Source organism: Diceros bicornis, chromosome 36 (genome assembly GCF_020826845.1).
Source record: "Diceros bicornis minor isolate mBicDic1 chromosome 36, mDicBic1.mat.cur, whole genome shotgun sequence".
Classification (NCBI taxonomy): Eukaryota; Metazoa; Chordata; class Mammalia; order Perissodactyla; family Rhinocerotidae; genus Diceros; species Diceros bicornis.
In genome coordinates this window covers 15,673,455-15,922,252 of record NC_080775.1, presented here as the reverse complement: position 1 = coordinate 15,922,252, position 248,798 = coordinate 15,673,455, and the positions used below count along the sequence as shown (strand labels likewise).

General features: G+C 42.3%; 1 protein-coding gene and 1 pseudogene across 1 annotated transcript; both read left to right on the top strand.

Annotated features, from left to right (window-relative positions):
• Nucleotides 1-7,029: 7,029 nt before the first annotated feature.
• On the top strand, nucleotides 7,030-7,125 carry LOC131398970 (U6 spliceosomal RNA; annotated as a pseudogene).
• Nucleotides 7,126-99,925: 92,800 nt separating this feature from the next.
• FAM171A1 (family with sequence similarity 171 member A1) lies at nucleotides 99,926-230,042 on the top strand. Its single transcript, XM_058532479.1, has 8 exons — nucleotides 99,926-100,189; nucleotides 171,956-172,183; nucleotides 178,906-178,998; nucleotides 193,268-193,426; nucleotides 198,108-198,284; nucleotides 222,830-222,946; nucleotides 226,167-226,281; nucleotides 227,103-230,042. The coding sequence occupies exons 1-8, from the start codon at nucleotides 100,093-100,095 to the stop codon at nucleotides 228,805-228,807; spliced, it is 2,691 nt and encodes an 896-aa protein (XP_058388462.1). The 5' UTR covers nucleotides 99,926-100,092; the 3' UTR covers nucleotides 228,808-230,042.
• Nucleotides 230,043-248,798: the final 18,756 nt, after the last annotated feature.

Sequence of the window (248,798 nt, the reverse complement as noted above, 5' to 3'; positions counted from 1 at the left end):
CAGGCGTTTTCAGACTAGAACTTATCTTCACTCTAGGGCATGGTTCCACAGTCTTGACCAACAAATGTACATCTGTTAACACAAATTGCTCAACTTGCCCAAAGTTCCTTAAACACCAAACTGTCCACTACAGAATAATTCCAGGAAAGATGAGATCATTTGTGGCATTTGCAAACTATTGTTCTATGCACATATAACGTATTGTTAATAATAATACCCGAGCTTGTTCTGTTCTTATTCTCCTGCACTCGGTTCGCTAACCTCATTCTCTACATGGCTGACAGCATCCCTAACAAAGGAAAAGCATCCTAGGAAGACATCAAACCAAAAAAGAAGAAATGTCCTACAAATTCAGACCACCAGACTGTTCTGATAAAGACCACTGGATTGTCTACTTCTATATTCTACTCCTGGTAAGGGCACTGTGGGGAATTAGATAGAATTTGTTCTCTATGACATCGTCCTCAAAAGTCTAAAATGTTCCTAAACATCCCTAAATTCCTTGTCGATGGTTGGGAAAAATGACTTGAAACAATGATATTTTGTGCCCAAGCTCTTCTTAGCAAAGCGTACCTGGAGACAGGCCCCAAGTCAGAGGCCTCCCGTGTGGGAACCACATTGGTTTCCTCAGCTGCGTGTTATTTGATTTTCAAAGTTCTCCCATTTCCAGAGCCCAGTGATCATATCAGCAAGCCAGCTTCCACTCATTCATTCATCCGTTCCGTTCGACAAGTGTTTATGGAGACTTACTATTCCATGTGCTGGGATACATTGGCAAATAATAGACCTGTGGTTCTCAAAATGTGGTGCTGGGGCCAGGAGCATCAGTAGTACCTGGGAACGTGGTAGAAATGCAAATTCTTGGGCCACACTTCACTGAACCACAACTCTGAGGCTGGGGGCCCAGCAATCTGTTTTTTAACAAGCCCTCCAGGAGATTCTGATGCACGTTCTAGTTGGAGAACTGCTGGCATAGACTAAGCCCCCACCCTCACAGAATGTACCTTCTCATCGAGGAGACGGGCAATAAATAAATAACAAATGTGTGATATAATGTCAGGTAATGATCAATGCTTTTATTTTAAGTAAATCGAAGAGACAAGGAGAGAGTAATGGGGTGCTGTTTCAGAGGGGGCAGTCAAGGAAGGAAAGGCCCCCCTTCTGAGCAGTGAATGAAGTGAGGGAATGAGACATGTGCATGGCTGGCTTGGCGTCATAGAGCTGCATTCTGTTCCTTACAGTGCTTCCAGATAAATATCAGACCACACTGGAGAGAAGCTTGTCTTACCATTCCATAATACCTATGGGAATTTGAATCCTGCAGAAAAATAGGAATCTAGCACCTGCTCCAAACCTCCGACTAAGTTTCAAAATCAGAAGATACCAAAATAGCTAAGAGACTCAAGGATTTCAGTTATGATTTGAAAGAGACATAAGAAAGAACTTCTTGACAGCAAAGATTATGAAAGTACAGAATAGGCTGCCAAAGAAGACGGAGGAATGCTTTCTTGAAGGAAAGACTATTCTCCAACACTCGTGGTTCAAGTGTGTTTCTGGTGGGAGGCAAGCTTGAAACAGATGAATCTTTGGGGTCACATTTATCCCCGAGATCATAAACATCTGCTACATCACTTTTTCCAATGCTTTATATGAAAATTCTTGAACACACAGAAGAATAGAATGATGATCACACATAGACCCAAACAATCCAAAATTGTTAACATTCTGCCATATTTGTTTTATCTAGGTAGATTGATAGATAGATAAGTAGACAATAAATAGATATTGCAAGTGATTGGAAAATTACAGATATCATGACACTTTACCCCAGCTATATAATCATGCATCTCCTAAAAATAAAGACATTTTCCTACATAATCATAATATTATAACTCCTAAGAAAATTATTGATAATTTTCTAATATCCATCGGTATCTAGTATATATTCAAGTTTCCCCAACTGTTCAAAGATGTTTTTTAATTACTTATTTAGATGATAATTGAATATGCTTGCCTTGTTTGAGTAGAGATTTGGGTTCCATTTGGTTTTTAATATAGACACAGATGCCTACATTGAAATTATACCAAAATTTAATATAATGATGATTACAAACTCAATGGTTACGACTAATAAACAATTTGCAGAGAAATGTTAGAAAAGTAAGGACCCCGTTAAAAGAGATTGAGCCTGTTATGGATTGAATGTTAGTGTCTCCCCAAAATTCATATGTTGAAATCCTAACCCCCCAGTGTGATGGTATTAGAGAGTGGGGCCTTTGGGACATAATTAGGTCATAAAGGTGGAACCCTCATGATATGATTACTACCTTTACAAGAAGAAAAACAAGAGAGCTTGCTTCCTCTTTCTCTCTCTCTCTCTCCACCATGTGAGGTTATAGCAAGAAATCAGCCAGCCATAAACCAGGAAGCAGGCCCTCACCAGACACCAGATCTGCCTGTACCTTGATCTTGGCCTTCTAGCCTCCAGAAGTGTGAGAAATAAAAGTTTGCTGTTTAAGCCACCCAGTCTGTGATCATTTGTTCTAGCAGCCTGAACTGACTAAGACAGAGCCTGAATACATTCATTCGTTTATTCAGCAAACACGCCTGCCATTGGACATGCGGTGATGTGCAAGACAGACACTATCCTTGAATTTGAGGGTCGGCTCAGCCGGTAGAGGAGGAGTCAGAAGCGAGGAGAAATGGTTACCACATAATGGGAGTCCCTTCATTGGCTAGGGACCCACTGATCACCTACCTCTTTCCTCTTACTGCCATCCTTGAAAAATCCCCTTTTTACATATAATATGGGATTTTAAATTTGCAGTGGATCCACTCATTGTTTATGGGGGCCCTTTGTCTTAGGGAGGTAACCTGGGCTGCTGGGATCAGAGTGCCAAGCAGATGAGTGCTGGATGACCCTGGTCAGTGGACCAAGAGGTGCTGGATGACCAGTCAAGGTCATCTTTGATAGAGACACAAATAGAAGAGCCAGGCAAATGCCAGGTCGGGGAGTATTCGGGCCGTGATGAATGATTCTTTGGCTTCTTTAGCATGTGTGTGGAGGAGGGAAGGAGGGCCATCTCTCCTGCATTCCTTTTTTTAAGGAGTTTGTCTAAAAACTGACATATAAGAGACATAAAGCTTTACTCTCAGTGACAAAAGTAATCTGTAATCCCATAATCATTGAAGAGAATGCTAGAAATGTAAGAGAACATGAGGTCTGTTCATTCAACAAACATTTATGGAACATCTATTAGACACAGGAATCTGTTAGACAATTTAGGAGACTCAGATAATTAGATGCTGGCACTGTCCTTCAGAAGGTTACAGAGCAGTGAAAATATCAGTGACCTCCCTGAGGACATATAGCTATTTTGTGGTGGCACAGTTACATTTAAAGTACAGATTTCTAAATTTACCAACAAAAGCTGTCTCCACCAGCCCATACTGGCCTTGGTGAGATTTAATATCACATGAATTCTTTGTTAGTATCATTACATGTAAGTTTCAGTAGGGCAGAAACTTAGGTTTTTTTCCCATATTGCCTCCCCCACACAGTGGTGAACACATGTGCTATTATGTCTGGTACATAATGGGTACATGATACATTTTTTAACCAAATGAATATGCACAGCTGAGGTCATGCAATATGGCATAATGTCTCCTCACATTTTGTACTAGATACTTTTCATTTGCATTTAACTTACTTTGCTTCCCACACTTTGCCAAGACCAAGAGGTAAAAGGGGTGATGACGATGATTTAAATAGCTAAGGGGGCCGGCCCCGTGGCTTGGTGGTTAAGTGCGCGCGCTCCGCTACTGGCGGCCTGGGTTTGGATCTCGGGTGCACACTGATGCACCGCTTCTCCGGCCATGCTGAGGCCGCGTCCCACGTACAGCAACTAGAAGGATGTGCAACTATGACATACAGCTATCTAGTGGGGCTTTGGGGGGAAAAAAAAGGAGGAGGATTGGCAATAGATGTTAGCTCAGAGCCGGTCTTCCTCAGCAAAAAGAGGAGGATTAGCATGGATGTTAGCTCAGGGCTGATCTTCCCCATAAATAAATAAATAAATAAATAAATAAATAAATAAATAGCTAAGGATATTTTGTTTTTCTCAGATCTGATCTCACTTTTCAGATGCAACTTTATTCTAATTTTAATCTTAAATAATGAAAACCACACAGGCAGAAGCTATTTGATCCTACTCTTTGGGACAAAAATCAACACTATTGCAAATTATTGGTGTAACTTCAACAAGAATCCATTGATCCTCTTCTCACTTTGTTAAAGCAAGAAGAACCACATCATAGATTTTTCCATGACTTGCCAAGAAACAGAAGCTATATCTTGATAACTTAAATAGTTCATGTATCACTTGGACAGTAGCTTACTTGGCATTTAACCCAAAGTAATAGTCTCACTAGCAAATATAATTTAGAGACATAATTTCCATTGTTGCTGAAAGCCTTTGTCAACTTCTCTAGCTGTTCCTCAACAGAAAGTGGGCTTAATTTTGAACTCCCATTAAATTTCCCAAGACACTGAATGGTGTTTCAGTCTTCTCTCAGTTAGGAATACGCCAGTCATTTGGGATAAAACAGTTAATAATTACCAAGACTTTGGAATTCTTCACAGTCTGTGAGGTAATTTTTATAATAAGTTTAATGACCATGCAGACACCTCCCATCAACGTTCTTAATCCTTCCCAGTAATTGGAGTTTGCTTTTTTATTCTATTTGCAATTATTCAAACACTCTATGGAGAGGTTATGGAATCTTTCTGTAGAGGTGGGACGTCTACCAACAAAGGCCAAAATCTTATACCTGGTGTTTCTCAGGCTCAGTGAGAAACTCAGCTGAGTTTCTGCTCCCAGTTAGGAATCAGTAGAGCTGCCTCCCGTGGTGCCATTTTATTAACTTGCTTCAGGAAACAATGCAGTGAACAACGAGACTTTTCCCCTGTCTGCCGATCAGCTGTGGTATGAAGGGAATGATCCCTTGGCTTTGATTTCATGGGAGCTCATCCTTTCCTCAGCCCCTTAACACAGGTCATTACATATAATATTTTCCATTTACTTTTGTGAAGAATGTGAAAGGATTGGAAGGGTTTGGTGAGAGTCAAGCCTCTCTCTCAAGTGCTAGATGAGGTCCTCTAAGGCCTGGTTCTCTAAGGCCTGGTTCTCTTTCCACCCTCCAGTTCTGACCTGCCAACATAAGCCACTGGCTTTGCTGTCCCAGTGTTAAAGTCTCACGGATCAGTTGCCTGTCAGAGTCACAAGGTTTTTAAGAAGCAAAGGAGGGGCCAGGACTTGGGGAAAGACACGATCAGAAAGGTGTAGGAGAGTCTCACTTTCCATCCTTTGCCCAACACCCCCAAGCCCACTTGTAACTTCTACTGATACCTCCAGCCCCTCCCAGCCTAAGAGGCATTTTACTCAAACTCTGAACACCAGCCCTTCCCTCTTCTGCAATGGCTGCACAGGCTGGGCCCTCTCATGGCTCAAGGTAAGGGGCCCTCATCAGGGGAAGAATGGCCAGCACACCTGTTACTCTCTAACTCTCCCTGTGCTGAGTGCCACAGAGGCCTGCAGGCTTGGATTCATGCAAGAGGAAGCAGCAGGTCTGCACTCCCGGGAGCCACGCACGGGCACATGGCCTGACCAGAGTAGCTGGGGCAGGTAACAAGAGGAGTCACAGAGAAGAAAATTCAGTGCTCCCAAGATGCCTTTCTGTGTCTCCCACAGCAATGCCTCGAGTGGGTTATATTCAAGCGATTGTGAATTGTCTGGTTTGTACTCAATGCTGGAAAATTCCACAGAAACAGTAGAGTAGACACCAAAGACACTAGTCTCACACTCTGGTTCCTTGTCTGGAAAAGCCGCTTAAAATCACCTAGTGGCTCCTTACCTAGCAAGTGTGGCCTCCTCATCTGACCCCTGTGAGCCCACTCTCCAGCCTGGGCTCACAGCCCTCTCCTCCTTGTTCTGGAAGCTCTCAACTGTTTGCAGTTCCTTGTCTACTCCAGGCCAGGGGTAGGCAAATTTTATCTATAAAGGTCCAAATAGCAAATATTACAGACTCTGTCATAACTACTCAACTCTGCCATTGGAACATGAGAGCAGCCAGACAATACACAAAGGAGTGACCATAGCAGTGTCACCATGAAACTTTATCAATAAAAACAAATTTGCCATAACTCAGCAACCCCTGCTCTGGGCCATGCCTCACCGCTGGGCCTTTGCTCTCACAGTTCCCTTCACTTGGAATCTCCTTCCCACTCATATGTTTCCTTATAAACTTCTACTTAATCTTGAAGACAGAACTCACAGCACCACTTCCTCAGCTGCATAGGCCACAACTTGACCTGCACAGGCACAGTCTAGTGTCCTCTCTGAGCATCTGACTCAGGGGCCCTTGGGAACTCACTGTACGTCAACTGCCATGGCAATCATCTTCCCATGAACACATCCCAACAGCACCTCCCTTCATACCTATACCCTGGGCCTCTCACCTCCTGACCTGGGACCTCTTGGGACCTGTTGGTTCTTGGGTGTGAGATGCCATGGGACTTCCCAAACGCCCACATGTGCCCAATCCAGATATGTGGGCGAATTGCCCCACGTGGAGAACTTGCGATCAATGGGAAATGGTGCATAGACTCTTCTCCTCTCTGACGTGTAGTTTTTCATGTGGCCTATCTGAAGATGGACCCATAAAATCCAGCAACCCTTTATGCTGGATACCAAGCAGTATCCAGCTCAACAATGCGCCCCTCAATCGTTCTCTGCTTTATTCCCCTTCCACTTCACTCCTGCTTCCCTGGGACCGAACTCCAAGTAAAACATCGGCATGGAATATTTTACCTAAGGCTCTCTTTTCTGGGAAACCTGAACTAAAACACGGTGAAATGCATCTGTGTGCGCACGTGCGCACATACACGCACACACTCACACACACATCTAGCTAGGCAGTGAGTAGAGGAAATCACTTCACTTCAGCTCATCAGAGTCGCACTGAATAAATGCGTGCCGTGCTCACTTCAAAATTGGAAAGATACAGAGATTAGCACAACCCGTGTGCAAGGACGACATACAAATCCCTGAAGCATATTTTTAAATTTTACGCTACCTGAATTTTACTTCAACAAAGATAAACAAACAAACAAACGAATAAATAAGTGCCTCCTTGACACTGGAAGCTGTGCTGTGAGTTACACATGTGAAGCAGTCCCTCAGCTGTAAATTTGACAGAGCACCCTAACCGTCATTTGAACGGACAGTGATAGCCAAGGGCAATCTTCACTCTCTATAACTTTTGTTCTAGAATAGAAAACAAGAAAAGGGAAAGAGAAGCCCCCAAAGTCAGTATGACAGGAGAAAGGGAACTGTTTCAGACAGAAAACGTCTCCGAAAATAATTTGATATAGTAAATAGAAGAAAATTAAAATAATTGTTTAGAATGCAGAGAAAAGCTGAAAAGGAGAGAGAGGGAGAGAGAGATGACAGATATGACAATGTTCCAACCTAAGAATTACAGTAGTTTGTGAAAGAGAAACCAGAACATTTGAGATAGAAGCAATAACTTGAGCAAATTTTCCTGAGCTAGGGCAAAGAACCAAGCATGTAAATCAGAAGAACATTCCAAAGAACATCAATTAAAATAAATCAACAATTAGATATCCTTTTGAAAAAGCAGATTATAGGAAAGTCTCAGTCAATGTGTTGACAGGAACAACAATCTCTGGAGGTAGTTGACTACGGGAGGGTATAGGAGAATCTCGTAGAAGTCAATGGTGGCAGCATACCGGGACTTCATGGGAAAAATAACCATCATCAGGAGTTTCTCTCTGTCTCTCTTCTCCATCTCACTTTCTCTCCGTGACTCCTCCATCCAAATTTCTCGACAAACTGGCTTCTCTGCTTACTTATTTGCTTATACTTGGCTCGTAATGGCTGCCTCCAAATGAAAGAGTGGCACTTGAGTCTACAGTAGTCCCCACTTACCTGCGGTGTCACTTTCCCTGGGTTCAGTTACCCGCAGTCAACCACAGTCCAAAAATATTAAATTAAATAGAAAATTCCAGAAATAAACAATTCATAAGTTTTAAATTGCACACCATTCTGCGTAGTGTGATGAAATCTCACACTATCCCGCCCGGCATGTGAATCATCCCTTTGTCCAGTGTATCCACGCTGCATACACTACCCGCCCAGTAGTCACTTAATAGCCGGCTGTTGTCAGATCCACAGTCTCGGTATCAGTATCACAGTGCTTGTGTTCAAGTCACTCTTATTTTACTGAATAACTGCCCCACAGCACATGAGTAGTGATGCTGGCAATTCAGAGATGCCAAAGAGAAGCTGTAAAGTGCTTCCTTTAAGTGAAAAGGTGAGAAAGTTCTTAACGGAATAAGGAAAGAAAAAAATCTTCTGCCAAGTTTGCTAAGATCTATGGTAATGTTTATTATAGTATATTGTTATAATTGTTCCGTTTTATTGTTAGTTATTGTTGTTAATCTCTTACTGTGCCTAATTTATAATTTAAACTTTGTGATAGGTGTGTATGTACAGGAAAAAACATAGTGTATATAGGGTTCGGTACTATTGACGGTTTCAGGCACCCACTGGGGGGCTTGGAAGGTGTACCCCGTGGATAAGGGGGGATGACTGTATGTTATCTTTGAGCTTAACTTCCTACAAGTAACAAACTCAGTCTCTGTTCCCCACTTACAACTTTCTGGATAAGATTATTGATGGTCCAGCTTTGGATAGTCGTCCTCCATGGCCCAATTAACTGTGCCCAAAAGGACAGGATCATATAGAAATTAGTACCGTTCCGTCTGGGCTAAGGGTGGGGCAAGTTCTCTACAAAGGGGTTCTGAGATTGGAGGAAATTATTGAAATCTCTAGCCTAGCAGATCAACAAAAACTTGTATTAGCACCCAGGCAGGAAAAATATTTATTGACAATGGAATAAAAACTAGTATGGTCTTCGGTGACCCTGAAACATTCAATACCAGAAGACAAAGAAGCACAGTCAATGGGGTTTTGAGTGGGGATAGGTTGTGATTCAAGAATTTTATATTCAACCAATATAAATATATTCTTTGCAACATTCTCACATCTGCATGAGATTTTTAAAAACTACCATCCAGAAGCTATCTCATTACAGCTGGGACAAGATGCCTCCCTCACAGATCCTGGACCAACGCACTTGCCCCAGCTACCATGTCTAGCAGCACAGGACAAGGCCACTTCTACCCAGCAGCGAAACCCTCCTGACACCAAGGTGGCACTGGATGGGACAGGACTGCTCACTCTATCACTGGAGTCTGGCGAACTTATCAGATTCCTACATGTGTCAAAAGAGGTGAGTTAGGGCCTGGAATTGGGTGAAACTGGACTTTCTGCTATTACCTATACTGGGAAATTGGGATCATTGGGATCCAGCTCCAAGATTAAGGCACATTGTTTTATACACAAAGCTATAAATATGCTCCCTGGTTACCAAAGACATAAATCACTATTAATAATTCAAGTACGGATAAGTCAGAGACTGAATACGGAGTATTTTTACTCTAAGATTTCTGTGTATTGACAATAATAACCCATATCCGGTTGATTAATGATGAGCACATCAAGTGGAGATAGGTGCTGAAAAAACTACTTTGTCACTGTTATTGACAAGGAAAGGAAATGTCTGGGTTTACTACAGAGACAAGATACAGCATTCTGGTTAAATCATTAACAGATTAAAAAATAAATAGTAAGTAAACCACTAACAAACTAAAGCCTGAGACAATAATAACAGCCATCTTATTTAGTACTCAACTGTATACACACTCAGTGTGAAATATTTTCTTTGTATTACATTCTTGTGATCTTTACATAAGCCAAGTGAAATATATTTTATTATTCCCATTTCATAGATCATTAAGTTGAAGCTCACAGAGATTAAAAAACTTATACACAGTTGCATGACCAGTACCAAGCTGAGGTCCACACGCAAATGTGTCTGATTCCAAAGCTTGTGTTTTTACCGCTTTTAGTTCATCCTCTCCTGAAATTCATGGAGTTACTAGGAAAGCCTGGCCAGGAAGGATTCTTTTGCACCAGGTCAGTTCGTCTGAAAATGGTAAACCAGTCTTCAACTTCCAAAGAGCTAACAAAACAAAATAAAACAGAAACTTCAAAATATGATATAGGTGGATACACAAAGCAGATATACTGAAACAGTAGAGAACAGATAAGTGTCCTTCCTATCAAAAAGTATTCTGAAATTTAAAGTCAGTCTGGTGGCCAGCCCAGTGGCATAGTGGTTAAAGTTCCACATGCTCCACTTCGGCGGCCCAGGGTTTGTGGGTTTGGATCCCGGATGTGGACCTACACACTGCTCATCAAGCTGTGCTGTGGTGGCGTCCCATATACAAAATAGAGGAAGACTGGGGCCAGCTCCGTGGCGCAGCGGTTAAGTTCGCGCGCTCCTCTTCGGCGGCCCAGGGTTCTCAGGTTCGGATCCCAGGTGTGGACTGACACACTGCTTGTCAAGCCATGTTGTGGCAGCATCCCATATAAAGTAGAGGAAGATGGGCATGGATGTTAGCCCAGGGCCAATCTTCCTCAGAAAAAAGAGGAGGATTGGCAACAGATGTTAGCTCAGGGCTGGTCTTCCTCACAAAAAAAAAAGAGGAAAATTGGCTCAGATGTTAGTTCAGGGACCATCTTCCTCAAGCAAAAAGAGGAAGATTGGCAACAGATGTTAGCTCAGGGTAAATCTTCCTCACCAAAAAAAAAAAAAGTCATTCTGAATGTTTTCTTAAGATGTCAGAGGAAGGATATTCCAAAGAATGAACTAGAAGTATTGCTGCGAATTTTGCCCATCTGATAAAAATCCCAGGTTGAAACAATAAGTTTCAGAAACTTTTCTTTGAAAGAGTATACTCAACTTGTCCTTAAATTGTCCTTTGTTTTCTTACATAGTTTATAGTAACCAAATCAAAGATGAATGAGTTATGTAGTCATTTAAATTAAGTTTATGAACTATTTGCAGCCTACGAAATGCCTATATTATGAAGTTACATGAAAAAACCAGGATACAAATTTTATGCAGTATAAACTTGGCTATATAAAAAACGCATAGGCCCCGTGGCATAGTGGTTAAGTGCGCACCCTCTGCTGCTGGCGGCCCAGGTTCGGATTCTGGGGGCGCACCAACGCACCGCTTGTCAGGCCATGCTGTGGCGGCATCCCATATAAAGCGGAGGAATATGGGCACAGATGTTAGCCCAGGGCTAGTCTTCCTCACCAAAAAAAAAAAATGAGGATGATTGGCATGGATGTTAGCTCAGGGCTAATCTTCCTCACAAAAAAAATGCATAGGAAAAAATCTATAAGGAAATACACCAAAATGTTAAGAGTTTGGAGGTTTTATTGGACAAGGTGTGAGTAATAATTTTCCTTCTTGTTACTTCTCTTTATTTTCCACACTTTCTAGAATGCGTACATTTTTATCATCTGAAATATAAACTTTATTTTTTAAGAATTGTCACCTAGCCCACAACTTCGTCAGTGTCATTGGCTCAGTGGAAAGAGCATTAGAGTTAGGAGACCTGAATGTTCTAAGGAGAAAATCAGCTCCACCACCCAGGGCTGCCCAACACCGAAAGTCATCCTGCTCCACATACCTAAGTCTCTTCGTGCGCACAATGGGAGAGTTGGAACAACGATCTTCAAGGTTCCTTCCAATTCCACAAAAGATTGTACTGCTATTATGAATTGAGTTAACTGTGGTGGCCATGAGAATTCGTCGTGCAAAGTTCCAACTGCAGGAAGTGTAACTGACCAAGAGGTCCAGTTGCATGCTCTGAAATCCGTCATCACGTCTACATCAAGGGTATGCTTCCCGCAGGCTGCTCCCAGCCAATGACTGAGCACAGCAGGGCACACCTGTGAGACACAAGACTCTCTTGGACATGGAACCTGGCTTTGGCTCAAGGACTCCCCAGTGGCCTTCCTTGAACCACATGGCAGTCTTGTACCTTTCCACCCAGCCTTCCTTCCCTCTCTCCTTCACTTGGTGAGACTTGCATTATGGTCCGATGGCTCTCCATCCTTTCCCAGTTTCCTCTGCATTGTTTCTCACACAGATGTTTCCCCTAAAGAAATCTTTGCACATTAATCTCATCTTGGCATCTGCTTCTCAGAGGACCCAGACTAATGAGCATATTGGTAGGTCCACAAACTACACCTGCGCGTAGAAAGTCTGAACAGGAGGCTGCCGAGGTGACACAGCTCTTCAGAGGACTATACGCCTGGTTTGTACATTCTGTCTTATTGTTACTGGGTTTTTCCTCCTTTTAAAAAAAATGTAAGTTATAGTCCAAAAAAGGTAGTATTCTATTGCTTGTAGACCAAATAAATTTTTCTTTCATAAAGCCTCTCCTGGGTTTATTTTAAACTTGCTCTTGTTTCTTCCTCGCTATCAACCATATGTATCTCTTCAGCAACTTCTGACTCCCTACTTCAGATCAGATAATAAAGTTCATTCTTCATTTCTGTCATCTACAACATTAGAGGAATCTCCCTCTGAGATTTAAAGTATTATTAATCACTTTCATCCCAGTGTGACCCCCTTAGGATGGCTAAGGGACCATTTCTTGCTAATATCCTCTATTTTTAGTAGAGTGGCTTCAGCTTTTCACGGTTTTTTGTCAGTCTTTGTCCATCTTAATAACTTCTTTGGAAATGTCAGCCATTCAGCATTCCCTAACTCTTCTGCCCACCTCTTCCAGGTTGAGGATATTGGAATCCAAAGGTCTTCCTGCCGAGCTGTTTAGAATCTCTTTTGAAAGCTAAATGAGGCAGCCTCACAAATTGAAATTCAGAATCTCCAAATCAACATTTCAGAAAATGTTATGCTTTAGTAATTAGAAGGAAAAATAAGCAATTCTCCAGGGAAGTAGAGTCTTTTCTTTGATGAGCTAAGTCATTCCGGGACTCCTTGGGAGACATTTCCTCCTCTGGGTGAGGGGCAGCAGGTCCTGAGGAGAGTCACCACCTAGGATGCGGTCAGTGCCCGCTTCTGTCCCCTGAGCAATGGGTTCTGTGTCTGTGGGCCTTGCACAGGGAGAGTTTCATCTTCTCAATGGTGTAAGATTTGGCTCCAGTTCACGGATTCTTGTGGTGGTTGCTGCTCCTGTGCCAAAAGCCTTGCAGAGTGATGCTTAAAAAGATTAGGGAGGAGAGAGCCCCCTGCATGTGCACAGATCATGCCATTTGTGACGAAAGGTGCTTTGATGTTGACCCTTTCTCTCCCTTAGCCAAGACTTCAGAGCTCTCTCCAAACTCACTCTGCACCAGAAATCCTCAGATTGTAGCAGACGAGATGCAGGACGGCCCTGCCAAGTTCCCCAGAGAAAGAGCTGGTCCAGTCTTGGAGGTATAGGAGTGGGTCTCACCCCACTGGATCTAACCATCTGACCCCTGGGTCCCAGGGCACTGAATCAGCTCAGGATCAAGTGTCTCTATTCCCTTGTTTGACCAAAATGACTAAAATAGAAGGTTTGACTCAGCGAAGAAATAACAGATTTTTTTTCTACCTCTTGTTCCTGTTTCTATTTTATTGTCCTCAGGGATTGTAGAAAAAGCAAACATTATCTATAACGATTTCCTCTTCTCAGAGGCCACATGCATGAGGCTTTAAGTCCCCAAAGAATTTGTAGTCTTTCTCTAATATCCTCTTGTCAGTTATTTATTGTGACATTTCCAAAACAAACAACCAGAGAACCGAAACATGGTCTTGGATGGAGAGGCTTAAGGACACGCGGTTATTAGTTTTAGGCAGCAGGCAGGATTCCTGCCTGAGGAACCAAGGAGCCCAATTCTTCAGCCTGCTGGATCCTGTTGGGTTTCTCCAGTCATCTGTGAATGCTTCGATAATACACACTACCTCCAGCTCTCCTCCCTACTAAGAGGAGGCCACTTTGCAACAGAGAAACTCCGATTTCTAAACGTAAATCTCTTGCTAATACCCACATTCCTCACACACTATTCAGACAAGATTTGGGGTTTTCTTAGTAAATTTAGTCTGAAACTTCAACTCTTGTTGTTAATCAAGTTTAATCCCAGGTTACAAATTGCCTAACTAAGAAGGAAGGAATTCTTTCCCCATTGCTACAGGCACAATTCCCTTCCTTCCAAAAGTATTCTTTCTAAATCTAAACTCTATTGCAAATCTCCTAAAATGGAAGAAATCAAGTGGTGGGTGTCAGAGGAGGGGAAATCCTAGAGTTAGTAGCTAAAAGTGTAATGAAACATACCAAGGCTTTTAGGACTCTGAAAATATCATGAATTTAGCAAAAGAATGGTAAAGGAGAAAGAATAAACTCCTAACGAAGTTTGGGGATTTTGGAACCATTCCATATTATGGATGGTCCCTCCAAAAGAACTCTCTTTAAATACATTTACCTCACTCATGTACATCTCCAGAGAATATTTCCAAAATGATTTGCTGCTTTACAGGTGAACTAAAAGCAATACTCATCCCTGAGAGATTAGCATTAAGCTAAATTCTTTAACCTGGACAATCCAATGAAATTGGACAGTCCAGTGATATAAGTTAGTGTGAAATTATTCTGTTAATAACTCAATTTTTTTTAATCTTAACTGACAGTAAATGTAAATGAGTAAGAAAATATTTCATGTAATTTTCTTGAAAAATTGGGTTGGCGATACAATAACAGTAAACACACTCGAGGGCGGTGTTAGAGCTGACCCTTGGGCATCTTTGTTAATGACCTGGAAGATGGAGAGTGGAGAAAGTAAACAAAATTTGAAGGAAACCTGGAGAGAAACAAAATGGAATTTGAGGTGTAAAATTTTAACTCAAGAAAAATTCTACTTCAAGCAGAAAATTACCCAAAGCGCAGAACTCTAAAAGTATGGATGAGACTAGAATAGAGTAAAGAAATCTGGGGAGGGTGTGGGAAATATGTGACTGAATTCATGCTGTGTAATAGGGAAACCAAAAACTAATGCTCTTTAAGGATCAATGAAACTGTTCCTCCTAAGAAAAGATGATTTTCCTATACCTTCCAAGTTGATTAACTTTCTCCTTCAATTTTATAAAATAGAATAACTAAATTCCAGTGACCTGAGGAAAATAGAAGTTTGGGCTGTATTTAGTATGATGGATATTGGGACGAAGATTCTCACTTGCTTTAGGGATGATAACCCGCATGACACCAGAATGATGTAGTTATGTTTCAGAGTTCATGGTGTTTGTACATTTACATGGTTTGCTTGAATCTATGCATAATGACAATGACCTAAAGAAAAAAATTTTTTTAACTCAATTTACATGCTTTGACTAAAATGGCAGTGGGGAAGAATGGAGTGAAAGTAACATCATAACTCAGGTGGAAATCCTTGCATATGAAAGGTCTTAGCACTCCTAGATGGCAGGAGATAAGGTGAGGAGGACATTTTCAGTGGCATTTAGAGGGAACGAGAGAACCCTGCTCACAAGAGTGACTGCATTATGAAAAAAGATTTCCAGATGAATAGTTTAAGCCACTTGATGCTGCTCCTGTAATGCCAAAATCGACAGTCCCCTAAAGATGTTAAAAGTATCTTAGAATAACTGTGAAGAATGAGCAAGTGCTACATTTGTGGAACTGACTGCAGTCTTCTTCAGTGCTGGAAAATGCAGAATTAATCAAGCTGAAAGTATTTAATGAGAATTACTATGGGCCCAGGACTGTTGGGGACACTTTAAACGCACTAAAGAAGTATATAATAGAATTATCATTATTAAAAAGCCTTTTTTTTAGTGGAAATCAAGATTTGAAAACAATTAATGGGTAAGAGAAGCCAACGCAAAACTCATTGAGTTATTGGGATAGTCATGAAGTCCAAAAGAAATTCATAGGAGAGTGAGAGCAGAAACATTCATGCAGGCTTCCTGGAAGATGGAGTCCTGAAGGCTAAGTAAGATGTGAACAGGCAGGAGAGAAGGAAAAGGAAATTCCACAAAATAAATTAAAATAAAATACGGCAGTAAACAAGGCCTCAGGGGAATTTCCTGCATACAGTGAGGACATTGTCTCTATCAGATCTGAGAAGATGTGATGTGGAGAACAGGCATGACATATTTTTGAAAGGCTGGTGTGGGGTCAGATGAGGAAGGACATTAGAGGGATATGTGAATTTCATAATAAGAAAATAAGGAGCCACTTAGTTTCTAAGCAGAGTCAGGCCAACCAGCTAGTAAGACTCGTGCCGAAATCAAAGCACGGGTAATGAGTCTAGATTAAAAAGTGGTGGTTATGGCAACATAGAGAGGGGAAGAGAAGAGGAACATTTCAAACAAAAGATGAGAGAGACATTTCAAAGGCACAGTCCTCAGGACTTGGTGACTAACCGTCTACCACAAATCTCCCAGGGGGCGGTCCTAGCCACCAGGAGTCAGCTGAGATTGTCTCAGCAGGACACCATGTGTAACTCATTTTCTCAAAATACTCTTTGCAAGGGGTAGATGTAGAGAGGAATCTGTACTCTGTCAACTCAAAAGGCAATGTCTAAGTACTTGGAATGAAGACCACAGTATATGTTTCAAAGAAGAAAACAACTGTGGCTTAAACCTGAAGAACACATATTGAAAAGAAGATGGAATGTGGTGCAATGTACCTTATTATACGAGCCAGAAGTCTCTAAATGTCCACACTGAGGTCCCCCTGAACTCAACATGGCTGGTTCCGAAGGAGAAAGCCATGAGACAAATGGGTGATAGGGTGTCTTCCTCAAGGAAAAAAAAAAGTTACATAGGGAAGAAGGATGGCTGGTACTGTAATATTCCTACCCTTCCCCAATCCAGCCCCCGTACCCAAATTCACTGGAATCTCAGGATCCAGGATTTACAATGGCAACCCCCACCATAGTCTCTATACCATTCCTAAGCCTTTCTATACGGGAGACTCTTCTAGAGTTCGAACTTTCTGTCTTACGCTTCAGCTCCACTCCCATATTCAGGATGAGGAGGAAGCAGCTTAACGCTCTATCTCGTCTGCCTGTAACCAATTACAGCAAGTCAAGAGGGAAGGCTGGTCAGGACAGCTCACTGGTTTTAAGATTACCTCTTGTCTCTGCTTTCATGGCTTCCTGATCGTCTGTTCTACCGTATTAAGCAGAAAGCAATAAATGTTATTTTAACTGCAGTCAGAGAAGAAGCAATTACTGAAGACAATGGCAGTGCAGATTTTCCTCAACTCCAAGCCCCTGGTTTTGCAATGACTGCAAGGTCTCTGGGAGTATAATTTCTCGTTTAATCACAGTTCACCAGACTGCTCTGAATACACTTCCCTACAGTCCTTATTTTTATTACTTATGTTAAAAGTCCACTGTGTCAGTAAAATGACATCTAAATGTATAGACTAAATATATAACAATTCGTTACGGCAAACCAAACCAAAGAAAACAATACAAATGGCATTCATGTAGGAAATCATCTCTGCAAATATGTGCTTAATAGAGAGTTCATAATAAAATGCCAATGCAGGCATCATTCAATTATCCATGTGAATTGTTCTTTTCAAGTATCATCTGTGGACATTTTAACCTAAGGCTGGCTTACGTCACCCTGTAGCCTGTCTGGGTCTCTTTCCCTCATGCTCAGTTGCTATGTGCTCAAAGCTAACACAATTATCAGATTGAACTAAGCAAACATAATTTTGAAGACCAACGTTGAAAAGCAATTAAATAGTGGATAATTTGTTCTTTGCTACTTCTCTGCTCCTTCTGCCTGAGATGTCCTTCCCCTTGCTCTCCACCAAACGCAGCAAACTCCTGCTTATCTCCCAGAATTCATATCAAGCTTGACTGCTTTGGAAACGCTTTTATTGCTCCCACCCCACTCCCCTTCCACTAAGAAGAACACATCAGGACTCCCTCCTGTGGTCCACCATAGACCTTTCTGTCCACTCACATGACAGTACCTGTTCCTGGGTCTCTTCTATTCTGCCCTTGCCTCCCTCATTCAGAAAACAGATAAGGTCCCAACTTTTGCAAGGAATCTTGACAATCACTTAAGTGCCCTACCTCTTCATTGTGCCCTTTTCACTTCTCTTTTGACTCTCTGATTGTTCTATTAATCATTCTGCTAGTGTGTCCACATCGTGTTATCTCTCTTTACAGCAAACCTCCATTACACCGGAGATTGGTGAGGTGTGGATTTGTTTATATGCCAGAGCTAGAGAGTTGGAAAAGGAAAGGTGAGGTAGAAGAAAAGAGAAAATCAGCTCAGAGGAGAGTAGTTTCCCTACCATTTCTGCAACAGATACTTTACCTAAAGATGCTCAAATGGATTAATGATCTCCTGCATCTTATTATCCATCATTAATGCGATGTGAGTTCCCTGTCCCTTGGTATATCTGCTATTGCCTCATGCTTAAGAAAAAGGCTCCCATTGTTTATTAATAGAGTGGTGATTTCCCCTGAAAGAGCTTCCATTTTAAGACCAGACATTAGAAGCAAACATCTTCAGATAAAGAAAAAAAAAAAAAAATGAGTTCCGAGCATGCAAGGAGAAGAGACACGTATGTAGAGGACAAAGATGAACGTCATTGGCAAAGGTTAACAAATTACTATAGAAGAGATGTACTATATGCTGAGAATTGTCCTGGGTGCTGGAGATACAACAGTAAACCTGAAAAAATTCCTGCCTTTATGAAGCTTGAGGGAAAAGGTAATTTTAAAACAATTAATAACATAATAGTTATGATTTCTTTGAGGAAAATAAAGCAAGATGAGACAGAGTCTGAAAAGAGGGCAGATGGCTATTTTACATAAGATGTTAAGGAGCACTTTCTGAGAAGGTGACATTTGAGCAGAGATCTAAATAATGAGAAGGTGAAGGAAACACTCAAGTCAGATGTGGGGAAAGGACATGCCCAGAAGATTAAAATATAAAGGCCATGGTGGAGAAATCCACTTAGTGTATTCAACAAAGAACAAGAAGGCCAGAGGGCCAGAGCAGAGTGAACAAAGAAAAGATTGGTAGGGTCAGCCCAGCGGCATAGCGATTAAGTGGGTGCGCTCCGCTTTGGCAGCCTGGGGTTCGCAGGATCAGATCCCGGGCGCACACCGACACACCACTTGTCAAGCCATGCTGTGGTGGCGTCCTGTATAAAGTAGAGGAAAATGGGCATGGATGTTTGCCCAGGGCCAATCTTCCTCAGCAAAAAGAGGAGGATTAGCATTGGATATTAGCTCAGGGCTAATCTTCCTCACGAAAAGAATAGAGTGGTAAGAGTGAGGCCAGAGACAGACTTCTGACTTCTAGGATGACAGAGTGAGCAAGTCAACAAATCTTTGCCCCAAAAGCAAATGTAAGAATGGACAAAACTGTCAAAAATAAGCATTTCCAGAATTCTGAACTTTAACCAAGGCCATATAACAAATTGAGAAGCATTTATTTGTGAAAACTATTAAACTTTGGAGTAGTACAGTGGAGTTATTGGCTGAGGCTGCTCTCATCTCTCTTTACTCCCCACCCCCCACCAAACTCTTTAGATGCAACCAGGAAGGGCTAAGCCATGGAAACCAGCAGCTTTACTGTTGCCTTCAGAGTGGATTTACTTGACCCAGAGCATTGCCAGTTAAAGTGGTTATCTCAATGGCAAGTGAAAGGAAGAGCCAGCCACTCCAGTCAACTGAGGTTGATGTACTGTTTGGGAAAAGCAATAGACAGGCAGACTAGCTGGGAATTTAAGACAGAGTTCCAAGGGGAGACACAGCTCCAAGTGGCTTGGTAACTTTTCCATATATGCCATGTTGACTGGAAGCAGTTTGCATGTACAGCAGAGACCAGAACAAGCCCAAGCGACTCACACATCCCTGGCTAACAGATCCTGTGCACAAGCAGAGAGGATGCATAAAAGAGCCTGAAGGAAAAAGAAGAAAGCCCAGGTATATTTGAAATGGCCTAAATTTTGAATTTGCTTTACATCCCCTAGGTAGATCCGTCAGCACAGAGTGGAGGTCTCGCAGGCTTGAAATGTTGGAACACTACCACTGACATGTCTTCAACTGAACAATAAACCATGCAAACACAGGAACAACTCCTCAGAAACCAGACTTTGAAATAAATTGGGAAAAAAATCAAGGAGAGACAGAATTAATAGATTCAGTCAAGAAAAGTTACTAAGAAACAACAAAAACAATCCTCAGAAAGAACAAAAGTCACAATTAGTAGTTGCTACAATATACTATCAAAAATGTCAAGTATTCAACAAAAAATTATGAGACATACAAAGAAAGAAGAAAGCATGACCCATACTTGGAAAAAAGGAGTAGTCAAAAGAAATTGTCTTGGAGTGCTCCCTGATGTTAGATTTAGCAGGGAAAGAGTTCAAAGCAGTTGTTATAAATATGTTCAAAGAACTAAAGAAAATCGTGTTTAAAGAATTAAAGGAAAGTATGTTGACAATGACTCTGTGCATAGGAAATCTAAACAAAGATATAGAAATTATAAGAAAGAATCAAATGGGAATTGTGAAGTTGAAAAGTAGAGTTACTGGAACAAAAACAAAAGTTCACTACAGGGTCTCAGTAGCATATTTAAGATAGCAAAAGAAATGATCAATGAACTTGAAGATTGAGTAATAGAAATTACCCCATCTGAAGGAAAAGAAAAAAAAGATTAAAGATAAATATACAGAGGCCCAGAGAATTGTGGGAAAATATCTAGGGTATCACAGTACATGTAATGGGAGTCCAAAAAGGAGAAAAGAGAGAGAAAGGGGCAAAAAAATATGTATATATTTGAAGAAACAACGGCTGAAGACTTCACAAATTTGATGAAAAACATTAATCTATAGGTTCAAGAAGTATAAACACAAAGAGATACACCTGTACCTATCATAATCAAACTGTTGAAAAACAAAAACAAAGAGAAAATCTTGAAAACAGCAAAAGAAAAACAACTTATATACAAGAGAACAACAACTATTAATGACTGGTTTCTCAACATATGCACGTGTAAAGAGAAACAGGAGACGTCTGGATCCAGGTAAAAGCTTTTTATTTACAAAGCAGCTGACATCAATTTCCCAATTTCCCACAAGACAATGCAATGAGCACCAGATATTACCTGCACTTGCAATAAGATTTATACCTCAGGAGAGGAATCCCCAAAATTATGAAATTCAGAGCTAATAGTGCACATATGTACCTTTGAGAAAGAGAGAGAAGAGCCTTTACTCAAGAATATAAGCAAATCCTCTCCGAGGGAATGAGGAGAAGTTTGCATTACCCTTTGGGATATAAACAATAATAGTCTTCAGAGGAGATGTCTCCAAATCTCTCCAGAAGCTTCTACCTTACATTCCAAAGCTTGTTGCCCTCAATTATCTTTTAACCTAAATTCCAGTGCTCTTTATTCAGAAAGCCCTAAACAAGCAGAAACATGAAAATATCCATGGAGCATCATCTTTTGACAGCCAGAACACAGTGAAACAACGTATTCAAATTGTTGAAATAAAAAAAAAGTCAACCAAAAATTCTGCTATTCAAAACTATAGGTGAAATAAAGAAAATCCCAGATAAACAAAGACTGAGAGAATTCATTGTTAGCAGTTATCCCTTGCAAGAAATACCAAAGGAAATACTTTAGGTAACAAAAAATGACACCAAATGATAAGTTGAATCCACAAGAAGAAATGAAGTATGCTGGAAACGGTCAATATATGAGTAGATCTAAAAGACTTTATAAATATCTTTCTCTTCATTATATCTCTTAATTTCTTTAAAAGGGATAAGATTGTAAAAGCAATAATTATGACACTGTTTTGTGCTTATAACAAATATAAATGTGATATATATGATAATAGTGGCACAAGGAGGGGATAATGGAGTTATATTGAAAGTAATGTTTCTAAATTTTATTAGAATTAAGTTAGTGTCATTCTGCAATAAATTGTGCTACTTTTTGAAATGCATGTTGTAATCCCTGGAGCAACCACTTAAGAAAATAACTAAAAATTATATGGTAAAAAAATCAACAAATGATTTGAAATGGCATGCTAAAAATATTTATTTACATTTTTTAAAAAGTCAGTAAAGAAAGAAGTGGAACAAAAAGACAGGCAACAAATAGAAAACAAACACCAAAAAGTCACTCAGAAATCCACCTATATCAATAATTATATTAAATGGCAATGGATTAGATGCCTTATTCAAAAGACAGAGATTGTCAAATTGGATAAAAGAGCAGGAACAACCTATGTGCTATCTCCAGGAAACACATTTGTGTTCATTGACATAAAGACATCCAAAATAAAAGTATAGAAAAAGAGATATACCATGCAAAAAGTGACCATAAGAGAATTGGAATGGCTATATTAATACCAGGTAAAAAATATTTACAGAGACAAAGAAGGAGCTTTGTGATAATAAAGGGGTCAATTCATCCAAAAGATATAACAATTATTGATGTATATGCACCTAACAATAGAGCCCCAAAATACAGGAAGCATAAACTGACATAAATGAAAGGAGACACAATTCAACAATAATATCTAGAGATTTCAATACTTCGTTATTGGTAATAGGTAGAGTCATTAGACAAAAAATCAGTAAGGATATAGATGATGTGAGCAACACTATCAATCAAATCAACACTTATAGAACAATCTAGCCAACAATTACAGAAATTGTGTCAGTGCACATGAAACATTCTCCAGGATAGACCTATGCTGGGCCACAAAACAAATCTCAATTAATTTAAAAATATTAAAATCAGGGGCCGGCCCAGTGGCACAAGCGTTTAAGTGCACGTGCTCCGCTGCGGCGGCCCGGGGTTCACCGGTTTGGATCCCGGGCATGCACCGATGCACCGCTTGGCAAGCCATGTTGTGGCGGCATCCCATATAAAGTGGAGGAAGATGGGCAAGGATGTCAGCCCAGAGCCAATCTTCCTCAGCAAAAAAAAAGAGGAGGATTGGCAGATGTTAGCACAGGGCTGATCTTCCTCACAAAAAAAATGTATATATATTCAAATCATACAAAGTATGTTTTCTGACCACAACAGATGAGAGATCCATAATAGAAGTAAATTTTGGAAGTCCCCAAATATTTGGAAATTAAACAGTATGCTCCTAAATAACCCACAGGCCAAAGAAGAAAACACAAGGAAACTTTTAAAATATTTTGAACTGAATGAAAATGAAAACATAACATCTCAAAATTTACGGGATGCAGCTAAAGTAGTACTTAAAGAGAAATTTATAACTTAAATGCCTATAGTGGAAAAGTAAAAAGGTCTCAAATCAAAACCTTAGCTTTCACTTTATAAAACCAAAAAAGAAGAGCAAACAACCCAAAGCAAGCTGAAGGAAGGAAATAATGATTACAGGGGAAATCAATGAAAACAAAAACAGAAAAATAATAGGCAAAATTAATAACACAATAAGTTGATTCTTTGAAAAGATTAACCAAGTTGACAAAACCTTAAGCTACATTAACTAAGAAAATACGAGAGAAGACACAAATTACCACGATCAGGAAGGAAAGAGGGGACATCACTGCCAACCCTATAAAAATGAGAGGATTATAAGAGAATACTATCACAACTTTATGCCAACAAATTAGACAACTTAGATAAAATAGACAAATTCCTAGAAAGACACAAACTGACTCAAGAAGAAATAAAAAATCTGAATAGGCCTATGGCAAGTAAATAATTTGAAATAGCAATTTTAATTCTTCCTACAAACAAAAGCCCAGGACCAGATGGCTTTGCTGATAAATTCTCTCAAATATTTAAAGAAAAAGATAATGCCAATCCTTCATAAACTCTTTCACAAAATAGAGAAGGAGAGAAAACTACCAACTCATTCTATGAGATAAGCATTACCTTGATACCAAAGCCACAAAAAGACAACACAAGAAAAAAAATGCAAACCAACATCCCTAATGAATATAGACACAGAAATCCTTAACAAAATATTAGCAAAGTGGGGGCCAGCCCTGTGGCACAAGCGGTTAAGTGCGTGTGCTCCACTTCTGTGGCCCAGGGTTTACAGGGTCGGATCCTGGGCGCACACAAACTCACCGCTTGTCAAGCCATGCTGTGGCAGCATCCCATATAAAGTGGAGGAAGATGGGCATGGGTGTTAGCTCAGGGCCAATCTTCCTCAGCAAAAAAGAAAGAGGAGGATTGGCATCGGATGTTAGCTCAGGGCTAATCTTCCTCACAAAAAATATATATATATTAGCAAAGTGAATTCAGCTACATGTAGGAAGGATTATACACCATGATCGAGTGAGATTTATCCCAGGAATGTAAGGTTAGTTTAACATTCAAAAATCAATTAATGTAATATATCACATTAATAAAGGACAAAATTCACACGATCATCTCAATAGATGCAGAAAAAGCACTAAAATAGCTATAATCAGAGAGAAAATATCAAGTATTGTCAAGAATGTGGAGAAACCGGAACCCTCATACACTGCTGATGGGAATGTAAAATAGTACAGCCTCTTTAAAAATCAGTTTAACAGTTTCTTAAAAAGATAACCATCAGCTCCCCATAGAACCACTATTAGGAATGTACCTAAGAAAAATGAAAATATGTAGCCACACAAAGGCTTCTATGTGAATGTTCATAGTAGCATTATTCATAATAGCCAAAAACTGGAAACAATCCATAGGCCCACCGTGAGGTGAATGGATACACATAATGTGGTATATTCATACAATGGGATATTATGCAGCAATAAAAAGGAATGAAATGGTGACATATGCTACAACCTGAATGAATCTCAAAAACATGATGCTAACTGAAAGAAGCCAAATGCAAAAGACTGCATATTGTATGACTCCATTTATAAGAAATATTCAGAAAAGGTAAATTCATAGAGATAGAAAGTAGATCTGTTCTTGACTAGCGCCCGGAGGTAGGAGTAGGGATTGACAGCAAATGGTGTCAGAATAATTTTTTGAGGTGATAAGAATGTTCTAAAACCGGATTGTGGTGATGGTTGCAAAGATAATAAATTTATTAAAACTCAAAACATCAAAATTTTTTAAAAAGTGAAGTCAGAGCGAGAAGCAGGGGCCAGATTAGGTGAGATTATGTAAGTCCCGGTAAAGAATTTGAATTTAAGTGGGATGGAGAGCCATGGGGCAGTCTTAAGAAAGGGAATTACATAATCTAGTTTCCTTGGGGGGGGGGGTGTTGTTTTGTTTTGTTTTGTTTTTTTAATTTCTCTTGCTGTTATGCAGAGAATGGACGGTAGGTGTACAAGAGTAAAAACAGTGAGACCAGTTATAAGGACTCTTGCTCGTTCAGGCAAGAAATAATGGTAATTTGGATGAGCATATGAGCAGTGGGGATGTCCCTAATGAATTTAAACTCAAGAGAATGGAATCATTGCCATTTAGTTCAGATAAATAAACCAGGAGACCAAAGGATGAAAAATATCAACTGTTCCCATCTCTGGACACACACAGACAGTGAAAAAGAAGAAAAGTCACACAGATGACTCCCAAAGAGAAAGCTAGAATAATAGATGACTTACTCTGAATTTCCAGGTTCAGTGGCTTCTAAGGCATGAACTTAGAGTAAACAAGAGAACAGAATGATTTCTAATCATGCAGCAGCCAGACTGGTATTCAAAATGTTATTTACATTTTAAGAACAATTTTTTTCTCCAAGCATCTTATGTTTGTTTGTCCTAAAGATATCATCATCATCGAAACTCTGGGGGTCTGTCTGTAGTTAGTCGCATCTTTGAGTAGGACACGTGTGCCTGTTGGTTATGTGGACATTATGAGCCATCAATGGAGCCAAAAAATCTGGAAAAGCAGAACAGAGGCAGCTAATGACAGACGCCAACTTTCTATTCCGGTGCTGGCGTTCAGAAGTCTTGATACTTCTACGTGTGTCTGAGTCTGCTGCTTGTTTTAATTACGTTCCTCCAATTCTAAGTGATGCATGATATCAAGCATGACCAAGAATGGAAATATTTCTTTGAGGAATTTTTGAAATCTTGATTGCTGCAAGGAAAAGACCTTTAAGAAAACACAGAATCTTTCCAAACACAGAAGAGATTCCTGTAACTAAGACCATTCCCGAAATGGAGGAGTTTTAATGTTGTGGCCTATTTGCCCCGCTCCTATTAGTCATGAGGATACACCCCTAAAAGGACAGAAAGCAGAGAGAAGGCAAGAAAACGGAGCAGAAAACAGGACCTGGGAAGCAGTGAGTAGGCCCCCAGAAGTATTTTTCATGTCTTGATTTGTGAGAGGAAAGAGCTGTTTATTCAAAATGCTGCTTCAGGGGACAGGAAAACAGAAAGGAGAACACCGACCCAGTGACCTCCAAGAGTCGTTGGCTATAGCTCAGCCTCCCAGCCTCATCTGCAGGAAGCCAGCCATCCAGACTCCGAACTTCCAGTCCTAATCAGGAGAGGTGATGGGGCAGGCCTCAAGTGAGAAAGTCATGAGAATGCTATTAGCCACATTCAAAGTTCAGGGCAACTGTTTCCTCCCGGCGCAATCTGAGAGCAGCAGGCAGAAGCTCTGAGGCTGAGGGGCCAGGGCTGCTGCTTCAAGGGCTGAGAGGCAGAGAATGTTGCTTTTCTCCCCAGGGGAATTTGATGACAGTGGGTGGTCAGCTTTGGCTCAGAGTCCTGGATTAACAGGAAATCCTCATTTCTTCTGGGTCACTGACTCACTGTGTCTTGGTATCACTAGCCACACAGGAACCTTACACAGTCTCTGAGTCCATCCTTCAGCCCTTAGGTAAGACCACCTTGACCAGTCTATGATGTTAGCGTGACATGAGAGCTTCCATGAACTGTGCTATATTGCCCCCTGCTGACCAGCCTGGAGACCCACCCAGGAAATTGACTGACACACATAAGCTGTCCTGGCCTTAGTATGATGAGATGTCCAGTCATTGCCAGTAGGACATGTGTTTCGTTAGACGTTTCCTGTGGTTGAGACTATTTTGCCTATATCCATTGGCGTTCTTTTTTCAATACCCGTGAGACTTGCCCAGGAAAACCATGCTGGGTTATGTGGTACAAGCTATATCTGGGAACTGAGGATATATCTCACCTAACCATGACTTTATCTATAGCAAGAATCAAAGACCGTAAGGATTAACAAAACCTTAAAGGGCATTGAATTCCAACACATATCCAGTATTCAAATCCCTTCTACGCTTTCCCTGGCAAGTCTCCGTTCAACTTGCATTCAAATATCTCCCGAGTCAGAGGCAGTCTTTTTCCTTTTGGGGCAGGTGCTTCTGCCTAATGAGTCTTAATGTTAAGCTGAAGTCAGTTTCCCTATGACTTTCACTTGACTTTAAGTTCTACGGTGTAGAAACCACATCCTTCTTATTAGGATTGTATTTCACCAGATTTCTCCATTTCACCCATGAGAGTATCATGAACAATCTCATCAAATGCCTTGTTAAAACTAAAAACGCTGTATCGTTCCCTGAGCTGGAAGCCTACAAACACTGCCACTGAAAGAAGTTAGCTCAACATATGCCAACTTCAGTACTTTTTGGATTTTATAAGATGTGATTAAGTTGTCTTAGGGAACTGACGCTGTTGACCACTAATTTCTTTGAGAACTCACAAGTCATTCTTTTGTGAGTGTGTGTGTGTGTGTGGAAGACTGGCCCTGAGCTATCATCTGTTGCCAATCTTCCTCTTTTTGCTTGAGTAAGATCGTCCCTGAGCTAACATCTGTGCCCATCTTCCTCTGGTTTTTGTATCTGGGATGCCACCACAGCATGGTTTGATGAGAAATGTGTAGGTCCGTGCCAAGGATCCAGACACACGAACCCTGGGCCGCTGAAGCAGAGCGCACAAACTTAACCATTATGCCACCAGGCCAGCCCCACACAAGTCACTCTTTTAATAATCCACTCTAAAATCTTACCCAGAGTTGACATAAAGCTCATTGGCTATAGTCTCAGGATATTTGAGAATGATGAATAGTTCCTAACACAGACCTCAAAAATCATCATTCTATCGAGGAGCCCAACATTTCCACCATTAGAGTCATTCCTTTGGTGTAATTTGGTGTAAATTCTCTGGAAAGCAATCTGGAAATATATAGCAAGAGTATTGCACACTATGCTTGTTCCCAGGTCAGGACACAAAGACATTTGCTTGAGTCAACCTCTTCAGGGCCCCAAATTGAAAAGACGTTTTGAAAAACAAGGTGTTTTTTTCCAAAGATTTTTTTTTTTAAATCTGATGATATGATCCAAATTGTATCTACCTCAAATTGTATACAATCTTAATTCTGTTTAAAAAGAAACAATCATTACATGCTGATAAATTATTTCTGGATAATAAAATAACTGCTTGCTTTTACTTTTCTATATTTTTCAATTTTCTGCTTTTAATATCACATTTTGTTACCTTCTTAAGTCATTTCTGAACGTTCCAGTACTTTAGGATTTTACACATGCTGCTATATCAAAGGAGACTGGAGTCCAACAGCACCTCTTGTTAAAAACCATATGAAAGAGCTAAAAGTTGAAAGTGTTTGCTCCTGTGAAGTGGTTTGGGGAGGAAAAAATAAAGATAGCAGGACGGGACCACTGTTTTGTTACAAGCCGTTTAACATTATTCTAGCTTTCAAACTATGCATATATTACATCTATGAACAATAAATTTAATGGTGAATTAAAGTTATTTTAAAAAATAAAGCAATATGTTTGGTGGAAATCATTTTTAAAAAGTAAAGAAAGAAAGAAAGAAAAACTCTCCAAGGATATTGGCATTTTCAGAAAGTATCAAGAGAGAAAAGGAGAATTTCATTTAAGGAATAATTTTTGAGCACCTACTGTATGCTAGGCATTCTACCAGAAACTTCCTTGGATGGAAATAGTAGTAAAGCCCTGTTCATGCCCTCAAGGACCTTACACGTAGTCAGAGGAAGGTGAGAATAAGTACACAAAATAAACAATGTACAAGTTAGCATATGGTAGTATCATAGATGACACACTGTTAACAATGTTTATAGGGTTCAAAAAAAAAGGAAGAAGCATATCGGAAGGAGTCAGAAAATTTTTATGGGGGAATCACATTGCAAGTTGAAGATACCTATGACTTTGGCAGGAAGAGAAGTGGGATAGAGGACCCTCCTCCATTCAGTCTGAAGCACCGCATGAGCAAAGGCATGGAGACAAGAACAAACGGAGCTCATATGGAGAACGACCTTGGTCATTGGAGTGAGAGTGCTCTGCACGAGAAAAAATAGGGCTGAAAACGTACCACACTTGCTGGGTCCAGGAAATAATGGGAGACGGTAAATGTTTTTGAGCCAGAGAGTAGTATAATCTCGTGCTTTAGAAAGATTAGTCTAGCAACCTCTACAGGAAAAACGAAGAGGTGACATCAGGGACTAACTAGAATGGATTAAGCCAAGAAGTGAAAAAAGGCTTGAACCTGCAGAGAGGCAGTGTCTTAGCTCCTTGATGGGAGGAGTGTCAAAGAACGTGCAGATATGTTTCAAAACTGCCCCAACGTCTTTCTGTTTAGTTTCTCCTTTCTAAATCTTCTTCCTCTCTTTGATTTCCCTGTCCATTTCCATTTCCTCCTCTCTTCCTTTCCTCCAGGGCAGAGGATTCCTCTAACTTCCATAAGCCAAACAAGCCCTTCAATCATTCCATGCACATTCCTTTTGTTCCTATGAGGAGCCAAATATAAGACATATCCCTTCCCTCAGAGAGCTTAAATGAGTTCCCGGAATCCTTCCCTCAACCAGGAGGCAATCTGATGGCAGTCTGGATGCCAGGCCACTCAGTGTAAGCTTCAGACCCAATTCATTATTTCATAGACCCCGTTTTGAATAATACATTTTTTCAGAATAGGAACAATGAGTTCATATAACTCCATTGAGTATCTCTTAAGAATTTCAAGTTAAAGGGTATGTTAAGTGGCTTTGGGGAAAAAATAATAAAATCACAGAAAAGGCATTGGATCTCCTTATAACTATTGTTTTATTAAGGAAATTACAGTAAAGAAGGCTTCCTTCGTTAAACACAAAATTATGATCTTCCTTAACTTTAAACAAGTATAAACTGAATGGCTTCATAGATTCCAGACCTAATCCATCATCTGATCTACATGACTCACTCCCGTTGACATTAGGATCCCTCACAAAATGAAGGATTGTTAAATGCTCACATAGAAAACGACATAAAAAGATGCATGCAAAGAAATGATAAAGAAAATTCTTCTCAGCTAAATGAATACAGGGAAATGTTTGCCTTCATGAGGTCAGCTACAAACGTTATAATGCAATTTAGCAGGAGTGAAAAGTAGCTAAGGAAATTCACAGTTAATCTCAAAATGTCCTTCCAGCCCTAACAGTGGGTGGTTCTCCAGTAGCTCAGTGCTGAGCCTGATGATAACTAGAGGAGTATTCCAAACATTGCTTTGGTATGAAGCACCAATTGAGCCTCCTGTTAAATGGAACTCTTCTCCCTGCTCTACGTGTTTCCATGTGGAGGGACCGCCATCAAAGGAACCCTCTTGGTCTCTTGCCCCATCCTTCTCTCATTCTTTTCCACAGTAGAAGGATGCTTAAATACGTGTGACAGACATTGGTCCACACTTCTCAACCGGGCGGAGCTCATCTACAAAAAGACTATAAAGGGATTCCATCTCTTTTCTTCTCTCTATCCCTCACTCACTTCTTCCCTGAAGGAAGTATCTGATCAGCGAATTTGGAAGAAGGAACTAAGGATCCACCCCAGGCCCTTCACTTCCTCTCTAGAGCCTTGTGTTCTGACCTGGTCTCTGCTGAGGGGAAGCAGTCTGCCCTGTGTAGGAGGTCTATGGTTGTGGAGCTATGCCACTAGCTCTGTAAAAAAGTACACTTCATTCCAGAGGAAGCCCATTTGGCTAAACACCCAAGCCAGCTTCTCCCAACAACTTCCCCCAACAACCAAGGGGAATTATTTTCTATACAGCCACCCTGACTGCTGAGTCTATCTTGCAATTGCTTCTGAAGTCAGGGAAGAGAGAAGTGCTCGTTATTGACTCTCTGAAGTCCCAATGCACAGATAGTAGAAGCATTTTATAAATAAATGTTTTTCTATAAAGTTTATAGATTTTTATAAATAAATATTAATGACGGCAGTTGAGAAGGAAAGCAACTCTTACAGAGATGTGCCCCCAAAAGTCTTCATAGTAAAAGCTCACCAAGGATATCTCTGTTTGTTTGTTTGAATGTTAATTCAGACCAACAACTCATTGACCATCTACTGTATACAGCATCCTGGCAACTGGGAGCTGTGTGTGGTGAAGAGGAGAGGATTATACAGAGATAAGCAAGAAGTCCATAAACTACTAGAAGGAGAGACACACGCACAAATAACTTAGATACAAAGCAAACAGTGATAAATGATGTAATAAAGTTACAGACAAAATGCTATGAGATTTTCAACAAATGGTGCTGGGGCGGCTGGAGAGCTACATGCAAAAGAATGAAGTTGAACTCCTATGTCACACCATATGCAAAAATTAATTCAAAATGGATCATCTAAAACTATCTAAAACTCTTAGAAGAAAACATAAATGTAAATCTTTGTGACCTTGGATAAGGCAATGGTTTCTTTTTTCTTTATCGTGGGAAAATAGACATAAAATAAAATTTATCATTTTAACCATTTTAAGGGGTAAAATTCAGTGGCATTTGGTACATTCATAATGTTATGCAACCATCATTACTATCTAGTTCTGGAACATTTTCATCAGGCAATGGCTTCTTAAATATGATACCCAACATACAAGCAACCACAGAAAAAATAGATAAATTGGACTTTTTCAAAATTGAAAACTTTTGTGCATCAAAGGCCACTATCAAAAGAGTGAGAAGACAGCCCACAAGATGGGAGAAAATATTTACAAATCATATATCTGATAAGGGTGTAGTATTCAGAATATGTAAAAAAACTATTAAAACTCAACAATAAAAAGGTAACAATTTTTATATGGGAAAGGACTTGAATAGACATTTTTCCAAGGAAGATATACAAATGGCCAAAGAGCACATAAATGTATACTCACATTGTCAGGGGAATGCAAATCAAAACTACAATGAGATACTACTTCATGCCCACTAGGATGGCCATATCAAAAAGACAGACAATAACAAGTGTTGGCGAGGATATGGAGATATTGGAACCCTCATGCATTGTGATGGGGATGTAAAATGCTACAGCCATAATGGGAAACAGGGTGGCAGTTCCTCAAAAGGTTAAACATAGAGTTACTATATGATCCAGCAATTCCACTCCTAAGTATATACTTAAGAGAACTGAAAACATATGTCTACACAAAAACTTGTATGTGAATGTTCACCTCAGCGTTATTCATAATAGCCAAAAAGTGGAAACAATCCAAATGTCCATCAAGTGATGAATGGATAAACAAAATGTAGTACCTCCATATAATGGAATATTATTCAGCCATAAAAGAAATGAAGTAGTGATTCAAGCTACGATAGGGATTAATCTTGAGAACATCAATGCTAAGTGAAATACGCCAGACACAAAAAGCTTCATATTGTTTGAATTCATTTATGTGAAGTGTCCAGAATTGACAGATTGATAGAGACAGAAAGTAAATTGGTGATTGCAAGGGGACAGAGGAGAGTGGAATGGTGAGTGACGGCCAATGGGTACAGGGTTTCTTTTGAGGGGGGTGAAAATGCTTTAGAGGTAGATAGTGACAACGGTTGCATAGCTTTTGACTATACTATTGACTATACCGTTGACTACTGTTGACTATACTAAAAACTGCTGAACCGTGCACTTTAAAAGGGTGAATTTTATGGATGTGGATTGTATCTCAATTTGAAAATTAATTATTTTTAAAAGCTATGAGAGAACAAAAGAGGTGGGCAAAGAGAAATTAAATGGAGTAAAATGAAAAGTTTTCCAATATCCACATACCAAAAGCAAAAATAGCATAAACTAAAACCAAACACATTATAGTGATTATGCTGAGATTCATCACTAGTAAACTGCTTATATTTGGAACTTTATTTTTACATTAGCTATTTTTCTTCTCAAAAGATCCTTTGCAAATGAGTTAGTCTTTATAGGCCCAGGCATATACCAATATATCTCAATCTACCTATATGAACAACTATCATTTAGGCAATTGAAACAACGTATGCTCAGGGCTGGCATCGTGGCCTAGTGGTTAAGTTTGGTATGCTTCACTTTGGTGGCCTGGGTTTGGATCCCAGGTGCAGACCTACAACACTTGTCAGCCACCATGCTGTGACAGTGACCCATAGACAAAATAGAGGAAGAATGGCAACAGATGTTAGCTCAGAGCGAATCTTCCTCAGCCAAAAGAAAAATTATATGTTCTCATAACATAAAGATAATTTACAGAATATAATACAGAGCCACGTTGACTCTATCACACTTTAGATACCCAAAATTATATAGTACTTTATGCCTTGCAAAGTGCCTTTACACACATCTCCTTGAGTTCTTACCATTACTGCCAGATAGGTAGGACTAGTATCAATATTCCCATTTTACAGAGAAGATTAAATCAGGAAAGTTACAGTGTTTTGCCCAGTGTCATACAGCTAAATGGCAGAGCCACAACTGTAAGTCAAGGCTTCTAACTCCTAGACTGATGCTTTCAGCAGGGCTCCCTCCTTCAGCTAGATGGCATGCCCTGGGATGAGCTCTCTCCATAACCTATTTGGTCTGGTCATTTCCGCATTGGCTGACCAGGAAAGCAGTCACACTGGACTCACACAGCACAGGTTGACCACATTACAGGTGGCAATCAATGCTTCCATCTGTCTGTGATCAAATTCCCTTACAACGCCCTGTACACAGTCCAACCTGATATCAAAAGGCCTGAAGTGGTCCAGCCAGAGGAAGGGAACTCAGTGATGAGAGGGGAAAGCATGGGCTACTTTGGACCCTGGGAAACAACACTCTCTGGGCATCCCTGTTTTGTAACCACAAAAATGCCACGACAATAAAATATCTTCAGAAGAAGATGCAAAAGAAAGGAAAACAATTACATCAACATAGTGACAGTGTATTGAGAGAAAGTGTGAAAAATTCAATCGTTTTGTTTCCTTAAATTATTCAGATGAATTCCTCAAGTATCTTGAAATTTCTGGCAAGTTTCTTTTTAAATCTCCAAATCTATGCGGTCGAGTGCATTTTTACTTTGCATCCAGATAGTTTAACTTCATGTAAATTCAGTCAATGTAAAAAGGAAATTTTCTCAAATAAATTCTTTGAAACGTACATAAGAAAATGTTTACTGTATAAAACAGCTTGGTGAAATATTTCATTTTCTGCTATACTTTTAGAGGAAAAGAGACAAAGATGTTCTTTCCCAGCTGGCCACTTTAGAGAGGTGACAGCCCTGATAACAGAATCAACTATAAAATATTCAACTGCCTTTGAGCAGACTAAGCCCAGCTACCATGTTGTTCATTAGAGTAGAAGAAAGTATGTAATGACCGAACTTTTGAAACACTTACTAGATTTACTAGAGATTACTAAGGATTGGAGAGCAGTTTATGCAAGCCCCATGGTTCTTGAAGGGTCAAGAAACAGGAGACTGAAGATTAGAAAAGTAATAGCCGTGGGGGAAGAAGTCTTGACACGTATGTGCAAGTAGTTGATAGGAAAACACAGCTTAACTTTAAATAATGTAGAATAAAGCAACGGAAACAAATGTTGACCAACCTACTAGAATACACAGGTATTCTATCAAATGACTTCACGCAACAGATAATTCCCAAAAAGTTTCTTGAAAACTAAATAATAATTTTAAAACAATGCAAGGTTATGAAAACCATAGGACACAAAATTATACATAAAGTACGTTCTAAATTTTGTAATTATATATATATATAAATACTGAAAGGGAGTATACTAAAATTTTTGTAATGCTTATCTTTGGAAATTGAGATTGCCTGTGATATTTATTCTTTTCTTGTTATTTTCTGAATTTTTAGAATGTCCTACAGGAATTATATGCTATTACAAAAAATACATGCAATTAATATTATAAAAAAGAAAATAGCTGGGCCGGCCCCGTGGCTTAGCGGTTGGGTGCGTGCGCTCCGCTGCTGGCGGCCCAGGTTCGGGTCCCGGGCGTGCACCGACGCACCCGCGGTGCACGCCCCACTTCTCCGGCCATGCTGGGGCCGCATCCCACGTGCAGCAACTAGAGGGATGTGCAGCTATGACATACGACTATCTACTGGGGCTTTGGGGGGAAAAAAAATAAATAAATAAAATCTTTAAAAAAAAGAAAATAGCATTGTGGGTTCTTGCTATTTAATTGAACCCACAATCAATACATTTACAAAGCTAACAATCTTTTTTTGTGGAACATATCAGATTTTCTAGTGCCTGTGTGTAGTGAGTTTAAACTTGGACTTCATTTCCAGATACATTTTGTAAAGCAGGGAAAGTGTCTACAGTGAGGATGCAATGGGTACTGGGTTTGTAACTCTTTCTTTATGGTTACCAAGGATTGAGGAAGAGGGGCACCTAAACACTTCAGCTAAATGATTATTCATTTTATTTTATTATTATTTATTATTATTATTATTATTTTTGCTGAGGAAGATTCGCCCCGAACTACCATCTGTGCCAATCTTCCTCTATTTTGTATGTGAGCCGCCACCACCGCACGGCTGCTGACGAGTGGTGTAGGTCCGTGCCCAGGAACCGAACCCGGGCCACCTAACCAGACAGTGCCAAACTTAACCACTAGGCCAGGGGGCCAGCCCCTGATTATTCATTTTATTAAATATTCAATGTACTTATATAGATGTGTTTCTATATACTACTCAAAAATGCAATGTTAGGATGATTTAAATAACAGGGAACATTTAAACCTTTTAACAAGATGACAAAATTTCATCAATAGTCCCCAGAATCTCTTGAAGGAATTTAACTTATTGGAATCATTCAGTTTATAATTGAAGGATCCCCGCAATTCCAACTCGATCCAGCTTACTCAAGATTCAGTGATTTGCATCTTCTTCATTCAAGGCACAGAACCATGGGGAAAAAAATCATTGAGCTCCTTTTGCAGTGTCAACCTGCCCAGACACAGCAAAAGGGTCACCAGATCAAATTAGATCAGAAAAGTGAGCAGCACATATTTTCAAGATTTTTGAAGAGTCTCTAAATTTTAAATCAAAGATGAGTAATGGGACGCATAAAACCTGCACAGCACCTTCGCATGATAGCAAGTATTTTTTTAAATAAGGACTTCGTTAGCTAGAATCAAGTATTTGTAGTTTGATTACTGTCACAGAGAAAAACTTACTAACCTGACCTGGTCTAAAAGCAAAATGGCAGACCTTCTGTGCCCCCCCAGGAGAAGGGAGTCCCATTCTCTAGTGAACAGATGGCTCACTGAGGGCCGGGAGCCGGGTCCTTTGGCGCACATGAAGATGACTTCAGTCCCACTTCACAAGAAGGAGGTTACAAGGCTACTCTCCGCTCCGGGAGACCGGCAGAGAGATTTTCCTGTTGATTTATATAAGGTTATGCTCTCAAAACAAGACATGAGGCAGCTGTTTGGGAGAAAGCCCTATCTAAAGCGCATCCCTCATGCACAGTGTTGGTATTGGCACTGTGAGGAATAAAAGACGAGTCCAGTCCAGGCCAGTTATCATAACAAGCAGAAAATCGGGGACTGGAAACCAGGCCAGTAAGAAAGGCAAATCCTTTGATTTCTGTCCACCCTTCCCCTGGCTGTCACAAAATCTCATAAAAGTAACTCATCTTGGGTTGTGGATCCTCCCTGATAGTGTATCTGGTCCCTATGAAAGATGATACTTTGGGATTTTCCAACCCTTCAAGAGCGTCTTTTTTTCTTACATTTTCCAGATTTTTGCTCTGCTCTGCTCCATGGCATACCTGCTCGTGTCTGAATGTTCTCCCTGCCCCTTTCGGTTCCTCTAAAATAAATATGACTTGCCCTAGCTCTATCCTACTTCTTCCTTCCAGGATGTGGCTGGCTGCCATAAAGTCAAGGGTTGAGATCAAAGGAAAGTTGCTCCCACGCAAGAGAAAACATAGAATGTCAGCTGTACTCTCTCCTGCTCTGCAAAACCATGTGACTCAGAAGAAGGGGGCAGTGAAAATTTGGGGATGCTTCCCACCTCTTAATGGTCTGACTAAATGAGGCTGGCTGCCAACAGAGGGAAGGAAACCATTTTCCATTGAGATTTATAATTAGAGTCTAGTGTAGCCTACTGGAAAATCACTAAAATGCTGGGTGTGTCTCTCCCTCTCAGCGATTTCTCTGCTCCCTTTTGATAAACAAAAACTTAGAAATTCAACCTCACAGGATGCCCTCATCACACCTCTGTAGCAAAACGAGAAGAAATAAAGCCACTCCAAAATAATCTTTCCCAAAGCCACTGAAATTCTCAATCTTGTGTTTAACCACTAGAAAAAGTTTTCTTATCTACAGGAGTTCCACCCTCTCACCTCACCGTGAGATCTCTTCTAAATCATGTGTCTTAATTTTAGGAGCTGGGAGACCAAGTCCCTTACAGGCAAATTTGCATTAGAATAGTTTTCTCTGTCCCACATCAAAGCCAAACATTTATTTCACTCCAGGCTTCTTCTGTTTATACAAATCTTGAGAGAGAGAGAGAGGAGAGACTGAATCAATACACAAAAAATTTGAACAAAGATGACTCATGTCCATTCAAAACTAATCCACATTTAGGAAGCCACGACACACATTCTCTGGGAGAGATAGTGTCCAAATCAAGTACACATTTGAGGGAATGAAATAAAACCTACCCATGCTTCCTGCCCAATTTGGAAGACCAACTTCTCCAAGTAATCTTTCCATCTCTTATTGACTTACTTCAGTCAATTTTCAGTTGTGTTCCTAAATAAACATTTTGGGGAAGTAAAATTATTAATCCTCATTGAAAAATAAGTAACAGTAACTGCTTCAAATATATGATTCATCTCAGTTAAATAACTTAATGATATCTTGGTCTTTTCAATGGTTTAATTGACAACTACAATACTCAATGTAACAGGGATATTGTTAATGCTATAGTTGCTGTTACATACATGTGAAAGGATGTTTTATTTTCAGCTAAGTATCTCAAACTGCTTCTATATTGAACAATGATATTTAATTGGAGTTGAAAATATAGCTTTACCCTAACAGAATGCATAAAATATTGACAACATTGATCCCCACTTTCCCTAGAGCTTGAACATAACAATCAAAATTTCATATTCACTTCCAACTAGAGCTAAATATTTTACCACGTTCCATCATGAGGTGGTAAATCTTCCTTTCATTCCAAAAGGAATGGCTTTTGTCCATGAACCAGGCTTATCCTACAGAATCAAAATTTTTGTTTTTTAGACATGGTTTGTCTTAAGCAACTCAAGGGCTTCATATTTTTATCCCTAAGTCAATCCTGGTTTATATAAGGACCTGATAAGTGTTGGTAGCCTTTAGGACATCATAATTAGACAATTGCCAAAAACAAGTGGTACATCTGTTGTCTTTTTAAAAAACTTACTTACTTCAGTAAATATTTTTAAAAATTAAAAATAATCAACTAACTGACAACATATTTCTTAAATAGCCACCATTTAATTCATCTTAAAATGTGGAAAAAACCAACAATTTTTAAACAAAATCTTTTTCAAAGACTTGGTGAATTTAGTTCATGAACAGGAACACTTCTCCTTATCACTTAATTGACGCACTATGCTTATTTCATGTTTCTTTAAACATTTTTTTGTTGTGATAAAATACACATAGAATTTAACATTTATCCATTTTAAGCGTATAATTCAGTGACATTTAGTACATTCACATTGTTAGGCAACCATCATCACTATCTAGTTCCAGAACATTTTTATCGCCCGAAAAGGAAACTCCATACCATTAAACAGTAACTCCCTATTCCTCCCACCCCCAGGCCCTGGCAACCACTAATCTGCTTTCTGTCTCTTTGGACTTGCCTGTTCTAGACTTTTCATATAAATGGAATCATACAGTATGTGGTCTTTTGTGTCTGGCCTCCTTCATTTAGCATAATGTGCCTATTTCAGTCTTGACAGTGAACATCAATATCATTTTTGCCCTCGCAGTGAAGTTCTAGATTTGACTTCCTCTATTAATTAGAGAGTCTCTCCTCCGGTTCCTTTTATGTCATCCAGAATTTAAAGTTTTTTTCTTTGACAGGGCTTCAAATCATATCAGAGCCAAGAAGATTGGCTTCACTCAAGGTTTGGAAGCATTTGACTTCAGGATTCCATTTGCAATATTACACTGGTTTCAGGCTTAGATCTGTCAGAAAGCTCTCCAGCTGCAAGTTGCAAAAAACTCAACTAACAGTACATTAAATAATAAGAGATTTACTATCCCACATAATAAAAAAAATCCAAAGGCAGGGTGATTACAGAATAATCAGCATTTCAGAGATATCTTCAAGGGAACTTTCTGCTCTGCCACCCTGAGCTTGTTGGAACCTCCACCCCACCCTTGTCCTCCCACCAAAGGTGGCAAGACGGCTGCAGCAGCTTCCAAAGTCACCTCGTCACAGAAGCTTGTCCAGAGAACAAAAAGATAGGACTTCTTCTTGTATTGATTTTTTCTAGGGCAGAAGAACTTGCTCAAAATCTTCCCAGCAGATTCTCTCTCATGTCTCATTGACTAGTTATGCCACGAGCCCAAACCTAAACCTATGGTGGTCAAGGGCGGTGGACCTGCCACGTCAACATTCACTCCTGGGACTGGGGAGGACCCTCCAAGCACATTGCTCCCAAATACCTCAACATACTGGAGTTCTGTTAGTGACGAAGGCTAGGGAAATGATGAACTGATAGGCTACCTACAGTGTCTGCTATGGCATTTGTGTTGGTTTTAAATCAATCACTTTTCCGACTTAATAATCTGAATGGTTCCTTAAGGTTGGACAGACATCAGACCTGAGTAACTTGGTTGACCAGGCATTCATTAAAAGGGATTGTTATCACTGAACCCTCAAAACACATTTTACTTAGCCTGATAGCTGGTTAACAGAAAATAATAGGCAATTAGCTATACAAGAACATGGACTTGCCAGAAACAAGACTAGAATTGCTATGCCATAGCTATATGTGGTGAAGAAGGCATCACCTCAAGGAGAGACTTTGAAAAGTTTCCAGGTTTCCTTTCTATAACACTGTTGCAGCATGTTCCCTGGATTATTTACTCACAGTTCAGGGGCTACTTTGCCAGGTTCTATTCGATTGTTTAGCAATTGGATCAATTTCTTCACCACTCAATTCACTACTTTTGTCAGGGACTAGACCAAACCCACCAATTAGTGTCATGTAAATAGAGCCGTAACTGAACCAGTAAATCTAGAGGCCCATCAATCATGGTGATGGCTGGAGAGGAAGAAGAGCAGAGATCACTCACCACTCAAAAAAAAAAACAAAGCACAATCCAGCATGGGAGGTGTCCTCTTCCTCCTCATCCTGTGGGAAGAGGAAAACCTTATGAAACTTGAGGAACTCTTTAGCCAAGAGAATAATGCGGCATAAATCCTGCTGATAGTGAGAAGCCTGGCTCAGGAAGTAACGCCATTAACCAAAGGATCCTCCCGTGCTAGGAGCAGTGATTAATGGTCTCCATGTGACACTGCCTTATGCCTTGGAAAGGGTTTGCATGGTTGGTGTTCAATCTTAGGGAGAGTGACTTGCAGAAATTGGAAACTGCTTTTGGTGACCACTGTCATTGTCTTGCCAGTTTGCTTTGCACAGCAGCTAGCTCAGGGAGAAGGAAGAAATTTGTTTATAACCTTTCTCTCCTGATGTGAGAACCTGAGAGTGTTATCTATGCCGTTGGCGTATGCTGACTTCACTCTAAAACTGGAGGATGGATTGTTAATGTTAGAATTTATGGAGTGCTTATCAACATACTTCAGCTTGCAGATGGCTCCGGGCAAAGAGCTTCATTCTTATCGGAGACAATTCTCATCGGCTGTCATGTGTTGGTAGTGGATATTAACATGGGCAGAGCACCATTTTCACACACTTGGAATGAGAACAACAAAAATCTTGCAGAGTGCCCCTTGGAAACTGAACTTCTGTCACCTCTTCAGATGTCTGTCACTTCTCTTTGCCACTAAGTTCTAATCTCACATATTTCCCACCACACAGGAGAATTAAACAGGAAGACTAGTAACTCTTTAGGACTCACAGAACCTTCCAGTGACAAATGCCGGAATTTTTTTTTTTTCCAAGTCTACAATAGAGAAGTAGAGAAAGGGGAAGAATTCTACTGGTTATTCAGTAACCAACTGGGGCACAAATAGACAAGCAATTTGGTTAGCCAAAGAGGAAGTTGTCAACTTCTCCAGTTACAGTCTCAGTGAACACATTTTCTACATTTTGTTACTTGTTCCTCAATAATTCCTTTAAAGTAGTTATCAAAAAACTATCCAATTATTCCAACGTTATTGTCATATTTAAAACATTTTTGGAAATGAGCATGCAGCATTGCTTGCACTTAAGAAAATTACGCTCATTACTTTACACTTATCCTCCATTTAAGGAATCAAATAGAATGCTCTATCTTATACACTCATTTTATTCACTAGTCTTGTTTTTGAATGACATTGTTCCAAAAGAATACCTTTGAAAGGCCAATATTTGATCCATAAAGAACATTCGATTAGTGTCGTCTTTGAGGGCTCTTTTCAAATGAGAGTTCCAAAGGTGTTCTCATCCATAGGAGGAGCATAGAAATAAAGATACCATGTTCATTTGTGAATATATTTGTTTAGAAAAAATTAATTTCATTGCTATGTTATGATGCCATTTAGTTATATGAAGAGGCTAATTGCTACTAAAATCTCTTTCTCACTGCCACCAACTGTCCCCCACTGTTAGAAACAAACTAAAGTCAAATATTTCTACGTGTTGACATTGTCGATGTAATCATTCTACTATTAGAATTTTTTCCCAGCTTCTTGCCTGGGAACGTCCTTAGATTAATAACAAGACACTTAAAAGTGCTAGGTAGAAATAGTGTAAAGATAGCTGAACCAAAGAAAGAAGTTGTTAGGAACACCACAAAAAGTCCATTGGTTTTAAGCATTTGCGTAAAGGTGCAGTATAGGTCGGCTTAAGAGCTTGGAGTCTAGAAGTCAGGCGAGGATTCAAGTCCCGACTGTGCCACCACTAGATGGATAAATTTTGCCAAGTCACTAAGTGTTTCTAAGCATCAGTTTCCTCATCTACAAAATGAAGATAATAGCAAGTGGGACTACCTACCTCAGTTTGTGAGGACCACATGGGATAACGCACTGAAAGCCCCTCGCATCATTCTAGGCACATGAACGCTCAGGAAATCTGTTATTTTTCTCATGGTCCACATCAAGCTGAAATTCTGAAAGGAACATCCTTCTGGTAGGTGACTATTTTCCTTACTTGCCTATACTACACTAAGTGGAGTTATAAAATCAAAACTTAGGAAATTTGGAAAGAGATTTTTAAATCCTGCTTAAGATTCAATCTATCTTTTCCTCCTAGAAATTCCCTCTCAACCAACTAAAGTAGTTGCCAGCACAAAACAGCACTTTCTTTGCATGTGAGGCACCATGTGTCATATCCATTAAATCCAGAAGTCAGTCTAGTTTAGAACATGGACTTGTCGAACATCTAAAGATGAATCCGCAGGGTCATCTAATTCATCATAGGGGAATAGAAACATCACTTACTATTGGTGACTGGCTGCCTCGATACTACAGAGATCACATAACACTGAAATAGTATGACATTCAAATCTACTGTTTGTGTTGAAATTACCATAGGAATATACATGGAATATGTGTTGCAAAAGAAAAGCAAGAGAGGACATTGTCTTCTCTTAAGCCAAAGGAATAACCATAGTTTGCATTCACTGTAAACCCGAGATGTGGATATATGGGTTAGGATATGGGTTTGGCTGCTGTAAGAGAGAGATCCAAAGCAACTATGGCTTTAAAAAGCTAGTAGGCTCTTTCTTTCTCACATAAAAGTCTGGGAAGTCAATCCAGGGCCAGAATGGGGGCCGCACAATCATCAAGGGTCCAAGCTATTCTTCTCTTGTTCTGCCATCCTCAAAACCCAGTTTCCATCTCCTGGTTCAAGTTGGTTGCTCTATCATGTCTGCATTCCAGCTTGCAGAACAGAGGGCAAGAGAAGGTTATGCCCTTAAGGGAAAAACCAGGAGGTACAAAGGGGGGAGTTGCTCATCTCACTTCCGTTTATAAACCACTGGCCTGTGTTGGTCACCTGACCACACCTAGCTACAAAGTCTTGAGCTCAGCCTATAAGTCATTCGTATGAAAAAAGAGGAGAATCAATATTAGAAGGCAACGAGCAGTCTCTGCCATAGTAGGGTGCATTTATTTAGTTCAGGTGAGTTGGAAATTAACCATTCTTTAATGACATCATGAGTCATTGGTTCACATGCTGCTGCAACTTATTAAGTCCTATATAGAAAAGTAGTAGGCATCACTGTTCCTGCACATTCCATAGTTTATTAAGTAGGCATTAAACCGGAAGTCATCTCTTACTCTGGGATAGCCTAGTTGCTGCATATCCAGGTTGCCTCTTCACTTTTAGATGCTCTCTCTGCAAACACTTTAACCAGAGCTTCATTTCCTCTGTCTTCTAAGTATCAGGTGTTTCCAGGGGCTATTACAGGAAAGTCAGCTTTGACTGGGACAGCCCTCTGGGGTCCATCTCCATTTTTCATAGCCATCACTGGGTCTTCAGGAAACATTCTCATCACTGAATCATCCAAACATCCAAACCCTTCAGCCTTTAAAATCAGTATTGAAAATTAAATCAAGTCGAGTAACAGGAACAGAATGCCATATCAAACACACGTGAAGTTTAGCACTCATTCTAAAAATATATATAATCTCATTTTGTTTTTTGTTAAAACTCCTTTATTTTTTTGAAACTTTGACACCATTACGGCCAAATATTGCTGAAACCACAGTGCTCTGGCAAGGCTCTCGTGTGAGGCCCCCACTCCTTTTTACCCTGCTCAATTGCTACGTTTCAGGCTACGCCTTGTCCTGGTTTCTATCTCATTTACTGCCGCGTTCGCAGCTCACCTCAAGAGTTTGGAACCTGTTGACCCTGAATTTGGAAAGAAGGGAGAGTTGTTTCTGAAGGCTGAGTGCAGAGCCCGTTGCTGCTCTAGTACCTGTGAGTAACTCCGCACCTGCTCTCCGTGTGTGTAGGCAATTTTGTATGGTGTCAACAAGGATTCGGCACAACCACACCAAGCTGAAATGGACAAGGGGCTAAAGCACGTTGTTCTCTTCTCAGGGGAAAAAAAAGGCTGAAATAGTTTCAATAATCTTTCTCTGTGCCAATCTCCTTAAAAAAAAAAAAGATTCACATCTAAATAGCAGAGGTAAGAGATGAATGGCTTTGTAGGGGAGATGTAGGGACGGGGGAGGGAGACTGGACAGAAGATAGAGAGCTGGGGGTGTGCGACCTAATATACAAGAAGGACTGCCTTTTCCAATAGTTATTTAGATAAGGTTGATTTCAAATATAGAAACATTTCCAGGGAGGATTGACCCCACGTTGACCTCCATTTTTTACACCTTGTGTCTACCCTTTGATCACCCAAGGAAATCCAGATCTCCCATAGACTTCAGTGGAAGGCTCCCTGCATTCACATCGAAATAACTACAGCAATAATAACATACCTTAGCGCTACACCCCTGTGGTGCTAGAAAGAGGAAAAAGGAAGGCGTGGCACTAGCCCAGATGCTCACACTCAAATGGGGTACAGGAAAACGCGTAACATAGTCTTTTAAATCCAATTTAACTTGCATTTTATCCTATTACATAGTCCAGAAGGGAAGATGGGGGATCTGAGAATACCTTTGTTACCCTTCCCACAAGCTCCCCCTCCCCCAGCTTTTGCACTGTTGTGTGTGTCTGTGTGTGTTTGTGCACACATGCAAATGTGCATGCGTGCTCTCGTGCATGCGTGCTGTGTGTTGGGGAGGAGCGTGGCTAATCCCTGCCTGTCAGGAGAAAAGCTTCTTTCTCCTTAGACTCCAGTCTCTTCTTGCCCTCCTCCAGATCCCTCTGTCCTTCTCCCCACCCCGCCCTCCCCTCCACATCCCACTTCTTGTTCTGGTGAAGTGGGTCCTTCAGCTCTACGAGCTCCCTGCTGAAGGGGTGTCAATCTGGGCAGGTGAAGGAGGGACAAAGGGGAAGGAGACTTCCCAGTGGTCTGCCCTCAGGAAACGGCATCTGCACAATAAGATGTCTTTTCACAGCTCCCAGGGTAACAATCCTGCGGACATCTCCTTTATGCTATTATGTTTAAAGAGTATCTGTCCCATTACTATTATTACCACTACTATTATTGCTCCTACAACTACTGACGACTGTCATTATCAATTACTTTCATATCCTGTTCCAGTCACCACGCTAAGTACTATACTTCCATCATCTCCTTTAATTCTCACAAATGTCTATAAGTAGGTTCTGTTCTTACTCCTGTTATTCATAGGATGATATTAACTGATGGTTGGAGGACTGAAGTAAGTTGCATAAGGTCACACAGCTGATAAGGGGCAGAGCTGAGAGATGACAAATCTGAGTGAATCTGAAGACTGAGGCTTCCCAATACCTTGTAGGAAAAGCAGCCAGTTAGCCTTCGGCTCCACAGACAAGATGTGTGTAATTGTTTCGTTGTGGTTGGCTTTAAGGACAGCCAATTTCCCTTGCTTGAAACTCCGCCTTGTCACCTATTGTGCTCTGATGACATCCAAACTCTTTCATCTCGCTTACAAAGGCCTTCATGCTTGACCCCTTCTTCCTTCTTCAGGCTCATCTCTCAACACTCCCTGTCCTGTCCTCTGCGCTCTAGCTGAGTCGGGGCAAAATCTTCCTAGAAATCCACTCATTGTGGGGACTCGCTGAACTGCTGGCTTTGCAGTTCCACGTGTGTTCAGGGTAATCCTCTGCCCTCTCATCAAACAGACTGTAAACTCCTAGAAAGCAAAGAACGTGCTTTCAGTCAATAAACTCATCAGATACTACTCTGAGGGTGCAAGGGGAGGAGGAACGTGCGATGAGGTACTCAGACCCTTCCGAGTAAGAATCTAATACCGTCAGTGATGGAGGGGGTTGCTAAGGCCCCTAACCCAGACTTGGAAGACCCGGGAGGGCCTCCCTGAAGAAGGAATGAGTAAGCAGAGACTCTTAGGATGAATTAGAGTTGGTCAGGTCACGCACAGCAGGGGCTGGGGGACGGGGGCCAGTGCTCCAGGCTGAGGAACAGCACACAGCAAAAGTGGAGGCCAGAAAGAGCTTGGCTGGCTGCAGAAACTGAAAGAAGTTCTGTGGGGCTGGAATTACCAGGGGAGACCTGTGGAGTAGGGGATCAGTGAGGCCAGAAAGGTAAGCAAGGGCTGAGTGCGAAAATTCTCAAGCCAGAGTACGCACTTCATCAAGGAGGCAATGGGCCACTGTACGTATTAGAATGTCTTAAGCAGGGGAGTGACGTGACCAGACGGGCATTTTTGAACCATCACCATGTTCTCTATTTCTTTTGCATTTCCTTACAAGCTATCGAATACAGTTTCTGTACATGGACTTAAAGACACAGGTGCCTAATGTAGCTACATTTCCCAAGGAAGATTAAATTTGTAATTTTTTTTCCCTCAGCTCTAGGTAGAAAGAGGCCAGAAAGTGGGATCCATCACTACTGAAGAAATCCTCTCCAATAGTCAGGAAGGGCTGCCCGAAGTCCAGGCATCCGCCCTTAGGAGACCACATGGTCTGGGAAGGCCCTGGAAGGCCCAGGGTAAAATAGTGACCTTACTGTAGGCGGTCCTTAATCAGCCTTTTGAGTAGGGGTACGGGAAAAGTGGGGAGAGCTCAGAGTCCCAAAGGAGGGCGATATGTTACTAACAGCCAACACTTATATAGGATTTATTATGTACCGGGCACTGTCCTAAGAACCCTACATATGCATTAGCTCAGTTAATCCTAACAACGACACTGTGACAGAGGGGTCTTTATTAACCCCATTCTCCAGATAAAGAAACTGTTGCACGGAGAGGTTAAATAACTGCCCAAGCCACCCAGCTGATGAGCAGCAGTGCTGGGATTCTAGCCTTATACTTCCAGAGCCAACTATCCCCCATATACCCCCAGCCCAGCTTGTGGCCTGGGCCACAGCTCCATGGGAACTGGAGATGTTGCTACCCCTCACCCCATCTCAGATCCAGCCCTCCCAGCCCAGTCACAGCTCTGACATTGGTCCCCCCACGTGGTTGCAGTAGAAGATCTCTAATTCCCTGGTCTCTCTGTGATTCCAGAAGTGGGGCTGGGGTCCCAGCTCTGGCGACAACCTGCATCTTGAACTGGAGAAGAGAAGCACTCCCCAGTTTTATTGATAAATCACTCACATGGCTTGTTCACTTCTCACTCCAGGTTCTCTGTGCAAACATCACCTCCTCCTGGAAGCCTTTCCTGATTGCTTATCTAAAATACACACACACACACACACACACACACACACACACACACACGTACTTTACTCTTTATTCCCTGACTCTGCTTTATTTTATTTCACAGCACCTATCACTAACTGAACTTACATGATCTATTTATTTGTTTAGTTGGTTACTTGGTTATTGTCTGTCTCTCTTACTGGAATATTATGTATATATATATATAATTTACATATTATATATAAATAATATATATAATATATAGATTATTACATATAAATAATTATATATATAAATATAAATTCCCTGATGGCAGGGACTTGGTCTTTCACTACTGTAGTCCCAGCTCCTAGAACATTGTCAAGAAATATCTTTTTAATTAAGTAAGTAATTAAAGGTGAGCAAAATCATTAATGACCAACTTCCCAGCCTCATCTCTGCAGGGACAACTTTTCGCCATGGAATCATGAGTCCCCCCCTTTCTCGCCTCTTCTTCCCCTACCTCCACCATTTCTACAAGCTCTACTGTGCAAAAAAAACAAAAATTTTGTGGAGTTCCTCCTACTCCGTTCCTCCTCGCCCTCTATTCCTGTGAGTTGGCGCTGGTGTCCTCAGACTTGCTTCTTTGTCTGTAGGGAGAGGGGAGCCGGGTCTGCTTTGGCAGGGCTGTTTCTGTGATATTCCACATACCACGGCGGATCTGACTCCTAACCCTTGGCAGACATCCTCCCTTGAAGAAGTGAGCTATGGCATTCCAGCACACGACGTGGGGCGGTGAACTCTGTCATCTGGAGTTCTGTTCAGCTCATTGTTGGGAGTTTGTCTGACGCTCAGTTGAGAGATTTGGAGAGGACACAAATGAGTACAAACCCCAAGTGGAAGGTGTTCTTCTGACCTCAGCGAGAACTGAAACAGACCTGTGCAGGATCTGCCTGCAGCGAGGCTCCCCATCCTGTGGTGACAGAAAGGCCACCTTCCCAGGCAGAAGAGGACTCTCTTGCTTCGCCCTGCTGTCAACTTCAAATCTACCTCTCTGTCAACTGTCATCTCAGGTTCTCCATCCCAAACAAAATCACAGAAGGCAAAACAGGGTGAGAAATGTTGGCCCATTGGACTTTGGCCGCAAAAGGACATCCAGGGCAAAGTTCTAGAATAAGGGAGATGTGCTTTTCAAATTGTCATTTTTCTCATTCTGGACTCTCCTATGACAAATTTGGCTCACTTAAAATGGAAAAACAACAAGGCATCATCTTCATGTAAATATTGGAACAAAACAGGTGCTCCCCAGAAGAAAAGAGTCTCAATGGAAGAGTCCTCCTGGGAGATGTTTCTTCAAGAATAGTCAACATGTGGGGGTGGGCCCAGTGTCGTAGTAGTTAAGTTCGTATGCTCCGCTGCTGCTGCCAGGGGTTCGCAGGTTCAGATTGCTGGTGCGGACCTACACATCACTCATCAAGCCATGCTGTGGTGGCATCCCACATACAAAACAGAGGAAGATTGGCAATAGATGTTAGCTCAGGGCCAATCTTCCTCCGAAAAAAACAGAATAGTCAGCATGTGAGCATTCAGAAATCAGAAGAAATATTCAGTAACAAGTCTGAATAATATTTATACCCCATGCTTTTACCAGGTTGATATGAATCACTGAACATTTTATGTAAATAAAATGTAAATAAAATGTTAATTAAGATAAACTTTTATTTCTATCTCAAATGTTTTAGGCCGGAATTAACTAAATTATCTGTTCAGATTATCACTTCAAATTCTTATTGTGTACTCGAAGAAAATATTTTATTTGATTACTGATATTTCAAAAATGTTTAAATTCACTTAAGGCATTTGGACATGTTGCCTTACAATTTTATTTTTCTTCAACCACAAAATTCCCTTTTTCCCCATAATAAGCTTTTCATCACCAACAATATTTACTGAGTACATCTCTGCAGAGCAGCGTGCTAAGTGTTTTCATCTTTGATGACAACTGTTCAAGTCAATGTGTCACAGAAGCCTCAAATTGTCATAAAAATCCCCTTACGCATTGGATTCTCTTGGTTCATGTCTCAAAATATTTTCTTTTACTTTATTTTATTACGCGCCTTTGAAACACTGGATTTTCTCTAAAGCTTTAGCGTGTCACTAGTCTGAAATCTTTTTTCCATTTCCACAGCTTTTTTGAATAATGCAATAGGGACCACATTAAGAAATATTTAAATCGTCAACACCCTTTCAAAATTTATATCTTCAAAATGGAATGAATATAAAGTAATCATACTCATTCAAATCCAAAATATGTGAATATAAAAGTTTCCTCATATTACATCTTGGAAATATCAACATTCCATAAAAATATTTTTGTCTCAAGATTTTATACAACTGGGATTTATTTAGATAGAGCAATAACTTTCACCTTTTCTTCTAAACTCATAGCAAGGTAGGCATAGTTTCTATGTCTAGACAAAACACAATAATCATCTTGTTCAATCCCAGACTTTTTTCACTTTGAACATCATTTGCCAGTAAGATGTGAAATGAGAAAGGTTGCAAACTCAAATGGACCATTCTGAGGGTTTCAATCTATCTTTCATTTTGCAATCAGTTGTTGCAAATATCGGACGTCTGATTCACTGCCACACTAATTTCTGACACACACCCAATGCCAGCTGCTCACAGCTGACTTTGGTAAGCGTATCGATGAGCTTTGTACACACAGAATCAAGCAGGATATGTAGAACTATGAATGACTGCCTAACCACATTTTAGATATGACCTTTTTAAAACTTTGATCTGTAAAGTTTTTTTAAACTATGATGATTGTAGACCAATCCATTTCAAGCTTTGAGGGGAGGGAGTTATTTTAAATGAGAAAAACGAAAACTAAGGAAGATGAAATAGACAAAATAAAACAGGAGATTTTTGCTTGCCATGTTTAAAGCAAGTTTTATTTTATCCTCTTGTACCACTTAAATTTCTTGAATCATGTGTGTGTGCTCCCAGATAAAAAAGAACTAGAAGGGCCGGCCCCGTGGCGTTAAGTTCATGTGCTCCATTTTGGCGGCCCAATTTGCAGGTTTGGATCCCGGGTGCACCACTCATCAGCCATGCTGTGGCGGCGACCCACAAAGTAGAGGAATATTGGCACAGATGTTAACTCAGAGGTAATCTTCCTCCAGCAAAAAAAGAGGAAGATTGGCAACAGATGTTAGCTCAGGGCAAATCTTCCTCACCAAAAAAAAAAGAACTAGAATTTTTTTAATCTACCATTTATCTTAATTGTTTTGCTCAAGGGTTAGCAAAACAGAGCGCACGTGTCAAAAATGGTCAATGAGAGGATGCTACTGGTGCAACCAAGGCCAGCACTGCCTTCATTGTGAGGTCTAAGTGTTTCACTGGAAACCTCCCTTGGGACCCCTTGTTCACACCCCTCTGTTCTCAAAGCCCTCCATCCCTTCCACCCCTCAGTCTCTGGTCAAGATCTCCTTCTTGCTCTCAGCTGTCAACTAATCCCTGTAAAGGTGTTCAATGTACGTTTAAAGCAATGGTTAACTCCAGAACTCTCTTTAAATGGCTATAAGTAGGGGTGCTCTGGTTAAGGCAACAAATCAGGCCCTTCTGTGGCCTCCTGTTGTATGAATCAGAGGCATGGCAAAGAGAGGCAATGAACTCGTATGTGTGTGTCAAAACGGAACAGTGATGGTAAATAGAGTTCCTCAACTATGATTGGTTATTCATTCAATCAATCAACAACATGCTAGCGTCAGGCTAGGAGTCAAGGCTACCAAAAAAAAATTGAGGCAAGGTCTGGTCCTAGAGAAGTTCATATTCTTGTGTGGAAGGTAGGCACATAAATCATTGCGGTTCCTGGTGATAAATGGCTAAAAGGGAGGCATGTACAAAATGCCACGGAATCCCGGAAGAGACCATGTCCTTGAAGGATTCTAAACAGGGAAGCTATGTAGTCATAAATACCTCTCTGGCAGCCCCATGGACGACTAGAAACCAGAGACCAGAGGGGATGCTCTGACATAGCCCAGACCAGAGCAGATGAGGATGGGAGGTAAGGCAGGGGCAGCGGGAACAGGCAGCAAGGGGCCCAATCCTCCGAGGGAGTAAGTTATCTCAGTAACAGATCAGATAATATTCATCCTATACAGAGAATGAGAGAAAGAGAGAGTGCGTGTCACCCTCTAGTGGTTAACCTCCCAAATGGGAGAATTCGCATTGTAATGTGTGCATGTTTGTATACTGTTTACCACCGTTCTAAAAGATGATTCCGTTGAAGGTGCTGTTAATCTTCAAGTATGTTATTGAAAAAGCATGGAAAAAACGTTCTTTTAATACAGCCTTATATCTGAAGTCTGTGTTCTGATCTCTGGCCATAAACATACAACGGCATTCATTTAGAACCACCATTGCCTGGTGTTTTGCCTTCTCCGAATGCAGCCAAGTGGCCTGGAAACACGGAGGGATATCTGGTTTATTTTTGTAGTAATTAAATAAAACAATAAAAGAGAATTTTTGCGTTTTCTGGACTCAATCCTGAGTGCACTGGATGGATGAAAAATAGAATTAGATTACCAATTGGCAAAGAGGCAGCGACCTCTAAGATCCAAAGGACACGAGGAGTTGTTTTTGGCTCAAGAAATTATTTTGATGCAGAAAATGGTTTAATCTGACAACTCCCCTCCAAGATTGTCATCAAGTTTAGGTAAAGGGAGAAGAGACAAATCACGTAGAACATGGGCATGAATAATTGGGAATGTTGCCTCTCGTTGTCTGAAATGTGGCTTTAGCCCTTGCAGGGAAGCCAGAGTCCTTGACTAGGAAGAGATCCTCAAGGGATGTACGGGAGTACTTTGCAAACTAGGGGACCAAAAAATCTGAACAGAAATCCCGTGAAGATCTGACACCAATTTTCAGAAAATATGGAGACAGGGGTGTGTGTTAAACAACGTGGGATGCAATCAGTGAAATCTAGACTGTGGAAAACTCTTTAGAACAAGCAACTAAGTTTTTCAGTAAATAAATATCAAGAGGAGGAAAAAGAAATGAAGGAAGGAATCCATAGATTAAAAGATAGTTAAGAGACATACCAACAATTGCAAATTACTCATCTTATTTTGGATCATGAGTCAAACAATCCACAAAAATGTTCTCAGACAATTGTGAAAATTTGAACCCACACTGGTTATTTTATGTTATTCAGGAATGACTGTTGACTACATTTGAAGTGTGATCATGGTTTCGTGGTTATGTTTAAAAGAAAGAATCCTTTTCTTTTAGAGTGATATCCTGCCGTGATAAGATTTGCTTCAAGTAATTTGGGGGAGGAGTGTGTAGGCGGATGGGTATATATGATTCAAGATGGGTCATGAATTAATAATTGTTAAAATTGAATGATAGGAACATTAAAGTTCATTATTCTATTCTCTCTACTTTTGTATATTTTTGAAATTTTCAATAAGAAAAAGTGAAAAAAAGAAAAACCCAAGGAGATTGACGGACAGTGTTAGGGAGGATAATGAGCAGCTGGGGTTCTCAAACACAGTAGGAGGAGGAATTGTTGCCACTCCTTTGAAGAGCTATTTGGCACTTTGAAGAAAAGCGGACTAAGTGCACACTTATGACTCTACCATTCCAATCCTAGTTATTTAGAAAGCGGACACTCAGAGAGGCTGAATTACCCTCTAAATAGCTTTGTAACTCCCAGTCTATTGCCTTCTAATATTTTTAAATCATTGACTTTTATAAGAAATAATACAAACTACATTTTTTTCTTTTTTGCTGAGGAAGATTGGCCGTGAGCTAACATCTGTTGCCAATCTTCCTCTATTTTGTATATGGGATGCCACCACAGCATGGCTGACAAGTGGCGTATGTCCATGCCTGGGATCCGAACCCACGAACCTGGGCTGCCAAAGCAGAGCATGCCAAACTTAACCACTAGGCCACAGGGTGGGCCCCTAAACTACGTTTAATGAGAACATGTGAAGCCGCACTAGATGCAATGACTGTAGATATCATTTTTTATGTTTTGTTGTTGTTACGAAATATTTAAGCAGCATAAAATATATAGGTGTATAGGAATATCTCACACACAAACCACAAGGCATGCTGTCTATAATAGTGGGAAATTGAAAGTGATATAAATATGCATCAATGGAAGAATGGCTTAAACAAAGTGTGGAGAATTCACTCAATGTGCAAATGTAAAAATGAATAAACGAGGTATCAACGTGGACAGTGTTCCAAAACATAATGTTGAATGAAAAAAGCGAGTTGCAGAAGGATGAAGTCAGTGTGATAGATGACAAAGACACGAATGGAAAAATTGAACTCTAAAGACTAGGGAGAAGGGCAGTGAATGCAAGTGGGAATAACACATAGGGTGTTCAGGTGTACCTGCGATCTTCTTTCTTAAGCTGAGTGATAGGTGCACGTATGTTTGTTATGTCACTATCTATAACAATGATAATGAACATGATGCCTATTAGCCAGCTCCAGTGATGGACCCCAGGGGATGGCAGGAAAGAGGCTGCAGCCAGCCAGCTCGTCACATTCATTCTTTCATCAAATATAGTTTATCTTATTTCTTATAGTGTCAGTGATTTTTTAAAAATTGAAAGACAGTTTTCTGGGAGTAAAAATTCAATTTGCTGAGTAAGAATTCTCTGAACTTCGTTGTTTTATGTGTAAAAAGAATAATACGGGATTTGTGAGGAGATTCATCTACCCATCTAAATTGTAAGACCTGGAGAGAAAATATTAGCAGAATACTTTCAGATTCTCAGATGAGAGGTATTAAAGGTAAATGCAAAAGGAATGGATATTTTCACAACATCTCTGTTTACTCAGGGCACAGAATTTTAAAAGGTTTGAAAAAAATGAGACTCAGAATCTTAGTTGTAACCTGCCTAGAACCAGGTTAAGAGATCTGAGTTTCCCTCCAGCCCCCTGTTCTCTGCCTGTTGCAAGTTTCTGATTAGTGTTCCAGAAAGCAACGATTCCAAAATCTGACCTAAAAGACAGTGTAGCAGCGCCATCTACTGAAGCCTAGATAATTTTACACAGAAACTTGGGAAATGTCCTAAGGTACAGAAACAGTAGGCTGAAGTCAAGCATGAAATACAAGCACAATGCCTCAGAAGACTTTTTACAGTTAACGTATTTATCTTCTTCTTTAAGACTAATTGAAATAGTAAAGTGGAACAGATAACATATCAATGCTGTAAAAGTTGTGTTTCAAACGGTGAGGTTTTGTTTTGTTTTTACAGACACTACTATACTATGATTTACAAAAAGTCCTAAAATATCTTTTTCTTCAGAATTGTGCGGCGTAAAGTGGGATTTAGAGTGTTAGGCAGGGGTGAGCTGGAAAATGTTTAATAATCAGCCTTGGGAAGGGGGGAGAGGCCCTGGTTTGTAGCGTTTGCCTATTCCTGTGGTGTAAACTCTCCCACCATGGCCGACTTCAACATGGCGCCTCTGAACGTGGAGCTGACCGGCTCCTGGAAGTTGCCGCAAGGGCTCGGGCCCCAGGACACCACCTGGTCCTGACTTCACCACTGAGTGGGCACTGAACCAGCAAATCACATCACCTCTCCAAACATTAATTGTTCCATGTCTGAAAAGGATAATAAGTCACCACTAAGATGTTTTTCAGCTTAAATTATATATTTCTAAAGAAACAAATATTTTATTGAGTAAATGAAGACAGGGGGGGCAACAGCAGCATCTCTCCTTAAAGCTCTCTGTGAAGAAGGGTGGTGGTAATTTCCCAGCAGCCCCTCCTCTCCTGTGCCTGAGCCAAGTTTGGAAATATCCTCCGTCCCTGCCCAGGGAGGGTAACAGAGGATGCTGATGTTGCTGATTTTGTTACTAATAAGTGTGAGGAAGGAGTCATGTTCCAAGCTGGAAAAGGGAAGAGGAGTCATTTGGTGAGGAAAATTCAAGTTCTTCCTTGCAAGACTGTCTTAATCCTTTTATTTACTGAGCTAATCAATAGGGACATCAAAATGCTAAAGGCACAGTCCCAGCCCTCACAGAACTGAAGTGGAATCTGGGCTGGTCATGTGTCTCATTGCAAAATGACGTCTTCAATAGCAGGATCAGAAAAGTACCTGTGAAGAGAAGGGAAATCATAGCAGTGATGGCTCAGAGAATGGAGTTCACACTCAGCTTTGTGTCTGGCTCTACATAAGTCTTGACGAGGAGGAATAGTCAGGAAGAAGGCGTGGCCCTCAGGGTTCTCATAAAGTGGGAAGAAAGGTGTTAGCAGCGTGTCCTAGAGACTGAGGGAAGAGTCCTTAGCAACGTAGTCTGAAAGCCTTCCAGGTGATCCTAATGTGCAGCCATAGGTGAGACCATAATCTATTAATCCATTCTATTTTTGCTTGTTTGATTGTTCCCAGTTTGAGGGTATTACAAATAATCTTCTATGAACATTCTTGAACATGTGTTGCTCATATGTACATATTTTGCCTGGGCCTATCCCTAGGAGTAGAATTGCTGGATGACAGATGGAGTGACCATATATTTTAGTCATGCAAACTGGGACACTTTTGAGAGTAAAAGTTGATATTAAAAATAATTAAAGGGCCGGCGCCGTGGCTTAGCGGTTAAGTGCGTGCGCTCCGATGCAGGCGGCCCAGGTTCGGATCCCGGGCGCGCACAGACGCACCGCTTCTCCGGCCATGCTGAGGCCGCGTCCCACATACAGCAACTAGAAGAATGTGCAACTATGACATACAACTATTGCCTGGGGCTTTAGGGGAAAAATAAATAATAAATAAAAAATTTAAAAAATAATAATAATAATAATTAAAATGTATTTACTGACCAACAAATTGGTTTAATAAATTGATAGAATTATAAAAAGATTTTGATTCAAAACTGATTTTCAAAAATAGAATCCCTTCTAAAATATTAAAATAACATATATCTGTATACATGAAAGTAAAATTCTAAAACATTCATGTTGATAATCTGAATATATTTTTTAAAAAACAAAATAACTATACTTAGTACATATTCACATAAAAGAGTTTTAGCCACATCTAGTAATTTTTTCTGAAGAATATATGTTTTAATATGGTCTTATTTTTTGTAAAACTGCTTGCAAAATTTCATCAAAGTTGCATATTATTCTAAGTAAATTTGGTGGTTGACACCTTCAACGGACTCTTCTCCATACAATGTATTTTTAACACAGATGCTCTCTACAGGTTCTGACGTACCTTGTAAGCTCAGAGCAAAGTCTGCTAAATGAAGGATAATCTCAATTCTAGTTTTCGTCATATTGAAATGTATAACTATTTATGCTCAATATTTTCCACAGATGCTGTCTTTTTGTCTCTATTTAGAATAATTTTCTTTAGCAGATATTTTTATAAGCAAAACTTATAAAGTTGTCTATTTAAAATTTTTTCAAACATTTTGCCACATGTATTTGTATCAAAATTAGAGGCCATCTCAATTCCATTCATTTCTGGTTAGAATATAAATATATCCAATTAAAATTAAGAACTCTGTCAAACATGGCAATATGGTTCAAAGTACAATTTCAAAATTAAACCTGGTACAGTATTTGAATTCTCATCGTTTAATTTGTTCAATCTCCCATGACCAGTTGCTTTTATAGGGATAAATTTCAATGCCTTTCTGATTACAAGCTTGGTTTTGAGTAATTCAAGCTGGTGAAATTTCAAAAGCTGCAGTTTTTTAGTGCTCAACTTTTTAACATTTTGATTAAGATTTTCAATAGATTCTAAACAAAATTCAACCTAAAATATAGTGGATCATTTTTCAATACCATTGTATGACATCAGGTATGTTAACAGAGTAATATTCAAATGCTCAAATATTTCTAAAACCTGATTAACAGTAAATAGCAATAAAAAAAGGTTTTATATATATGAAATTTAGACAAGTATAGTTTCTATTTAGGCTGGTAGAAAAGCACATTTTTATTGTGGTAAAATACACATAACCAAATTTACCACTTTAACTACACAATTCAGTGGCATTAAGTACATTTATAATGTTGTGCAGACATCACCAGTTTCCAAAACTTTTCATCATCCCAAACAGAGACTCTGTACTCGTTAAACGGTAACTCTCCAATCTCCCCTCCGCGCTGTGCCTGGTAACCTCCATTCTACTTTCTGTCTCTATGAATTTGCCTGCAATCAGTACCTCAGAATCATACAATATTTGTCCTTTTGTTTGGTTTATTTATTAGTTTAATGCTAAACTAATGTTTTCACAGTTCATCCGTGTTGTAGCATGTATCAGAATTTCATTCCTTTTTTAGGCTGAACAATATTCCGTTGTATGTATATATCACACTTCGTTCATCTGTTCATCCAGTGATGAACATTTGAATTGTTTCTACCTTTTGCTGTTATGAATAAAGCTGCTATGAACATTGGTGTACAAGTATCTGTTTGAGTCCTTCTTTCAGTTCTTTTGGGTTTTTACCTAGAAGTGGAATTGCTGGATCATATGGTAATTCTGTATTTAATTTTTTTGAGGAATTGCCGTACTGTTTTCCATAGCAACTGCACCATTTTACATTCCCACCAGCAGTGCACAAGGGTTCCAATTTCTCCACATCCTCATCAATACTTATCTTCCATTTTATTTTTTTTATAATAGCCATCCTAGTGAGTGTGAACTGGTATCTCATTGTGGTTTTTATTTGCCTCTCTCTAATGACTAGTGATGTTGAGCATCTTTTCATGTGCCTATTGGCCATTTATATGTCTTCTTTGGAGAAATGTCTGTATGTCTTTTGCCCATTTTTGAATTGAGTTGTTTGGTTTTTTGTTGTTAAGTGTTAGGAGTTCTTTGTATAGTCTGCATATTAATCCCTTGTCAGATATATGATTTGCAAATATTTTCTTCCATTCTGTGGGTTGTCTTTTCAGTCTTTTGGTAGTGTCTTTTGATGCACAAAAAATAGGACATTTTTTTTCCCAGTAACTTTATTGAGATAATAATGGTTTATAACATTGTGAAAATTCGGGTGTATGTTATTTTTTATCATTTTCTGTGTAGACTTCATCATGGTCATCCCAAGTAGTCAGAGGTGAAGGGGGGTGGGGTGTGGGTTAAAGGGGTAAAAGGACGTTTTTTGACACATTAACAAACTATTTGTGCTCCACAACCAATTCCAAGTACATTTCTACTCCACAGGTTTCTTAACCTAATAAGAATATTGTTTTTACCTCAATGCAATGCTCTACCAAACTTCGTGTTTGTATCATCACCACAAAAAAATGATCTTTAGTGTTGAATCTTTTAAGTGAATCTATTATAGCACTGACTATCATGTTACACATTTTCCCTTCACTAGAATAAATTTTGAAAGCTTTACTTTGACTCCATGAATTAAAGATAAAAATTCAGCCATTATTGAAGTGCTTTTCTATTTGAGGCATCAAAGACATTGCTAAAAAACTGTTATCACTTAACTGAAAAGTTCTTGTTCTGCTAATGGCACGAACACACTGACAGCTATCACTTCACTTTTTGTGTTTGCACAGGAAAATTTGAAATCCAAAAATGAGCCAAATTAATTTGCAATCGTCATTTCATCTTGATGAAAAGTCACGCTTCATGGGGTGATATGTAAACTCACCTTTTGGGGCTGCTTGCAGCCTTCTTCAAATAGCTACTACCTTAATGTATGCGCGGACGTTTCTTTGGTCCATCTGTGTCTCCTGGTTTTCATGTGCTCACTGATAGCACTTTGCTCCAAGAGGAATAGTCCATGGCAACAAATATTTTTGAAAATAACACATATATCTTCACCTTCCTTGAGAAACTTAAAGAATACTTAATTTTTTATTAAATACTGCATTACCGTTCATTTGAGCTCATTGCTCCCAAGAGAATTTATTGTGAAATAAAAAAGCATTACCAAATGGCGACATAAATAAATGAACAATTGTGGATTTACACCATACAGCACATAACAAAACCACCATAGTAATACTGCAAGGTTGAGACTACTCTTGATTCGCTCTCTAGCAGAACAGCTCAGCCTCTATTTTCTGCGCGTATTTCAAATACATCTGAACTAGAGTTTGGCACCTTTCCCACTGACCACACGAGCTGACAGCTTCCTGGCTTCATGCTTCTTGCGAGCCAGTGCATAGGGCCCCCGGCACAATTGGCTGGTGTTACACCAAATGGCCAGCAGGGGCAGCCGTGTCAAGAACTTCTTTCCCTACAATCCAAGACCAGGAAAAGATAGCTATCCTTTGACTCTCGTGTCCCAGAATATTTATTTTTAAATCAGTCAGCACTCTGCATGCTCTCCATCAAAGGGAAATTTTAGTTATGTGGCAAGAGGAGAGAGTTGAGGAAAGCAAAGTGTGTTGTCTCTGGTTGCCTGTAAGATTTAATAGTGTGTTACAGTATGCACTCTACTGCATATGTGTCCCACACTACTGGACAAGATCCTGGCAGAAGCTAGAAGAATAAAGTAGAAGTCTGCTAACATTTCCTGCCTTATTTTAATGCAACTATTAATGACAAAATTTTATTTAAATAAGAAAAAGTCTAGAGCATCATGGTGGAGTGAGCTCTTCCCTTAGTCCCCCCCCCCTTAAGATACAATGAAAAGGACATTCATAAACCAGCAGAGGACATTCACACAACACAATGGACATCTGAGAGATCCCCACAGCCATATGTCTGAAGGTGGAGGTGCTGGATCCCCTTGGGAGACAGTGGAAGGAGGTAAGGAGATCTTCTCTCCCTCCTCCAGTGGCAGTGATCCAGGGCTGGAGTGCAGGACCTTGCCCATGGCTGGTGCGCAACACTGAGAAGAGAAGGGGAAAGAGGGAGCCCTCTGCAGGAATGCTTGCACTCTCAGAGTTGCCTCCCAGACTGTGGGAACACTCCATACCGAGGCAGCTAAGTAATTGCGGGGGCACCCACACCAAGCCAAGCAGGCCAAGCTGGCAGACAGTGAGTGCAGAGCAGGGGCACGCTAGATAGCACATGCAAAATAAAATGCCCCTTCTCCCTCTCCCGCCCGGCATACAAGCTCAGCCAGTTGGCCAGCACAGGGGATCTCTGCCAGAGTGCCTGCACATACCTATGTAAAGCAGCAGCAGCCAGTGGGCAAATACAGACAGGCCCTGTCAACAGAGCTTCCAACAGACAGGCACATCTGCCACAAAGAACTCAGAAAGCACAGCTCCTGCCCCCACCCCCACAGTGGTGGCAGGTGGAATCTGTGACCAGATATTACCACTATGCGATGGCACAAATCGACCCCATCAAATAGAATGAAGAGATATATTAAAACTCCAGACTAGAAGGAAAGTTACAAGTACCCAGAAGTCAATCTTGAAGTCACAGAAATTCACAGTCTAAATGACAGAGAATTCAAAACAGCTATCATAAAGAAACTCAGTGAGTTACAAGAAAACTCAGGAAGATACTTTAATGATCTCAGGAATAAAATTAATGAACAGAGGAAATTCTTCACAAAAGAGATTGAAACTATAAAATAAAATCAGAAATATTGGAGATGAAAAACACAATGAATGAGATAAAGGAAAACCTGGAGTCCTTAAAAAATAGAGCTGATATTATGGAGGACAGAATCAGTAATTTAGAGGACAGAAATGTAGAAATGCTGCAGATAGAGGAGGAGAGAGATCTAAGACTAAAAAGAAATGAAGAAATTCTGCAAGAAATATCCAACTCAATTAGGAAATGCAACATAAGGATTATAGGTATTCCAGAAGGAGAAGATGGAGAGAAAGGAGCAGAGAGCTTGTTCAAAGAAATAATAGCTGAGAACTTCCCAGACCTGGGGAAGGAGCTGGAATTACGTGTAAATGAAGCTAATAAAACTCCTAATTACATCAATGTAAAAAGACCTTCTCCAAGGCATATATTAGTAAAACTGGTAAAAGTCAATGACAAAGGAAAAATATTAAGGGCAGCAAGGCAGAAGAAACTAACCTACAAAGGAACCCATATCAGGCTTTCAGCAGATTTCTCAGCAGAAACCTAACAGGCTAGGAGAGAGTGGAATAATGCATTCAAGATGCTGAAAGACAAAAACTTTCAGCCAAGAATACTCTATTCAGTGAAATTATCCTTCAGATACAATGGAGAAATAAAAACTTTCCCAGAAAAACAAAAACTGAGGGAGTTCATCACCACAAGACCCCCCCCAACAAGAAATGATCAAGAAGACCCTCATACCTGAAAAAAAAAAAAAAAAAAAGAAAGGTTACAAAACCTTGAGCAAGGAGATAAATAGACAGACAAACACAAAAATGCGGCTCTGTATCAGAACAGGTTAGCAAACACTTAACTATAAAATTAAAGATAAAGGGAAGGAAAGCATCAAAAATAACTATAATTACTTGAGTTTAATCATGAACTCACAACACAAAACAGAATAAGTTGTGACAACAATAACTTAGATGGGGAAGAGGAAAGGGATGGAACCTGCTTAGACTAAGGAAATAAGAGGCTATCAGAAAATGGTCTATCTCATCTACAAGATCTTTTATATAAACCTCATGGTAACCACTAAACAAAAAATCAGAACAGAGACACAAATGATAAATAAAGAGAAAACTGAGAAAACCATCATAGAGAAACACCAAACTGAACTGCCAGTCAGATATACATGGGGTGAGAAACAAGGGAAATACAGAACAACTGGAAAACAGGTGATAAAATGGCAATATTAAACCCTCATATATCAATTATCACTCTAAATGTAAATGAATTGAATTCTCTAATCAAAAGACATAGACTTGCTGGATGGATTAAAAAACAAGACTCAACAATATGCTGCCACCAGGAAATGCATCTCAGCTCTAAAGACAAACACAGGCTCAGAGTGAAAGGATGGAAGATGATACTCCAAGCTAATGGCAAACAAAAGAAAGCAGATGTTGCCATAATTATATCAGACAAAGTAGACTTCAAGATGAAAAAGGCCATGAGAGACAAAGAGGGGCAGTATATAATGATAAAAGGGACACTCCACCAAGAGGACATAACACTTATAAATATATATACACCTAACACAGGAGCACCAAAGTATATCCAGCAACTACTAACAGACCTAAAAGGAGATATTAATAGCAACACAATAATAGTAGGCGACCTCAACACCCCACTTACATCAATGGATAGATCATCCAGACAGAAAGTCAACCAGGAAATAGTGGAATTAAATGAAAAACTAGACCAAATGGACTTAATAGATATATATAGAACACTCCATCCAAAAACAGCAGAATATACATTCTTCTCAAGGGCACATGGAACATTCTCAAAGATAGATCATATGTTGAGAAACAAGGCAAGCCTTAATAAATTTAAGAAGATTGAAATCATAGCAAGCATCTTTTCCGACCACAATGCTATGAAACTAGAAATCAACCACAGAAAAAAGCTGGGAAAGTCACAATTTCTGGAGACTAAACAACATGCTACTGAATAACCAATGAATCAATGAAAAACTTAAAAGAGAAATCAAAAAATTCCTGGACACAAATGAAAATGAAAATACATCATACCAACTCATATGGGACGCAGCAAAAGTGGTCCTAAGAGGGAAATTCATAGAAACACAGGCCTACTTTAACAAAGAATAAAAATCTCAAATAAGTAATCTTAACCTACACCTAACAGAACCAGAAAAAGAAGAACAAACATAGCCCAAAGTCAGCAAATGGAGGGAAATAATAAAAATAAGGGTAGAAATAAATGAAATAGAAACCAAAGAAAACAATAGAAAGGATCAATGAAACTAATAGCTGGTTCTTTAAGAAGATAAACAAAATTGACAAACCTTTAGGCAGACTCACTACGGAAAAGAGAGAGAAGGCTCAAATAAATAAAATTAGAAATGAAAGAAGAGAAATTACAATGGATACCACAGAAGTACAAAGGATTATAAGAGAATACTGTGAAAAACTATATGCCAACGAATTGGACAATCTAGAAGAAATGAATAAATTCTTAGACGAATACAACCTTCCAAAACTGAATCAAGAAGAAATAGAGAATCTGAATAGACCAATCACAAGTAAAGAGATTGAAACAGTAATCAAAAATCTCCCAAAAAACAAAAGTCCAGGACCAGATGATTTCTCAGGAGAACTCTACTAAAAATTAAAAGAAGATTTAATACCTATCCTTCTCAAACTATTCTAAAAAGTTGAAGAAGATGGAACACTTTCTAACACATTTTATGAGGCCAACATCACCCTGATCCCAAAGCCAGACAAGAACAATACAAAGAAGGAAAATTACAGGCCTATATTGCTGATGAGCATAGATGCAAAAATCCTCAACAAAATATTGGCAAATCGAATACAGCAATACATTAAAAGGATCATACACCATGATCAAGTGGGATTTATAACAGGGACACAGGGATGGTTCAACATCTGTAGATCAATCAATATGATACACCACATTAACAAAATGAGGAATAAAAACCACATTATCATCTCAATAGATGCAGAGAAAGCATTTGACAAGATCCAACACCTGTTTATGATAAAAACTCTGAATAAATGGGTATAGGAGGAAAGTACTTCAACATAATAAAGGCCATATATGATAAACCCACAGCCAATATCACACTCAATGGGGAAAATTTGAAAGTCATCCCTCTGAGAAGAGGAACAAGATGAGGGTACCCAGTCTCACCACTCTTATTCAACATAGTACTGGAGGTTTGGGCCAGAGCAATTAGGCAAGAAAAAGAAATGAAAGGTGCCCAAATTGGCAAGGAAGAAGTGAAACTCTCACTTTTTGCAGATGACATGATTCTATATGTAGAAAACCCTAAAGAATCTGTCAGATAACTATTAGAAATAATAACTACGTCAAAGTTGCAGGGTACAAAATCAACTTGCAAAAATCAGTTGCATTTCTATACTCTAATAATGAACTAACAGAAAGAGAACTCAAGAATACAATCCCATTTACAATCGGAACAAAAAGAATAATATATCTAGGACTAAATTTAAACAAGGAGGTGAAAGACCTATACAATGAAAACTATAAGACATTATTGAAAGAAATCAATGATGACATAAAGAAATGGAATGGTATTCCATGCACATGGATTGGAAGAATAAACGTAGTTAAAATGTCCATACTACCTAAAGCAATCTACAGATTCAATGCAATCCCAATCAGAATCCCAATGACATTCTTCATGGAAATAGAGCAAATAATCCTAAAATTCATATGGGGCAACAAACAACCCCAAATAGCTAAAGCAGTCATGAGAAAAAAGAACAAAGCTGGAAGCATCACAATTCCTGACTTCAAAATATACTACAAAACTATAGCAATCAAAACATCATGGTACTGGTACAAAAACAGACACACAGATCAATGGAACAGAATTGAAAGCCCAGAAATAAAACCACACGCATACGGACAGCTAATCTTTGGCAGAGGAGCCAGGAATGTACAATGGAGAAAGGAAGTTCTCTTTAATAAATGATGTTGGGAAAACTGGATAGCCATATGGAAAGGAATGAAAATAGACTATTATCTTTCACAATACACAAAAATTAACTCAAAATGGATTAAAGAGTTGAAGATAAGAGGTGAAACCATAAAACTCCTAGAAGAAAATATAGGCAGTATACTCTTTGACATCAGCCTTAGAAACATCTTTTCAAATACCATGTCTACTCAGGCAAGGGAAAGAAAAGAAAAAATAAACAAATGGGACTTCATTCAGCAAGGCAAAGGACACCAGGAACAAAACGAAAAGACAACCCACCAACTAGGAGAAAATATTTCAAATCATATATCCAAGAAGGGGATAATCTCCAAAATATATAAAGAACTCACACAACTCAACAACAACAAAAACCTGATCAAAAAATGGGCAGAGGATATGAACAGACATTTTTCCAAAGAAGATATACAGATGGCCAATAGGCACATGAAAAGATGTTCAACATCACTAATCATCAAGGAAATGCAAATCAAAACTACAATGAGATATCACCTTAGACCCATTAGAATGGGTATAATCACCAAGACAAAAAATAACAAATGTTGGCGAGGATGTGGAGAAAAGGGAACCCTCATACACGGCTGGTGGGAATGCAAACTGGTGCAGCCACTATGGAAAACAGTATGGAGATTCCTCAAAAAATCAAAAATAGAAATACCATGGGATCCAGCTATCCCACTACTGGATATTTATCCAAAGAACTTAAAAGCAACAATTCTAACAGATTTACCCACCCCTGCAATGTGTTCATTGCAGCATTATTCCCAATAGCAAAGACATGGAAGCAACCCAAGTACCCATGGTCTGATGAATGGATAAAGAAGATGTCATAGATATATACAACGGAATACTACTCAGCCATAAAAAAAAAAAAACACAAAATCATCCCATTTGCAACAACATGGATGGACCTTGAGGGTATTATGTTAAGTGAAATAAGCCAGACAAAGAAAGACAAACACTGCATGATTTCACTCATGTGTGGAAGATAAACAAACACATGGACAAAGAGAACAGATTAGTGGTTACCAGAGGGGAAGGGGGTTGGTGGGTGGGCATACGGGGTAAAAGGGCACATATGTATGGTGATTGACTAATAATAATGTACAACTGAAATTTCACCCTGTTATAAACTATTATGACCTCAATAAAATTTTTTGAAAAAGTCTAGGACAAATGCTAAACTAAAAAGCTTTTTGCAAAAGTATGCATAAGCCAAAACTGTTGGGGGAAAACCAGGACATGGTCACCTAATCAGAAGGAATGACCATTTTCAGCTTCAGAAGATACTGGCAGTTTCCCAAAATAATTGTTGGCTATTATGTCCCCATCAACAGCATACAAGAGACACAATTACTCCACCTCCTCACCATTTGACACCATTTGTCTTTTTAATTTTGAAAATTTGGTATCTATACAATAGCACCACAGTATGGTTTTAATTTTAATTCTCCTGATTAGTAATGAGATGAATACATGCTTATTGACTGTTTTGATCTACTCTTTTTTGAGATGCCTTCTCCAGGCCATTTGTCTACTCGGTTGTGTGTATATTTGTATTTTTCTTACTGATTTGTAGTAGTTCTTAATATATTTTATATATAAGCCACTCATCAGTTACATGTGTTGTAAATATCTTGTACTACTCTCAGGTTGCTTTTTGACCTCCAAATGGTTTCTTTTGGTGAATGAAAGTCCTTAGTTTTAATGTAACCAATTTCCTGTTTGAGAAGTCTTTCCTTATTCGAAGGTCGTGAAGACATTAATCCTATGTTATTGTCTTAAAGCTTTTTTAAAAATCTGCTATATTAAGGTATACAATCTCACTGGAATTGATTGGGGATATAGTAAGAGATAGGGATAATGCTTTATTTTTTCCAATATTGATATCCACTTGATTGAGCATCATTTTTTCCTACTGAATTTTAGTGGAGATTCTGTCGTGAGTCAGATAACTATATATTTAGGTCTGTTTCTGGACTCTGTGTTCTATTTCACTAATCTGCTTGACTTTCCCTATGCCACCCCCATCTCAATACTATAACCTTATAATAAATTGGTTTCTGGTGGTATGAGTGTTTATTTATGTACTTTTTAAAGACTGGCTTGGCAATTCTAGGCTCTTTGCATATCCATATAAATTTTACAATCAGTTTGCCAGTTTTCACCAAAAACAAACTCCACTTGGATTTTTGTTGGGTTGTAATGCATCTATGGATCAATTTGGGATGAACTGACAAAATATTGAGTCTTCAAGCCACGAGTGTGACATATTCCTCTATTTCTTCAGGTCATCTTTAGTTTCTCTCAGCAATACTTTGTAGTTTTCAGTGCAGACATCTTGCACATCTTTCAGATTTATTTCTATATATTTTACATTTTTCTGTTATTGTAAATTCTATTTTAAAATTTCATTTTCTAATTGTTTATTGCTAGCATATAGAAATGCAGTTGATATTTATATTCAGCACTTGTATCCAGCAACATTGTTAAATTCAGTTAATGGTTTGTTTATAGATTCTTTTAGATTTTCTTATACATACAATCATGTAATATATGAATAATGACAGTTTACTTTTTTATACCTTATATATACCTTGTTGCGTTGGCCATGACCTCCAGTACAATGTTGACTGGAAATGGTGTTAGTGAATAGGCCACCAGAGGGGGAAGGTATTCACTATTTCACCATTAAGTATAATGTTAGCTTTTCATAGATACTCTTTACCAGATTAAGGATGTCCCCTTCGACTCTTATTTTACTGAGTTTTTTTAAATCATAAATTTTATCAACTGCTTTTTCTGTCCATATTAAGGTAATCATATGGCTTTTCTTCTAAATTCTGTTAATTTGGTGAATTACATAGATTGATTTTTGAATTTTATGCTAATTTTGCAATCCAGGAATCAGCCCACTTGGTCAGGATTTATTATCCTTTTTTATATAATTGGATTCAATTTCCTAGAATTTTGTTTTGGGTTTTTTGCTTCTCTGTTCATGAAAGGGATTAGTCTATAATTGTGTTTTCTTCTAATGTCTTTGTCATATTTTGTATCAAGATTATACTAGCCTCATTAAAAAGAAAGGTGAAAATCATACCCTCTTTTTCTCTTCTCTGAGAGTGTTTGTGTAAGATTAGTATTACTTCTTCTTAAATGTTTAGAATAAGTCTCTAATAAAATCATATGGCTTGAATTTTTCCTTTTTGTAAGGTTTTAAATAATAGATTCTAATTACTTAAAATATATAATACTATTTAGCTTTTCTATTGCTTATTCCATCAGTTTGCGTAAACTGTGTTTTTCAAGGTATTTGTCTGACTCATTTGTTGAATTTATAAGTAGAAAGTTGTTCATAATGTTCTCTTAGCATCTTTTTTATTATTTATAAGATCTATGGTGATGTTCCTTTTTATTTCTGATATTGGTTGTGACTTCTCTCTCTTTCTCTCTCCCATTTTTGTCTTGATCTGTCTTGCTAGAGATTAATACATTTTATTATGCCTTTTTTTAATTTTAGTACAGGTCTGCTGGTAATAAATTCTCTCTGAAAGTATCTCTATTTTGTAACAGTTTGAGAAGGATATTTCTACTGAATTAGAGCTCTAGGTTTTCGGTTATTTTCTTTGATCACTAAGAAGGTGTCATTCCATTGAAATTACGGCTTCCATTGTTTCTGCTTTGAGGTCACTTGTCAGTCTTATTGTTGCTTCTTTGAGGGTATTATGTTTTATCACCCTCCAGCTGCTTTTTGGAATTTCCCTTTGGCTTTGTTTTTTCGGCAGCTTTACTATGTGGTGCCTACACATGGTTTCCTTTATATTTACCCTGATTGGTGATCATGCCTCTTGAGCTCGAGGTCTTTTTTCAATAGAAACAGGAATTTTTTCTTTCTTCTTTTAAATTGTTCGGGTTTTAAGGGTGATAATTCAAACTTTTTTTTCATATATAAGTTCAGGAAGAAATTCAGAATGTATACAGTAATTAGAGACATGGAGATCAAAATATTAACTTTACTCCTAGTAAGTTTAGAGTTGAGGTAAAAAAAACTAACCTCAGTTTACAAGCAATTCTCTAATATTTCACCTTAAGTCTAGACCTCTAGACACCTTTCCCAAGGGAGAATTTTGATCTGCAGAGCAGGCATCTTTTTTCTGAATGTCTGCCTAACACTTATTGGACCATAATAGTGAAGAAAGAAGGAAACGATCCTGTAATTTAGAAGGTAGATCTTGTGTGCTTACCTCATGGAAAACTGAAGCAGAAACCAATAAACTTTCTCTGTGGGCAAGTAAGCCAGAGAAAAAGGAAGGAGCTAAGTTATGCTCTGTTCCTTCTTCCAGTCTTATCAATAAGATAAGTCACTTCCACCCTCAGGTGAAGGGGCAGAGATAGTTCCTCCCATATTTTTCTCTCCTGAGGAATCAAGTTAAAATTCCCCCCACTCCATGGGAATAAACAGCCTGAGATAAGCATTTTCCTTAAAGTAAATAATGTGGACATTAAGAAGCGTTTTTTTCTGTCTGATTCCCAACCCAAAAGTTTAGTGGATTTTTCAGTGTATGCCTTAGATTATCTACAAGTTCCTAAAGACTTGATCCAAAATCCTTCAGCTTGTGAAACTCTTACACAAAAGTAAATATAAATATATTCAAATTTCAGGGAAAAAAAAGAACTCATGTTTGGGGAGAGAGCACAAAGTGATAAATTATGTGAGTTAGCTAAAAAAAGGAATCATGGTAAGTAAGAATGACTGAGCTGAATTGTGAAGAATAAAATAAGGATTCAAAATCCCAGTGGTGGAAACAGAGGGGCAGCAAGGTGAACTTGGGCAATTCATAACTTTTTACTGCTTTATACTTCTTATCAATACAGTGAGAGTAGATTAAATAGTCCCTAAGATTTCTTCTAGCTCTAATAGTCCAAGTTCCAGAATTGATTAATAAACCACAATATGCCCTAGATTTCTATGAACTATATATTCCTTCTGAGGATGCTATTATGGACTGAATTGTGTCCCCTCAAATTCATATGTTGAAGTTTCCCCTGCCCCCATACCTCACGATGTGACTGTATTTGGAGATAGGACCTTAAACATGGTAATTAAGTTAAAATGAGGCAGTTAGGGTGGGCCCTAATCCAAACTGATTGATGTCCTCATCAGAAGAAGAGATTAGAATTTACAAAGAGATACCAGGGGTGCGCAGCACAGAGGGACAACCCTGTAAAGGGGCAGTAAAAGGGCAGCCACCTGCATGCCAAAAAGAGAGGCCTCAGTGGAACTCCACTGCGCTGGCGCCTTGATCTTGGACTACCGGCCTCTAGAACTATGAGAAAATAAATTCCTGTTGTTTAAGCCACCCAGTCTGTGATATTTTGTTATGGCATCCTGAGCAGACTAATACAGAGGAAGACCCTGATAAGAATCTCATTAAACCAGGCTGCCTTGAGGCTAGTCTTAGCAGGATGACACAGTAGTAAGGAGCATATCTAACTTCAAAGTTCCTGGAAAAGTAGGATAAGTCTTTCCTGAATGTCTCAGGAGGAGATAGCAAACAAGAAATTACACTGTACAACAGCCACAAAAACTTCCTCAAAATCCTGTTAATTCCTTTCTCTCCCTAGAGTTCCACATCTCATGGCAACTGCTTACCATCTCTCCTTTCCTTTCTCTCCCTCCCTCAAAATACAAACTGAAAATCTCCTCCAAACTCTTCTTGTAAGATATTTTATCCTCCCTGAATCTCTGTGCATTTTCTTATGTATCTAAATTTGAGCTCCGATAGACTTTTCCCAATCCTCTATACCTATCTTTCCACCAGCATAACAAAAACACATTAGTGAACCCAAACAGTCCTTACATCCTCTCTCCTTAAAAGCCAGGAAAGGCTGGAGAATTTCCAACAGGTATAAATTAATATCTTTAATGTGGTTTCTGTTCCATTTAGGAAAATTCAATATTGTTTGGAAAGTGAAAATTTCAAAAAACCAGAGTTGGGGAATGGCAGCAAAACCCGCCAAAACAACAATCTTGTGTTTCTTTGGTTTGTGTTTTTTTAATTTGCTTTCTTTTATTCACAAATTACCACTTGTTTGAGTGACTCAAAATAGCTGTTTAGATTTCATATGGAAAGAACATAAAGTAAATATTGAATCATCCACAACAAAACTAAGGCAACGCTATGTTTTATAATTAAATTATTCAATGAGGAAAAACTTGAGTAAGTTGTTGGTTTAAGAGGAAAACCCATCCTTTAATTTAGGAAATAACAGGAAATTCCCTGTAATAAAAATAGTGTTTTGAGGAGCATACTGAATTCCCACGCGTCAATAGAAAGGTTTGATGTTTTACAGTTTTCCAAAGATGAAATCTACAATTCCAGGGCAGGCTCTGTACTCGTTCTTAATACTTAAATGCCAAAAAGGAAGGGATCAGCAGTTAGTTTTCTTCCAACTGGAGTAAGAAATTATTCTAATATTAACAAGTAATTTTCCTTATAATAGACTCTCCAAAGAAAATAAAGATGGTTTACAAAAGGAGAGCCATCAAAACAAAAGGATCCATTCAAGAGAAATCAACAAGGATTTGAGCAGCTACTGAAACTATCAGCCAAGTCGAGCAGGAAGTATAAACAGTACTTTCCATTTCAGATAAATACCTCTTATCTCGATGTTTATTCATCAAGACACAAAGTCAGGCAACTCTTAAATATTCTATTTTATAGAGGATAGCCTAAGGGGAATTCTACTTAGAAACCTGGCCAAGAGAGCAGTAACCACTGGTCCTGGCAGTTCAATCAAATGCTTTAAGCCATCACAGAAATAATTTGGGATAATAGAAAGAGGAAAATTATGCACCTGAAAAAGACTGGTTAAAAACTGAAGAACTTAATGATCCTGTGTGTGCCATCCGAAATTTCTTAAATTTTGTTTATGCAAGAACCCTGTCAATTAATAACCGGGCAGGGGCTTGAGTGGGTGTACAGGAACTCTAAATCCACACCACCAGCCCTCTGAACTCCTTGAGGACCCGGACATTGTCTTATTCATCCCCAAGGATGCACCCCAGTAGGGCTTCAAGATGTATTTGTTTAATTAAAGTACATTAAATCAAATGGTATTTACCACAGCCAAGATTCCATTTAGAAAAAGACGGAAATTAATCATGACAATCTTCCTGTTGTTTTTATTTGATCAAATTGGGAAGCTTCTTTTGCAAATTCCTTTATTCCTTTCCTCTGCTTGACACCCAGCATCTTGAGGGAGAGGAACCTGTCTTACTTGTCTTCCTACTCTCAGTCTAGCATAGTTAAGAGTTCCATAGCTACTTTTTAAATGAATGAATGAATGAACGAATGAATGATTCTTCAAATTCCCTTTTATTAGAGATTACAACTCTGTACTCCTGCAGAGAATCTGGTTAAAGAAATTGTGACTCAGGAACACTGAAAAATAAAACCCAATACACGGAATGGGATAATAATAAGTAAACAGAATAAACAAAGCATGCACGTCTTATCTCTTTCCAGTACAAATTTAAAATCTAAAACAGATACTCTGGGATCAACAAAAATGCAAAGAAACAATAGAATAATATCAATAATCAGCGAAGTATGTGGTATCAACACAGGGTCCAATCGCCATGAATTTTAATTTTATTTATTTATTTTTTCCCCCAAAGCCCCAGTAGATAGTTGTATGTCATAGCTGCACATCCTTCTAGTTGCTGTATGTGGGACAGGGCCTCAGCATGGCCGGAGAAGCGGTGCGTCGGTGCGCGCCCAGGATCCGAACCCTGGCCACCAGCAGCGGAGCACGAGCACTTAACCGCTAAGCCAAGGGGCCGGCCTGAATCGCCATGAATTTTAGAATTAGGAGAAAGCATAAACCAAGTCAGAGAAAGCAGTTTAAATTCTGAGCGCAAAGCAAATGGCAAAGATAAGCAATGACAAAAGGGACTTATAATCAATGTGATGATCATCTTTCTCTAGCTGCCACCCTTCCCCCAATACCTTGCACTTTCTTCGACTCCTGAATTTCCATCAACTTGGAAAAGATAATAATAAACCCTTTTTTAAAGTTATTAACAGTTTGGCAGTTATCATGTGAATCCCTAAGTGGGAGATACCCTTAATCCAGTTTTATAGATGAGCGAGTGGAGGCACAGGAATTAAGTAATTTGAACCCAGGTCTGTCTGACTCCAAAGGCCATGCTCTTTTTTTCCTTTATTGAGATATAATTACATATAACATTGTGTAAGTTTAAGATATATGACATGTTGATTTGATACATTTATATAGTTCAATATGATTACCATCATAGCATTAGCTAACACCTCCATCATGTCACATAATTATCATTTCTTTTTTGTGGTGGGAACAATTAAGATCTACTCTCTTAGCAACTTTGAATCTTATAGTAGAGTATTGTTGTCTATAATCACTATGCTGCACATTAGATCTCCAGGACTTATTTATCTACTAGCAGCAAATTTGTACCCTTAAACAACATCTCCCCAATTCCCCCACCCTGCAGCCCCTGGAAACCACAATTCTACACTGTTTTTACGAGCTCAGCTTTTTTAGATTCCACATATAAGTGAGATCCTACAGTATTTGTCTTTCTCTGCCTGACTTGTCTCACTTAGCACAATGCCCTCAAGGTCCATCCATGTTGTCGCAAATGGGAGGATTTCCTTCTTTCTCATGGCTAAATAATATTCCATTGTATGTATGTACCACATCTTCTTTTTTTTTAAAAAGATTTTATTTATTTATTGTTTTCCCCCCAAAGCCCCAGTAGATAGTTGTATGTCATAGCTGCACATCCCTCTAGTTGCTGTATGTGGGACGCGGCCTCAGCGTGGCGGGAGAAGCGGTGTGTCAGTAAGCGCCCGGGATCCGAACCCGGGGCCACCAGCAGCGGAGCGTGCGCACTTAACCGCTAAGCCACGGGGCCGGCCCTGTACCACATCTTCTTTATCCATTCATTCATTGATGGACACTTAGGTTGCTTCCATATCTTGGCTATTGTGAATAATGCTGCAATGAACATGGGAGTGCACGTATCTCTTTGAACTCTTGATTTCATTTCCTTGGATAAATACCCGGGAGTGGGATTGCTGAATCATATGGTAGTTCTATTTTTAATTTTTTGAGGACCCTTCATACTGTTTTCCATAGTTAAAGCCCATGCTCTTCATCACCATCCTAAATTTCCCTGTAGCCTAGGTTACTTGTTGACATCTCAAGTTCAATGTAGTCAATCTTATAAAAATAACAGTACCCTAAGAGTCAAGAGATTGGTCCATCATCTGATACTAATTTGTTGCTTGTCTTTGTCTCGTTACTGGATCTAAGGAAAGAGGATGCTGACAATTACTATCACTCACCAGAGGAGTCATGAGATAAAAATGAAATAATATATGTAATTCCATTAGCCTGATTTTTATGGATACCAATATCTTATCACCATAGTGCAGACAATGTGAGGGTCAAGTATAAACTATAACCTCAAATTTTAAGATGCTTTCACTCTAGGTAGGGAGGCCAGAGAGATAGGACATTGTATTAATAATTGCTGAACAATTTGATATAACCTGTAAACGCTGTGTTCTCCCACTGGAAAGCAGGGTCCATGAAGGCTTGTTCACTGCTTATCCTCAGCATCTAAAATGAAGCCAGGCACATAATCAAGCCTGCATAAATATTTGTTAAATGTATAATAATGATTTAGTCTATTCAGATTTGAGTTAATGCATTTTGGGGGCAAAATGCTATGAAAATTTATTTTAGAATCTAAAAAAGAAGACATTTCTGTCATATTCTCTATCATCTCCCACAGAGACTCCTACAGCCTACGTTTATAAACACTGTACTATGAAAAATGCTATCATCTCATGCACTGAAAAAACAACTGTAGCCACCATTTCTTGTCTTTCCCGTATCTAATCACAGAATCAGAATGTTGAAGCTGGAAGGGACTCTGTGATCCAAAGAGATCAAGCAACCTGTCAAAGGTCTCGCTAGTTGCAGATCCAAGGCTGAGTGCATGTGTTTTGATGTCCAATTCAGTATGTTTTCCATGACCCTCCTCTGCCTCCCTGTTGCTAGATGCTGTATTGTTTCTTCCCAAACACACCTCCCCATCTCCTTCTAAGGTGACTTCATCTGGCCCCCTGTCACCTTCTTGAGGTTATGGCAGATTCTACCTCTCTGCCTCCTGAGCACCAGTGCCACTTCACTCAGATGATTGAAATAAGCCCAGTGGCTGCCCTTTGCGGAACAGCGACGTTGCCAGGCTCTCTTCTAAGAACTTGACATCCGCTATCTGCTCTCTGGCTGCAGACATTCCCCCTCCTCCTGCATCACACCCATGCACATGCACAGACACACACACACTCACACATTACATGGCTACCACCCACCTATCCCAACCACCTAGTAACTCTAGAGTCCACTGCTTCTTGCTCACATCCCCCTGGGCTTTGACCCTTTCTCATCCAGCTGCCATCTTTCTTTCTTTCCTCAATTCCTAGGTCAGCACGTTAAGAAGTCCATGGTGCTCATAATCATGCAAACGACAGAATTTTAAAAAGAATATATCTAAGGAGCAAGTACTTCAGCTTCTGGAAATATGCTATGGACAAGACAGCCTGACACCTTCGCACTGAAAATGCTACGTCAAAAATAAAAATTGCCCTTTTCATGCATAAATGACTTACAAGATCGTGAGGTAAATTTCTAAGACCAGGAACAAAGCAGGAACACAAGTCCATTTAGGGCAGGGGGATACTGAAGCCACCTGTTACCTTGGAGCACCTACTGATAACGGATGACTCAGAACAGAGAAGATGAGGGACAAAGCCAAGAGCTCATGCGGGGCAGGAAGTCAGATCATAACTTTCCCGTCCCCGCCCACAGATCATGCAGTGCTGTAGCCTCGGAGAAAGCGTCATTGAGAAAGGCATTGTCCTGGCAGGGGCAATAGCAAGGAAACATGACTGTGAGTATAAGAGGGAGGGTGGCTCCCCTATCATTGTGTCCACAGGAAGCCCTGCACAAAGGTCTGGGACATAAATTCACTCTATTTGCAGTCTGGAAAACCACAAGCCAGGAACTTTCTTCTAAAAAGGCACCAACAGAAGCAAGTGTAATTCCTCTCTGGAGAGCTGAACCATCAACCCATTTTGACACCCAAGTGACCACAATCTGAGATTTTATTTTAAAAGCAGGTTAACTTGCTCAAATGGATTAGGTCTTCCAATGTGGCCCCAACCATGGCAGATCTCATTTGGCCGTGTCTGACTGCCCTAGATCTCCTGAAAAACACAGCAACCAGAGGCAACTGGTCCCCAAGATGCAATGGATATTCTTAATTCTTTGATTTCCAGAAGAATTGCCAGTGGGAACCATCATTTTGCATGTAAGTTGCTGTCTCTTGTGGGCTCCATAATTCTCTTACATCCGCACACAGACCCATTTACAAAGAATGATTTGAAAATCAAGTTGCATCGTTTATGCGTCTTTTGTTTTAAATGCATACACCTGTGTGAGAGAGCGAGGTTAACTTTTGCTAAAAAGAAAGGACTCAAGGAAAATATGTATGCATCCTTCCTATTTCCTTTATGCTTTTCCTGGAAACCTGAACTGGGAAAGGAATTGTTTTGTTTTGTTTTTTGCTGAGGAAGATTCACCCTGAGCTAAATCTGTGCCAGTCTTCCTCTATTTTGTATGTGGGTCGTCACCACAGCATGGCCACTGACAAGTGGTGTAGGTCTGTGCCTGGGAACCGAACCCGGGCTGCCAAAGTGGAGCGCACCAAACTTAACCACGAGGTCATGGGGCTGGCCCCAAGAAATTGTATTTTTTGCTACATGGTTATGATTTTGTTATCTTAGACCGGTGATTTTTTATTTGTTTCTATTTTTTTTTCCTTTCAGTCTTGAGGAGTACATGTATCCTCTGCACAGTGTTATAAGCAGATCAAGGATAGTGATTTGGGATTCTGTAGCATCTGCCCCTGCAAAGGCCCTGACAGGGAAGTGTGTGAGGGACCTTTTGGGCCCCTTGTGAGCAGTGACAATGATAGGTGCTAGGATGTAGCCCTTTTGTGGAAGCGTGAGGGGCTTAGCTTAATGAATGGAACAGAGGACCAGAAGGACCTAGTCCACTGGCCTGCTCCCTAAACACACTACAGGTGGCAGCCCCCAGCCTCCAGGTGTTGATAGTATTTTTACGAACTATGAAACAAAGGGCAGAATTTCAAATACCAAATTTTATATATTTACCAATAAACATACTTATTTAGCACAGGATTTTTAAAAAGCAACATATTAGGGTTTCATCTGGCTAAAAAAAGAGATACATGCTCACTGCAGAAAATTTAGAAAATTCAGAAAAATACAAAAGAAAAAAATTGTGACCTCAAGTGCACAGAATGGAATTGATTAATCCTTGGTTCCTGACACACAGGCTCATCATTGGTCTAGCGCAGTCTGCTGGTATTTGTTTTATTATTTTTAATAATGTAATAATCATTCATGAACACACCACCTGAAATGAGAGCTAGGACCCTGACCACCACCTGTGTGGTCCCCTCGCCAGCTCATCTCCCTGCCTCCTCCCAGCTGAGGTGATTATCATCAGGAATTAGTATCTATCATTACCTTGCTTGTCTTTGTATATTTTTCTTGCCTTTATATATATATGTTATATATTTGTGTGTCATATATATATTTGTCATATATATATATACACATATATATATATATACACATACATACACACATTACAATGGGCAATTTTATATGTCAACCTGGCTGGGCCACAGGGTGCCTAGACATTTGGTCAAACATTATTCTGAGTGTTTCTGTGAGGGTGTTTTTGGATGAGATTAGCATTTACATTGGTGGACTTTGAGTAAAAGCAGATTGCCCTCCATAGTGTGGGTGGGACTCATCCAATCAGTTGAAGGCCTGGACAGAACAAAAAGACTGGTCTCCCCAAGCAAGAGGGAATTCTCCAGCAGACTTCCTTCAGATTTGAACTGGAACATCATCTCTCCTGGTCTCCAACCTCTGGCCCACCCTGCAGATTTTGGACTGACCAGGCTTCATAATCACGTGACCCAATTTCTTATCATAAATCTCTTTTTATATATACACACGTCTTATTGGTTCTGTTTCTCTGGAGAACCCTGACTAACACACATATATACTTCTAATGTTTTTAAATATTGTTAAACGTAAAAAAGGGATTCCTGCTAGACACAATCTTTTTTAACTTAATTTTTCATTTAATACAATATTACTAAGATTTAGCCATATAGTTACATGTCATTATAATAGTTCATTTTGACTACATTATGATAGTCCACTCTGTGGATATTCTACAGTTTATTCATCCTTTCTCCTATTGATGGCACTTGGGTTGATTCTAGTTGTTTGCTGTGAAAATAATTTTTTTTTTTTTTTTGCTGAGGAAGATTGGCCCTGGGCTAATATCTGTGCCCATCTTCCTCTACTTTATATGTGGGACGCCTGCCACAGCATGGCTTGATATGCAGTGCCTAGGTCCACGTCCAGCATCGGAACCTGTGAACCCCAGGCCACTGAAGTGGAGCACACGAACTTAACCACTATGCCACTGGGCCTGAAAATAATTTTTAAAAATTAAAAAGAATGTTAAAATATCTTTACTCCCACCACTCAGAGATGGTTACTGTTAACATTTTGGTGTGTATTCTTTTAAGACCTTGCTGTATAATTTTTTTATATAGTTAGGATTCTATTGTATAAGTATTGATTTCTCATGTCAAATTGCTTTCCCAAAAAGTAGACCTGATTTATCTCTCTGTGCTCAGAGGATGAGAGGGCCCATTCACAAAAGCCCCAAAAACAAAAGGATTACCTTTATTTTAAACCTATGACAAGTTGATAGGCAAAGGTATTGCCTTATTTTTTAATTTGCACTTCTTTGACTACTAACAAGTAAACATTGTTCCCAAGTGACTTTAAGTTTAATTTCCCCTAAATGACAGGAATCATACAGAAAAAGCCATCAATTTTGCTTTTATCAGTATCAGTTTTAGAGGGATATTTGCATACCTTGCCATAATTCTGTTCATTTGTTTGAATAAATTTCATGAACATCTTAGCTCAGCTCAATATCTTAATGCTATAGAATTGGTCTATCAGAAATAATGGGCCTAATTATGGGCTCATGCCTTATGTCACCAAGTTTTATTTTCTCACAAATCAACTTCAAGGCTGTAAAAAGGCTGAGCTGTGGAAACAGTTTTTAAGCATATGTCAATCAAATCTACCCAGGAAGTAAAAACTTTATTTCACATTAATGCCGTCATTTCAGAAATTTTGCTGAGTGTAAATATAAGCAAATAAAAAATTACCCATACTCACCATCAAGAGGTAGCCATGTGATCTTATTTTTAATTTTCCTTCTATTCATTTCTAAGCATTTTTACATAGTTGAAATATTCAGAACTCAGTGCTGATAAGGGTATAGGAACCTGCTCTAGCTGGAATTTTAGTCACACAGAAATAGCAGTATTTATATAATAAAATTGATTAAATGTTTCCCTTATGACTTCAGAGTTTTGCCACATCTGCAAACAGCCCTTTTCCCTCAATCTCCCACCCCTACTCTCCCAAGATTATAAAAATGCAGTTATTTTTTTCTTCTAGTACTTCTACGGTTTATTTTTAATTTAACTTTCCTTATTCCTACAGATCACTGGGAACTTTAGAAGACCAACCCCATGGTGGACCATGTACAGTGATATTTAATTTTTCAGCCCAGTCAGGAAATAAGTTCTTTAGATGAGCATATATTCCACAAAATGAAAGTTGTCTCTATTTTTAAAATAGTTTTCATAGAAAACTTCTTAAAACATTATACACTCCTTTAGAAAACAAAAATACTCTAAAGAAATTAGGCTTTTCTTGGTATTAAGATAATCACTATACATACATTATATATATACACACATATACACACACACTGATATATTGTGTTATTATATACAATAATATACATTATATATGTATATGAATTATATACAATAATAATTGTATATATATCAATTATTTTACTGTGCTGAAAAAGGGATTAATAAAGTTTGGAGACAATAGATGTCACTACCAGCAAGAGTCCAGCCTGCTGTTTTTTCCTGCCAGTAGTAAGTTTTTACTAGTTTTTATTTTTTTTTCTCCCACTGTCCCATCAACTTCAACTTTTCCCTTCTGTTGGTAGGTCTCCTTCACTTTCCTTCTGTATGTATTTCTTTCTGGAACTTTACCCTATTTTCTTTCAGAGTACCATATTTGTGAAATCAGTCACTTTGTTTCTTACACAAAGTAGTAAGCTTTTTTTTTTTTGGTAGGACAGTAATGTGCATGCTTTCAGGCACCCATGCCTTCCAACCTTTCAGAATACTTGCAGGCTTAGCATTTGGGGTTGCAGAGAATTGAGAGTTGATGGCCGGGTGAGGTGGGACGTTACATTACAAAATGGTGAACAGATGAGCCGTATTTTGTCTTGTCTGTGTTTGGATCACTTGCATTAAGCATAAAGCTTGGCACAAAGTAAAACTTCAACAAATGTTGAATGAACGAATGGATAAAGTGTATACAGAAACACTTGTATGCTGCAGGAGGATCATCTTCTTCCTTTTCTGAAGTTCCCGCTGGCCCATAAAATAGGAAATTCTACCAAGACCCCGCACCTTCCCAGGGCACTAGTGGGGAGAAAGTTGCTGCTTTCTCTCCTCTTCTCACTGGTTCTTCGCTGTGTTTGGTGAGGTGCTGGGAGACTGAATTTCCATGTTTCTCTTCAGGACTGGTGAACTCAGTAAAAGTAGATACTCCTAGAGGGACATCTCTTTGACTCTTTCTTGGGTGGTGCTCCTCTGCAAGCTCCATTTATCCACCTTTCAGTCCTGCCTCTTCCAATCAAAATGTACATGGAAGTAGACCCACCTCTGTGGGAGCAGCCTGTAGTCATCCCACCCTCTGCCTGGGATCCAGCGAGTTTGTTCAATTTAAGAAAGTAACAGCAAGAAGCCCACTTGGCCACAGGACCAAGCCCAACAGTAAAGCTCATATGTATTCTTAATTTCAGAGCCCAGAGGAGAGAGTGCTGTGACTAATTGGGTTCTTCAACCCTTTCATAGAAATAGCTTGCAATTATAAGCATCAGAGAGCATACGAACAGAATGTTTGTACCATAAATGGAGGAAAAGGCAGAGCATGAGAGGAAAAAGAGCAGTGAGTTAGTCCCTCAGGAAGATTGTCTTCTGGCAAATTCTTGTGGTTTTCTGTGGCAGGGCCAAAAGAAACTGCTTTGTGATAATCCAGTCCCTTCCCTCACTTTTTCCCTCCTCCATCAGATGCACAGGGAATTTCTCAAAGTTCTGGTTGTGATCATTTCTCCTTGGGAGATGTGGAAAGCAGAACAAATGTCAGTTTTTAAAATTTGTTTATATATTATGAGTTAAAAAATGAAATTTAACCAAACTTTTCTGGTCATTGCTGACTTGCTGCGAAAGTGATTTAGTTCTCAAAATTATTATATTTTATCTCCCAATCAAGATAAAGCAATTGTTGTTGTTTTTATTATTATCAATATTATTAGAAGAAGAGGATGAAGAAGAAGAAGAAGGCAAAAATTAAATATGACTTTGCTTCTAATATTGCGCATGAACTGGTGGCAAACAGGCTCCTACTTCTGATATCAGGGGTGGAATACTCTTAGAGCTTGAGCCTGGTCACGGGATTGGACCAAAGGAAGACACACACCAGATCTGGCCCTTGGTTTTCCACTCTAGAACAAGCATGGAACCAGGCTACGCTGCTGCTACTCTGATCTTACTGCTCACTGAGATCATCATGCTCACCTGGCTCCTAATGGCTACATGCATCCACCTGGTCCCTCTGACGTCAGTGTTTCATCATCCCCATCGCTCTCAGTGAGCCCAGTTGTCTAACAGCTTATTCTCCCATGGTCTACCGGTTGGACGGCTGCTCACAACGGTACATTCCCTTCTCCTTGTTGAATTGAATGTCCTTCAGGCTCTCCCATGCAACTTAGTTCTCTGGTGGAGTTTCCACGGAGAGACATCAGCCCTTAATCAAGAAAAGTGGCCACTTCCACAAATTCAGAGGGTTCAGGGAAATACAAAGATTCAAGATTTTCGGAAGCATCAACCCAGATGTTCCCATCCCATTTGTCAAGGTACCATTTTTCTACCAGGTGACACAACAGTGATTCCACTAAACTAGAATTTGAGACTGCCATCAGGTCACTTTGGGTTCCTCATACCTCTGAATCAACAGGTAAAAAAGGGGGTGATGGTACTGGCTGGGGTGATCAATCCTGATTACCAAGGGGAGTTGGGTTGCTACCACACAATGGAGGTAAGGAAGAGTATGTCTAAAAACAGGAGATCCCTTAGTACCACCATGTCCAGTGATAAAAGTCAATTGAAAATTACAACAGTATTTGTCTTTCTCTGTCTTTTACGTGAAGTGATGGAGGTGTTAGCTAACGCTGTGGTGGTAATCATATTACAATATATGTGTATCAAATCAACACATTGTACACCTTAAAGTTACACAATGTTATATGTGAATTATATCTGAATAAAGCTGGGGAAAAAGTGTAATGATATTGGAAAAAAAAGAAAATTACAACAACCCAATTCAGGGAGGACTGCTAATGGTCCAGACCATTTAGGAATGAAAGTTGGGGTCACTTCACCAGACAAAAAACTATGGCCAGCTGTGCTTGCTGAGGGTAAAGAAAATATGGACTGGATGGTGGAAGAAGGCAGTTATAAATACCAGCTATGCTCACATGACCAGTCAGAGAAATGACGACATAATTGATATGTGTTTCTTATTTACTTTGATATGAATATATTTGTATATATGTTAACAAATATTTTCTTCCTTCTCTTTTCCCTTATCATCTAACATAAGACGTATTGATAATAGTTAACTTTGTATATCACAGTATTTAAGTTAAGAGAGTATTAACAGAGAAGAGTGAACAGCACTCAAGGACTCTGCCTCCTCTTCTGGGGAAAGGTTTAGTGTGTTTTTGGTTGTACACAATGTATCATAGTTGTATCCCATTAGGTGGAACTGTGATGTTACTGTCTTTATTTGGAGATTAAGTATGGTTTAAGGAGATGTGTATGGGTGTCAAGTTGACAAGGATGAACTGCGATGGTCAGTTATTGTGTCAGCTTGGCTAGGCTACAATCCCAGTTATTCAAACACTAATCTAGGTGTTACTCTGAAGGTATTTTGTGGATGTGATTAAGGTCCATAATCAGTTGACTTTAAGTAAGGGAGATGATCCTTGATAATTTGAGTCGGCCTGATTTACTCAGCTGAAAGGCCATAAGAGCCAAGCTGAGGCTTCCCTGAAGAAGAAGCAAGTCTGCCTGAGGCCAGAGCTTCAGCTGATGCCTGAGAGTTCCAGCCTGTTCTTCCTGATGGCCTGCCCTGTAGATTTCAGATCTCCCTGGAAAGCTGACTCTGCTGGAGATTAGGATGCAGAAATTGTACTGGGGGGTGTTATTGGGCATAACACATGTTAAGAACAGGGGCAAGATTGGACAGAATGTACGAGTCCACCAGACTCATGTTATACCCCTCAGGCTCTCAGAAAAGTTGGTTGTTGAACAGAATTTGGACAGTAGAACACTGAGGTGGTGGTTTGCATGTGTATGCAAAAGAATAAAATAACTCATGCAAAAGAAGAAATGAAATAGAAGACCTAGGTAAGTCTAGGATGACTTAGGATGACTGAGTAAGTTTCTGCACACAAACTCTTGTTCTTCGTTTAGAACATAATTTTCAACAAGGGACAATATTGCCTCCAAGATGGGGGGGTGAGGATTGGTTCTTGAGGACCGAAAATTCATACTCTTTTCATGTATAAAGCAGATGCACATACGATACATGAACAGATATACACTATCTATGGGGCAATAAAATTTCATGGCAGGGGTAGTTAGGAAAAAATGTCTAAAAAAGCTCCTTAGAGAGTGTTAATGAAAAAAAGGTTGAGAAACACTGGTTTCGAATGACGACTTAAATATTGTCACTGTGTGCCTTTTCAAACAATCGTGGAAATATCGTGGAATTTTCTTACTGCAAAAATAATATAGTTTCATCATAAGAACAAACAAAAAAAAGAGAAAAAATTGCTAAAAATCCCACCCATCCAGAGATAACTACTATTACACATTTAGGGTTTGTGTGTGTGTGTGTGCGTGTGTGTGTGTGTGTGTGTACATGCATACACACTTTTTTTGTATAGATATTTTTACTTTTACTAAGATAGCATTATACAATAATTACTATTTTGTAAATGTTCCACTTAATATTGCAGTTAGCTTTCTAGGCAACAACTATAAATTGCAGCATAATTTTAATGCCTGCATGATATTCCATGATATAGTTACATTAATAATATATTTAACCAGTCTCAATAGAGCTTCATGTTACAGCAATGTTTCTAACAGTAAGCATTGCTGTACTAAAACATCCTGGACTTGTTTTATTATTGTTTGAAGATAAATTCCTGAGAGAGGAAGAGTCTATATACTTTCCTTGAAGCATTGATACATGTTGTTATATGTATCTTTTCACATCAAGAAATAGATTTCCAACATCATATTAATGCCTTCATATTATTCCATTGTATGGGAATATCATAATTTATTTAATCAAGACAATATTTAAGTTATCGCCAATTTTTTTCTTTGCTATTATAAGCAATGCTGTAAAAACATCTTGGACTTGACTGATTATTTTCACAAGAAGAATTCCTGAGTGGAACTACTGGACCAAGGGTAAACAATTAAAACACACATACACACACACACCTTTTTAACATCCTAGAAATGCTATTCCAACTTATCCTCCCTTTGAAAGTAATTAACCATTTGCAAGTCACAGGCGTTTCTGACCTCATGGTTTGGCATGACTATATGCCTCTTACAGGATCAGCCGCTGCATCCGGAAGGACTACCCCCTTCATGTTCTGCTTCCTTGTGGACCATAAGAAAAGGCAAAGGTTTCTTCCAGTGCCAATGCCCGAGGCCTCTGCAGTTTCTGGTGTTAGCAACAGCTGTGAACGTGGAATCCTGTAGCTCCTCTCTAGAAAGCAGCTTTCAAAAACTAAAGTATGGGAAGTTTTCGTACTGGTTTCCCGGTCAGCTGTCACTTTGGTTTATTTTGTTTTCATTTTTAGCTTTGGACTTGCCAGGATGAGAATCCTGTGTTATCTATCGCCTGTTGACACAGTATTTGGGAAATTATTTCTGGCCAAGTCCTTAATCCTGCTCCCAGAGGACTCCCTTGCTTATTTCTGCTTCTATTTAACAATGAAACCATCAGGGGCAGGATATCCAGCATGTGAGACTCTAGAGTCTTTATAAAATCATAATAAGTCTTCCTGTTATCCAGAAACGCCTGGAAAATCGCTGCAAGTCACATCGTTCTGTTGTGGAGACTAATGCTGGATTGTTTGTCTTTTATTTTCAGCTTCTAAATGTCTCTCCTCTCTGCTTCCTACTCCTCTCACACAGAACTGAGGGAAGAGAAGTGGGGCTGCTAGCCCTGGGCCAAAGGTTTGAATGCATGGGGGTGGGATAGAGGATCTGGTGACAGAAGCTATGTTGGAGGCATCACCTGAGGGAGAAAAAACCTGGTTCTCAGAAACACCTCTGCTTCTGGGTCACCAGCCTAGGGGTCAAAAGAGTTGCATCAATATTCATTGACTTCAGAACCTCATCTCCCATCCTCTCAAAATCTCTCTTCACGTTATCTCATCTTCTCAATGAATGAATGGAGGAATCAAAGATGAATCAAGGGAGTTTCTTCATAATTTTTTAAAATTGTGGTACAATACATATAGCATAAAATTTACCATCTTAACCATTTTTAAGTGTACAGATCAGTGGCATTAAGTACATTCACATTGTTGTGCTACCATCATCACCATCCATCCACAGAACTCTTTTCATCTTGCAAAACTGAAACTCTGTTCCCATTAAACAATAACACGCATTTCCCCTCCCTGTGACTCACTGGTTTTGGCCTGAGCGACTGGAGGGACGGTGGTACCCTCCCTCCTCCTATATTGATCGTTGCCACTCATCTTTTGATGACAGCCCTTTGGTTTGACCATACTGTCCTTCCATGTTTATTTTAAGCTCATATTATAAATATTGTGAATTGGGGTCAGACATCATCGTTTACCAGTGACAACCACCTAGACAACCCACAGTGGGTTTTAGTTTCAGAATTTTCCCCATGCCTACTCCAGGGTGGATGTCTGTAATCCCCCAATGGCCAATGTTTAGGGGCATCTAAAGTGAACACCTAATTCCTAAATTTACTCTAGAAGTCATGACCCCCATGGATGTGACTCCAGCAGGACAAAGAAAATTTGAAATACCAGAGTTTACTGTCATTATTATCATTTGTTTAAAGCTTTCAGGTTGCAAAGTGCTTTTTTTCATACATACTTACATTTCATCACTTCCACAGCCCTGTAAGGTAGTTATTATTTTCATCTTGTTTTTCAGAATGAGGAAAGTGAGTCTGAAAGAGAAAGTAACTTGGCAAAAGTCATGCACAGAGTCTCCGTCTCCAGTTCTCCCAAGAAGAGAGAAGTTGCAGAAAATTCTAAGTGAATATTATAATTACTTTCTTGAAAAATAATTCCCAATGTACTAACCAACTGAGCTATGACTTCTATTTTAATTTAGTTGCTGGAGGTTTAAACCTAAATTTCTCACCCCGATTTTATTTCCTTGGTTATTTGCATTACTGCCATCTTGAAAACTTGCTTAAATATTCTGGTTTCCTCTTACATTGTTTCCATTCTCTTAGCATAACTCAGTACATATCTTCATCTTCATTCTTATGTATAAATTTAACTACTTGTTGGTCAGCCATAGAAAGCTTTTCCTCCTAGATGGTCCTGGCTCCTATCAGATCCTTCCCAGGATCCTTACTTGGATCTGTCTGCATTTCTCACACAGCAATAAGGAAAGTACCATGTAGCACAGTGGTTAAATCTCATTCTGTCCTTTTTCCCTACAGATTTGCCTCCAGCCCTGTTCTCTTTATAACTGCCCCCCCTTTCAGCTCTCAGAATCTCAGCACAAATGGTTACTTGAGGGACAAGCCGAAATGATAGGAAAAATGTTGTTTTTATCCCTTCTCCTTTAATCATACTTTTAACATCGATCAACTTAGCATGAGGAGTTCTCGAGGGTTTGCTCCTCATCAGTAGGCCCCCGAGGCTGTTGTGGGGCTCTATCTGCGGCAGCTCCCCAGCCACCAGGCCTCCCTCTCATTCCCGGGGACAGATGGCGCGCTCAGCGGGGGAGGCGCCGAGCAGATGTGAGCGGCTATCTTCAGGTTGTGGGGGAGAGGCACAAGGCCCGGGCTCCAGGAAAGCAGAAAATGATCCGTTTTCAAACCCCAGCCTCCTTGTAGCTGGCAAAGGGCGATCGTCTTCTCAGGAGGGCCACATTTCAAACGTCCTGTGACACGTGGGCGTCTAGTGCGTTGTGGGAAGAGGTGGTGGCCTGCTGGTTTCACTCCCATCTCACCCATCATTAACTTCGTGAGATTCTGTGTCGGGGAGGAAGGGCTTGGATCTTTGTAAAATCCTATGGAAATCTTCTGTCCACTTTTATACTGAGTCCTTCTAAGTTATTACAAATCTCGGCCCTATTTTAGTCTTTGCAGTGGCGTGCATTTTCTTTTTCGTTTCTTAATGAGTAGTCCTTTACTCACTACAGTTCAAGAGAACACTTCTCTGGGTGATCCTTCCTCCACCTTCTCCTTCTCTCTCTATGCTCATCCTCCCCCTTCTCCACATAATATCCTTCCCTGCTTTGACTTTTTTCAGTCTTCAAAACTCTTTGATATGTATTATCTTGTCACCAAAAAGTAGTTTGGTACACCTCCCTGCAAATCCCAGGGTAATGCTGTAACCAAAAACTCTGCCATTTTCCATGATAACTCTATCGAAAACTGATCTGCGCAGTTTTGTAGTCCCCGCCCCTCCCCCCAGGCGTGGGCGGAAACCCCACAGGGATTAAATTTCTGGCTTTGCTTTTCTTCAGTGCCAGACACCCAGCCCTTGCTGTTAGTCCGCCATTCTCCTCCTGTTCCTGGTTCTTTGCTGATTAGCTCTTCCTTCTGTAATAGAAGCTTTGGAGACAGGAAAAATAGCAGCTTCCTGTTCCGCCTGAACTGTTTATTATGTTTAATTAAGTCCTCTATGGTGATTTCTATTTTTATTGGCCAGGATAACATTCACATTCAAAAATTTAGTTTTCAGCAATGGTTGAATTCTAAACTATTTACAAATTAGGTCTGGCTTTTGTGATTTACGCCACAAAAAAGGCGGCTACTACCTTTCTGTTATCCAGAAGGTATTCACAGGTGGTGGTGGTGGATTGTAAAGATTTGGGCATCAAAAACATTTAAGATCCCGCCCTGGAAGCGAAAAGGCAGATCTGGCACTATCAGTGTCTGTGACACCTGTGTTATAAACAAAAAAGAGAAAATGATGGTAGGCAGGTTAAGTTTCAAAAGATAATAAAAATTTAGGATCTAATACACAAAGAATTTCCAAGCTTTTAGGGACTTTCTTCACCTGATGTGAAGTAAGATATAAAGAAGTGATTGTCCAGAACGTCCAGAGTTTCTGGTTTTGCTGCTGTGTCTCTCTCGTATGCTTATCCACGTGGGAAATATCCCAGAAGTGCCTCTGTGAAAGAGTCTAGTCTTCCGGAAAGTTTTTCTTCACTGTGATAACAACCACAGTTGGTGGGCTTTGAGAAGCTAGGTAGATGCCGCCTGATCCTGCAGACAGCATCCAGCACCAGCAAACCGTGGCCATCCACTGTCTCTATTCTCCAACTGTATCAGCCAAATTCTTTCAGGTTTAAGTATGGAAAGCCTAATTAAAAATGGCTAAAGGAAAAAGGAGTTTGTTGGCTCAACAAGTAAAAGTCGCAGGTAGAGCTAGCTTCAGATACTGGCTGGATTAGGGGCTCACCTCACTCTCTCCCTCTCTTAGTTCTGCTTTGCTCTGTTTGGGCTCCACTCTTGGGTTCTTACCTCATGGTGGCAAGATGGCTGCCAGAGCTTACCAGCTTTTACCTTTTCTTCTCATTAATTCTGGTTGGAAAAGCCCACCTCTCTCTCAAATTTTTAAAAAAGTTCTGGACTTTAGTCTGACTTTGAGTAGATCATGGTCCTGTCTCTCTACTGTGGCTAGAGAGGCGCTACCAGGCTGATTGGCCAGACGTGGAGCACATGTCCACTCTTCGAGCTAGCTTTAAATCACCTGGCCTGAGAGGAGAGTAAGGGTAGATTGTTTAGGAAAATATGGGTTCCATTACCAAATGAAGGGAGTTTGGATAACGCACAGGCAAAACAATGACTGTGTACTGTGCCCAAGTCACATTTGCAGCAGCCTCTATGGAGTAGAAGTTGAACAGCTTGCCCTAAGGTATACAGCTTTATTCTAGAACTTCTGGGACAGATTTGAAATTCAGTTCACCCAGTTAAGATTTCTCCCACCCACTGTCCTCGGTGGTTATGCCTCTTTTTGCATATTTGTAACTCACGTATAACTTCTCACCTGCAAGTACTATTTCTTTCATGTTGAGTGGAAAGCAGGTCACCACCTCTCCCAGGTTTTAAAATCTTTTATGCTTATGCAAGCTTTTAAAAAAACTGGACCATAACTTTATATGGTGTGTGTGTTAGTGTTTGGGCATCAAAACACAAGGGTGATAGAAATGATTTGGAAGTTCATGGTTAGATACACTGTGAGAATCACTTTCAAGATTCCATCAGCCGTGAGTACCTGCTCCAGACTTCAAGTCTTAGGCTGGACTTCACATAAAGTTTCAAGGACATCAAGGAAATTAAATGTTTTCTTCTTTCTCTTGTATTCTAGTCTAAATTTGCAAAACATTTTGCGTAATGATGTTTATTTTAAAAAAACAATTCCAGATTACGTTTCATTCTCTGCGGTTTTGTTAAGAGGGAAATAATCCTCATATTTTGACAACTTAGTTATTTTGGGAAAAAAATATGAATTGGTATAAATCAACATTAAAGACTCCAGATTGTGGGGCAAATGCCTCTCTCCCTCCTGACTCTCTCGGCTAGCCGTCAGCCTGCACCTTGCTGAAGGAAGCCTTGCTATTCTCTCAGCCCCGTTATACCTACCTGGGGCTCTCCCCACGGGTACGAGGTAGGACCATGTGACAGGTCCAGGAAATGAGCCCAGAGACTATCAATTTCCGTCCTCCTCAAGGAGGCATCAGTCAAGGAGGCATCAGCTTCCTTTATCCCTGGCATCCAGGAATCCGTGTAGGGTCCACACTCCAGACAAGGGATTGTGACCAAGATTATGCTGAGGCACATGAGCACCCGTTATGGAAATAACAGCAGTTAAAGCCATCTCCACTTCATCTGACAAGTGGAAGCCTGCAGTGCCCGAGGAAGCCCCCAACAGCAGCTCACAGGGTGGGTCTGAGGCAAAGCCAGCGCTGCCCACCGCTGCCCAAGAAACTTCTGGTCATCATAACAAGCCTACTTCTGCAGTGGAGTAATGACCAGTAAACATACAGACAGCTGCTGATATGAGCCAGGCTCTGTCCTTTATCTCATCGAATCCACACAACAACCCTAGGAGAGAGGTACTATTATTTTCATCCCCATTTTACACAGCAGAAAACTAAGGCAAGAAATGATGAGCTAAGTCACCAAGGGTCACACAGCTGGGGTCCAAGCCCAGTCAGCCTGGAGTCATCACTCAGGCATTTAACAACCAGACTACCTGCCTCTGCATATGGAGGGTTTGTTATGTACGGGAAGATACTGAGATGCTTCCGAATAAGGCTCCCAGCTGATGAGTCATATTTTCAGCAAGGCATTCATTTTGGAGTGGGTGAAGGGAAAGACTAGGTCGTGGGATTTTTTTGGTCTGTTTGATACTTTTGTAAACTTAGGAATCTTACCTTTTATGCTACTATTGGATGCTTTTGCACTGGGGTTCCTGGGAGTCAGCTGTCAGTATGTGCAGAGTGAGGACCTGGGCTCTTCCAGGTGGCTTGTACCCTATTCCTTTCCCCTTTCAAGCGCTCCTGCCTCTCGACTAAAGTTTTGTAGGTCCCTGTTTCCCATCATCCCTGGAGACAAATCATCCTCCTCAAGGAAACATACCCAGGACCACCGCTCATAGATCTGCCAACACCCTTCCCCCAGGTAAGGGTAGATTCTTGGAGGAGAGGTTGAGCAAATGGTGTGGGGGAGATAATGCCTAGGTCTTGCAGAATGGGCACTCAAAAAAAATTTATTTAAAAAGAAAGGGCCGGCCCCGTGGCTTAGCGGTTAAGTGCGCGCGCTCCGCTGCTGGCGGCCCAGGTTCGGATCCCGGGCGCGCACGGATGCACCGCTTCTCCGGCCATGCTGAGGCCGTGTCCCACATACAGCAACTAGAAGGATGTGCAACTATGACATACAACTATCTACGGGGGCTTTGGGGGAAAAAGAAATAAATAAATAAAATTATTTAAAAAAAAAATAAAAGAAAAAGAAAATATTTTTATTTAGACAAAAATCTTATTTGGACAAAAAGGTGTTATATAACACCTTTCTTTAAAAAAGTTGAAAGAATAATTTTTGAATAAGATGAGATGTGCACCAAAATCTGTCATTCCCCAGGACAACTTACATTTCATGTGAATTATTTCCAATCAATTAAACCTATTTATACCAGCCAACAGGTAAGTCAGTGGCAGGGTGGAAAGTCAACTCTGAGCAAGGCATTGTTGGGAATTCGAGGAAGCCACAAAGATGTGGAAGAGCTTGTATGTTGGGAAGACAGGACATTGCTGTAGAAAAGATACCAGGCTCAGATTTGCAGGTCAATTATTCTGAGTTTATTTTAAATGACTGAAGGATGCCCTCTTTTGAGGGGAAGATTCTGGAGAGTTATTGCATACATAAACCTTTACCCTAAATACTGATGTCAGAACTCAAGAATAGTGTACTCTTAGAGGTCAAAAATTCACACAAGCATTCCCAGATAACAGCGCCAGATGTTACGGTTTTGACGGTTACAGACAGACTCCATGCATGTTGGGCCATGATGACCCAACTCACTTTAGAATTTGGCTATTCATCTTTTCTATACATGGTCTAACCTATGTGTATAGTTGTTCCAACACGTGGAAGCATGTAATTATAACGATAACTAACTCTACAAAGTAGTTACTGAATGGAGTGAAATTTACCTGCCAGAGAGCACTGAGGGCTTGGAGGTTACAGCAGAGGTGTGACTTGAACCATACCTTGAAGGACAGGAAGGAATGGGAGGGCTCCAGGGAGGGAAGGCTCAAGTTCCCTCCAGGGTCCAGAGAGTGCCTCCTGCCTATCTGCAGTGGGATCTCTGAAGAGTATTCATGAGAGGGAAGATCAGAGAGGTGGGAGAGGGTCAGACTACAGAGGGTCTGGAGTTACCTTCTTAAACTTGGGGCCCTTGGTAAGGACTCAATACATACTTGCTAATTCATAAATCAATCCAGTGTAGCAGAGATACATTTAGACTAACCGGAAGGAAATAGTTCTTCAAGGTAAGAGATGATTTTTCACGTTGGCCAGTAGTTATCGAGCACCTGCTTTGTACCAAATATTTTTTCTAGATGCCAGGAAGATATGGCATCAAGCTAGACAAAAGCCATGTTCTCTAGAGCTTATATTTTAGTGAGAGTGAGGGTAACAGTAAGAAACTGAATAACAATTAATAATAAGATCATCTTAGATAGTGATAGGTGTTAGGAAGACAATAAAATGGTAGACAATAACTTGGAGGAAGAGGGATATTGTAGATAGGATGTTCAGAAGGATCTTTGAGGAGGTGACATGACCAAGCTGATGCTCTGAAGGAACATCAAACAGTATTATTCCTACACACAAGTGTCCACAGGTGCCTTCAGTTCTCCACCAGCTTCTCCTGTCCGACTACACCTTAAACGCTAGGCCTGGAGGTACCTTCTCTTGGGCCTTCCTCACTTCTGCAAAGGTAACTTGTCTTATCTAGCCTAGTTAGGTGACTTTAAGTTGACCCTTCATCTTGGTATAATTTTCTGCTTTATTTCTGAAACAGAGAGGATGGACCAGTTCTTTCAAGTTCCTTTGAGTTTTAGCATCCCATAATTTCCACCATTGTACCTCATGTTCAAAAATGAAGAAAAGATCCTGAAACTATTGTAAAGGGGCCACTGGATATTTTTAGTTATCCTCGAGTCTAGAACTTGGGTGAGAGCCAAGATAGAATATCCAACCACTAGGTTCTAGGGCTCCATGGTGATGTGGTAAACTGGTGGTTAGTGTCTATGCCACCTCCTTCTGGAATGCTATCGTACATGCCAGAAGTTGGATTTTTTTTTCTTTAATGATATTTCCAGACTTTCTCACAGCCAGGCTTCTGGGTGGGAGTTCGGTTCCGCCAATTAGATGCTGTTGGTAGAGATTTGGAAGCAAAAGTGAGGCAGGGCTGTCTCCCTGCCGCTGGCCAGCACTAGCATGGAAGTTCTGGTCTTTTCTGCAGCTTCCTTGTATCCAGGAAGGACACTGGCATGAGGTCAGAGAGACTACTACTGGTCCCTGGACCCAGCAACAGTGTGGGTTCGCATCCTCACTTCCCTCACAGGAGCAGCTCCCCAGGTGGCAGTGCTGTTCTGGAAGGTTATCCCGGAGGCCTTGCCTGGAGGTCCCTCCTCCAGCCCTTACACAGATTTCATGAGCACCTAATCCCTGTAGAACATCTCCTTAAAAAGCTAGAGACATTTCTCTTTCCATCAACTGAGCCCTTATTGATGGAGGCTCTAACCTATGGTCAGAAAATGGAAAAGCTTTCACACTGTGGCTATTAAAGTTTTTAATCTATCACTTCTTGATTTCAAAATCAGTAGAAGACCCATAGTTCCTAAGTGTATTAGTCATGGTTCTCCAGAGAAATAGAGAGCACTGAGGGCTTGGAGACAGAGGTGCGACTCTATTTATAGCTATAAATAGAGATTTATTATGAGGAATTCGCTCACATGATTACAGAACTGAGGTGATAGCTGAGTAATCCCACGATTTGCCATCTGGAAGCTGGAGGCCCAGAAAGCCAGGGGTGTAGTTCCAGTTCAAACCTGAAGACCTAGAACCAGGGGAGCCAATGGTAGTCCCAGTCCAGAGTCCCCCCCATCACCAGAAGTGCTGATGTCTGAGGGCAGGAGAAGATGGATGTCCCAGCTGAGAGAGAGCAAATTCACCCTTCCTCTACATTTTTGTTCTATTCAGGCCCTCAAAGGATTGGATGATGCCCACCCAATGGGTGAGGGCATTCTGCTTTATTCTGTTCACCAATTCAAATGCTAATGTCTTTTGGAAACACCCTCATAGACACACCCAGAAACAAGGTTTATCAAGTTTATAAGTTGACACATAAAATTAGCCATCATGCCAAGAACTACAGCTCCCTACATGAAGAACTTCTCTCTCTGTCCACCCCATTACTCTCAGGAATAAATATCCCTTTGGCAAAAGTATAAATAGAGTTCAGGTATATTTAGGTTGGAACTGTTTTCCCTGCATTTAGACACATTACTGGGCAGAGGGGTTAACAACCAGAATTTATAACATTAGGTGAGAAATGCCACTGACTTACAAATAAACATTTGAGACACAAAATACATTTGTGAAACCAAGGACTCCTATATTTAGACATAAAACCAGACCTTTCAAGGATTATGAAGGAGTGAATTTTTCCTCTCCTCTTCCCTTTTTGAAGAAAACCATTGGTTTTCACCCAGCTTGGGCTGATTTTTATTTGGTCTTTTTTCTTTTTTTTGGAGGGAGAGTGTCTCTTTTTTGGTTTACTTTCTGAAGATTTCAGAAGAATATAACTATAACATATTTACTAAACTTTTCATGAAACTTTAAAATATACCAATGGATGTCCTTTTGTCCACAAAAGTCTCCTTCTCTTTAGAAGGTGATAATAGAAGAGAACTCCAGCAGCCAAATGCACTCTGGTTAAGACTCATCAGAGAGAAACTTCAGAGGGATTTCATACAGTCCACTTAACTCTCCCATTTTATACAGAAAATAATCTCCCAAGGCCATATGTATTCAAAGTCAATGCATCTAAACTGCTGGTATTATTAACCCAGACTGATCACCTCCTCACCCCCATTTCCATGTTTATGGGGCCTGTAATGAAGGGGCCTGTTGGAGGGCGAGACCCTTTCTTTAACAATTAAACAGGACTAGGGCATTAAGAGAAATGTCCTGGCAGCAGGGAAATTTGGGTCAAGAGCCTCAAAATTAAACGGAGGGGAAATGAACAGAAAGGAAAAGAAAAGAACAAGAAAGTGCCATGCAAAGAGTTAACCTGAAAATTGACTGGAGATGAGGGGAATTTAGGGCCTCTGGCACAGGAAAGCTTTCCTCTCTGTTTTAGGTACAGAATGAGCCACAGAACAGAAGTTCAATGAATGCTAATTCCCTTTCCCATTTTCTCCATTATCTTCCTGTTTTTTCCTAATGCCTTAAGTTTTCTATGAAACAAAAATTTCTATTTTCTTCCTGGCTTGATGTTCCTTCTAAGCCTCTGAAGGCAGATCCAGTAGTCAGGGACAGACATTTCTTCCAGTTAGGGTGGAAGCTTCGTTTCCCACTCTCCTTGAGCTCTCCTTCACTGCATGACAGTAGACCAATGGCCAGCAAAGGGTTGAGCTGAAACTTCTTGCTGTAACGGAACAGGCTCACCAAAAGAGAACGTTGACCTAAAATGTATTGCCAAGCAACCGGATTCTCGGTTAGCCACTAGCCTCTGAATATTCTTTCCAACAGCCAAGACCTATTGATGTGTCCCAGACTCCTGTAGTCACTATAGGGCACGTGAAGTAGAACAGTCATATGGGGGAAATTACACTACCAGGGATTCACTCTTGTAGGCTAATGTACATTTGCAACTTCTCAGATGAAGCTGACATCAGACATTCATTCACTGAATTATTTCTTTAATAAGATACATCTCCTGGCCAACAACCTGAATGAAAGAAAGGAGGTTGAGGGGGGATGGTGGGGGGTGGGAAGGATGTCTGAAAGAAAGATCTTGGTGGAAAGTCCTGTGGCTAAACATATGGGTGCGGAGCCCCAGTAGAGGAGAAAGTGCAGGGTTAAACGAAACACAGCAATTCTGGTTCAGTAATTTCTTCACCTTTTTTTTTCTTTTTCTTTTTCAAATGGATGGCAAACGAGTTCTGAAGAAATGCTGAGCCCCTACAATTTCCACCTACAGCTACATTTTATCTAACTTTAATAAAAGCGTCAGCAAATAAGTAGGGATGTCCATGACACACTTCCTGATCTGTACAAACCTCACAATAAGTTTGTTGTGCACAGACAGCTTCTCACTCAGGGGCAGAAGAGGGGATGACACAGGGGGGCAGAGCTGGGAGCGGGGAGGAGAAAGAAGGACAAAGCCTCTTGAAGTAAACGCAGACAATTAAAACTCCACCACATGGGCACCAACATCAGGAAAAATTTCAATAGAATAAATAATCTCGGGCTAAGAAACGTTGACACAGAGCCTCTGAAATCAAGGTCTCTGGAAAATTCAGACAGGAAAAGTTCTGTAGATGGCATCATCGCTTTTGGCAGAGGACTGGAAAATTGAAATCAAATGCTGCCCAGTCAGGCAACTTCTAAGCAATTTCAAATAAGTGCAGTCATAATTCATCTTCAGTCAAACAATGGGAGACTTGAATAAGAGCAACAGGAAAAGTTCTAGAAGGAAAGAAACTTCTAATTTCCATTGTTCGGCAAACACTCCCTCTCAGACAGTGATTTTTTCTTTCCACAGTTGCTAAGTGGGAGTCGGATTATTGGAACATGAGAAAAGGTAAACCATATTCTTTCATTCCAATAGAGGAGAAAAGTGATTAATTCTTACATAATTCTGGACTGATCATATGCAGGTGAACTTGTTTGTATGATTTAGCAGAATTTGCACTTTCTTGGCCTCTTACCCAAGCAACTGGAAAACATCCATGTGGTGAGGGAATGCTCATGGGAGCTCTCTTCTTGGCTTTGAGACTGGCTTGCAGGGGGCACCGTTCAAAGTATTTAACCTCTTCGCGTTTCAAAATGGGCATCTGCAAAATGGGCCTGGGGTGATGGTTCCGAAACTATTTGTATAAGCCTCAATGTCGCTACAGAGGCACATGAACTTCTCCTAAAGCGCTATGTCACCCACAGAAATTTTGTTACACACACAATCACAACCAGTATATCTGAGCATCTACGGTCACAATGGTGACCCAGCCTTGACCTGACAAATCATTTAGTGTTTACTAAGACTTCTCTCACTCTTAAAAGTCCTGCAACTCTATATTAGGATCAAAAACACCAGTATTTTGAGTGAATAAGCTTAGGAAAAATGCTATAGAACAGGTTTTTTTGCTTTTTAAGCTTTTTAGTTTGAAAAAATTATAGACTCACAAGTTACAAAAATAGTACAGAGAGGTTCCTTACACCCTACATCCAGCTCCCCCCAGCGTCCCCCAGTTGTAACACCTTATATAACTACAGTACATTATCAAAACCAGGAAATTGACATTGGAACGATACTATTCACTAGATACTATTAACTAGATTCAGACCTTACTGGGATTAGAACAGGTTTTTAAAACAATTTGCACACAGCTAGAAGTAACTTGAATCATCTGCATGAAATTTATTCTTGGAGGTAACTTGGTAGAGGGAGTTTGAGTTTGCTGTCATCAGATCTAGATATTTTGGGCAAATTATTTGTTACTGAACCTCAGTTTGATCTGATCTGTAAAACAGAAATACTACTACTACCCAAGTAGGTTGTTGGGACAGAGTATCTCCAGTCCAGTGAGTGGCATATATTAGGAACCCCAAATATAATAGTGTCTGTCGTTCCCTCATGAGACCTGACACTTCAGCTCCCAGGATTTTGTAGGAGTCCCATGTGATCTCTTAGTAATCAACCTGGTTCTTGATTATTATTATTATTTTTGCTCAGGCTAGTCCTGTCTGTTATAACCAACATCCCTGACAAAGCCACATCCTCAAAAGACATGAAGTGAGGAGTTTCAATTCTGGGATAGGCTTATTGCCACTTCTCTTAGAAGCAGCCCCCACCCCAAGAAAGTGACTTGAAAACTTTGGGACCACCCTGCTCCATAAAGTCATCCTCCACCCAGCAATTGAGCTGGCCTGGACTTTTTGTGCTCCTATGGACTAGTGCCCAAGCTAGAGTTAAGGGCTGAGGGGGACTGTCATCCCATTTGCTTCCCTCCCCTGGCTCTGAGGTGGACCCTGGAATGACCCTAAGGCTTTGACGCTGGAAGTCAGAAGGAGGAGGGATCAGGCAGTCCCTAATTGTAGGTTTTCTTCCTGCCTCCCTGACTACCTGCCACCCTGTGCAGGTGCACAATTTGCACTAATTGTAGCACTGGTCCCGAGGGTGACAATAAAACCATATGGGTTTCTCTACCTCCTGGTTCTTATTGTGTCTCACAATAATTTGTCTATTATAAGCCAACTGGGCAAGTGCCATCCTTCATTCTCTTTTTGGTACAGTGCCTGCCATGCCTTAATGCCCAATTAATAAAATTACAGTAATAACCCTCCCCTGGCCCAGTGTTCTGGAGGCAGCACTGGGCAGCCCGGTGAGCCTGCGTCCCCCGCAGAGTCCCAGGGTCACTGCAGTGCTGGTTGGGAGATGGGGTGGAGAGAGTCAAGGGGACATGAGGGTGGTATGGAGGAAGGCACACAGAGGGGCCAGTTGAGAGAAGGGGCAGTTGGGGTGGGAGTGGGTATATTTCGGCTTAAGGGAAGCCTGAGGTTTTTGTGAAGCGCTTCAACCTTGGGGCCAGACTGGTTTTTTATTCAAACCTTGGCTCTGCCACTGACCAGCTGTGCGCTAAGAACAAATTCCTTAACCCTCTTTAGCCTCTATGTTCTCATCTGCAAATGCAGATGAGACCTACCTCTTAGATCATATATCGTGATTACAAAAGTGAAAAGAAAAGTACGTAGGGCCTCAGATAAATGTAAATTTCCTCCCCACCCGAACCTTCTAGAAATATCCAAGCACAACTCATCATCATGGCGGAGATCTTCCATCATGATGGAGATCATCATCAACATACAGGCACTGAGAGCCCACTACAGTTCATACAGGCTTAGGATTCTGTCCTGTTGACCTTTAACGTTGGGTGTCAAACCTACCCTGGGGAGCATAGATGGATGGGGGCACGAATAGCTGCAGGTTGGCGTTATACTGAAGAAAACGGGGGAGCCCACACCCTGAGATACAAATGCCTCCTGAGGACCCTCAGCTAACCAGGTTCGAAGGTGTTTTCTCCAAAGCAGCGGGGAATGGGGGGGATGCTGGGGCGGCCTCGGCGCCAAAGGTCGCGTTCATGGCTCTCTTTGGGGAGGCTCGCGGGCGCGCGGCGTGAAACGGGGGGCGTCGTGGCGCAGGCGGGCGCGCGGCCGCCAGGTGGCACCAGGGCCCGGGGCCTGGGCGCCGCCCGCGGCGGGGCGGGGACGCGAAGGGGTTAAAGAGTTGGCGGAGGCGCGGCGGCGGCGCTTCGGGGAAACCCACCGGGGCGCGCGGAGGAGGGAGCGGCCGGGGGCTGCGGAGCCCGGCGCCGCGCCGGGCGGGGGCGCGGCCAATCGGGCGGCGGGCCCGGCGCGCGCGGAGCCAGGCGACATGGAGGGAGGCGCGGCGCCCGGCCGCCCCTGACGCGCCGCTCGTCCCGGTGGTCGGCGAGCCCGAGCCGCCCGGGGCCCCGCGGCGCGGAGATGAGCAGGTCCGCGGCGCTGCTGCTCTGCCTGCTGGGCTGCAACGTCTGGAAGGCGGTGACCAAGACGCTGCGGGAGCCGGGCGCCGGAGCCCAAGGTCGGTGCGCGCGGGGGCCGGCGGCGGCGGGCTTTGTGTCGGCCGGGCCTGCCGCAGAGGCGGCGGCGGCGGGCGGCTCTCGGGCCGCATTGTGTCGCGGCGGCCGGAGCCCCAGCCGCAGCCGCCGGGCCTGCAGCCCCCGCGCCGCGCTCCCGAGGGCGCAGCGCCGCCCGGGGCCGCCGAGGTGCCGGGCAGATGCTCCCGAGGGGCGGGGGCCGGAGGGGGTGCGGGCGGCACCAGCTGTTGCTGCTACGGCTGGCTCGTTGGCTGCCTCCGAAGGTCCTTTCCTTTATGCCGCGACACCGACACGCGGCTCCATCTCCCCCTTCGCCCGGGCGAGAGGGGCTCCCCGGGGTCGCCGCGCCCGCTCCCCCTTCGGGCTTCGAGTCCTGGAAGCCCGAGCGCGAAGGCTGCTGCGCTCGGCCCTTTTGTTGTGGCGGGCGAGCGGGTGGCTGCCGCCCCTGGGGTGCCCCCTGCGCCCCGGGACCCCGAGGTCCCCGGCCGCTGCCCGCCACCAGCCTGCCGCAGTTTGGGAAAGTTTCAGGGTCTCTTCCTCCTCCGCATCCGACGTTTTTTTCAGGCCTTAAGGGATTTGCCTAGAGACCCAGGAATCACCCCGGAAGGGGAGAAAGAATTGGAACGAGGAGGCCCTTATCACTTAAAAAAAAAAAAAAAAATCATTTCCAGGTCTGTATGTCGCCAGCGCATGCCTTTTGTCTAATCTTTGGCCTCTGCAAATCTGCTTTCCAGCCCTGAGAGTAATGTGGTCGCCTCTGAGAATGGCCACGAGCCTACCTTTTGTTTTTAAAATAAGGATTTATTTTGGGGGAACCCTGAAACTCCCTTTGCACGCGTTGGTGGGGACAAAATCCAGTGCTTCTCTGTTGCTGTCTTTTCCAAAGGGTGAGTGAGGCCGCCACAGATGAGCATCTGCGTCCACCCGGGACACTGCTGCCAGGCCTCCCTCCAGCCTCTCAGGTCGCCCGCGACGGTTTCTCTGCAGCCCTGTAGACCCCCAGACTCCTTACCCGTGTCCTCACCTCTTGAAGTCTGCCTTGCAGACGAATGAACGAGGAGCGCTCCATCCCTGTGTCCTCTTGCTCACGCCTGCCTTAGGCCCTTTCCTCGTGCAAGCCCCATCCCCTTACATCACATAATCAGAACCGGGTCCCGGGAGCAGAGAACCCTGGATAGACTTCCACCCCTGATGTTGTGACAGGAAAGGCAGGTTCTACCCACAGTCTGCGGGGTTTGGTTTGTTACCTACGTGTTGAATTAAAGGTTTTCATCTCCATTGCTTGCAGTATCATTTGCTGCCGTCTCTTTAATGCATTGCTTTTTCTAGAGCTATGGTATAATATGACCATTATGAATTGTGCATAAATTTAGTAATGTATGTTATGGAATGGGGGACATTGACAAGGTACAAAAAGACCCGTATGTCTGGTCATGTGGGAAACGAATGTTTAGGACATTAGATCATCCGTGTTGAATTGTAGCCTCTTTCATTAATACTCCTCTGCTCTTTGGATCAGCTATTTTAGTGAATATGAGATTTGTGTATCAACGAAGCCGTTCATTCCCAAGAGCAGTTGAATTTTTTGTTCTGCACTTGAAATCACAATATATAGATACATTAAGTTCATACACTCGTAAAGTAGGGGAAGGCATGTCCTCAACTGAAAAGAAAGAGTCATGACAACACCTACTACATTTAGGTCGAAGACCACATTTTACAGAGATCTTTCTGGTCAAAATCAGATTGGGTAACGAAACTCTGAGAAATGGAATAATCTGTGAAGTGGGTGAGAAATGGTCAACCTCTGAGGATATTTATGCCATGACTAGGAGTGTTGTGGTATATGGTATAGTTTGAGTGGAAGATCAAATAGCTTGAAATATTTATTCCCCGTAGATTACTTCCTTGATTGGATAGGATGGCTCTTTAAAGAGTTGAGCCCAGGAGCGCTACCAGAAGTCAGGGTCTCAGTAGCTGGCATCTGGGTTTTGGGCTAGTACCATTTTTAAGGGAATCGACAGTTACTAGTTTGACAGTGGAAGGTCACCTTCACTTGACTGAGTTCTGACAACCATCTTGACAGTTTTTGTAACAGTGTTTTAATTGCTGTCTTCTCTACTCTCCTGGATCACATACACAGTGAAGACAAATGCCGCATCTGATTTCACTTTCCATTTTCCACGGCACGTTGTAGATTGTTTTGCACACAGTCAGTGCTGAATGGGTGAAGGACTGAAGACGGCTAATACATATACTACAGTGCAACATGTGATTGTCATTGTTAGCATGCATTTGATTTAATTTAAGAAAACTTCAGTGATTACCTTCTCCAAAACCCAATTTGTAAGAGTTTTGCTTTTCTTGTAGAAACTGTTACTTGGATCATACTTTGAATATGCCTTGTGCACACACAGACATTGTGCGCCAGCGGAGTTTAGAAATTACCTAGGAAACACTAGTTAGAGACCTCGAACACACGTATCGTATACTATAGTATTGTAATTAGATTCTTTGACTAGATGACACCTTCTTTATGAAGTGGATCTTTATTATGTCTTCTGAGGAAACTAACATCTGAAAAATTTCTTGGCATTACTTTGCTCTTTATATATTCAAGATAAAATTTAATGTTTGGCTTCAGATTCTCTCTTCTTACTGTAGCTGCTTTGAATCAGCAAAGGGATTTCAAAGGCAACGGTTAGTTGTCACAGTGAGGCTTGGGTTTGCCAATCATGAATTTGAACTTGCTCTAGAATATGACTGCATGTTTTTATTAAGTGTTTTTGTCTGAGTTGCTCTAAAATGCTTGTAGGATCTAATTTTGGTGGGGGGGGAATTTTATAGAAACTGTTATGCAGAAGTATTGCCTAATTTTGACTTTTCTTCACCTCTTACAAACTGTGCATTGAGGCCGGCCTGATAGAGGGGGCCTCTCCTTGAAGAGCAGTGAGCTGTGCAGATGTATTCTATAGAGATGTATTTTTGAAGCCCAACACCGTCTTTGTGTGCCAAAAGAAAGGTCAGAGCTAGGTTAAGGACTTGGTGCTCAGACTTCTATTGTATGATCTCTACTTTGCTGCTCATTATCGAATAGGAAAGTATTTTGCAACGATGTGCTAACTTTTTGTTCATCTCAGAAAAGCTACAATCTGTCATAACATTGGAGGTGAATGGTTGGCTGTCTCTCTTCTCTCTGAGAGGTCTATTCTTTGCTAAACTCAAATTTCAGTTACTGGAACACTGGGATCAGTTAAAAGACCCTGAAGCAATGTAAGTTATCAGGGGGATCATCCAACAAGCATGACTTATGCTGACAGTATATTAAGAGCATTAACATCTAAATAAAACTCATGGGCTCACATCTTGGGAAACTGGAGGACTTGGACTTGCAGAGGCCGCTGGGCTTCATTGCAACCCAGGTGTGGGAACTCTATACAGAAGCAACAGCAATGCCTAGGGAGTTTCTGGCAAAGTCTTTGAAATGACGTTATGAACTATTTTTGTACCCTATTTGTACTTATCCTATAATACTTTGTAATTTATAGCTTATTAGCTTAAAATCCTAACCAAAAGAAAAAAAAATACTGCATGGATTTCTAAACTAATAGCTTGCAAATTAAAGTACTTTCTGAGTTTTAATCAACACTTCATTTTGAACAAATTACTGATTTCTCTCTAAATCTGTGTATCTTTATTGTTGTTGGTAAATACTAATTTAGTAACTTTACTAAATACTACTTAATGAAAACACATGGAAATAAGTTGGACAAACAACAGATATGTATGATACTATATAATGAAGGAAAAATTGACTAAAAATATATTTCAGAAATCTAGATGTCCTGTGATGATGCCTACCTTTTATACTTTTTGTGAAACATGTCTAATGGGAATTACTATATATGTCAATAATGCTGTTCTAGTTTGATCAGGTTACAGAGAAGTATTGTAAACAAGTCACTTTCACTTGATTTCACCAAATGTGGCATCAGGATTTTTAAAGACCACACTTCTGGCTAAATTATTCAGTTCCAGCAAACGTAGAACTCAATGTATTTTAGAAATTAAGCTTCAGCACTCTAAGTAGACCAATTAATTCTATGAAATAATTGTTTTTGAAAGAAATTCTACAGTGTGACAGAATTTTTAAAGAAATTCTACAGTTTTAAGAAAAGCATTATTTCTGTAAAATCGAGCTTGTAAACAGGCAAAATTTGAGGCAGTTAACCACTTTAGAAAGGGCTTCATAAGAAGTTCTCTTAAACAGGTCAATCATCGTATTTAAGATGATTCTCCCTTCCTCTGATCAAGCCTCTGTTTGAAATGATTTGGCAGCTCCTCTTCCTCTCAGATTCAAGTCAGTCCGCAAACATTTGTTCTTTTTTCTTTTATTTACCCTTATAGTATTCATTAATCTCTACAGATTCCAATAATTAAACCCTTTTATCTGGATGACTCCACCTTTTCCATGTCTTGCCTTGATCTGGTGTCTTAGCTCTATTTCTTTATATTCAAGAAGCTACTAGGCATCTCCATTTCAGTGCACTGTGTTTACCTCAAACTGCTCATCTTCCAGCCTCCTTCCCCAACCCGGCGTACCTGAAGTTCTCCATCAACTAGACTCGAAATCTGGGTGTCCCCTTAGGTCCTTTCTCTACCTTATAATCCATACAGTTGGAAATCTCACAGGTACATTTATATAGCACATGTATATAGATGTGTTTAGATCAAAATAGATGCATTTATGTATATCAGAAGGATCTTGGAGGTCAAGTTTATACTCCTTGTTCTGGAGAAGAGGAAACCCAGGCCGAGAGAAGTTAAGTGACCTGAGGTAGTGGTGCTCTCTAGCCACACAGACCCGATGGTAGGTGGAATAATGGCCCCCAAAGATGCCCACGTCCTGATCCCTGGAACCTGTGAATATATTACTTTACGTGGCAACAGGGACTTTGCAGAGCTAATTAAGTTAAGGATCTTCGGATGGGAAGATTAGTCTGGATTATCCAGGTGGGCCCAACATAATCACAAGGATCTTTATAAGACAGAGGCAGAAAAATGAGAGTCAGAGAAGTTGACATGACAGAGAGAGATTGAAGATGTTACTCTGATGGCTGTGAAGCTGGAGGAAGGGCCAGGAGCCAAGGAATGCAAGTGGCCTCCAGAAGCTGGAAAAGGCAAGGAAACGGATTCTCCCCTAGAGCCTCCAGGAGGAATGCTGCCTAGTAGACACCTTGACTTTAGCCCAGTGATACTGATTTTGGGCTTCTGACCTCCCAGACTGTAAGATAGTAAATCCATGTTGTCTTAAGCCACTGAGTTGTGGTAATTTGTTATGGTAACGATGGGAAACTAATACAGACCCTGACCCGAAGAACTGTGAAAAGAGATGCACCCGTACGGTCAGGGTAATGGTCCAGTCTGGACCACTTTGGGGGGCCAAGCTACTGAACATAACGTTGGGAGAAGTGCATGGAATTTTTGCATCTGTTTAACAAAATTCTGCAAATTGGAGCCATGTTGGGGATCCCTGGAGAATGCCTCAGGGATCTCCACTACCACTGCCAAAATAACTTTTTTTTTTTTCCAGATGAGCTCAGTGGGCTGTGACTTTTCTCTTATTCATAAGCAAGCTGCATCAAGTCCTCTGTGTGCCTTCCAGAGTTAGGATTATTCTCACCTACAAGGAGAATGTGGAGCCTCCCAAATCCCTGCCAAAAGCCACTTTTAGGAATCTCACTTGCTTTCAAACTTTGCTCTAATCTTTGTAGAAACATAAATTTTTGTTGTTAGTCCTGCGGCATCAGTTCCAACTCCCAGGACCCTGTGTCCAGCAGAGCAGAACCCTGCCCGGTCTTTCTGCGCCATCCTCTCACCTTTGGCGGTGTATTGGACAATGCTCCACTGCTATTCATAGGGTTTCCATGGCCGGTTTTTTCGGAAGTGGCTGGCCAGGTCCTTCTTCCTAGTCTATCTTAGTCTGGAAGCTCCGCTGAAACCTGTCCACCATGGGTGACCCTGTAGGTACTTGAAATACCATTGGCAGGGCTTTTAGCATCATAGCAACACACAGCACCACTGTATGACAACCGACAGACCGGTGGGGTGGTTCCCTGACAGGGAAACGAACCCAGGCTGCGGTGGTGAGTGCACCGAATCTTACCCGCTGGACCACCAGGGCTGGCTAGACATATATCTGTTGGTAACTAAATGAAGTAAAAGAAAATTGTGATTGGATGTCACCATAGGCCCCCAATGCCTTTATATAATAAAATGATAGGGGACCCCCCCCAACTTGGAATGGCGTCCCAAGTGTCAGAGACTCAATACCCCCTCTTATATTTCTCCGCCTCTCTTAGGCCGATGAGTCCCATTAGCTCCAGGCCAGGACCACATGAACAATTGAAGATGCCCCCACGCAGGCAGAGGGCAGAAGCAGCATGGAAACACGTGGATAATTCTCGACACTGCACCTGTTAGAGAGTACAGAAAGAATGAAATTACTTGGTCTCCTGCAGTTTCCATCTCACTGGGAGAAAGAGAATTAAGTTCAGTGCAGCCCAGAGAGGGAGGGCGTGTGAACAGAACAGTGTGGGCAGAATTTGGGCTGGGCAGAATTTGGGCAGGTCCCAGAACAGCTGCCAAAGGGGTCACTGGCTATTTGGTGGAGTGGCATGGTATTCAAACCTCATGGCCTGGGAGAAGAAGGTTAATGAAGTGTCCTGGCATGAGCTCCTCCCAAGGAACCAAACTCAAGAATGGAGAGAAGCTTGAACCTTTTCGATTTCAGGGCTTTGGTCAAAAGGTAGATAAATGATGGAGAAAGGAAGGAATCACTCAGCTATTTTAAGGCTGACGACCTTGCCTCATGTTCAGGTATCACTGGTTGTCACATCTGCTCTGACTGAGCTTCCTGCCTCCCTCTTAGGAGGATCCTTGTAATTACATTGGGCCCACCTGGGTTATCCGAAATAACCTTCCCATCATATGTCATAAACATCCATTCGTTCATTCCTCTTCATTCGCACTACCATGCATACCTTAGCCCTCATAGGGTACTTGCTGAAGACAGCGTGTCTTTCTCTCTCTCTGTTTTAGTCTGTTCTTTCAACCCAGGCGCTCTCCTATGATGTCCCTCTTCGAACACCATTTTATTCGTGTCTCTCTTCTGCAGACGAATATTTAATATTTTCCTGTTGCCCAGAATATGAAGTCTAAATTATTAAGTCTAGCCTTTCCTCACTTGCCTGTTCCAACTTTATCTCCTATTATTCACCAGTTCAAATCAGCCTCTCCAGCTAGAATGTTCCATCCTTTGTCCCCTGGATGACTGTTGTACCTCCTCACTTTCCTTCACCTACAGCTATGTGTTGCTTTTCTGCTCTTGAAATCCTAAATATTAAGCATCTGCTGTATAAAGACAGTGTGCTGAATACTTATGAGACAAAAAAGGGGTGGTGTGGAGGGGGACAATGTATTTTTGGTAAGCTTGATTATTTAGAAGTCCTTACAATCTGATATTTTACAATCCAATTGGAAAATAAATGGAAAAATAAATGAATCAAGTAGGAAGGACATCACTAAGGTACTTTTTATGTAATTAAGCAAGAGTCTCTTGGAGTAAGATGAAACCCACTAACACTTGTATGACTGCAAGTCCAGCTGTCAGTTGTCTGTGATGTTCATTTCTAGATATTTCAAGGATTTATCCACAGTGGGACACAGGACGTTTTATTTCAGAGGGCATATGCATGCAGTACATCACTCAGTGCTCCTAAAAGTTGTAAGTTAGGTAAGAGGCTTCCTTTTGGTGAGCAAATATTTAAGCAGCGACAGCATTGATTGGACGTTATTGGTGCTACAGTAGTTTCCAATGTCAGTTGATGCTCTGAATGATAATTACAGAAACAGTTAGGTGAAACTCAGATTACTTAAATTGTATGGGGAGATTAGATGATCAATAGGGATTTAATATGTTCATCAAATATTTTGAACCCTTAATTTTATATAAAACATGTAAACACATAACTCAAATATGAGAACTGGCAAAGTCTTTTGGGATTTTGGAAAGTAGCAAATGCCATAGGAAAAGCTGTCTTAGGAAAAGATACCTAGAAAGTAAGTACTGAGTTTATAAAAGATTGGTTTGTTTTATTATTTTATTTGTTTTGTTTTAAGCTGTACCCCCAGGGATAGAGAAATGTCAGTTGAATGAGGAAAGACAACTATTTCCAAGTCAAATGAACATTTCATTTGCTTAGACTTACTTTTCTGAGCCTAGAATTTGAATAGAAAAACTATTGAAATCTTATTGAGGGAAAGACTTTTAATGTAATTTTAATGTAATTTTGGCAGAGCTGAACTAAAGACACTGAACACTTTGATTAAAGCTATCCTCAGTCCTTAAGGTGAGTCATATTAGTAAGACTTCTGATTTCCAAACAGTCATTAGTAGCACAGTCTCAGTGGATGAGGTTCCTTCTCTTCCTCCCTGTGCCGCGGGGTCTAGAGCTGGTGGTGGTTGGGTTCCTTTGCACCACAATTATGGCTTATATCTCCTCTCAGAGAGAAGGGTAGACAGGAAGCATTTTCTAATGGAAATTTATCTTAACAGAGAGAATTAAAGCACATGGAACTTGGGTCTTAAGATCTTATTAATAGCATTTCACTTGCTTATTCTTTTTTTTGGGGGGGGGCTGGGGAAGATCGGCCCTGAGCAGATCCTGAGGATCTGCCAATCCTCCTCTTTTTGCTGAGGAAGACCAGCCGTGGGCCAACATCCATGCCCATCTTATTAATGATTTGGATGAATACATTGCAGGGATATTGATCATACTCTCTTATGAAATAAAGGTGAAAAGAGGGGATGGCTTAGCCCTTTTGGGCTGCTGTAATAGAATACCATAGATCGAGTGGCTTATAAACAATAGAAATTCATTTCTCACAGTTCTGAAGGCTGGGAAGTCCAAGATCAAGGCACTGGCAGATTTCATGTCTCGTGAGACCCTGCTTCCGGTTAATAGATGACTCCTTTTTGCTGTGTCCTCAGGTGCCAGAAAGGGCGAGAGAGCTCTTTGGGGTCTTTTATAAGGGCGCTAATCCCATTCACGAGGGCTCCACCCTCATGACCTAATCACTTCCCAAGGTCCCCACCTTCAAACACCATCACATTAGGGATTAGTTTTCAACATATGAATTTTGGGGGGACACGAACATTCAGTCAGTAGCAAGGGGGCTTGCAAAATTTAGATTAAAAAGAAAAATCTCTGCAGGCGGTAAAATGAGTTAAAGTTAACAAAATTGCAGAATAGAAAAGAAGAAACCTGTTTTTTTTTAGTCATTGGGAAAAAGACTTAGATCTTTTGGGTGACTATAAGATTAGTCAAGTAAAGAATAAATAGAAAGTGTGACTTGGTAACCAAAACTGCCAGGGTAGTCTTGGGCTGCCTTGATGAATGTGTGGTTCTGGAAAGCAGATCAGGACGTAATCCTACTGTGTCATGTGCTGGTCTGACCATACCTGAAGGATTGTGTTTGGTCCTAGATGCCAGATTTAAGGTTACCATTCACCCTCCAGAATACATTCTAAGAAGAGCTTGACATCAGGGTGCTTGGCTTCGTATGCTGTAGTTATCCATCTCATATGGTTATCCATCCATGATGTTAGCAAGTGCTGGGCTAGACCTGCAGGCCACTGTGTTCACACAACCCTCGACAGAAGACCTCATCCTGGCTGGTCATCGGAGGCTCAGCCCCAGAGTAGCTGAACTGAGTTCATCAGATGGAGAAAGTCCAGGCATTTTGTTGTTGTTTTTTAAAGCAAGGCAACTAAATGGGTAGCTTCAAAGTCTTGTTTGTGAAAGATGGTCCAGTTCCAGAGAATGTTTGATCTAGAGGAAAAAAGGATACAGGGAGACCTGTTAGGGAACCTCAGATATTTTAATGGCCATTGCATTACTTTTCTATTGCTGCCTTCACAAATTACCCCAAATGTAGCGGCTCGAAGCAACACCCATTATTATCCCACAGTTTCCATGGGTGGGACGTTTGAGCACAGCACGGCTCCACTGAGTTTCTGCTTTCGGTCTCATGAGGCCACAATCAAAGCATCAGCAGAGCTGTCCTCCTTTTTGGAGGCTCTGGGGAAGAATTCACTTCCAAACTCGTTGAAGTTGTAGTCAGAATTCAGTTCCTTGCCGATATAAGGCCGAAGTCCCTGTTTCCTTGCTGGCTGTCTGCCTGGAGCCTTTCTTGGCTCCTAAGGCCACGTGTATTCTTTGTCACCTTGCCCCTTCCATTGCTAAACCAGCAGCAGCACCTAGATCCTTCTCACACGTCAGATCTCTTGGGTTTCTCCTTCTACTGCATCTCTGACCACCACCAGAGAAACTTCTCTGCTTTTGAGGGCTCATGTGATTAGATTGGGCTGCCAGATAATCCAGGAAAGTCTTTCTGTCTTAAAGTCCATAACCTTATTTACTTCTGTAGTTCCTGTTGCCATTAACATAATATATTCGCAGGTTCCAGGATTGAGGGCGTGGACATCTTTGGGGGGCTCGTTCTGTCTGCTGCAGCCATACTGTAGAGGATGGGTCACATTGTCTCCAGTGGGCGGAAAGGATGGGGAGGCAGATCTCCCTGCCGTGGGGGAGGTTGAGGGTGATGCTGAGAGTGTTCTCTCGGCAAGTCCCAAGAAGGTTCTGGACAAGTGACTGCTCTATCCCTTCCTGCCCTGAGACTTTAGAACTCTAGCGTGGCCTTGCATGCAAGGAAAACCTAAAGCAGCGTATGCGATACCAGATGCTATATTTAAAGTGGTCCTGAGTTTTTGTATTCTGACCCCAAGAATCTGAAAGTGAAGTTTATTTCCATAACAATCCCATGATTCACTAAATTCTTTGACTGGTAAATATTTATGATATCTCTGTTATACTTAATGTTAAATCGGTGTCATAGTGACAGGCATGCTCAACTTCATTCACTTAGATGTGAAGAAATAATAATGATTAGCTAACATGCATTGGGTGCTTAGTATATGCCAGGCGTGATGGATTATCCGTGATGGATTATCCATTATCCTTGATGGATTCTCTTATTGAATCTTCACATCAATCCTGCGAGGTGTGAATATGCCTCATTGTATAGAAGAGGAACGTGAGGCGCAAAGAAGTGAAGCCATTTACCCAAAGTCACATCGTAAGTGGCAGAGGCCAGCGCGTGACACTAGGCAGCCTAGCCTTCACCCTCCGACTATACCGCTTTGTGACTTGAAGGATTAAGTTATAATTTCACACACTTTGGATTCTCATGGCATTTTACCATTATATATAAGGGGCTCTGGATGGGCCTGGTCGTTTTTATGAAGAAAGACCAAAATACCCCATTGTGTGGTCTCTGTTTGCCTTTGAACCATGGAAAGCAACTCTGAGCGGTTAATTACCGAGCAGCTCCTAAGAGCAAAGCTGTGTGCTTGGTGCTGTGTGGGATCCACATGTGTAGAAGCGATAAGAAGCTTGCACAAATAACTCTCCTGAGCTCTTGAGGGAGGTCCAGTCGAGCAGGGTGGGATTTGGGGTTACACCCAGCTGGGGCTGGGGGGAATCTTCTGGCTTGTGTTCAAAGCCCATTAATGTATTTGGCAAACTGTTTATGTAACAAGAGAAACTTGTTAGAACCCAGCAATTGGAGAGGTGGGGGTAGGGAAGGATGTGGTTATTTGTAGAACTGTCCTTCAGGTCTGTTTGGATTCTAAAGCATAATGAGATGCCCTTGTTCTCCTATGGCATCAAGGGAGGGCTTTGTTTACTCTGAAGTGAGTGTGAAATACCGGTATTTGTTTGGTATTTGAACTTACTTGCAAAAATTTAATCTTTTTCACTCTTTAAAAAAAGGCTTCTTAGGGGCTGGCCCAGTGGCACAGCAGTTAGGTTCTCACGCTCCCTCTTTGGCAGCACAGGGTTGGAAGGTTCAGATCCTGGGCGCGGACCTACGCACTGCTCTTCAAGCCATGCTGTGGCAGCTTCCCACATACCAAAAAAAAAAAAAATAGAGGAAGATGGGCATAGATGTTAGCTCAGGGCTAATCTTCCTCAGCAAAAAAGAGGAGGATTGGCAACAGATGTTAGCTCAGGGCTAATCTTCCTCACCAAAAAAAAAAAAAAAAACAAGGAAAAAGCTTCTTAGTTCCTCTTTGCTTATACAATGATCCTGAAAAATCAGTTTTTAAATGATGTTATGGGACTGTAACATTTTTTTCAACTTGTTTCATGAAAATGTTTGGTCGTACAAAAAAACTGAAAGAATTTTACAGTGAATACCCATACTCACCACTTACATTCTACAATTAATATTTTACTATACTTGCTTTATTACTTATCTATCAATTATTTCATCCTTCTATCCATCCATTAACCTTTCTTATTTTTTGATGCATTTTAAACTTTGTATTAGATACCAGCGCCCTTTCCTCCAAATACTGCAGCATGCATATCATTAATTAGTGTTAAATATTTGCTTATGATTTTTTTCTCATAGGAAAATTTATATACAAGGAAATACACAAATCTTAAGTGTTGACATACATACACCTGTGCAACCCCAAATCCCATCATGATACAGAATATTACCATCATTCCAGAAAGTTCCCTTATGCCCCTTCTCAGTAAATCCCTGCCCCTATCCCTTAGAGGCAACCACTATCTCATTTTTTCCGCCATAGATTACTTTTTTGCCTGTTCTAGAACTTCATATAAATGGAATCATACAGTACGTACTCCAGCTTCTTTTATTCACCATAGCATTTTTTGACATCCATCTATTTGTTGCTTGTATCAGTAGATTGCTTATTTTTATTGCTGAATAATATTTCGCTGGGTGAATATTCTACAGTTTGTTTATCCATTCTCCTATTGATAGACACACACATTGTTTCTGACTTTTGGCTATTGTAAACATAGTTGCTGTGAACATTTTTATACAGTTGTTCTGTGGACGTGTGTGTTCATTGCTCTTGGGAAAATACCTAGGAGCAGAATTGCTGGATTATAGGGTAGGTGAATGTTTAGTCTCATAAGAAACTGCTAGACATTTTTCCAAATTGGTTGTATCTTTCTGTACTCCCACCAGAACATATGTGAGACTTTCTGTTGCTCCATATTCTCACCAGCATTTGTTGGTGCAAGTCTTTTTAATTTTAGCCATTTTGGTGGGCAGATTTATATATATTAGATAGATAGATAGACAGGCAGACAACGTAGTGCATGCATTTCCTTTTCCAGCTATAAATGGCTTTAGTTTTTGCAGAGTGTTGGAGCACTGTTAGAAATCAAAATTGAGATTTCACCATTATGTTAATGTTTATTTTCAACAATGTTTTAATGCAGACTTTTATTTTTCTTTGGTATTCTCTTCAAGTCTATTACATGATCAAATTATCTCCTCAATTAATATCCCATCTCATCATGTAGAACCACTTTATCACATACCTACTAGATAAGCTATGATGCATGTGTGCATATGTGTATGTTGTATGTCACGGTGGAGAAGGAATAGGAGAGAAAAAGAAAATAAAAATAACCCTTCCAGGGTCTAATTTGCATACTGCGAATGCAAAGCTAGAGGTTATATAGGACTATTTCGACACCTGTTCTCTTTAAAAGAAGCCTAAATGTATAAGCCAGTTGGAAGGTGCAAGAATCCATACACTCAAACCAGTACCAGCATCTCTTAATGACTAAGCAGCTTCTAGAAGTTACTTGGGACACTTTATTAACCCTTTTGAGTCGTTAGTTTATTGAGCCAATTCTTCAAAGTATTCTAATAGCCTTTTAAAAAAGTTAAGATAAAGTTCTAAACATATCTGTTCACAGAAGTCAGGAAATTTGAATCAGATTTGAGCATACCAAGAGGTGATCTACTGTAAACAGTGAAATTCCTTGAGATTTAAAAAGCTCCGCTAAAGACTGGGTATATCATTTGGAAATTTAGACAAGATATGATTGTTTCCTTATTTCCCCTGCCTGTGCCCTTAACCTGTATAAATATACATTTGGCATTTCAAGTGAATTTCATGGAATTGAGCTGTTGCAGAGATCCATGACTGGGATTGGGAAAGAAGTGGGTGTTGGAGTCAGGTCCTCTGTTTTCCCTCCTATTTCATCTTTCATGTGGCCTTTCCTGACTTTTAGTGTATTTCAGAGCTGCCTACTTTTTTGAAACTGTATCCATGCAAAGAACAGTAGCACCTGTGTGCAATTTCCCTGATGTATATACTGTTACCGTTTTAGTGAAGGTGCTTTCTGCAAGCCTCTCCCTGGCTTCTTTGGACTTCCACGCAGACAGAATTAGTGGCATAAATAGCCCTTCTGTTGTTTATATTAAAATACAGATTTTATAAAAAGAGAGGATTTTTTCCAAACTTAGAACATGTTCCTGCTTCGTTGTTAATGAGATACATTTGATACGTTCAGTCTGATTCCTGCATGTGGAACCTCCGAGCCCCACATATATTCAGTGTTGAACGTGTTAGAAAGTCATCCTCTGAGAACTGCTGGTCACTCTATTATTGTGTCGATATTTTTTGATATTAAGAAAATCTGTGGTTATTCCAAGTTAGGAAACAGAATAGCGTTAGGTAAATGCGAGTCTATTATTCCAAATAGAAGAGCCGTGTCTGTTTCTTAAGGATGGCATGAAAGAATTTGTGTTTAATGTCATTTGATGATTTAAAATATTCCCATCTAATCAGAGGTTGGAGGTGATTGGTTTTTAGATGCTTCCTTTAGAAGAAGGTTTTTCCCTTTTTGCTCGGCTGATCAATCTCTTTTCTTTGTTACTTCCCATCTGCTGTACGTGTTTTTGAATGTGTGATAAAGCATATGGGAAAGGGATAGAAAAGTTTAATGCATTCAACTGGTAAGAGTGGAGGACACGGTGTCTGCAGTCTGGTCAAGTTTACAGCCCATCTGCTGGAGCACAGGGAGCCCTTTTAAAATGTGGCTTTTCTCTCCAGGCTCTCTGTGCAGAGCCCCCTCAGCCCACGGATTGTCCAAATGTTACTAGTGAGACTGCAGCAAAATTAAGTCTCTCCTTCTTAAACGACTTCTCTTGGCAGGCGGGGCATATACTCAGTGCACAGTTTTATGGATACATTTTTTCCTTTGCTATAAACCTAGAGACTGCCTAGTGAAATTAAAGTCAGAAAATGATCCTTTTAGCTCACTCACTTGTTGGCAGAGCAAATGGTAAAATGGCTTTTAACATACACTTTGTATTTTCTTTAGAATTGATTCTTATGCTGTAACTTAGGTTTTTAGAGTTAAAATTGATAAAAAACTCCTGTGTACTTTCCCCACTACTGTTTGAAAGTTTTTTTTTTACCATCTTGAACCTCATTTGCCTTTTTAAATTTAAAAATAAAATCATTGCCTATAATGTTTTTTTCAGTGTCTTGATGGAAATCTATTAGATGTTATATTAAGTATTAAAGTTATGCGTTCTAAATCAGTATGTGTTAAAGTACTCCATATGCTAAGTAAACATGAGAAAAGAGTTACTAGCTTTTGGACCAGGGGTATTGTTTACGACGTGCACTCATAAGATAACATTTTCTTTCTTTTTTTTTTTTTTGGTGGGGAAGACCAGCCCTGAACTAACTTCTGCCAATTCTCCTCTTTTTTTTTTTTTTTTTTTTGCTGAGGAAGACTGGCCCTGGGCTAACATCCATGCCCATTTTCCTCCACTTTATATGGGACGCCGCCACAGCATGGTTTGCCAAGCGGTGTGTCGGTGCGCACCCGGGATCCGAACCGGCGAACCCCGGGCCGCCGCAGTGGAGTGCGCGCACTTAACCACTTGCGCCACTGGGCCGACCCCTAGATAACATTTTCTTAATTGAGTAGCGCTATTCCCTGTTTATGTCTTCCTATTTCTAAGCTCAGAATCCTTAGGGAGATGTTTACATGAGCAAATGGACTGGCAAGACTTGAAGTTAGATACTTCCTAACTTTATCTTCCTGTTAGCTGCTTCATGACTGATGAGCCACTCTTTATCCATCCACCCATCCATCCACCCACCATCCATCTACTCATCCACCCACCCACTCACTCATCCAGCCATCTATTCACTTGCCTATCTATCCACCCCCCATTCATTCACCCCCCCATCTATCCATCCCCATCTGTCCACCCTCCATCTGTCCACCCCCCTGTCTGTTCACCCACCCATCTATCCACCCACCCATCTATCCACCCACCCATCTATCCATGTACCCATCCGCCCATCCACCCATCCATCCATCCATCCGTCCATCCATCCATCAACCCACCCACTCATCCATCCAACAAAGAATCTTTCCTTACCTTTTGCCACTGAAATGTTGACATTACCTTAAATTTGTATAATCTATTACAGATTTCCAAGTGCTTTCAGATCCGTTATCTGTTTTGCTCCTCATAGTCCTGAGAGGTATTCCGGAGAGATGTTATTCCTTTTTATACATGAAAAAAGAAACAAGTGGCTTGAAGTCACACGCTGGTACAGCGTGGAGGTGGTAGTCTCACACACCTCCTCCTCTCTCCTCTTAGTGCATCTCTTGGTTGTTTTAGGCACTCACACTCACTGTTTCAGTCGTGATTTCTGCACGGGGACTCTCCAATCTGAGCCACCCAGTTCCTGGACAGCAGTCATGCTGCCCACCAAGCATAGCTCACATATTTATAATGAAAGTGGGCATTATCAGTCACTTCTTTTTTTTTTATTGTGAAATATTTGTTGTACATTATTGTTTATCAATCACCATATAAGTGCATCCCTCCACCCCTTGTGCGCACCCCCCACACCCCAGCCCCTGGTAACCACCAAACAGTTCTATCTGTCCGTGTGTTGGTTTATCTTCCACGTATGAATGAAATCATGCACTGTTTGTCTTTCTCTTTCTGGCTTAGTTCACTTAACATAATACTCTCCAGGTCCATCCATGTTGTTGCAAATGGGACGATTTTGTCTTTTTTTATGGCTGAGTAGTATTCCATGGTATATATATACCACATCTTCTTTATCCAGTCATCAGTAGAGGGACACTTGGGTTGTTTCCACGTCTTGGCTGTAGTGAATAATGCTGCGATGAACATAGGGGTGCATAAGCCTCTTTGGATTGTTGATTTCAGGTTTGTTGGGTAGATACCTAGTAGTGGGATAGCTGGATCATAAGGTATTTCTATTTTTAATTTTTTTAGGAATCTCCATATGTTTTCCATAGAGGCTGCACCAGTTTGCATTCCCACCAGCAGTGGATTAGGGTTCCCATTTCTCCACAGCCTCTCCAGCATTTACTGCTTTTTGTCTTGGTGATTATAGCCATTCTAACGGGTGTAAGGTGATATCTTAGTGTGGTTTTGATGTGCATTTCCCTGTTGATTAGTGATGTTGAGCATCTTTTCATGTGCCTATTGGCCATCTGTGTATCTTCTTTGGGGAAGTGTCTGTTCATTTCCTTTGCCCATTTTTTGATTGGGTTGTTTGTTTTTTTGTTATTCAGTTGTGTGAGTTCTTTATATATTATGGAGATTAATCCCTTGTCAGATATATGGTTTGCAAATATTTTTTCCCAGCTGGTGGGTTCCCTATTCATTTTGGTCCTGGTTTCATTTGCCTTGTAGAAGCACTTTAATCTATCAGTCACTTCTTATGGTTTCAAGCTCTAGGGATCCAAAGATAATTAAGATCTAGTCCCTGCTTTTCAAGAACTCAAGCTCCTCTGGGGGAAGCCCAGATTAACAGAAAGCACTGTAGGTAGGAGCAAATCATGTAGGGTACAGAGGAGGGAATGAGTAACTGGGCAGCCAGGAGGCTGCACAGGGAAGTGGCTTTCAAGCTGGAGTTTGAAGACTAAGAATTAATCATGCGGTGAAGAGGAGGAAGGTGCTCCCTGAGCCACACCAGCATCCCTGTGAATTGTAAGCTTTTTGGGGAACAAGAGAATAATGACCTCATCCAGAATCAAGCTTCCTGAATTTATTTATAAAGCAATAAAAAAGGGCTGCTTTTTTTCTTTTTTTGGCAGAATTATCAGTGGAGTTGCTCAGCTTGCTAATAAACTCATGTCTCCCACCACGGGGGCATAATGAGTAGTGGGTGTTATTGTAAGCCTGTGATCCAGTTGCCATGTCTGATCTATCGTCCTCTCCCAAATCATTATAAATCTCTTTTCCCATTTATTCTGCTGAGTTGGTTTAATCTTCAACCAGATACTCCAACATCAAAGGGTCTGGCTTTTCCAGCATAACTTTCCTTAACCTCCTCTGCTAATCTCATGTAATTTATTTAGAACACAATTAGCTGTCTTGGTTACTGATCTCCTTTACTTTCCTCATTCCTGTTCTTGCTTTTTCAATTGAGTTAATGGAAAGTGTCCACATCATAGCAATCAAAAGGGTACAGAAAGTTCAACCTTTTTAAAGTCAGTTTCAGCAGCAGAAGAAAGAGACTTTAAAAATTGTTGAAAATAGCCACTTACACCCAGATCTTAGTTTATATAAGGGTTATTGAATGTGCAGTGTTTATCTTTCCAAGTCCTAAAAGTGTTCAAGATAAGGAAGCTGATGCTAACTGTTGTAGTGATGGGGTGGGAGCAAATTAGTTCCCACTAAAGGAACTAAGGGAAAAGGCCCCTCCAGTGGTCCTCGTGGAGGCCACGGTAGAGACATCTCAGTGTGGGGAGTGCCTTCTAGGCAATCAGGAATGGATTGGAGGTTTCTTTAATTCTCTTGCCTTTGCAGGAATTGGAAGGGGCCAAGTTGTAGGGAGACCTGGATTTAAGTGCTATTCATTTATTCACTCACTCATTCATGGATATATTGAGTCCTCCTACTGTTTGTCAGGCAGTATAAAACAGATTCCTGAGCCCTAGTCTTCCAGAGTTTACAATGTAGTGGATGCAGTAGCTATTCAGTTAGTGGGACTGCTGTTCCAGATGGAAACAGATGTACCTAGGCCTGTTGTAGGACGCCTGTCTATAGCGTGGACTGTGTGCATGCATTCCTGTTCTGTGCTTTATATGGCACCAGCCTTGGCCTCTGCTGTGTGGTTCTAATTACATGTCATTTTTCTAGATAATGCTCTCAGTGACTTCCTGGCTGGCCGTGAAAACACCAGTTTGCTAACGAGTCAATTAACAATTCTCACAAAAACAAGAAAAAAATTTTATGATTGTATCTAAAATTGAACTTGAAAAATATTTTCCATTTCCTCCTACCCTATTAGTGTGCATAATTTAAAGGTGGCATTACTTTAGATGGTAGCATGAAGCCAAAGTGCTTTGAAACATTAAGGCTTGTGGATAAAGAAAAGGAAAATAGCTCTGTTACTTTAGAGAAAAAGTAAAGAAAACCAAAAAAGTGTTATAAAATGAAATGTAATATGATCAAAGTAGTACTTGATAGCTACCTACTGGGGGCTCCTTGCTCGTTCTCCATGTTACCTTTGGGTGTGGGGCGACCATGCAGAAAGCCAGCCAGTGTTGCTGTTTTAACCACTGCTTCCCAAGCGTCAGTGTGGGTATGAATCCCCTGCGGGTCTTGTTAAATGTAGATTCTGGTTCAGGGGGTCTGATGTGGCCCTAAGATGCTACGACTCTTACCATGCTGCTGGCTGGTGGACCACCCTTAGTATAGTGAGGCTCTCCCCTGCCCATCGGATCCTCATGTTTAAAGACAGGCGGAGGCATTCAATGGACGGCTTCCATTGAGTCTGGCTACTTTCATATGCCCTGTTAGGCTGCTACTTTTCCCTTAGATTTTTAACTTCTCAGTTCAAGAAAGCTACCTAGAAAATTCGTGCTCACCTTATTTAAAGCCCAGCTTCAGGAGACGTAGCTGATTTAGTGCATTATTCAAGTGTTGGGGTGGAACTTGGAAGGGATTTCACGTCTTTTTCTAGGTGAGGGTTCATTTGGTTGCTTCATTCATACAATTAAAATATTTATTATTATTATATCATTATTATATTGTATATATTATTTATTTATTTTGCAGAAGATTGGCCCCGAGCTAACATTTGTTGCCAATCTTCCTCTTTTTGCTTGAGGAAGATTGGCCCTGAGCTAACAACTGTGCGAGTCTTCCTCTGTTTTGTGTGTGTGACGCCACCACAACGTGGCTTGATGAGCGGTGTGTAGGTCTGTGCTTGGGATCTGAACCCGTAGACCCCGGGCTGCTGAAGCAGAGCATGGGAACGTAACCACTATGCCACCGGGATAGCCCCCTGTGTATATTATTATTATGTACATAATAAAAACTCTCCATAGCCCTCAGGGGTCCTAATCGTGGACTTCTGGTTCAGTTATCTTTAATCTTCCTGAAGGCCACCTGCAGTCCTACTGCGTGTATTTCTGACCCGATGAGAACTATTTCACGGAGCAACAGAAATACCAATATTGTCCTGGTTCCAGTTTGCACCTGATGTTGAACTACCTTTTTGTACTGTTTCTTTTTAAATGGAGGGAGCGTGACTGTGACAAACTGTAAAGCTTGCACATTTTGATCGGTTTCATGTTAGTGTGGTTTTTAGTATTGTGTAAACGGCATCTTGGATAATTCATTTATTGCCTGCTGTTTGGGGCTTGTTTAAAGAAATAATAGTTGACTGTCGTTACTCAGAGATGTAGACTCTCTGATTTTTTTCCCCATAATTTTTTATTTTTTTAAGAAGTGAGGAGTGACTAGATCTTTGAGTTGCTTTGTTCAAAAGACATGGTGTTTGCACCACACCCAGATAACAGCGCAGGCTCTGCCAGCTGCCCCTAGCTGCCTTTTCTCCTTTGTCCCTGTGAAGAAGATGGTTCAGGCACTGCTGAGGCAGCGGAATTCCTGAGTGACCTTATCGTAGTTTATCTCCCTGGAGATTCTTGGCTGCCTGCAGAGTCCCAGAAGATCTTAGAGGAGCCAGTAAAATGAAGAGCTGTGTGTGAGCGCTTGTTTTTCTAGATTACGGGGTTTTTATTTTTGTTTTGTGTTTTTAAATGAATGGAGTTGAGTCCTCTAGTTCCTTATGTCTTGAAATGTTCATTTCTTCACCTTCGGAAGAAGTACCATTCACCCAGATAAGAGCCAGGTCAGGAGAAAAGTTGAGAAAAGGCATCCCTTAGTCCTGGCGCATAGCATTCCGAGAGCTGTGTAATCAGCATCTCCTGGCCTGTGGCTCTATATCTTCATCTTATGCAGATCTTGAGGCCTCTTCCAGCATAGGGACATACTGTGAAATAGCCCCCCTTGGCCTCATAGCCTCCTTGAACTATTCATTTCTTCCATTCCATCACCAGAAAAGCTGCTGTCTACACTCAATCTCCCCACTGGCTCACCCTCCAATTCTTCCCCAATCCTCTGCTTTCTCCTTTGATGCTGGTGCCTCCATCTCCGTGACATGGTGTCCCGGCTTCCATGGCTGTAGCTTCTCCTGGCTTGGCTCTTCTGCTAGGGCTACCCTTTCTTCGTCTCCTTTTCCCTCCTTTCTTTCGCTTCCTCTTGAGAGGAAGATGTGACCTAGGATTCCACCCTTGGACCCCGCCGAGCATCCTCTCTACACTAGGGCTTCAGTTTCCAGCTGAAGCTGGGCATCTTGATGGACTCCCAGATCTCCATCCAGTGCAGACCTCTCTCCTGAACACTGACCTGTGCTGTAGCTGTTTGCTGATGTCTTCACTCATGGAAGTCCAGCCCTCTGACTTTGCTGTGCCTTTGCACAGCTGCTCCTCCTGCGTAGAATGCTTTTGCCCCACTAACTCACTTTCACTCTTCCTAAAACATCAGGTGTCATCCCCCTTGGGAAGCCATCTCTGGTCCCCTCTTTTCCTCCCCAGGTCTTGTGAATACCTTTGCTATTTATTCAACAAATATTTATGGAATGCTTCGGTGTTCTAGGCATTGGTCTAGGTGCTGAGGGTACAGCAGAAAACTCTATCCCAACACTTACCGCCCTGTATCGAGCAGTTGTGTGTACACATCTGTAATCCATCTGCCTCTCCTTGAGGCCGAGCTGTCCCCCACTCCTCTGGTCCTCCATCAGTGTTTGCTGAAAGAGCAAATCTGATTATGCCAATTTTCTTCCTTCTCTTCACCCCTTTTTCTACTCTGTCTTTCTTCCGTCTCTCGCAGGAGCAAAAACAGGAAATAGAACTTCATAATTATGAGATTAGCCAGATAAAATTTCATCACTGTTTCTGGTTTCTACATAGAGTTTGTTGAAGTTTTGTGTATGTGAGTGTGCTGCAGAGTGTGAGTTGAATGCTTCCTTTGTTTGATAAATTTGCTCAGCTGCGGCCAACAACACAAGTTGTACTTCTGCTGTGTCCTTCGTTCAGAGCTGAAGAACTCAGTTCTTTGAAAAGTCACTGGGAGAGAGGGATATTCTTCTTATATCTTATTCTAGAGAGTCTCTATGCTGATGAATACCAAAGCATTTTGTTGGGGAGCAAACACAGGGTTTTCAAATGTCTTTATCTTGTAATACCATCATCCCTTTCTCCTGAAACAAAGCAACACAAAGCAACAAAGCTAGATAATTTATTTGGGGCCCCTTTCTGGTCGAGTTACCAGATAAAATACAGGACACTCAGTTAGGTGGCATTTCAGATAAACAATGAATAAATTTTTAGTAGAAGTATGCCCAAATATTGCACAGGACATAATTAGACTAAAAAATTATCGCTCATCTGAAATTCAAACATAACTGGGCGTCCTGCATTTTTATTCACTAAATCTGGCAACCCTTAGTACTAGCACAAGGCAGTTGTTGGGGTCAACCATTTTTAGCTCTTGTTTTCAGTCGTGGTGATGTTTCAGAGGGACACCCCAGTAGTTGGGGAGAGCTGCTACCTTTGCCCACTTGAACCTCAGCCCCACTTTTAGATGCTCCTCAACCCTAAACTGGAGGCACAGTGAGAAGAAGAAGCCTCCTTCCTTGTGCCTCCTTCGACCTGGAAGTGTGACACTAGGTGTTAAAATGTTGTATGATTGGGAAGATGAGATCACAAATGGCAGCTTAGACTTCCATCCCTGAGGTTGCTTGCTAGTTGTAGAAATGGAAGTTGTCTGATAGGTAAATATATTCAGTTGAGTTCAGCAATAATTTATTGAGTGTTCCATTCGTAAGGCAGAGTCGGGGAAACCGTGTCCTCCTTCAGGATGCTCACAGTCTTGGGAGGAACAAAAGCATTCCCAGTGGGGCTCAACCCTGGGTGGGCATCCTCATTACCTGGGAGCATTTTAAAGCGACACTGATGCCCAGGACGCACCCCATAGCTTCTGAGTCAGGGTTTGACCACAGGTAATTTTTCCAAAGCTCTCCCTATGATTCTGATATTCACCCAGAGTTGAGACCTGCTGAGTTTCAGCATCGTGTATTGTCTTGAGGTATTGTAAGTGCCAGTGCGGAGGAGGAATGGTAAACCAGTGACAGAACCTTTGCTTATGGAGTAAACACATGGCAGTTTTAATTCTTCACGAGGACTCAAAGGTGGGGCTTCCAAGCTCTTTCAGTAGTGACCCAAAGGATCAGAAACGCTTGGGTGTGTTGACTGCATTTTTAAAATCATTGGTAAGAGGGCCTGGAGAGGGTCAGACTTGGAGTACTAGAGTGCCTCAAATTGGAGTTAAAATGTTATGGGAGCTGCATTCATGCTTATTTTCCATTCGTCATCAATCCTTCATGCTGTGCAGTTTGTTGATGTAATTTTAGTGGTGTTAACCTGGGATAGTTAAAATGATGAATGTGAAACTGAGTACACTTAAACTTAAGTATTGACTGATGAGAGGCCTGTTGTAGTGACACTTCCTACTAGTTGCACAACAAATGGCAGCACCAGGCTGCGACTAGACCCTCTTACAGTCAGGGTGCCACCTAATTAGGCTAACAAATTGGTCCTCTTGCTCAGAGTCTTGAGGGGCGACTCCCAGGGTGGAGTGAGCCTGTGGATCGCCTACGATTTGTAGCCCAAGTCACTGTGTCTCAAAGTGTCATGAGGACCTCCTGCATCTGAATCCTGGGATGCTAGTTAAATATGCAGATTCCTGGGCCTGCCTCCTAGTTAGAGAATCCGGGTCTCTGGGGATGGGCCTACAAATCCAGTCAGTAACTCCTGCATTTCGGATACTGGGGTCAAGGGGTTAGTCCAAGCAATATTTTGACGGTGGCAGACTCTGAAGTCAGATGGGAATAGAAGCCGACCCTTTATTATCATTATTATTATTATCATCATCATCATCATCATCATTATTATTATTATCATTATTATTTCTTTGGACCTCCCTCTGTTTGGGGCAGTGGTGTCTGACCTCTTCCCCTTTGCAGAAGGGTCCCTTTGCCCCTGTGATGTGCCTGAGGATATCATGGGCATCCTCAGAAGTTCCAAGTATCTCCTGGGTGTTTCCATCTCTGGGTGGTAGCTGATGACTTGGGCACAGCTTGTCTTTCTGCTATGCTACAATGGTATCACTTTTCTCTCTTTGATACTTTTTCCTATTGCTTTGAAGGCATTTCTTTCTTTCTTTTTTTTTTATCTTTTACCATGAGCAGAGTCTTCCACATTTAACTCATAAATAGTTCCAAGGATCTTATGGTAAATCTTCATTAATGTATACTCAACTAAAAATAGAACAGTGGCTAGTGCCAGCAATCGAAAAAAATAAGGAAACTCTTAAACAAAGGTTTTAACATTTATCTTGTGAAGCCTCATTATTTTTTGCTAATTTGGATTTTTGTAGCGATTTAGACAGAGAAGGGCCTCTAAAGTAAATCCTCCAGTCAGCTGAAAATAGTATTTGTTACACAAACTAGTAGTATAAACAAGCAGTTCTCAGTTAGGACTTTTTATGAGCCAAGCAGAGGTGTTTTGATACCAAAAATGTAATACTTGGGGACTTTTCCTAGTTTGTAGTGGAAAATATTATAGTTTAAAGATTTTCCTTCAGGGCCGGCCCCGTGGCTTAGCGGTTAAGTGTCCCCGCTCCGCTGCTGGCGGCCCGGGTTTGGATCCCGGGCGCGCACCGACGCACCGCTTCTCCGGTCATGCTGAGGCCGTGTCCCACATACAGCAGCTAGAAGGATGTGCAGCTATGACACACAGCTATCTACTGGGGCTTTGGGGAAAAAAAGGAGGAGGATTGGCAATAGATATTAGCTCAGAGCCGGTCTTCCTCAGCAAAAAGAGCAGGATTAGCATGGATGTTAGCTCAGGGCTGATCTTCCTCACAAAAAAAAAAAAAAATTTTCCTTCAATAAATTTTTGTAGTCCATGCTGCTGAAGTCTATTAGCACCTTTTATAAGGTGAAGTCTGTCTTACCCCAGGTTGTAAACATATTTTAAGTTTTATATACCTGGAAATTAGTGCAGATTTCACCGTCACTTCTAGGTGTTCTGCCACCTGGAAGGTTTGCGATCTACTGTCATAAGCAGGCTTGCAGATTTGAAAGCATTAGACTTTATTTTTGAGTGACTTTATTTACATTGAAAATATCAATATGGTTATGAATTAGATCCATCCCCCTTCTCTATCTCACACTCCTCCTTGTTGTTCTAGCCCTGTCTCAGCTGTCATCTCTTCTGAATGGCATTGTCTGTGGGCTCACTTAGCAACTTCCATTATGTCACCTGCCACGTTTTATAGGGAGGTGCCCTCGATGCCCAGTTTTCACTGTCTAAATGTCCTCACTATCAAGACTGGCAGAAATGTTTCTCCTAAATTCATTGTCCAGACTGAAAACCCATTTATTGCATGCACTACCGTGTGCATGGGTCTGTGTGAGAGGTTGTAGAGAGGGTTGCAAGTCTTGGCCCTGATAGGATACTGACTCAGGGTGTTCACGCAAGTCACATGTGTGAGTTGCTGGCTGTTTCAATGTGGGGTTGAGGATGAGGGCAAGGATGGGCACTGACATGGGCAGCCTGGCCTTGGGTACGGTGGGTTCAGCATTTGCAGTTTGGTTGCTCAGACTGAGCCCAAAGTTCTGCAACACACAGAACTCGGTCATGTTCTTGTGGCAGAAGGTTCGACATTGTGGGCCACGAGCCCGGCGTTTGAGAGAAGCCTCGTTCAGGGAGGCCAGCGACTCTCCTGTGTCCACTTGCTATCCTCCCTGGCCTTTGCACATGCACAGGTAACAACAAAATCCCTTCCTGCCTCTAACTAAAAATTAACTCTGAGTATCCAGGAGTCCATACTGATATGAATGAATGAATGAGTGAGTGAATGAATGAATGGAGGAGAAGAGACAAATCTCCTTTACAGAAGAATCCCAAATAACTGATGTGGATACTCTGCCTTCAAGGAGGGGGAACATGACCTCAACCCCTTAAGTGTGGGCTGTGCATAGTGCACTTCCTTTCCAAGAGGCTAGTGTGGAAAGAGGGGAAAAGTAACTTGACAATAGAGAAACCTGACAGACAGACAGGGGATCAAGGTCAACATCAGCAGTAAGAAGCCATGTCGATAGAATGTGCTAGCAGAATTTTATCTTGTTCTAATTCAGAACAAGATGTGACGAGAATGGTGCTTTACCTCTGGGGTCCTCCTCCCCAAACCCATAACCCCAGTCTAACCGTGAGAAAAACATCAGAAAAACCCAAATTGAGGGCCATTCTACAAAATACCTGACCAGCGTCCTCAAAATTGTCAAGGTCATCAAGAACAGGGAAAGTCTGAGAAACTGCTGCAGCCCAGAGCAACCTGAGGAGACATGACAACTAAGTGTGACGTGGTCTCCTGGATGGGATCCTGGGACAGAAAAGGACATTAGGAAAAACTAAGAACATCTAAATCAAGTATGGGCTTTGCTTAATAATAATGTATGGATATTGGTTCATTACTTGTAACAAATGTACCATTCTAATATAAGATGTTAATAATAGGGAAAACTGGGTGAGAGGTCTATGAGAACTCCCTGTATTATCTTTGCAATTTTTTTGTAAATCTAAAGCTGTTCTAAAATTAAAAGTTTATTAAAAAGCAGTCCCAAGGAGACGGTAACTGTTGGCGCTGGGGATGGAAGTGAAGTGGTTTTAGGTGATGCTTATTAGCTAAATGTATGAGTTTTATAGGAGAAAATATATGCCATATTTGAATTTGGGGGCTCAATACTATCAGACTATATTCCTCACAAATGTCATTGGTCTCCTTTATTTTGATTTCAGGTAAAAGGTTTATAAAATATTAGGTCTCTATTGTGAATTTATTTACGGGCATTAACGAGTATAATAAAGGCAAAAAATGGCTAACACGTATAATAAAGGCAAAAAATATCAAAATATCATTAGTCATGACAACAGAAGCAAAAGCAGAACTATAATTAATTTTTGCTAATTGCTATTTCCTTTGTTAATTGGCATTCGTTTTTTAGTCTGACATGCACATTATAAGTATTTTTTTATTTTTATACTTATTGTGAAAGAACATACAAAATAGTGATTTTTCTCCTCAGCTGTTCCAGGTCTGAATTAGAACAAGATGAAATTCTACCAGTGTTTGGAGAGAGACCAGTTTTAATACAGAGCAGTTAACATTACCCTGTACTACATTTATTTTTTGAATATGTGAGATCCAGGTGAGCACTTAGTTTCCGTAGCTTTGATACTTTCGTGATCAGATCGTACTCATCTGAATCAGACCTTAGGATTAATTCCAAAGTGAGTGTTTCAATGAAGATATTTAATTGCACCATGTATATCGTATGCCTGCTAAGAAGAGTGTTTTGATTTTTGAGTAGAAGTTTATTTAAAACCATGGTAAGTGAGCTATAACAATCTTGAAAGAGGGTTGGGTTTTTTTTTTTTTTCCCTACTGCTAATTAAACTGCTGGGGTTTTTTTTCTTCCTATTTTCCAAAGGCCTTTGATGTATTTAAACTCTTTGGATACCCTGTCCAGTTGAAGCCACCAAAAAGGGATCCAGTGATAGGAGCTATAGTTTAGGAATACCAGAAAAGTTTAAAGTTCTAGTATGAAGCTACAGATCGAATGTCATTTGCTTGCATTTCTTCCTTTGGAGTTCATCCTCCAATTATTCCTGCTCTGAGTCCTTGAAACACAGACCTGAGTTTTTTGTATAGAGACGGCATCAAGTCATCTCGCTGAAGGAAATGTAGTTTATCAGATAATTTTGAGTTCTGGTAAAAGATGAAAATTAAGTTTATTAATAGTCAACATTTACTGTGTTAAGCCTATTACATGTAACTTTTCACTTCAAACACTAATAAAAGTCTACACTGCTCCTCATTTTGCTGGCAGAACCCTGGTTTTGTTCAGGTGTCAGGGTAGGGGGGCTCACCCTCAGGGCTAGGGTCGTCCTGGCATAGGACCCGGTTCTGGGTGTGAGAGTACCGGCCAGTCAGCTGGGGGCCTCTGGGAAGCTTCCGCTTCCTGAAAGGTGGCAGGCATGTGACAGGGAGAGGGAACCGTGTCACCCCTTCCCTTCCTTTCTGCTTGGACACTGTGATAATGACCCATGCTCCAGCCATGAGACTTTTGACTAGCAAGCGACAAAAAGCCAACATGCCGAGGATGGTTAACCTGGAAAGAACCCGAGTTTGGGACAACACCGCCGAGCAGCTGAGCTCTGCCAGCAACTGCTGCCTCCAGACTTCTTGTTCCTTGAGAAATATAAACCCCATTCGTTTAAGCCACAGCTAGCCAGGTTTTCTACTTGCAGCCAGAAGCATCCTGAACTGATGCTGCTGTGTTACCCCGATTTTACGTGTGAGAAAAGGAAGAGGGAAGCAACTTTCCTAGGGCCGTGTGACCCTAAGTGTCAGAGCTGGGACTTGAACGAAAGTACTTAACCACGAATGAGTCCCTTTACCCCAAGACAAGGGCTTTGAACCGTTCTCCAAGATAGGTGTGCCTGGAGCAAAACTGATTGTAAATCTAGCTGTTTCCAAAGTGCTTGTGGTGGCCTCTGGGAAATTTCTTCTGGAACCTGAAGTCTCTTCTGTCCAGGGCTGTGGCTTCAGCTTATCCAAATAATTGATATTCTGCTAGCACCCTGAACTAGTCTGCTCAGGCTGCCGTAACAAAATACCACACACTGAGTAGCTTAAACCACAGAAATTTATTTCTCACAGCTCTCGAGGCTGAAAGTTCAAGATCAGGGGGCTGGCTGATTCGGCTTATACACAGCCGTCTTCTCACTGTGTCCTCACCTGGTGGAGAGGGGGCGGGGAAGACAGAGAGAGAGAGCTGTGTCTCTCTTCTTTTCTTATAAAGCCACCAATCCTATCAGATTAGGACCCCGCCCTTGAGACCTCACTTAAATGTGGCATTGGAGATTAGGGCTCCAACATATGAATTTTGGGGGGACGCAATTCAGTCCATAGCACACACTTATCTGATGACCCTGGAGAAACAAAAGCTGCAAGAATTCTAGCCAAGCCCAAGTCGGTTCTCTCCGACTTAACACCTTGAAATCCAGCTGTGGTCCTGGCACCCGGACTCGGACCTTTTCAGAGCAGCTGGCCAGCCCTCTGGAGCACCCCTCCTCGACTGCTCAGCACTGACTTGGGAACCCCAGGATTTCAGCTCTCAGGGTAGCTGGCTGAAGGGGTTAAAACTTGTGTCTGCTTAAGGAAACATCAGGGGGAGGTTTTATTTCCAGCATTAATTTCTTACCTTGCCTATGGGTGTGGGGCACAGACCCTTAGAGCGATGTGAGCGTGTCCCTGGAGGAGACAGCAGGTCTGTTCAGAGAGAACCCCGAGCAGAGCTCAAGTGCATTGTAGGAGTGAGTGAGTAGACGTGATTCTGCCAGCCTCTACCGTGCTTGGCAAGTCAGCCCCAGACAGTGACTTTGAGAGCCTGTTTCTTATCAAAATGGTTTGTAGGCCCCCCCATAACCATTGCATACATAGTATCTTTGAGTAGAGAAACTGTGTTGGTCCTGTGAGTGTTCTGACCCTTCTCATTTAATTGGCATTTCGTTAACATAAAACCATATTCCTATAGAGCTGAAAATAATGGGAGGGCGTGGACAGTATGTCCTTGATTCTGGTCAGACACGACCGCATCCTAGGCCCATGTTGATTATAAAACACATCCCCGTTTCAGAAATGTTAAAATGGGGTAGAAGAGCTATGTCTTAAAATCAAAGAAATACACATAACGCAGGTTTTTTCAGTCCACAGAAAATGTTTCTGATGTGGCTCTGGCCTCTTGCGGACCCCACAGTCCCCATGTGCTGGCCACCGCTGATCCCCGAGTGTCAGGTCTGCGTTTTCTACCTCTTAGATGTGGAGGGCAAATATATTTTACTGACAAAATTTCCTTCTTTGGTTCTCCTTTTCTTTCTTTTTTTTTTGGGTGGTGGGGTTAGTTATTTTTCAGCCCAGCCTTGCCACAGGAGAGACATACACAAAACACCGATAGCCCCAGTCAACCTGGGTGACAGATACCCCCAGATGGTGGCCTCGCATCCTGGTTTGTCTCTCTAGCTTTTCTTCTCTCTCAGCTCTGTTTTGGAGAGTACCATGCTCTGAAGGACATCCTCTTCATGCTTACTCCCTTCTTCCTCAGAAAATACTGTGTTGTTGACACGTGGGTAAGGCAAAGATGTCACAGCTGTCACTCATAAGGGCCCCTGGCACCAGATGCTTTATTAAGTTCCAATTGTTGAATAAGAATCTGAGTGCAATTGCAGAGATTGAAAGAATTTCTCTCTATCACCAGTCAAGGTAAATAATGAAAACTTAAGTCAGAAATTTGAGTCTAGTAGAAGATAAAAATGAACCTAACCTTTGATATCAATCTTAGGAATTGATTCCTACTTCCTCTTTCACTTTTTAATCTATATTAGAGAAAAAAGCAGTCTATCTTTATATATACACTTTTACTCCATCTTGATGGAAACAAAGATAAAATGTAGTTGTACACACTGTTTCCTTTGTTGAAAAGTTAACACACAAAGAATGCGTTGTGGGGTCCAACACAAATGAAAAAAAAAGGTTGAAAATCCCCTGTCACTTTCAGGCTATGAATCAAAATAAGTTTAGCGTTTTATTTTTCAAATCTCAACATTATTGCTATATAGAAGCACTCATCTTGTAAATGTTTAATTGCTGTTTACAACTGAATAATCTCCTTTGGCCCACGTTTTGTTTTCCTTCTGTTTGAAAATCCTGATGAGATGTTTTAGGATAATGATTTTTTATTTATTTTTTTCAGCAATAAAACCTTTCCATTAAGCAAATAGATTTTTTAAAGCAGCTTTTTTTAGTGGAAGTTTGTTGTTATTATTTTTTCCTTTTACCTTCTGACCCCCTTCACCCATTCACCCACCTCCTGCCTCTGGCAACCACCAGTTTGTTCTCTGTATTATGAGCTTGATTTTGTTGTGTTTTATTTTTTTTAGATTCCACGTATAAGTGGTATCATAGGGTAGTTGTCTTTTTGTCTAACTTATTTCACCTAGCATAATGCCCTCAGGGTCTGTCCATATTATCACAGATGGCAAGATTTCATTCTTCTTTATGGCTGAGTAATATTCTATGGTGTGTGTGTGTGTGTATCCACAATTTTTTAATCCATTTGTTCATTGCTGGACACTTAGGTTGTCTAAGCTTATTATTTTTTAATTGAGATATGATTAATATATAGTGTTGTATTAGTTCTAGGTGTACAATGTAACAATTTGACGCATCTATATACCTTGAAGTGATTACCACACTAAGTTTAGTTGACGTCCATCATCACGTATAGTTACAAATTTTTTTTTCTTGTGATGAGAAATTTTAAGATTTACTTTCTTAGCAACTTTCAAATACACAATGCAGTATTGTTAACTATAGTCACCATGCTGTACATTACATCCCCTGGACTTACTCATCTTGCAACTGGAAGTTTGTGGCTTTTAACCACCTTCATCAATTTTGCCCCTCCCCCTGGCAATCACCAATCTGGTTTATTATTCGTTCAAATTTACATGATTTTCTCCTTATAAAATAAATGAGAGCACTGTTAAGCTGAGGTAACATGTTTGGATCTGTGTGTTGATTTCTCATCACAGTGTGAGAGGTTAAGTCTATTTTCATGCATATCCTGAATCAGGATTTTGCGGAATCCGTGATGCGCCTTGGAAGACACTTTGGGAGGCCGTGTTCCTGGCCAGTGGGTTCTGAATCATACAGCCTTCTAAGAACAGTTCTGAGGCATAAAGTATTTTCAGCCGTTTTCAGAAGGCAGGCAACACATTCAAAAGTGTTTTGGAAACACAAGATGATGTGGTAGAAACGGCTTCAGACTGAGTTAGAAGTCCTGGGTTTTCACGGCTCAAGTTAGCGCCACGATCAAGAAAATGACCTTTGTTTAACCCACGGTTCCCGAGAGGCACTTGTGCACCCGTTTCCCCCGACTCCAAGAGCTATCATGTCCTATGAACACCGTTTGGGAAACACCATTTTGAGGATTTAAAATCTTACTTTTGTTTGGCCTGTTTAAATCTATCTTGAATGTTCTGTAAATGCACTGTCGCATTTGGTTAATTTTAGTTAACTCTTCCAGCAGATTATAAACAAAAGTAAGGTTAATAACGTTAGTAGCTAACCGCCAAATGTTTTCATTCATTGAAGTTTTTGTAAATCAGTTATTTAAGGTTTAAGAGCTGCTAGCCGCAGATAGCAGATAGCCGCTGACTCCTAGAGCAGCGTTGATGCTGGGAGGATTTGCCAGCCAGTAAATGGCCTGCAAGGAGATGATCGTGTCTCCTCTGTGATCACATAACCAAGTCTAAAATCCAAGGTTAGAGAATATTTTCCATTTTTCTAGAGCTGTATTTCTCATTAAAAGGAGGGAGGGGCTATAGAAAAATCTCACTGCTGTTAAAACACTCCTCAAAAGGTTCTGAAAACCTTAGTCTTGCTGAGGCCAAAATAATGGGGCTGTGACAGCTAGGTGGGTTAATTTGTATGCCTGTATTTAGCAGTGGGAACACACTGGAAGATTGGGAGGTGTGTAGATCTGGGGGGAGGGACTCCCCGAGAGAAGGGGCTTTGGATATTCAGGAGGCAGATTTGAAAACCTGGCTCGTGATTCTGGTGGGAAGGCTGATGATGAAACCTTGAGCTTTGAAATGGATACCCCAGAAAGCAGGAGACCAGTGACCAGATAGGTTGAGAAGCTGTATGAGGGGTCAAGGGAGAGAGTTTTAAAAGCACGAGTGGCCCCTGGTCCCCGACCCCAGGAGCTGGGAGCTCCAGAAGGATGGTGATGCCTACGGTGGACAGAGTTCTCCTGGGAGCTGAGGATGGGGTTTGGGGGCTGTCGGGAGAGCAGCTGGGGACTGCCCAGAGGAGATTTAAATGGCGACTTGCCCTGCTCGTCTCATGGGTTGGTTGTGAGGATAAAATGAAAATTGTATGGTGTGTAGTGTGGAGCTCTGTGTTGAGGTTGTTGGTGGGGGGGTTTGGTCCGTATGCTTGGAACATCCCCTAATAGATTCTGTTCACTTCTTCTTGCCGTAAACACCGTAAGATTGCAGGGTGATTCCAGACTGTTCCCTTCCTACCCAGACCCAGACAACTTAGCTGAAATTCATTGCTCCAGCCTACTCGTTCCTCAGATGAACTTTGAAGAAACTTCTGTGAAGGGGAGCAGGTGGAGAGGACAAATGGAATCAAATCACAGAGAATGCTGAACCGAGCAGTTGGGATGCTTAGGACTCGCTACAAACCTGAGCAGTGAGTCCTTATGCCTTGATTTGTACTGGAAAGGCTACAGTTATGAGTTAGTCAATGACATTAGTTATTTCAGGTTGGTAAGTTCTGTCTAGCATATGAAAACTATAGTCAGGTGCCACATAACAATGTTTCCATCAATGACAGATTGCACATATGACAGTGGTCCCGTAAGATTAGTAGCATCTAGCCTAGGTGTTTAGTAGCTATACCATCTAGGTTTGTGTAAATACACTCTGTGATGTTCACACAATGATGAAATTGCCTAACGTGGCATTCCTCGAAATGTGTCCCCATCACTTAGCAACGCGTGACTGTATTTGTATCATCACTTCCATGCTGTAAGATTGGGAAACCATTCATATATCATACAACAGAGAGCTTTGTGCAAGCAGCCCCTACAACAGAATCTGTCCTTCTGTGGAAGAATGTGGCCCTATCTCTACTGGAGCCCAGCCAGCATTGAGAAGTATAAAAACTCTCTGACTTAAAAAGAATAAAAGGGAACCATTGGGCATCACTGAAACTGAGGAAATTCCAAGTAAACCAAGTATTATCTCTCATGTCCTAGAAGGGAAACTACCAAATCGATGGTTGGTTATGTCTCTAAAAAGTTGGGCTTAAAATACAAGTGCCTCAAAATGCTAGTACTAGTTTTTAGGGATAATACTTAGATAATAATACTTGAGTTCTTGAATCTTAATTATATTTTTTAAAAATATAAAATCAGTGCTGTAATCAGCATATATTTGTCTTTTGAGTTTAGGGATATTCTAAGTACCAACCAAATCCTGTGCCCTGTGGGGATAAGGATTGGCTGCTGAAAGCAGGGTATGATGCAAGAGTGTGTTTCTAGAGCTAATTTTTAGTATTCAGATGTTGGTCGTTCCATTTTTAGATTGTCTGGAGTCCCTGGTTCTTAATCTTTTGCTCTTATGAGACATCTGAGGAAGACTTCTTTGGTGTCTACCTACTCACTTTCGTAGGCAAGAAATAGTTCCAGAACTGTCTGGGAGAGACAAAGTGAAATGGTAGAAGGTCCTCTGGATTTGAGTTAGAAGACCTGGGTCTTCCAACTTCTGCCTTCTCCAACTTTTTAGTCCTGTGAGCTTGAGGACAGTACTCAACTTTTGCAGACCTCGGTTTCTTCATTTGCATTCCAGGCCCGATAACGCCTCCCAGTCCACAGGAATATCCTTATGTTCCAGGGAGATCATGCGTGTGAAAACAGGCTTTGCACACTGCCACGGGTTCTTAATGAGTGCTTCCCGGGCATTAGTGGAGAAGGTTAATAAAAGATCGCCTGTGGGTGGCATTTACATTTGTGCCAGAAGGAATTAACAAAAAGCTTTTGATTGGTGTGCTGCTCTTGTTTTATTATTAGGGTGATCTAATTAATAATGACTGAACGAAGTTTTTGTGCTAATCTGTGGAATCTGAATATCTGTCAGCTCTCTCCCCTGGACTATTATGTGGAAGCTTTTCGGCTTTTTCTCTTTCACTTCCCTTTGCCCATTTCATGGCTCCTGAAGAAATGGCTTGGTGTACCTTTAAAAATATTAGGGAATCGTGATTTTGACAATATTGTAAAATAATTCAATCTGGAATAGACTGAGCTGATTGTTTATACCTACCATCTCTGGAGGGAAACATGTTTAGCAAGTGAATTAAACATACAGACTATTTTCGGTGAATTGCAGTGCTATCCTATGCAATACAGTACTTTATCTTAAATACATCCTGTGACAGGATTCTTTAGATTGCAAGTAAAAAGAAATACAACTCAAAGCTGGCTTAAACAATAAAGGGAGTGTTGGTTTATGAAACTAGAAAACCAAAAGGCACGGTGCTGGCATCAGGCAAATCTTGATATGGCTTAGCAATGCCACTTTTAGGTCCTGGTTTCTTTTCTCCATCTGCTTTGCTTTCCATGGTGCCGTTGTCCTAAGGATCTCACCTTGTGATCCTAAAATGGCTTCCAGTAGGTCATAGGGCCATATGTACCCCTGTTCCCAGCATCCCCAGAAAAATCTCTGCCGTTCGTTCTTGCTGGACCTGCTCAAGTCACGTGCCCAAGACAGAAATCACGGTGGCAAAGGCGAATGGGCTGTGCTTGTTGCTTTAATCTAAGTCATGGATATCACCCCTGGGCCCAGATAGAACCCCCACTGGAAATCAGGGACTCCCAGTCAGCCAAGGGCTCCCTGCGGTCCCCATCTGTTCATTATGGCTGGTTGGTCAGGGTTGCCTGTTGATAAACTCTTAGTTATTAGTTCAAATTAATAGACATATTTTAAACTCATAAATGAATATCTGTAAAAAAAAAACTTCATACTTGGCGTTTCACATTGCTCTGCCCCCTAGCATCAGCCTCTCTTCGTGCATCACTGCATTCGAGGGCTTCTTTCCACCTGGAGCTGTGTCGGAATCTCTCGCTTGCTGTGACTCATGACAGTAGTGGTTGTGCCAATGCTCCTTATTTGTTACATGACCAAGGGCGAAATTACTTAACCTCTGAGCCACTGGTTCTTCGTGTATTTACCCTCTTTACAGGGTTGTTTTGAATATTTTCCGAGATAATGGTATCTGTCACAGGGAGCAGCTTGGTGATGGACATGTGGTTTCTGATCCCTACCCTGATAGTCAGAGGCCAAGTCTGCTGGTGCTCTGGGGATACTTACTGTTGCTAGATACTAAAACTTGGGGTGGAGATGCTTGCCAAGCCTTGAGCTTTTGGAAAACCAGGTTGCCAAGTCCCCAGGGCTAGATAAGAGATTGGAGACAAAAATCAGTGAGAAATCAAGGAAGCCCGTGAAGGAAAAGTAACAACCTCAACCGAGGGGGAGCAGCCAGACTTCTATACTACCGCAGTGCCGGAAGACCCAAGCTTAGGCTAATTCTGTTCCATGAGGGGAGTAAGGTCCCTGAAGAGCAAGCAACTCCAGCTGTTCTTAGGGGCATCAGTGTTCCCATACTTAGAGGGTTAAACTCCAAGGTACCTGCTTACTCTTGTTCAGAAAAGCCCAGTTGCTGATGAAAACCAATAACTTAATATCTATTTTTAAAAGGTTTTTCTTGAGTTCAAAAGTGCTGGTAGATTTAAGCACTGTATACGTAGTTATCGCTGTCTGGGTGTTCTGAGGCAGGTTTTCTTACTCAGAATGATCATTTAGGTAATCTTTGTTATGCTCATGCAAATAATAATAGTGGCTAGCACCTGGTGACCACTTAGGTCATGCCAGGCACGGCTCTAAGCGTTGTGTGTGCATTGACTTGTTACTCCCCTAACATCCCTTGAGGCAAGTGGCCTAGGATGGAGAGGGAACTTGCTCCAGGTTGCTCAGCTGGCCGGGGGCAGAGCTGGGATTTGAACCCGGGTATTCTGGTTCCAGAGCTTTTGACCACCATACCATACAGTCATGCAATGCATAACGACGTTTCCATCAATGATGGACCGCATATACGACAGTGGTCCCGTAAGATTTGTACCTTAGAGCCTAGGTGTGTAGTCGGCTGTACCATCTAGGTTTGTGTAAGTACACTCTATGATGCTCACACAACGACAGAATCGCCTGGCGACGCATTTCTCAGAACGCATCTCCGTCGTTGAGCGACGCATGACTGTACTACTTCCTAGTGATTTGATCTCAGTTAATTTTTTCAAGGGAATGCTTCATCTGAAACTTAGAGCTGACGTTGATTTTTGATCAGTACTTGGGGGAAGAGATGGCTAGTCATTTCATACACATTTGTTGCCACATTTTAGTGGTGAAAAAAACCAGCATATGTGGCTGTGTCCTCCTGACCAAAAACCCAAGAATAGTAGAAAGCTCTCACTGCCTCCAGAGACAGCCATTTGAGAGTTATTTTTAATTACTTTTTGAGCCTATTTCAACAAACAAACTATGAATGAAACAGTGGGTTACACGGGAGGCAGGGAGAACATATGTGAGTCCAGTTGACTAGTATGAGTTATTAATAGAACATAAAATAGAATAATCTAAACTTGCCCAACAGATAAATTAGAGAGTAATTAGCTGCAGTGGAAAATATTCTTTTACTGGACAGTTCATCATAGATTTCCTAATCCTGAGCGTCCTTAGAGTATTTACAGTGGGATTTGATCTAGATATGTTTAATCTGTATTAGATTGAAGTTAGACATGTAGTTTACAAGTAGGAGTCTGAAGTAATAATGGTGTAGAATCGAATATGAGAAGATAGAATGATGGGATTGTGGGAGCAGTTTCTTTTTACTTTCTATGACTCATCTTCGTCCAGGTCAGAGTAAAACAGCATTTACCTACAGCGTTCACACTCAGCGTCCACCCCCATCGTTCACTTCCTGGCCTGATTGGACACGGAGGCCAAGCTCTGCCAGGAGTGAAGATGAGCTTGTCATTTGGAGATGAGAAGAAGAAATGGGATACACGTTCTGGGATTTAGCTAGTCTTAAAGCTTAATTCTACTCAGTGGCTCCCAGAGAACACAGTAAGCTTTTGGAAACCCTGAGTTCCAGCAGAACGTTAAAAAACCCTGACGTAAGCTAGAAGTGTTTGGGGTACACGGTGTTGAGGGCAGAAGGGCCTGGAAATATGGGGCAAAGAGAAGATGGAATTGAGCCAGGCTTGGAAGGGCAGTGGGGTTTGGATGGACAGAGCAGAGCAGGTAGGACAGGAGGCTGGAGCCAAGGCACCACCATACTATGGACAGGGAGGGACCCTGAAATGGAGATGGAGGGAGGGGAATGCTCTGAGAGGAGTGGGGAATGAGGCTGGCTGGGTCAGAGTCTGAGGGGTCTTGAGCAAAAAGGTGATCTGGTAAGATGTCTTGAAAGAACTAAGAGGCAGTTTATGTTATGAAGCAGACAGTCATCCTTAGTTTATCATGGTGTCCCGTATGGAACACGGGTTGGTACCCTTGGCTGGCTGATGCACGGCCGGCAGGCTCCCCTGGTCCATTGCGCAGTGCTGCCCTGGGAGCTGAGGGCTGGTTTAGAGAATTTCATTCTCAAACTGTTATTGCCAGTTGAACTTGTTTGTAATTAGCTGGTTTTAATTAAATACTACATAAGCCATATAAGTGCGAAAAGAAAGTTATCATTTTTGTGAGACTCAATTGGAGTGTTTTGGAAAGATTCAATAACGACCAGCTGCTGAAGAAAGGTTTGGGTGTAACAACTAAAAAAGATTGGAAGGGGGACGTCATTAAAAGCTAGACGATTCTACATCAGATTGCTTTTCAGGTGTCTTTAAAAGTTCTCTCTCTACTTAAAGAAAAACTGGAAATTGTAGACAGTGCTTTATGTTTATAGATCTTGCAAGAAAGGTGACATGGAACGCCACCAGCTATCGGGGAAGGAGGAGAGGAGTGGAGAGCACATCTTGTTATTTAGTTTTAACTAGTTTATTCCTATTGGTTATTGATCTTTAGACAGATGTGTTATGTGATGTGCCTCCCACTTTTCTCAAGTTTTGTCACTTCCGTTGCTTTCCCATTGTGTTCTGAGTCCTCGGATTCAGGGACAAGTACTGGCGGGAAGGCATCAGCACAGATGTTTTTACTCAGAGAGTGATTCGAAGTGTAAAGGCCTTTATTTAGCCTGGGTTGGTCTGCCTGCAATTTGTTATTAAATCCATGACTAAATTGTGGTTCCTATCATGACAGCAAGGATATTGATGGGCTGGTTTGGGTTTTTGTTCTTTTTTTGTGGACTTTTTTTTTCCTCTCACCCTTGCATCTAAGGCTTTAATAGTCAGTGGTGGTTAAGTAGATTTTAAGATTGTCGATAGGAAACCTCTTAACCATTCCTTGGGTAGATGTGTGTAATGTGAGTCAAACCACCACTGAAAACAAACCATAAATCTCAGCTGGGTGTGCATGATAGATGGGTAGTGCATGAGGCCAGAGGTTGATGGGGGTTAATGCCACCAGAAATGCTTTAGACAGTGCAAAGATTGCTGATTGCCAGGAGACTGTGATTTAAATTTGGAATATTAACAATATGTTATGCTGTGGGAATAAAATATATTTGGTTACAATACATAAAGAATGTTTCCCCCGAAGAAGAAAGAGGATGGATCTCTTCAAGAGGGTGTCATTTGAGGACTGGAAAGGATCTGCGTTGCACTCATGGTCTACCAGTCACGCCCTGCTTGGGGTAGACTCCTCTGCTCGAATAACTTCATCTTCTTTGAGGAAAAGATGGAGAAGAGGAGGAAGTTGGGTCCCAGTTGGTCCTGTGACAAGTAGATGCCTAGGTGTTAAATTCCTTGTTAATCCGAACCAGACATTATGCATGTCAATTTCCTTCCCAAATCTTACACATTTTGGGGTGGATATTAAGACAGATTTATCTTGCTGTCATTCGCTGCACTTGCCATCTATTTATGAGTTTCAAGAATTCTAGCTAAAAGTTACATGGTAGCAAAATTGATTAACCACCAGCCTTTCCATTTTTGTTACTCCATTTTGAAATAGTTTATGTGCTATGTGGACTTGTTCATCATTGTATTTTTAGTAGTATTGAAAGTAGGAGCTTTTCCTGTCAAGTAGGTGGCTATTACTTTTAAAATGTTCACAAAGTGTTGAAGGATTTTTTTAATTGTGGAAACTAGACTAGGTACTGTATCACACTGGATTCCTAAAACCGTCTTCTTTTCTACCAACTGTATTACTTCCCACTTACTTTAAGTAAAAGAGTAGAAGATATCACGGTCCGTTTCACAAGACTGTTCTGATTGTGGAGGTGTATGCATTGGGTTATTTTAGCCTGATGCTGTTATGCATTTGAATCCTGTAGTTAGCTCTTCTTTTTCTAATTCTATATGGCCCACCAAGTAAATTTCTGATTATAAGTTGGCTTCTTGGGTTGATCTGCTTTCAAAGAGACAATATACTGGTTATCTTATCAGAGTATTGCCAACTTAAGGAGAGGTGTATTTTTCATTGCAAAGGAAGACTTTGGCACTTTGTTTTCATACATCAGTCCTTATCAGCCTGGTAAAGGTGAGTCCATCAGGAAGCAAGATCTCCATCAGGGCTAAAGACCAGATCCAGACACTGAGATGAATTTACTACCAGAATGATCCCACTCTGGCAGACCACTTGGTGGACAGCTTACTTGCTATTTCTGGAAGAACTCTACCATCCTCGTGCTTTTGATTTGAAACGTAATAAGTTACTATTAAACAGTTTTGGCAGTGGTGACTAATAGTGTCAACTAGGGATCAGTGGGTTTGAATGAGTACAGTATCCTGATGGAGATAACTTAAAGGTAATCAGCCATATCTCCGCTTGTGTCCAGCTGAAGTTTAGGTGAGTGGAATAGCCTTAACCTTAAAGCTCTCCCCTTTAAATCCACAGTTTACGTTATCTAACACGGGTGGAGCGTGATGGAAAAAAATTAAAATAAGAATCATCTTTTTTAATGCACTTAAGATGAATAAGACTAGCTTGAGTGTTGGAAAGCATTCTGGAAAAGAAAACCTGGTAGCGAACCAAATAGAAATCTCTTGGCAGCTGACTCTCTCTCCAGCTGTATTCAGTTATTGAACAGCTGTCAAAGAAAGCAAAGCATTATTTGTCCATTTAGAACAATTTCAGAAAGCTGTTTTTAACCCCCAGTGGTATTTTTCTGCAGCCTTCTAATCTCTGCAAAGGTTTTAAAAGATCTAATAACCCATGCTCATATCAGGCCTGAGGTTACCACTGGATCATAAAGAGACACAGTTAGTCTTCATGTGAAAAGAATTATAACCATTAGAGTTTTATTTCCTGCAAAATTTTGCACCATGGCACATAATCGTATGTAGCTGTCTTGGCTCACAGTCTGCAATAGTATCTACTATTTGTTTCTCAACTACATAATAAATAATGTAAAAATCAGAGCTATATTTATTCCTTGCATAACTACAGAGCTGAAAACAACTATCTGGTCAATTTCTATTCTAACATTTCATCTTATAGAGGGGCTAGGGCTATGTAGTTTTGTGAGCTTATGATATGAAATACAGTCAACAAGGCCTTTCTTTTGGATTCAAGGCACAAACCATTCTGATTTTGAAGCATCAATGTTTTTCTCTCTGTTTTCATTAAAGGGTTTGGGTTTCTGACTGACAATGCTAGTATTTGAATATTTCGAAATTTTAGACTTAGAAAAATCCAAAATGTTTGTGTTTTGGTTTTTCTTTGTGGTTTAATGTTTGCCAAAAACATTTTTATTTTAGTGAAACTTGTACAAAATTGTGAATCCGCTATTTGTGAAACTAGGTCATAATTTTAGTGAAAAAATAGTAAAACAAACCTATTAGGTGGCCTCAAAGACTCAAAGCTGAAACTGTGGCTTTCTCATACTTAAGTGTTTGTAAGAAGTAATTCTGACAAGTGTCCTTTTAGGAATATGAGAGAACAGACAGCCCACTTGCAAAGAAGAGCTTGTTTCTTAAGACCCCTGGACACAGGTGTGTGTTTATTTTACTTAATTTATGGCCTGGGTTCTGCCAGAGTTTCAGATTACCCTCATTTTCCTAAGCAGAAATTGTCCTACAGGGAAAAATATGAGCTACTTTATCTCTTATTTAAAGCATTTACTATTGTATTTTGAATATTTGAAAGAGTATGTATTATATGGATTACCTTTCCCAAGTAGCAAATGAACATACAGTTATAAGGAAATTCTTTTACTTGGTGGCCTTCTTGAGTCAGGCCACAAAAAGATCAATTGTAAAATAAACCAATGTGATTGTGACAGGGATGTGATTTTGAATGCCAAGACCAACACAAACATCTGCCCACATTCCATCACCATTAAACTCTCTTCTCAAATACATTATCTAGAAACCATTTGACTTAGACAAATTAAAAGTTGGCTGAATTACCTAACCTCTTTCATACCTTCTACTGATAATTTTCAGCACAATATTACTATAGCTATTTAGGTAGAACTAGGAGAAGATGATTTCTTGTGGGCATAATTGCTGTATGGCCTGAAATGGTCTAAAATAAAAAGGTAAGTATTTTTACCTGCTGTTTTCATGTGTTAATTAAAAGGGCTACAGATGGTGAATAAGGCTATAAAAAAAATTCTTGTGTATGTTCTGTGCCTTCCTTGAGTTCTTTAATTAAGGAATTGTTTTTGCTTTTATTGGTTTTCCCACTCCCACTCCACTTTTGAGAAAGGGTTTTTTCCATATGAGTTTAAAATCCTTGGCTGAGGAAGACTCGCCCTGAGCTGACATCTGTTGCCAATCTTCTTTTTGCTTGAGGAAGATTCACCTTGAGCTAACATCCGTGCCAGTCTTCCTCTATTTTGTATGTGGGTTGCTGCCACAGCATGACTGCTGACAAGTGGTGTAGGTCTGTGCCTGGGAACTGAACCCGGGCTGCCAAAGCGGAGCATGCTGAACTTAACCACTAGGCCATGGGGCTGGCCCCAGGTCTTACTTTTTAATTAGGGGAGATTCATCGTATTTCTTTTGTGGCCAACATGGGCTTTCTATTGGAATGAAAAAGTAATGGAAAAGAGAGGCAGAGATTCTGTGACTCAGTTCAATAAACCCCCCATCCACAGGCTTCAATATAGAAATGGGCATGTGTGCTGTGCTTCCAGAGACCTCTTCACCATCCTTTTGAGTCTAGTTCTATCCCTCTGGACATGTTACCCACACATCAGCCTTCCTGGTTGTCCTCTGAACACCCTGATGGTCTCCTTTATGCTGAAGTGGGGGTGGGAGTGGATGTCCCACTGGTGGCTTTGTGGGTCTTCTTGTTCTTCTCTCCCTTCGTCCCCTCTGAAGCCTTTTATCACTCTTGAAACACTGAAAGGCCTCTGACTTTTCCTCTTGTGACTGTCAAAATCAGAACGTCCCTCCTTTCCCAGGAACGGTTTGGGACTGCTTCATCTTTCACTTTTTGCTGAAGAGACAGTACAGACGTGATTCCCAAATAGTGAGGGTTTCCACACTCCCAGTGTGTGGGCAGGGTGCTGTGCTTCCACAGTGGCCACACGTAGACCCCTGGAAAGGCTTAAGGGATGGGAAGAGAATTAAAATATTAAGCACGCTTAGAAGGATATGAGGGAAATAAAATTAAACGCTCCAACACAGGAAAAAGAAGACTGCATATCCCTCAAAACTCCTGAAAATAACTGACCGCATTGATATTCTGAAACCAGCTGTGGCATGTGATGGGGGGGGAGTCAGCTGGAGATCCCTGTCCCCCAGAGTCCCAGGGGGCGTGTCTTGGATGACACGGACTGCTTGGAAGAAGGGGAATGGGTTTCTCAGCAAGAGGCCGGGAGTTAACTGCCTTTTTGTGTTTCAGCCTGCTCCCACAGAGAGGCAACCGGTTTCATGACCCCTCTCTGCATGGCAGCAGGATTTGGTCACTGATCTGAGTAGCTGCTCCCATCCCGGAAGGGCCGAGCTGGACCTCAGGTCCACCCGCAGGCCTCCCTGATCCCATTCCTCCTCCAGATTCGTTTACTCTGGGAGTTGAGGAGGAAGAATCTCGAGTTCGTGGTGTCCAACAACAAATTTAATCGTGTCACTTTCCTGCTAAGAAAGTTCCAGTGTTTCTTATCACTGAGATTATCTGTACACTTCTTTGATTGCATACATCTAGCAATCACATGGAGCATATGTCCCTAAATGTGTATATTTATTTATAAATTACGTTGTCATGTGTATCTGTATAAAATATTAATACGACCGGATTTCCTTTTTGGATTGAAATGTATGTAAGTGGTTTTCACGCCTCACTTGAGTGACCACGGGCTGACGGGATAAATGCAGACCTTATCTAAGGCATTAAGATCCTCTGCCGCCGATTGCAACCCCACTTCGCTAGCCGTCCACTTTTGCTTTGCTCTCTGTCTCCAGACAATTCGTGCAGCCTCTCTCCAGGCCTCACTGGCCCTGCCTGCCCTCAGGGCTCCCTGTTTCCCTTGTGCCTTTCTCTCTATACACCCTTCACTTTGTCTGGCATAACCTTCCTCTCTCCCATTTCCTTGAATCTTCAAGGCCTGTTTTTCTTCCCTACACAGCTGTCAAAACCTTGTAATTTTTCCTCACCTTCCCCCAGAAGATATCTGTTCAGACAACTCTCTTGCTAGACACCGAGTATCTCAAATGTTGGTTGACTGTTTCCTCCTTGTGTCACCTAGGCCAGCTTCAGGACCCCTGGTGGGCAGAACATCTTTTCTTTTACATGGTGTCAGAATGCATGAGTCTATCCGCGGAGTAAATTCCTAAAAGCAGAATTGCTTGTCAAAGCGTATGTGCATTTGTGACTTTGATGGGTATTGCCAAATTGCCCTCCAGAGGGGTTATGCTAATTTATGTCACCATCAGGAATGAGTGCTGAGTGCCCATTTTGACACAGTTATGTCAACACAGTGTATCATCCAGCTTTTCGATTTTTGCCGGTCAGATAGGTGACAAATGGTATCTCACAGATAGAGCTTTCTCTGTGATTCTGCTTAAACCTTCCCGTGGTTGAGGATTAGGAAGGAAGGTTCCTGTGTCTTAAGAGGTAAAAAGTCCCCTTTGGATGGAGCTGTCCATCCTGCCTCACTTACTAAGTCAGCATCTGGAAGGCTGGTCCTAAGAGCTGGAAAGACTGCTTAGAATTCAAGGAGCCAGATGCAGTGGATCACTTAAACGATGCTCTCGTCATAAGAGCAGGGCCATAGAAGCCCTTCAGGTAACAAATACTAGCTTTGCACTTTGGAAGGACCCCAAAGCATGTCCTTGCAACGCATAGAGAGTGAGTGACCCGGTGAGGAAGGAAGCCACCCTCTGGGGTGACGCCTGTGCATTCCAGAGGCAGCCCAGGCGGTGTAAACAGAAAATACAGCCTCTCAGTAAACCAAGGAGTGCCTCTTGTTCAAAACAAGTAAATATTTTTACAAGGATACTCATAGCATTATTTATAGTAATAAAAAACTGCAAACAACCTACAAGTCTAAAGTAAGGAATAATTATATGACATATCCATAAGATGGAATGTTATGTAATCTTTAATGTAAGTTATTAGTGACAAGGAGAAATATTTATATGCTAAATTTAAGTTAAAAATGTAAAAATGTGCATGTAATATAACCTTCTTTCTATGTAAAGGAAAATGGCAACAACAACAAAAAAAACCTGAGAAGAATTATGCCAAAATGTTAGATTTAGTTGCCTCTGGGAGGTGGGGTTGTATATATGGGATTTTTTTTTTCTTTCTGCTTCTTTTACTTTTTCTGTATTAATTTGCTGCCTTACACTGATGATCAGGGGAATCAAGGTAAAAATCTCCGCCCCCTCCAGCCCCTCTTTGTCCCCAGTAAAAAGAATGTCAGACCTTCTTTAGGCCTGAGCTTGGGACTGAGGGGACACCAGGTTAGACTCAGGGAAACAGAGGTGGGTGGGCGGTGTGATCAGGGTCTCAGCGACCCTGATTAGTTCAAATAAACTCTTGTAGTTGAGAGGAGAGTTTCCTGAGACCTTTGTGAATAGATCTGTGTTTGCACTAAGTCTGTTAGAGTAATGGGATAATGTGGTATTAAAAGGTGATTTCTCCAGGGCCCTGTCACAAGCACCCTCAGTAGAGAAAATTCAGTCGCAGAGAAGGAAGCTCTGCCATTTCTTGTCATGGTGATGATGATGATGACATTAACACCAGCTGACACGGAAGGCTGGCTATGTGCCAGGCACAAATCTGAATGCTCTGCACTTATCACAGCATACAAGTCACACACAGAGTACAATGTTTTAAATATTATTGCTGTTCCCATTTTGCAGATGGAGCAACCGAGACAGATAGATAACTAACTCACTCCAGTCACACAGCTAGTAAAGGGCAGAACTGCGTAGCTCCAGAGTGGAAACATTCTGCCTTTCTTTGTTAGACGGATCTGATGGATCGAAACAGGCCAGAGGACAGGGCAACTTTGGGAGGTAATTGAAACGTTCTACATTTATATGTGTTGTGGTGGTGGTTACATGAGTGCATACATTTGTCAAAATTCATGTAACTATACACTTAACGATGGGTGGACTTTTTTGCATCTAAATTATACCTCAATAAAGTTAATTAAAAATAGAAAAAAGGCCTGAGGGTGACCTATTTCCCTAATTCCAAACTAGAGTCTGAGAATTTACCATTGTGATATGAGGAAGGCAAGGCCAGTCCACACCACACCCCCCAATTCCAGAAGAAGAAGAGAGAGATGGGCCCCGGTTGGAGTGGGTTCAGCCTCTTTCCTGCACTCGAGGGCAGTGGGGCAGCAGCTCACGGGGGGTTGCTTCTGTGCTGTCTTACCTGGGCTCATTAGGGAGGAGAGAGGAGCATTGCATAGGTGCTCTTGGGGAAGGCGGGCCATTCAAGGCCATGCTCCCCCTCTGTGGGGTTGAGATGAAATGCTTTGATCTGCCCCAAGGATGAGGAGGGGTGCCAGCTCCGTTGAACTCTCCCCAGCAATCACTTGATACTCGCAGAGAACTCACTGCCGCGTTAAGCCTGTGGTGTCGGGTAGTTGGCCAGCCAGGCCCAGGAACCGTCCTCCTTATACCGTGAGCATGATTCACAGCCCAGGCAAATTACGGTTTTCTCCACATTGCTGGCCCTAAAAAGACTTGCAAATAGACAAAACTACAAAAGTTAAAATCTGCAAATACCCAGGTCGACTGTGTTTTTAAAAACAAATGTTTGGTTAATCAGCAACGAATTCTAAAACATGCCAACTGGATCTCTCTCCTCTTTTGTTTTTTGCCAATAACATCAAGATCTGAGTGATGATGATGGCGTGCATTCAGGCCTTGTTTTTATACCCTGGGATGTGGCCTCCTGTTTTGAAGTCCCTTCCAATCATAGGGTGATATTTGTCCTACCACACACTGTGTGATCAGACTCTTGGCGTACCACCCTCCGCATCATCGGGTTTGGCGGTGGAAGTGGCTTCTGTGAGTCTGATCAGGGAAGCACATTGTCAACAGGAAATATCTGCTAGCAAGACAGAGAAGACTCAGGAAAATAATGGGAGGAGAGGTCAGATCCCTGCGTGTCACCGTGTTCAGCTCTGTGGACCGAGGATATAGGACAGAAGCAATTCTGCTTGCTCTGGTTGTGCACTCACAGAAGTTCGGCTCTGTTTTGGCAGGAAACGAGTCGCCCGCTTTCGGGAAATGTGGACCCTTGTTCTCCTTGGATCACATGCTGCTGCAGATCCTGAAGTGGCTCCCATAAATACATCGTATTTTATTATTTCCAAATGAAAGATGACATTGTAAATAGTGACTGAGGTTGTGCACCCGGAAGGGCCATATTTTTCTTTACCTTTGGAATGTTTATTTATGCCCCTTAATTTTCCTTTAAGTTTGGGTGTGCTTTATTTTATTTTATTTTTTTCTTTATCACAAAAGACTTGGAAATGTGCGACAACACAAAAGTTAAAATCTACAAATGCCCGGGTCTCCTGTGTTTTAAAAATGGTCAGTTCTGGGGCCGGCCTGGTGGTGTAGTGGTTAAGTTCACGCACTCTGCTTCAGTGGCCTGAGTTCACAGGTTTGGATCCTGAGCGTGGACCTATACCAGTCAGCCATGCTGTGGCGGCGACCCACATATAAAATAGAGGAAGATTGGCACAGATGTTACCCAGGGCTAATCTTCCTCAAGCCAAAAAAAAAAAAGAAGAAAAGAAGAAGATTGGCAATGGATGTTAGCTCAGGGCGAATCTTCCTCAGCAAAGAAAAAAAGATCAGTTCCTTCATTATAATAAAGTGGACTTGTTAAAGTATGTCTAATTGATTTAGAGGCAGTCTGTGGTTCAGATTGTCATCTCCAAATTCTTGCTAGGCTGGGTCTTTAGGAGAGAGGTGTTAATCTTTGACTCCTAAGGCCCTGGTTAGTATAGTGAGGAGAGAGAAGGTACAGAAGGGGAAATTTTAGGTCAGGAAAAGGAAGGACTGTCTAATATCCAGAGCTGTCCAGCCATGGAATAGGCTGCTGTCCTGGCAGGGAAGCTGGTGGTGGACACTAGAAGTGTTTCAGCCACGGGTGCTGGAAATCTCCATCCTGAGGCCACTGGGATCTCCCTGATCCCCTTCCTCCAGCTACTGAGACCTGGAGCAGAGAGAAGGTTCTCCTGCTGCAGAGCAGCGTGGAAGAGATGCTCCTGCAGTTCAGAGTGGGAATCCAAATGTGTTTCCACAGAGGAAGAAACGCGTCCTAATCCAGGGCTGTTAGACTCCAGGACTCCGGAGCTGGCTGCCCAGACCGGTGCTCTGTTCCTGGCATGCGGGAGACGCAGAGCTCCCGCCAGAATGAAATCAGTGCTCTGCTTACTTCATCAAGAACGTCTCGCTCAAATATAAAAAAGTGCTGCACTCAGAATGGTAGTTGATTTACGTTCTCGTGCCAAATTTTTTTAAAAAGTCACAGTTCAATTTGCAGAGGGCACTTCTGCGAACCTCCGCCTGCGTGGCACAGCCCTCCAGGTGTGGAGAGGCAGGTGAGAGTCTCAGAGAAGGCGGAGCTCCAGGCCACCGTGCTGTCCCCAGCCAGAGCAGGCTCCACATTCACTTAGTTCCAGCATAGCATTTTAAAGAAGGGGCTCTAAGGCCAAAAGATATTGGAATTTTTGGAATATTGCTTTGGAACGTGGAACGTACTTTCTTTTTCATTCTTTGAAGCTCACTTTTATAAGCAGGGAACTCGATCTCCTTTTTTGGTGACCTTCTGATCTGGTCGGATTTGAAAGGCAGTGTCTGGGACTTGCACCGCAGACAGCTTTGGTGTAATAGAAAGTGCACCAGCCTTAGCAGATGCGAGCCTAGGTTTCAGTCTGAGCCCCCCAGAACAGTGTTTTAGAGCTTATTTAACGGAGTCCCAGGATGAATGGAGATTAAGCCATATTTACTACCCATTTTTAATGGCAGGAGGGAGATCGCATCTGTATAAAGGAGGAAACAAAAGCATTTGCACAGAGAACGCCAAGGTTACTTCATGCAGACTGGAGCCTTTAAATGCCATTACCTACTTTTGCAGCAAGTGGGTCAAAAATAATGAAAAGAGAATATGGATTTAATTTTTTTTCTATCTTCTTCCTCCATTCCAATTCATTGTGATGTTAAATGCAAATGGAAAATTTTGAAACGATACGTTGTGATTATACCTGCACTGGCAGAAAGCATGCATGTGTTGCATATTGTGTTTATAAAAACGCAGAAGACTGCTCAGTCTTTTCAAACGGAAATGCTTAGACTCCAACTGGAAAATAAGTGGCCCGTTTTTGAAAAGGAAGGCAATAATTGTAAATGCATATTGTTTGGGGGGATGGGGAGAACCATGGGGCTGTGACTGCAGGAGAAGCTGAAAAGAGGCTCAGGACAGAAGGATCTTAGGGCGGCCCTCCGTCTGGTCCACCTCGGTTCCCTGTGCCCAGGGCTACCTGCCCCTCCTTTGGGACTCTCTCCCCTCCCTCTGTCCCGGTGGTTAAAGTCCATCCTGCCACAGAGCTGCTTTCCAGGCACAAGGAGGTGGAGAGGGAGAGAGATCATCTCTGGGGGATTGATGCTTGAACCCAACACGTCTTTATACAAGAAGGAAGTTTTATTTTAGAGACAGGCCAGTTGGGGAGAACTTTTAGTGTAGGGCTGTAGGTGAGAGGGAGCCGGCTGCCTCTTCTCTGCAGAGCCAGCCCAGGCCGGTCACAGTGCACTGCCCTGCTGGGCCACAAGACCGGACCAGTTTGCATCTCAACTGCCATTTTTAGGGCATTCATAAGCTTTTCAGGTCTCACTTCCTTGTGCAATAAACTGAGGACACTGCCTGCTCTGTGTCGTGAGATCAAATAACAGAACCTATGTGGTAGTCTTTTGGAAAGTGTAATATCCAGTACATATATAAGATTTTTTTAAAAAAATCAGTTTTGTGTTACTCTTTCTTACCAAATTTCTCCCTCACCAGACTCTTTCCCTCAGTCCACACCTGCCCTCACGCAGGCATGGCAACAGAAGTTGGAAACAGGTCATTCTTTTACAGATTTGGTCATTCAAGGCCAGAAAGAAAATATAACTACCAAGTACAATTGGCTAGTGAAGCTCAGCTCTCTCTTACCGTCAGACTGATGGTCCTCGACCCAAAGACATCTTACATCTGTCGCTTAAGAACAAACCCCAAAGACTTGCCAGAGATAGAAATCAGAGTTTAGAAATAAACATACCCGTATGTTCTTCTTTACACCTAATTAAATATTTACTCTGTCATTAAGCAAAAATAGTTTAGTGATCACTGAGAGTGTTCTGCATTAAAATATTAGCAGTTTCCTATGTTTTAAATTAATAAAGGCGTAGGGCCGGCCCCGTGGCTTGGCGGTTAAGTGCACGCGCTCTGCTGCTGGCGGCCCAGGTTCGGGTCCCGGGTGCGCACCAACGCACTGCTTCTCCAGCCATGCTGAGGCCGCGTCCCCCATACAACAACTAGAAGGATGTGCAACTGTGACATACAACTATCTACTGGGGCTTTGGGGGAAAAATAAGTAAATAAAATAAAATTAATAAAGGCATAGAAAAATACAGATTTCCTTCAAATCCTAAAACAAGCATTTAGAAATTAGATTCTTCACCTTTAAATATTTTGTTTTCTTTGTGGATTTAAATTCACATACTATTGAGTATGTATCTCGTTTTAAACTTGGGCGGTTGTCAGCCAAGACTATGAATACTGTGGTTTGCTTTAGGAGACTTTTAAATTGTGAGTTGTGAGCATGTTCAGCTTACTTGAATATTGATTATTTCAGTAAATATACGCATTAGAAAATAAGATAAACTTGGTTTCTGCTTGCCCCCAACTTGTATCATATTCATGTTTAAGTTTTCTACATTCATTAACTTACTGTTTACAAATTAGATAATAATAAGAAATGAGCGAGAAGACGGAATAGTCAAAGTTTAAAGTAGGGCAAGGTTTGCAACAAAGAATAGTTCTTCATGTTAAGATTATATTTGTTTTTTTAAAGTTGAAAAACTGGAGCAGTTATTTATGGAAATATTGATCAAAATAGGCTTTGTCACAATAACATGTCTGAGCTGTTCCATATCTTTAAAAATGAACTTTCTGCTTTTATAAACTAAATGTTAGCAGATGTTTGTCTATTTACAAGACTTTCTCTTTAGAACCTCCCCCTAACATTTATTAACTTTCACAATGAGGTGACAGTTTTGCTTTCTGGCTAATTACAGTACATGTTCTCTCTAAGTAAATCCTGTGTACTCTGATTGTGTACTTGGGCGTGGAGTATAGTGTGTTGCATTTGGATTGTGTGGTTAACAACCACTGATTCTGAAAGATTAATGCATGAGTGTGGACAGCATGAGAATGACAGAAATGTCTAATCCTTTCTAATAATTGAAAGTTTTCATTTCCTCACGTTGCTTCCATGCTCCTAAATAAGCACTAAATACTCACTGGTTGGTTGACTGAAAAGGAAACATCACAATATTGGAAGAAATATTCACATTTTGTGGTGGTGGATGTTAATGTTTTGGGGTCTTCCTCAAGTCCTTTCTAGTTTAAGGTGAAATCTTAACTATTTAATCCTGTGTATGGAGCATTAGCTCAAGCTTTTTAGAACCCCCTATGTGTCCCACCAGGGCCGTGGGTTCAGTCCCAATATGGCCCGTGTATATGGCATCCCACTACACCAGGCAAGTGAGTAGGAAGTTGAAGAATTTGTGCTGATTCACAGCTTCCTGAAAAATAGGTCAAAGTACTTGCCCTGTTGAGGATGTGTGGGTGGTGTCATCCTTACACTCCTGGGTTAGCACATGGAAGCAGGAAATAAGATTCCCCAACAGAGACCGCCTCAACAGTACACTGGATCTAAGTCTGTGTCTGCCCCCACCAAACGTCACAACCCAGAGCCCTGGAAGGATCCTGAGACTCACTCCAGAGTTGCTGTAGCCTGATGGAAAGTCTTGGAAGCTTGAGCTGGCAGAGTGTTAGCCATGATGGATGTTTGCTGAATTTAGTTCCGATGAGAAGGTAGACATGACCTAATTGAGCAGAAGAATGGGAATGGGGAATAATTGTTGGGTATCTGTATGCAGATTATTGTGTTTAGGATGCAGTTTTCTGCCACTGCCCCGATTTCTATTTTCTGGGTCTCCTTGAAAGTCTTCACCGCAAATCGGATGGTCTTGACAATCAACTTTGAAAGAGCATCTCATCCTAAAAAAGCTAAATAAATTACTCTAAATTTACTCATCTTGATGACAGGATTATTTAAACATTTTCCTCTGCACAATTTTAATATTTTAATGTGACTTTTTCAAAGGAGAACCAAAAATACTTTACCTGTCGTAGCCTCAGTGGAACACCTAAACTTAAATCCATAACTTAAAATCTTCAATCAAATGATTTGGATAGATGTGCTTCTGAGTGTGAAGATAGGCACCAGCACTAGCAAGAAATGTACAGTTGAGTGGACACTAAAGTGATACCCATGAGGTAGTCATCATTTTATACATGGACTGTGCTCTGTTGGGTGGGTCCCACCCAGCAGGGCTGTCAGACCCTGCCCTTGTGATATTTTAGTATATGTTCCTCTAAGAGCCTCTGCCCGGGCCTCTCTCTTTACCTATGTTGAGAGGGAGTCTGTTCAAGTTCAGGTTTACCCTTCTGATTTCTGTCCCCACCCGTATGTGCACACGCATGTGTGCACCAGCTAGCCTCTCACTGTGTTCTTGGGACTGGACTTCAACAGGATCTCCTCATTATTCCTTCTGCCTACAATCTCCCTCCGTTGCAGTCCATTTTGTGTATTGTTTTAAGATTCACTCTTCTGCTCAAAATCTTCAGTGATCCTCTGCTGTTGAAAGTCTCCAATTTCTCATTTGCTGCCCTAATCCATTTGGTCATGTTACAGCTGTCACAGAGTTTGGAAGGTAACTTAGAGGTTCATCAGGTCCAATACTGTGTCCTCTATTATGCCTCTCTGACAAGTCATTTTCCCCTCTCACTGCTTAGTATATTCTGTGATGTGGAATGTACTGTTTATTCATGCAGCCGAGACTTTTAGAAAGTTCTTCCTCATAGCAAGTATAAATATAACTAGTTCTATACCAGTACTCTGTTCATGACTTATCCTCAGCCAGGAAAAACCTTGAGTCATCTACTGTTTTAAAACATAGATTTTATTATTATTCAGGTGTGGTGAGGCCAACAGATCAGGAGATGATTGGTATTGAAAACATAATTTGTTATACTCACAGTTCCCAAAAGGAAGGGGCATGGCATGCCATGGGGGGCCATGTGGGGAGGCACCAGGATCGGTTAGGAGGCAGAGGGAGCAAGGCGAAAATGTGGGCAAGAGGCTTTATTGTGGTTTTCTTGGGAAGGAACAGGTGGGGCAGGGTAAGCAGGCTAGGTAGGGCTAGGATTGGCTGGTTTGAATAATTTCAGTGGTCTCTGGGGCATAGGGGCTATCCCTAGTTGTCTGATATCTGGCCGTGGGGTGGTTCGGGCAGGGGGATAGTGGTCTGGAATATGAGAGCCCCATAAAGAAGGTGGTTGGGGGTGTGGGCTCTGTATCTGTTAGTCTGCATATGAAGGTGTGCTCACAGGTGAGCCCTCACAGAGAGTAGTTTGCTATCTCTAGGAATTAACTAGCCCTAGGAAGGACAGTGCCTCCAGGGTCAGCAAATCCCCAAGATATCAAAGCATCAAAAATACAGAATAAAAAGCCATGATTCATACACCAACTTACCCTTCCAGGCCCATCACTGTTACAAACTAGCTCTGTAACCTCGAATGAGAACCTTGAGTTCCGCATCTATAAAGTGAAGGATTAATGATTACAGCACAGTCAAGAGCCCACTGTTTCTTCTTTGTGGAACTGAAGCCTCTGACACTTCCTGCTGCTTTTCCTCCATCCCCAGGTTCTTTTGGTTCACATTCCCGGTGGGAAGGTGCACTGTTAGCCCCAGACGCTGCCCCTGGGTGCTCATAGAGTAAACCATCACTCTCTCCCTGGCTAGTGTGCAAGGAAGGCCAGTTAGCAGTGGGCTGCCCTGGAACTTCACTTTAATTTCTTTCACATGTGGACTTTTCTGCCCACACTTGTATTCCCAACTCCTTTGGCCATCGGTCTCTCTTTGGGATGTAATCGTTGGCCCTGCCACTCTAATTACTTTTGAGTTCTTCATCTGAGCCAAGTGATTATTCAGTATAGAATATACGTCTGTGACCCATTTGACAGGTGACATTTAACAATGCCCTTGTGAAGGAGAGCTAAAAATAGCATTGACTTCCAAGTACAAGACAAAATATGGCAGACCTTCTGTACTGCAACTTGGAAAAGTAATCTCCATTTTATGTGGCAGAATTATTAATCGAGTTGGCAGTAAAGGGGAGCGTGGAATTTTTATTTTTCAAGGCAAGAGAGGAAAATAAAATCCCTTTATTGATATTGATGCCAGTACATGAGCTTATTTATAAGTTTGGAAGGTGAAATGTTAATCTATTTGGCATAAATTAAGAACCATTCTAGGGGCCAGCCCGGTAGCGGAGTGGTTAAGTTCATGCGCTCCACTTCGATGGTCCTGGGTTCGCAGGTTCGGATCCCAGGCACGGACCTACACACCGCTCGTCAAGCCATGCTCTCGTGGCATCCCACATACAAAATAGAGGAAGACTGGCAAAAAGAGGAAGATTGGCAATGGATGTTAGCTCAGGGCCCATCTTCCTCACACACACAAAAAAAGACAATAGAACCATTCTATAAACTTAAATGGTGTGGAAAATATTGTATGTCAGTGTTCACTATGGAAAAAAATCACAAGGACCAGTACTTTGTTGTTCAGAATAGTCAGATTTTTTTCCCCTCAGAGGAAGCAGGAAATTTAAATTGTGTTGTGAAAAGTTTTAAATTTCTTAGAAAACCTCTATAAATCAGAATTCATAAATATTGGTGTTAATCAGAACATTGTAAGTTTTTGTGACATGTAGGAGTGAGCATAGTTTACAGTGCTGTCTCATTAATACAGAATTTATTCAAACAGATGTAAAACAGAAATGGTATTCCACTAAACAAATGTACATTTTCAAATGTTAAATGAATAGCAGCTAGCAACCCAATTAGCATATAATGTTAATTCTACTCATCAGTTATTACTTGTGATGACCTAAATATGGCTTTTCAACTCTTAAAGTTTAAAAGGGAACTAAAATGATCAGTGCTGTAAGAACAAACAAAACGCCCACTAATGCTTGACATGGAAAACTCTCAGATTCTGCTGCTGCTGTTGTCCTGTGGGGAAGGCTGGGCTTATGTGGAACATACTGGAATGACCATGTGACACTAGTGGAGCAGAGTGGCTGGTAGGTGGTGTGAAGAGTGGGAGTGGTTAGAATTTGTCAAGAGAAAAGAGCAATTTTGGTCGTCTCTGATAAAGAGTGATTTAAGAATTTGAAAATCTATTGCTAGAAAAGCAAAAAAACCTTCATTAGCTAAAAGGCATTACGCAAAACTTGGGACTATCTTGTCTCTGTTGCTTTTTTCTCTGACTCTCCTGGCCCTTCTCCCAGGACCCTAGCCCACTCCTTTCCTGCCTCAGTGCCTTCATAAATCCTGGACTTCCTTGAGTTCTTTAGGGGCTGTCAAGAACTGTGAAGGGTCTGGTATTCTTCCCTACTTGTAAGCTAATAAGTCAGCCTGCCACAGTTTTGTAGATGCTAGTAGAAGACACAATACTCTCGGTTCAGAGACGAAAGACTGTTTATTACTCACAGCAGTAGCAGTAGCCAGAACATCAGCATTCTTGCCCCCGTTCCCGGAGCCCCATTTGCCATAGGGCAACTCAAAGACAGCCAGATGATACCTGTACATGCAATGGGGTGTGTTACGGGAGAGAAACCCTAAGCTTAGGGAACCCAAATCTTTTGTAATGGGCAGTAGGCATGCCTGCCTGTGATGCTGTGATTTATAAGGAGAAATATATGTTTGGTCTTGTCCTATTTCTGGCACAGAGCTCCTAAAACCCTTGGAAAATCCTAAACAATGAGAGTGATAGAGGTGTCTTTTGTTATGATAATGAGGTGACCTTTGGACCTGGTTAACTGAGAATGGGGCTGGTCACCAGAGGAACCAATTGCGTTATTAGAGAGTTGGAACTTTCATTCTCTCCTTTCTGATCTCCGGGGATGGGGTGGGCGGGAGAGGGGGGGCCAGGGGGCGGGGCCTGGAGGTTGAATCAATCATTAATGGTCAATGATTTAATCAATCATGCCTATGTAGTGAAGCCTCCATAAAACCCCAGAAGGATGGGGTTCAGAGAGCTTCCAGGTAGGTGAACACGTGGAGGTGCTGGGCGAGTGGTGCACCTGGAGAGAGCCTGGAAGCTCCATGCCCTTCCTCGTACCTCTCAATGCATCTTTTCCATCTGGCTGTTTCTGAGTTATATTCCTTTAGAATAAACCAGTAATCTAGTAAGGAAAGTGTTTCTCTGAGTTCTGTGAGCCACTCGAGCAAATTAAATCCAACGAGGGGGTCGTGGGAACCTCCTATCTATAGCTAGTCGGTCAGAAGCACAGGTGACAACTTGGACTTGCAACTGGCATTTGAAATGGGAGAAAGGGAGTCTTGTAAAGCTGCGCCCTTAGCCTGTGGGTTCTCGCGCTCTATCCAGGTAGAGACTGTCAGAATTGAGTTGAATTGTAGGATGCCCAGCTGGTATCTGAGAATTTCTTGGGTGGGAAAACCTCCGGCTCGCACACACATGTCGGAATTGTGATCAGACTTTTGTTGCCCTTTGCTTCAGAGGGAGGCGCTGTCTGTCTTGCATGGCTATTCACTAAACAAACATCCTTGAAGAGACGGTCCACAACCAAGGATAGTCAGTGCCTCGCTCACAAGATGTGCAGGGATGCAAGAGACCCGTGGAGAATTCTCTCCTAGCAATGGCTGCTCCTATTCCTCCAGTCCCAGTGTCCTTGGGAATTGTCAGTGCTGGGTGTGAAAGAGAAAGAAGAATCTTCCATGAACCAGTCAGGTGTGGTCAGCTCCTTCCGTGTACCTTTTCAGGAGGTCCTTTGTAAACTTTTTAAAGACCCTTGGGGATCCTCATTTAAGAGTCAAATGTTGGTAAATAATAGGCTAATCAGAAAAATGGCTAACAGTTATTAAACCTCACTGTGTGCTATGCTATATGCTAAGCACTTGACACTTATTATCTCACTATAGCTCTCTGAGATGATTATGGGGGGCATCACCTCCATTCTTTTGTGGATGAGAAACCCTAGTTGAGCGCATTAAGTAGTTAGTGGAGAGATGAGACTCAAATATAGGTTATCAGAGTCCAAAGCCCTGTGCTCTGAAAAGCATACTATCTTCCTCTTTTAATTTCTCTTTCCATTGAGAGGCTTTTGGAGGGGGCAGTGGTTTTGAGATTTTGTTTCCCCAGGTAAATTTAGAGGAATATTTTAGGAATTTAGAGGATCTGTCAAGAAGACAAGATCAGGAATGGCCTTGTGCTAGCAGACACCTTACAAACATCATTACGAGTCCTCCCTCAAATCCTACAGTGTTTTCAAGGCAGTTGGTATCCCTATTCTATGGACGAAGAAATGGAGGCTCAAGGTGGCCGATGGACGTGCCCGAGACCACACAACAAATCAGTGAGGAGCCCGGAAGCCAACCCCAGACCAACCGCAGACTATTTGGCCACGAAAGTGCATTTGATACCCGCTCCCCGGTGGTCGTGGATCTTCATATCAAAGACCCAAAAGCGCCCCAAGATATTTGAGCTTCTTCTAAAACAGGAAAGAAAAATTTAATAATAGGTTCCTTACTGAAGATCTCTCTCTCTTTGAAGAGATAAGCACATATGTGTAATTTAATCACTGCATTGACTAAACCTCAGCTGCTTCGAGGACCTTTATCTTTCTTTCATAAAAATTTGAAGTGCCAGAGAGCCTCACACACTTGGGCCGTTCACAGCCTTCCAGCAAGCCGCTTCAGCTTGCCTTTTCTGCTCCTTTCTCTAGTTCTAAAAGTAATTAATGAGTCAGCTGCCTCACTGCCAGCTCCCACTTAGCGCTTTCCAACTGGTCTCTTCCTAGAGAGAAATGACTTGCTGAAAAAAATTTTTTTAAATGATAAACATCCAAAGGCTTCTTTATTCAAAATAAATGTCATATATTTTTGCTCTTGACCTAGCCCAAGACAAAAAATTATTAAAAATGCATATCCGTAGATATAAGGAGATGGGAAACACACACAGAATTTTTCGTCCACCAGGTTCCCTTGGCAGCCATTCCATTAGCATCTTCCAACAGATCCTTAAAGCTTGGCTAAGGTGTATATGTTAATTTTATAGACACACTTAATATTGCTCATTAACTTCACAGTTCCCAGATTCTTCCAGATTCTCTTAAGGGGACTTTGTGGCTTTGTGAAAAGTTTAAGACATCAACCAAACAGAAGCCTTTTAAAGCAGTTTCTTATAGAGGTCTTATAAATACTTGTGGGTGTTCCCGTCACAATGACGTTACACTAGCATAATTCTCTTGTTTAATTGTGAAGAATACCGTGTGAAGCTTATAAACACATTTACCGTGTTTACATTTCCACATGGTAGTCATTATAAACTTTACCTTATCTGATTAAAATGAAGATAATTGTTAGGTTTATATATATGCATTGATTTCTATGGAAAAGTTCTTAAGAGTTGGAACCACAGATTTTTTTTAGCTATATTTAGCATCATTTTGGTGTTCAGTAGCTGCTTCAATTCTTATTTCTTTTGAACAGTTAAAGCATTCTTTTATTTTAAATTGGTTTGCCTTTTTTGGAGAAGTTTCCCCCAAGATAAGTAATCGTATTTTCATATAGTACTTCAAAGCTGCATCTATGCAATTTCTGCTACCTCGTAATAGAGGATTGGAATTGTGTCAGTTTAGTTTGCTGTTGGGTAACTTTTTTAGGTGAGATCATAGGAACATCCTGTCATTAATTTTGCTTGAGAATACTTGGTTATATATGTAAACTGTGCAGTTGAATCAGGTAAATCCAGCAGTTTTCAGATTATCCTGGATGTTTACCTAAAGAACTCCTTGTTAGTTGCAAGAATGTAGCCACTTTATAGTTCCTTTTATAGCATAACCTGCATATGGAACCAGCCCCAGGAAGTCTCATTTTGTACCGGGTGCAATAGCAGAGAATGACTTCTGCCAGTTAACTTAATGGTAAATGGATAGACTTAACAGGATCCTTATCCAAAAGTTGTAGGAGGCTTTTGGTATTTGACTATTAACCTTTTCTATTTCCATTATAGAGTATTTCAAGTAGGGGGAAGAAGGCATCTGGTTAGTGGAAAAAAATAGAAAGTCAGTGTCATACAAGTATATATCATGTATTCTGTATGTATATATCATAGCTTCTTTAATTGCAGTACTTCTGTGAATATTTATTGTGTATTTCAACGTTCTTGGCAACTTGGTGATGTTGGTTAGAAAGTATTGTTAACAGGATGATCATGAGTTTGATCTCGTACAAATTTGTTATGGAGGAGGGGAGAATCCACTGATTTATGACCCAGAGATATTCTGGCAGCCCTTCCAAGACAGAAGTTTATGTATAGGAGTGACAGACAGACAAGGGGGTAGAGGGAAGAGAATGTGCTATGTGCAGAGCTTGTCGAGACTATATGACGGGGAATACGCTCAAAGCACATCCCTACAGAGGGTGGACAGCCCGCAGGAACAGCCCCTGTAAACAGCACTCACTGGCTGCCTGCAAAGGTCTCTTCTCCTTGTTCCAAACTGAGGCTGTAACTGTTGAGTCTACCACATAGCCATCTTTTCATGAGGTTCAGAGTATGCGTCAGTTGCATACTCTGAGACTGTAGAACACAAAAAGGCACAGTAGGGGGTTCTAAGTTCTCAGGAGCTACAGCAGCAAAGTTATCTCATGTGCCTTTTCAAGTGAGTAGAAACTCAAATGGAAGGACAGAGATCACAATCCTCCACTGAAAATTAGGGGACACATTTACAAGGAGAACCCCGCCTGGGTCGGAATCCTGTATCAGATATTGTCACCTGAGAGCAATAGAGAGGTTTAGGCCAGCAGACTTGTTCCTCTAAAGTGTGCATTTGTCCCTTCTCTTCTTGGTGACAGGACAGAAGTCTTGGTCGTTGCAGAAAAACACCAAACTGAATATTACTTTTAGAATTAAACACGCACAAGGCTTGCCTTTAGTGCAGCTAGAAATTGGATGGAAGGGAGTCCTGGAATGTACAAGTTGTAGCAGATTTTTATTGAGCTATGTTATACATTATATGTAATGTATTATATACATTTATATAACTATAATTATATAACATTATTATTTATGTATAATATATTAATTAATGCATAATATAATTGTATATAATTATTATTGTAAATAACCAGCCTTGCTGGCCTAGTGGTTAAGATCCTGCACTTTCCGCACCTCGGCTGTGTTCATTTCCTGGTCAGGGAAACCACACCACCGTCTGTCGGGGGTCATACTATGGCGGTTGCGTGTTGCTATGATGCTGAAAGCTCTGCTACCACTGTTTCAAATACCAGCAGCGCCCCCATGGTGGACAGGTTTCAGTGGAGCTTCCAGACTAAGACAGACTAGGAAGAAGGATCTGGCCACCCACTTCTGAAAAAATTGGCCATGAAAACTCTATGAATAGCAGCAGGGCATTGTCTGATGTAGCGCTGAAATGTGAGAGGATAGTGCAAAAAGACAGGGCAGGGTTCTGCTCTGCTGTCCACAGAGTCACTGAGAGTTGGAATCCACTCCACATCACTAACAACAAATATATATTAATAGATTATATAATGTATAATATTATGGAAGATATCTAATATTATACAATATGTAATATTATGTATAGATCTTTTCAAATATGTATATAATTTGCTCGAAGGACATGATTCATTGAGTTTTTTGAGAGAAAATAAAATTGAACAATGTGAGGCACATATGCACTGTATGAGACTGGAGAAAGTAAATTACAAGAAAACTCTAATGTAACAATGTGCATTTTAATTTCATCAGATTGCAAAGTAAAATAAACCTTTCATGTTTATAAAATAAAGAAAGTAAATGGATAGAAAGCTGCCCCTTAACACGCTGGGCATCCTAGGATGTGCCTGTAATTGCTGTATAAAGATGTGGGAATTCTGTGAATATACTGATACTGTAAAATGCCAGCACCAAGTAATATGAGGCAAAATCTCTTAGAGCAAAGGTCTGGTAACATTTTAAAAGTAACCTCCCATTTGGAAATATTAAGAGTTGGAAAACCATTGTGACTCCCCGGAATTTGGGTTAAATATGGCTAATCGTAGTGCTGGAGGCTGAGTAGAGTGGTTCCTTTTCTGCCGTGTTCCCTGGTGGTGGGCAGCCATGGGAGTTCCAGGCAACGTGGGGTAAAAGCCTTTGCTTGACTTGGTGGTGGAAATGGACTTTCTTTCTGCAGGCCCCTATGGCCAACTCAGCAAATACTGGTTTCCCAACACAGTGGGTTGCTGTGGAAACCAACAGCTCTAAAAACCAAAGGGAAAGAAAAAAATTAAAATCCCAGAACAAAGGTCAATTTGAGGGAATATGAAAGGGAATGAAAAACGGTCAGAGGGGTCCAAAAACGTCCCAGAAACAAACCAAAAAAAAAAAAAAGATAGTGTCCACAAACTTTACTTTCCCTTCCAAGATGAAGCCCAAGTTGGTTGGAATAGATGTGATAACTGAGAGGTGTGGGCTGTTCCAGGAGCAGGTGGAAGTTGTTCTAGCTCTGTTCCCAGTGAAAACCACAAAGGACTCTATGATCTGGAGAAGCACATATCAGCACGTGATTGTAAGAGAGAGATGGAGAGTGTTGGTTTTGGAGTTTGGATGAGAAGTTATAAAATAAATGCATTCTGTCATTTGTAGAAAAATAACTAAAGGTGTAAATTATTGCTGGAAGGTGAAGGGGGAGAAGGAAAAACAAGGCATATTTTCCACGTGGCCTCTTGTTGTTTGCAGGCAGTTCTGTTAAATCCTGATTGGGGTTCTTCGTGCGCCTGTGAACTCTATACCGTGACTCCTTCCTCCTGTCCCTGCCATTTCCTTGCTCTGAACTTGCTACTTCGTGGTCCCTTCTCTCAAGCCAACAATTTGGGGAAGGCTTGTTGCATTTAGTTCTAAATCTGTGGCAGATAGAAAGGAACTGACTAAAAGATAATGCTGGCCTGAAAGATAGTGTTTAGTTTTCTACCCACAAAGCAGATGCTCTTTGTACTACTTAAAGTGGGCTAGTTTGTGCCCACAGAACCAACTCTTTGAGTTTGCCAAGAGCAAAGGAGCTCTGAATCATAGCAGAGGGAGAATTCCTGAGCGCTGGTTTCTTCCTTCTTGACCCTACTGCTGGCTGATGAAAATTTGAGAAGAATGCTTTAGAGGCTGTGGCTGAATTCCTGATTGTGAAATAATCACTGAGTAAGTGTGTGTAGTGAGAAGAGGCCTGAGCACAGGTCCACTCACCATGAGCAGGCAGAATTGGAACCCGTGATAGGTACTATGTTAGTCAGAATTCTCTAGAGAAACAGAACCAATTGGATGTATGCAGTCATGCACCACATAACATTTCAGTCAACGACAAACCGCATATGTGATGCTCCCATAAGATTAGTGCTATATAACCTGGGTGTGTAGTAGGCTGTACCATCTAGGTTTGTGTAAGTACACTCTGTGATGTTCACACAATGACAAAATCGCCTAACAACGCATTTCTGAGACTGTATCCCCCCGTTGTTAAGCAATGAATGACTATATATGTGTTATGAGAGGTTCGGGGATTTGATCGGAGACGTAAAAGACACTTTCCACTCCAAACAAATGGACTGAAGGTATATTTTATTATATAGAGGATAGTAAAGGCGACAGTCTGCAAACAGATCCGAATAGCTCAAATATTAAGAGGGAAAAAACATCAGCTTGACTGGAAAGGGAAAACATCCACATCGGCTAAAGAGAAATGACACAAATCAACCCAAAAGAGAAACACTAGGTTGACCGAAAAGAGAACGCATCAAATCAATTACTTCATATCAAATCAATTACTTCACATCAAATCAATTACTCACAACATCCACGCCCCACTGCAGGGAGAGTCCTGTCAATCGACGCGGCTGGGCAAGGATCACACGTCCTGGGCAAGGTGTCCCTCCCATAGGTGGAACTCTCATCAGGTCTCAGTTTCCAGCAGTTTTTATACCATCAATAATTTTCAGAGTAAGCAGTTACAGAGTTTGCAGAGCAAGCATTTAGTGTTTCCATGTACAAATGGTTATCAGTGGCGTACGTGCACTGAGCCCCCTGGCTAACGTCCCAGCCCAGTAGTTGTGTACGTGCGTTGTTCTCTTTGGTTATCGTCCCAGCCCGGCACAGATGGCCAGTCCATCCCGTGCTACGACGTTCCAAGAGCCTTGAAATGTTACAACTTGCAGCTCCCTCCGTGAGAGAAAGGCCAGTTCCCACCACACAGAAAGCAGCTTTGTATTTCTTTGTGTGCTGGTGGCTGTAGGTCAATGGAGCGGCCAAACATGGCTGTACTCACGTCAAGACAATATGTGTATATAGAAAGAGATTTATTGTAAGGAAGTGACTCATGCGATTATGGAAGCTGACATGTCTCAAGATCTGCAAGGTGAGTCAGCAAGCTGGGGACCTCAGAGAGCCAATGGTGTAGTTCCAGCCCAATGACTGGCAGGCTTGAGAGGCAGGAAGAGCCAGTATTTCAGTTTGAGTCTGCAAGCAGGAAAAAGCTGATGTCCCAGTTCAAAGGCTGTCAGGCAGGAGGAATTCTCTGACCTAGAGGGAGAACAGCCTTTTTGTTCTTTTCAGGCCTTCGGCTGATTGGATGAGCCCCACCCACATTAGGGAGGGCAATCTGCTTTACTCAATCTACCAATTTAAATGTTAATCTTATCCAAAAACACCCACACAGAAACTTCCAGAATAATGTTTGACCAAATAGCTGGGCATCTTGTGGCCCATTGAGGATGACTCATAAAAATAACCATCACAGATACTGAAAAGGAAGGCCAGAGGGTGGGAGGAGAACCAGGTGGGTGCAGTTCCAAGGAGATGGTCTTCAGCCATACAGTGTCATGCCAGGAAGCACAGAACCTGAGGAGTGCAGACACCACTACCCACTCTCGGCTGTCTTCCAAATCAAAATCCAGCACGAAGGCATGAGGTTAGCAGGGCCAAGGCCCATTCCTGCATCGTAGCTACCAGGGAGGCTGGGAAAGCAAGTTTCTGGCTTTCACCTTAGGCCAAACATGTGATGTGGGAACATACTCACATGGAGGAAGGCTGTTCAGAAGATGCTGGGTTCACCACCAAGACTCATCTTCCCATGCTACCCATCCTTCCAGTCTCAGCTTCAATTTTCATCTCTTCCAAGAAGCATTCTCCCAACTCGATAAACCATAACCAGGGCCAATAGTCATGCAGCATGTACCCATATAGCCAACCCATTCCAGTTCAACGGTATGGCTCATGGGTACCCCTTTTTAAACCTTTTAATGTCACCCCTACATCACCTCTATGTCTATAGATAGTTTCAGATCTTTTTTCTTTCTTTCTCTCTTTTTGTTTTCATTTGTAAACGCCAGACCTTATTAGTCTCTTCTTAGCTATGTTTTTTACTCTATCTTACCCAGTTTCATCCTTTTTGTACTCTGGCACATGGATTGGTCTCACCTCCTCCCTCCTCACACACTGGCCCCCCCCAAAAAAACCTGTAAACTGCTTAAAAACTGGAGCCATATCTTTTTTCCTTCTTCTTTTTTAAATCTCCCACAGTACCTAGTATCATACTAAGCATACAGTAGCTGATCAATAAATATTTCTGATTAAGTACAACTAATTAGTTTTCTGAATTGATGAATGCTTCTCAAATGAATTTTGATAGTATCTATTTAAAACAGTAATGAATAAGAAATAAATAGAGCAACAACAAAAACCAGGGATGTTTAGGCCTGTACCAGATGATGTCCAGAGAAGCCTGTTAGTTTCAGTGATTCATTCAACATATATTGAGTGCCTGCCATGTGGCAGACACTGTTCTCTGTGCTTGGGACACATGAATAAAGAAGAAAAAAGAAACAGACAAAATAGCTCTCTCAAAGCTTACATTCTGGAAGAGTCTGACAGTTGATAAACATGGAAATTATAACACGTTAGAATTGATAAGTGTCGTGCCTGAGGGAAAAAGCAGAGCAAGATAACATCAGAAGTGCAGGGTTAGGTCAGGATTGACATTTTAGGCGAGACGGTCAGAATTGTAAAAAAAAAATTGTTTTTAGACAATCAGAGAAAGTTGAATACTTGCTGGATATGAGATGATATAAAGAGGTTGTTATAGGATATGATAATGGCATTTTGGGTATGCTTTTTTAAATTCCTTATATGTTGTAAACTGGAATGTTTGTGGGGAAGTACTGTGACCTTGTATGATGTCTGGGGTTTGCTTCAAAATGTTCCAGCAAAAAAATGGGGGGTGGGGGGAGGGATGGAGGGAGGGAGGGAGGAAGGAAGGAAGGGAGAGAGAAAGGAAGGAAGACAAGAGGGAAAAAAATCAAGCGGAGGAGAATAAATAAGATAAGAACGGTAGAAAGTTGATATTTGAAACTTGTTTATCAGTGCGGGGGGTTCCTCATACTAGTCTTTCTACTTCCATATGTCGTCTAAAATTTCCATAATAAAAGTTTTTAAAAAATAGCTAGTGGTCAGTAAAGGCCACATTCAGGAGGTGACATGTAAGCAGAGACTGAAGGAGGTGAGGGGGTGAGCTGTGTGGATGGGTGTCGGGGGAGAGGGTAGCAAGCAAGGAAACAGTCAGTGCAAAGCGTGTTCAGAGCCCCTGGCCGCCTCGCCATTCCCTGACTGGGGGAAGGTGCAGGTAATGAGGGCAGGGAAGTGATTTGGGTTGCGGGTGGAGAACACAGAGAGCCTTTGAAGTCACTGTGAGGACTTCAAGTGAAGGTCAGATCTGTGAGGGCTGCTGAGACAGGGCTTCAGAGTTGCGCTCAGATGTATTTTGCTTAGGGGTTCCTCGAACCATTTGGATACCCGTGATTTCTTTACTCAGATTCGAAGATGAGAGTTTGTAATATATTATCCACGCCGTCCAATAGAACTTTCTGGGGTGATGGAAATGTTCTATCTGTGCTGTCCAGTATGGGAGCCACTAGCCACATATGGCTGTTGAGTGCTTGCAGTGTGCCTAGTGTGACTGAGGAGCTCAATTTCTAGTTGAATTTAATTTTAATTAATTTAAACTTAAATGTGTATGCCCACATGCGGCTAGTGGCTCCTGTATTGGACAGCTCAGTATTAGGGGATGGTTGGCTGCACTCTGGCATTTCCCTCCACGCTGGGTTTTATTTGGTTCAAGCAACCAGGTCATTCCCACCTCCAGGCATTCGCCTCTCTGCCTGCCCATCTTTGCCTGGCTGGTTCCTGTGTATCCTCAGGCGTGAGCTTAATGACACCTCCTCAGAAGGCCTTCCCTGACCACCCAGTTGAAAGTAGGTCCCCCCTCCATTATGCTGTCCTGTGGTGCCCAGTTTCCCTTGGAGGCATTCTCCCAGTTGGTAATTATACTTGGTAATTATTTAATATCTAAAACTCCTCAGGGTCGAGAGTCTGACCCCCATTGTCCGTTGTCCACCCACGTGGTCAGCCTACAATGAATACTGACTGAAATGGAAATAGAGAAGGAGCAGTGTCAGTGTATATACAGTTTTATATGGCAGAGATGAGGGGCCTCCCGTCCAGTGTGGGGAGAGGTTGGTGAATCAGGAGCAGTGTTCTTGAATAAACCTTAACCAGGACTTTTAAAGGTTGAATAGCAGTTAGCAACATGACGCTGAAGTTGTGGAAAGAAATTTCCCACAAAGATAAGAAACAGCAGCAGCAGGCAGGAAGGAAGAAATGGGGAAACTCTGGGACAGTGTCTGGGGGTCTGCGGGCAGTGTGTGGGGGTCAGTTGGGGCCTGATTGTGGAGGACCTTGAAATGTGTGCTGCAGGTCAGGGGTGGGCAGGTTTTGTCTTGAAAGGGCCAAAAGTAAATAGTTGAGGCTTTGCAGGCCATATGAGCTCTGTCCAAACCTTCTGAACTCCACCGTTGTGATGCGGAAGCTGCCTTAGACAGTATGTAAATGGGTGTGGCTGCGTGCCAATAAAACTTTGTTTATGGACACTGAAATTTGAATTCCAGATAATTTTCATGGAACATGAACTGTTACTCTTTTGATTTTTTTTTTCAATCATTTGATAGTGTCAAAACCATTCTTAGCTCATGGACCATACGAAAACAGGCAGCCAAGCACATCTGGTGTTTGGCCACATTTGGCGGGGGGCACTAAAGGGTTTGAAGGGGGGCAGGAAGTGGTCAGATCGGTATTTCAGATAGCCCCCTCTGGCTTCAGTGGGGTTTCAGGGGCCGGTCTGAAGACAGTGGCAGTTTCTGTGAAGAGGCTGAGCAGTGTAGTCTGGGCGATAGATGGTGAGGGCCTGAAATAGGGCAGTGTTAACAAGGATGGGAAAGAAAGGCCTGCTTTGAGATAAATATTCTGCAATCAAAATTAGCAGAACTTGGTGATGGACGTGCAGGGTAAGGAGTAAAAGAATTATGTCCCAGGTTCAATTTAATCATCAGGTGCCCCAGCTCAGCAGGATCCGTGAGCATTCTGGCCAGCAAAGGAACATGGCACATCTTAATGCATATGTAGGTCTGGGGGCATTTATAGGGTCTTCCTTTTATCTGCAAGATGAGACTAGCGTTAGTAAATCGTGCCTCACCTAGTCATAAGATTACTCCCCTGGTAGGAATAATTTTGTTTGCTGTTGAATGGATAACCTAATTCTAGATGTTACTCTATAAAAATGATACCACAGTGGTCTGTAATAATTACCTAGCCATATTGACGTCTTCCCCCATCCTATCCTATCCAAAGAAGCAGCTAAATAATCTCTTTCAAAATATGCAATTGCAGAACATAAACTAGGCTTTCCGTATTCGGAGAAACTCCAGTGGTAGAATCAGGATCTTGATTATGGTAGAACTCCCTCTTTCTCTGTTTCTTCATGGATCCTTTAACTTTCTCCCAATCTCAGCTGCTGTTGCCTTCTCAGCAAACAGCGAAGAGAGAGCAGAAACCTTGTCATCCCGACTGTTAATAAATGTTGTATTACCATAAAACGACGTAAATCATCAATGCAGCCCTCCAAGCCACCTTCTCACTTGCCCTGTTCTAGACGATTTCTGTTACGTGACTGTAATGAAAGATGAGTTCATTTATGTTATAACTTCGCTCACCATCTGGGGACCAGGAAGACCAGGTTCAGTAAGAAAACACATGTGTGGTGTACATCTTCTGAATCTGCATGAAGATAACACTGATTACATTGGAGGGAATTGACTAAATGTATTTTGTAATGTCATCTCCTTGATTTTCATGATGTTGATTTTATCCCTCTTCGGCATTCATTTTTCTTCTATAGTATGAAGTAGCCAAGTTCCGTTTCTGTAGCATTTTTTTTTTCTGTCTACAAGGTTTTGAGAGATTTATCTGGTACAGATCTACAGTGCCTAGGTCTAGAATTCTTTATCTGTTCTTTATGGTCGTCTAGTCCAGACATGTGTTGTCATACGTGTATGAAAAAATGGGTGATAAAATGATTGACGACTGAAATTTGCAGTGTTGAAAAGGTTGCTTTAGTATCCTAAGATAGTGGGCAAGTTACCAAGGTGGAGGTTCTTGAACCAAAAGAAATTCTTCTCGACCTGTTGTCCCAGTTGAAGAAGAGCTTCGGACATACAGTTATTACCTCCTGAGAGGATTGTCTTGTCCCTCTGTTTTTGTTTTATTCCTTTCTTCCCTCCAGCTCCCTTCTCTGTGCCCCTCCTGGCACTTTATGACCAAATGCTTTCAAGCATAGCGATTGGAATTATGTAATGGTCATAGCCTGTGTTTTGTTTCCTTTGTCAGGCCTTACGCTAAATATCTCCACCTGAATGTCAAGACGTGCATTGTTATCATCCCCAGTTTATAGATGAGGAAACTGAGACCTGGAGGGCATCAGTAACTTGCCCAGGGCCACATGGCTAGAACTTGGTGAAGCTGAGATTGAAACCTAGGACTCTAGAAGATGTGCCACTGGGCAGTTCCCAGCTCTGCTGCCCCCTCCGCTCACTATCAGGCACTCCCCCAGCCAGCCTCATTGGTGATCTCTCCTCTGAGCCAGGCTGCAAAGGTTCTGTGAATGCGAGCCTCCCTGTCACCTGGTAATTCTTTGCTGTTCCTTGCCCCCACCTCTCTCCCCCAAGTCACCAATAGGGCTTTCAGATCTGAGGCAGCTCAAAATGTATGGCAGAGAGTGCCTGTGAGTGGCCAAGTGGACGTGTCACTGAGCACCATCCACTCCCTTCACACCTAAGCAAAAGGGGTTTATTGGAGCAGGATACACTTCTGATTGTTCTGGAACATCATTCTGGAATTGGTGTCCTTTGATGTCCACCATGATGCTGGAGTCTGGTCCACCACCATCTCTTCCTGGGTTATTACAGAGGCCTCTTAACTGGATGCTTAGTCCCCAGTCTTGCCTCTCCTGGGTCGGTCCTTCACCCAGAGCCAGAAGTTTCTGTAACAAATTGGATTTCCACTCCTCTGTGACTTCCCATTGCCCTTGAGATAAAAAATGATCCTTTTAGGTCACTTCTAAAGCCATGAATGATCTGGCCCCTACTTGCCTGTCTAGCCTTCTCTTTCACTAAGCCTCGTACTCCTCACACTCTCCATCCAGCTTTCAGAACCTGTTTCTGTTTCTCCAGGAAGCATGGCTTTTTTTTTTGCCTCTGAGCCTTTGCACATGCCGTTCCATCAGTACTCCCCTCATGCCTGCACAACACGTCCCCGCAGGCATAGCACCTGCTTGTCTGCTCACTTTTCTTCACCACTGTAGTTTGCTCAGTTAACAATTCTAGGCACAGAGTAGCAGCTCAGAAAACATCTCTTGCATGAATAAATGAAAATTATCCTTTTTTTTTTTTTTTTGACTGAGGAAGACTCGCCATGAGCTAACATCTGTTGCCAGTCTTCTCCCTTTTTTTTTTTTTGCTTGAGGAAGATTCGCCCTGAGCTAACATCTGTGCCCATCTTCCTCTATTTTGTGGGTGTGACGCCGCCACAGCATGGTTGGTGAGTGGTGTAGGTCCACACCTGGGATCCAAACCCGCGAGCCCAGGCTGCCAAAGAAGAGCGCGCCGAACTTAACCACTACACCCAGGGGCCAGCCCCCATTTTAATTTTTTAACGTCAATTTGAATCCATTCATTTCCCACATTCATTATCTGTTTTTGCCGATATTACTAACTCAGCTTCATCAGTCTTTTCAAATGGCTGCTTTTAATCCTTTTGTTCTTCTCACCTTCTCTTCTCCCACTCTTCTGGTCCTCCCCTTTAAAGATATTTTGGACCACTTTTTGGACTAGTCTTCATGATTACCAGCACAGCGAGCCTGGGTTGCCCGTTTCCATGTCACCAGGACTGTTGAAGAATATGGCTGCAAATCTTAGAGCCTGCAGGGTCCTTCTGGGGCAGCCCAGCCGTGTTTGTTTGGGCTGTGTTTGCCAGCAACGCTGGGAGGGATAAAAGAGTATTGTGTTTGTTGCACAACGTCTTAAAGGGATAGACTTTTTCTCTCAATTATGTGTTGGTGCGAGCAGGGAGGAGCCAGAGGAAAGCAGTTGGTGACGGGCATTGGTTTTGAAGAAAATAGGAAATCGTGTAAAGTAAAAAGGGGTCTGTAAGAAGAAAATTTTTCCTGGTTAAAATGATTCCTATTTTGGATGTAGATCTAGATTTTCTTAGCCTATCCCACTTTCTACCCCCTATCGCAGTTATAATAGAATCACTGTTGAAGTGGCCCCATTAATAGCAGCTGTTCTGTGTCGCTTTCTCCTTCTTCCAGAGGTCACGCTGAAGGTCCACATCAGTGACGCCAGCACCCATCAGCCCGTCCCCGACGCGCTCATTGAGATTTTCACCAACCAGGTGTCCATCGCCTCTGGCACCTCGGGGACAGATGGCGTCGCCTTCGTCAAGTTCCAGTATAAGCTGGGCAGTCAGTTGATCGTCACCGCCACGAAGCATGCCTACGTGCCCAACTCTGCCCCGTGGAAGCCAATCCGATTCCCCGGTAAGGTGGTCTTAACCTTTCTCCGAACAGGGCTCGTGGTCAGGAAGTGATGGAGTCCGATTTTGAAAGTGGAAGTCAGACAATCAGAAAAATATTGGTTTAGTCTCTACTTTTTGGGCCTGTTATGGGAAGGAAAGGTGGGATCTGGCATGAAGCTGATTGGGCTCCCCTTTATTCTACGCACACAGTGGAATCAAAGCCTTAGGGTGTCTGCTCACTTCCCCAACGTGCTGTTTTGTGCCTTATTGATTATAACTAGCAGGATGGGATCGAGGCAGTGCTCTGGAGCGGAGCTTCTTCCCTCAGTTCTGTGGGCCTGAGAGCAAGGCTGGCCAAAGAAGTGGGGAGGGATGGCGAGACTGTCTTCTTCTTTTCCCTGTCTTACCTGCTAAGGAAAAACACTCCTGTGTGTTTCCTCTGCTCTCAATACTCTTCTTCACTTCTAGCACCTCTGATCACCAGATGTGTGGGGTTTTTTCCATATATCAAGCAATTCTCAGATTCTCCAACACTAGCTGGGTGTCCTACAGTTTTACTCAATTCCAACACTATCTACGTGGAGATAGCGTCAGATCACACTGGTTAAGTGCTCAGTCCCACAAGACTGTCTCCCTACCCCGATTCAGGTGCCTTTCCCAAGTCCAGGTTGTCACCTGTGCTTCTGACTGACCAGCTGTAGATCAGAGGTTCCCATGACCTCCTCCTTGGGGTCAATTAATTTGCTAGAGTGGCTCATAGAACTCAGAAAAACAGTTTACTTACTAGATTATTTACTAGTTTATTACAAAGGCTATTAAAGAAACAGGTGGGAGAGATGCATAGAGCAAGGTATGTGGGAAGGGGTGTAGAGCTTCCGTGTCCCCTCCAGGCCTCCCACCCTCCCAGCACCTCCACGTCTTCACCAACCTGAAAGTTCTCTGAACCCTGTCCTTTGGGGTTTTTATGGAGCCTGCATTAGATAGGCATGATTGATTAAATCCTTGGCCATTAGTGTTTGTTTCAGCCTCCAGCCCCTCTCCCTTCCCCAGCCCTGATCCTGTGGTTGTCTAGGGCCTGCTCAAAAATCGCTACATGAACATAAACTCTGGAGTGGTTGAAAGGGGCTTGGTATGAATAACAAAAGACACCTTTATCGCTCTCATGACTTAGGAAACTCAAGGGGTTGCGGAGCTCTGTGCCACGAACAGGACCAAGACCAAATACATGTTTCTTATTATAAATCACGATATTGCATTACCGGTCACCACTTCAAAGCGGTCTGCCCACAACAAGGGGCAAGGATGGTGCCTGAGACAGATTCAGCTTGGGATGGGGTAGGTGGGGAGTGGCAGATGGTCCCCCTTTGTCCCCTCACCTCAGGCTCCATCTAGTGCCTTGACCACATCATCTGTCGGCACCAAGATTGGGTGAGTGACAAGGATGGGCTGAGAGCTGGAGGAGATGCTGCCTGGGTAGTGGGGGCTGTTGGGTTTTGGAAACCGACTGACCTGGGTTCTGGTTCCCAATCTGTGCTTGAGCCCCTCTAGCTTTGATGCCAGTCTCTGTAAAAGGGAGCTAATACCACCTCGTAGAGTCGTTCTGATTAAAAAGCAGTTAACATATGTCAACGACCTTACAGAGCCTAAAACACGGTAGGTGCTCGGTGAATATGTAGCACCCAGCACAGTATTTGGCAATGTCCCAATGTTAGTGCTCATCGCTGTGCCACTGAACACTAGACATGCTCCATCAGGGGCCCCGCTGCCTCTGGGACATGTGGGCGCTAGTGCTGCTGCACCTGTCTTATGGAGCCCCAGCATCTACCCTCATTCACAAAACTTTCTTTAGTTCAATTTTTATTTATTAAGTATCTACTGTGTGCCAGACACGGCCCTAGGCACTGAGAATACAGCTCTAGAGACACAGAACTTGCCCCTAGGGAGTTTACGGTTTAGTTATGAAGTCAGCCACAGAAGCCATTTCCGTCTAATGGGATAAATACTCTGATGGATTTATATGTGTATATGTACGTGGGGGGAGGCTGGAGAGGGACGTTAACCAGCTTAGATGAGTGAACGGAGGCTTCGTGGAGGGATGAGTGGGGAGCTGGGTCTTGAGGATGAATAGATATTAGCATCAGGAGGTGCTTATAAAAACATACAGGTTCCAGGACTCAACCGTTCAGTCTGGGGAAGGTTGACCCAGGAATCTGCGTTAACAAGCAACCCCACCCTTCTTGTGGACAAAAGTGTTCACTAAAGTTTGAGACCACTGCTTTGTGAGCTATGGAAAGTAGAATTGATATAGATACAACTGAGGAGATCATTTAGGGAAATTTTAGAGAAAGGGGGATAAACCTGAGAAATATTCTAGAAAGCCTTGGGGACTAGATGGGAGAGACATAAGGGAAAAGACGAATTAGAAGAAATGTGAATTGAATCTCAGATTTCTGGCTGGTGATAGAGCAGATAGAACTGGTGGGCGATGGGGTTGGGAGACCTCCCTAAAGTTGATTCAATTGATGCAGGAGGTTAAAAGAAGCCCCCTTCCTCCTCCCTGTGCATCCCTTCTCCCCTTGCTCAGGCAAGATGGATGGAGGTGCTAGGGAGGGAGGGGAGATGGGAGGAAAGGAATGGGTGTTGGGATCATGGTTGATGACGAGCTTAGGGTAAGGTAGATTGGATTTGAGCTGCCTTTGGCACACTAGATGCATTTGGCCTTTAGTTTGAAAGGATCTGGGGTTCAGAAGGTTTGGGAGTCATTAGCAGTGTTGAGGTGAGAATCAAAACCATGAGGTCACCTGAAGAGTAGAGAGGAGTAGACGTGGGACAGAACCCTGAGAAGCCCAACAAAGTAGGAAAGATGATCTTTATTAGGTTATATCTAAAGAAAATGTTTGACCCCCTCCTCTTTTCACACTGAGAAATCACTGGAAACAATGGAGAGAAGTTTTAAATGGTATCTGGACACCACAACTCCACCTTTGCTAGGAGAACAGCAGCACAAAGTACAGTCGATTCTCACTATTCACAGTAGTTATGTTCTGTAAAGTCATCACGAACATTGAATTAGTGAATACTGAGTCACTACTTCTAGGGGAAGTGCAGGGTTGAGTTCCTGTGAGCCTCTGGTCACGTTTTCGTCAGCTGATCAATACATCATCTTGTTTTATGTGTGCTCTGTTGAAAGACACCTTATTTAATATATATTTTTGTTCATTACTGTTGAACTCACAGCCAACAGCACTATAACTCATGCCTGAAGGAAGCTTATCTAGCCCATGTATTTTCTCTGCAAGACCCATCCCAGCCTTCCTGCTCTTACTAGACAGCATTTCAGTGCTATCGTTTGAGAAACAGTTTGCTACAGCAGATGCCTTATGTATGGAAGTCCCAAATGTTGTAGGTTAGAAATGTTTACTAAGCACCCTGCGATGGGCACACACATCTTGAAAAACTGATCACAGGTGATTTCAGAGCTCAGAGACCCCCAGACCAGTCAGCGCAGAGGTTTTCAGGGCCCAAGGAGTGCCATTCAGGATCTGTGTGAGCTCTCGGGGGCAGGGTGGTCCAGGTGTCTGCACTTGGAGAGGCAGAGAGTACAACGCTAGCTAGTTTGGGGATGAGTTGTTTCCTGCAGGCAACATGGGTACAACAATCTGTCCTTTCTTCCTGACCATTAGGTATCCAGTGCCATTGGGAGAAGGGGTCATTGTTAAAAAAGGTTGTTTACCTTTGAAGTGGTTCTGCAAGATTTATCCGAGTTAGGTTCCTCCCTTTAGTCCTGGCTCCCACGCGTTACCTGATGCTCCCTCCCAAACCTGGTGTTGATTTCTCTCCCAACTTTGAACTCCCAAGATGAATTCTTTCTTTATTCTTTTTTTTGTTTTTGTATTTGAAATATAATTCATGTACCATAAAATTCACCATTTTGAAATGTGTAATTCACAAGGTTGTACAACCATCACCACTATCTAATCCCACAATATTTTCTTCACCCCCCAAAAACCCTGTACCCATTAGCATTGAGTCACTATATCCCAGTCCCCCCCAGTCCCTGGGATCCACGAATCTCCTCTCTGTCTCTATGGATTTGCCTTTTCTGGACACTGCAGATAAATGGAATCCTACAATATGTGGCCTTTTGCATCTGGTGTCTCACTCAGCATAATGTTTTCATGGTCCATCCATGTTGCAGCATGAATCAGTACTTTATTCCTTTTTATGGGTGAACAATATTACATTGTATGAATAGACCACATTTTGTTTATCTGTCCATCAGTTGATGGATATTGGGTTGTTTCCACTGTTTGGCTATTATGACATGCTGCTATGGACATTTGTGTACAAGCTTCTGTGTGAATATGGATTTTCAGTTCTCTTGGAGTGGAATTGCTGGGTCTATGTTTAATATTTTGAGGAACCACCAGATTGTTTTCACAGCATCAAGGTGCATCTTATCTTTCTCATGGTACTTGCCACATTCTGCTTGTGTTACAGCTCTGTCGTGTGTCCTAGTCTGCTTTTAATGTAGAGCCCTTGAAGGCACAGACATTGATCTTTTCCACAGGATCTAGCACTGGGCTTGCATTTAGTGGCAGCTAAATAAATTGACTATGTAGAGAGTCTATGAAAAGAGGGGTCATGTCCCAGGCCAGCTCGCTGGTCCCTTCTGGCGCTATTAAGAGCCAGCAGTGCTAAGTAATTGATATTCTTAGCATCTGATATTTCTCGTTCCTGATATTTTCCCAGAAAGTCACTTTACCTATGTAGGCCTCAGTTTCGTCCTCTTTAAACCTAGAGACTTGGGTTGGATAAAGTCTGAGGGGCCTTAGAATTTGAGTCTGAGTAGGTAGAGGACAGACCCTAGAGTTCAGATCCTGGTTTCAGTAATCCCCAGCCAAGGGATCTTGGACATGTTAATCCCTTATCTATAAACCTGTTTCCTTACCTGTCAAATGGGCATGTAATACCTATTTCATAGAGTTATTTTGAGATTTAAATAAATTGCCAAATTAAAGCACTTAGAATAATGTCTGACATGTTAGCAAGGGTTCAGTAATGTTAGTGATTATTATTATTCCATAATACATTTATTTGTTTTCTCTTAAATTCATGTTCTACCCAGAAACTTGTAGGCTTTGTGAATTTTTTAGTTGGAAGTCCATGTACGTAAACAAGAATTTTAAAATAGTGCAAGTTCTATCATCTTGTTAGTTCCCAGAATAGGGGGGAATATTCTTTTATCATGAGGCGCACATTAACCTAAGCCTGTATTTTTAAAGTTTTTTTTATGTTAATATCTAACTTTATATATTTACATTCATATAGTGTGTACGTTAATATAGTCCTACTGTGAAAAGATTCAAACACTTTACTAAAAACTTGTAATGAGTAAAAAATGGTTGACCGTTGTAGGGCAAACAGTTGTTACATGAGAGATTGCAGCATTTGGAAGTCTTTTGCTAATCGTACTTAAAGGAAAAACTGTTTCCTTTCTCTCTACTCACAGTGCTTCTGACACCAGACCAGTGGAGTTTTTTCCTCAAACCAACCAGTTCTCCAACTCTCTGGACACCAGCTGGGTGTCCTACAATTCAATTCAGTTCTGACAGTAACTACCCAGAGTTAGTGCAGACCCCACGGGTTAAGGGCTCAGTCCCACAAGCCTGCCCTCACTTCAGATGCAAGTCCCAGGTTGTCACCTGTACTTCTGACCAACCGGCTATAAATCGGGGGTTCCCACGACCCCCTCCTCGGGTTTGATAATTTGCTGTAATGGCTCACAGAACTCAGGGAAACACTTAACTTACGTTTGCCAGTTTATTCTAAAGGATATTGTAAAGGATACAGATGAAAAGCCAGGTAAAGAGGTACATAGGTTGAGAGATCTGGAAGGGTGCTGAGTGCAGGAGCATCTGTCCCTGTGGAGTTGAGGTGCTCCACCCTCCTGGCATGTGGATATGTCTACCAACCCAGAAGCTCCCCAAACCCCATACTTTTTTGGGATTTGCATGGAGGCTTCATCATGTAGGCAAAATCGATCATTAACTCAATCTCCAGCCCCCCTCTCCTTCCCAGAGGATGGGAGGTGAGGCTGAAAGTTCCAAGCTTCTTCTTTTTTTTTTTTTTTTTGTGAGGAAGATCAGCCCTGAGCTAACATCCATGCTAATCCTCCTCTTTTTGCTGAGGAAGACCGGCTCTGAGCTAACATCTATTGTCAATCCTCCTCCTTTTTTTTTTTCCCCCAAGCCCCAGTAGATAGTTGTATGTCATAATTGCACATCCTTCTAGTTGCTGTATGTGGGACGCGGCCTCAGCATGGCTGGAGAAGCGGTGCGTTGGTGCGCGCCCGGGATCCAAACCCGGGCAGCCAGTAGCGGAGCGTGCGCACTTAACCGCTAAGCCACGGGGCAGCCCCCCCAAGCTTCTAATCACGGCTTGGTCTTTCTTGTGACCAAGCCCCATCCTCAAGCCATCCAGGAGCCCACCAAGAGTCACCTCATTAGAACAAAAGATGCTCTGATCCCCCATCAGGAAATTACAAGGGATTTAGGAGCTCCATGTCAGGAACCAGGGGCAGAGACCAAATATATATTTCTTCTTATGTCACAGTACCAAAAATCAGTATTGTTGATTGATTTGAAATCAGACAATACAAAGAATGCAGAGTACCGGAAAAATTAGAGTGGACATTTGGATTTAAGTGTCAGCACTCCCTTATACCCATTTTTGTTTTTGCAGTATTTTCTTCACTGAGCCTTGGCCTGCTTCCAGAACGATCTGCTACTCTCATGGTGTATGAAGATGTTGTACAAATAGTCTCAGGATTCCAAGGTATGTTGAATATTTAAAAAGAGAAGTGACAATAATTTTGGGACCAGCTACTAAAATCTTATGATGGATAGCTTATCGTCAGGTGGTGATGGCAATGAATTTACCCAGAGCTGGACATAACGTCTGTTGTCCCTCTGAGTGCACAGCACATTTGAATTTTGGTTAAACTATCCATTGGCTGTGATCTTGTTTCTTATAGGCCCACTTAGCCTTTAAGTGTGTGGGAAAAAAGAAGGGCCTTCACTGCTTTGTGAAGCAGAGCCTCTCTGCTCTTCTCCAAAGGAGAGTATATTCACTTCGTGGACTCAGAGCCAGGCCCCTGCCTGGGCCTCACTGACCAGGGTACAGGGTCACTCGTCAAAGTTCATAAGCATTCAAGGGTATAGAATTTCCGTTTTGCAAGATGAAAAGGTTCCAGAGATCTGTTGCACAATAATGTAAATATACTTAACACTACTGAACTGTACACCTAAAAATGGTTAAGGTGGTAAATTTAATATTATGTGCTTTTTACTACAATAAAAAAAAATCTGCCCTAAAAGAAGGTTCATGACATTCGAATGTGGCTTTTTCCTCTCTCATCCCCTCATTTTGTCAACCCATGTCACATGCAGTGAGGTGTGTAAATGTGACCTCACCCTCTAACCTCTCTTGCAGAGACACTAGCACAGAAGACTTGAGGCATCTCTTCTTTGGTTGGTGTTGGGGTTAAAATTGAGAATAATGTTTGTGTCAAATGTAATGCTGTGCCGAGAAGATCAGTTTTCTTCCATCTAAATCATGGTATTGAGAATGATATTTCCTGGATTTTAATACTTCATCAGATTAGTCTTCTATTTCCTTTATCCCTTCATTTTAATACCATTTTACGCTAATCATTCTCTGTGTAACCACACGCATGGGCATTGACAAATGAGGTGAACTCATTCATTCCTTTTTTATTGAGTGGTTGTGGGAACACACAGAGGTGAAGATGCCGCCACTCCTCTTAGATGTGTTTGAAGAGAAAATAAGTAGAAGCATCTAGCAGCATGTGAGACTAGAGTTGTGGAGAGAAAGCAGGAATAGATATACAGATTTTTGTGTTATCTGCACAGTGAAAGCCATAAGTTATCTTTTTTCTCCCCCCTGAGGGAGAGCAGAGCTAGCCCTGAGTCCTCTGCATCCTTTCACATTAGAACCACACCCCAGCCTAAGCCCATTGGCCCTGGTACTTTCCAATTTTTCTTTAATTAGCTTTGCTATTATTGTGTCACAACTGAATGATAGTGATTTTTCCCCCCAGTTTTGAGATGTAATTGACATACAACATATTAGTTTCAGATGTCCAACATAACAATTGGATGTTTGTATATATTGTAAAATGATCATCACAATAAGTCTAGTTAACATCCCTCGCCACACATAGGTATGAATTTTTTTTTTCTTCTGATGAGAACTTTTAAGATCTACCCTCTTTTAGCAACTTTCATATATACAATACAGTGTTGTTAACTATACTCCCCATGCTATACATTACCTCCCCAGGACTTATGTATCTTATAACTAGAAGTTTGTACCTTTGATCACCTTCACCCATTTCCCTCACCTTCCATCCCCTGCCACTGGCAACCACCAATCTGTTCTGGTTCTATGAGTTCAGGGTTTTTTTAGATTCTAAATATAAGTGAGATCATACACTCTTTATCTTTCTCTGTCTGACTTATTTCACTTTAGCATAATGCCCTCAGGGTCCATCCATGTTGTTGCAGATGGCAGGGTTTCCTTCTTTTTTATGGCTGAATAATATTCCATTATATGTATATATACCGCATTTTCTATATCCGTTTAGATATCCGTTTTCTATATCCTAAATGATGGACATTTAGGTTGTTTCCATGTCTGGCTATTGTAAATAATACTGCAGTGAACATGGGGTACGATAGTGGTTTTCTTGAAATGAGGGAATGGTTATGCTTCCTTCTCACGTTCTTCACTAAAACAGTAACCTTTAGTCTCTTGCTGTCATTTCCACTGGGCTAAATTCTGATAAAGACCTTTGGTTGAAATGATAGCAGCAAGAGACTAACAGCTGTAATGAACGTCCCCGATACAGACATGCTATGCTGGCCTGTTTGTGTCAGGGTATAGATTAGGATAGTCAGAGTACGATTCCGAGCTGACAGCAGCTCTTCAAATATCAGATGGAATGCACGAATAACCTGGCTGACTTCTTGTTGCCCTGGAGTTCGATATCCACTCAGCATTTCCTGAGGCCCGAGCACGTGGAGCCTGCCAGCTGCTCAGACCTGGCTGGGTTGGGACTCTGCTCATTCTGCTCAGATCTGTTGTCGCTGTGCCCGTACCTAGATGGCAGGGGGCTGGCGGATATAAAACAGGGAGTTTGACCAACATGTCCCTGCTGGTGTATTTTGTGTTTTCTTTTTCGATAAGCCTTAAGAATCTTTTCTTTTTCACAGCTATGAATGTTTTTATTTTTTAATTTAAAAAACTGACCACCTACTACATATTACATGTTGTCCTCAGGGCTGCAGCCACTGTCACTTTCATTACTTGCTCAGGAATTGGAAGTGCTTCTCTTCCTTTTAACTGGTCCTTCTCCCGTGCCTGCCTTTTCCTCAGAGTTAGTTGTCATCTTACTAGCCCTCCTCATCCTTTGTGTTAGCTTTCTTCTGCTTTCTCTCAGTTGCCCATCCTTTCCTCGAGATGTTGGTCCACCAGCATACCCTTGGGTAGAAAGTTCTCAAGTAGCTGGGCAGCTGGGCCTCTGCGGTGCAGACCTGCCCCTGGGCCTTTAAAAGTGGAGAAGAGCCAGGCCGCAGGATACAGACTAGAAAGGGACATTGTCCAGTAGAACCGAACCCCCACCTTCCCAGAGCCTGCCCCTGCGTCCTCTGGGACTCAAATACACCTTCAGCGAACTCCCTTCCACCTCTTCTCTGAACATTACCCCCTTCCTGGTCTGAAATGTCCCTGAGGCCACAGCCTTCCCTGCACCTTCTCAGGTGGGAGCTGAATTTTCACGCAGCAGGTCTCTCATTGCACCTCAGTAACACTTAAATTACCCCGCCTCCTTCCTCCTTCTATCACTGCAGCTCCCTAGAAGGTGTGGACCACTCGCCACCAGTCTCTTGGTCACCTTTCCTCCTGGACTCGCGACTTTAGCTCCTGGTTCCCCGGTTCACGCTGCTCCTGTAATTGTTTCTTGGGAATGTTGGCATCCATATGGGTGATGCCCACCTGGTCCCCCGGCTGTTCTTCCACTCCGGGGGTGCTTTTCCTCTACCCCTCACTAATCACCCACTTCCACAGTCACTCCCTAGACCTCCTCATTCCAGCAAATGCACCCTCCAGGCGCAGCCAGCACCTTCCCTCCTCCCACCCCATTGCCACAGCTCACACACCACTGAGGGCTCCAGTGCCCTGACCCACCACATCCTTACCATCAGGATTGCCTCCCTCGCCCGCCTAGGCACCATGGCCCCCTTGCGGACACCTTGAACAATCTTGCTCCCCTGTCCCTCTGCCATCTCCCCTGACTAAATAACTTCTGACCCTGGTTGACCTCAGCCACTCATGGCCACATCAGAACAGCTGCATGTGGCTGGAGGAAACCTCACAGTTGCATCAACTCATTGCACATCTGGTCGTGAACACAGACCTCAAGTGGGCATCAGCCCTACAGGACAGAGGATACTTCCTGGTAATTTATTTTCTGACTCTGCAAGATGGCCATTTCATGCCCTGTCTCCTATCTTCTGACTTCCTGTGTGCACACTCACATGCACGCACTCACATTCTCTCTCTCAGCTAATGACATCTCTGCATACTTCATTGAGAAACCGAGAACCTTCGCCTTCCCACCACCAAATCCCCAGCCCTGCCCTCTGCTCCTTGCTGCCCTGGAAGAAGTGTCCTGTTCATTACATGCCAGTCCTTCCGTTTGTGCTCTGCATCCCATCTCTTCATCTCCATAGTTTTTCCCTCTCTCTCCTGCACCACCATTTCCTCCCATTCTGTTGTGGGCAAGTGTAAAAGTTTGTGCATCTCTAGAAAGTGCTTCCCTGACTGTACTCTGCTCCAGCCACTGCCCTGTTTCTCTGCTGTGCTTGTGGGAGGCTTGTCTGCACTCCCCGCTCTGCTGTCTCGTCTCTCATTCCCTCTCCCACACACTCTGATGCAGGTTCCTTCCTCATTGCTCCATACAAACTGCCTGGTCAGAGTCTCTTACAGCCCCCTGCAGCCAAAGGCAAGGACATTTCTCTCTTCATCTCCCTGGACCTCCCCACAGCATTCAGCAGAGACGAGTGGTCACTCTTTCTTGAGACTTTCCTCCCTTCACTTCCATGACATCATGTCCTGATTTTCTTCCTGTCTCGTGGTCACTTCTCTGGACACTCCAGTGACTGTCCTGGGCCTACGTTCTTCTTTCTGGTACTCTCCCTAGAAGGCCTCACAGACCCGTGGCTTTAATGCTCCCTGGACACGGAACACTCCCAATTTCTTATCTCCAGCCCAGTCTCTCCCCCTGCGATGGAGGCTCGGAGCTGGCTGCGTGTTTGACCTTTCCACTTGAATGTCTGATGGGCATCTCAGACTTACCATATACACGCACAACTCTTGATCTCAATAAATGGTGTAAACAATGGCCTAAGTGCTTCCAGCCGACGCTCTAGGAATTATCCTTGATTCCTCTCTCCTCACGTCTGGTTCTCTGGCAGAGCCTCTTCTCTCCCTCTGTGGCCACCTCACGAATCCGGCACACCACCGTTCCCCCGAGAGAAGTACAGGAGGTTGTTAGCTGGTTGTGCCATTCCTGCTCTTGCCAGCCCCTCGTCTAGTCTTCACAAAGTGAGAGCAATCAAGTCGGCTTGCTTCCGTTCTTCAGTGGTTTTCCCTTTGTCCTTGGAATAAAATCCCAGCTGCTTACACGCAGGGCTGGACAGTCTGCTGGCCCTGAACCTCTGGTGGCTACTGCAATTATCTGGAAGGTAGCTGTTGGTAAGAAGGGCTGGAGGTGGCAGTGTTTATACACACAGTTTCCCACAGAGCAGGTTCCCTGCACCCCTCCCCTCCATATGTACCTTTTAGACCCCACAGTTCTCATTGTCGACCTCTTCTCTCTCCTTCACGGCGCCTTTGGCATCCATTGCACCCACATGTGGATCCCTTCCCAGTCCCTCTCGCCCTGGGAGTGGTGCTAACCTTAATGAGGTGTTTGTGCCAAGGGCCCAAACTGCAGCCCACAGGGTCCATTGCTGTGGCCACACTTTACCCCATTGTGGCTGCCAGACCTTGTCGCTGCCTCCTCTGCTCCTCGCTGTCACCCGCCAACCCTGACCTCTAATTTCTGCTCTGGTAGCTCTGGGGGGGTTCATGAAGGATCTCAGTATCTGCATCATATGCCCTCGGTGAGCTGTCACCATCTCCCTGTGGAGCCTTTGTGTGTGACCTTCATCTCCCCTTCTTGTACTCCATGAAGCCAGTAGAGCCACAGTGGGCCTGGCCCCTCTAGCCAAGTCATCTCACAGTGATGACCCCCCTGCTTGCCCACACGGGCATTCTTTTCTGCTGCCCGCTTATTGCCCATTTGTGTTGCCATGGCCTGTGCACTTACTCACGCCCTGGTGAGTCTCCCTTCAGACCATTGCAGTTGCCCCCAACTAGTGTACCTGTCTCCAGTCTTTGAGTTAGGATTGGAGCTGGACTTGAGAAATGAACCAGACCTCCCACCTCTTGTAGTTCCTTTCCAATACACCTTGCATTAAACTGCCCGAGTAATCTTCCTGGAGCAGAACTGCAGTTCTTTTCTCCATTCCATAGCTCCTCTTTGCCCCTTTGTAGAATAAAATCCAGTTTCCTTACACAGCGTGCACTGGCCTCATGATCTACCCTCAACCTCCCTTCTCAGTGTTCTTCTCCTTCATGTGTTGTGTTCTAGCCTACCTGAAGTTCTTTTTCTGTTTTCCATCTGGGATGTCCATCCCATTTTCCAATCTGTCCTAAAGCCCTGCTTGGACATCAAAACCAGCTTTAAGGCCGCGTCCTCCAGGAGGTCTTTTCTGTGTCTTCCCTGGAGATGTGAGTCATTCCCTTCAACCTGAGCTGCCAAGGGGCTTAGATCGTGTGACCCTCGACTCAGGAGTCACCAGTCCATAGTGTGGCCAGGGGCTGGGACCCAGCTGGAAGAGAAAAGCTGGAGCCATCAGCTCTTCTCTCTCTCTTCCTTTTACTGGAATTAAATGAAGAACCCAGAAGAAGTGAGAATCTCAGCTGCATGGTCATGAGGTGCAACTGGGTCCGTGACCATGCCAGGCCACCTAGGAGCCCAAGTTAGAAGGGAACAGAAAGTATGAGTAAGAAAAGGGAGCCAGTGGTAGCAGGTCGGAGAGAAGCAGACTGGGGAGTAGTAGAGTCATGTCGATGGGACAGGTTTCAAGTGGAATCCACACACTCCTGCCATGTCATCCCAGAGCTGCCCTGAGCCCAGAACCAGGCGCTCCTGTGCCTTCCATGCCCTCTGGTTCCTGTGCTTGGATTCTAACACATCCTTATCTCCCTTATTGCCCCTCATGTCCTTATCAGTAACCAGAAGTGGTGAACTAAAACGACCCTCCAGGTGGGGTCTTTATGTTTTTCTGATACCTCTTTTTCTACCGCATTTGCTAGTATACCTTATCTCTCCAACTAAAATGTCAAAACCTGAAGGGCCAGGACTGTGTCATTTTCATCTTAGCACCCCCAGGGCCTGGCCGCACACCTGCCTTATGATAGGTACCCCGTGAGCAATTCATTGAATGATTGAGTAAATGAATCTAAAAAGCAGTCCAAATCCCACCACTTTTTGCTCTTCTTCTGTAGATTACTCACGCCACGGTCAATTATTTTCTTTGTTGTGGCTGCTAAGAAGAGGACAGCTCACACACACAATGTGCACACATAACACGCAGAGAGAGTGGTTGAATAGCTCTTTCTCCCTCTAAGGAGCAAGAAGCATGGCCGTATTATAAGCCCAAGGACATAAATCATTCAGGTAGTTTTTGTTATGGTTAAGGTATTCAGTCTGTTACATCACTCTCTCCTGTACATCACCAGAAACTAGCCAAGAACCATTTCTCCCTTTCTAAAAAAATCACTTGCATTCCAGCTTTTTAAAATTACAGAAATTTTGTTAATTTTTTAACTTACCTTACTTTATGAGTTTAATAATTGTCAGTTGTACTTCTCCTTGTCTCAGTAGAGTTGAGGCATGGCAATAATAATACTGGATGTTCTTGTTTGAAAGTTTTCTTATCAGTTGGAAGGAAAGCCATCTGGAGATAATTTTTGGTCTTTGCAGTTCTGTTCAATAAAACCAATATAATACCGAATTTATAAATGATAGATTAAATTTTTATTCTCAGACCGGTCAAGTGTAGGTGCATTAAATTTTTTCAAGTGGATTCAGAGGAGAAAAATAAATAAATTTTGCCTGATCAGAAATGTAAGTACTGTAAGCCATTTGAATCTTAGTGTGTTGTTCAGATGTTATAATGTATGAAACTCTCCTCAGAAAAAGTAGGTAAAGGGCAGGCCCAGTAGCGTAGCGGTCAAGTGTGCACACTCCGCTGCAGTGGCCCGGGGTTCAGATCCTGGGCGTGCACCGATGCACTGCTTGTCAAGCCATGCTGTGGCGGCGTCCCATATAAAGTGGAGGAAGATGGGCATGAATGTTAGCCCAGGGCCAGTCTTCCTCAGCAACAAAAAAAAAGAGGAGGATTGGCAGATGTTAGCTCCGGGCTGATCTTTCTCACAAAAAAGGAAAAGTAAGTAATATGATGAGAGTTCAGTGATGAAGCTTCACACATGTGTTGTCATAGTTTTGGGTGATGCCATTGTTTGGTTTCATGTTACAATAAAGTAAAAGATTTAATGAATGATGGCCACTAGGTGGGAGATGGAGACAGGAGAGGAGGGGAAGGAGGCCATGTTCTCATTAGTCAGATGCTTAAGGCCTCAGCTGAAGTTTCTGTTTTGAAATATTTACAACCAAATAAAATAGAATAAACTCGTGGTTAATGAGAGTTTTCCTTGAAAAATAAAAAGATTTCCCACTTGTTTTCTTCTCTGTAGGTATGGTATGTATTTTCCATTCTGACCACATACAGCATAAAACTATTCTCTCATCAGATATGGGATTATGTAGAGTGCCATCAGACATACGAGTGTACGATAAATGCAAGTTTCCAATGGAACCAGCCTTAGCAGTCAACGATCCTTTCGTTTTAAAAATAAGGAAAGCAATCGTGTTGTTATTGTTGACATTGTTGTATAAAGAAAGTCTAGAATAGCCTATGATAACAGTATGGCGAAGGGGAAGGGCAACTTAATCGTTGGTTAACTATCGGGATTCTTCCCGACATCGGCTGTATCTGAAAATGTGCTCATTGTCACAGAATGCTAGCAAATTGCTTTTAAACTTTTCGATGAGATGGTAAGAGAGAATGCTTGTCAGTTATTTTATAAGAATCATTTTCTTTGGGAGTGTTTTGTACTTTGCTGAAAAAGGCATTCACACCAAAACCTTGTGGGGAGTGGGGAGGAGTTTGGTGGTGATTCCAAAGTTTACGTCTCAAGATTAATTATAAGGTACAGATGATAATGCTGGAGTTGTTGGAATGTTGGGGACTAGAAGCTCTGGCTCCCGAAGCGTCTAGCAGACCCTCATGCTGTATCAGGAGAAACGGGGCATTTTGTTGACTCAGAACATGGTGTCGGTAAACAAGAAGGTACCATAAAGATGCCCTGGACTGCTCACGGCCACACTGTCGTCAGGCCTGTGGGCACCACCCAAGTTGGTGGTCTCCATCCTCTGCTGGGCCTCTTCGCTGCTCTCTTCACTGTGCCCTAGACAGTCCTTTTTCTGTTCCCCAGGGTGGTGCCATAAGCTCTCCACCGCACTCTTCACCCCACCCCACCTTCGTGCCCTCCTCTTAGCAATGACTTTGCCAACAGGGAAGATAGAGGCCAGGAGGGAAGGATGCCTTCGGTGGCCTTCTTTCTACCCCTTTTCTAAGAAGATGTTGTGACGTGCCCTCCTGTGGTTCTTCCCCTCCAACCATGAGCCCCTTCCATTCACACTCGATCCCATTCCTCATGTCGTCCTTTCCCACCTCCCTCCATTTGTGCTGAATCTTCCATCTTTCTCGTCTAGTTCTTTCTCGGCTCCCCAAATTACGAAGTCTTTGCTATTCCAAGAGAAACCCTTCTCAATCCCTATTTCTCCTTCAAGTTCCAGTCTTCTTGTTTCCTTTCCCTCCCAGACACTGGAGAAGTCTGCCCTCGCGAATTGCACGCCTCCAACTCCCTTTTGCTTTGCCTCACGTGTTCTTTAGGAATTTCTCATGCTGAGTTCAACAGAGACCAAGTTGCCAGCTCCGGTGGCCACTTTCTGGTTCTTGTCCCCTCTGACTTCTCCCCGGCTGTGCAAACCTAACCCTTCCTCCTTCTTGAATCTCTCTTCTTCCTCGTCCCTCTTGCTACCCATCTCTTCTTCACTGCTTCTCAGTCTCCTTGGCAGGTTCTTACTTCCCTGCCTTCCTCGTATTCCAAAAATGGCTTTCAACCCCAGCTGCCTCTTCAGTTTTGATTCCCTGGGCCACTGTCTTTATTTGGAACCTTATCGTTTCTCAGTTGAACTCTTTCATAACAGCCTCCTGATCACTCTGCCTCTCTCCACCCACAGTAGCTCCCCACCCGGCTATCAGAACTGGGTAAAAACAAACGAGATGAGTTCATTTCCGTACCAGTAACCCCCGTAGACTCTCCGCTGCAGACCGCCTCCAGTCCACGCTCCTGAGCAGGATGTACCCTGCCCTTCACAAGCCTCCTCCTCTGCCCCAGGCCCCACGCAGCCTGCACTGGCGCCCACGGAAGTCCTCAAGCTTCCTGCACGTACTCGACCTGCTTTCGGATGTGCTCTCTCTTCCATCGGCCTCCGCGTGGCCTCAAGACACAGTTCACAGATATCACCTGTGGAACTTCTTTTCTCCCGGACGGTTGGTGGCTGTCTCTTGACGTTTCTCCTGTACTTTTTAGCATAGCTCTCTTATTTTAGCACCTAAAACACTGTGATAATTAAGCCATTTCCATGACTGCTTTCTCTACTCTTGAGTTCAGGATGGACGACAGAGGCTTTGTTCTTTTCCTCTTCATATCTTCTGTGCCTGTTACAGAGGAGACTCTCGGTACATGTTGTTGGGACCATTGTGAGGATGCTCAGAGTATCTTGTGCAGTGGTTCTCAGCCAGGGGCAGTTTTGCCCCCCAGGGACATTTGATAATGTCTGGTGATGTTTCTAGTTGTCACAACTTGGGGGCTGCTACTGGCATCTAGTGGGTAGAGGCCAGGGATGCTGTTAGACATGGCCATGCAATGCACAGGACAGCCCTCCTCCCCAACAAAGAATTACCTGGCCCAAAACGTTAAGGGGAACGTTCCTGAGATTTGAGGAACCCTGACCTGGTCAGAATTAAGACAGACCGTTATTGGAACGGAGTGAGTTGCCCAGTATAGCTCTATATTCAGTTCTCTAAATATTGTTGAGTGCCAGCTGTATACAGGACACAGTGCGATGTGTTTCACAGAATATCTGCTTTTAAGGAGCTTCTGTCTAAACGGGAGAAGAGGTGGGAAATTACTGCTCATCCTGCACCTATTATGTACCAGGAGGCACTGTTAGGCATCATGCATGTGTGTTCTGATCCAGCATCACGGCAACCATATGATGAGCAGGCATGATTCATACCCATTTTAAAGATAAACAACCTGAAGCCCAAAGTCACTCAACTGGAATGTGGTAGGGGCAGGATTTAAACGTAGAGCTAAGTGGTTCTGCTGCCCATGTTCTCTTCTCATGGCACCTCTGATTAGAGAGATGTGCAAATATCCAAATAAATATAACACAAGGCACAGAGAGATCAGTGCTGTACGTGAGACACAGTTAGAGCTTAGAGCTTGAGGTGGGATCATGAAAGACTACATAGACGAGGTGGCATTTGAGATGCATCTTGGACGGGGTGTAGGTTACGCAAATAGAGACGAGGAGAGGGCGCTTCAGACGTGGAGAGAAGCAGGAGCGCATACGGAGAAGCAGAGGGTCGTGCAGACATGCAGAGCTGACTGGCAATAAGGGAGCATCTCTTCTGAGGTGGGCGTGGTGTACTAGGAAGGGAGACCGAGGTTAGAATTAAAAGAATCCATTTCTGCCTCTTACAAGCAGAATGACTTTGGGCAAGTCACTTAACATCTCTGGGCCTCAGTTTCCTCCCCTATAAAGAGAGGAGAGAGTTCCCTCTTCACGAGGTTGTTATAAATATTAAGTGAAATAATATGTATATAAGAACTTCGTAAATTCTGAAGCACTGAACTCTGCACCTCTCACTTACGTGAAAGGTGGAGTGGTAGTTTGAGTCTATGTTGGTCTATAATCGTTGCCGCCATTGTTAATTTTTAAGTGGTGGAGATCCAATGAAGGTTTCTGGGCAGGGAAAGTGGAATTTTAGAACAGTCCACGGGTCGGTAGATGAAAAGGAGTAAGGGGAAGCCCAGGGGCCGGTTAGGAGACTTTTATAATAGTTGAGGCAAGGAGTGATGTAGGTAGTGTAGGATGGAGGCAGGAGGGGAGGCAAAGGTGATGCTAGAAACGTTGATAAGGAAAGATTGGCCAGTCCTGGCACCTGAGGGAATGTGCAAAATAGTAGAAAGGGAAAATGATGACGACGCCCTGGAATCAAACGTGGATGTTGGGGACAATGGGGTTTTGTTAAGTGGGAGGGAAGGTAGGTGATGTCTAAAATCAGAGTGACTGGTGGGCATCCAGGTCGAGGTGTCTAGAAGGCAGAGGAAATGCAGACATGGAGCTTGGCAGAGAGTCCCGGGCTGGACAGGAAGGTCACAGCTGAGGTTGTAGCGCTGGAGGGGCGTCAGAGGAGACAGTCCAGAGACAGCAGAGGCACCTGAAGGCAGCCCTTTAGGGACTGTTTCATTGGAAGTAGGAGGAGAAAAAAAGGACTTGAAAGGAGAAAGCGGGTTGACTCTGGAGAGAGCAGAGAACAGGACCACAAATGCCAAGGAGGAGGGAATTCTGGGCGCGGGCGGTGAACAGTGTGGACCATTGTGACGAGGTCGGCGAGGATGACGCTGGGAAGTGGTCGTGGGGTTTGCAGATTCTGCAGTCCTCAGTTGACATTTCCAAGGGCAGCCTGTGTTGTGGGTGAAAAGCCACATCACTGGGGGCTGGGGGATGGAGAGAAGGCAGTCGCTTATGGGAATGACAGAGTTAAAGTCATGTTTTCTTGTTATTTTTCTAGATGAGGAAGAAATGAGTATATTTGCTACTTGAGGAGGAAAATCCCGTAGAGAAAGATTATTGATGAAGGGAAGAAGAGTTGCTTGAGCTGAGCCCTGCAATAAAATAAGCCAAAGTGAGGATGCTTGGGTTGACCTTGGAGGAGAGCAGGGACAGAAGAGACAGAAGAGAAGAGGGAAGAAAGGGTTTAAAGTGCAGAGAGAGGAAGTGGTGGCCCCGGTATTTTCAGTAGAGTAGGGTCTGAGCATTTGGGCATGGCAACGGAGCCCTGAGTTTGAGAAGAACAGAGAAACTTTGGAGCAGCTGCTGTGGGGAATGTGGGAGAGGCATCCTGAGAAGACCAGCAGACCTGTCCACCCCTTCCTCCCATCCCCACCAATCACATCCCTTTCTGAAAGGTGTGGGATTTTAGCACCTTTAGTACATGAAGATGGGCTTTATGTACCTAGAACATAACCGCCCCCCCCATCCCCACGCATACCCACATTAGATTTTATTTACACTCTGGTTTAGAATAGCTTCAACCCTTACACTCCTCTGATGTTTTTTTGGTCCTCTCAGCAGGCAGAGGTCTTGCCTGTGTTCCACAGTGGGGAGCGTGTTTGGTTCCTCAGCACACAGGTATTCATGTCATGCTGTCACAGCATGTGTCACATCAGTTGGTTTGGTACCCAGGCATGGACCTACACCAGTTGTCCGCAGCCATGCTGTGGCGGTGACCCACATACACAACAGAGGAAGATTGGCACATAGGTTATTAGCTCAGGGCAAATCTTCCTCAGCAAAAAAAAACAGGTTTCTGATCCAGGGTTCAAAGGAACCCTGGAGTAGGTATAAAGACCATCAGCTGTGGGCAGGGCTGTTGTGCCAGGACAGCCATGGATTGGGGAGAAGGAGCCTCCAGCCAACCACAGGGAAAACACGGTCTGCCTCAGGCCGGGGGTAGGAGATGCCGTGACCAGAATGGCAGGGAAGACCATCACTTCTGAGGAACTGCTTTATTTTAATTGGGAGAAATGTGTACTTTTCTTGGTAAGTGCTACAACTCCCATTTCTATTCATTTTTGTCTGTTTTTGCTGGGTTTGTGCAAAATGACTTAGCACCTTCACAGGTTGTGACTGTCGCCACAGCCTTAGGTAAAAACAGGTTCAGGTTTGACAATCAAAACAACATCTCGAGCAAAGTGAAACTGTGGGTGATGTCACAGGGTAACCGTCTGGTGGGGCCTGTCGGCTCAACGGTCCTTCTGCACAGAGGGGTTGGGTGTGGGGAAAAGAACCTCGCTTCACGTCATCTCAAGAGTCTCAACATAAAGCCTGCAACATAATATGTTGCAATAGGATGCACCCGCCAGAGTAGACTGGACGCTAGTGGCAGCTTGCACAGAAGGAGGAGGGCTCATTACTGCCAGGCTCTAGTTTATAATTCTTGTCCAGGCTGCTCCTTTAATTCCCTTGCTCTGCTGCATTGTGGTCTGTGGACTTAAACCAGATTTTACCAGGAACACGGAAGGATGTGTTTGCTACAGTATCAAAGGGTATCTCTTGCCTTGTTTGTGTAAAACAGATTGTCATCTACTTGTTTCCCTTACATGGACTTTCCCAAAATGTTACCCCTTTTTCACAGGCAAATGCTATGCAGTGAAAAGACCACTCACAAATAGAACTTGGAAAGCTTTTTGTTAAAAACCTAAATAACATCCTGTGTCAAAACAAATGTGACAATGGGCTATTATTTCTGTCCCCATAATAGCATGTTGTCACATCTCCGGGTCCTGCGGGAATGGGGGATGGGTGGAGATGGGGGGAGGAGTGGGGGTGGGGGAGGCACAGGGAACTTTGGAGAAGCACTTCTGGTTTTGCATTTTCTAAAAACAGAAACTGCTCCCTCGGGAGGTAACTCAGGGTTGATTTCTGCAGGTGCCCGGCCGCAGCCCCGTGTCCATTTCCAGAGGAGAGCGCTGAGGTTGCCCGAGAACAGCAGCTACAGCGACCTGACTGCTTTTCTCACGGCCGCCAGCTCCCCCGTGGAGGTGGACAGCTTCCCTTATTTGAGAGGATTGGATGGAAATGGAACAGGTAATCTGAGTCTCTTCTCTTTTCAGCGGGGGCTTCTGTGTTTGAATCTTTCTGTGTGGCTGGAAGTGTTGGTATGAAGGAGAGAGCTGGACCGAAGTTGTGGGGGGGAGCTCTTCGTACAAGTTCAAGTGCATCAAAACTGTGTTATTTAAGGAATTCAGTCTGCACCACTGCAGAGTTGAATTTTCGTGAATTTGTCTCTTTGAGCCTTTCTGCTGGTACCAGCTGCCTTAAATTAAGCACCTTCTCTGAGCTCTTCAATTCAGGCAAGTTTTCATAACTGAAATTGATTAACAGTGTAAGATCAGAGTTAGAGGTTTTCTGCCCCTGTGTCCTCAGCCTCGACCGGCTTGCCCCTGGAATGTGTGTCGTTGGAGCAGCCTGCCTGGCTGCCCTCGCAGAGATGCACAGCCCCACCCACTCACGTGTCACGGCTGGGAGGGGCAGGGGTGGCATTGGGTCTGATTCCGAGATGAGCAAACCAGGACTCCTCGCCCCACCAGCACATGGAGCGTTCAGGCAGGAGGAGCTTCTGTTGTCTACTGGCTGTGTGCATCCAGCATTTCCTCACATTTTTCCTTTCTCCACACTTGCTCTCTCTGCCTTCCATTCGGCAAAGAATGATCAGGCTCTGAAGTTGAATTTGAATCCTCTCCTGGCAGACCTCTTAAGTCAGCTCGGTCATTATCACCCTATTCTGGCATGACACATTGCTCAAAGATCAGAGAAACTAAAAGCCACCAGCCAGAAAATATGTAATGATTCCTTATGAATTATTTCTCCTTATGAGAAAAAGACTGGAGACATGCGCCTTCTACCTCCGTTCACGTCCAATGGCGCAGTTCATCGGGGCGCTCGCGCTAACGTGGTCCCTAGTCCTCCTGGTGAATGGACGGTGGGATTCTGAAGTCCTGAAGTGTTGACTTGTCTCCCTCTTCTTTTCCCCGACACCGTAGACTAGTCACAACATAAACTTGAAATCCAGAGGCTGTTCTGGGTTCAATCCTGCTAGGTGAGTAAGTTATTGCATTTCCCAGGAACACTTTTATTGAATTTCACTTAATTGTCCAGTGCTTTACATAAACTAATCATTCCAAAAAAGCTTTTAAACTTGAAATGTCTCATCCGTTTTGTAGAATGTTGATAAACATCTGTTTATGGATCAGGGTGACCGGGTGACTTGTTATTTACTTTTTTTCTCTCTGTGGTACCTGTCTTCAGAAATGTTTCTTCTTCCTTTAATTTTTGCGTGATGATGATGTGATTAATATGCCAGCCATTGGTCATTGGACAGATGCATGAGAGTCATCTTAAGTAGACGTTATTGGAAAGAAAATGTTGGCTTTTACTTTAAATGCACAAGCCTGAGAGAAAAGCACTGTTTGGGGAAACATAATAAATTACAATCTGAGACTAGCAGGAAACCTCCTTCCAGTCTTCCTGACAAAATGGCGCACCACCATAAAACCCTAAGTTGGAGGGACGACCTCATTCCTCAGAGCTCATTAATTTCTCTGTGCCCCACTTCCAAGAGCTCCTGAATAAATTATGAAATCCGAGACAACGGGGAAGAAGAACACGGAGACATAGGACTATTGATTTTAGAGGAGTTCGTTTTATTTTAAAATCACTCTGTTATTTCAGAGGGAAGAGAGAAGGTCTTTGGAAGGTTACATCCAACTTCTTTTCCACTGAAATAACTGAAAGTTAACCTAGGAAGATTCAGACCTTTGCGAGCTGCCAGGCAAGGTGGCCACCCAGAGGTGTGTTCACTGGCACTGTGAGGGCATGGGAGCGTGGCCTCTGTTTCGCACCCCAACATCTCATCACTAGGTACCCGTCTCCAGTTCGGCTATGTGAACAGCTTCTCTTCTGCCCCTCCACAGTTGTTCGCCTCCTGTTTTATAGAACACATTTAAGAGATTTCAGCTTAGAGTGAGAGCCTGGACCACACGCACCTGTGTGAGATGACAGGTTGTAACTGGAGCTCAGGGAGGGTGAACGGAGGCCACAGATGTGATCGGAAAGTGCTCTGAAGGCTGGTTTCCTTGGAGCGTCCTAAGGGGAGTTGTATCCGGTTTAGAGGGAGCTTCCAGAGTTGTAAATAGAGAAACACAGCCACGTGGAGGTTCGGCCACTTCCTCACTTGCTCATTCCCATCCGTCTTCTAGCTTCCTGACCTCACATAGGACAGCCTCATCACACACGCAGGCCAGGGACGCTGCGCCTTCACAGCGTCACACTCTCCCCTCTGGTTGCTAAGGGAGCACAGAACTGTTCTGTGGCATTCTTGAGGGGTTTTCAAGAAATTACTTCTACTAGTAACTCCAGGAAGACAGAGGGAGGTCAGTAAAATGACTCATGTGCGAAATTTCCCTATAGTCTAGAAGAGTTGGTAATAGAATGCAGAGCCGAACAGAATTCTAGATGCAATCTGAGCAAAACCCCTCCTGTTACAAGTGACGAGTCGGAGGCCTCCTAGCGTGGTCCATTGGGGCTGCCCTCTCATCCTGCTGCTTTTGCCTGATACCTGTCTTTATTCAAACATCCCGAGAGCCAGGTAACATCAAGAGGGAACAGGAAGGAAGGGCCTCGTTATGTATAGAACTCAGTGTTGTGTGTGAAGTTGCAGTCTCATAACAAGGGCTGGAAGGAAGACAGTTTAGCCCTTCACAGTATGAATCGTTCCAGAATAAAGAAAGTGGGAGGCTAGAGGGAGGGTCATTTGGAAGCACGGAGTAGGAGCAGGCATCTCACGGAGCACTGACAAGGGAAAGAGGCCTCAAGAAAGCAGATGTAATTGCCTGCAGTGTCTTCAAACAGAAGTTTTAAAAGAACATTAAATCGAATGTTCTAAGCGAAGGCGTACTGCTTTAAATTAATATGTGCTTTTCTGCATTGCTGTACTTACTTCCGGATGTTTAAGCTGAGTCTGTTTCTTTCCGTAGACTCGCAGGAAAGCATCTAGTCCAACCTCCGTAGTTTTGCAGATTAGAAAAACAGACCCCAGAGGAGTAAAGTAACTTGCCCGAGGCCACGTAAGTAGTTAGGGTGGATCTGGTCCTCCTGGGCCAGGAATGTGCAAGATAATAGGAAGGGAGAGTAGAAGGTTGATGAGTGGGGACAATGGGGATGCCATTCCTAGGAATCTAGAGGCAGAGTTAAGTGGGAGGAAAGGATGGATGATGAGTCTAGAGTGCCTCTCTACTCCACCTGCTGCCTCCTTATTCAGGCATCCTGCCTCAGGTTTGATGAAAGCAGCAGCTAACTGCAAACATTATCTCTAAGTTGTTTATACAAAGTCTAGTAAGTTCCTTGATTTCTCTGTAGTTTTAGGTTGTATCTCATCAAGAGAGTCTAACAGAACCTAGAGAGATACACTGTAGACCTGGCTTTGCTTCTTTGTACCTTTGGGCAGCTGGCACATTTAGGTGTCCATCCGCAAGATATTTTGGCCAGAAATATGGTAAATTCTGAATTTGGTAAAGAAAACCCTAAAATGAAATGGTCGGACTAAAAGATTTCAGAACTCGAACCTGTGGTTCCAACATGGACTTTTTGATGAAATTCCCATCTCCATGCCTTTCCCTTCATGGAAAAAGAGAGATGGGTATAAATTATAAAAGGTGGTACTGTCGTTAGCTATATTTGCTCTACGAAGGTTTAGCTGTAACTTGTTGAAACTCTTAAAATTCACTAGATTCACTTTAAATGTGAAATTTAGCACTGACTGGAGATTTGCATTAGCTCTGGTAGTTGATGGGTAAGTAAGTAAATAAGTAAGTTAACAAGAAATCCTATAGGTTGTGTTCTAATGTAGCTTAAATTTTTTATCACTGTGTTTTCGTCATTGTGTTCAAGGAAGGATTTAAAATTATGACAGAATACATTTCGTGATACTATATTTCACTGGAGAAAAATCTTTCTAAAATGGATTGCTTAAGTGTATAAATATAATATCGCTCTCATAAGCATTCCCTAATTTATCTGTGAAATAGACAGTCATTAAAGCATTGGCTTGGATAAAAGGCCTCTAATGTAGAGTGATTGGTATATTAAATTCCTTTTAAATGGATCAAAATAACAATGGCGACTAAAATAACTCGTAAATATTTCAAGTCCAAGTTTTCAATCCTGTACTTTTCATAGAAGTAAGTGAATATTTTGAAGCCCACCTTGAAGAAATTCACCTTTTTTTTGTGTAAGCAGTTTCTAATTTAAAACATCTGTTTCATTATGGTGATTATTAATTAATTAACACATGCATGTGTCTCCCTTTGTATAGGAGTCGGTTTCAGGGATTTCCACACACACCTCCTTCTCACATTATACACAAGTCCTTCCCTTTTGAGGCCCTTGGTGACAGCAAAGTACAGTAGTTAGATCAGCACACTTGAGCTTGGATCCCAGCCCTGCCACAAACTAGGGTATTGCCCTTAGGCAGCTGTCATTTACTGCCCTCTCTGAGCCTCAGTTTCTTTACGTGTAAAATGAGGATTTTACCCACCTTAGAAGGTGATGGTGAGGATTGTGTGTGTAAAGTGCTTAAAGTGTGTAAAGTGGCATATGGGAGGTACAATACTCAGTAAATGGCAGCTGTTACTATTTTCTTGCAAACAGTTTCCGCAGACCCACCTGGGTCCTTTGTGCTCATGTGATGGAGAATGCCTCTTGCTTCCAGGAAATGGCACCAGGTACGACCTGACCCCGGTCACAGCTGTCAGCGTCCACTTGCTCAGCAGTGATGGAACACCGGTGCTGGTGGATGGTCCCATTTATGTCACCGTGCCCCTGGCCACGCAGAGCAGTCTGAGACACAATGCCTACGTTGCAGCGTGGCGGTTTGACCAGAAGCTGGGTAAGCAAGACTTCTGTGCCAGTGATAGGCTAACAGATGACTTGATTACTGTTCAGTTTTCCTTTCAAGAAGCCTGTGCAAGTCTCCTTTCCTTGAAGTCACTTGATGCTGCTGCTCATAGCGCATTGCATGGTTTCTGGCAGGTAAAGCTTACTCCGCCATGCCATTCGGGCACACTCTTTGGAGTTTTTTTTTTTTTTTTCCTTGCACATTTAAGCTAATTTACTTAAAAAGAATCTTTAAAGGTTATTAGAGCTAAAATTGACTCTCCTAATCTTTGTCCTTTTATTCTTTAGAAGGAATATACGATCTCTCTTGGTCTTGTGGTTTTCTTTTTTTATTTTCTGAAAAAGGAAAAACATTGCCAACATGGTACAAAAAAAGAAAATGAAAATTACGCAGAATCCAACCACCTAGAGAAAACCACTAGTGATATTTTGGATTATATCCTTCCAGTCATTTTACTATGCACGTATGTGTTAGCTATCCATTGTTGCATAACAAATTGCCCCAAAACTTAGCAGCTTTAGACAACAGTGGACGTCTGTTATCTCACAGTTTGGGAGGGTCAGGAATCCAGGCACGACCTCGCTGGGTGGTTCTGGCTCAAGGTCTCCAGCAAGATTGCAGTCGGGCTGTCAGCCAGGGCTCTGCTCGTCTCCAGCTTCAGCTGGGGCTGGTGAGCACGCTTCAGTGTCACTCACACGGCTGTAGGAGGCCTCAGCTCCTCACTGGTTGTTGGCCAGAGGTTTCAGTTCCTTGCCACATGGGCGTCTCCATAGGCCTGCTCACAATATGGCAGCTTGCTTCCACTGGAGCAAGTGATCCAAGAGAAAATAAAAAATAAACTAAAAATACAGAAGCCCAAGTGGGCAAAATGAAAGTCACAGTGTTTTATAACCTAATGTCAAAGTGGCATCCCTTCGCTTCTTTCCCTCTTCTGTTAGTCACAGAGCCCAGCATTGGTACAGCGTCAGGGGTGGACTGCACGGGCGTGTGAACAGCAGAAGGTGGGGCTCATTGGGGCCCTCTTAGAGGCTGCCTTCCACAAAATATATATTTAACAGAAATGGGATTATATGCTATGTACTGTTCTATAACTTGCTTTTAAAAATCATTCATATATAATGAACATAGCATTAACTATTATTCCATGATGTCAGTATTAATGAGTGCATAGGATTCCATTATACGGATGTCATAATTTGGTTGCTCAGTCCCCTACAACTAGAAAAAACATTACTGTGCTCACCAATGCTGTGATAAATATCTTTGTAGCTAAATCTTTATGCACGGCCATGATTCTTTGCTAAGGATAAGATTTGAGAAGTGGAATTGCTGGGTTAAAAATGTACAGAATTCTAGGGGACTGGCCCCATGGCATAGTGGTAAAGTTCACACGCTCCATTTTGGCGGCCTAGGGTTCACAGGTTCGGATCCCAGGTGCGGACCTGCACACCACTCATCAGGCCTTGCTGTGGCAGTGACCCACATACAAAATAGAGGAGGACTGGCACAGATGTTAGCTCAGAGCCAGTCTTCCTCAAGCAAAAAGAGGAAGATTGGCAACAGATGTTAGCTCAGGGCCAGTCTTCCTCACACACACACAAAAAGATGTACAAAATTCTAAAGCTTTTAACACAAATTTCCAAATCTTCCTGCAGGAACTTTATAGTTGACACTCATAATAACAATACGGGAACACATGCTTGTGCTTAGGATTCTGATGGCACATTGGGTCCTATATTCCTTTGGTTCCCACTCCCATGAAAGTCAAGTCTGAAAATACCAGTTTTCAGAGAACCCAGTTCAGAATTTTAAACTGTTAGACTATGCATAAGTATTATTGGGAGATTTTTGATATCAAATATATTTTCTAAGATACCTAATTCCTTGAGTAGTCACATTATAGTCTAGGAATTTATATTTGGAAATAAACACCTGTTGGGATTTCTGAAGTTTGAGGGTTTTTTGGGTTTTGTTTTGTTTTGTTTTATTTTCCAAATAATTGCTAACAGAATCCATAATTATTTGTGTGGAGTTCATTGATTTGACCAGACATACTACACTTGACGTTGTGGGATGGATTGTGTTGCCACATTAACATATCCTGCGCTGAGTAGACAGGCGCTTTATCGCTGCCCGTATTCTCTGTGACTTCGTGGTTCTCTGAGGCACTGTGGTCATGGTCAGAATGCAAGGAGCCCTGGGCCTCCCAGGATAAAGCAGCTTGAGAGGGTGTGACTGAGAGCATCTCTGAAGAACATAGGAATTCTGAAGGGGGGAGAGGATGTGGATAAAGAAGCACAGAGAGAGAGTAGGAGGGAGAAGGGAAAAGCATGCACATTGTACCCTGAAAACCTGGGTCTGCTACTTGTGACGCTGTAAATCCCACCTTGGGCAATGGCCCATGCCTGGTTTCTCGTCTGTACAAGAGGCTGAGGCTCTCATTCCCTTGTTTATTCTGCCTCTCTCAGTTGGCCCTCCGGGTTGGCCCCAGACACGCCGGGTCAGTGCTCAGAAGTGGCAGTGTAGCATGTGGTTAAGAGCAGGGACTCTGGGGGCACACTGGATTGGAATTCCAGCTCTGCTACCCAGTGGCTGTGTAGCCCTGGTCAAGTTTCTTAACTTCTCTGTGCCGTAGTTCTCTCAGCTATGTAATGGGGAAAATAATAGTACCTAATGCTGTTCTGAAGAGTGTATTAGAGTTCTCCAGAGAAGCAGAACCAATAGAGGGGGGGTGTGTGTGTGTAGAGAGAGAGATTTGTTTTAAGGAATTGGCTTATGCAATTGTGGAGACTGGCAAATCCAAGATCTGCAGGGCAGGCCAGCAGGCTGGAGACCCAGAGAAAAGTTGGTGTTGCAGTTTGAGTCCAAAGGTAGTCTGCTGGCAGAATTTCCTTTTCCTTGGGGGAGGTCAGTCTTTTCCTTAAGGCCATCAACTGATTAGGTGAGGCCCATCCACATTATGAAGGGTAATCTGCTTTACTCGGGCTACTGATCTAGACATTAATCTTATCTTAAAAATATCTTACAGCGTGAGGTGATATCTCATTGTAGTTTTGATTTGCATTTCCCTGATAGTGATTTTGAACATCTTTTCATGTGTCTGTTGGCCATCTGTGTATCTTCTTTGGAGAAATGTCTGTTCAGGTCTTTTGCCCATTTTTTAATTGGGTTGTTAGCTTTTTTGTTGTTGAGATGCATGAGTTCTTTATATATTTTGGAGATTAAGCCCTTATCAGATGTATGGTTTGCAAATATCTTCTCCCAATTGTTAGGTTGTCTTTTTGTTTTGTTGATGGTTTCCTTTGCTGTGCAGAAGCTTTTTAGTTTGATGTAGTCCCATTTGTTTATTTTTTCTATTGTTTCTCTTGCCCTGTCAGACATGGTGTTTGAAAAGGTGTTGCTAAGACCGATGTCAAAGAGCGTACTGCCTATGTTTTCTTCTAGAAGTTTCATAGTTTCAGGTCTTACATTCAAGTCTTTAATCCATTTGGAGTTAATTTTTGTGTATGGTGTAAGGTAAGGGTCTACTTTCATTTTTTTGCATATGGCTATCCAGTTTTCCCAACACCATTTGTGGAAGAGACTTTCTTTTCCCCATTGTATGTTCTTGGCTCCTTTGTCAAAGATTAGCTGTCCATAGATGTGTGGGTTTATTTCTGGGCTTTCGATTCTATTCCATTGATCTGTGTGTCTGTTTTTGTGCCAGTACCATGCTGTTTTGGTTACTATAGCTTTGTAGTATGTTTTGAAATCAGGGAGTGTGATACCTCCAGCTTTGTTCTTTTTTCTCAGGATTCCTTTAGCTATTCGGGGTCTTTTGTTGTTCCATATAAATTTTAGGATTCTTTGTTCTATTTCTGTGAAAAATGTTGTTGGAACTTTGATAGGGATTGCATTGAATCTATAGATGGCTTTAGGAAGTATGGACATCTTAACTATGTTAATTCTTCCAATCACGCCCGTCAGAATGGCTATAATTAACAAGACAGGAAACAACATGTGTTGGAGAGGATGTGGAGAGAAGGGAACGCTCATACACTGCTGGTAGGAATGCAAACTGGTGCAGCCACTATGGAAAACAGTATGGAGATTCCTCAAAAAATCAAGGATAGAACTACCATATGATCCAGCTATTCCACTGTTGGGTATTTATCCAAAGAACTTGAAAACACCAATTTGCAAAGGTACATGCACCCCTGTGTTCATTGCAGCGTTATTCACAATAGCCAAGACTTGGAAGCAACCTAAGTGCCCATCAAGGGACGAATGGATAAAGAAGCTGTGGTATATATACACAATGGAATACTACTCAGCCATAAGAAACGATGAAATCCAGCCATTTGTGACAACGTGGATGGATATTGAGGGTATAATGCAAAGTGAAATAAGTCAGAGGGAGAAGGTCAAATACCATATGATTTCCTTCATTAAGTAGTAGATAATAACAACAATAAACAAACACATAGGGACAGAGATTGGATTGGTGGTTACCAGAGGGGAAGGGGGGAGGGAGGAGGGTGAAAGGGTAATTCGGTACATGTGTGTGGTGATGGATTGTAATTAGTATTTTGGTGGTGAACATGATGTAATCTATGCAGAAATAGAAGTACAATGATGTACACCTGAAATTTTTACAATGTTATAAACCAATGTTACTGCAATAAACAAAAAATTAAAAAAATATATATATCTTACAGCAACATGCAAACATGTTTGACCACATATCTGAGGACCATGACCTAGCCAAGTTGATACATAAAATTAACCAGCCAAGAAGTAAATGAGTTAATATTGTAAGAAGCTAAGTACAGTGCCTGGCATATAGCAGGCTATTAAGTCAACAGAGGTCTCCCCACAGTTTTCCAGACTGTGCCATCCAAACCACTTTCCCAGATTCCCCTTAGCCCATATTTCTTGAAAGATTATTCTCCACTTGCTGCTTCCATTTCTGGACCCACTGCAATCCCGCTTCCCCCTCCCCGCTCTCCCTGAACAAACATCACCAGGTTCCCCAGCAGCTGCATGATTGTGGAATCGAGTGACGCCCTCATCCTCTCCCGCGTCTCTGCAGCATTTGGTGGTTTTCCTTCCTCTGTAGACGGCCCTCTTCCCTTGGCTCTCTGACTCAGTGTCCCCCTGGGTCCTCCCTGTCTGCCAGTCCCTGGGCTCTGCCCTCTGCCAGGCTCCTGACTGACTTCACATGCAGTGTCTGGGGCACCTGCTTCCCACACTCCCACAGCTGCCTGTGCACCCAGGTCTGATCCTCTGGTCTGTGGTTCTGCCTGTCCATTTGACATCTGCTCCTGGATGTTCTGCAGGAAACTCAAGTTCAACGTGCCTGACGCTGAGACTCATCGACACCCCTCACTCCAGCCTCTAAACCTGTTCATTTCTGTGTTTCCTCTCTTGGCTAAGGGTATTGAGGTAGAAACCTCAGGGTTATCCCTAATTTATTCTTTTGCTTCACCTCCCCGCCATAGCCGTGTCTGGTCCCTTGCAAAGTCATGTTGATTCAAAGCAGCGTTTCCCAAACTTACCCTCTCCTCTCCTTTCCTGTGTTACCTCCACCTCGCTTCAGACTCTTCCCTCTTCTCTGGACAGTTCCAGCAGCTGTCTGACTGCCTTCTGCCTCTCCTTCCCTCCACCAGGTCTTTGGTGTTGCTACTTGGACTGTCTTTCAAAACCACAGACCACTTCCCCACATGAGACTGTTTCAAGGCGGCTCATTGTGGGGCAGTCCACACTCCTTTGCACGGCACACAGATCTCTTCAGAGCTAGCCGCTGCCTATCTCTCCGCCTCACTCGCAGCCACTGTCTGTCTCCTGCACACCCTCTGTGGCTACCACACCACACCATTTACCCTTCCCTGGGTGTGCTGAGATCTCCCTCGTAGCTTGTCGCATTGTGTGAGCAGGACCCCTCCTTTCAAATCCCTTCTCCATCCCCCGAACAGCCAGTTAGCCCCTCCTGGGCGCGTCGTACATACTGCAGCGGTACTAAAAGGATGTGATGAGGACATGGCCTTGCATCCATATCTTTGAATCTTGAACAGGACTAGTTAATGATCAAGAACAGTTCCTGGCACATGCTAGGTGGCCAGCTAAAATGTTTGTTGAATGACTGAATCAAATGAGGATCATTTAGATGTTTTAACAGTCAGGGTAGTTTAAGATATTATGATATAACATTTGTACTTAAGATGACTATATGCATAGAATTTACCTTTACTTATCTAAGTATATGTACATTTAATAAAAGGATGGTGCTTTGAGCTCTTGTCTAGAGAGAGAACAGTTATACTGGATTTTCTCCATCCTGGGGCTTCCGTCCTGCTGCTGTTATTCCACCACTTCTTCCTGCCTCCTCTTTTCTGAATGAATATATTGGAATATGGACGAATAAGGGCTGGAGGGATAAAAGGTTATTATTTCCTAATATGATGAAGCTTTCTCCAGGGACTCATACATATATATGTCCTAACAGTATAGCACAGGTCTGTAGAAGCAGCATCCTGGCTCTCATTAGTTTATTTTGTCTACAGCTCACAAACAACATAAGTTTATTTTTAAAAAATTTTGATGTATGTGGCAGGCTGAATAATGGCCCCCCAAATATCTCCACATCTAATCCCCAGACCCTGTGACTATTACCTCACGTGGTAAAGGGACTCTGCAGATGTGATTAAGTTAAGAATCTCGAGATGGGGAAATTCTCCTGGATTATCCAGATGGGCCCACTATATTCACAGTGGTCCTTGAGAGGGACATGGGAGGAGATAGAATCAGGAAATGCCAGTGTGATGATGAAGCAGAGATTGGAGTGATGCACTTTGAAAATGGAGGAAGGGCCACAAGCCAAGAAATGCAGGCAGCCACTAAAAGCTGAAAAAGGCAAGAGAACAGATTCTCCCTCCAGAGCCTCCAGAAGGAGCCAGCCCTGCCAACACCTTGACTTTAGCCCAGTGAGGCTAATTTCGGACTTGAGACCTCCAGAACTGTAAGAAAATAAATGTGTGTTCTTTTAAGCCCCTAAGTTTGTGGTAATTTATTACAGCAGCAATAGGAAATTAATAGAACAGGGAAGTCAGTGAAGCCTCTCAGACATAAGTTGTGCAATTCTCTGTTTCCTCTCTTGAAATAATCCCCATGACATTGAGCCTTTTGCCCTTGGGAGTCTTCATTGTGGAATGGATCTGTTTCCATTTCATTGGTCTTTTTAACTTAGCATCTACTGTCAAAAATGTGACTGCCAAATTCCTAGCTATAACAGATTGTATGTACAGGTAAAAGCCAGCGTTTGGATAGTCGTTCAAAAGTAATCAAATGAATTAAAATATGTTTTCTGAAAACTTTATCTTTAAGATTGCATGGACATTTTAAAGAAACCATATGTTCTTTAATTTCTTAAACTCAATAGAAGCCTATGTATTTCATAAGGGTGTTTTTTTTTACTATTATATTTAATCAATAATATTCTCATTTAAGTGGAAATTGAATTATTTCAGTTAAATGAAGAGTTCTAAGACAGCATTATCAGATCAGGGGAAAAAAAGTAGAAACACATCTTAAGCATATAACACTATTTACTAATTATACTTAGCTGCTATTTACCATTAATTCATATATGATAATCACTTCAACCCAGTTTAACACTTTAAATTATCTTCTTTTGAGGTAAATCAAAGTAATTGCAATTCCAAAGTGTTTAACAGCCAAATAGAGCAATTTGTGAATCCATTAAGAATTTTTCACCTAAATCAGGGTCAGTAAGCTATGACCTGAATGCTGAGAATGGTTTTTTCACATTTTTAAATGGTTAAAGAAAGACTCAGAAGAAGAGGAGTATGTCATGACACGTGAAAATTATATGAGATTCAGATGTAAGTGTCCCTAAATAAAGTTTTATTGGTCTGAATGTGTGTATCCCCCCACAAAACAATTCACATGTTGAAATCCTAATCTCCAGTGTGATGGTCTGGGGAGGTGACTGGGCCCTGAGGGCAGAGCCCTCATGTGTGGGATTAGTGCCCTTGTAAAAGGGGCCCCAGAGAGCTCCCTCACCCCTTCCACATCCATGAACCAGGAAGAGGGCTCTCACCAGACACGGAATCTGCTGGCACCTTGATCTTGGACTTTCCAGCTTCCAGATCTGTGAGAAATAAATTTCTGCTGTTTATAAACCACCTAGTCTGTGTTATTTTGTTCTAGCAGCCTGAACAGACTAAGACATTGGAACACACCGATGCCCAGCTGTTGGTGTGTCATCGATGAGTGCTTCTGCACTGCACAAGCGGAGCTGAGTAATTGCAAGAGAGACTATGTCCCAGAAACTGAAAATATTCACCATCTGGCCTGTTACAGAAAAATTTTGTGATCCCTGATGTAAAATGGCTTCAAACGGGACGCTCTGTAATTCTAGTGTTAGAATGCAAGTATATTCTGGACTCTGGGTCCAAACTGGGTCCCGGATTCAGTCACAGTCCATCTTGCTGTTATCCAGGGAGCCCTCCGGCATTTGACCAGGATGCTCGAGTGATAACAACTTTGTTAAAGGACAAGATTTCAAACTCTGTAAAGAAAGATGAAACGCTCTTTTAGTTCCATGGGACTTATATTTGAAAGATAGACCCATATTTTAATAATAAGTGGAATACTTTCATCCATGACTGCTGGAAACTAAAAGTTTACTCTTAGGAGACAGACCTCGAGCTGTTCTCTTTCAGACACCGTTAGAGTGGGGTCAGCATTTGATGCCGCCGTGTATCACGGTTGTCTTTTTTTTTTTTTCTTAATGGCTACAGTTGTCTCTTAATTTTTTCTTTTCGAACAGGCGAAGAATTTCCCATTATAGAAATTAGCATCTCCATATTTCAACCCACATGATCGTAGGAGGATGACCCAATAGAGTAACATTCTTAAAACATAAGTTGGGTTTGTTTAGCATGTTAGAACAGTATGAATTGGCTAATTGTTATGTATACTTTCAGTAAAAATGATTTTCTTTAAAGCGCAACGCATATACTAGAATTGAAACTTTTGCTGCATTTACATGCAGTGCTGAAACTATCATGTTAAAACTTGACTTGATTTCTGGTGCAAGGGAGGACTCTGTTGAGTAAGTATAAGTCTTTCCTTAGAGGAATTAGCAAATTTCTTTAACTAACAATTGTCTAGTGATGCTCTCTCTTTTGAAAAGCGTACAGTGCCAGTTCCGGTATCCCAGGTGGCAAGGTGTGTCTGAGGGAATGAGATTAAGTGGATATACACACCTTCTTATCAGTCACCTGCAGGGGCCACTTTGACCTTTGAAAGAAGTGGTTTTCCTTCCCCAGTCTGGCAAATAAAGTTTCATTGGTCCTGGTGAATACATCTTAGCTGAGGCTGTCTGGGCAGTAAGAGATGATAATGTCAGCTCGCTTTCACAGGCATTTACTCCCTTTAGCCTATAACTGGGACAGCAGATGGCTGTCCGGTATTCCGGGTTGTCAGACTGCGATCTGACTTGTTGCCCTGGGGAATGGTCACTTGCGAACAAGGAAACCAGGTCAGTGGTTTGAATCTAAAGTGACCCACTGACGTTGAGTGGCAAAGAAATCAAGATGTAAGATTCTGTATGTGATACGTTTTTGCTGTTTAACGATAACTGATATCATCACTTGACTTGAATATTCTCATTCTAATGAGATGACTGAAATAAAAGCATATTCTGAGTGAAGCTACATTGTAGAATCCAGTTTTAACTGCCTTCCCAAAACACAGCCTGCGGAGTGTGTGGGTTGCTATAGAAATGGTGGTTGCTGAACCAGCTTCTTATTGTGTATGGTGCATATGTACCAGGCACTCAGGAATACCCACTCATAATGGCCTGTAGTGGATCTGTCTCCACATCAGAGAGTGAACATTACTGCTGATGCTCTGCTCATGGATCTAGTCCTTTTAGGTAAGTTATAGCCAGCCTGCCCTTAAAGGTGGAGCTTGATTTAAAATAGAGATTTAAGATTTTGTTCCATTTCATTGTTTTTTGAGGGGAGGAAGCTTTAAAACATAATTTAAAGCACTAAATTATGTTTATAATTTTAAGAAAATGAAAATAATAATATTACTGGCATATCTGTTTCTCTATATCGTGAGCCACATGTCCGGATGGAAGGTGACGTATTGGAATACTGAGGTGTAGTGATTGAATGAACTCTATTACGTTGTGTGGGGAAAAGTTAGAATAAAAGAAGGGACTTCATTTCTCTAACAATTAAGGATATATTTATATTTGTGATGTTAATTATAGAACCATACACATCATCTTTAATTTTTTCAAAAGAACAGACTCAATCGTTAAGGCTATTCAACAAGGAAGGAAGCAGGCTTACCTATCTAAGTGTAATGTCAACATATCCTTAAGAAAGATGCTATCTGAAATAGGTCTTCTCTCAGTGAAGGCTGTTTCTTAGAAACAAAGAAATAACTCTCAGGAAAAGAATCTCTACTTTCTCAGATGTTAAAATTGTCTGGAAAAGTGAATCCGGCTTCTCTTAGATATGTAGGAGGAAAAAAAGGTAATTTACCTACAAAGAAATATATTAAAGTAATGTAAGAGATAGAAAAGAACACTGAAGGCGTAGGACTTAATTTGGGTAAATGATGACAGTCCAGTGAAAACTTTGTCTTGCCAGAGATCTCAGCTGCCAGATGGCCAACAGACTGATTTGTTTTTGAGACACAGATTGGCATCTTCCTGCCACTATGGACCATGAGCATCACAGTTGCGATGTTCTGCTCCTCTTGTCCGAGTGGAGTGGAGGAAGGCCGCTGAACACGTGCACTGCCCATGGGGAGAATGAAGGCAGAGTGATCTCAGAACACGACATTTGTTTTTCGATGTTGCCTAGCAACTCAAAAAACAATCTTGTAATATCAGTCCATTCTTAAGAATTGTTAAGCCTTCTGTGTTCGTAGCCCCCTCCAAAAATGAGAATTTTCAGGGACTAAAACCATCACATTAGCTCTATTGTAGTTGTGGTTCAGGGCCACTTTTGTTTTGAAACCCTATTCTTAGAGACTTAATTTTCCTAAAATGTCACTTTATATAGAGCTAGAATTTCCCATGCTTGAGTTTAACTGAAACAGTTTTTGGCAAGCTTTACAAATGACCGTTGCGCACTTTGTGGTCTTGAGTGTATAGATCAATATGTTCCTCCTGAAAGAGAATGTGTCTTACGTTACAGTCAACTCTTAATTATCACCTATGGAGCGTTCACTTTGTGGATTATCTGTGGCAAGTCTGTATCCTCCTGCTGGCTTCCCCCATCACCCAGAAGCGTCAGAGCCCTCTTGCTTTGCTGCCACTTGGCCTGGATTTTAAGCACTGCATCTAACATGCTCCTTCTAGCATCAGCCTGGGTAAAAAATAGTTAGAAGGGTAAAGTTGCCGTAGTTTATTTCAGAACCAAATACAGTCTTCCCTCAGTATCTGCAGGGGATTGGTTCCAGGACCCGCTCGGATACCAGAATCCTTGGACGCTCCGGTCCCTTATACGTAATGGCGTAGTATTTGCATATAACCTACGCACATCCTCCTGTAAACTTTAAATCATCTGTAGATGACTTATAATACCTAATACAATGTAAATGCTATGTAAATAGTTGTTATACTGTATTGTTTAGGGAATAAGGACAAGAAAAATAATCTGTACGTGTTCAGCACAGACACAACCGTCATAGGCCTTTTGAATCACGGTTGGTAGCATCCATGGATGCGAACCCACGGATACAGAGAGCCAGCTATGTGTTTTAAGTGTCTTATTTGCATTTATCTCCACTGAAATGGGTCATTAAAAGGTAAAAATATTTTTTATAGATTTGAATATTGCAATGGATGATACACAATGAATAACAGGAGTGTATGGAATATAGGCTGTGTGTAGCCCAGCAGTTGAGACAGCTGGGACTTGAGTACTAGCTCCTCCTCAAGTTACTAGCTGTGTGATCTTGAGCAAGTCCTTTAACCTCTTGGGGCCTCGGTTTTCTCATCTGTAAAATGGGAATAATAATAGTCCTCATCCCTGCTTCATAGAATTGTTGTGAATGGGGAGTACTTGCACCAGTGTCTGGTACCTGGTAAGGGGCTCTATAAATGTCAGCCAATATCATCACTGCTCATATTTAGTTTGTGCATTTTTGGTGAAGCATGATATAAGAGAGAAGGACAGGTACAGTGAAGTCCTCGGGTCTTTAAATTTAATATCCCAGCCTCAGTCGAGGCTGCCATGTTGCTGGTATGTGCCAGGGTATCCAATCTGATGGTCGGTACCCATGCTCTACCAGTTTTTCCCTATTTTGAATGTTATTGCTGTCTTCCTATTTCCAAATGACGCTTAAAGTTCAGAACAGGTGATGCCTCTTACCTTGAGTAGAGTAGGAACCTAAGTCCCCTGGTGCGCAGGTCAAGTGTTGACCAGGGAGCGGGCCCGGCTGGCTGCCCGGCATCTGAAGGTCAACGTAGCCCTGCCCTTCTTCCTCACAACTCAGCGCCCTTGGTCTTTACAGCGACCTGTCGTCCAGGACAGGGACTTGGGGTGGATGAAGATCCCAGATGTCCAGGCTTTCCTGAGTAAGATCCCATCTTTCTCAAACTGAGGTGTGTCAACCCAGGGGGCTTCTTCGGGGTCTAGGAATTGTCTGCAAGGATTTTAAAATCTGGGGTGTTGGTTTTGATAATAATTTTGTAAAACTTAACATGAGAAATATTCTGCGTCTTCTGGGTTCAATACAGAATATTTTTCTGGTTTTATTGAAATATGATTGACACACAGCACTGTATAAGTTTAAGGTGTACAGCATAATGATTTGACTTACGTGTATTGTGAAATGATTACCCCACAATGTTTAGTTAACATTCATCATCGCATATAGATACAAAAGAAAAAGAAGAAAAAATATTTTTTTCCTTGTGATGAGAATTCTTAGGATCTACTCTCTTAACAACTTTCATATATACCGTTCAGCGGTGTTAACTGTAGTCACCACGCTGTACATTACATCCGCAGGACTTTTTTATCTTATAACTGGAAGTTTGCACCTTTTCACCACCTTCCTCCAGTTCCCCCTCCCCCCACCCTCTCAGTACAGAATTTAAAACCATCAGATGCTTTTGTTGCCTGAATTTGCATTTATAGACTATTTGATAGAATAGGACTAAAGAGAACTGAACAGCAGTAGATTTCATACAGAAAGGACACAACCTCACCATAGTGAGGAAAAGTGAAATGGAAGGGTGTGGGAAGAGGAACATTTCATGGTAAGTTCAGTTGGAGAAGGGTGGTAGGAGACTCGAATCACAGGCATGCCAAGCTCAAAAGAAGCCTCACCCTGGCCATCCATGTCATGTTTATGTTGCAAGTGACAAGTTCCCTTCAGTAATATGTCATCGGGTATGGCATTAAATTGATGTTTTTAATTTGAATATTATTTTGGAAGTTTACAGCCTGTTTCTGTTTCTTTTATAAATTTGTTTTGGTTCTATACTTTTGTAAGAGCTATAAGTTCTTTTATATTAGGACATACTTAACACATTATGATTTTTAAAATAAAGTTAACACCTTGCATAGGACTTTTTTTCTTTCTTTTTTTTTTTTTTTGTGAGGAAGATCAGCCCTAACTAACATCCGATGCCAATCCTCCTCTTTTTTGCTGAGGAAGACTAGCCCTGGGCTAACATCTGTGCCCATCTTCCTCTACTTTATATGGGACGCCGCCACAGTGTGGCCTGACAAGCCGTGCATCGCTGCACACCCGGGATCCGAACCTGCAAACCCTGGGCCGCCAAAGCAGAGCGCACGCACTTAACCACTGCGCCACCGGGCTGGCCCCAGGGAAATGTTTTTTCTTTTTAAAGTGGTTTTCTACATTAATCAGGTCGGGAAGTCATTGGTGTGCAAGATAGTCCTGGCCTGGTATCTGCTTTAGGCAAAGCTTCATCAACACTTGAGATGTATTCCTGGAAAGATATACATCACTGGGAAAACCTTTTAGTTAGGTCATTTTACCTTTTGGAATAAAATTCCACCTTTTAGTAGCTCTGCCTCTTGGGCAGTGTCACCCTGAGACTGAGCAAGAGAGACCCCTGCCCTAAGCCCCACATGTGGAGGGCCTCACTCTTGCCCTCCTCCAGCTGTACCCTTTCCCTATGGGATAAGGCATCCCTGACCGAAAGGGATGTGACCCCCTAGAAGCTGAGCCCCCCTTTCTAGAACCCTCTCCTGGAATTCCCTGCCCCAGTGGACCTAAGCTGGCTTCCAAGCCCTCTCCCTCAGGTCCATCTCCTGGGGGCAGACCTCGTGGCCCATAACACATGCCATGTGCACACCCCCAGGCCACAGGGGTGGCCAAGGACTGGCTGCTGGCTGGGGCCTGAGCTTGGACGTGTGAGTTGGGAGTCCACATCCATGTGCACAGGCTGAGGATGAGTTGAGAAGGGCGTAGGTCGCAAACCAAGAATCCTTGTGCCTCTGTGTTCCAGCTGTGCCCTGAGGAATCTAAGAATTCTGCATTCGACCCTGGCCTTTGGGTGATTATAAAGTTATGACGGGAAGATAGGCACATTTATTTAACAGTGTGATCGCTTGCCTTATAACTTTTAAACATTTAGATGTATTGTATATGGATCTCCATTTACATTCTTGCCTTGGGTTCTGAAAATGTTAGGAGTCGACCTGTCCCTGGGCAGATCCCTGACTTCTCTGAACCTAATGTTTCTAGCCTCAAAAATGAGATATAGAATACCTGCCTTTCAAGGTTGTGTGAAGAGAGACTGAAGAGAGATAATGTACGTAAAGCACCTAGCAAACTCTTAGGCGTGTATGAAGTTCTTCACGTCTTGGTTCTTTTAGCCCCTTCTCTTGAATCACCCCTTTAAAATTATTTGTATGCGCACACGTGCATGCATGTACCCAGAACACACACAGAACAAACCCAGCCTGCACACACCACGCTTCATTAGAGGTGGCCACAGAAGCAGCCTTGCTTGCTCTGCGATGTGACACAGAGATGCAGCTGTAGCTGGCAGCCCAGCCGTTTCAAATTCACAGGTGCAATTTGAATTGTCCCTAAATTGGAGGGGAAGAAGCATACGATCATTTTGTGTGTGTGTGTGTGTCTGCTCATTCTTGGCTAAGCTTATTCATTAGCCAAACAGATATTACTATAAACCAACATTTTTCATCAGTCTTCTCAAGGCCACCCTGGAGGTGGGGCGCTACCGTCTTTCTTACTGAGAAAGAAGCCCAAACTCAGCACAGTTAAGTGCTCAGGGCACACGCACAGCATCCTAGGAGTGTAAAAGGGGAGATACAAAACACGACTTCCTTCAGACTGTAAATCCCCTTCCTTTCCGAGTAGATCAGATTTTTGTGCATTCCTGCTTCTATGCCAAGACTTAATGTGGCTTAATTGAATAATGGACTAAATCTGGGAATGCAAAACAACAACTCATTCTCAGATGTGACTGGTTTGGCCCATACAGTTGATTTGGGGGCGTTCGTCCATTTGTTATGTTTTAATTTACTGCCAACACTTAAAAATTGAAAGATTTCCCATGGAATTGCCTTGGCTTCTCTTTTAAAAATTGAACAGTTTATTCATTTCAGCAAATATTTATTGAACATCTTCTTGGTGCCAGACATTACCCCATTCTAGGCTCTTGGGATAAAGCAATGAGAAAACAAGTCAGGGAAGGTCACGGTAATTATGAAGCCTTTGTTCTAAATGAAGGAGACAGACAGTGAACCAGTTTATTTCAGGTGGCTTAAGTCCTGTGAGGCAATTGAGCAGGGTGGTGTCAGAGAGAATGATTGGCTGGTCGGAGCCTTTGGAGAAGTGACATTTGAGCTGAGATCCTAAAGACACCCAGGAGCCTATCATGGGAATGTCTTTGCGATTCTGGGTAGAATACAGTCAATGCAAAAGTCTTAAGGTTGGAACCAGTTTGGCCACACCAGTAGCAGCCAGGTCACTGAATAGCACTGCCCTTCCAATCTGGGTGCACTGCATCTGGTAGCAGTTTGAGTTTGCCAACTCCTGGCCGGTCGTCTGACCAGTGACTAGATTATTTCTTAAATATATTAGAAATATTTCTGAAGTTGCTTCCACCACTGGCCGCCCAGTTGATGCACCACAGCAGCATTGTGGGAAATGACATCAGGGTTTTCTGAGAGAATTGCCACACCCACAAAAGTGCAGATAATTTTGAGCTTTGCTACTCAAAGTGTGGTCCGAAGCTCGGGAGCTTGTGAGCACTGCAGAATCTCATGCTTTACTCCAGACTCGCTGAATCAGAATGTGTGTTTCAACAAGATCGCCACTGGAACAGGCTCGTTCACAAGCCCTGGATTAGAGCAGCTTACCACATCTGTCCAGATGTTTGTAAGCTTCTCTGTTACGCTGTCCTTCATTTTGAGTGAGTTTTCTAATGCTGGGGATTAGTGGCTGTGTCTCCCACAATCCTGGTCTGCTCCCCCCACCCAGTCCCTTCTGATATGTAATTACAGGATGGATATTGGGTTTAGTGGGTAATGAACAAAATTTCTCTCCATATGGGCCTAATTAGCTTGCACTCTGATACTACTTTCTGGAAATTTATATATACCTCTTGAAAATTCAGAATTCTCTCATTAAATTTTATTCGTGCTATTATGTATCCTAATACTTCTGGCTACTTATTTAAGGCATAAGCTTTCTATAACTCTGCCAGAATCTTGATGGTTTCCCATTACTGCTCTTTCCTGACACTTGTTTCAGTAAGTCTTTTGCTAGCTCAGCTGAAGCTTAAAGGGAAAAAGAAAATCGGTTGCTTAGATTAAATTTATTTTTAAGAATCTATTTCCCAAAAATGACCCTAAAAATACCCAGAGAACATGTTGGAGCTGAATACAGATTCATTTCTTGTTTTAATTTCTAATGATTCAATGTGTCTGTGATTTTATGCTTCAAACAGAAGGTCATTGGTTAGAATGAGCTGCCCTTAATTTTACTCTTGTTTAAACCAGTCCTGAAATGTGCTTGCCTGAAGCAATAAGAATTCAACCATCTGTACATAACTTTTGCTCTTCAGTTTGATTGCTTTCAACAAGCATGGTTAGATCATTGACCACCAGGTAAATATTTTGCTATGTATTTAACAAAGAATGTTTCCACCTCACGGATTTCATGGAAAAATAATTCCAAAGAAGAAAACATAGCTGTTCAAGGGGATAGACTTTAATTTGGAAAACAAAAGAATGTGACTGAGGGCTGATGGATTCTTATCCTCAGATTTTAGTGAGTGATCCCATCCCAGGATCCTGATACTTCTATATGCATAGCTGGTAGAAAAGTATAGTAGAGGTTGGAGCTTAAGATAATGTAGAAAGCCCTGGAAAGTAAGTCCTCTGGTTTCTAGAGAAATCCAGCGTGTTCGGGGAGCAGGAGAGACCCTGTGATTAAACCTAGCAAGAAGTAGCAGCAGCACTTGCTATGGATCTGAGAGGTGCATACCTCTTAGGAAGATTCTTCCTCAAGCAAGTCAATGCCCACATCATGCTGGTTATTCAGCCAGAGTCACCACAGCTCCAGGGAGGAGGTGGTGAATTTCCATAGTCAGCAGCTAAGAAGTGAGACAACCGTAGCTTCCCGTTGTCCACGTTCATGCCTGTGTCATGCGTGTGTCTCACCTCTCACCATAAATGTTCCCAAACATTTCGCAGTGAAAATTTAGGTGTAGGAGTAGAAATGGCTGTATTTCGCAGTGTGAATATTCAATATTCATCTTTTGATTGGTAGAATTTTTTTTTTCCTCCCCAAAGCCCCAGTACGTAGTTGTACATCCTAGTCGTAAGTCCTTCTAGTTCTTCTATGTGAGCTGCCACCACAGCATGGCAACTGACAGACGGGTGGTGTGGTTCCTCGACCAGGAAACGAACCCCGGGCCGCCAAAGCAGTGAGGGCACCAAACTTGAACCACTAGGCCATCAGAGCTGGCTCGAACTTTTTTTGAGATGGGTTTTCCGGGTGGCTATGGAATTTTTTTCATGAGTCCCAGCGTATAGTCCCAGTAGAACTCATTCCAGCCTCTTTCAGGAAAAATATGTCAGAATGTGTTAGCTGCTCAAAGTAGAACACCCAACTAAAGTGCTTAACCAATGAGGCCATTTATTTACATGACAAAAGAAATCCATAGTGGTTGAGTTTGTGTGTTCCGCTTCCACGGCCCAGGATTCACGGGTTCGGATCCTGGGCACGGACCTACTCACTGCTCATCAGGCCATGCTGAGGCAGCGTCTCACATAGAAGAGCTACAACTCTACAGCTGTGATATACAACTAAGTACTGGGGCTTTGGGGAGAAAAAAGAAAAAGAGGAAGATGGGCAACAGATGTTAGCTCAGGGCCAATCCGCCTTAAAAAAAAAAAAAAAAAGAAATGTGAAACAGCTGGCTCCAGGATTGCTCCCGTGGCTCAGTGAGATCACCAAGGACCTTCAGTTCTTCTGCTGCAACATGTCCTCAGTTCACACAGCTAGAAAGTGGCAAAGCTGGAATTCACATTCAGGATTGTCTTGTGCTGGGGAAGTCGTCCATGCGGTCAGTTGGCCCTCTGTAAGCTGGGCTTCTATCTGCCCACGGTTCTGAGGTCCAACTTGGTAACAGATCTCAATGTAAGAGCAATGACTCGTGTCCCTGTACATTGGCCAGGGTGCAAGGTGCCAGCTTCAATTTGCAATCTGTTAAAGTGTGAGTTTTCCCGTATAGTTTGCTTTTCAAAATCAGTAGTGCTTCTGATAATCAGGTTTTTCTGCTTGTTGCCAGATGCCAAGATGAGCTAGCGTGGCTGCTGAAATAGGGGCTTCCGGGCAGAGTAAGTGTGCCAGGCAGGAAAAGCAGGGTAAAGCTGAGCCTATAGGGCGTATTCAAATTACACATGTGTTTTGGGCCCTTTTTCATATTTTAGAATTTTTTCATTTGTTACATTTTTTAACTCATTTTTTCTTTATATTTTGCAAATAAAAGGTGATTTCGTTACTGCTTGGTAACCAGCAAGAAAGCGGCACCCCATCAGATCTCACAGGCGAGCAGAAGGCATATCTTTTTCTGTCTGTCAATTATTATGGGTAATAATCATGGTAGTTAAATGTACCTTCCAAGTTCAAAACTTGGGGTGCTTTATACACAATGAATCTTGCCAGCTGAATACATAACTAACATTTTCAAAAGATGAGGACGATTTCTCAACAAAGTATTTATTCTTGAAAATATCTGTAAATCTTTCCATTGTGTAAGGTCTAACTCCAGAGAATGAGAATCCAGACAAAAACTGATCTGAGGGTGTAGTGTTGCAGAAAAAAATATTGAACTTGGATTCGGAATACCACGGTTCAATATCTGGTTTGTTCCCCTGTCCCTCACACTGCCTGTGGACATTATTCCAGATACAGTTCTAATAATGTAGGTTGTCTAGTTCCCAAGAGCAGACTGCCCCGGGGGGGGAGTTGGGGGTGGTTGGTAGTGAGGAAGCAGAGCTGATAATAGAAACACTGATAAACCTACATACCAGGGAGGCAGAGAGTGGGGAAGGGAGGGAGGGAGGAAGAAAGGAGGGAAGGAGAAAAGAAGAAAAGGAGGGAGGGAAGGAAGAACAAACATGGGGTGGGTGGGAGTATTTAGTGATTTAGTATAAGAACAAACAATTCTGTGTTCCTCAGCAGGGACCTGAGGGCATCAGTATTTTAGAAGCCGGCATTGTAGTTGATCATAATCATGACCCTGAATTATCATGAAGAATCAAAATTATATTCAATTTTATAAGGCAGGAATAAATGATACTTTTTAGAATTATATAAAACTGCCTTTTCAAACTTTGGCAAATAAGACCTAAGTTGTATAGAAGAAGAGCTTCCAAAACCATGTTCAGGAGGTGTCCTGGGGGTTACCGTGGGGGGTGGGGGTATTCCCTTCACCTTCATGCAGAGAAGATTACCTTTTATCTGTTTTATATATTAATTTCTGCTTCAGATTCCATTAAAAGGAAAGAGTTCAAATGCTTTAAAAACTGTTTGAAAACCGATGATCTAGAAATTTCAGTAATGCAGAATTTCATTCCCCATGACGCTGGAGGAACTGTTATATAACCTTATACACATAGAGTCCCAGTAATAGACATGCAATGGGCCTTGGTCAGCCACCAGCCTACTTCCGACAGACCCCCTTCACAGCTGGCGCCGCCCCGTGCAGAAGCAGCTGTGCATGAAGAAGGTGGCAGCCTGGCTGGGCCAGCAGGGCGGAGCACGAGGAAGCGCAGGGTCCTGCCTGCACACCCTCACCAGGTGACCCGCCTTGAGACTCTGCGTGTCCCAGCGGCTGCCTCGACTGCCTGCTTGTGAGGAGGACCCCGAGGGAGTCGGTAGCCAGCCCCCCAAAGCAAGTGAGGGGAAGAGACTGGGAAGGAGGAGTGTGGGGCAAGGAGGAAGAGAAGCCCAGAGTGAAGTGAGTCTGAGGAAGCAGCTGTGCCCGCCACTCCGACATTAGGGGCCGCAGTGGGTCTGCAGCACGAGGAGACAAGCTTGCAGGACAGCCCTCCGGGCAGCTGTCCTGACCCAGGAGTCGGCAGAGGCTGCCCCGTCCGGCAGACAGGCGGGCAGACCGGAGGAGAACAGGCAGAGGCCTTACAGTGGGACTTTTCCTTGGTCCACACGGTAGGAGCAATCTGGTCCCTCTCCTGTTCTGCCTGAGCAGTGCCTGAGACCCCCACTGGGCTGAGAGGGTCCCCTCTTTGCACCCTGGTCGCAGGTCCAGTGGTCACATAAGCTTATTCAACAGAATAGAGTGCAGGGGCCTGTTGGTTTGCTGTCCAGATGACCGGGGAAGATTCCAGCCCCAGTTCCCCACCCACGAGTACAGGAATCTCATCTTCCATGCGCCAGCTCCTCAGGTGGGGGAAACGTCCTCATCCCTCAGCATCGGGATGTCGGTAATGAGAAGCATATGTTTCTGGTACACAATTCATTAATTCTTGTATTCCCTGTAGCTTATTTCCTCCCACAAAACACAGAAAGCCTGGAAATGGCTTTTGCCAATAACAGCATGATTGTTGAATCCCAAGACTGTGTCACCCTTTATTCACTGAAGATGTGTACATTTTATGGAAAACTTGGGCCAAAATAAACGCCTCTTTCCCAGCTGGCTCTGTTCCTTGAGTTTGAAAGGGCAGCGTCCCGGATCTTAACCGCACTTCCGTAAAGAGAGCTTTCCTGCCAGCCACACCCGGTTTTACCACAAGGTCATCTGATAGTACTTTTGGGGTTGGACGTCTGGCTTTTGCTCATTCTCAAGTACTATTGAGTTCCTACGCCAAGGATATTTGTGGGTGCTGAGAAGAAGACAAAAGAAATATAAGACACCGAGGCCCACACTCGCAGAGGAGGTAGGACATAGGACCACAAGTTAGCAACTTAGCAAGGTATGTTTTTGGAAAACTGAGGATGTGGTAAGACGTGCCCAGGGAGTGCCAAGATGGGGAAGAGCCCCGAGTGCTGGAGGGACTTGGGATAAACACGTGGTGTGACTTGAATTTTGAAAGGTGGGTAGATTCTTAGAAGAGAGAAAAACCGCGTGAGGTGAGAGCAGCAGTTGTGGGCAAAGTCATAGACTTGGGTAAAAGCGTGCATTATGAGGGCCGGCCTGGTGGCGCAGTGGTTAAGTTCGCGTGCTCCATTTCGGCGGCCTGGGGTTCACAGGTTCAAATCCCAGGCGCGGACTGATGCACAGTTCATCAAGCCATGCTGTGGTGGCGTCCCACATACAAAATAGAGGAAGATGGCGCAGATGTTAGCTCAGAGCCAATCTTCCTCACCAAAAAAAAAAAAAAAAAGTGCATTATGAGGACTGACCTGGGAAGAGGCAGAGGAGGGGAGCAGTTTGAAAAGCTCTGATGACCTGTGCCTCTATTTACAGGTCCCAGTGGCCCCCATTGTAATGGCATTGGGAGCCCTTTTCAGGCCGATAGTAAGCTCTGCTCAGCCCCCGCCCAGCTGTTCCCTCCCTCCTGCCCCCCTGCACCTCCATCCGTCCCCGGGCATCTTAACCTTTCTGCTACACTTTCCATGCTTTTGTGCACGCTATTCCCTCCTCCTCTTTCTCTCTGCTCCCCCACCTCCCCAGCTGATGGTCCTGCTTGCTCATCAAAGCTCAACTCACCCCAAAGCCTTCTCTGCGCACCCCATGTGGCACTCCTTCCTCACTACGCTCCCAAAAAAGATGTATGTTCTTCAGGCACCCGCCTTTCTGTCTTCCACCAGCATCACTAGCACTGCTGCCAGACCGTGGGCCCTCCAGGCTGGACCTAGGGACTTGTTTGCTGGGTGATGTGTGTGTCTGTCCACCCACTAGGCTTGCCCCAGATATCACTGGGAGGTATTTGAAAAGTCTGTTTCCAATTGATTTTCTTGTGTAGAAGGCAGAGGCATCCGAGTAGGAGGTTTACCCTTGAGTGAGCAGGAATCAGGACTTAAGCTTCCAGCTCTTTTCCTCTGGGCCCCTGTTAGCCTAACCTACTATCCGCTCCATTTGAAAAGCAGTGACTCAAGAATCTAATCTGGGGAAAACTTCGAACCAAAGAACGCACGGCCATTTCCTGGCTGATAGGGGTTGCTATTTGGGAGAGCGTGTGTGGGTGTGGGGTGTGGCATAAGTCATGAGCTCAATAGGACGGGATCCCCAAGGGGAAAACTGGAAGCCGTCGCAAACAATCCGTTCTCTACCTTCAGGGAAACTTGCTTACCAAACAAACACTTAGCTGCCTATGTCAGATGATCCCTGTTTCTGTTTCCTTGGTAGTCCTGGAGAAGTGAAGGATGCTCTGAGTGGCTACATCATCTGGGGTTGGTGATCTTCAGCAAATGAGTCTGAGCTGGGCATCCTTGTTCTCAAACTCATTCTAGAAGCCTTCCAGCTTATATTCTGGTCTAACTTACATTGAAACTCCTTGGAGCCTGTTGCATGGGAAGGTCAGACAATGCAAGGCGCCTGCTGACGCCTGGCCTCTCCCATCTTCCTCCTTTGTTCCACTGCTGTCTGGGGAGAGGAGGAGGTGTGTGATGGGAGGCATCGCCACGGGCACCTTTCCACCCACTACATTTGAATGTTGCTATGGCAACTGGTAGGCCCTAGAAGCAGCCCCAAGTATTGTTTCTTTCTTCAGGGGAAAAAGAAATCCACTGTTGTCACTGTTGCCACCTCAGTGACGTGTGTACGCAGGAAAGGCAAGGATTTGCAGACCACGGGGTAAAATATTTGGTGCACTGTGGCTGGGTTTCAGCCTCCAGTGGACAGGGTTACACACGTGGCCACTTCAGGTGGTAGATGACTATGCGGGTGAGCCGAGCAGCGGAGCACTGCGGGCAGTGAGGCAGAGCAGGAGGCCTGCGTAAGTGACCGATGTCTCCGTGCTGGTGGGGTGGGGCGGGTGTGCGCGTGCCTTTAGAGGGCCCGGCCAGCACTCTCCAGTGCCGCCTTATGCCATCACGGCCTCAAAGTGAGGTGGTCGGCTGGTGAGAGAGGTGACAGCCAAGCAACCTTGGGCGATGGAAACCTTGCTCCTGGAAACCTTACAAAGTGAAAAAGTATCAAACCCTGGGAAGATTTATAGGAAATGCAGCAGGGTGGAATGAAGAAATAGCACGGACCTTGAGGACGGACAGACAGACAGACGGACCTTGGTCTGCTGCTGCCCTGCTCTCTACCACTGGGAGGCCTTGGAAGAGTTGTGTAGCTCCCCAGTCTTCAGTGTCCTCATCCAAAAAGGGAAAAGAAGTCCTACTCTGTCGGGTTGTTGTGAGAATTATAGATAACGTATATAAGCACATCTGCTATGACTAACCAGCACATGGTAGGTTCTCATTAATGTTAAAAACTAGTTAAAACGAAACTGAAAGAGAGCACAGACCTGGACTTCCTCGGTGTTTCCTACCATCAGAACCCACTGGAAGCTCTTTAAAATACTCACCTAAGCCAAGCTTACTGGGTCAGAATTTGCAAAGATGGGACCAAAGAATATATGTATTTTTTAAAACTTCCCTAAGTAATTCTGATGTAACCAGTTTTTGATTCCAGTAGGAAATTCACGTATTTGCTTGAGGATACAGCATGTGAACAGCACTGGGTTTCCCCCTTTTTTTCCACTTCCACTAGCCCCTATCAAGCTATCTTTATTCCACTTCTAAAGTCCAAAGGCTTCTGCTAAAACTATATGTGTTTGGAAGCAGGGACGTTTGATAAAGTGGCTGGAAGTAATTTAATCATGCAGGCAAAGAAAAGCTAAAATTGTTCAGTTCTTTCCTGAAAGGAGTTGAAAAGAATCTACAGAAAGTTGTATGCAGGCCCTAGATGACAATTGGACCATCTCACCTATCTAATGAGTTGTAAACGTGACATTAAGGTGACTTGTACAATATACTTAAGCCTTAAATAGGAGTTTAGCGTGCATATAACTGAAGTTTTTTTCTGCATCCCGCAGGAACTTGGTTGAAGAGTGGTCTGGGCCTCGTGCACCAGGAAGGCAGCCAGCTGACGTGGACGTACATTGCCCCTCAGTTGGGCTACTGGGTGGCGGCCATGTCTCCTCCCAACCCAGGTAACACAAAATAGGCACCTGTGATGATGGGGTTGATTTCTTTGAGGGTTCAGGCCAAGTATGCTTTTGAAAAACACTTAAGCAGAGGCATCACATCTTACTCAAAAACAGTTGCAAGTCTGAAAACCAAATGATGAAACAAAGGTATTTCACGGGGGTGGCGGAGTTCTGGTTGGAATTCGCCCATCTAGGATAAGAATAATGCATAGAAAATAGTCTTGTCTCGGGTCTCTGTTTTGCTCAGACAGCTGCCATAGGGAATGCTTAATCTAGAGCCACAGAGGCGGTTCAGCCCTCCTCCCTAATTCCTGAAACAGCTGTGGCCTGGTGTAGGAGAACAAGTCGAGAAAGGCACTCGACAGAGGGCCCAGCAGAAAGTCACCATGGGAGGCTTCTTGGGGCAAAAAGCTTGATTTGGCATTTCTGAAAGGCTTAGAAAGCAAACCAATGGCTTTGTGTCTAAAAGAATAATCATCTACATTTAGGAGTTAGAATTAACTCCTGTTTTTCAAAGTGCAACTGGAAGTTTATTATTTTTTAACCTATGTGCCCTAGTTTATCCCTATGAGTATTCTAAAATTGTTTTTCAAAATACTCATCTTAGGATAATTATTTCCAGTGATGGCTTCTCTTGCTCAAAATGCCTTTAGAGTCTGCATCACTTGGCCTGCCTTCATGAGGGAAACTCTTCGTTGGTGGCAAAGCTTTATACTCAGAGGGTCCCTTTGATTTTTTGTAGACATAGCTAAAAGTCAGGCACATCCAAGTCCGATGAATAAAGTATGTGATTGAGTGAGATCAAAACGTGCTGATTAGAAGGTGTCTCTTGTCAATTAACCATGAAGGCAGTTCCAAAATGGTCATCCAGAATATTTTAGCAATGGAATCATCACTGGAAGGAACCCTTAGACTCCCCAAGTTGCTAATTTGATGGAAGCCATTCCTAGACGGGTGTTGAAAATCTGTCACATTTGCTTTATACTCCCATACTGAGAAAATTTACACTTCACATCTGTGTTTTAAGAGTACTAGTTCCCCTTATGATATTGTTCCTGTAGCAATATAGGCATGAACCAGTTACAGAAATGCCCCATTCTCCAAATCTGAAATATCTAGATTATGACTAAGAGTAAGGAAGGAGGGAAAAGAAACTCCTTACGATCCAAAGTCGAGGCCACAAAGCCCATGCATTCACATTAACTTTTATTTTAGATATATTTCAAACAGCTATGGCTATCAGTTTTCCCATCATGCGACAGATTAGTAGATACTTTTGCAAAGAGGGGAGAAAGAACTGCTGGGTGTAGGTCCACTGTAGCTTCCTAGCAGTGAAGGAAGAGACAAGAAGCTATAAAAAGTGTACGTGGCCAGCTTCGATGGCATTTAGTGTAGAAACAGATACATTGGTAACCTCACAGCCATCACTTTTATTAAACAAATTACAGCGATCTGTGCTTTCATGGGCCCAAAACCAACAAGAAAATAATTAGGGTTTTTCTCTTTAATTCTCTGTTTAAGGAGGAAATGAAATATGGCTGTGAATTTTATAAAGCTTTCCATTGGCAGAAGTTAAAATAATAACATTTTAAGTACTTAAAGGACCAAGCTTCAGTTATTTGGAAATGATTTTTATGTGACTTGGTGACTCCTGCCAAGACATTGCCTGTGTCTGCGAGGGTTGTCTTTATGTAAAAAATTATTTCTCTGTGGGCCCGCCCCATGGCTTAGCGGTTAAGTGTGCACGCTCTGCTCCTGGCGGCCCGGGTTCAGATCCCGGGCGCGCACCGACGCACCGCTTCTCTGGCCATCCTGAGGCCGCATCCCACATACAGCAACTAGAAGGATGTGCAACTATGACATACAGCTATCTACGGGGGTTTTGGGGAAAAAAAGGAGGAGGATTGGCAATAGATGTTAGCTCAGAGCCGGTCTTTCTCAGCAAAAGAGGAGGATTAGCACGGATGTTAGCTCAGGGCTGATCTTCCCCACAAAAAAATTAAAAAAAAATTATTTCTCTGAATGGTTAAGGCCGGATAGAGTTTGGCCATTATTTTTCCAACTTTTGTAAATATTAACTCCACCCTCCCACCCCATTGAAGTGAATTATATTTGGGAGAGAATGCTGTTATCTTTTGAACTTAAGTAATGTCACTGTTTTCAAAAACTGGTAAACCTCCTTGGGTTTATCTAGCTCTTAAGAGATTGGCCTCCTTCAAAAGATTTTTGAAGACCCTTAGAATATCAAAAGTCCCACTAAGTATACAGGTGTTTATGGTGTTTAGTAATCATAACCATGCTACTCTGATATATTGTAAAACCACATTCCTTCCTTCCCAGCTGTTGGCGCTCTGCCAGGATATCGGGACACCGTTAAGTGCCCAAATATTGTAATTTGGGGAGGTTTTCTTTGTTGCTGTAGACCGATTGTCAATAACATTAAGGTAGATTCTTAACGACTATTGAGCATAAAGAGTCTAAGTTAAACTACCTCTCGGGATTCTTGACAATGTAAATTAAAAAGAAAGTATGTTTATCTCCGACAACCTCGTCTGTAAGTTCTGGAGAGGTCTGTGACCACGTAAAGTTAGCCATTTCGAAAAGCTATTGTGGGGGAAAATTTTATTTTTAAAAATGGAATGCATTTTGGAAACGCTTGACACTTTGTAATAAGCTGTGGGTTTTTTTGGTCATAGTACATTTCTTTCGTGTATCTCGACTGATTCATTTAGACAGAGTGCTCTCCAAACAGTAATAGTTGACTGCCCAGGGAAAGCGAGAATAAAATCTTGTGTTTTTTTTTTTCCTCCTGCCGTATAAAATTCCCAGATACTCAGGCCACCTCTCTGAGTGTGAGTCCCACTCTTTATATTATCATGCATCCATTTTCTTTTTCAAAGATCACGCATTTAGAATGCTGAATATGCATCCGAATGTGGCTCTCTCCCTGGCTGAGGAGGGCCCCTGACACCCTGCCTTTGGTGTTTGAGTATTCAGAGTGCTCCTGGCCACAGCTGCTTCGGTAATGGTCGTGGTAATCCCTTTTCATTGAGTGAAATTATGGTGATGCTGCAAGCACATCTCTAAAGGCTATTTTCGTCTGGCCCCTGCTCCACGCCCCAGCCGTTGAGAGTAAGAAAAAGACCTTATGATCTTGGTTAATTATCCCTCTTCTGTTATAAAAGTTTTCACGAATCTAAAATGCCCTTTTCTGACCTTCCAGGTCCCGTTGTCACGCAGGACATCACCACGTATCATACGGTGTTTCTTTTGGCCATTTTAGGAGGAATGGCTTTCATTCTTTTGGTTCTGCTGTGTCTCCTTTTGTATTATTGCAGGTAAAGTTTTACCGTTTTGGCAGTATCTTTTTTAGTTTGGAATTTCTTGTGCAAGCATTGCTAGGGAGGTCCTTTTTTCCTCATGCAACGGTATCTAAGAACTGAACATTTATTGTCTAAGTTGCAAACGAACCAACAGGACGTGGAGGTATGCTGCTGCGTGTAATGTTGCTTAGAAGGGGAGTTATAAAAAAAATTTTGACAGTTGTCATATGATTTGTTCAGACTATTCCTAAATGCTGATTAAGAGACGATATTCTCTAGGCTGGCCTGGTGGCATAGTGGTTAAGTTTGCAGGTTCGGATCCCGGGCGTGGACCTGCACACAGCTTGTCAAGCCATGCTGTGGCGGCATCCCACGTACAAAATAGAAGAAGATGGGCACAGATGTTAGCTCAGGGACAGTCTTCCTCAAGCAAAAAGAGGAAGATTGGCAACAGATGATAGCTCAGGGCCAATCTTCCTCACCAAAAAAAAAAAAGAAACAGAGAGAGAGATGATATTCTCAAGGACAAAGCAGAACTATTCTTATTGTGATGCCTCGTCTGTTCGGTTTGCGAGAGTGCTTACTGTCAACTCTTGGGTAACCACTTTTGAATGAATAACTTGGACATACTTATGAAAGCCTGGGGGTAAAATCTGCCGACTGTGCTGCTCGGAATTAAAATAAGGATGAGGGTGTGGAGTGAGAAGGCTTCTGTCTGCTGATGAGTTGTCTTATCTCGTTTCTTCCTATGGAAATTGAGAATTAGGATTTTACTCGAAACTTTACTGTTACGAGAATCTTTAATCTTTGGGTTTGATTTGTATCTTTGATCGCAGGCGGAAGTGCCTGAAACCTCGTCAACACCACAGAAAACTGCAGCTCCCCGCAGCCCTCGAGAGTTCCAAAAGAGATCAGTCAACTTCCATGTCGCACATCAACTTGCTGTTCTCGCGTCGGGAGTCGGAATTCCCTGGCCCGCTCTCTGTCACCAGCCACGGCCGCCCAGACGCCCCGGGCACCAAGGAGCTGATGAGCGGAGTCCATTTAGAAATGATGTCTTCCAACGGAGAGGTGGACATGCACACCCCCATGCTGAAGCTCTCCTACAGCACCTCCCAGGAATTCAGCTCTCGGGAGGAGCTTCTCTCTCAGAAGGAAGAGGACAAAAGCCAAATCTCCTTTGACAACCTGACACCGAGTGGGACGTTGGGAAAAGACTACCATAAGTCGGTTGAGATTTTTCCCTTGAAGTCCAGGAAATCCATGGAAAGAGAAGGCTATGAGTCCCCTGGCAACAGCGAGTACAGGAGGAGTTATAACGCCATGCTCTCACAGCCTTTATTTGAAAAGCAAGACAGAGACGGTCAGGCCTCCGTTCACCACATTTCCACAGGAAGCAAGCTCACCATTCAGGAACATATGTACCCCGCGCCTTCATCTCCTGAGAAAGAACAGCTGCTGGACCGCAGACCTACCGAATGTATGATGTCGCGATCAGTAGACCACCTAGAAAGACCTACATCTTTCCCGCGGCCCGGCCAGCTGATCTGCTGTAGTTCCGTGGACCAGGTCAATGACAGCGTTTACAGGAAAGTATTGCCTGCCTTGGTCATCCCCGCTCACTATATGAAACTCCCAGGGGACCATTCCTATGTGGGCCAGCCCCTGGTCGTTCCAGCTGACCAGCAGCTGGAAATCGAGAGACTGCAGGCTGAGCTGGCCAGTCCTCACGCAGGGATCTTCCCACACCCCTCCTCGCAGATCCAAGCCCAGCCCTTGTCTTGCCAGGCAATCTCTCAGCAGCACTTGCAGGATGCGGGCGCCCGGGAGTGGAGCCCGCAGACGGCGTCCATGTCAGAGTCTCTCTCCATCCCAGCATCCCTGAACGATGCGGCCTTGGCTCAGATGAACAGTGAGGTCCAGCTCCTGACTGAGAAGGCTCTCATGGAACTTGGGGGTGGGAAGCCACTCCCACACCCCCGGGCCTGGTTCGTCTCCCTGGACGGCAGGTCCAACGCGCACGTTAGACATTCCTACATTGATCTCCAAAGAGCTGGAAGGAACGGAAGTAATGATGCCAGTTTGGATTCTGGCGTGGATATGAATGAACCAAAATCTGCCCGGAAGGGGAGAGGAGACCCCTTGTCTCTCCCGCAGAGCCACCCGCCTGTCCAGGAGCATCCGCAGAAAGAACCGAGGGCCACCGACGGCACCGCCTACACGCAACTCGTGTACCTGGACGACGTGGACCAAAGTGGAAGTGAGCGCGGCACCACCGTCTGTACCCCCGATGACAGTGCCCTGCGATGCTTGTTGGACGGCTCCGGCCGCAGGAGCGGCGGCCAGCTGCCCAGCCTGCAGGAGGAGACAACAAAACGAACTGCAGACGTCCCCCCGGAGCCGTTAGCCAGTCCCGAACAGAGCCGATCTGCTCACGAGGACGAGGAGGACGAAGACGATGAGGACGACCAAGGAGAAGACAAGAAGAGCCCCTGGCAGAAGCGGGAGGAGAGACCCCTGATGGCATTTAACATTAAATGAGCCATCGCAGAGCCGCCCAACAGTGGAATATAACAAAATTGCCAAAAATTCTTTCTTAAGGAAGCACTTACCTGCTTGCAGAGGCGGTCCAACTCAGCAGCCGCGGGAAGTGGACTTTTACTGCGTTACCGTTTGCTGTGTAAATGTTAGAAAGGAATTCAAATTATTACTCAGATAAAGGATGCGCACATGGAGGCCTCACCTCCAGGGAGGTGGTGAACGTAAGTGAACCCTGTGTCTGAATGTCATTCCACGTACTTGACATGTCCACCCCCCAGGACACTGAAAAACCACAAGTGATGTTGCTAGGTTCTGATGATAACCTCAGTTCTCCCTCAGATCCTGGGAACAGATGAAACTCTTTTTGCATTGCTTGAATCAATTTTATCATGATAATGCTCCTGTGAAGTTATTATTGAGAAATTAGCTTGGCACCTAGTGTCTCGAGGTATGCGTTATCTCAAAGGAAAGCTATGCATCGCTGTTTCGTGGTCTTTGCTTCAATTTTTGCTTTGGTTAGGTTTCGTTTGGGGTTTGCTTTTTTCAAAACAATTTGGTTGTAAAAATTTTATTCCTTGATTTTCATCTGTTCTGCTTCTCGGTGGTTTATTTCGGTGTCTCCTTTCAGGAATTCCTAAGTGTCATCTCTTAACATCCAAGCTTTCTAATGAAATTGTACTGAAGTTTTTCTCAGCTAAGAGTCCTTCAATTCTGGTCCCATTCACTCCAAGTGCCTTTTTTTCAGTGACAGCAGACAGTCCCTCACTTTGTTTTGCTTTGTTTGCTTTTCTTAACTCCTTTAATTGAACTGCCTGGATTTTATAAAGTTATGAAATGATATCCCTTTTCTTTATACTGCATGCTGCCAAGTGCCCATTTGTGCTCAGAATTCTCATTTCAACGCAGTGTACTCTCTAGTTCTCCTGTGTGACGTGGATTCTGTTTAGCGAAGATAGACTAGAGGACACTTAGAGATCCCCGTCCCTCCTCCATCCTTTTGGCCGCTAACCGCCGTTATGGTTTCATTGGCTGTTTGTATATACGATTACATATTAACTCTGGAATCCTATGGGCTGACTTTTGCTCACCAGACATGGAGTATGGAGTGAGCAAGTGGACCGAATGTGACTATTAAATAAATCCTATGTACTATCCGAAAGTGCCAGAATGACTCTTCTGTGCATTCTCCTTAAAGAGCTGCTTGGTTATCCAAAAATGAAAATTCAAAATAAACTCTGAAGAAAAAAAAACTGTTTGGTGGCCTTTTTCATTCATTCTGAGCCATTTTTTGTTTTAAAGTTGTTATTAAGAATTTGTTATTCATTCCTTACTGTTCTGGAATGCCAGTTGTTGGACTTATATTCAAAGACTACCACCTGGACACCTAGGAATTTGCCCTAGGGTTAAAATCCTTAAAATCCACCTTTGTGTTTAATATCATTCAGGAACACGAGGTAACATTTTGTTTTGTTTCAGAGAGGGAGAGGTGTCTGCACCTACAAGAAATTGATGTTTCTTTTTTGTGTTCAATATTGATCCGCCTTGGAAGAGCTTCAAAAAGCTTTCATTAAAATGACCAGAATCATCCCAGAGGTGTAAAACTATGCATCCACATCATTAATGGAGACATCAGAACGTAGAACAGACTGGTGGAAATAAATTAAGCTAGCTGTGTTTACAGCTTCCTTACAAAATCTTTATTTGTGAATTCCATGCTGGCAGAAAACTAATCAAGCTGATTTTTTATTATTCTAATTCTCAAATATTGATGTCTTTTGCTTTTAAGAGGGAAAATGGTTAAGAGATTCCCCGACAGTGCTGGGGCATCTCAATGGATGGGAGTCTGTAGTTTAACAAGTGAGAGACCGAACATTATCACCAATGGGTGGCAAGCGAACGCTTGCAGACGTCACTAGAGTCCAGGTGAAGGCCATTGGTCAGTTACCCTCCAAAGAAAACATGACCTCCCCAAGAATACCCAGAGCCAGACTTAGGTGACTGGGGAATGCTGGGAGATCCCAGCCCTTACAGCCCTGCCTCAGGTTGCTGCCAATTCAATCACCTCCTTAAAGCATCGGTTTCCCAAAGAGCCTGGTTTACAATGCATGTTACCTGTGAAAAGTAGGTAACACCTTAACTGTCAATACTGATCATGGGAGATTTGCAGGAAGATGGGGAAGGGAAGGTTCGACTTCTCCTCAGTAGGTGCGACCTACCTGGGTCAGCCATCATATGGAAAGTATCAAGCAGCCAACAGTGGTCACAAGACACTGTGTGCCTAGGAAGACAAGGCAGTGGGTTTGCCAAAGGGGAACTGGTTCTGCCAAAGACGAAGCTTAACTTGTTTTACACTCATCCAAAATGAGGCTCTGAGGTTAACATTTTTGCACAGGATGCCAACACTGATCGCCAGACTAGAATTGTCTGGACAGAGCACCACGACTGTGGGTTTTAAATATTTCATTTCTCTTCTCTCTAGCCCAGTGAGGGTAAAATATGTCACAGTGTTCCGAATCCATTATAGTGTCTGAAGAACTAAAGCCACCAAAGGCATCTTGCCTATGCCACCTAGTGGTGAGTTTCCACCTGCCTATTAAGGAGACTGATCTAGACCAAAGATGTCCAGGGCCAGCTCTGGGAAGAGGAGATGGGTGCACAGGGACAATCCAGACACCGCTTCTGTCTTCCAGGTAAGGTAAGTGAGGAGATGGAGACTGATGTTTGTTGAGGTCTCTACCCTGGAAACAATATATTAGGAACAATAGGGCATTCAGTTTGCAAAATCTTGTTAGGAAGATATATTTATTCTTCTTTGTTTTACTCCGAGGCTGGGTGGTTAAGTAATTGAGGTCACTCAGCTAGAAGCAGCAGTGGGCTGCTTATACAACCAGCTCCCTGGCAATGAGTGCATTTAAGTTATAAGTGTTCCTGATGAGGGAGGTGTAGGGCACAAGTTACAAATCATAATAAAATACGTAATACTCCATTGTAAGTTGCATTTGGCAATTGCTTCCCACAGAATGCTTTCATTGATTCTTGTCATAGCCAACCCGTTATTGCAGTTGACAAAAGGGTGTAGTTCTGACATGAACATTGATTGATTTTTTTTCTTTTATTAATGATTAAGATGAAAGTGAAACAATGAAGAGACATGTCAGAATGTCACTCATTCGTCAATCACAGAGTGACTTCTTTGCTGAAGCAGATAATAGCTTTTGAATTCTGGAAGAATATTTTCTCAGTTTTTTGTGCTATTCTCAATGTAATGGCTCCACACATGATACAGCTTTGAGTTTAATCTGCATTATTAACATTTTCTCTGTCAGTTTCTTAAATCTAGACATGCAACAAATCAAGCCTTGATTTGTAGCATTTGCCAATTTCCATGGTGTAAATACTCCCCGTGTGGCCAATTTCAAGCAACCAGTGTGACATTACTACACACAAGAGCTGTGAAGAGAGGCACAGTAGCACACAGTTCTGTTTACACCAAACAGATACGATAAAGGTAAGGAACCTCAAGAGCATCGTCAAACATACAGTTGATCCTCATTATTGATGGATTCCATATTTGCGAATCCGCCTACTTGGCTAAAATTTATTTGTAACCCCCAAACCACTCCTCATTGTGCCTTCGTGGTCATTCACAGACATGTGCAGAGCAATGCGAAATTTGAGTTGCCCGACAGGCATGTGCCCAGCTGAGGCTGAACCAGGCAATGCTCTGCCTTCTTGTTTCAGCTCTCATACTGTACACAGGAGTCCCTTTTGTGCAGTTTATTTATTGCCATATTTTCTGCATTTTTGTTGGTGATTTTGCTGTTTAAAATGGCCCCCAAGCACAGTACTGAAGTGCTATCTAGTGTTCCTAAGTCCAAGAAGGCTGTACTGTGCCTAACGGAGAAAATATGTGTGTTAGATCAGCTGGTTCAGGCCTGAGTTTCAGTGCTTTTGGCCTTGAGTTTACTGTTAATATATCAGCAATATGTATTAATATGGTGTCTTTGAACAGAAACACACATAAAACAAGGTGATGTGTTGATGGGTTGATGAAAATGCTGTGACCAGAGGCTCACAGGAACCTAACCCTGTATTTCTCCTAGGAGCAGTGGTTCTAGCATTGTATTCATTAATTCAGTGTTTGAGGCAACTTTATAGAACATAACTCCTGCGAATAACAAGAAAGGACTGTAGTCAATAATTAGGAAGTGATGAGCTTGCAGTGATTCTTACCTTTGTTTTTTTAAATTATTCTTTTCAGTTAAATTAATTGATTTACTATGTTTTTAAGGTTAAATTATTATGTAATTGTAAACTTGTGAAATATAATTTTTCATGGCTTTGTCTAACCACTGACTCGCAAAATCCCTGACATTTCCAGTCGTCTCTCGCGCGTCTGCTCCGGCATGCCACGGGCTAGGAGGAGCCACAGTAGGAATAAAGGTCTGCCTGGCTCCAAACCCGGTCTCTTGCTTTTTGAAGCTTCACGCGGAAACCCTTAAGTAGGACAGAAAAATCGAGGTGCAATTGCCTGCTAGGCTTTAGTGTCACTCAGGGTGCAAGACGGGCAGTGTTCGCTGGGAAAGGACCACGCACCTTCTCGTGGTTCAAGTCTGACTGCGGAACTTGGGAGGAATTTATGAAAGAGAGTTCCTCAAACCACGCCAGGAGATAGGCACGTCGTGAAATGACGGAGACCCTGTGCCTTTGGAATTTTACTTAGTATAAACGAACACAGATAAATGCTAAAACAGTGAGACAAAACACCCAAGGAAATGAAACCAGAACCAAAAAGGATATATATCCTAAAAACCTAAATATAATCAGGCCACAACATGATAAACTACAATTTCTTGTGTTCACCGTCTTAAATTTTACTTTTGCAGACCTCTGTATTTGGAGGACAAGGGGATAAAAATGAGTACAGTTATAGATAGAACTGTCTGGTGATTTTCAGCTATTTTGAAATTCCACAATTTCTTTTTTTGTCTTTAGATTTTTTTTTAATTGAAGTATAATTGATGACACATTATGTTAGTTTCAGGTGTACAACATAATGATTCAATATTTTTATATATTTGTAAAATGATCACCACAATAAGTCTAGTTAATATCCATCACCATATATAATTATAGAATGTTGTGTCTTGTGATGAGAACTTTTAAGATTTACTCTTTTACCAACTTTCAAATATGCAATATGGTATTATTAGCTACAGTCACCATGCTGTAAGTTACATCCCCGTGACTTATTGATTTATTTTGTAACTGGAAGTTTACACCTTTTCCATGATTTTTTGTTTGCTATTTTAAGATTATAATTAAAGCAAGTTGCAAATGTGTTTTGGGATTTGATGATAGCCCTTGGCGTCACAGAGAACCTGTGGAAGTAAGCATGATGGTTGTCATGATCCGTGGAGTAGGAGAGGAAGGTGGGCAGTGGAGGACAAGGAGCAATTGACGTGAGAGCCAAGGGAGAGATCCAGCTGAGCTCTTTAGGGGAAGGAGAAATTGCAAGCTTTGTTTTTCCCCCTGAAAACTGTATTTTCAAAGCTGTGGATATAAATACACACCAAAAGCCCCAGTAAATGTTTTTGTCATTCTTTACAGTGATTGTGACTTGTTTAATGCTGATAAGCATTCCTATAGTCATTTATACCTCATCAGGATGAACAGGACTTAGAGCACCTGAGAATGTGAAACAGGAAAGAGCCTTAAATCTCACAGGGGAGGAAACTGAAGCCAAAAATGTTGAGGTGTCCTCCCTATGCAGGTAGTAAGTGAACACATGGGGTGTCTTAGTCTATTCAGGCTGCTATAACAAAAACACCATAGGCTGGGTGGCTTATGAACAACAGACATCATTTCTCACGGTTCTAAAGGCCAGAAGTTCAAGATCAGGGCACCAGCGTGATCAAGTGAGGGCCCTTTTTCTGGTTCATAGCTGGCACCTTCTTGCTGTGTCCCTGCATGATGGAAGGGGTGAGAGATCTCTGTATGGTCTGTTTTTTTTTTTTTTTTTTTGGTGATGAAGTTTGGCCTTGAGCTAACGTCTGTTGCCAATCTTCCTCTTCTTGCTTGAGGAAGATTGGCCCTGAGCTAACATCTGTGCCAGTCTTCCTCTATTTTGTATGTGGGTCTCTGCCACAGCATGGCTTGATGAGCAGTGTAGATCCACGCCTGGGATCCAAACCCAGGAACCCCGGGCCGCTGAAGCAGAGCACACTGAACTCAACCACGGTGCCACTGGGCTGGCCCCTGTAAGGTCTCTTTTATAAGGGCATGAATCCCATTCATGAGGGCAGAGCTCTCATGACCTAACCACCTCCAAAAGGCGTCACCTCCTAATATCATCACCTCAAGCATTAGGATTCCAACATATGAATTTGGGGGGACGCCATGCTGTGGCATGGAATAGGGCCCCATCTCCTGACACCTGGTCCTATGTGCGTCCTTCTCCTCAGGCCACTTCTCTATCCCCTTTGTTCTTCCGTACCCTCTGCCATCTGTTACATTCTGTATACAGTAGATGATAACCCGAGTAAGGTAGGATGAAGTCAACTTCCAATCTTTCGCCAGGACTCAGCTATCCCATTCTGCAGCTGCATTTCTTTGAATGTTTATTCTTTGTGCCTAAGACTCTAGACAGATACACCTAGAAGACGTAGAGCTGAACTTGTGGATATTCATAACACACACCTTCCAGCCACACCAGAGTTGAAATTAATGAGGTGACTTTTGGAAAGCGCCTTGGGATGGGTGCTGGTTGCCAGGGGAGCCAATGATGTCATTAGAGGGTTGGGACTTTCAGTCCCATGCCCCTGATCTCTGGAGAGTGGTGAGGGGCTGGAGGTTGAATTGAGCCCAGTGGCCAATGATTTAATTAATCATGCCTGTGTAATGAAGCCTCCATAAAAACTCAAAAGGACCAGGTTTGGAGAGCTTCTGGGTTGATGAACATGTGGAGTTTGGGGGAGAGGGGTGCACCCAGAGAGCATGGAAGCTCCTCGCCCCTTCCCACATACCTTGCCCTGTATGTCTATTCCATCTAGTTGTTCCTGAGTTACATCCTTTTATACTAAACTAGTAACTTAGATAGTAAACTGTTTCTTAGCGTTCTGTGTGACCCACTCTAGCAAATTAATGGAACCCGAGGAATGGGTCATGGGAACCTCTGATTTATAGCCCTTTGGTCAGAAGCACAGGTGACAACCTGGACTTCTGATTGGCTTCTGAAGTGGGGGCAGTCTTGTGGAACTGAGCCCTTAACCTGTGGCTTCCAGGTAAATAGTGTTGGAATTGAGTTAAACTGTAGGACACCCAGCTGGTGTTGGAGAATTGCTTGGTGGTGTTGGAAAACCCCCACACATCAGAAGTAGGGTCAGAATTGTATAAGGGAACCAAAGCACAAAAGACAAAGTGTAATAATAACCCCATGAAGGGGTTATTTTTCATGTTTTCGTGTTTACAGGCTGCTTGCATAATGCATTGTCTTGTTTGGATTCTCACAACTGCCCTATCCTATAGCTAAAGCAGGTGATGTTAACTCACTTTTGCATCCAAAGATACTGAAATTAAGTGTATTGCCCAAACAGTGGTAAAGAACCAGGATTTGAACAGAAACCCAGATGCTTTGCGCAGAAGTCCGATATTCTCCCCACCACACTCAGCTGCCTCACAGAAATTAATTCCAGGGATGGTAACAACCTAACACTGAATATTTCCCATGTTTCAAGCAGAGTTCTAAGCACTTCCCATGGTCAACTCCTTCAGTCATTTGGTCTCACCATAAGCTATGAGATCAATACTTCTGTCATTGCACAGACAGGGAAAGTAGAGAAGCGGATTTACTTACTGTATGGACCTATGCTCTCTGCCACCCTGCAATGCTTGTGAAATAGTGATATTTTCTTATGGAAGGCTAAAAATTTTATTTCCAAGAATGCTAACAATTTGACAAATTGTATGACATAATAATAAATTCCTTCAAGAAACATGGTGGTTACTGATCCCGTGAGCCTTAGAAAGATAACTTGGTACTTACTCCCCCAGGTGGGAAATTCTGCAGTCCTTTGACATTAGTCACTCCTTAAAGGCCAGACAAGGTAGAAAGTAGGTTACAGTGTAATCAAACGCCAGTAGTGGAAAATTTCATGTTTGATATCAGGAGACACACAAAAGGGGCGTGTTGATGAAGAATATAAAAGAACTACTTGAAAGTGGAGAAGAGCTCAAATTGCACTGGAGATCAATTTCATTTTCCCTTCAAGGAGGCCAGAAAGACATATTTTCATTTTCTTGAGTGAGAGAAGAGGAATGTAAACTATTTCTTAGGGAGGAGGTTTGCCTTTTTCTGGATTGGAGGGTGAAAGAAAGCTGGAGAAGGCATCTTCAGAGAGGGAGCATCACAGAGCAGAGATAACTCTTGGCCAGAGAGCAGAGTCTCATGTGAAAGAAAGTTGTTTTATAAGAGGTTATTCTGTAATACTGAAGCTAGATCCTCTCGAATCAGTATTGGAATGAGACAGAGTATCAAAAAATAAATAGCCAAGGATGTCATCGTTAACTGCAATGAAGTTTGAAGTTATGTGAGTATCAGCTCTCCCTCAATATGAACTAGAACTATAGTCGTTCCTTCTGGTCTGTTAAGAATACAACGGTGTTTTAAACTTGACTTTTTCATTGGGCTGTTAGAATAAAATTTGGACCTTCAGGAAAATCTTATGGTTGGAAAAGGCACATATATATCCAGAGACACCTTTACTGAATTAATGATATGGGCTATTTATTCAACTAAAATTTTAACACAGCGAAGGTGCAAATCAAGAGGGAAAGAGGAAATGTAATTGCTTCTAAGAGCAGAAACCTCGTCTTTTCATTCATTTTATATCCTGAGACTTGCACAGTGGGGTGTATGTGGGAGTGTGTGTGTGTAAAAGAGAAGAGAGACAATGTATGTAAGAGCTCAAAAGAAACACTGCCTGATAAATGAATTTACTAAAAAGTTATAAAAACAAAGTTACTGAAGCATGTAGTGACTTTCGCTCTTTCCTCTAATTTATAAAACAAGTAAGTTATTTGGCAGACGAAAAGCTGTTTACTAAGTTTTCTCAATAATCCTTCTTCCTTCAAATTATCAGACATCATACCAAAATGATAATTCTTTACATGTGTTTAAAGAGGAATTTTCTGTGCCTCTTTCTGGCTAATAATTCCTTCTTCTCTGGAAATGATGACAATTCCAGACAGGGTGGAACCCGCAGTGATTGATCCAAATAGGGGCCAATCAGAGTTCTTCTCTGTCTTTTTTTTTTTTTTTTAAACTAGAGCTGGGAAGGTTAGGGCTGGAGGTGGAGCTGCATATACGAGACTCTGACGTTGTTAATCGTCACGTTTTTTAATTATCTGAGCCGCTCCACTAACTTTCCAGAGAAGTTCCCATTTTGCCTAAGACAGCCAGGCCACAATAAGAGAGAATGAACGTGACACACGCTGAGAGGAGAGTCCTGGCAGTGTTCAAAACTCCGGTTCTAGTTGCTTCCAAAGCTCAACTGTGTCGCCGTCATTCCCTTCATTTTATTATTCATCCCCTTCCTTCCATTATTTAAAATGTTCCAATAACCTTCCAATAAAGTCCCCTTTGTTTTCAGCTAGTTCAAGTTTGTCACTAGTACCTAACCGAGCCCCAAAATAAAACATCCTAAGGCCCGATGTAGCCCAATAAACTGAGAAGGCCTGCTCCTGGTTGAAAACCTGTGCGTGATTTTTCAGGTCCAACCACAGGCAGTTACACAGCTCTACCGGGCAGGCCTCACGGGGGAAGGCTGCCCTCCCCACCCCAGACTTGCTGCCCCATCTGTGCACGCAGACTCTAAGGGGACTTGCAGTCAAGGATGCAGGCACCCCCTGGCCCCGGGTCCATGAAATGCAGGACCTGCTCGGGCCTCCTCTGTAGTAAGATGATCCTCACGTCTCTGCTGACCCACTGAGCCTCGCCTGGCGCCATTCCTCGGGGAAAATGGAACATTGGAGGAGCTGGCACTTTTTCCTGTTTAACCTCTTGCTTGTACTAAGTGGTAAGTCGTTGAAGTCTTGGCTGTTAACTTCCAGTTTGGCGTGTGGTCTTAATTGAGCACCTCCACACTTGGCAGCTCAGCTCTTGAAATAAAGTAGTCAATGGAAATGGGATCTCTGTTTGCATTAAGTTGTGCAAACACGTTATGACTTAGATATTTGAAGACACGTTGTGCGTAAAAAGGTAAATAAACTGGAATATATACTTCTAGAAGCTTTTAACCTGACCTCTATGGAAGTGTATGAAAATGTTCTTCATAAAGTCCTAGATAGCTCATGCCATGCAAGTACTACACTCGTAAGTCACCACAATAGCAATCGTAAGTCGCCATGACAAAACAACAGATTCCCATTTTGCTACATTTTAAAGGCTCTCCATTCTGTAAATGATAACTAAGGAGCATTCTTGACTTCCCTGCCTTTGAGTTATAGTATTTTCCCATGATAGATACAGAGAAGGTACATAAGAATCATGAATTTTGTGAATAGTAATCAAAATCATTCTCTAACTCAGTTCACAAAAACACAGTCTCTGTGTCCTTGATATTAAGGAGGGAGTGAGAACAAAGATTGTCATCAAAGCTAAGATGCAGAAATTTTCTGATTAACAGAGAGTGAGTTTTTAAATTAATTTACTTGTCTTTTAAATCCTGTGTTTGGGTTGATTTAATTGTTTTTAAATTAATTTTATTTATTTATTTATTTATTTATTTATTTATTTATTTATTTTGATGAAGATTAGCCCTAAGCTAACATCTGTTGCCAGTCCTCCCCCCCTCTTTTTTTTTTGCTGAGGAAGATTGGCCCTGGGCTAACATCCGTGCCCATCTTCCTCTACTTTACATAGGGGGCTGCCATAGCATGGCTTGATGAGTGGTGTGTTTGTCTGCACCCGGGATCCAAACACGAGAACCCCAGGCCGCCAAAGCAGAGCACGAGAACTTAACCACTATGCCAACGGGCCGGCCCCCTTTGATTAATTTTAAAAATCTCCTCTTCCTCCTTTTTTTCTTAACTCATCTTTTTTGTTCCTTGTAGCCCTACATCAAACTGTCGATACACCTTGGCAGGGACATCCATAAACTTGCATGGGGACAAATCCATTTGTGACTGACTTTATGATTGCGTGTTGCCTTAACTATACTATAAGCCCACAGGACAGAAAATAAACATATGACCCACTCCCCTGATGGAGCTCTCTATGTCAAGGTCAATCACAGCTGTCCTTTAAGAATAGGTACCTTTTCTGCTGAGACAAAGCACAGTAGACTTAACCAAAATCCAGAGGTAAAATAGTTAAGGGCTAAGATGATAAGGAGAATCTGGGAAGATCCAAGGAGGAGGTTAGACTTCTGCTCAGTTTAGAAAGTCAAGTGTGAAAGTCTTCAGAGATAGGTGAGAAAACGGACCAAGTAGGATGAGGTCCACTTCCAATCTTATTCGCCAGGACTCAGCTATCCTGTTCCCCAGTTGCGTGTCTTTGAATGTTTATTCTTTGTGCCTAAGACCCTAGATAGATGTACCTAGAAGATGGAGAGCTGAACTCACCACCACACAACATCTTGAATTTCTCAACTGTACCTTAATTATTTATTTTAATTTAATTAAAAAATTTTAATCCTGCTATTTGTGACAACGTGGATGGACTTTGAGGCCATTATGCTAGGTGAAATAAGTCAGAGACAGACAAATACTGCATGCTATCACTTATAGGTGGAATCTAAAAAAAAAAAGTCAAACTCATAGAGAGTAGAAAAGTGGTTGCCAGGGGCTGGGGGTGGGGGAAATGGGGAGAGGCTGGTAAGAGGGTACAAACTTTCAGTTATGAGTAGGGCCTGAAAATTTAATGTAAAATATAGTGATTATAGTTAACACTGTATTGTATAATTGAAATTTGCTAAGAGAGTAGAATTTAAACGTTCTCACCAAAAAAAAAAAAAAGATAAATATGTGAGGTGATGGATGTGTTAACTAAATGGTAGGAATCCTTTCACACACACGGAAATTTAACTTCATCCTTGGGGACATTAGCTGTCAGATGATGGCATCTGTGGTGAGTCAGAATCTCTTGGTTTTCAGCAATACCACAGTAATGATGATTTTTTTTTATTTGAGAATAACCTTTGGAATAATTAGAAAAATGCCTTAGTATGACTTGATATTTTTTTCTTCCTCTGTCCTCTGAGGCTGTAACATTGACCTGCCCTAGGAATTCAGGATTCCAGAAACGCTTGATGGATGGATGAAGTCACCACATTCTCAGCGGGATTACTCACGAGGATGATGATCCGTTATCTGTTTCCTTTGATAAAGTCACTCCTGATTATTTCAATGTGAGAATCTCCCGATAAAATCACATCACTGCACTTCTGTCATCTATTCCTACACTAGTGTGAGAGCTGAGACCATAACAGGGTGATGACTCTATCTGGCTCCTCCTCCCAAGTGTAATCAGCGCCAGTTTTGGGGGACGGCCCAGTTGCATAGCAGTTAAGTTCGTGCACTCCGCTTTGGTGTCCTGGGGTTTGCATGCTCGGATCCTGGGCGCGGACCTACGCACCACTTATCAAGCCATGCTGTGGTGGCATCCCATATAAAGTAGAGGAAGATGGGCATGGATGTTAGCCCAGGGCCAATCTTCCTCAGCAAAAAAGAGGAGAATTGGCATCAGATGTTAGCTCAGGGCTGATCTTCCTCACAAAAAAACAAAAAAGTTTTTAAGTTGTTTAAAATGGATGTGAATAGGAAATTCACATTCTTGCTTCCGGTTGTGGAACTCCTGACAAGTCCAAGGTCCCCCAAGTCCTGTAGCCACAGCATTTGCTTCTGTGGAATGTTCTCCAACAACTTTCCCTGTAAAACTGCTGTGATCCAAGAGGAGTGGGCTCCTTCCCATGGAATGTGGGGCTCTCACCCTTGGTTCTCCTAATAAACTTACAGTTTTGCTGGAGAAACAAATATATGTATTTCAGAAATGAACAGTGCAAGTAGACAGGATGTAAGACTTTGACGTCTGTGTAGGAAACTGTCCCACCCTGAGGGATGACTGAGTTTAGGCTAATTCACACAGAAAAACTAAAGGGAAAGAATAGTGTAAGTCCTTGAGGGACTGAAGCCCTGGAACCCCAGAAGATTGTGGGACTAGTTAGTTAACAGGTACAGTCCACATGCTTCTCCCTTAGAACTGTCCAAGATCTTAAAGTTGTGATCAGAGTGAGCATCTTTGGAAGACAAGTTCTGACTGTTAGAGAAAACCATGCCATGGAATTCTTTAGAGTGGAGTCTCAGCTGTCTCTGTGTGGACGCCCAGAGGAGGGAGCCTCTTGTTAAATAATGTTGCAGCTGCACATGGCACAGAGTTCAGAGATGTCAGACAGGTCAGGCACAGATTAATCTACAAACTTCAGCCTTATTCTCTCAAGAATGAGTTAGTCTTGCGAAAAATGCTTTGAATGAATCAGAAAGAGAAAGGACTTGGGCAGAAGTTGATGCTGGTGTAGCAGAGCGTCGGTGTGCAGAATTGACAAAGGCCATGTCTGGGAACTGTAAAAGGGTCATGAAAGAGAATGGGAGCATTTTGGAGGATTTCTTTAAATAAAACAGTGGTGAACTCCAGCTGCCTGCCCTCACGCCCAGGGCTGGACCCTGGGGAGTGAGCAGAAACCTCTGTGAGCAAAGAGGCTGGAGTCACAGGAGGAGAGGCTCTGACCACAGCCCTCCTCTCTGACCACATGTTCTCATTATGGCCGGCCCCACTTGGGAAGAAGAGAAAAGATTTAACACCAAAGCAAGCAGAAGATTACTCACAGGACTGACCATTCTGATTAATAAATGAAACTCATTTTGTCACCTAATTGTCTGTAAGACTGTTGTTCCTTGAGAGTGACCAGAAATGTCACCAACCTGACAGTTTTTAATGGATGGACAGAGGAAACTTCCCCCGCCCCCATCGAAGGACAGCAGGAGAAAAACAAAGTTTAAGTTGCGTTTGATTGTGTGACAAGTCAGACTTCTCTGACATCCTGGGTACACTGGTGTGACCTATATTTTCTCCTCCACTCTTCTCCAAGCAGGTAGCATCTGTTCCATTTCTTTGGAGCATCTAGGTTCACATCTCCTGTAAAAGCGTCAGCTAATTTAAAGAGATTGTGTTAACAATGCCTTTGACAGTCGTTAAGAAAGAGGAATGATAGTTTTAGGGATTAAAAGATTGACAGTAGAGAGAAGGGGTAAGGGAGGCTGAAAATGTGTGGCAAGACAGAGAAGGCAGGGGGTATGTGGATGGATACTGGGCCCTGGGCGCCAGAGTGGCCAGTCTTGCCCAAGATGCCCCTGTCCTAACAGACTCAGAGGCAATAGTGCCGCTAGACCGAGAGGAGCCATATAAACCTAGACCACAAGTGTCCAGCAGAAACTCATGAGGAAAGACGACCTCAAAGGAGTCCCCAGTTGGCATCCCAATGCACTGGTGCCATTTAAGACCCTTGGGCATCTTTGTGCAATCTTGAGGGAGGGGAGGTGTCCCCATAATGACTGAGATTGAATTTCCCACTAATCCAGGGGCTGGGTCTCAGAATCACATCTAGGAGCCCTCGAAAACAAAGAAATGCATATTCCTTCTATAAGTTTGCATATTGAGAGCCATACCATCACAATAGCGAGAAAACTTTTGGCCTTAAGATCTGATGGGCAATCAAAGAAATGATCAGCAGGCAGGCAACAGACTGAGATGGTCACCAATTGATGATTTTCAAATTCCAAGATTTAGTTTTTTGTGCTGCTAAAAGTTTTTTTTCTTCCCAAGAAGTTTGTTTCCACAGTAATAAAAAGCACCTATTGGGTTGGCAGGCATGGTATTTTAGGGCGCCCTTTAGAAGAAGCGGGAGAATGTGGGTTTCTCTTGGTATAGCAGACACCCCTGGAGTTGCCTGCCAGGCCCCTCTCTCTGGAAACTGCTCTCACATCGCACCCCATCCCTAGGCCACAGGAGTGGGCAACTGGCAGCCACATTTGTAGAACACAACATTGTTCCCATTAGTCCACAGATTCTCCAAGGGGCGTAGTGCACATGGTCCATTCCTTCCGGACTATACTGCACAGCAGCTGTGCAGCTTGGGTAGGGTTGACTGTAGAGGTGAGCCCTGATTTGGCCAAAGATAATGAACATAAACACATCCTCCTCACCTAGTGATTGGTTGAGGAATGAGCACATGGTCTAAGTGGCTCTAATTAGAATGAAAGTAAAGACTCTTGTTCAACTACTGGAGGAAAAAGAAACTTTCTCTTTCTGTACAGTGAAAACTGAAACTGCTGGAGTCATCTCACTACCAGGAAGGAAGTCAGAGGATGCAACTGACAAAAAGCAGGAGGGCAAGCCAGAGGAATTACAGAGAAAACTGAATTGGAGCCCTGATCAAACCAAACCTGAAGCCATCCAATGCCGTTGGACTTTTGGAGTGCGATCTAATAAATTCCTTTTATTATTTAAGTCTGTTTAAATTGTGTTTTCTGCTCCGTCCTGACCTGTAAAATTTGGTTCCGTGACGAGGGAAATTACATGGAACAGACCCTAAAATGTGAAATTGGCTAAGTGAAGTAAGCAGAGTGGAAGACAGTGAACACAACTCTGTACTGGGCTGGGACGTTGACAGTCCTTTTGTATAGTGGTAATAAACTGGGTCCAGTCAAGATCTAACAGAAGATGTGGTAGAAAAATTCAAAATGTTGGGGTGTATTGATTACTTACTGCAGCTTTCCATAAGATCCTAACAAGAGATGTGTGTAGGCTACCAGAAAAGGAAATCATTTTGCTAAAATATGATGTTAGCAAATGTCTTAACGGAGCCTGCAATTCAAGATATCTGTGAGAGGATCAAAATCTGGAGTCTGATATGGTTGAAAAAGCCAAACTCTTTACATCACATCAGCAGAGGAAAATCTGGCAGGGGAGGTGAGCAGGGTTTGAGGGAGGCGTGATTCTTACTCGTAAACATAGAGACAGTGACTCCAGTCGCGTGGATGCTGGGTTGTCACGTAGAAGCAGGGGACAGAGTAGCTGTGCCTCCCCATCCTAAGTCATCATTTTGAATTCCCTGGGGCAGAAACCTAGATGGAAGCATGGCTATGAACCAAGGACTAGGGATGGATAAAGTACAGCTCACAGGAAGATAGTTCCAGATGGAAAGGCTGCAACAGACATGCTCTCTGGCTTTGGTTCCAAGCCCGTGAAGTGGACTCTATTCTTGCTATACTTAAGAAGAGTTTGTTTCTTTAACGTCAACCTCGTGTGATGATATTGGACATTTCCTGTTCATCATTCTTTTAATTGGACCTAGTTCTGGTCAAGAGATCGCTCTGTATGACTCACAGTCTCTGGCTTCCTCCTCCAATTTTTTTTTCTTTATTTGGTTGACCCAGGTCATATTGCCTCCAGAAATATGAATGGGAAAATGAAAGAACAAAAAGAACGCTCTCTTAAAAGTCAACCTCAGTTGGTCTTACTTCCTTTTACCGTACATTTGTATCCGCTAACGAAGCAGGAAGAGTTTTTACTGATTTTTTTTTTTTCCACAATTTCTGCTGCTTCAATACCCTAAGCAATTGGTTTTTAAATTATTCTGAAGTGTCCCGGGGCTCTGTGAGGTAGGAGGCCAAGCCAGCTGGACAGGATTTTCTGATCTTTATTGATTTATATATTAGAGGTCTTGTGCAATTACTTTTTCTAAAATGATTGCCATTTAAAAAAAAAAAATAATGTTTAGAAACCATCGTCCTAGGCAGTGGCAACAAGGATTTATTCTTGGCTAGTAGTTGTGCTGTTAGGCTTATAAAAGAGGTATCAGAAGGAGAGACCTGGAGAGAAGCAGGAAGTGGAGGCTGGCAGCGGTCCTCCGTAGTAGAGGAGGGTATGTCACTGCCTTTGGAGGGGGCTTCACATCCAGAGGAAGGAAGGAAGTGGGGGCCTGTCCACTCAGCATCCGCTGGGGAGCAGCAAGATTTCTACAGTGGCTCTCAAGGAAGGATTAGGACAAGCAGGAGTTACTAAAATTGAGCCTTTTAAGGGATTTAAAAAAGTTAACCTCAAAGCTGCAACTCAGAGGAATAAGGAGCAAAACATGCAGACAGAGGGTCACTGCTTCCAGATCTAGCTGGATGACTCAGCTGGGTCACCCAGTCCAATCTCCTCACTTGCAGATTTAATGAAAGTTAGAGTGAAGCTGGTTTCACTGTCCACATATAGTCGACCTACATGCGTGAAAGGCAGTAGTGGCCAGCCAGCCCATGTTGAGCCCTTTGGAAATGGATATTCTTTAAAGATAGAATTATTTGAGGACCTTCAAAGACAGTACATCAGGAACTTGATATAACTAGCGAACTATTTCCCTTGCTATTTGCCCTACATATGGATTCTCTGGCATAATCTACCCAAAGCATTCAACACCAAAGATATTTTGGGGAGTAATGGCTGAAAAATATCTATGCATAAATTACACGTTGCTTTTTTTTTTTTTTTTTTGTGAGGAGGACTAGCCCTGAGCTAACATCTGATGCCAATCCTCCCCTTTTTTCTTGAGGAAGATTGGCCTTGAGCTAACATCCGTGGCCATCTTCCTCTACTTTATATGGGACACGGCCACAGCATGGCCTAACAAGCAGTTCGTCAGTGCACGCCTGCAATCCGAACCTGCGAACCCCAGGCCACCGCATTGGAGCGAGCACTCAACTGCCTGCACCACCGGGTTGGCCTCTACACGTTGCTATTTTTAAAGTGAATTTGCGGGACGGCCCCGTGGCTTAGCAGTTAAGTGCTCGCACTCCGCTACTGGAGGCCCGGGTTCGGATCCCAGGTGCGCACCGACACACTGCTTCTCTGGCCATGCTGAGGCCGCGTCCCACATACAGCAACTAGAAGGATGTGCAACTATGACATACAACTATCTACTGGGGCTTTGGGGGGAAAAAAAAGAGGAGGAGGATTGGCAATAGATGTTAGCTCAGAGCCGGTCTTCTCAGCAAAAAGAGGAGGATTAGCACGGTTGTTAGCTCAGGGCTGATCTTCCCCACAAAAAAAAAAAAAAAGAATTTGCATTAACTATTCCCCGTTGCCTTCTTGACTGGAGAAGGTAGATAAATTCTGTTAAGCAATAATTCTTGTTGAATAAGAGTTAGATTTAGTCCATCTGTATCTTTCCCGTCTTTCTATTGACTCCTCTTCCACATGTCTACATCCTTGAAGGCTGAAGCAGTAGAGGACAAGTTCTCTAATAATACTGTATGTTTAGTTCACGCAATATCATTCGATATTTAGCAGTTATTTCTCAAGTACTAACCATGCAATGAGCACCAAACACAGTCCTGGGGATACAGAGATAAATGTGATAGCGTTCTCTGTCCGCAATCCTAATGTCAAGTGTAGCAGATCATTTCCAAGTTCTGTTTGTGATTATCTCACCTTGTTAGAAACATGAGAGCTAAAGCAGTTTTCCTGTGTGTTGGGGCTTTTCCTGTTGTAAATTGTTATGGCCGTGCTGATGTTCAGGGTTCAGGAGAAATGTTTTAAGACATTCCATGGAATGTCCAGGTCAGCACAAGATGTACAGAGAAATGTATGGAGGTCTGGTGTCGATGAATATTGTATACCTATGTAAAAATAAATGGGGCAATACAAGACAAGACATTCCTGTCTGCTGTGCCAGCCTTAGAACCAGTAGGATGCTCTGAAGGACCTGGGCTGGGAGAACAGCTCTTTAAGAGGGCTGAGCCGTGTGGGGCTGCTGCAAAGACATCTTACTTCTTCAGATGACATCTTGAGGGCCAACTTGACACTTTCCAAACTTACATAAGAACAAAAAAAGTAACTGGGAGTGAAGTCCCAGGGCCAGCCAAGTCCTGGCTTGAGGAAGTCATCGACATCATTGTATCATTCTCCCACCACATCTTTCCTGAAGAGAAGTTTCCAACCTTTGAGAACCTTCTACCATGGGACCAGGGTTATGAAATTAGAATTGGGCCAAAGTTTTCATTTGCAATTTTTATCTTTTCCTTGTTCGCATAGTCATAAATAGGCTTGTTAGTTTTCTAAAGCCTGGTGTTCAAGAACGCTCTAGTTGAATCAGTCACTTGGATTATGAGAGAGAATGGAAACGGAATGTCTGTAGATTCTTCACGTGAGCCGCCAGAAGTCACCTCTAATGCGTTACGACTCTAAGAAATGCCAAAGTAGGGGTGTGTAGGGTGTGCTGTGTGATAGCTAACACTGTCACAGTTATTTAAAAAGAAAGTGAGGTGTGATGTGAGCTCTCAGTACAACAGGGAATTTAGAAAATTTTGATGAAAGTAAACCTTCTTTCCTCATCTCTAATGACCCACAGCCCAAAGGATTTGTTCTACTCACAGGCAGACATGAGGAATACTCTCTGCCTTGTCAAAGAGAGAGGAATTGAAAATAAGATGTAGAATGGAGAGCTCCTGGATGCTGGAGGTGAGGCTCTCGTATCCCTTCCCTGGCAATGAGCAGAAGGAAAGACATTATACCCAAATTTTTATAAAGGTGGAAGCTGCTATTTAAATTTCCTACTTACTGGTAGTATCTAAAGGTGGAAACCTAGCTAGACCTTTTTAATTCTTGGAAGAATCATTTAAGTTGCATAAATGTGAGGCAAGCAGCATCCACTGACCTGGGAGAAAGGTCTAGAAGGACCTTTTGTCTTGGGCTTGGCAAAATTGTCTTCCTAGGGAGTGGTCCCATCTACCTAAGGTGCTTAGGGCCATTTCGGGGTGGAGACTCACACCCCAATCCCTTCTCTGCAGTACTTAAAGTCAGGGAAACCTGTGGAGGGACCCATTACATATGAAAAAAAAATAACAATAAAGATCTATAAGATCCCCAAAATAAAATGATTGTGAGGATTGAACAA

Bases quoted from the DNA above. Each gene is read 5' to 3' on its own strand.
- FAM171A1 (XM_058532479.1), top strand. From the start codon at position 100,093: ATGAGCAGGTCCGCGGCGCTGCTGCTCTGCCTGCTGGGCTGCAACGTC. The intron at 172,184-178,905 runs GTAAGGTGGTCT...TTGTTTTTGCAG, and splicing joins GAAGCCAATCCGATTCCCCG to TATTTTCTTCACTGAGCCTT. The intron at 226,282-227,102 runs GTAAAGTTTTAC...CTTTGATCGCAG, and splicing joins CTCCTTTTGTATTATTGCAG to GCGGAAGTGCCTGAAACCTC.